The sequence below is a fragment of the Phalacrocorax aristotelis genome, chromosome 12 (assembly GCF_949628215.1).
Source record: "Phalacrocorax aristotelis chromosome 12, bGulAri2.1, whole genome shotgun sequence".
Lineage (NCBI taxonomy): Eukaryota > Metazoa > Chordata > Aves > Suliformes > Phalacrocoracidae > Phalacrocorax > Phalacrocorax aristotelis.
The window spans coordinates 8,522,698-8,792,025 of NC_134287.1; the positions used below are offsets into that span (position 1 = coordinate 8,522,698).

Consider the following 269,328-nt stretch of genomic DNA (forward strand, 5'->3'; position numbering starts at 1 on the left):
AGCACTGGGGAAGCGGGTGCCAGGGCTGGGACAGGGCTGCCCAAGGCTCCCTCCCTCCCCAGGGTGCTGTGCACATTCCACCCAGCAGCAATACTCCCTGCCCACGTGGGCAGCGCAGGCAGATGCCCTCCCACGTGGCTGCAAGCCGAACACAGCACAAATTGGAGCTGCATTAGCTCCTGGCCTCGCAGTGGGGTAATTAGTGCATGAGCAAAGAGCAAGCAGAGCCTGGCACGTTCAGCACTGCGTATTTACAGGCCTGAGCTTGCAAGGCTTTAATTAATTAACAGGAGTCATCAGCAGCTGGAAACAGATCTATTTTCAGAGCCTTCGCCTGCTCTGCTGCCCCCATGAGATTATCTGAAGGAATTTAGGGCCCCACGAGGTTGAAGGCCAGGGCCTTGCTCTTATTTGCACGGCTTTCCCAAGAGCCAGAGCGGGATGCAGGCGGCAGCATGCAGGAGCCAAACCAGACCCTACCCCCTCCTGCACCTGCATCCCTCTGCCCTGCAGAGTGGAGCTGCTGAGCAGGGAGGTCTTGCTTGTGCTCCAACCTCAGCCCAGAGCCAGCAAGGCACTGGAAGGAGAATTTCCTGTCGGAGCAGTCCTGCAGCCCCAGGGATGGCCTGGAGCAGGGGGCCCTTCAGGTCATGCCATGGCACCTTGGGAAACTGCCCTCCCCCTGGCCATGCAAGGAGATTTTACCCCTAATACACTCTTCTCCCCGTTAATCCAAACAGCCTTTAGGAAAAGTAAATGCTTTAGTGCCCTGATCACCAGGCCGGAGTCTGGTTACTGTTTGATTTCTTCTTGTCACTTAGACACTGTGTTCCACAGAGAGAGGACCAGGCAGAGCAGGTTCATCCCGTGGGACAGCCCCATCCACACCAGGGTTAGCTACCCTTTGTCTGCACTGGCAGCTGCCCATCACGGCACAGCCCTACCGCTCCGGCACATGGCCAAGCAAGGCAGATGCCCACAGTGCTCACGCTCAGCCGCACGTTTGGGTCTGTCCATCTCTGTCAGATAACCCCAAAACCACGGCAGCGGGCAGAAATGCCATGCCCGGCCCCTTTCACCCCTCTGATGCCCAAGGAGCCAGGGTGAAGCCACGGCAACTCTTGTATTTCACTTGGCACTGCACCCCCGTCCCGGCCAGCATCCCAGATGACACAAGGAATTATAACAGGGCCACAGCACTGTGAAATATTGATGGGATTAGTGCGGATCAGCTCTCCCAGCATGCGTGCTGCACTCCCCCCGAGCCAGGGAGCTGGTAACCCAAGTGTGCTCAGGTTGCAGCTCAGCACCCAGGGTGACAGCGCTGCCAGGTGCTCCCTACCCAGCCTGCAGAAAGAGATGTCCCTCCAGCTGCCACCAGCCTGTAGCCTTCCTGGGGGTGGATGTGGGGGACACCATTGCAGCAGAAGACAACATTAAATTGCTGAAGGCATGACACCTCTGTGCCTCAGGCTCTGCTGGGGGTGAAGCGTTGTCTCGTTTGGTTGTAGCTCAGCACCTACTGCCAACCTGGGCCCCAAGGGACCGCCACCCTGCCTGCAGCCCCAAAACATGCCAGCCCCCAGGCTCTATCCCCTCCGTCCCCCTTGCCCCCTCAAGTTCATCCCACATAGCCAGAACGATAGGGGATACCTCATGCATAGGGGTGTCACAGGTGGCTGGCAGGAGGCCCCTGCCCTCCCCACCACTGCAGGTCCCCACTGCTAGGAACCAGGTTTGGCCAGGAAGAGAGTCCCATTATGGATCACAGCGGCGTAAATATAAGCAGCTTAGCAGGATCAAATAACAGCCAGCATTAAATTGGAAATACACTGGCAGGGGTGCACACCACAGCAGCAGCGTGGCCCAAAGCCCCCAGTTCTGCAGTTGCAGCACTGATGAGATGTCAGTGCCTATGAATCCCATGGGGCTGACCAGAATCTGCGGACTTTCTTACCAAAGTGCTTCCTGGAGCTGGTCTGGCTCCTCCCCAGCAGTACCTGCAGCCTGCCTTTCCCTCACCCTGAGCAAGATAGGCAAGATAAAACCCCAGCATCTGGGATTTGGTTTGCCAGCCTCTGCGGTCCGAGGGGCAGCAGGCAGCTGACTGTTTCAAGCTGCTTTCCAGATAGGTTTGAAAGCCAGCTGGGAGTTACAAAATCACAGCACTCCAGGAGCTGGGGATTTATGAAACATGCAAAAGAGTTGTGAAACTCATGCTAAAGCCTTGCCAGCCTGCACCATGCCAAGACAGGCATGTTATAACATCAAAACCGTGACCGGAAAAATGGGTACTTTTCCCTTCTGACATGAGAAAGAAACAATGAGCAAACCAGCCTTTCTCCAGGGCCCTCCATCCCTTAACCGCACAGTGAGACTGGCATTGCCACTTTGCCTGCCTCTGTGGAAGGAAAGCCCAGTGGGGAGTACACCAGCCCCACACCACGGGGTTGGTCTCACTGCTCCAGCATCTGTCATCTCAGCAGTCCCCCCTGCCCGCCCCAGGACCAGCCTGCCCAGCCTCTGCGCTGGCAGCGCTGTGTGAAGCAGAGGAGCAGAAAGAGCTGCCAGCATTGCCTGGAGCCCGGCAGTGGCACTTGGGGCTTCCCAGCAGCTAAGCACATGCTTGCCAGTCTTGGCTTTGTTTCTTGACAGCGTCATGGACTCATCAAGCCAAGCATGATGCTCCGCAGATTAGCCTGGGGGGGAGGAAAAATATTCCAGCGGGCACAGAGCATGAAAGGCTCGGGAGCTTCTTTCCTCCGAGTCATTGAGCAAACTTTCCAAACCACTGTTTCTTCAGGCTGAAAGCCAGCAAGGAAAATTACAACTGCAGAAGAATTTGTCTGAGAAAATTATAACGAGTTAGAAAAAGACGGGCAGGCCAGAAGGCAGCCAAACAGTGAGCCCATGCTGCAGCTTCTCCAACCCAGGTCTCAGTTTCAGGTAGGAATGGGACCTTTCCCCCCAGCTCAGTACAGCAGTGGCGTTGCTGCCGTGACTTCCGGCAAGATCAGATGCTGGATTTCTCCCCTGTAAGTGTTTGGCAGTGGAAATTGGGATGTTTTGCCCAAGGCCATTTGTTAATGAAGGCTGCCAGGTGCCGGCAGCCTCAGCCGCGGTGCCAGTGCAGATTTTCTCAGGGGAGAAGCAGCTGAGTCACAGCAGCCTCCGATCTGTTTCCACAAGCCCAACTGCGAGAGACAGGCGGGAGTTCACGGAGGACAGGCACTCGCACAGGGAGCCGGCAGGGTTTGGTTTGCTCATCAGCAAACCTCTCCAAGCCAGCGGAAAGCATCTCCCTGGCTTGGGATCTGTCAGCAGCGCACCTGCGAGGAAGGGCTGGCGAGACTGTGGGAGGGCAGGCTCCTGACCCGCCTTTCCACTGGGCAGGGCTGCTTCGGGATGCTCCTGCAGCACAGGAGGCAAACACCAGCAGCCACTGGCAATCCCGTGGGAGAGGTGAGGGTGGTGTTGTGGGACCTAACACGGGCTATCATTCCAGCTCTGAGGCAGGAGCAGGACCACGGTGGCTGCAGGCAGGGAAGGGGCAGAGCCACAGCTCCAGCCCCAGGAGGTGATGTGTAGCTCCAGCCCTGGGAAGCAGCTGGTTTGGCTGAACATTGGCAACACCTCTGCCCCTTGCAGCTGCCACCAGTAAAAGCAGGCAGGCTCCAGCCTGGCCAGGGAGCAGGCTCTCCCTGTGTCTCAGCAGCCCCCTGCATGGTAGGTCCCTGGCACACAGTGCCAACAGCAGCAACACACAGCCCTGGGGCTGCACAGGGCCTGGGGCAACACTGGTGGCTTTTAAGAGCAGCCCTTTTGGGTGAGCTAACCCACACCTCCCAGAGCTAAAGCCAGGAGGGTGTAATGGCCCCCAGCACCCACCCTCTGTGCCAAGCCACCAGCCAGGATCCACATCCCTACAGCTTCACCTTTTGGCCATCTGAGCGCCCCTGTGCCCAGGCAACCTCTCCCCAGTCCTGCTGGGGACTGCTGACCTGTGGGCTGCCTGCCTCTTCTTCCCAGGCACCAAACCCCAATGCTGCCATCACTGCCACCGAAGAAGGAACAGCCGAAGCAGTGCAGTAAATAACCCCCCACGCACAGGCAGAGCACTGGCAAGCAAAGCCAGGCGCATCCATCACTCTCACGGGTGTGTTTTTTTTTTTTTGTCTCTGACACTTTGATAGGGGTGAGGGGGTGGGGGAAAGAGAGGAGCTTCTAAAATTTATGAGCTCGGATTTAAAAATACATCTCCTGGAAGCACTGCAAAACCCAGAGATGGCAATGGCGAGTGGCTTACAAGCTGCCTTCAGGAATGAATGCGAAAGCTGTGCCTGCCTCAGAAAGGATTTGGGAGACCAGCATGGCTGATGTCGCAAATGGTGTCCCTGTTGGGATCATCTTGCAAGTCACAGCTCTCCGTGCTGTGCATTGCAAGTGAAATGAAAGGTAGGGGTAACAAATGATGGGTTGAAATCCCTCCAGCCCTATGGTAACGTCAGCCTTAGCACAGACAGGATTTGGACTGTCACCTTCAGTCTCCCAGAGTTTCTCCTCTATATCCCTGACCTCCTGCTGCTCCACGCATAGCCAGTCTCCCAGCTGCATTTGGAAACAGATCCCCTTATGAAAAGAGCTTGTAGCTGTAAATTGTAAATTTAGCTGAAAACATCTCTACCGCGGGGAATCACATATCAAATAATAAAGCCAAACGAACATCAGGAAGAATTACCACGATATCAAAGTCCTTGGTCTTTACAGATGGACTCTCCCCCAGCAGGGTGCCGCAGAATGAGCAGCTGAAAAATGTTACCCAGTCATTAAAAACATCTAAAAGTAATTTAGCCTGAGTGACAATGATGCTCAAAGCAACTTATTTGTCTGCTGAGATAGAATGAGCTATTTCAAGCTTGCCTTTTAAAGTCAGAAAGGACTGAAAAACGCTGAGCTGACAACCTCCCCAGCATAACCCGGGTGCTCTGGCAGTGGCACGACATGGGGAGCATCACCATGAACTGCCCTGACACCCCTGGCCATTGCATTCCCACCTCCTCCAGAAAGATGCTTGGAATGGACCCAGAAGATGGTCCCTGGGGCCACCGCCGCATCTCTGCTGAGTTACAGTGCCATTTAGGATGATGGTTTTGCCATGGAAACGTCCCCCTCCTAACAACAGATCTATCAGCACATGTCCCAAAAGCAGCCTGGCATTCATTACATGGTAATTTTTGCTTCCCTGTGATGGAGGCCAGAGTCTTACCCTTCCCATGCCTTTTTTTTTAAAAAAAAACAAACTTATGGGTTAACCCATTGAAAACATTGCATGAGCCCAAGGTTCCTCTCAAATCTCCTTGTTAGATTTTTGGTGGGTTCTTTAGATACACAGAGCATTTCAAATGCCCAGTGTTAAATATTTCAAGTGAAATGTAACTCTTAAGTATAGCAACCTTTCTCTGAAGCTCCACTCCAAGTAGTGAAATTTCTCTGCAGTCTTTGGGAATTGATTTGCTTCTTGCGGGTACCTTCTTCCTGTACCATTCAACTGAATTAATCCAAAGCTTGACTTCTGCCCCCCACTAGGCGATCAGATTTTGGGAAGCTGCAGCAAGATGCCTTACAAGCAGTTTTCCTCAGGTTTTTCTGAGCAGGCTGCATCCATCATATCCTGGTGCTTTAGCACATCTCTGTACAAATGGTACGTTTGAGAGTCAGCTGAATTCCTTTGATCCGTGTTCCTGCATATCCATATAGCTAATTTACCTTTATTAAAAAAAAAAAAAAGAAAAAAGAAAAAAGACAACAAGAAGAGGGAGCTATTAAGAAGGACAGTGTCATAGCCAGCAGGGTGAGTGCCGAAAGGCTGGGTTAATAAGCTGTGCGGTCACTGCTGTCCAAGCACCCAGGCTGGCTGGAGCCAGGAGCTGCTCTCCCAGCAGGGCTGACTCAGTCCTTCATCAGGCAGAAACAGGCTGCAGAGTCCTGCACCCCTCTTTCTGCTACCCCTTAAAACTCCAGGGTCCGTGGTTAACCCTGCTTGCTCCAGCCTCCTCCACCGGTGTTTTCCTGGTGGGGCTCCTGCACGTCCTGGGCTCAGGCCCATCCCTCTACCCAGCCCCAGCTGCATCCCTGCACTTTGGGGAGAAGGTAAAACAGGAATTGGATAAATGGATCTGCCCTCCCATCTCACATGAAGGCCACCCCGTTCACCTCCCACAGGCAGACAAGCATGCTGCCTCTCCTTCCACCTGTGCCAGCAAAGTCACTGAGCTGCTCCCTTGCAAGGACACTTCCAAGGCGAGGGAGCAGGGTTTTGCAAGACACCCGTCATGATTGTTTATTCTTGTCATTTCTGACCCTCAGGGTAAGAACATCAGAGCACTGCCGGCAAAAAACCAGCAAACTTTGTAGGTCACATCAGCGTGTAAAGTACCATTAGGAACCACAGCACGAAGCATGAATAATAGTCCCTTTATTCTGCCGTATACCTCAACGCCCTTTAAATAAATGCAAATGGTTATTTATGGAAGGGGTTTGTATGAGATGTCTGATCAGGAACACAGGGCTAAAACAGAGCTGGAGCAATAAGTTTGTTATCTCTCTTATATACCAGTCAGAGCAACCGCAGAGCTGATGATAGGCTTAGTGATAGTCCAAGGGATCCCAGGCAAAAGCAGCGCAGGGAGATCATCGTAAGTCTTCCTTGCACAGATTTATGTGCTATCCATTAAACGAGAACCGCAAAACACGTGTCTTTCCATGCCACCCTCCTCTCTGCGAAGGACAGCAGGGCAGGAAAAACTTTGAGGGACTCCAAGCCTGGAAAGGGACCTTCAAGAACCAATCGCATCGTTTCTGAAAAGCCACAAACAATCAACCTTGACGGCTTTCCTTAAATCCTTTCAGCAAATAATGACCTCGACTGCCAAAAATGATCTGATAACACAAAGGCAGCGAGAGATGTGCAGTGAGTCGTCATCTCCCAAGCACGTTGAACTCCCTTTTGTCTTTGCAGTGGCAGAAGCCACGCTCCCAGCTGGAGCGGGGTGAGGTTGCCCCCAAGAGGCAAACCTGACACAGCGTCTAGAGAGGGAAAATGCTGAATTCTGTTCTGAAGATACCACATAGGCCTTCCTTTATATTTAAAAAAATATAAAAGTCTTCTTATATGCCCTTATTTTTACTTTGCCACTAGTGGAAAACATCTATAGATGGGGTGGGAGAGGAGGGCAAGGAGGTCAGCTTTGGCATGTGGTTGGCTGGATGTTAGTGTGTGCTGCTGGAGCTCCTGAACCACACAACTTGTTTTCCTAGTCTCCCTGTGGTGTCATTAGAAAGATCAAAAAAAGTCACTGGGTTTTCTTCAGCCACACAAGGCATGTGATCCCATACACCTCATCAGGCTCCTCCTGAGCAAGGGCTGACAGCACCTCAACAGCAACTTCTGTCTTAGGAGCGGAAGGAGAGACACAATCGTGGACACAACAGTTTGAAAACTGTGAGAAGACATGACATGAAATCCCTCAGCCATTCATGTAAAGCATACAGGCAGCCACCCATGCTGGGCCAAAATCCTAGCATGGGGTACAGAAGCAGGATGGACACCTGGGGTACCTCCCCGGCACCCTCACTCTCACGCTCCAGGGATCAGCAACCTGAAGCTTTCTCAGCCAGGGATGGCCGCTTTGATTTCATAGACCCTGATGGATTTTTCTGTCTTGAAATGCTCTTTGAACCTCTAAGCTTTTAGCATCCACAACATCCTGAGGCAAGCAGATCCCCAGCTCCTGTCTCCTTCTGTTTGCTTTGAGCCTTTCTGGTAATAAAAGAACTACAGAGTCTGAAGTCAAATTACAGAGCGCCATTGAATACCTTCTATTTACCCTTTTTTAGGCCATTTGATTGTCGAGCTTTCCATTGTACTTTCCAACATTACAACTATTTCTGAGCTGAAGAGACTCAGCCAACTTAGGGCCACTGCGATTTGTTCCTGTCCTATACACACACATGCAGATTTCCTCCCAAAGGGCTAAACCTGTGATATAATTCCAACTTTAACCATTCCTGGAGCTGCTTTTCGAGAGAACACAGACAGTTTAAATTCCCCAGCTGAGATGTACCCAGGGTACTCACTCCTCCTGCGCCAGGCTCCTCACGGGTCACCCTGCCCCGCTCAGCCGGAGAACATCCCCTCCTCATCCCCAGCACCGAGCCCCTGCTGCAGCACCCCAGTTTACTGTCAGCTCCAAACTGGAAGCATCATCTCCAAAATGACTGTCGCGCTAGTTCCTGCCAGACTCTTAATTACGAGGAAGGCTGACACAGTTTCTCAGCAAACGGCGTTTGCGTACTGTGGGGAAAAACAGAACAAGGGCAAGAGGAAAAATGGGCTAATAAGAGAAAATCAACTGGAGGAAAAAACACATTGTGCTGTGCAAGCCTTACCATAACAATGCTGGAGCCCAAAATACTGAAAAAAATAGGTTAGTACACAGGGGAGGGCAGGCAGCGCTCCATAAACGTGGAGGAGAGCTGACACGCGGCACAGCATCTGAGCATTCTCATCTGCCAGGCCTCTCCCCACAGCCTGGGTTATGGCAAAGGGGACAGGTTCAGTTTCCAGCATGCCGATCCATGTGTCTAAGAGCCTGAATGATGCTGTCTGCAGAGCCCATGGCTGCCCCGCATGATTTACACTGCCTTTATAAAAGCCTGCAGTGTGAATAAAGCATGAACCTTAATGCCTAGCCATCTTCTCCCCACTGCCAAGCCTGGCAGCTTTAAGCTATTATTATTCCAACCGCAGTCTGGTGGTCAGGACCGGAGAGGAAAGGGACCCCCTGCTCCTGCCTGCACTTCAAGAGCCAGAACTTTCATCTCCAAGCAGGCTTTGAGAAAAGAAAGCCCGAGACCCAGAGGCAAAGCCATGGAGCCTGCATGATGAGCCCCAGCTCACAGCACTTGCTGCTCGGGTGAAGGACACTCACCCTATAGTACAAAAGCAGTGAAAATCCATTTACCCTTTTCTGCTTTACTCTGCAAGAGGGAAGGAGCATCGCTCACCTGGCTTCAGGCAGCTACAGCAGTGAATGCAAACCCAAAAGGAAGCACTGGAAGAAGGGTGTGTGAAAATGGCCCTGTAACCTGTGGCCAGGAGCCCTCCCCTACACACCATACGGGCCAAACCTGCCTTGAAAAGCTTTAGGTCTCCCCTCAGGCTGATGGCAAAGACGCCCTGATGACAATGAAGGGAACAATTCCAGTTTCCATCCCGTTCCCCATGACCTCCCTACAGGGAACCAGGAGATGGCAGGGAAGCTGGAGATGAAACAAGAGCAGCACCTCACCATGCAGAGACAGGGGAGGCATTCAAGAGTAAGCAGCATTTAGATGTGTCATAAGTCACCTGAAAATATATCTTAACCAGGAGCCTGGAAGTATGGGGACCAGCTTTCAGCACCCAGACCAAACTATCATGAAGGGAAGATGTGAATGTTTTTCCTCTCTCACCACCCAGCCCTACTTTTGAAACCAGATAAAATATTCCCTTTCAAATTCCTTACTGCAAAGGCGAAGAAGCACTGGCTGGAAAAAAACCAAACCCAGCGCTCAGGCAAAACTAAAAGCACCTCCACAAGGAGAAGCCCTTCGAGGAATTTACTTTCTCCTGCTGATCCTCCCCATCAGCAACCCACACCGCTCCCCAGCACTGAAAGCCCTTTTCAACACTAGATAAAAAGGGGCCCCAGCAGTAAAGCTGGCAGAACATCCTCAAGGCAAAACATCAAGGCATTTCACAGTCCCAGGGGAAGATGGGAAAAAAGGAATTTGAACATCATTAAGAGCAGTCTGATAACTTAAATCACAAGGAATGACCTAAATCCACTAAGGACTGTCTGACTTCCCTGCGTAGCTCCTTTGCAGCTCCAAGGGCAGATCCCACAGCAGCTGCCTAGGCTCCTACAAGCTCATCAAGCCTCTTCTCTGCTCTCCAGGCTGACTCCCACACAGGGCTCAGCCAGGCCCAGAAGCCTTTGCTCTTTTTTGGGACACTGAGACAAGCCCTGATGCACCAGTGCTGAAAGCTGCCCCTCTGGCCCAGTGGGGTGTTTCCCACTGGGGAACTCTGGGCAAGAAGTAGTTTCTCAAGAGCTTGTAAGCTCAAGGACTGAGTCCCCAGAAGAAATAGGTGGGTCATCTCTAGCAGCACCCTTTCTGATTTGCCCCTTCCAGCAGAAAAGAAAATCACACAAACACTAAAAGCCAGTGGGGGGCAGGGGCCAGGGGAACAAAGACACAAAACAAACCAACAAAACACAACCCCAAGCCATACTGCGCTGTATGTACACCTCTCCTGGGAAAGAAGAAAAACAAACACACCAGACCAGCGTGAATACTGCGGCTTGAAGAATTCCTGCTAGTGACAGGGTCAGCAGAAGAATCCTCTCCGTAACCTAACAGCCTAGAAGCATTTGCTGGAATCTCCAAGAGACGGCGCAGCCCCTCTCACTGCCCATGTGCCCAGTGCCCACCCAAGGTTAGGCCACCTCTAAAGACCCAGAGCCGGCTGCTGAATGATGTTAAATACAGGCACCTTTGATGAAGACCAGACCTGGCTGGTCTGCACTCACAAAATTACCACTGCAGTATCCATCCCTTATTATTAAAAAGGTATTTTTCCACACTGAAATGCTACCTCTCGAATCCTATCATGTAGCAATCTCACCAGCTGCTGTGCCACTAATGGCGCACTTTACCCGTTTGTTCCAGTCATCTGCTTTTCCTAAAGATGTGCTCAGCTCAACTATCAGTGTTGTGGACTTTAGAGAGCTCCTGCAGCCACCGCATCAATGAAGCATGTGTCCCACTGACCTTCAAGCCAGGCCTACCTGCAAGTCATTAATCACTTCTGAAATCCCCATGTGTTACCGAGTTCCACAACAGGAACAGTGAGAACGTGAGATTTACAAATAGTTTTGCTGGCAGGTTTCTTCACCTTAAAGCCAGTTGGTGTTTTGGGTGTTTTGGTTTGTTTTGTATAATTTTTTTTATTAAAGCCATACAGAGGCTTGTCAGAAAAGAATAATAATTAATAATAATAATAGTAATAATAGGCAAAGAGCCGCAAATGTATATTTTATAGTCAGCCTTTAATTTTTTGTCTGGGATTACTGCAATAAAGTGCACCTAATTTCACATGAAATGAGATAACGTGGCTCTTAATACAGCCAACATAAAATCAACAGATAAATCTCAGTGCAAAATGCTTATCTGAAGACAACCAAAGCAGTTAAGACATTTACTGTGCAAACAGCCTTTTCCTGCATATGTAACTTCTGGCTGGGGGCCCGTAAATGAGTCAGCAAAACACAACAGCAGCAGGTTTGCCATTTCATTTCCAAGAGTCCTGAAGCAGTGCTCCGCTCAGCAGCCCCTTGTAAAGACCCTGCAACAATGCTTTGGGATCGTCTCTGTAAGGACACCAACAAGCTCCAATTCAACCCGCGTCTAGACTTAAGCAACTGGGGAATTACTACTCGGCTTCAAAACAGACGGAAGAAAAGTCCAGACAAAGCGGGAGGGGGAGAGAGAGGGAAAATGCCAGAATGTGTACACAGGCATTAAGCATGAAAACAAGGACTGGCTGAGCTAAGAATTACTTTAGGACCTTCTCCATTTATAGTAAGTTAATCAGCTGTGAACCCAAGAAATACAGCGTGTGCCGTATGACCAAAATGGGACTCTAAGCCATTTTTTGATGAAACAGAGCTGAGGGATGCCCATTCTGTGTAGGGACATTTAATTAGAAAAGCCTGTCTGGTTTTATTTTTTCATTGTTACATTAAATAAAAGTAAATATCAAAGTGGTTATTTAATCTGGGGGGAAAAAAAAGACAGCAGTTTCAATGTGCTTTGAATTGCAGTACAAAAACTGTTCATCTAAACCTCCTTCCTTTTCCAAAATATACAGGGCAGCAACTTCAATTCAACCCAGTAAGAAAATATATACACATTACTTACAGTAAACATATTCTGCAATTTTTAAAACTTTATACGACATTAGTGAGAAAAAATATAAATGACAATAAAATTACATACAATATACTCAACATAGTAAGCTACTGCTGCCAGAGGGAAAGTCAATACACTATCAAAGACAGACAGAGCAAAGGATGTCGTTGCCATGGACTTTTATAGGCTAAAGCAATTCTACTGCCAAAGACACCCTTTGAGGTAGATTCTTCCAATTCTTAAATAACATGTTGAGATTAAAAAAAAAAATAAATAAATATTTTCTCCACCCCCACCCCCCTTGCCAATGCCACGAGCATAACTTTTGTTTGAACAAAGATAAGCTGATTATCCTGTGAAGGGCACAGAGATGTTGCAGTCTTAGGCTAACTCTCTAACACTTGAAGTGACAGACAAAACATTTAATAGGAATTTGCAAATAAAATACCTTCCTTATAAGACACGTCCATTCTACAGCACTTCCTTTATATATAACATACATAAATTTGAAGGGTTTGGGGTTGGTGGCTTTTTTTTTTAAGCCTTATTTTACATTCTTTTCTTGGAAAGTTGGAGGGAATTTATCATACAGGACAAGATAGGGTAATCTACAAAAATTAAAAAGAAACAGTATTATAAAATGCACATATTATTAAAAATCCCACTTGTTAAGGGAGTCCCAGCTGGTGCTTCTATACAATACCTTAACTTTCTCTTCATATATACACACATCCTACAGACAAACCCCAGTGTAAGATTTAAATGATGGCATATGTACAGAAAGCACAAGAGGAGATCACATCTTCCTTTGATTATTTCACAAATAGCTCTTGGAGCTTTGTACACATACTGTGTCTCTGGCAAGGCTTCACACGAAGAAATTCAGACCTCATCCGGCTTTCACAGTTTTTATCCACGTGGCCAAATGCTCACCTCTTCAAGTCTCCACTGAGCTGATATACCACTGGTGTAATAAGATCTCATTTATACCTTGGTCTATAAAATCACTTCCTGTGTAGTCACATTCACTGCATAAATAAATTTATGTCTAAAGATGAGGAAGTTAAAACAAATGCATTACAGTAATAACAAATTCTATTTTGCTGTTTGATAAAACACAACCATGGAGCAAAGAAGCATCCACTTAATCTGTTTGGCCACTGCCACTCTTCATCTCTGTCTCCACCCTCAGGTGAACACGAGGGCAGTCACTTGTCCACATGCAACTCCTCTATTTTGTATTTTTTAAGAGACATTGGAGGGTCAAACCAGTTCTGATTTGCAGATTAACATGTGCAGGCAATTCTGTTATTCAGCCCAGTTCTGAACCACTTCCTCACCTGCCCACATCAAGGGTGGGTCTAATACTGTTTCTGAACTCTTGTTCCACATCACACGGCAGTTCCTTCCCAGCCATCCTAAAAAAAATGCTTGCAGGTATGTGCTGGCAAAAAAATCTGATACATACAGTTTTCACGTGTCTTGTGATTAACAACGGAAATGAGAAAGCCTCCCTTAGGCTTTCAGTATGATAAAATATTTCTAGCCAATTCAGGGAGGATTATCTAAACAGCTGGGGTTTTTTCAGTTTGCCTACTTCAGGTTTTCAGTAGTAGTGTATTTGTAGTAAAAACAATGTTAATAAAATTAGATCCTTGTGTTACTAGTATTTGCCTGAATCAAGCTCAAGTTCTAACTCAGGTGACTGATTTCTTCTGTTCCAACCAAGGTGAAGCTCCATTCATTCTACATTTTCCTTGGTTTCAGAGTTTTTCCTGTTATTTTCCCTGAACTAGGCATGATTTCATTAATCTGGCTCCCAGAAGTCATGCAGTTTTCCCTACAGAGTAAAAACAAAATAGTAAACAAGTCAGAAAACCAATGATAGAAGTAATAGTAGAGTAGACAAGTGTTTAGCTTAAGATCACCACAAGTCCCTGGAATTTTATTCTGAAATGCTTGCCAGTTTCCCCACATAAATAAAATCCAAATATCTCTGAAAGAGCAGCATTCAGCTTTCAGCAGTTGCTAAGTAGCTTCTGCAGCCTTGTGTTACTAATTCCCTTCCCCCTCTATAAGAAGAAATGTCACACACACACTACAAAGTTTGTCTTTTTTGCACATTGCTGGGGCGATTAATAGTCTTTACAGACAAATGGTTGACTACCCAATTTTTAACTGAAATCAATACTAAGCATCTATGTATAATTTAAATTTTATGTAAGTGATACATTACTGGAAAGGTAAGCTTTTCCAAGACAGGTAGCTTTATATTCCGGGACAGGACTTAACAGTTGGGCTGATCACATTACAAAAGAAACCTCACAACCCTAGACTGGAAGAAACAGGTCTGAACTCTGGATATCAGAAGAAATTATCCACCTATTCTACCAAGGCGAGCTAGGTATCATGAAGGAAATATTAATGACAGACTAATCATGACATTATTTACTACTGCATACTTTTACAGAGCATGAAAGGCTTTTCCTAACTATTGCATGAAAATTGACACATTTGGAGGGGGAGGAGTTGTCAAGAGCCGTTAAACATATATGGTTAGAGCCTTGGACTCAAGTAGTCTCAAAGTCACAGGCTGCCAGACCACAGCAGGTAAGTGCATTGCTGTATTCCTGCCCCAATGTCCTTTTCGAAGCATCTGCTAATGACTATAATCAGAGACAGGCGCTGTGACCTGACTCAGTACTAGCATTTTAGTGTATTACACAAGCCATTTACAAAAGCAGTACTTTTCAGGATAAAGGTGAAATCTTGGTTTTACTGAAGCCAGCAAAGTAAGAATTTTAGTTAAAATCTCTTCTAATACATTTAAGTGTATTCCGCAGCCATGCCATTTATGAAGAAAAAAAATTATCTTTAAAAGAACATGCTATTTTCAAATGCTAATGCACCATGCAGTATGAAAGAGAGAAAAAGGTTTCATTACAGTACCTGAGTAGGCCGAGTAGTTTGTATCATATCCTGCCATTTGCCATATATCCTAGCAACTAAGTCTTTTACCTGCAAATTCAGATTGATTAGTTTAACCATTTATGTTAAAAAAGCCAAAATCATACCCCTAGTCTCCCCTGCCACCCCAAACCCCTGAAACCCCAGATAACCCAACACCCAAGGTTTACTGGGAAGGAACAATTTTACAGATGGCACAAAGTGTCACCACCTCAACTGCAAACAGATCCCTGTAATTTGGGACTCTGAATTCAAAGTCAGGTACTCCACACAAACATATTACAGGCACATTACTCCCCACATTAAGTATCTGGAATCGGCATGCAAACCTCTGGTCTCCGAACACCCACCTCATCCTTCGGGTGAGTTAGGTTTGTTACACAAGTCTGCACCTAGAAAAGGTGCCTGCAACTGCAATCACAACAGCCAACTATACAGCACTGTCTGCTTCTGAAATGGATACCTTACACATTAAAAACTGTGCTTTTTCATAACCAATCACAAGCAAGTGTTTAATCCAAGCTATTCAGACATGCAATTTGCTTCATATGCTGTGTTAAAACCCAGCACAGTGGCGTCCTCTGGAAGTTACTGTACTGTTACACAAATGAAGTAATGGGGAAAAACAGAGTAAGATTTTCCCCTCTCATTGCAAAGGCAATAGAAACAAAACCAAAAGTGACCCGAGATACAAAAATCCAAGGCAAGAGTAATTAGTTTGCTAAAACAATCTAAAATCTATTAATCTTGCTAAATAAAAAAGAAAAATCTTGAGAGGTAAGGGTGCACACAACCACAAATGTCTGATTTAAAGCTGAAGAAGTCAAGGCTTTTCAAAGCTGAGATCAGTCACTTTATCACTGGTCTGATTTGGCTTGCTATGACAGCATGCAAAAGCATTAAAGTCACAGAATTAGGTCTATCATTAGTAAGCCTCACACCACAAAGCAAACAAAAGGCAATTATCCAAGCTTGATGCTACATCACGTACACTGTTGGCTTAAATCCACAACATTTTAAACTCATTAATTTGAAAATAAGAGACACACACATGCAAGATAGGCTAGTTTTTCAGTCCTCTGTATCCTGCCCTGCATGTAGCCTCTGCTCTTAAAAAGTAGAGTCAGCTATCAGTGACTGCCAGGAAAAGAAACAGAGCAACTCTGTGGGTCTAAAAGTTGAGATGCCTGGCTAAAAGGAAGGCAAGCTCACATATTACAGTTGTTAAGAGTCTTGTTGTTAGCAGAAAAGAGCTTTTTCAGTGCATTAAAAATGACATATTTATGTACATGCAAAGACACAATGCAGACAGAGAAATGAGAAAAAAAAACCCCAACCCATGAGGAACTCTTAGAATTTCCAGGGCGAGGGAACTACAAACATCAGGAACAATAAAAACCACCCTAAAACAAACAAAAAACCCCAGCTCATGTGTCTTACCTTAGTTCGATAAAACAGCCTTGCATCTTCCCTAATACCACATTTTATGTGCTTATCTAAGGCACCACAAAGCTTCAGTAAGTGTTGCTAAATAAAGACAAAAGTGTACAGCTATTTAAATCTTCCATGTCAAAACTAAGTTTTCTTCAAATATTATTTCAATTTAAAAATTATATGCTTCAGTTTGAATTTTTCTCAGAAATATACAATAAGGAAGGGGGAAAGGAAGAAAACAAGATCCTCTATCAGCTGCTGGTATGTGCCCACTAAACCAGGTCTAAGAGCTTTAAAAAATAGTTTCAAAAGTACAACAGAGCTATACATCACAAATTTTAAAGTTCCCACTAGCTAATTTGGAAATCTTTTCTGTCCCCAAAGTAGCAAGTGCAATGCCATTCAGATCTTTTATCAGCAAAAAGAAGTTCTCAAGTTATAATAGACAAAAATTACTGTTTCAGTAATGACGACTCAGGTCATTCTCTTTCATAGGAATTGGTTAAATAGACAAAACATATCCAAGGTTTATGCACTGATCTTTTATTTCTCTCTAAATTTCTGATTACTTTAACAAAGCAGGTATGCAACTTCATAATCTCTTGATAATGGCTCCTAAGATCTTTCCCATTCTGTGAATTTCTTAATAAAATTCCTGTTTTCAATCCCTCACTGAACAGCTGCAAAGAGGCTCCGCTCTGCAGAACAGGTGAGACATGATGAAATTCTACTTATAAACATTTGCTGGTGTCTCAAGACCATGACAGTTTACCCCATCTAACTGGAAGAGGACCAGAAATGAAAGAGTTATATTGATTTTATACAAAGTCTAGCCTGCACAATATTCAGCCACACCCCCCTTGCCACTCTATGGCTAACAGGTCAGTGAATAGATGACTCTTTCTTCATTAAGAAATAGAGACGTTAAAAAAAATTAATAAAGATCAAGTTCTCCACAAACTGTCTTCAGGAAGACAGTTACAGAAAAAAACAAATTTCAGTTCTTCACAATATAATTATTTTCTTTACCAAAGATTATTTTGTTTCAGACTATACTCTGTGATTGTTTGTGTTGAGCGGGAAACTGAGACACTTAAGCCCCGAAACGTAAGCAAACATACTGCTTTACCTCTCTCAAACAGTTCATATATCAAATTTCTTAAAAGCCAGGAGTGATTCCATGGGGCAGAAGGTGTACATAAGCACCTTGCAGCATGCAACTCACAGCAAATGATCACAGAAATCTGAATAGGATTACTGAAAGGCTAAGCAGAGGGTATTACTTAGCAGATGTTCACATCACACGGCACAAAAGAACTATCACCACAGAAAATAGAAGATATACAGTCCTGGCATTCACTTGCTGTACAGCTGCGCTCCACATAAAAACCCATGATTTTCAACATATTTTACTGGATAGTTTCAAAGTGGTTTTCTTCTAGACTGAAAAATTCCAACCCTACTTCAAAAGTTCATAGGATCATTGGAATTCTTAGAATTTCTGTGTTGAGTTAACCTCCAGTTATTTTCCATGAAAGATTAACAAAGTAAATGCTGATCCACAGCCCTATGTTTTGAAGTAGTTCCATTTGTAGAAATGCAGAAGAGGTTTCTTTCTCTGCAGTAAGCGCAGATAAGTATCTTCTACATTTACTTCGCCCCAGAACAAAGCTTTCCCCCAGTGCTATTATCCACTGGTGACCTTCTATCACATGATAGCTCTTACCAAAATAGACAGAGTATACACGATAAATAGACTTTTAAAATCTAAATATTTTGTCACTGAAGTTACATACCCTTTGATTAGAATTTACAACATCAAAGAAACTTGCTTCACTGACTAGATGAAGGAGGATGTAGATCAGGTAGTATGCCTGGAGAGAAATCAAAAGAGCTTTAGCAGTCAAAGCACAATCATAACTCTTCACATCTAGATACAGCACTATCTTTGCTTTCCAGAATGATTCCTCCAACAGCCAAATCAATGGACAAGTATGAGTACATATTTGCCCAAGTAACTAATTTGAAACCATACATTCGCATAGTAGAAACATTTAAAAATGGTATTATACTGTTTTAAGTTACTTAAGTAACCTAAAAAAAAAACAACAAAAAACTTTCTATAGTTTTAATTACTGAAAACTAAATTCAGCAGTCGGCTTTATTTTCCCATCATCTACATCCAGATTAAAATACTTGCTAAGAGATTCCATGATAGACTCAAATAACCAAACTAATTTTCAATTTTTGGATGGATGGAAACACTAAATCTGCCTAATATTTGTTTATGAGAAAAGATTCATGGAAGATTCATAAATCTCTTTTTGAAGCCTGCAGGTGAAGGTCTGGCTCAGCATCAAACAGTTTCCACTGATTACATCAGAAGGGAGGATGGTCCTCTGATTACAGAAGATACGATTCGAGACATTCATGTGACTTAGCTATTCAGAAAATCTGACGATTTCCCGGTTTGTAAAACAGCCTAATAGAGCTTCCTCTGTCACATGCTGCTAATTCCTTTCCTTCATGTCTATAAACAAAATGGAACTTGAGTAATATTTTAATGATACAGATGAACAGCAACAAAATAGCATATATGCAGAACTGTCCTCAGTTAACAGAAATTAAAAGAAACACTCTCAAAAACGTAGAAGATGCATAAAAAGATCAATGCAGAGAAGCACTATCGGCTATATACCTCCTGTTCCACTTCTGTATGAATGTGGTCTCCGTCGGCATTCTGCTGCTCCAGTCCTTTTCTCATCTCCTTCACTAGATTAGCAGGTTTCATGTACACCAGAAACTGATGCAGAAGAGACATCTACAGACAAAACCATTAACAGATTGGACTGGTTTACTGGCAACAGAAAATCTGGAAACTGAGTGCCACTACAGTACTATTTGTCCACTAAGACAACAACATAAAAGGGATTTTTAATTAAAATAGAAGCTTTCATGCTTTAGGTAATTTTTGACTAGTCACAAACTGAAATGTTTGTATGTTGCCTAAATAAAAGATCCAGCTTAGGAAAACAAGAGTGACTCTATACGAACACAAAAGACGACTGAAAGAAGCATAGGCCTCTTTCCAACATCCAAAAAGAATGTTTTGACACAAATCATTCTGCACTTACAAGCTGCAGAATATGCAGGTTACACACATGTGCGAATGTACTTCTAATACTAACCCAACCTAAAAATTACTCATTGGTCATTTTGCAAGGTTCTTGAAAATAGGCTTACAGTATTAAAATGTACAGCAAAAACAATAATATACATGTTTTCTAAACTTTCAAATTATACACACACAACACACATATGCAGTACCTGCTTGTCACTCTCATCAGGTATTTCTATATGCTTTTTATTAAGAAGTTTTGAAATTATCACTAGGCTAAGACGTCTTCTTACTTCCCTGAAAAACAATTTAAAAATTTATTTCCCAGAGAATTTCTTAAATCCACAATTTTCCCACAAAATATATGAAGCTATGCATGGCTTACCTAGACATAAACTTGCCTATAACTATTAAATAGGAATTTCTGAATATAGGTGCTACTAAACTAGGAAAGAGGTTAATAAAATATAAGCGCCCTTATCTTACTGCAGCCTTTCTTTTGGACAAGTAAACGCTGCTAGATGCTTGCATCCAAGCCTGAAATTGAGGACTCAATTCATTCTCCTCGCTCAGATACATTATAATTTACTCATTTCAAAGACACAGAACTCGTAACAGATTGCCACTTAAAGGCATACATGAATCACCCAAAGAAAATTCAATTTTTTTTGTCATTCAGACAAGAATTAGAGTAGGTGACAGATGTCAGAATCTGAAGTTGTTAAGTCTTTACTATAGGGAGGCATGATGGTGTTGGGTTTGGGTTGACAGTTGGACTTGATGATCTTAGAATCATTAAGGCTGGAAAAGACGTCTATGTTTCCAGGGTACCAAGAAGTCCACAGCTCAGAAAACTACACCTAAAATGAAAATAATCCTTTTTCACAGCAGATGTGATCAAGAAGCAAAATACACACAGTAAGAATTGCATATATATCTGTAATATATGAGAAAACCCAAACATTTTTTTTTAAAGCACCATGTAACACCTATTGCATTTACCAGACTTTGAGCTTACACAAATAAATCAACAGCTAATTTATTTGCATCATTAACAGCTAATGATACTACACATTTCTGATGTTACAGCATCATTACCGTCCACGTATTATCCAGCTAGGCACCAGCTGAACTAGCCACAGGAGATTATGGTGGTGACTGGAGAGTTCGCTCACGGCCAGGCAGAGCTCAGGCATCTTTAAAAGATCAACAACAAAAATCCCGACACTGAAGAATGGATATGGTGGGCATTTGTTTTATTTGCAAAGGAGTACACATCTACTCCCTAGAAACATACATAGCATAAATGTTAAAAGGAATTGATCTAATAAGATATGATGGGCATAAAGATATTTCTGCACTGCACCTGTAGTTAAGTCTGCTGAATACTGTTTTACACTAGGGTAGTTGAGATCAGATTGCTTTTAGTGACATTTTATCAACTTACTGCAATAATTTCTTCATTCTTTCTGAGGGCCATTTTAAATAGGCAGCTATTTTAGTAAATATAACATTTAGTTCAATACAACTGTCCCCTTGAGAAGAGGGCAGGCAAGCATAATGTCATGTGACAAAAACTCTCTCAATATACCCACACACCTCCTAAATCTCTCACAAATCCAACTGGTTTCGTCATGTTACATTTTTCAAGCAGTATTTTTCTGATATGTCAAGAAAACGAAAACTTCAAAACAGAAGTTTCTTGAAAATTAAGTTGCAGTTTCATAAATCTAGTACAAGAAAATGATTTATGAAGTTACCTTTGTATCCCAGTCTTCTATACTTATCAGAAGCTTTACGAAAAGGCACTGAAAATCTACCAGAGGTATTTGCTTTAACAGTTTCTCCAAGCTTATTTTAAATAGCAATAGAAGCAGCAGCAATATTTCTTGATCAGTATATCCACCTTGAATTACTGTTGTACAGAAACCTAGAAACTTCAGAAGAAATAAGCATTAAAATCTGAAATTGATTTAAAGTACAATGAGAAGTTAAGTTTCCCATCCTCACATTAAAATGCACCTCAGATGATATATTGTTCTGCGACACTTGTGTACTAACATCTCCCCAACTCCCAGTAACTGCACTTTTTTTAAATACCTGCTGGAGGCTCATCTTCTGAACAATGGCAATACTCCCTGGAAATTACAGGATTAGGAAATATCTTTCTCCACTGCACAGATAATCCTCATCTAACTGAATGAAAGACTGACAGACTTTCTGAATACACAAGTAATACCGAAAACATAAATCAAGAGATTTTCCCCCACCCAAGTATTATCACATGGGTTATTTACAATATGGGACGTGTGTGTAAATGAGAACACAAATTAATCAAGATACTTGCATTCTGTCTCTAGCGGAGATAGTTCAAGAGGAAGCACTCAGAGCAAGTGATTTTACAGTTTAAAATCTCTAAAGAAATTATATTAGGAGGATTCAGATACTTCTACAAAGGACTCTGAAATCAGTTATAAAGTCAGTATTTTCCCATTACAACCTTCAATCACAGAGAACTAGCCTGTGAAGAGTGACTAGCACTCATTTGGCCTATGGTCTCATGGAACACAGTGCATGGATCTAACAGCTCACTTCCACAGGAACTCAGTCACAGCTCCATCTGCCCACCTCATTCACCATGTGCTTCACAGGCACTGATCGCATACCTCAGAGCTGCACTAACACACTGAGGCAGCATCGAACATACCACCCAACATCAACTCCCTGTCCCTTTTCCACTGGAACACAGAAGTGGATAGTTTCTTCTACACAAGGGAGCAAAGACATTTGATGAAGTGACACAGCTAGAAAAGGGAGGCAGCAGAACTGTGCAGTTGTGAGTGAAGCCAATGGAAGTCAGGAAACTACACTGTGCAACATGCCTGCCATAATCTCTGCTGAGTGGGAAGCCGAAACCCCAGGACAGCATCTACTCACGAAACATGCCGAGGACTAGATTAGGACACCAGGGGTTTTTTTGCTTAAAAAAAACAAAAAAAAACCCAAAAGAACACCAAACCACCAAACCCACACACAAACAAAAACACCAAACCCAACAAAAAAAAAACCAAAAAAACCAACACACCAAAAACAAAAAAACGCCCCCAGAAAAACCCAAACATCCCAAAAGCCAGAAAAACCCAAAAGCAGCATCCCCTCCTCCTTTCCTTCCCCAGAAAAATAACCCACAAAAATCCCTCCCACAGTAACTGGACTTTTCTTACCTTAATCACGTTAATTAAATTGTTTTCTGGTAGACTGGAGAAGGCTGGACTGGTAGAGGTGCTGTCTCCTCTTGGCTGTTGTTTACTCAGTGTTTCTTGTCGCTGACTTCTAATAAGAGAGACACTAATCTGAGCAATAAATCAACAATTTAAAAGCCCGCAAAGGCTTATTTACATAAACTGGAAAAAAAAAAAACCCTGCAATTTCAAGATGTCTTCAAATCAGAACAATCCCCAGTTACAGAGCACACATATCTATCCCAACTTATAACCAATTACTTACAATTCTGGCAAGCTATTGACACAACAATTCTTGTAAACCTCCGTTAGAAAGGTGCAGGACAGAGCACAATACTCTGGTTTGTCAAATCCTTACCTGGCAGGCATTGTTTGAAGTTCTGGCTTATTTACTCTTATTAAGACCTGAGCTGAGAATTTAAAGATGAGTCTGGTGTGATGGAAGGGAGGGGAAATACAGGGGAACCTTCCAATTCTACATTCTAAGCACAAGGCTTGCTTTCACAGGATCTAAGCAATAAATATCAAAAGGAAAACACTTACAAAATGTCACACTCGTTAAAGTTGGGCTGAAGATGCTGCAATGGAAAGAGAGATCTAAACGCAACACCCATATTGACAAAAACAGCTGACACATCAGCTAGTGAAGGAATCCATGGTTTAGACTGTTCATCACTGATGGAAGCTACAAGTAAAAGACACGGAATGGATTAGTTTTAAATTTAGTTCTTCGCATTAGTTCCTTTTAAGGGAAACAAATAAGCTCAGCAGTCTGCATCAATTCTACCAGCTGTACTCTCAGAAGAGTTGTTACATTGAACAATATGCTTATTTTCAGAAGAATGGCAGGGGCGGACGAGAGTAGTCTAACACAGTATTTTAGACTAGGGAAATATCCTGCCTACTTAACAGGTGAATTACTCTAAAGTTCCATCCATTTCTTCCCTTCACAGCTCGCTCTCATCACAAACAGCAGAATAAGCAAGGAAGCAATATTTACTTTTAAGAGAATACATAAATTACCATTCTGTGTAGGTACAGGTAAGAGGCTGCTATCATAGTGGGACTGGAAGTGGAGCTAAATAATATTTGAACACAGGCAAAGTTTCTAGAACAAACGTGCTAAGCAGATGGAATTCACTTATTTGATAGAAATAAGAAACAATGCTTTTTGCAAAAAGGGCTGATTTGTATGATGACTTGTATCTGAAAGTCTGCAAACTGTACAGAGGGTTCTCTATAGGACACTAAACTAGCAAGGTAACATCAAACTCGACGCTGTGTTTTCCAAACAATGACAGAAGTCATTAGAATTCTGAATTGGGTCAATTTTGTGTCCAAGAGTTAAGTTTGTAAGAAAAAAAACAGATATAATGGAACATAACACTCAAGACATTGCAGGTTCAGATCTCAATGTTCAAGTCAGTAAAAAGCCAAAAACAAAGATGCATTCTTAGTTAAGCACTGGAACAGAATGTCTCAGAATGGTTTAAAGACTCCACAGCTGGCAATTTTAAAGTGGCGAGGCAACATTCCAGGAGCAACTGTAGCTAGATCCTGCTCTGAGGTCAGAGATCTGCTGGGATCTCTCCTGGCCTTAATTCTTTGAATGCTCATTCATCAACTTGAACTGTTCACTCAGAACCATGCTTAATGCCAGCAAAGCACAAAATAAAGGAGGCTACATTCCCTCTCATATCAACTCACAGTCTGATTTCAAACAAAACTCAAAATTTGGGGTACAATCTGGACAGACCTGAGAATGTACTTCAAGAGAACCACATTATTTTAATGATGTTAACTAGCAGGCTTAAATAAATTGGTGCCTTTTGATGGATCTGAATAAAATGAAGACATGGAGAACATACAAAGGAACTCCTACTGGAGAAGTACTTGAGGGTACAGGTGAAGGAAGGCAAAACACACAAGACATGAGCAGCATTGTAGGCTGAAGCAGATCCTTGAAAGTGTTTTTGTGCAGGTGTATGAGTCTTTTCACTTTTGCCATTTATCTGGAAAGTAAACTATGCAGTGCTACATACTGGGTATGACTATGTGAAAAGCATCTTGTAGGCCTTAAGCTACGAAATGAACACCTGCATCTTCCAAAGTAAAAGATGGAAAGAAGAGAAAACTTTTCGGCAGACTGGGCTCCTCTTCAGGTCAATTCTATTTGTGAAATAACAGAAGTGAGTTTAAAAGGCTCTGTACCAGACACACTACTTTCCAAACACATGCCAGGACCACATCCTGTGGTACAGCTTGCACACACTCAATGAAGACCAACTCCTAGCATTTGTGCATTATGTAAGTAACAGAAGAGCCTAAATTCATGCCAGAATCAGAGAACCGAGCCAGTGCCTTTTATTTCCTCTCCCAAACCTTTCTATACTTAACAGAAGGGAAATGCCTTCATTCAGGTGGTCAGTTTTCCATCCTTCAAATACTTACCATTTTTTAGTGTTATCTCCATCAATCTGTCTAAAATCTGTGTGGAAACACAATAGTCAGGATGAACAGACATCATCTGTGGAGAGAAAAGAAGCTACATGTTGAACACTAAGTTGTATGATGGCATCAGTTTTCTTTTAATTAAAGAAATAAACCAACTGTTTGGTAAAATAAAGAAGCAAAGGGAAAAAAAAAAGAACCCCAAAGCCTCTAAAGCAAGATACACCAAGAAGAGAATATTGTGAATACTGATTATGTCAAGCAGTGCGCAGATGTTATGAATACTTTAAAATTAATTATTTACAATATCAGAATGCTGTAACCCCATGTTGAATCTGGTGGTTCGTAAGAAGGTACTGGGGGTTAAGAGAACGGAAAGTATCATGTAACCCTTTGGAACCCACTTGCATCTGTGATCAAAAAGAACCCCTTGACCAGGAGGAGGGACAACAGTGCTAACCATAACCTTTTCCAGTCACAGGCAAGTTGAACATATGCAATATTAAACTGAAACAATGAATTAAGTTTTTCATAGAACTGTTAACTACAAAAACATGATTATGAAGTACAGTTCAGGTTTCCTGGAGCACTTCACAAGCCCAGCAAAAACTCCTTTTCCTCCCCCAAGTGCTGGACAGTTTCCTGCTCCGTAAGTGAGTTGAACTGGCTCACAATTCCTCCTCACTAGAGGAACACCAGGGCTCACATAAGGGGTGGAAGGCAATTTTTTAATGGCTGGAGGGAAAGATGAGGAGCAAAATGTTTCCCTTTTGGCAAAAGCAGAAAGCCAGTCAACAGACCCAGGCTGCAGCTTCACAGGTGGTCTGGCTTTCTTTTTTGTTTCAGGCACAGTTAGAATGGGGTAAATAACAACAGGATAGGGATTGGAGAGGAACATTTTTGTGAATAACAGAACAATGTAAATTCCTGGGGATTTGGACATGGACACAGACATCTAGAAAGCAGACAGCCACCATGCTTCCTTTGAGAATGGCTCCAGACCTTTTCCTGAGCCACAGTGCATGCCAACCTTTTCCAAATTAAAATGATCCGATAACGTAGGCATCTCTGATTATTTACAAGGTGATATATGTAGAAATTGTACTTTTGCATACTGCAGCATATTTGGGTTTTGTTGTTGTTGTTTAAGGGTGGAAGGAACTAAGACTAACATTTGGTTGTGATTTGGCCCGCACTATTATATCCTGAAATCTCTTCTCACCTCGTATGTACCAATGCAGTAACATGTATGAAGATGGGCAGGGATCTGCAGCTTTGCAGTCTCTCAAAGTGTAGAGAAAAGTTATCCCTAGTGTTTTACCCGAAGTGACAATCAAAGTATTTCAGACTGGGGAATAAATCAGAACCCAGAAAGAAAGATTTTTTTGATTTAAAACTTGTTAACGTAATACAACAGATTCATAAACTTGTTCTAATTATTCCTGCTACAACTGGCTTCCAGGAAGAATATTATACCTGAACAGAGTATGAGTGCTATAGTCTTACCTGGAAAAGCCACTTTAGAATTGGTATGGGACACAAGATACAACTATAAGCAGAACTCAGAAAACCGTTAATAGTTAAAGAAAGCTGCTGTGTTACACCAGAACTGTAAGACAAAAATGGGGGTAGGGAAAGAGGAGAAAGATCAATTAGTGATCAAATCAGCACTTTCACTAAAGCTTAAGAACTTCCTCACCCCTCAGATGATCATCAACAGCAAACAAAGATCTTAACATCCAAAACAGATGTTATTCTTAAGCTCTTAACTATATGAAACACTATGGTAATTAAACTTCGTTATTTAGAACAACTACCTTTTTCTCCAGAATGCCACACTAAAATTTGGAAACATTTGTATTATTAGAGAATAATAGCTTCAAACAAACATTAATTTACACTATTGTACTATGAACCATTATGCCTGTCTACAAAGATGTGCTGCTATGCTCAACGAGGCCTGTGAATATGATTTTTTTACTGTCCAACGACCTTTACCAACACTTTCAGAAGAGAAAAAAGTTTGCTTGAAATTTTTAAAATAATTTTTTAAATAAAGAGACTGGAAGCAAACTAAAGCAATTAGAATCAGTCTAACCTCACTGGGCAAATTTGTGAGGTGCAAAAAGTACCTGCTGGAAGAAGAAAATACATCATTTTTATTATTGAATTATTTTAGCTTTAATCTTCTTTAGAAAGTCAATTATGTCATAAGCAGCTGAATTAATGATATCCAGTTTCCTACATACATTTCCTTTAGTCTCCTCTAGTCCCAGTGTCTATTAAAACAGGTAGCTCTGTCGAGAGATCTGTGTCCTAACTTCATATACCCTTTACCTGTCTGACTGAGCAAGTGGCTAAGACGACATCCATGCATCAACTGGACAACAGCACGTCCAGCTGTGACAACTGGGCAGAATGAAAAAGCAATTAAATCATAATTGCCTTCTGCAAGTGATGATTCGTTTTATTCTCATTCCTCCAGTCGCTGACTTACAAGATACTTTTGAAGCTTACATCCTTGTCGTCTTCAAAACATAGTGAGAGGCCTGAATCCAAAAGGAGTGTATCACAAACATCACTTCCTCAAGAGACAAGGAGAAGCCACCCTCCTCCTCTTCACACCCACAATAGCATATACACATGTATACAAAATCCTTTAAGATTAAATTAATGAGCCAGGTTCCCCAGGGCTCAGTGTTGGGGCCAGACTTGTTTAATATCTTTATCAATGATCTGGATGAGGGGATTGAGTGCACCCTCAGCAAGCTTGCAGATGACACCAAGCTGGGCGGGAGTGTTGATCTACTTGAGGGCAGGAAGGGTTTGCAGAGGGATATGGACAGGCTGGATCAATGGGCCGAGGTCAGTTGTATGAATTTTAACAAGGCCAAGTGCTGGGTCCTCCTTGGGGAGGAGTGGCTGGAAAGCTGCGTGGCAGAGAAGAACCTGGGGTGCTGGTTGACAGCCAGCTGAACATGAGCCAGCAGTGTGCCCAGGTGGCCAAGCAGGCCAACAGCATCCTGGCTTGTATCAGGAATAGTCTGGCCAGCAGGAGTAGGGAGGTGATGGTGCCCCTGTACTCACCACTGGTGAGGCCACACCTCAAATACTGTGTCCAGTTTTGGGCCCCTCAGTACAAGAAGGGCATTGAGGTGCTGGAGCGTGTCCAAAGAAGGCAATGAAGCTGGTGAAGAGTCTGAAGAATGGTCTTAGGAGGAGAGGTTGAGGGAACTGGCATTGTTTAGTCTGGAGAAGAGGAGGCCGAGGGGAGATCACATTGCTCTCTAAAGCTACCCGAAAGGAGGTTGTAGTGGGGTGGGTGTTGGTCTCTTCTCCCAAGTTACTTGCAGTACAACGAGAGGAAATAGCTTCAAGCTGCGTCAGGGGAGGTTTAGATTGGATATTAGGAAAAATTTCTTCACTGAAAGAGTGGTCAGGAATTGAAACAGGCTGCCCAGAGAGGTGGTTGAGTCACCATCCCTGAAGGTATTTAAAAGATGTGTAGACATGGCACTTCAGGGCATGGTTTAGGAGACATGGTAGTATTGGGTTGACTTTTGGATTGATGATCCTAGAGGTCTTTTCCAACCTTAATGATTCTATGATTCTTAGTTTCACTGATCCAAGTTTGGAATAAAATGCTAACTGACATAGCCACAATTTTTCAGGATTTGCAACTGTGGTATTAGGCAAGAATTTGTCCAGCTATCTGTAGTCTGACAGCCTCATAAACACAGAGTACAAATCCCTAGGAGTTACAGAACGGTTGTGTACATACAGAACGCTGCTAGCTCAGTAACTGAATCTAACAGATGTCCAAAATCGTGACTTTCTGCAACCCTCATTAAGTGGAGCCCTAAGTCCCAGGCCCATTCAGGACAAAAACACACAAAAGTCTTTATGCAGACATAATACAACATTAGTAGGTCACAAATCAGTTCACCACAAAGGTCCTCTTTCTGTTTTGGGATAGTTAAGCTTTTGTTCATCGTAACATTTCATTTCTGCATTTATCTTCCACAAATTGGTCAGATTATCAATGATAGCTCAACACAGCATAAATATGGAAGAGGCTAGAACACTTTTTTCTTACATCTCATTTAAGATGTTTTTTCAAGAATTCCAGTGGAGGAAAGAAAAAAGCATCAAATAACAATTCACTGTTCTGTAAAGCTGACCTGGAAAGGAGAATTCCAGGGGAAGGGAGTCAGTCTTGCCTACCTTGTAAGACAGAGCTCATTTGCATGCAAAGATACTATTTTATCTTAAAAGCTGCTAACACTGAAGAAAATCATACAAGTAAACAGAACAGAGTGAGGAGGATATTCTTACCTAAGAAGGAGCTTTTCTATAGGATTTTGAGGGGTAAAATGAAAATTCCTCAAGTCAAGGTTATGTATATTGAAGATCATCCCAGAGGTTGATAAATCAAATATGTCTTCTCCAGGGTGGTAGTCAGGTATGGCATGAGCTATTACTGAAAATCTCTTTATAAACGCCCTGTAAAATTCAAAATAGCCTTTATGAATTTAAACACAGAGAGGCTAGTTTCTGGTTGAGAGAGTTATTTTCAGATGAATGCATCAGCCTTACATGAAAGCTGAATTGTTAAAATACAGTAACATCCAAGAAAACCCACCCAACCCTGAAAGATGGTAAAAACAGTTCACATGAAACATATTAACAGCAACTAGCGGAAAGAGAAAGGGAGATTAGAAAAAAAAAAAGGCTAGAAAAGTGAAGAACTAGATTTAATTGGTTTTGAAAGGACCTGTGCTCTTCTGAGAGATCTTCATCTCCCCCAGCACTCTCCTCATCATCTCCATCTGAAGAATCCACTTCCCTTCCTTGTATGTCTTCCTGTAACAGCTTTTCTAGTTCATCTACCCTGAAATAACAGTAGCAGCAGAAGATATCATCACTATTTAGTATTTACAACAGAAGACAACAAAATTTAAGCTCTGAACGTGAACCCAGGAGTCAGTAGCCAATTATGCATGGGCAAAGCACATGAAACATTGAATCTATGCAAAAAACCAAGCATCTTGTTATTCCAAGATACAAAGTGGATGCTTCCCAAAGCCTAATGAATTTCCAATGGCACAATCAATCACTAGTTTGTCAGAGACAAATACACTCAACCAACTTCTGACAGAATTTTTTGTAATTGCACAAAACGTTCAATCTTCTGGATTATTTTTTTTAAAACATCATCCTAGTATTTTATATGTTAAATAGTATTAGTTATAGGAGTATTCACTACCCCGTAGTCAGTCAGCCCACAGTTACTAAGGTCAGATTCTTTAATACAGTTAATCACACGTACATACCCATTGCCACCACTTGCCATCAGTACATACACCACATTACTCTTTCTACCCAAAAGACCTCTTGCAAGAACACTCATTAGCTCTGTTCACTGAACCGTGTAACTGCTCAGATACTGAGAGTCTGCAGAACTTTAGAAACCAAAACTGAGCTACAAATGCCTTTGAAGAAACTAGTACAGTCAGTCTACATAAATACTTCTATTTCATGCCTGACCAGCAGCTGGTAGCCAGCTCAGTGACCTACAAAGGCATTGGTAAGTTCAGTCCGGCTCTTGAGGAGTATAGACGTACCACAAATCATTCATTATTGCTTGGAAGGAGCCTGTCATTCAGCTTTTACAGTTAAGCCGCACTTGTAGGTCCTGTCAGATGGATGTTGGTGGCACCAGCAGATAGAGCTTAGCTTGCTGCTACCCAAACTCCATCAGTTTCAGGGAAACAAGGTAAATCTAAGATTCAACAACTCCATCCCAAATTTTTCAAAGTCACTTTCAGAAACAAACCTTTTAGATTCTTCTTTCTCCTTCAAGAGGTGTTCTAAGCTGTTCACATATGACACCTGGCTAACAACAGGAGGCTTAGAAAGCTGTAAATTAAATGGTAAGAAATTTTAAAATAATACCACAAGCTATCAGTTCATTCAGTTAGACAATAAACAATCAAAATAGAAACCTCTTCCAATTTTAATATTTTACCTGAAGATAAAAACTCAAAGGAGACCCTGAAAAGCAGGATGGTTAACCGTTTAGGTTTCTCAGTCCCTTGACAATTTTATATATTAGTCAAATCTCTCCCAGTGACTACTTCAGAAATAACTGTTCTTCACAACGGATCTGAACAGCAAAGCAAGTCCCTGAGTCTCTCCCTGGGGCTGACTTCAAGCTAACTCTCACAAAGAGCATTAGCATCAGAAGCTTTTTACCTCACAGCTTTATTATTACCATCATCCACCAAGACCCTGGGAATCCCCACTCTCATGCATGAGACAAGAAACTCCAAAAATGATTCAGTACCTCTTGTTACTTTCAGGAGTCCCTCAAGCGCAATGCACCAGTGATTGCTAAATCACCTCCAAAAATCATCAGACAAAAGAAAGCTTCCAATCAAAATACTAATACAAACCCAAATTAAGGAGCTAATAAATAGAATTAAAAAACAAAACAATACACAATGCCTTAACCACTAGCAAAATTTGTTTTTCAACAGCCAGTGTTTTGTTCAGCTAATAGCAGACAACACAGACTTGTAATCTTTTATGGCCACAACTCAATTCTTTGGACAAGCAACGCCCTTCTGACACCATCTTCTTAAACTGAAAACCTCTTACTAGTGACAAAGCTTCTTCCTATGAGCTCCTTCATTTTAGGAGAACAGAATTCAGTGAGAGCTCACCCTCTCACTGGGGATTTTCTATTACCCAAAGGACGAAGAAGTTAAAGTTAGTGTTCACCTGCTAATAAAAAGCCAGTTAATACAGCATTAATTTTTGGTATTCAGAGATATCTTTCAGACATAACAAGCAGTATGTCTATGTGGGAAACCTTGTGGAAAGCTGAAGACCTCTTCCCTTATTTTCTATCTGGTTAATAAGCCTAAAATGACTTTTGAACTGAGGAATCAAGACTTTATTCCAATGTGCACATATGCCCCTTCTTACAAGACAAGGGAAGAATGCTACTATATGCAAAAAAAGTGGCCATGGAAATTTTGGGATAGTTTAACTGTTTTGTCCTACTTGTCCATTAATTATGCAGAAACAGAATAGGCCAGATGATGTGGTCACATTCGTGTTCCACAAACATTTGATCTGGACTGCATCTGTTTATCAATCTTAACCATTAATTATGTAGACATGTTGGTTAAGATTGCGGAATACATATGTAACCACAAAAGTCTGATCTATAATGTGCTTGCGTAATTAATGGATAAGGAAAGATAAAATAATTATGGCGGTTCAGTAACTCCATACAGAGATACTCAAGAGAAACTCAATGAACAAATAAACCGTTTCAGAGATTTAAAAACAGGAGGAGACACATACAAGAGTATTTATACAGGTGTTCTGCTAACAGCAGGTTTCTTTTCTACTGTATGAAATAGCTGTGGGCCAACCCCAGCCAGCAGCTAAGCACTACACAGTTTGTTCATTTCCCTGCCCAGTGGTGCAAGGGAGTGAATAAGAAGAGCAAAAGCAAGAAAACTCATGGGTCGAGATAAAGACAGTTCAGTAAGTGAAGGAAGGGGCGGTGAGGGGGAAAAGAAAAAGTGATGCAAAGGCAATGACTCAGTACCTCCCACAAGCAGAAGGATGTCCAGCTAGACTCCAAGGAATGGCTACATGCCAGACCAGCTCCCCCCCGCTTGGTTTTGATTGCTGAGCACTACACTATGTGGGATGGAATATATCCCTTTGGTCACCCAGAGTCAGCTGTCCAGGCTACACTAAATACTAATCCAGGATCTTCCTCATTAAATGATTATTTTACAACAAAACCTTAAAATCACAACAAAACCTCAAAATAAGAACTTATTTGACAAGCTGTTATTGAACAAATAGGCTAACTTTTAAAAACCACACAGATCTATTCACCATAATATCCTGTAAACTGGTATTCAAGCACTACTTCATCACTTCTCCCTTGTGAGAAGTCATTCATCTTTTTGAAATCCTTTCTAAAATACTTCTAATTTCCATGAAACTCAGCCTCAGAGAAAACATCACACTTACAGAGCAAGAACTCGTACACAGATTTCTGACGATCAGACTGTGACAAGGATATATGACTTGGGTCTAGCACACATCTCTCTCTCAATGGGTAGATCCATTTCCTTTAGCTAATATCAACTCAAAAATCTTACCTGATCAGGAAAACAAAAACATTAGATCCCACACACCTAAACGTAACCTCCTGCCTTTTTCTTTAGGTGGAAAAAGCAAAAACAGAACTCCTAGAAACCACCAAAAGGCATACAGCTAATGCAATGTGGTTGCACAAACCATCTTTCAGCCATTCCAAGGGCAAGCATAGTAAAAAGCACCCTTTCTCCAACTACACTGCAATGTACAGCATAGGACCCTTAGCTAAGCTGAGTTTTGCAGGCAAATAACTCTGAGTTTTCATGCATTATGAATAAAGGAAAAAATCATACCAAAAAGTACAATATAACAAAGCTGATGCAATGCTTTTTGTTTTTCAGCCACTTACATGAAGCTTCAGTAATGGAGTCATGGTGTCCTGAGAAAAACTGTCAAGGCAAGGTTCCTCCAGGGCTCCTGCCTGTGGCTTGGGACTTGAAGACAGAATTTCTTGCAGCGGCAAGAATACTTCTTCATCGTCATCAGCAGCAGTATTTAGACTGCATTCCAAACCATCATCTTCACTATCAAAGCTGCTTTTTGCTTTTCTGTTCAACTTGGACTTGTCTGTACAGGTGCTTTCAACTTTTAACTTGTCTGAGAGTTGTGAAGACATATGGCAGCTATCCACACACCCTTCTTTAAAAGGCAATGAACGGGGAACACTTTTACCAGTCTTTTCTGAGAATGCAGGTTTCCCAGAACCTTCCACTGAACAAGAATCAGAAGGACTTTCTGAAGTCTTGTCTTTTGTTTTTGAAAAACTGTTGCTGAATTGAATACTGTAAGATTTATTGTATGCAGGTCTTTCTGGTCTCTTCCCATCTTGCTGCTTCTTAGCATCCAATACCTGAGATAAGCCAGTATTCTGGAGATGAGATTCCACACCTTTAGTTTGAGTTAAGTGACAGAGAGAAGGCAACACAGTACTTTTTTCCTGAGAAAAAGTAAAGGACTTTTCCAAGAAAAAGCATGAGTTAACCACCTGCAGTTGATTCTCTTTGGTATCCACAACAGAAATGTGGTTATTTTTACCAGGACTGTGTGCAGAATATGAAGATGGCAAACCTACAGAGGAGCAATTATTTTTCTCATTTTCATTGCCTGAGTTGAGGTGTTCCTCTGGAAGAGCAGAATCGTGTCTAGGCAGAGCAGCAGCCTCCGTTAGTTGCAGAACATCACCACGAGTAGGCTTTAAAAGGATATTTTCTACAAAGTCAGAGTTTGTATCTTTGCATGGTGCAGATTGCCTACTAAAAGCAGCGTCATTCAAACGTGGTAATTCAGATTGATTTGAACTGTCTGCATCCACACTCATGGCAGCGCGTTTTCTTTTCCCAGGCAAATCTATTTGTTTGGACTGCCCAGAAGACATCTCCAATCTAAGGCAGTGCGAAGGTTCACACTGGCTCCCCCGCATACCAGCGGCCATCTCAGATGATGTTCGCAGTGCATTTGGAGAAGATGCCTCTTCTTTTGACACCTGCTTTGGCTGTGGTTGAGATGGGTCATCTAGGAAGTGTTTAAGAAAAAAGTAAATCACTGTTGTCATGACTAAAAAATAATTTTAAAAACCCAACCAAAACCCAAAAAACAACCAACCTATAATAGCTTACCCTTTAAAAAAAAAAAACTTTTGTTTTTAAGACAACTATGACTGAAGTTTTTTATCAGAAACTAAAATACTTCCATTCTGCTTGAACACAGTGGACCACAATTAAGATCTAGCTGATACTGTACTGTTATTTTATTACTGCAACTAACTTGGAAATTAAATTAAATTCTTTTATTTTAAAGCAGCTCAGTAGCCACGATAGAAAACTTCTTCTATACACTAGAATCAATTTGGAAATAGACAATAGCCCAGGTGAGGTATGGGACTGGAAGAAACTTCCTGTAATTACATATAGCGGTTATAAATAATGAACATTATGAAAATTATTTTGGAAATATTGCAATAATTTTAACCATGCTCACGAAAAAGCGTCCAGAATGTGAAGAAATCTGTTTTCAGGCTATGGTTCTATGGCAGCAGAGCCCACCTTCCCCACCATGCTTTTCTGCTTCCTGCCTTAAGCTGGCACCAGCACCCGGACATTTCATGGCAAGCTTCTTCATGAAGCTGATGTGGCTGAGAACTTCCCAACTCAATTTTCAGCCAGATCAGCTCCTCACAGCACTGGCCAAGTCCAGTGCTAGCACAAGGGGAAAGCAAAGCATAGCAGCAGAGTGACAGGTTTGCACAGCCACAGACCCACAAAATGGGAATACTCTCCTTGTTTTGGGTCCACCCCCCCTTTTTTTTTTTAATCATCCTACTGACCTAGCTCAAGCTTCCATCCACATGAGCTTTTTATATTCAATTCTACCTACTGTAGACCAAAGCTATGTGCTTAAAAAGGACAAAAAGCAACAAGGATACCAGCTAAACTTTAGTGTTTGGTTAAACAAGAATGTTCTTTTCGTATCAAGCCGAAAGGCAAAATTTGTTAACCGCCACAGTGAATGCGGATTTTCTAAACTGTAAGAGAAACTACAAAAATAGTCAGGGATTAAGTGCTTAAGACAAAGAAATACCATGACTTCTAATTAAGTTACAAACAATCTGTTTTTCACTAAAATCCCAAATTACTTTTAAACCTCTTCAAGCTTGCCATATATTAGAAATAATCTTGGCTAGGCAGCAATTTTTTTTGAGAGAAAACAGAAAAACATTACTTCAAGAAAAAAAGCCATTAAAAAGAGTCACTGTTTAATTAATTCCATATTACCAGCACTGCTTCTACCTGAGGCAGTCTCCCTTGAACGAGAATGTATTTTTCTTAAAGGAGATTCATTTCCCTAAAAATAAAGACAGAGAAAATAAAGTGAATCACATAGTTTCTAAAACTAGGATGTTGACGTCTTGAGCCAAGTGTTGAATCCAGCACAGATTTAGTCCCACACACCTCCAGAAATATGGTAATACACTTCATTTTAAGAAAAATTTAAAACACAGCTGCAAAGATCAATAAAAGGACTTTCCACCACCCAAATTTTATATCCTTTCTTCAGACTGGCCTCCGGTTCTAAATCTCTCCACTTTTAGGGCCATTAGCCACTTGCGTTCCTGGGCTATACAGCAACATAGTGCAGCTGGCTTTCCTCAGACAAGTCATTAGGAGCTTAAATAACAAAATAACAGAAAGCACAGACAAGCAAATATAGAGGGAAATATATAGAGAAAAGGCAACACAAGCTAAACAATCTTTTTTGTTACATTCAGAGCACATTATGGAAGCACACATAATGATCATCATTGCAAGTAACCGGCAACCTTTTAAATGGTTTTCTTGGTTGGTAAAAGAGTGAACATAATAATTCGACCTGTAATGAAATGCTACATCCTTCATAGGACCATTCCCACCTCTACCTAAATACTGTGGCTTACGTGCATTAATCTGAACTGCTATTAACTGCAACTTCTAACTAGCAGAAATTTGCCAGGCTGTTCCCTACACTACACTGTAAGAAAACACAACGTTATAAGACATTTAAGATAAAGACATTTTCTCTACAGATTACAATTTACAGTTACAGCTTCCACTGCATTTTCATGCTTGCATCTAACCCAGAATATCTCCCCTGCTTTTAAACCAGGATTTCTCATTTATTCTAAAATAGTTGAGAACAAGCTTACCCAAGCATGACCTAAGATCTCCAAAGCAAGAGCAAAAGAGCATAAGCTTTTGTTACATCTGAAAAAGGCACCACCAAGAACCTCATCGTATACTGAAAAAAGTTTAAAAACACACCCAAACAAAAAACGTACAAAAGCAAACAAAAAACCCAAACCCAAAATACCCCAACAAAAAAACCCACATGCACAATGGGCCACTGATTTCCACCTTTAACAACCCTTTTAAAACACACCTGACATGACAGACTTGTTCCTGAGAATGGCTTTCCACGATGTGCCTTAGATGGTTTCGTTCTATGCTTCTTCCGCTTCCTTTCTCTGCGGAGAGCTTCCAGTGACAACCTCAGTTCAGAGCCGGTTGGAGCGCAGGACAGTTTCATGGGAAGCCCTGGGTTTTGGCACAGAGGTGTGGTGTTCACAGTGCCATTATTTCTAGCACAGGCTTTTCGAGTATCAGCTTCTGATGATGAAACCCATTTGTCAGAGTCTGAACTAGTGCCTTCTAGATCCATACAGTCAGTTTTCTGTTCCCAACTATTTCCACAAGACAACGGTGCTCTTGTTACACCCAGACACTTCTCATTTCTTCCCTGTTCTGACTTGACAGTTTTATCCTTTTTGGCCAAGAAACAGCTGTGAGACCCTGCAGTAATAAGGAGTTTTTGCATCACAACTTTTGGGTACAATGAATCCAGTGCCTTGCACGCTTTGCCATTCTCTAAAATGTTTACACTGTCCTTTTTCTCCTTAATTCCCCTCCGAAAAGCATCTAACACAGGACTTGTGCTTGGTGTTTGGTCTGGCATCTTTTTTCTTCTGACCTTCTTCGGCGAAGATACTTTCTTTTCAAAACGTTCAGCACGTAAAACTGACAGTCCAATTCCTGCATCTTTTATGTTTCCTCTGTCTGCTGAGCACAACACAGTTCTGTCTTTATGGCCAAGGTTTAAGAGAAAAAAGAAGAGACAAATGATTTACAGTCACAATATTGGGGAAAAAAAGTCTTATTGGACTGTAATACTTGCTATTTTATATCTCACATGCAATCCAAAATGAATTTACTTAATTTAGTCTTGCTACTGCCACGCAGTTTCATATAAAAGAACCACATGATCTCTGTCACAGCTTCAGCTGTTATACACAATCTAGCTTAAGCATGAGACAATAACTTGAAATAATTACATCACTATTCAAAAGAAATTCATTTTAATTAACATTTTCAGTTACATTATTAGAAAAAATTTTAAATGTGCTCATTTTGACATATTTGGTAAGCTATACTCCTTATACTGTTGCTCCAATTTGGAGTGAGATTGGACTACATTTCTGCACGTTTATATAATGAAAACTCATATAAATATAATCAATTAAAAATATATATATTTACCTTGGTTTAAAACTGGCTTGAAAAACTCCGTAATGGTCTGGTTTCTGAAGAGAAAACATAACTTTATGTTTTTAAAAAAACAATACCCAAATGCCAATACAGTAAATAGTGATAAAATTAAAATGCTGTTATTTCTACAGTTTTTTTAATGCCAGCAGCTCTTATTTCTGATAGCTCTGACAGATCAGAAAAAGCATCCTCACCCTCCTCACCTTCTAGCCTTCACTCCACTTCACTATTGAAACCAGCCTGCCGGTTTCCTTCCTCAAACTGTTCTCTTTATCATCCCAGTAAGTCTTAACCACCTTTCCAGCTTAAACTAAGCTTTTTAAAGGGGACTGACCTCACCAGTACCTTCTGCGATGGTGTTAACAACCTCCCCATCTCCACCATCAACACTCTGAGCTGGTAACTCCTACTATAATTTTTTTTTGAGGTGTTAGAGTGGTAATTAGCTGGCCTTACCAATACCATCAGTGACCAAACCCTCTCTGATGCAATATTAGTTACAATCAAGCCTAACCACAAAGTTCTATCTGAAAGTTGTAAAGTTACAGGTTTAGTTGAACTTTCTTCCTGTTGTCCAAACCCCTCCACAGTTTGGAACTGTTTCAAAAACAGTTCCAAAACAGCAGTTTGTTGCTTTTTTCCCCACATCTGGTGCCAGGCTGGGATGCAAATTCCTATCTGTGCTGTTACCAGAATCCTCAGCAGGAACTCGTACCAGCACTACCCCTTAACAAAATACACGTGCCATACACAGTGCCATCCCTCCCACCCCACATTACAGGCATCTTCTGGCTTCTAACAGACACAGCAGCCTATGACCATCTCATTTTTACATATACACAACAAGATTATCAATAACTTTTAATCAGAGGTATTTTCCCTGGCAAGAATAAGTAGAATGTGAGAACACCAAGGCATTCCTCTGTGAAAGAATGTCACTTCTAAAAAACGAGCAGATTGTCTGAGTAAAGTACAATTTGAACATTAAAACACTAAGAATTATGAACTTGCTATCTTCATCTCCCATGTAGCAAGGAAGCTTACTATCGACTGAAGGCTGTACTGAGGCCTGTTTTCGAAGTTTCTCTTCCAGTTCCAACATGATATTGGTGTGAGAAAGCAAGAATAATACATTTAAGACCTTCTTCCATCTTCTGTGATCTTTCTGTGCCTTCCAAAACATTGCTATATCATTACTCTCTGTGTAACTGATTACAAAAGCAAAACTTACTTATTCCAGATTCTAAGCTAATGTATTCAAGCATCCATATGTGACTGTGTTTTCACAGACTCAATAATAATTTTTAAAATTCAGGCCAGAACAACTCACAGCTCACTTGTTCAAAGTAAACTTGGATTTAGTTTTTAATCCTTCCATAAGCTTGTTACTTTCACTTTTGCATTTTCTACATGGCTTCTACATTTTTGGTACCTGCACAAATACAAAATGCTGTTTGCAATGCATTGATCCGCCTTTAATTGGCCTACTGACAAGCAGTGATGTCTGAGTATACCATAACTGAACAAAAAGCCACCTGTAATCAGAACATGCAAGTGCATAAAAACTTCTCTTTTTGGCTTACTGAAGAGAGCAGAAAAAGTATTTGTCAAAGACTAGTTGCCCCCAGTGTGACCCAGCTTAATTTGACGTAGGCCAAAACATGTCCATTCTTCCCATAAGCTGAAGCAACAGGGTCCCCAAGTTTCAGTTCAACATAAGAATCAAAAGACTAAATTGCAGGTTTATTCACTGTTACTGCTGTTACTGACTTATTTGTCTTTCTGCCCTAGCCCACCTCCAACTCTGACACCCTGACCTCACCCTCTAACAAGCAAGGCAGTCTCTGCCTTGCATTGCTCAGGACACTCCCAACACTTGCTTCCGACCGCTCTCGCAGCTGCAAAGTCATCCCATGCCCACAGCTTCCTGCACTGCATATCTTTCCAAAATTCTTCTGTTTTCCAAACTAAGCAACTGCACTTCTTCCTTCCAAGTTAAAGTCCCATCTGCAATACCAACCACTGTCGGCAGTCCAAATTTCATCTTCAGTCACCTCTCAGATTCCTCTCCGCACTCAACTCTCGAAGACAAACCAAAACCAAAACCAAAACCAAAGCATTCTAGTATCTTCTTCCGGCTTTCCACACCCCCTGATTTCAAACAACTGCTTTTCTCCCTCCCACATCCGCTGTCTCATCATTGTATCTTTTCATTGTGTTTTATTCTAAACACAAGAGCTTTATAACAAAATTCATATCTGTGTCATAATTATACAAAGCCTTGTATAAAATAGCTGAGAGAATAGAGACATTGCTGCTAAAAAAAAGGCCTAAAATTTAAACTTGAATGAAGAGTGATTTGTCTTAGACTATTTGATTTAAAGTCCTTATCTAGTGACATTTTCTACTTTGCATTCTACTGCTTTTTGGAAGAACAAGGAATAGGAACTGTCCAACTAAAACAATAACAATTTATTGAGTGCTGTATTCCATCTCAGACAAGGAAGTATACTAGAAACTTTAAAAAAAAAAAACAGTGGTGAAAAAGGAAAGCATGTGATACAGTGGAAGGAGGAACACAAGAAAGTACTGGGCTTTTCAAACATAAGAAAGTACAAAAATAACAAGTGAGTTTCTATGTGAACAGGCCCATAACTGTTCACGGGAGGATTTCCACTGTTGTTTTAATAAGAGGTCAAATAGTCAGGCCTAAAAGACTGAAGAACTGATGAAGCAACAATAATTACCGGTTTTTGCTCTTTTTCACCTGACATGAAAGTCACAGTTGTTTAATGTATCTTTGTCAACAACTGCATAGCTCTGGTTAATGCTTTTCAGCAAAATATATGAATTCAACAAAACATATTTATCCCCACTAAAAATTATTCCACCATTTTTTGTGAAATCTCACCTTAACTGTAACACCAAGGAGACCAGTAAAAAACACAGATAAGAAAAGGCAAAACCCATAAATACATGAACTTGCTTAACAAAGAAAAAAAGCTACGCAGCCAGGAGATGCACCTAACAGACCTTTCAGGTCTTTCAAAATTAAAGGCACAACCTCCATGAAAAAGGGAGGGAAGAAATTCTTGCATTTGTTTAAAAAAAAAATCCCTGTGTATTCTTTAGAAGTAACTAGTGTTTACAGCCATATCAGTGGTTCTCTCTGATTGGATAAAAATCATACTTTTTAAAATCTGTGCTGGAAATACTAGCAATAGCTCAGAGAGAGCAAAGCCACATAACAAAGCAATAAACTACAAAATGTAAATACATCTTTGACAAAATGGAGCATCTTGAAAAGCAGTGTAGAAATAACAACAACAAAACCAGAAAAGAAAGTTGCACTTAAAACCTCACAACGGTCTTTTCGATGACTGCAGCAAAACCAAAACATAGAGTAGTTTCGCTTTCTTGTGCAAAAAGCAACACAGAAGAACAACTGAACTTTTACTTTCTCCCTTTTCTTCAAAGGTCAGGGCTATCAAAGAAGAGGATCAGCAGAAATGAACAAAATAAGGCGCTGCTAATGGCATAAGAGAATTATGATGCCTGATACCGCAAGAAGCAAAAAACTCGGCTGCCTCTGAAAAAGACTCAAAGTCTTTGGCAGAGTTTGTATTTCTAGTTGGTAGAGAGGTTTATCATGTCTAAAAACTGTCATTGACCGCCTCTGTCTTCACGGGAGACCTCGTCCCCCAGGACCGTTAGCAGTACAGTTCAGAGACAGAACAGGCTGGAGAGCTGAATCAACAACTGAAGCTCGCTGCTGAAGCCTGCCCAGCTCTATAGGCAGACTAACAAACACCGAGAATAAGCTGGGAGGGCATATGGGCATACGTGGCGGGGGGGAGGCTCAGGTATGTTGAGTGTTGTGCTGAAGGTGCTAGCCAGTACTCGGCCAGACACGTTCCCCAGCTGGTTTACATGCTGTGCGGTCGCCTGGCCACCAGACACCCCTCACCTTGATCAACAAACTGTCAGCACGGCGTGAAAACCAGGGCCAGCACATGAGGGCTGGAACTCCCGGTGGTGCGGCTACCGGCGGGGAGGGCACCGGCCGCCCCTTAGGGCCATGCTCCCGGACAGTCTCACCCCACCACCTGCCAAGCTTGGCCGGGACGGAAAGGCCGAGCCTCCCCGCCAGTAGCCGAGGAAGCCTCAAAGTGCCGGTGCTGGCCCCGGCCCTGGCCCCGGCCCTGGCGCCCGCCCCGCCGCGGTGCACGCCGGGAGCCGCCCGTCGGGGGCGCCCCCTCCCGGAGGCGCGCTGCACACCAGGAGCCGAGCGGCGCCCCGCTGGGCGGGCCCGGTGCCTCACGGCGGCCGCCACCCCCGTCCCCCACGCCGCTCCTCAACGATACCTGAAGTCTTGGGCCATCTCTCTGGCCGCCGGCGTAAAATGGCGTCGGGATCTGGTGACAGGCGGGCCCGGTGATGGTACGCCCACACCGAGCGGCCGGGTCATAGCGCAGGTTTACTCGGCTGACCCCGCGCAGCAGAGGGTGACGACCGGGAGGACCGGCCGCTCCCGCAACCGTAAGAAAGGCGACCAGCCCAAGCGACCCTCAGCTCCGCGGTGTGCGGGCACCCGGGGCCGTGCGGCTTTTGTGGTTTTTTTTTTTAAGGCTCGGTCGCTGATTGGCTGAGCGGCTGAAAGAGTAGCGCCTCCCGTTGGTTCTTTGCCGCCAGGGGCGGGACGGGTAGGGGAGCGCCGTCGCGGACTGGCTGCGAGGAGAGCGGGGAGGTGGGAGAGTCCTTTCCCCGGCCGAAAGGAGGAAGGGCTGTTTGGCGCCTTGGTCTCGCGCCGCTCACCCCCTTCCCGTTCCCGCTCTCTGATTGGTCCGCGCGGGGCTTGCCCGTCCCCGTCCCTTCGGGGCGCCTCTCGCCGCCATCCACCTTCCCACCCCCGTTCTTTCAGGGCGCCTCTCGCCGCCGCCCGCATACACACACACCTGTACCTCCTCTGCCGGAGGCCTGCAACACCAGTCGTCCCCTCATGGAGGCCGCCCTCCGCCTGGGACATGCTTAGGGCAATTCTACTCCGTGAGGAAAGTGGCCAAGGAGAGCCCGTGAATTGCAGGCCATGGGGCTTATGCTGCATGTGTGAGAAAACCCAGATTGCATATCCACCTCCATCGCCGCCTGACAAACTTGCAGCTGTTGGGAGACTAAAAAGTTGTGATGGGACTAATTTTTCTGAAATTGCCCTCACTGCCACCAAAACAGCATGTAGCCTTGTGCCTTCCCCCTCACAGCCTGCTGTCCAAGCTTCACTCTATACCTTACTTCACACCCCACCACTTAAAATGCATCTTTTGTGTGATTGCCCTGTGTGCTGCACTACCACATTTCAAACACTTTGGCCCGGGGTTAAAAACCTGAAATAGACAACCTGAAGAAGCAGTTTTGCAAGGTTAAGAGAAAGCCGGTACTGCTATCTCTAATGTGCGGTGCAAATTTGCATAATTAGCCTCTAAAAATTAGCGGTATCAAAACATCTCCATACTAGTAGCTCTAACACTTCAAAGCAGGCATTGCACGGACACAAGCTAATCCCTGCCCTTGGTCTGCAGAAATAAGAGATAGCTGTGCCTGGAAGGTTATCTAGGACAGTTTATGCTGAAATCCGTTTTGTTGGGGTTTGGTGGGGTTTTTGTTTGAGGTTTTGTTTAGCCTAAGAGTGCTTAAGAGTGGAGATGAACAAGGCCACACTTTTCTTAATGTTTTCTTAGATCCAGAAACACCAGGAGACAATTCACTCCAATGGAAAGGAGTGACCCACCTAATGTCTCTTTCCACACCCTACCAGAGGTCAGCTGGCCTAGGGAAAGTCGGCAAAGTAGAAATAACAGCAACGCAAAACTGAAAGCACAAGTCAAAATAGGAAACTTTTTCAAGCACCTAAAGTGTCCTAGTCTGTCATGTCCTATGCACTCCAACCCACCCCCTTTCACCCTGCCCCATCCCTCAGCCTGCTTTTCAAAAGCTTTCACCCATGTAATTTATGATGTCTCAAATCCAACCTCAAAAGAGAAAAACATAGGCTGCCATCACATCATGTAGCTTCCTCCTTTCTTGCTGTAACCCATCCTACACACACTGTCTTCAGCTGTGAGCTCTCTGCCCCAGGGACCATCTCTGACTATTATGTTTGTAAGAAACCTACCAGGAGGGGATCACATTGTTTGCCAACGCACTTCAAGACCCATCACACACAACAGTACAACCAGTCCACATTTATGCTTGGTGTAACTCTCTTGGGCAACAAATGAAGAACAGGTAGGCTTGCAGTCATATAGATTTGCTTGAAAAGACGATAATGTGCACTTGAATTACTGCCTAATAAAGAGTTAAAGCAAAGTTTCATGCCCAGTGTTAGCCAGGAATTCCAGAAATATTTTTATGTCACATTGAAGGAGCAGATGAAATTGAAGTAATATAAACATTTAATTTAACTTTCAGTTTAATACTTTAACCCTGCAAAATGGCAATAGCCCTTGGGGCATTTTTGCAGTTATATGACCTGGAGATGTAGACAGTTACAAAACACAACAGAAGGGTCAGATAGGGAATGCATTGGTAAGTTTGCAGGAAATGTGGAGACACCAAACAGCTTTTACAGAAAGTCTGATTCGAGCATTGGTGATGGCAAGGAGAAGCTGTTTCTCATAAGGAGGAGACTTCAAGGACACAAAAAACAGTAATTACCTAAGTAATAACATGGCTTATAATAACCTGCTTATGGCAAGTGCCTGAAATACAGAAACTGCAGAAGGTGGGGTATTGTGGCATTGAGGACAGTGGGGGAAGTAAGAAAAAGGTGGAACAGCTGTAATGGTATCGGCTTGTTTGGTTGGTCCCCCACCCCCAAGCAAGAGAGCTGTACATGCACACATGCTGTTTGAACTAATACGTGCCTTACTGTCACCGAAATCGGGAATGAACCTCATAACACCAATGTACTGTTAAAAGGCAGGCATTCTTTATTTGCGGCGTCGGATGCACAGGGGATCGCTCCTCCTAACGTGCGCACCCTGTCAGGTCTCATTGTGCCAGTTAAGCACATGCTTCATACACATATTCATTAACTTTCTGATAAAAGATATACATATTCAGGCCTATTTGCTCATGCCTATTGGTGTCTCCGGGTGGTTGTCAGGGGACTCTGGGCGAAGGACATGCTCTTCCTCCCTGTGTCCGCTAGTTAACCCTTGTGTTTGCACAAACTCAGTTCTGAGATTACCTATGTACTGCCCTTGAGGAGTGCTCTGTTCTGGTTTAGTGTCTGCTCTGAAGTTCCTTATCTTTATGGCTCTGTATGTCTGCTTTTCTTAAGGCTAAATGTCATTGTGACTTTGTTTAGGTACTTCGAATCTCGAGGCCTCTTTGACTCCCTAAAGCAACAAGGATTAGTCATCGTGCAGGCTCTTCTTGTTTTGGCTACCTCCTTATCTTGGCTAAATTTTGACTCCGGATCTTAGCCTTGGTTGAGCTACACTAGATTGTATTAGTAACTCCCAACCGTTTATACCCTGAATCGTTACTACCTAAAAGTGAGGCTTTAATTTAATCCTTAAAACAGAGGTTTGGACCCTTGAAATTAGGCTTTGAGTCTGAAAGGAGAGGGGTTCTGACAGAAACGCATTATCTCTTACATTAAGGATTAACTAATGACTGAAATACAGATTAACGAATACATTGATTGTTCCCAGACTGAATGTTCAGTTGGATGGTATAGCAGCATCCATGTTTGGTTAACTTCATCACCCTGGTTACACTACAGTAGGTCTTATTTTCAAATAAATAAATAGTAACAACACTCATTAGGCACACAAGTAATGCTATCAGTAAGTAATCATAATACTCTAACTACTTTTTATACCTCCTTGATTTAGAATAACTCTTATCACTATAGATAATAATTATTCTCAAGAAAGAAGGAATCTTACTTTCCCTGGCAATTTGGGAGCCCTTCACTGCTTACAATTCCCTTCCTCCAAATTAAACAAAAGCTAGTAGACACTTACCTCATGCTTTGCTTCAAAGAAATTGGAAAATAATTTGCCTCCTGCCCAATCCCATGTTACTGATTTTCAGTTGTATTAGTCCTTCCCATCAAGCAGTCTGAACTTCCACAAACAACCAGAAACTTCAAAAAAGTACAAATCTGGGAAACTTGAGAAGGTTTTACAGGTAGATCTGGAACTGTACTGGGGGTATTATGTGAGTCAGTCTTCTATTTATTTAATCTCTTCCTTACTTGCCTTACAGAATGACTCATGCTTTTATTTTCAAGCAAAAGCAGGAAGTATCCCAGGGTGCAGAGGTTTGAAGCAATATCCACACGGAAATGGGTTGGCCACAACACAACTATATCACGATAAAGAACTGTGATTTGGCCTCAGCCCGTTATCATCTGAAACCTGTCAGTCACAACCACGTGATCTTTATTATAATTTTTTAATATAAATATTCTAAATAGAGTTAAAAGCCCTGAATCTGAGAGGGAACACATGCTTTTGTCAGAGGAACAAAGGAGGTGAAATCAAAGCACCATTTCTACTCTGTGAAGAAATTGCCCTTAGGCTTTTGAAAGCCTAGCTGGGCTTCAGGATTGTTCAATTGCCATTTAAATACGTCAGTACCTTCAGCCTCTCTTCTAGAAAACCACCCATCACCACAGAATTACCTTACTTTAGAAACTAGGTATTTTAGAAGTCTTAGAATGGTAGCTGAAATCATACTGTTAAAAAAAAAACAAAACAACACACAAAAAAAACCAAACAAAAAAAACCCCAACAAATCAGTTTCCTGAACAGTTTTAGTTTGCTTTCAATTTCAGAAGCCACAGAGATAGTTAATACCTCAAATTTATTTGTAGAAAGGGAACAAAGTTGTTCCTTCCCCTTGTAGATACCTCACCTAAGGAGTTCTGTGGAGATACCTGCTCCTCTGGCAGAAGAGACTTTCTTGGACACACTCCAGCTTCCAGCCCTCCCAACAACTGCAACCACCACCTGTGTTAGGCTCTTCTTTGTTGCAAAGGAGCAACCACCCAAGTGGCCATACATGGCCAATGCACACAGAGCCAGGAGATCACTTGTGGGGAAGTACATTTAGATATATGGGCCATCACGTTTGCACCCTCGGGGCGACTCTCAGCAGTCAGAAGAGGCTATAATCTGTGTTCAAACATCAAACGTCCTCTTCAAACAATTTGTGAGAAGAACACAGTTTTCCAGGGGGTGATTTGCAAGCCCTGACCTAAACAAAGGTGGAGGTGCTGCAGGTTGCAAAATCACATAGTGTATTGATGCTGTGAAAAGCCAAAATTAGGACTCAATAATCTGAATTACTGTTAAGCAGGTATTCTTTATTGCAGCTCTGGACGCACAGGGGATCACTCCTAATGTGCATCTCGCAAGTTATGATGGACAAAGTTTATATGGCTCAGTTATATACATATGCATTAGATTTTCTGGAACTAATTATAATACTTGCATCTTAATTACCCATGCATTTTAAGTCCCTTAGGAGCACCTGAAGATGTGTCAGGTGGTCTCTGGTGGTCCCTAGTGGTTTGTTGAAGGGGTAGTTTTTTGTGTCCTTCCCATGAATGCTGAGTCCTTCTTCCACATATGGTCATGAGTTAGCCGATCGAGTAATCTTGTCACAGTGTATTGCAAGGTATGTTGGTTTCAAGTGGTGTTCTGACTCTTATCTAGGCAGAGATGTTCTTAGTTCCTTTTGTCGTGGTTTCGACTGGCGCCTGCTGCTAGGCTGTTTGCATCCCTCCAGAGTGTTCCCCATCAGGCTTGCGAAGGTTATGCCCTCGAGTACCTTCTTGCCTGAGGCCCCTTAGAGCAGTGGCAGTCGTGAGGCTGTTGCGTGTTTGTCCTGGGTGCTTCTGAGTAGAACCTCCAGGGATCATGAGGTCGTTTCCAGGCAGGAGTTTGGTGACATTACAGTACCACAGAGGAGGTCTTCTGATAGGAGTCTGGTAGTTCTGCGGTGTCCTTATCTTTATGGTTCTGTACATCTGCGTCATAAATTTTGTTTAGGCGCTTCTTGTCTTGAAGCCTTTCTGACTCCCCCAAAGCAACAAGTTTTAGTCACAACAGCTCTAACTCTATCAGTATGACATTTAGGGCATTGTACATGGGTGGCCACCTTAAGCTATGAACCTGCATTCACTGTATAACATGACTGTTTCAAAGCTCCATGTTGCTGTATATTCTTGGGTGAAATGGAAATAGCACAAGAGTTATTAATAGTTAAGAAAGGATCACAGTTAGGAGTGGAAACTAACATCTAGGAATATTAGAATATTCAAGGTAGTAAATAATGCTTAGGCCAGATAGAAGGGTATTTGCAATGAACGCCTTATTAACAAGAACCTCCTAAAAGAATACATATTAGTAGGACTTCAAGGACTGACAGTGGAAACATCCTGCTACAAAGAAGATGTACAAAGATACGGGAAGGCCACAAATCAGTCAGCAGTGATAAAAGGGAACATCTTGCCCCAGAAGGCGCTGAAAAACTGGACAATTGCCGAAGCCCAGTAACTGGGGGGAAGGTAATTCCAGCAGGGGGAGATTGCGACCACCGACTCAATTGAGGGACAAAAGGACTACCCTCCCTACTCCTCCTGAGCATGTGCAGTGAATTAAAGTCACACTGTAGCTTTAAAATTAAGTGGAAAAGATACAGAACCAATGGAAGAAGAGGATACTCAGTCAGGTAAATGATTTTGTATTAGATAGGCATGGTGTGTTAACTTTCATGTATAAATGTCAAAAAGGAATTATAGTAGGTGTGCATGCTAGGCAGAGAGGTCCCCTATACACCCGGTGCCGAATAAAGTAATGCCTGCTCTTTAATACGCCCAGTGTTAAGGAGCTTTATTCCCGGTTTTCGGTGACAATTGGAAATACATATCCTAACCACATTATTTGAAATTCTAGGGTCCTCCTGTTTCATTAATGACTCTGTTCATTCCCACCTTGTTTTAATATGCCTGACTTCACCAAAGGCACAGCAAAGGGTAAGTCATTCAAAAAACCACTGACCTTGTGCTACCTCAGAGGACTTGGAGTGAAAAGAGAAGACAGTTTTCTGAAGTGGTAGAGGACCGTGAAACTCTCCTAGAACATTAACTTCAAGAACAGAAGCAAACACTAGCAGTGAGGCTGCAAAAGGGAGATTTCTCTAAGGAACTGTGGGGATTGACATGTAAGGCCAAAGACAGGTATTGTCCTAAGTCTTCTCCCCTTGGAGTTTAAGTGTTGTAAATTGCTTTTTCCCTGATACAGGATCAGGTTTGGGGAGAAACAGATCAACAAATATTTGTTAGCATACCTTTTATTAAGCTGTTATAGTAGACTTATTAATAACCAATAACTGTCCAGACAGTAAATTAAATTTTCTTTCATGATTCACACACATGCAATCACTCATTGTTACCTGGTGGGGAAGGGGAAGTTGTTGACAGTGGTTTTCTCAGGTACAGAGGCTCACACTGATGTGCCAGTGGCTTCAGGGTCAATGCTCAGGAAGTCCCATCTGTCTCTGCAGATGCATATGTAATCCTGTAACCTTTGTCAGTGTACGGCCACCACCCCCTTCTTGGATATGGCCTGAGTTATAAACCTGTTGTTGATGGCATGTGCACTGGTGGCCTTGTGTAGGCTCATCTGACTATGTCCTGGGATCATCCGTTCCTGCAGATTCAGCAAGACCCCTTGGCTCTGGAGCTTATCCATTCCTGGGACACTTTTGCACACTTCCTCTCAGCATGTGTTTTTCCTCTCTTCAGTTTCCTGTTTTCTGGTAACTATTTCTCCACCCATGTGCACCTAGATGTGCCTGTAGAGTCTGTTAAGCTTAGAAGGGGGTTTTGGACACAAACACTCCAGGTATGCTGCAGACACTGATATCCTGACATGCAGCTCAGAGTAGAAGACTGCACTTTTGTTTAGGTGAACATCTGGAGAGAATATTTATGGTACCGATTTCAACTGCAATAATAGTTTCATCAGTGGGGAGTTTTCGTATCTAAAGATTGTGATCTATTTGCTTTTCTTTCAGAGCCTGCTTCATCCAGGGGATCGGCATCTCTAGCCAGGAACTCAACTAATACACTAGTTCCCTTTTTCTGGCTGGACAAAAAGCTGGCAGTATTGCACTGATGTGTCAAGGGGCACATTGTATAGAAAATATCATCTGTCCTGGCTTTGTGTAACATAATAATTCTACTACTTGAATATACACTTACTAATTACTAAATAGTTTGCTCACACCTTTATCACACACTGATCATTCTCCTGTCAAGTGTATCCATTCCCACAATCATTTTCATGGAAAATTTCAAATCAATCTAGGTCAGTTAAGTTTCACCTATTGTGCTTCTCCTATACCCTATCTTTTAATTATTTAAGCCTTTCGAAGTTATCAGTGCCAGGACTCTCAATACATAAACTTCATAGGCAAGAGCCATGTATCCACACACACAAAATTCCCTCATCACGAGCACTAGAAATAACTTGGTTTACAGCTTAAGCAAATGCAAGTAAAAATGGAAATGGCCTTCACCCATGGCTTCTTCAGCAGACGTCATCTATCATGTTAACATTTGCCAAAGCCAGTTCCTGTCCTTGCAGATCCCTTTCCAGGAGGGCTGTCTCTTGGAGGAGTGCTATATTCTCAGTAAACGTCCTGTTTATCGCTGATCGTTTCTGCAAAGGGTAATCACTCTTGACACAAAGGTCAAACAAAATATAGGAATAAGGGGCAATCCACTGCTAGAAGTCAATGAAAAGGGTTTTTCTTCGGCAGTTTATTGATGTTTCTCTGGCTTCTTCTCCACAACATGAACACATTGAATTCAGCATAACATGCAACAGAAATTTGAGTTGGTAAGTTCAGTCAGCTAGTCAAAGTTGCCAGACCTCTCTCCTCTTCTCCCACATACATGTATGCTGTGACCAAACTCTTAAAATATCTTTGGAATATTGAGGGAATCCCTATATCAGCCTCAGATGTTATCTTTCTTTTGCAATCAGAGATCTAATGAAGTCAGGGGCTGCTCAGCCTGAAAAATAATTACTTTGGAAATGCCTTCTGGGACAGGAGAAGAATCACAGACCCCATCACAAGCAAGCAGAGACAGAACATTTGATGTGTAGTTAAAGTGAATGAATACTCTGTTATATTTCAAAACCAAGACATGTGGTCAGTCAGTAAAACCCCTCAACGCTGCCTTACTACTATTCTTAATCTAAGTTCCACATATGTGAGTGAACAAACGGAAAGCCGATATATCAAAGGTGGCAAGAACTAGCAAATCTTTGTTAAAGGACTTTTTCTTTAGCAACCAGCTAAGTCTGCAGGATCAGCTATTTCACCTAGAAGCTGGGGACCACCCAGTTGTCACTTCAGTGAGGAAAAAGCCTAGTAGATTACATCATCCTGGCTTGGTGAAAGAGGAACAGGCTTTGAAAAAGCAGAAGAGAGTTAGATGTTAATAGAAAAAGAGGTTAGGCCAGTAAGTTAACCAGCTGGGTGTTCAGATCTGTGCTTGGTAACATGAAAGGTGTTTGGCTTGGGTTTTTAATTTGTCACCAATATCACAAATATGCCTGAGATACCAGCTGGCCTGCAGAAGACAGGCATAATGACTCTAGCAGAACGATTAGTTTGAGACATTTAGCAAACTGGCAAAAGCCAACATCCGCTGAACATAAATGCAAGCTGTAAGTGCTAATCTGGAGTCTCAGTTTTACGACCAATACCAGGGTGGCAGCAAGCGTTGTGGACAGCCTGTGAAGGGACCAGTTCTAAAAGTCATTGCACACCTACAAAATGCTACAGACCACAATACACCACACACATCTACCTGTTCCGCAAAGGCCAGCGTTCAGATAGAAATACAGATACTCTTAGCAGAAATACTAAGGTTGATATGAAGGAAAGCACCAGCAAAAGCTATTAATTAAGCAAGGGCTAGAAGAGAGGCTTGTATCAACAACCAAAACCATGATCAACAGCAATCAGACTAAAACATTGACAAATGAGTTGTTTACATCGTGAAGCCTGTGCTCTGATAAGGCCATAGCAGAAACAACTCATCAGGAGACCTGTGCTCCAATAACAGGAGGATAGTGACAAGGTTGTGTCACCTTGTATATGCCACTGCTTTCTGCTGACCTAACGGGAGGGCAAACTGGCCATATGGCTACCCACAATGAGACAAAGACAATGGGCAGCCACCTTGTCTAAGACTTATGGAGGAAGAAGAAAGATTCTTAGGGCAAAAAAAATTCACTGCAATAACTTTTTGACTTCTTAAAGGAGTAAAAGACCTTCAAAAAAATTGGTTCAAACCAACTCAAAAACTAGACCTGGTATGATCAAGAGGAACGCAGAAGATGGAGCAAGGATTTGGCAGCCAACACCTCATCCTTTGTGTTACACAAAGGATCCTCGTGAGCTGTGACACGTGCCTTGGGAGTCCACATGTATGTGGTTGTGAAATGTGTGACAATATGAGTGAATAAGTTTCCTTTAAAGTAAACATCCCTTTTCATAAAGTTTCACATTAAATCATGTTACATTAATATTTTTTACAGGCATAGGGCAGGAAGTGCAGCATACATCTCATCTTCCTACAGTCTTGTATGTTTTTCTACACCCTCCCAGTCTAGCACTCCAGCAAGCTCCCCCACACTGGACCATATCACAGATAGCTGGGATGAGTCATACGCTTTTTCTTGGATCTAAAGCCAAATCACTGCTAGAAATGCACAAAATTGGGCAGCACACAGGGCTGGCTACAACAATTTCCACCTAAGAAAGATCAGGTATTGCTATAGTGCACCACTAATTGCTTTCCTCTGAATTCCCTCGAGTGATTCACAGCTTTACTGAAGGACAAGTACAAACCTGCACACAGTATTGCCACAGCAGCCCAGTGTACAGCAGAAGCATCTATCCCTATACCTGCAGGAAAAACTCCTGCTCACACACCTAGGATTCCCACCCCCCCATACAGCTGTGATTTTCTACAACCTGCAGATCATTTCTGGCAGAGCTGTTGCTGAACAGTCACTCTCCATCTGACAGTCCTGCCGCTCACTGCTTTAACGCACTGCAATCCTTCGTACCACTCCTTAATGCATTCCCTGAAACTATTTCTCAAGATAACTTTTAACTCCAGTGCTCACCATCCCTTCCAAATTCACAACAGTTTAACAAACATACTCTGCAAATGTAGTAAGGTATACATACACCTTTTACACCATTATATGGACTCTGAATGAAAACACTGAATGCCCTTGGACCCTGGACAGGCTCCTGTAAAACTTTAGCCAATAAATCCTCCTCTTCTGGCATCAAGCCCTTAGTAACTCACCTAAGTACAACTGAACACAGTTCAGATGGCCAGGAACTGGTGCAATTTAGGCAAAACCCCCTCATGTCAGTTTTGCAGGCTGCATGTCAAGACAGACAGATACCTAAATGTACATGCTCAAATAAGCAAATATACATTGCCAAATTCTGTTCTGCAGGGCTGCATTGTTAGGGATTTCTGAGCTTGGTAGTTTGAAAGTGGTTTCAGATATACTTACTAGTTGGAGTCACACTTTATAGCGACTATGTGTAAACACACTGCTAGTGACCAAGTCCCAGGGTAATCAGGGAGCTGGAGGTCACACAGCATTCAAAGAAATCAATCTGATTTTTGTAAATTTAGATATATGCAGGCATAGTGAAAACTAAATTAAATTGCTAAACCAAGCAGTGGAAGAATATATGCACACTTAAATCTCAGGTGGCACCTCTCAAAGGCAGTATTTGGAAGAAATATGGAGGCAGCTGCCTCCATACAGACACCTAGCAGACAGAATATAGGCCCAGAACTGCTTTTAGCACTTTCTCCTAGAAATTTGGTATTCTCTAGGTGATAAAATAAAAATTAAAAAATACCCCAAAGCTCTGATACAAACCAAGTATGCCTTCGGTAGCTGAAGTAATGAAGCCTTGCTTCCTTTGTCACTTTAATTATTGTCCCTAATTCCTTCGTAACTCCTTTATCTCTTGTTTCATCCTCCTATTGGGCAGGACGCAGTGTGTTTTGGCGTCAAGCGCATGCTAATGAGCAAGTGCAGATGTGGTTGCAACTGAATATACACATATGCATTAGGGAATTAGAGATCACTGTGACAGGGGTGCTTAGACTGATAAATCATACCAGTTTAAAGCTTTAAAATAATTTTACTATACTGGCATTCATTACAAACACTTCATGCCAATAATTCTCACCCTATTGAACATTATTACTACACATTAGTTCTTAAACATAGAACGGGTTGGAAGGAACCTTTGAAGATGATCTAGTCCAAGACCCAGTGATGATCCACATGATCACCATATATTCAAAGCAGCTAGTGCTTTATCCTAAATTAGCTGCAAACATTCAGTACCATGGAGCTGACACTGTACAGCCAATGCTGGCAACTATGGCCTGTGATGGTCAAAGTCATAGATGTTTTCAGGCCCCAGAGCCTGTCAACAAGAACAGTCGAAACTGAAATAGGCACCCTCTGTCTTCCCCAGCCCAAACCAGAGATCTTACCCCTCTAAACCTGTTGGAATTTCTCATGAGTGGCCAGCACTTGTTCTCTGCCTCTGGACAGAGCGCTCCCAGGGAAGGGACATTACTTTCCCAGGCTCGGGCACATACTTTTATTACATTCCTGCCTGGGTTTGTGCCCCCCTCCCAGTTGCTAAGCAGCTTCTTCCTTCCTTAAGGCAAAAGCAGCCTTTTCCCAGCTCTCAAGGCTACATTTTTTCAATAATCAATCATGATTAAGTTTTTTATAGTTCTCTCTCTCTCTGCTTTCAACCCATGACTGTATTTTCAAAGCCTTTGCTGCTACGTCACACTTAAACTGGGAATTGTAACAGTGTCTGGTCCCAAGCTCCACTTCACACAGGCAGTTCTCGTAACAAGGTGGTAACTAGCGTAACAAGCCAGGACCGAGGCCTCGTACTTCTGGCCTCTTCTGTCTGGCCTGAAAACAAACTAATACTGAAGTTTTAGTGTGTTTCTCTTACAGCTGCAGCAGGCATCCACTTCAGCCGCAGTAACAGTCGGGTAGCTGGCTGCAGTTCTGCCTCCCAGCCTTCTGGGACCTAGATTTAGAAGAATTGTCAATGGTCTTGCAAGAAGTCATTTCTCCACAAGGACCTTTAGGTATATCGTCTCAGGAAATTTAAAAAAATCAGTTATTGGATTATTCCTCACCTGCTTTTCTTTACTGTTCAATTCCTACATTCAGTATTCCCAGTTTGGCTAAAGAAGAGAGATAATTGGTGTGTGTCCCCAAGCTCTACTTCTCATTTTCATCACTGAGCATTACTAAAATGGGCTCCCTCTACTACAGCATCCTACTTGCAACCAAACCGCGTTCTGATTTCAGGGTTACACTGGAGAGCCACCCTGGGACTCCCATAGGTATCTTCCTCAGTAGCTTATCTGCCACTTAATGATGAACTGTTGACTCTGGCATCTACATAAACAGTCTGCACTGATCCCCAGGTCAAACCCTGAGCTAAGACAAACTGGTGCAGTTCCAAAGTAATCCTTGGGAAATCTGAGTGACCTTCTAAAACCTCTATTGACATTTTAATCCTTAGAAACTCTATTTCTAGGTAGAAAGTTAGTATTTGCAACAGGCTAGCTGAGTTTGATTATCTGAATATCATCTCTGATAATGAAACGGTTTGGAGCTCAGCTATGCCTTTAACTCTATATTGTGTGTCATCCCCAGTTTATAATTAACTTGTAAGTAACATTTTAATGATCTTGTTTATAGAAAAGAGCCTCTATGATTCTAATACCTTTCTTTTCATGTAATAGCCTTCAAGAAATTGAACGTGTTTTTTAATATACAAAGCATGCTATATCATGAACTCATCTAGAAAGCATTTCCTATATTAAAACTGTGAAATGGTAGAGTTGAGTCATACAAAGCATTAAACATTTACAGCTTCATTAAACGGGCCACAAAAATATAAGAAATGGTTATAATTTAGAAGGTATTCTTACACTTCCCTCATCTGGGCCAAAGAAATTCCCTTTAGTTCCTTCTAAGGGAAGAGTTTAACTTGTCAAGACAAGACTCTAATCAATTAAATCAATTAGTTTCATCCATGCTCCCTATCAGCCACAGCTGTGCAAGACAGTTCATTGCTCGCTGCCCTCTGCTAAAGGGTGCCACTGCTTCAGCTCTCCCATCCTAGTACTCTAAGTGCAGCTTCACCTGGTTCCATCAAAATAGCTTTTCCTGGCTCATTAAATAATTTTTTTTTTGCTATCCCAGAGTGTTTTGGCTGAAATAAGTGTGTGTGCATGTGTAGAAATAAAGGTCCTTCTGCATTTTCACACCAATAGCTCCAGCTCATATATGCTTTAATTTAACCGAGTTTCTGTAAGTTAATTCATCTTTGCCTCAGTTGGGTTGATCCTGGCAGAAATATTTATCTAAAAAAGTTTGTGCGTGTTCCCTCTCCCTATCAGCCAATCCCTTCAAGAGTTACAGGGTGTACATTTGCAGTATGTGCTTGCTCTTCCTATATTTCTGCCCTCAGAGTGAGCAGCTGTGGCTCTTCAAAGGCAAGGAAGCAAAACCATTTTCTTGTCAGGCAAGGAAGGCATTTTTCACTCTCATACACTTGAGAAAGCTTAATTGCTTCATTATTATTGATAACTGTTTTGTTACTCTTTATGTAGCACTGCAGACAAGGCTGGTTGTGTTACCCACTCGGCAAACACAGCAGCTTTTGCTTTTATTTTAATTTGAGGACTGGAAAAGCATCCCTCAGCAAAAGGCTTTGGTGGCAGTTTGACCCCTGAAAGGGGACTCTGCTGCAACAACATCCCACCTAGAACACTTCCAGCTTCCTCCTCGCCATGCTGGGCTCAGCACCGTACCACCAGACATCCATACAGCCCTGTGGCAAGCAGACTGCGACTGAGAATAGCCTGCAGGCAACAAGAAGAAAGTTCATATATATATTTCAACCAAACCAGTTCCCTGCCCTGCTGCATTACAGGGCTGCATACATGTGGGTGTGAGAGGGAGGGCAGGAACCAGCTGCGAGGGAAGGGAAGGGATTTGCTTTTTCTCCAGCAGCAATAGCACTAAACCCCAGCCTTCTGCAAAACCAAGACAAATTGAAGAGATTTAATTACTATACCCCACATTCTGAAAAGAAAGCAGGAACTATTCTAGAGGGCATTTTGATTTACTCTTGATATCTATAACAGGAACTAATGTTTAGGATCAGAAACCAGACAGAAATGAGAAATATGAAACAGGAAGAGTGCCAGTGGTTAACTAGTAGAACAAATTATCAGGGGAAATTTTGGTTTTCTCATTTCCTGATGTCTTCAGCTCTGTCTTTTTGGAAAAAATATGTACTTTACTTTAGCATAAATCAGCAGGCTAATGTCAAGAGAAACATGAAGAAATTGCACAGCCTGTGAAAGATGGGAGGTCAGTCTATGGGGTCTAGTGGTCTCTGCCTGTTCTGCAGAGCTGAACTCCAGAATAAGAAATGAAGGGTTTCTTTTGCATCTGCACGCATGCGCATCCTGCGCTCACAGGGCAGATTTCCCGCAGGCGGCTGGTGTTCAGTCCCACGTGGGGCGTTCCACTGCTGACCACCGCATCCACACACGGCAGTCTGCCGCATGTTCAAAGCCACATACCAGCTCGTTTGATATCCAAATCCCAGCCCTTCTCCTTTTCTCATTCCAGGACATGAAACAAACTCAGGTTCTTCTCCCTCCTGCTCCACACAAGCAATCATCCCAGGCAAAACAGATCCTGGGTGTCCTACATACCCCATTATCCCTTTTACTACAATACAACTTTTCTGTAGTTTCTTCTGTAGTTTGACACCCAGATTAGACAAGGAACCAGCAAGCACTTGTCACTTTTTGGGGTCCCACTGAGACCATCACACAAAACCAAGAATGTTTCCTTTGGCAGAAAAATACTAACCTTGCCTCTTATTCCTTACTAACACCAGTAAGAAGCCCTTACAAAGCACAACCTGACTAGCAGTTTTCCCCTCACTATTCTCCGATGGCTCAGCCGGTGGGACGAGGTAACCAGCAGGCAGCAGGTACAGGCAACTTCGGAAGGGTCTCAACAGCCTTTCGACAAACATGTTTTTTTTTAATCCCAGCATGCCTAACCCACATATGCCTTTACAGCCCCATACAGCAATCATTCCAGCAGTACCTTTGGGTACCCTATTCCAGTGGTTAAGCCTCACTTATACACTACTAATTATTACTGTTAACAGCCTCTTTTGGATCACAGTGATCTTTCAAGATGTCTTAGCAAAATAGTCTCATCACAAACATTGCTAGAACTCCATCCACTTCAAATATTGCACACACATTTAGGCAATAAATCTGAGTTTTTACCTAGCAAAATCAAATGCCTTCTGTTTGAATGGATAATCACGTCTTGTGCTGCTCCCATTACTATTATACCAGCCAGTCCATCTCCCACACACTTTAGCTTTGTGGGGTGTGCACAGATTATCTTCTGCCCACCAACACCAGCATTGCCAAGTTAATATGGTCACCATGTCACAGGAAAACAGAGGTCAAGTATTTCTGAAAAGCTGCATCACAATTCATCTACCAGGCAGTAAAAAAAACCCAAAACCAAAACCAGTCTTAAACATCTACTTCCATCTGACACAGCTACGCTCTCCCTGGGCTCTCCCAGCATGAGCAGCTCAAGCGATCACACCTGCAGCGACCCACCAACACTTGTTTGCATGGGGTACAGGGTGCTTCCTCTTAGACTTCCCCTATCACTCCACTTTGAAGAATGCTCTGTAACAATGAAAAAGGATGGGTTTATCCTCATTGGAAGATGAATGAGTTAAACAACCGCTAAGAGAAAGCAACTAAGCTCCAAAGCGTCCCTGCAAACATAACAACACTCAAAATTTTCATGTGAGAGTAAAATGATGCTAATCCTAAGGATTCAACATACAACAAGCAGTTTCTGAAGTGACTGGCCTGCTTTCCCCGGGTACCTTTTACTGAAGTGTAGATCGGAGATGACAAATCCTTAATCTGGTCTAAAATTGAAAGCTTCAGTTTTCAATGAGGAAATAAATATTATTATCCTGACTGAAATTGTATCAAGCAAATCTGATTTAGGATTCCTTGTGCACTCATCAGTGGAGCCTGTGCTGACAGTACAATGAAATTGAAAATATTCTTTTATTGGAGAAACACAAACACTTGCTAGTGCTGTGAAAACTGTAGAGTTTAACTCACAAAAGTATTAATGTATCCTTTCAAAGACATCGTGAGCCTAGCATGGGCAGGTGGATTTTTATGTAATCTCCCAAGCAAGTGCAGGCTTTTTCTTTCCTTCCCTTTATGCTCTATCTGTGCCCTGAGCAATATATACCAACATTCCCCCATCCCCAGCTATTCCTGTAGTTCTTTCCCCACACTCCATTTATATCAGGCTTCTGGCGACAATGCCATTGATTTTCCTTCTTTTGCCCTGGCCAACCAGGTAGGACAAGGTAGGACAAGGCAGGACTCAAAGCCTAATGAGCTCATATGGAGACCATCTCTGATAAATGCCTTCCTCCCATGCTGTTGGCACCTTTGAGGACAGAGGTTTTACTTCATCCTCCCCCTCCAGGGTACAAAGATGTGCAGAGCGCATCTGTTCATGCTGTCACTGCTGTATACCTGAGGATAGCCCATGTCTCTCACAAGGGACCTGAAGATTTACCCATGTGCTGTTGTGAAAGAAGGCAGCCATACTTCCAAAACAGCCCTCGCAGAGGGGGATCTGGTCAGAAAAGCAGTGCTGTTCCCCCTGGGTTTGGTGCCTCCAGCAGGTCTCAGACATGTTTTACAGCGCAGACCACGGCTTCAAAATAAGCTGGTTCATCACAGCAAGGCAAACTGAGGAAACGAAAGCAGGCTAAATTTGCTGCTGTTCTTGCCATATGATGCGGTACCCTGTCCAGAACACTTGACAGGAGACAAGAAGCAAGACCTTGAGCAGCCCCGCTTAAAGGAGGGAAGGCTGCGAGATGCTTTCAGTACTTCCCACACAGCTGAGGGCAAGAGCAGGCACCAAGGGGATCATTTCCATCCTCTGCTGTCAGCAGTGAAGAGCAGGAAAATGACCCAGAGACAGTGTTCACCCAGCTAAAAGCAAACATATCACATACTTTGAGGTGCATTAATGAAAACACCAGGATTTCCATGGTCTGCTCCTGGCCAGGGACAGCACTTGATGAGGGCACAGGGCTCACCTGAAGATGGGGTGAGGCTGCATGGTCTCAAACTTGCTAACATGGGCTTCCATGTGGAATCTGGAGATGACTTCTTACAGAGTACTCAAACTGCAGCCAAGATTTCATCTTGCATAGAAGACACATAAGATACCAGGGCACATCCACCTACAAGACTGTGGTACACTGAAAGGTTATGGGGAGCAAAATACAGAATTGTACCAAGGTGGAAGCACCCAGAAGGTCTCAATATAGCAAATAAAACTATGCAAGAGCTTGCACATGGAGTGGAGGCAGCCACAGCTGGCCCCAAAGCAGTGGGGACTTCCTGTAGGGGAACAAAAAGGCCAGAAACAGGTAAATAAAAAATAAAGCAGTGGACATAAGTGATCACGTGAATATTGCTCCAAAATGACTTGAGGTAGACGACTCTGAGTAAGTGCACCTTAATTTCCCACCTTTTCAGTGCTGCCAGGTTCCCTAGAAATCCATGTTAGGAGGGAATCCAGTGGATCACCCAGACCTCAGGCAGGATCAGCCATGCTTGCACCATCCCCAGCCACTGCTTACCTACGATGAACAGCCCCAGGAGCCCACTGCTTCTGTGGAGGAGGCAGCTTTCCTGGGGGCAAGTGCTATGCTGGAGTGGCTTCTGAGGGCTGAGGGAATGGGGCAAGCTCGGGACACACACCTCAGCACCAAGCCCACACACAACATGCTTCTTTTCACCTGGTAAGTTTGCTTAGGCAGAGCTTGGGAAAAGTGCAACTAAAATGAAAGAAAATCGTCATCTTGGCCACGTAGTGTGCAGCTGCTATTTCTTCAAAGTTATTCACTTCTCTCTATCGGGTCACTGAGTCTAGCAGAAGCTAACCAGCATTTCCAGACCAGGCTGTACAGTTTGAGACACCTCCGACAGCAGTAACGTGAGCGTGCAGCCCTCTAGTGCCCACTCCCAGCTATGTTTTGGCATGACCACCTCAGCCAACACCACTGGCCATGCCCCGGCAGAGCTGCCACAGGTTTCTGCCTCGCTACAATGAGAAGGACCTGCCGCTGACTCCCAGAACCACTCCTGATGGGCAGCGGGTCACTGGCTTTGCACGGTGAGGCCCATAGCATTTTTTTTTTTTTAAATTGTAACTTTGCGGCTTTCAGCTGCACTCTTCGCATGCAGGGTCCGCCCAGGAGCTCTTCTCGTGCGCCTTCTGCTGTTGCAGCTCCATCCAGCCTGAAACCTTCCCTCAGCACGCAAGGCTGATACGCCTGCATTTGTATTGAAAGGTAACATCCCCAACAGCCCACAATTTTTTTATTCCTCTAATTTATCCATGAATGCTGAACATTTCCCCTTCCCCTGGGGCACGGCTCTGGCTTGGGGTGTAAAGAAGCCCAGGCTTCTCAAGGGGATCTGCTCCAGCTTCACAGCTGCTGCACTCCAACACCCCTCTGGCAGGTGGTAACCTCACTAACCCCAAAGGGGCCCAAAGCTGGCTCTGCAGCCAGGGTGGCATCAGGGGGGCAGCCCCTGTGCAAGGTCAGCCGTTTGCCACCCACTCAGCACACGCAGCAGCTGTTACCACCCCTGCCCAGGGTCCCAGCTGACTTTTAGGGGTCTTCTCCCCTTGTATCTCCACTTACCTCCAGTTTCTGTTCCTGGTGACTTTCTGGAGACCCCAGAGCACACCTCTGGGGTATGCTTTCCCCAGAGCCACACCAGCGATCCAGCAGCAAGTTACTGGCCTTACCTTTATTTGCTAGCCACAAGTGCCCACAGTCTGCCCTTTCCATCTCCCACTGGTGGATCCTAACAAGGCCCAGACGTGCTCCCAAATGCTCTCCAGGTGCTAAATGAAGCCAGCATCACCCTCCCCTTCTGCTGCAGCCCTCGGGGCGCAGCACACAGGTCCCAGTACTGGGCAGCTTGGATTAAGGCCATATCCATGGGGCGAGTGGTTGCTCTGGCTGCTGCAGCTGGGAGGTGACACAGCTCTATGGACACAAACCTTTTTCTCATCTGTCATTTATTACAGATGGAAGTAACCTTTTCTTGTGTGTTGTGCTGAGATGCTGAGGGCTCAGTTTAGCTGCCTGAGTTCTACCTAGCACCAGAGGGCACCTGTGACAGCACAGGGGGCTGGCAGAGGCATCAGAGGATGCCAGCAGACCAGTGTCCTTCTGGAGGCCAGGTGTCTCCAAGGGCTCTGCACCCCTGACTTCAGGCAGCTGTAGTAGCCCAGTCCTTACTATAGCAAACCCGTATCTAGACCAAGCTTCTCCTTCTCCCATGTCTAGAGAAAAGCATTTATTTCGAAGTATCACCTCTTCCCTGACAGCCAGGACATCTGCCTGGCAAACAGCACTTTGGGTGCTCCCCCAGGCTGGCCTGCAGGGACCAGAGCACTGCTGCTGCCAGCTGTGATGGGTTTAGCCACCCTTGCTTATTGGGCTGGGGTAGAAACAGGTGCCCTGTCCCAGGACACAGACCCCTCTGAGCAGTGCCAGCCCTTGCACCCATCCCTGCGGTGCCCAGGCTACTGCTGAGCCAGGTCTGCTCCCACTCAGGTGCTTTCCTGGCAGCTTTCACTTGCCCAGAAAGCTTAAAAAGGCCCAAGTTTGGAGTGTTTTCCTTCCCCACACAGATGATTCACTGCACTTTCCTCTGTAAACAGCAGGTTGATCCCAGCTGGATTTGCCGGAGTGACACGTTACTGGTTGCTGATTCTCGGCTTGGGGATCTGCAGCTCCATGCCTGCTTCATGTCCCCCAACCTGTCCTGCAGCAAAGCACAAGTGCAGGAGCAAACCTGTGGTCCACGCACACCTGCACAATGCTTATGGGGTGTGGAGGGGAAAGAAATCCCCAGCATGCCCTGAACTGGGTTGCTGGATGCAGGCAAGCTACCACGCATTGCGCATCCCTCACTGCCGTGCACCCTCGCTGCCATGCACCCCTCGCCTCCCAGTCACCCTCTGCAGGCTCCTTTCCCCACCCCAGCAGGAGAGCAGCCTGCCCAGGGAGGAGCCCAGCATCACAGCAGCATCATCGCATCCACCTCGCGCTGGCATGGAAAGCTTGATGCTAGCTAAGAGCTAACCGGCTTTCACTTCCCACTGTGCCCTAGTTACAAGATGAGGGCACTGTTCGCAATGAGAAGTGCTGGCTAAGCCCCAAAACTTAATTTTTTTCCCAAGGGACTAATTGCAAGGCTAGCCAAAAGGAATTACTTGGAGATGAGGTGACATTTCCCTTTGTTTTCCCAAAAAGGAGGTTCATTCACCCGGTGTGCAAAATGCCAAACTACACACAGAGCAGAGGTATTTTATTAAAATAATTTTTGCACAAAGATGGGTGCTAAGTGGTAACTCCACAAAGCTAGCACCCTACACCAAGAAACTACAAGGTATTTATGCAGTTAAATGTGTCAGTAATAGCTAATATTCACACCCCTCAGCTAACAATTGGTTAGTTTCCTTCTAATTTCAACAGCTCCCTTTAAATTTGCCATGCATGCTCAGGCAGTAAGAGGCTTATTTGAGTAGGGGGTTTTCTGACCTATGGGTATGATTTTTAGTATTATAATGAGGATAGTTCACCTAAAAGACACTTAGTTTTAGTTCTTATCAACACTCCAATTAGTTGTTCTCCTTGACTCTATCACCCAGCTTTCAGCATCTTCTGAGATGGGATGTTCCCTTTCATCAGTCTCTCAGTTCTTCTTCAAGGATAGTCATAAAACAAATGCTTTCCTATCTCTCAGCTCCCTTTTTTAGCTGCCAAATTCTGTTTTGCCAGGCTCACATGGTTCATTGTTATTGCTTAGTGGAAAATTCCGTTTTCTTCATGATATCACCTTGGTGTTCCTCATCGGGCATTTGTGGGAATGGAACAGTGTGGGAACCTGCACGATGCCTGTCCCACCCAGACAAAAGCTTCCCATCACGTGTAACATGGTCTGTAATGTAAAATTCCTCTGCAAAGCCCATCTCCTCTCAGATGAGACCTGGGACAGGCAGGAGCATCTCTGCCAGGTGGGCTGGCAGGGACGGGAGTCACCGACCCAATGTCCCAGCAGCCAGGGAGGGGGGAAGGGTCCTGTTGCACCCCTGTGCCCCAGCCCCAGGCGATGCCAGGGGTGGTGGGAGCCCTGGGCAATGCCGGGATTTTAGCCACTAGAGGGAGGAGCGGGAGGTTGGACACTACGGGGATGATGTGCAGAGTTCCAGCACTGTGCAGTGGGTCCCAGACCTGGACACAGGTGCTGATCTCTACCCCTGAGATGCCTGAGCCCAACCCCAGGCTGGGACCCATCCCAGAACCCATCCTGCTCTAGCCACACACAGCGCCTGACCCTGGCCAGGCTTTTTTCAAGCAGCAGCATAGTTTTGCACATCAGGGGGATTTAAACCTTGGGGAAACATCAGCCCTGGGTGCAGAGCATAGGGAAAAGGCAGCATGACACTGCCCAGGGCTCACCAGCCTTTTCCAGCAGGGAAGCCCAAAACGCACCTTGTGCTTGTGCTGGGCACCCAGGGCCTCCCGCTGGCATTCCTGGCACCAGCAGCACCTAGGCAATGTGGGGGCTGCACCAGGGGCAGGATATGGGGGAGCACCACGGTCACCCCCTGCCCCCCCCCAGCTCCTTGAGACATTTCTGAGGGTGAAGAGATGCCCTTTAGCTGTGCTTTCATCCCTGGAGAAGCTATTTCTACCCTGAGACCTTCAGGGTGGCTCCCCCACCCCCACCAGCCCCTGCTGCCAGTGGGAAATGCCAGCCCTGCCACCCTTCCTCCAAGACCTCTGCCATCCTTGCCCGAAAGCACAGGCTTCTGCTGGTGCTGGGGCAGCGTTCAGGACGCTCCCAGCCCTTGCCCTCCTCATAAGCCACTCCTCTGCTAGCCTAAATTCCTGGAGCAGAATCTGCTGGGCTGGGGCCACCACCTGCAGACAGTAACCTCAAATCCTGCCCTGTTTGCTAACGCAAAGCTTGCAGGGGGACCACCCTGGGCCTGCTTGCTTTTGGGAGATGCCCGGCCAGCACCCCACTTTGCCATTTCTGGTAAGAGGCTTGGCTTCCCCACAGCCTTCACTCTTGCTTCTGCTCCACCAGCGCAGTTTCTCCTGCTGGGAAGCCTTCCTGCCTTCTGATGGAAACCCGCTGGAGCCGGCAGCGGATGCTGCCCGGCCACTGGCCGAGCGTGGCCAGCCGGGGAGGCTCTGTCCTGGGGGGAAGTATGAGGCTGTTCCTGTAAGCCACCCCATGACGCTCTGCACAGAGGTGGTGGGAGGGGGGCTCAACTGGAATTTGCCCAGATACAAATGCCTTCAGAGGAGTGACTCAGCCTTGTGGTTTTCCTCCCTTCCCCGCCAGCAGATTTGGATCCCAAAGAGTTACAGGGCTGCTGGCAGGCAGGGCTGTGCCGGCACCGGGGTGAGGGGGCACCCCCTCTGCCCAGCCCTCCTCTATCTCCTGGGCTCCGTCAGCCCCAAACATCCATTTTGCTCCCTCTGTAAAGCTACGTGGGGAAAGGGAGGGCTGCTGGCGTCTGTGTACCAGGGCTGGAGGGGAAACAGGAACCTTGAGGGGAAAAACAATCTGAGAAACTCCCTTCCCCCCAGCCACACTTCCTCCAGCGCCGCCAGCACGGAGGGGACTGGTTTGTGCCGCTGGAGCACACTTAGCGGGGAGCTGCATGAGGTACATGCTGCCTTCAGCATCCCTTCGGGGGCAGAAGGAGTTGCTCCAGAGGGGTAAATGCCACCTCTGGTAGTCACACCAGTCAAACTCCTACACATGTCCCCCATTTCTTCCCCTTCCTGGTAATTTAGGAAATCTCACCCAATTTCTACCCACATGACCAGAGGGCAGAAGGTCTCAAAGGATGTGAAAATACGACATGGGATAAAAATAGCCAGGCAGGTGGAGGGGAAGCCCGAGCTCAGAGAGATGTTGCCTGAGCGAAACCCTGGCTGCATGCAGAAAGCTCTGCAGGGGAGAGAGGCAGAGCAAGTCCCTGCAGCAGGAAAATACCCACTGCTGGCTGTGCCTCCGCAGGGGGAGGTTTCTTGCGAGAGTCTCTGATGGTTATAACCATGGCTGAGCTCCTCTGCAGCCGTGCAAATGCTTGGCGCGGGGCTTGGTGGGCAGGAGTCCTTGGCACCAGCATCCCCAGGGCTGCCAGCCTGGCTCTGAGGACACTGGTGTGACCCCTCAAACCTAGTTTCAAGGGATCAGGCTCCATGGATGAGCCAAGGCTGCTCAGCTCTTTCATCAAGGGCATCTCTGGCCTCGTGCTGTCTTGGTTTCACTGCAGAAAAAGCACCTGCTGAGCCTAAACTGCCCCAAACATCACATTTTTCGTCCTGAGGGCAAGGCTGAAAGATGTGGTTTCCCTGAGTATTATGCTTTTTGGCAGACGAACAGGGGCATGCAGGCAGTTTGCTGGCTTAGAGGAGAGAGAAAAAGAAAGAAGCACAAGAGCCAGACACTGAATCACACAAAGCCTGATGTCTGTAGGTTTAGGTCTGGAGATGGACTGAGCCTCAGCTAAGGCTGAAGCATGGAATTAGCTCTGTATTAGACACCCGTGAGTCCACACTAGAGAGAAACCTTGCCTGGGGAGGGGCAGCTAGTGCTGCCTGGGCACAAGCCTGGATCTGGGCTCTCCTTTGGTCTTCTCTAGTGTCTACCAAAGGGTTGAGCAGCAAGTGTCTCCCTGCAGCACCTCCAGCCACAGCATCCCTGCTGTGCACAGCCTGGGGCTGCATCCTGCTCCCTTCCCGGGAAGGGACTGCATCTCAGCCAGCAGTGGAGCTGGGGAATCCCTTGTCCCCCTCAGCCACGGAGGCTGTGGCTGGCCACTGGGGCAGTCCCACAGGCTGCAGCCATTTCACTGATCCCCTTTCCAGGTGTCCTCCCCAGGGCACAGGGCAGCTGCATCATCTTTTGTCCAAAACCCCACACTACTGTGGGGCTCAGGCACTCAGAAAGCACATGTCAGCCCTTCCCTTAAGGCCACTTGCTGCTTTGAGCAGTAACACTGCGAGGTGTTTTAATTGCCAGCTAATTTCTGAGCCCTAAAATGCACTTTGGTCCTGCCAGATAGCTTTCTTGGCAGTCGCAGGAGCTCAAAGGTGTGGCTTTTTTTTAACTGGCTTTCTTTTGATGGGCAGGAAAATCCAGCTGCTGTCTTTTCTTTTGCCCCTTCCCCAGAGCTGGAAGGTGGATTTTCTTCCCCCGGGGTGAAGCCCCAGCCCTGCGGTGGGCTGTTCCCCTGCCTCCCCTCCCACGGGACCCCCAAGGGCAAATCCCCTGTGTCCGCCCATGCTCCTGGCAGAGTGAGGCTGCAGGAAGCTCCGTCTTACCCCCTGATAAACGCTGAGCCGCCACGCTTCCACAGGGAGCTGGGCTAGGCTGCTTCTTGCTCATACCCACTGCCTTTTGCCAAGGGGAAACCAGGGGGAATCTGGAGAAATGGGGACTGGGGATGGCATCGAGTCTTGGCTGCTCTAATGTCACAGGGAAGGAATGGGTCCCACACACTCCAGGGTGAGCCCTGGGGACTACTCCTGCTCATCCACCTCTGCTCAGGAGACCCACAAAAACTGGGAGCTGGGTGGTCACCTCAACTCCAAGCACACTCCTCTTCCTCTCCTTCCTCTTCCTCCCACAACCTGCATCGTGGGAGCTGGCAGAGCTGTTGCACCCCCTTCCTCCCACCTGTGCAAGGTCAAAGATGCTCCTCTGCCTTGCTCACAGCCCATCCCCGTGGCTTCAGGCCTGCAGTGGCTTCCCTGTTTGCCCAATGGGGACATCAGTGGCACGGCCCCAGTGCTGCAGCACCACTCTGGGAAGGGCTGAGCAGCCAGCTGGGGCAGCAGCTAGCAAGGAAGGAGTGGGGAGACACCCAGCCCTCTGGCATGGGACTGGGAGGTGCTGGAACGATGGCTGTGGGGAGGGGGCAGTGGGTGCTCCTGAGCCGTGTAACACCTGGGTGGGACCTGCTGCGGGCGGGAGGGCAGCCCAGCCTTGAGAAAGAGGAGATATTTCAGCTTACTGATTCATGTGCCAAAGTCCCCGTCCAGCCCTGCCATGGTGGAGGCCCGGGGCAGAGAGCGGTGGCCATGCAAAACTGGGGCACGCAGCCAAGCCCGCGCGTGGCCACCAGAAAATACACCCTGAGGCCCTGAATTGGTGATACCAGCTGTTTTTAGGGGCTTGCGTGGATAGCTCTGTGGCTCCAGCTCGGTCATCTCCATGACGCAGACCTCCAGGTGCTTCCCGCCCCAGAAATGCACAGCAGCCCCCACAAGACAAAAACCACTCTGCAAATGTTATCTAAACCCATGGAGCAGCTCTCAAGCCCAGACAGGGGCAGTGCAGCCAGACAGGCATGCTGAGGTATCTTGCCATCCCCCCTATCAATTTATTTGCCAATTTATTTATCAATTTGTTCACCATGGTGCAGGAAGAGCTGTGGCTCTTGCCCCGCCATCAGCTCAGCACTGCAGCCGGCGCCGGGGCCCCAGACTTTTGTTTCCAAACCGCTGGCGGAGGGGAACCCCGAGGGACCTGACGTCATTTCTGAGCAAAAACAATGGTCAGGCATTCAGCGGCACTGGAGGGAAAGGATGGGAAGAGGATGCTGGCCAATGGGACCTTATGGAAAAGGAGTCCCACCGGGCACATGCACTTACACTGCCAGAGCTGGTGGTAACTGCCAGGGGCTACCTGCCCGCCCATAATGTCCCAGGGGGCATCACCTATCAATGTCCCAGGGTAGGGCGACCAGCCCGCTGTGGTGCCAACAGGCATGCTGCCGGACTAAACGCTGGCCAGCATTTTGCTGGGGCCATGGCAGCACCAGATGCTGGCAGGGCTCTGTGGGCTGAGGACGGACACCGCTCACCACAGGTGTCAGCGATGTGGAGGTGACCTCAACCCTGGCGCTGGCACTACTTGCATTACGTTAAAGGAGGAGGTGGATGGGCTTTGCTCGGCTCAGGCCAGGATGCATCTCAGTCCTGGGGAGGGGATTTTCACTCCCGAAGGTGGAGGCTGAGCTGGCCAGGTAGCTGCCCTTGAGCTTGTGCCAGGGAGGCAGAGCCCAGGCATTCCCTCCACTCAGCTGGGGAGGATAAACCCCCAACCCTGGAGGGCCGTGGGGTGCTGGACAGCCCGGCATGAGCAGAGGGAGCTCCGTGGCTGTGCTGCAGCTTCTTGGGAAAGCAGCCCCCTCCCCGGCACCCGCCCCTTCCCGGGAAGCAGAGGCTGCTGGGGGCCGCAGCCCTGGCACGGGGATGCCGGTTGCTCCCTCCCACGGCTTCCCCTTTTCTCAGAAAGCCTGGAAACCAAAGGTGAAAGAAGTGGGTGGAAACTCTGCACGCTGCCGTCCAGGAAGAGAAGTGAGTAAGTCGGCTGCAATATTTAACAGTGCCTCTGTCCCTGCCACTCGCAGACCTGCCTCGACGGGAGCCAGAGCTGCCGGGTGAGTGCTGGGGTCACATCGCTGCCACGGGAGGGTCTGTGCTGGAGCAGAGTGGGTCCGTCTGGCTGGGTGTGGGGTGATTTCTTTGCTGCTGCTCTCCCCAAGGAGCCACAGCCTGGGTGCTGTGGAAGGCAGCTCTCCCAACGCCGAGCAGCGGAGATGCATTGACATCTTGTGGCTGATGGCAACGCGGTCGCTCCTGGCTGTGGGAAGTGGGAGAGGAGGTGCCAGACCCCATGCGTGGGGCATGAGCATCTTCACTCCTATCCCTGGCTTGTTTGGTAATCTGCAAAACTTGACCCATTCTACTAATATTTTAAACGGCGGGGGCAGGGGGAGGCATGTAATTGTCCCTGCAAACTTCCCGGGAAGACAAAGTGAAAACCCTTGGATTAACGCCCCAGCCACCATGTCAGCGCAGCGCTGGCGGCTGTGCAGCACACATGACTCTGCCACTTGGCCCTGTGCACATCCTGGCTAATCAGTAACTCCCGGGCTAATTAGCTGGCAACACCAAATGGGGGGCACTGCTTCTTGGGGGTCCCAGCAAGGCAGCCAGGACCCCTCTTGGAGCAGCTGCTTGTGCTTTGCTTCCCTGGGACCGAGGGACACAGGAGCCCTCCAGCCTGCCCCATGTCCCCCCAGGAGGGAAGGAGGGCAAAAGAAAGGAATGGCAAATGCAACCAGCAGCTCAGGGCTGAACTGGTGTGGCAGTGATCTCCGGGGGGCAGGGTTGGCTGTGTGTGAGTCTGCTTTCCTGCGTCCTCCCATCACCTCCCGACACAGCTCACTGATGGGAAATGCGCTTGCATGGCCGTCTCTGATGGGTTCTGAGAGCCGGGCCATGCTGCTCAGCTGGGGTATTTCGTCTTAGCTGATAGTATTTCCCCTACTTGTTGCAGGGAAAGGAAAGGGGGGTTTTGCAGGGAAGGCAAAGCGTACCTCACACAGCCCCGCAGAGAGGTGGGTGCTGGACACACAGGGCGGGGGGATGCCTCCCTGGGGTGGCTCTTGCAGCAGCTCGATGCACCTGTGGGTTCTGCCATGGGTACCCTCCAGGGTCGGGCTGCCCCCGGCTCCCAACTGACTGTTTCCAATCACTGCTGCCCTGGGGCCTCAGAGCCTTCTGCCCCAGGAGCAGGGGCTGTGAGGGGCTGCAGGTTAACTCAGTACAACACAGAAAACCCTGCAGCAGCATCCTGCTCGGCACCCGCTTGCCTGGGGTGTCTCTCGACTCACCAGCATTTTTGGGCTAAGATTAGGAGCCTTGACGAGCTCTCAACTTCTTTACTCCTGTGCTGGAGCCTGTCTTTTCCCCAGTATCCTCTCCTGGGCACATCTGTCAGCTCCAACAAGCTGTCACCTGGCTGCTGGGCTCAACGTCAGGCTCTCAAATCGAGACCTCTCCCAGAGACAGGACAAGCCTGGGACAGCCAGCACCAGAAGGGGATGTGTGCCAAAACCAGCATGCCCCAAGCCAGGCAGAGAGGAGGATTTAAGCAGTGCAGGGTGCAAAGGCGCCCATCCCAGAGTCAGGGGAGGCAGGTCAAAGCGGAGCTACAAAACCCTTACCTGCATGGCAGGCAGCAGGGCTGATGCAATTCTCCTTGGGGCTGAGCAGGGGCAACAGGCTTAGCACGTGCTGGTCACCCTGTAGCTCAGTGCTGCACCTTGACATGTCCTCAAGAAAATGCAGGGTCGAGCCAGGACAGGGCACCTCCACACCAACAAAATACCCAGCACCCAGATGGCTCCCGCATCTCTGTTCATCCCTGCCCTCCCTGGTGTTACAGTGCCCTGCTCCAGTGCAGATCAGGGGCCAGGGATACCCCCAAAGACACAGAGCCCTGTCTGGGTGCAGGAACGTGGGGCAAAGCTGGGGACGGGAACATCAAGGAGCAAAGGCAGTGCCCAGAGGAGGAGATGTGCCCAGCACATACAGTGCATAGGAACCTGCATGAGCATCCACCACGGAAGTACCCACTCTCACAAGAAGGGATGGGTCTGGAAGCAGGAGGTTGGGTAGCGCCCTCCCTTTGCCTGCAGTACGGGAACCCAGCACTGCTGGAGCGAGGTTGCAGCCTCCTGCACCCCACAGCTGCCTGTGATGCCATGCCCCAGGGAGAGCCCACATCGCTCCCCTCTGCCGGGGTCCCTTGGTCCCAGGGGTGCTGTGGATCCCATGTTGTGTTGGACACTGCTTTCAGGAACAGCCATAAGCGAAAGAAAAGAGTTGCAGCTTGTCTGAGTTTGCATTTTCACCCCTCCTTTCCCAGCTTGGCCACTGCAGGCATACCATTGCACCTGGGTCAAACTGTCCCCAGTGCCTTTGGTGATGGGGTGCCCCAGACCCAGCAGGACACCGAAGGAGCTGTCCCTGCCCCATCCAGGGGAGGGCAGGGGTGCAGGGCATGGTGTGACACATGCCAGGCAGCTGCTGAGCTGTCCCATGCAGCCCCAACACCCGTGTCAACTCCCTGGGGCCACACAGCACAGGAAGGGGATGACTCCCAGAGCACCATCAGGGAGGGCTTGTCAGGGTTGGCCCCCATCCTGCTCACCTGCCTCTCTGCTTGAAACCCTTCCCCTTTCTTTGCAAACCAGCCCACAGAGGAAGATGGGGAGGAAGGCTTTTCCCTTGCCTCCACTTTTCAGTTCCTGAAAGAGGTCATTTCTCAGAGCGGTTGAGGGCTGAAGATAGGTGGTCAGCACTTTGAATCCTTCAACCCTGTTGGGGTAAATGCATCAAAGAGGAGTTTTACAGCTTTAAAAATGAAGCACAAAGGCTTTCTATGTGTTTAAATAGCCAGGGACTGCAGGGCAACCACCCCGTGGCATGAGCTGGCCAAGGAGCAGCCCCAAAACACCCCATCCCTACCAGCCAGTGCAGGCTGGCAGGTCTGCTCCCACCCAGCTGTAGCATCTGCGTCAGGCTGCCTTCCTGCCCTGCTCCCTTGCACAGGCTCCTGTCTGCAGAGCCAGGGGAGAAGGAGGAGGAGGCCAGAGATCACCCCACTTTTCTGAGCTCATGGGGCTCAGAGCCATTGAAACATCTCTGCCATGTCGTGGTGGTCTGAAAAGCAGCATGGTACACAGCCAGGTCCCCGAGCTGCCTCTTTGACCCTGACTACCTGCTGCAGGATGGGGGGACCCTGGCGTGAGGCTCTGCTTTACCCCATGTGCCTCTGCTGCTGACCCTCCAGGCAGCCGCTGCAGTACTGCTGCATGTGGTCCCCGGGATGTGCTGGGGCTGTGATCTGCAACCTGGGGCCCTACAGCTTTTGCAACGGGGCTTAGCTCCTTTGGGACACTCATTGGGATGGCTAGTTCATGCTGCCCTGGCTGAACTCAGATTCCCCTCGGTTGGATTAAAATAGAGCCCTGGGCTGGCTGTTGAGCAATCACGGAGTTCGCTCCTCATACAGAAAGTTGCTCAGTGCTTCCCCCATTGAAATCTTTGCCTGTTCTCCAAAGCGTGTGTGTCATTTCCCGTCTCTTCTGCTGATCTGTAAGACCCGAGGGCTCCCCTCCTGCACTGCCGGCGTACAGGCAAAGGGCTGTAACCCCATCCCAGCGGTTACTCCTGCTAGAGCCACCCTGAGCCACCATTGTCACAACTGCATCAAACTATTGCTGAGCCAAAAGAAAAGCCTCTCCCTGCCTTTCAGCTATCAGCTCAGTCCCTGGGTTTGAAAATGAACATCTCTTGCTGAGGACAGAGGTTGACAAATCTGCCGGCTGTGTCAGCACATCTGCAGCTGCTCATGGGGGTCCCCACATGTCCCCCAAGTCTGCCCCTCCATGCACATGAGCTTTGCAGCCCAAGTCCGAGGGTGGGGGCAGCAGGCAGCAAAGGGCACGTAGGTAGTTGTGGGATGCACCAGCATGGCCCAACTTGGCCCAGACTGAGACCAATCCCTCCCTGGATCCACTCTCTCAGCTGCGTCGAAAAGGCCTTTCACTGCTTCATTTTAAGCTGCAGAATTACCCTCCGTCCCTTCCCAGTCACAACCGGGCAGGCTCCGCTGCGCCTCGTGGTCCACCCGCAGTACTACCTGCTGCAGAAACCATTTCCATCCATCACCTGGTATGTCCCAGTTGCAGGGGTTCCCGCAACCACTGGTTTTGTTAAGAGCGGAGCAGAGGGCTGGGGCCCAGGCGCACTGGGCCGCTCCTGCCGTGCTGAGCATCGCCCCACCACACACCGCTGCACCCCGCTTTCAGATACACGCACAGAGGAACAGTTTAGACCAAGGATGCGTTACAACTCATGCACAGGGCAAACACGTAGGCCGGATTCCCAATGCACCTATGAATACCAGCCCCATCTGGAAGAAATGTTATTTCTTATACAGCTCCAGCAGGTTTACAGAAGTCAGGGCTGACCAGAAGCTTTGCAGCAGCTCTGAACAACAGGATGACACGTGGAATCAGTGGAAAAAAATAGCAGCCAAATAATGCAAACTTTCCAAAGAAAGCCACAGCCGTGTGCTGTTTCTGGGGCGAGAGGTGCCAGAGCCCTCTCTGTGCAGCAGCTCCCCATTGCAGAATCTGTGTCAGCTCAGTCCCTGTACTGTGTCAGCAACATCATGAAGCTCTTTGCTATTTTTTCCCCCCTTGCAGATGAAGATGCAGCTGGCTGGGGCCAGGGGAAGCCGACTCACACTAGCTGCTTGGCTCTGAGAACTGAATTCCATAGGCATTAAAGTCTCCAGAAATGCCCTATGGATTCAGTTCTGCAGCTGGGCAGCAAATAAGCCTCAAACCTTCAGGAAAAGCATGACTGTGAGCTGTTCCTGCAAGGAATGTGCAAACCTTTGCTCCTATACAGACCAGAGTAGGAATGGAGGTAAGTTATGGCCATCACAGGAAACCCCGCGTTCAGAGATCTACTTGAGGCAGTGGCTGTTTGTTGCAGGCTTTTTCTCAAGGGAAAAAAAAGCCCAACTACAAAATGTTTTCTTCTGTCTGGAAGTGAAATGGCACTTGAGAAAATAAACAGGTTGCTGCCTCCTGATGTACTGCATGTGATTGTAGGCCCCTGCTAAAAATACACAGAACAACTGCCTGGGTGTGCCCAGCAATCTCCTGTTCAGAGTCCAGGCAGTAAAACCAAACTTTGGCGAAGATAAACAGGACGGGCTGGGTAAAGTTAAGGGTTGTGCCTGCTCCCTCATTGCCAGCCCTGTAGATGGCCCCAGCACAGACAAGTATTTGGAGAAAGTTTTTGTGGAAGCAACAGGCTTTCTTTCCACACGCCCACCACATACCTCTGGGAGACCTTGGCTGCCAACCTTGTGTTTTGGGGACCTTCTCCACTATAACATGGTACAAAGCTGCCACCAGGAATTTATTGGCCAGAAGAGTGCATTTCAGATAAATTATGCAATTCCTGGTAATTTATGTAGTATCTGATCATCACCATAGGGCAAGCCCCATAGTCCCCCTCACCCTGCCTAGATGAGCTGGCTTGCACCTGCTCCAGGATCTCATCTAAATGAGCTCCTTCCAGGCAGCATCGAGCTCTGACAGCCCAGCTGCACCCTGCACCACCTACAGGTGATGGGGAAAGAAAAACTCCTTCCAGCACCCCATCAGAGCACTGCACTGCCTGCATAAGTATCCTTTTCTGGCACATTCAGCAAGTCCCATGGCCACTGCTTGCAACACAGCCAAGGAGCATCAGCTTGGTCTGATGTTTCTGTAGCAATTTTCCTGGTTCAGCCCTCTTGCAGGTTTATCTGGCAGCAGAGTTAACCCATTTCCAAGAAACTTATTAGGGAAGGGGAAATCCAGATTGTTTAAGCAATTGTCAGAATGTCTCAGCAACTAACAAGAATTGTTGCAATAACTTTAAAAAAACCCACTTGCTTTGACTTTTTAGCAATTGGAGGCCCTTGGTGGCTCTCAAGTTCACTCTCACAGGCTCTCTCCTTTGCTGTGCAGATGGGGAACACCCAGTTCCCTCCTGCATTAGGCCTTTCTCCTGTGGCACATCAGGGGGAGGCTACAGGGGGACAGAACAGGTCTCCTTTTTCTCCTGTATGCTCAGAAAGTCCCTGCTGGTCCACAAAGAGGAAGCTGTCAGGCAACGAACTGGGGCAAGGCAGGATGCTGCCAAGCAGAGTGAGCAGAATAACCCACCATAGCTGGGCAAGAGCAAAGTCAGAAGTCATCCCCAACTCTGCAAAAAGGTGTCAGATCAGTCTCTTCCTGTGAAGAACTTGCAACCTGCTGTCAGGTAGCTAAAAAGCAGAAATAGAAGCATTTGCATTTAGTGGGGTTTTTTTTATTGTTTATTTATAATCATTTAAAAGGTACAAAAGTTTGCAAGAAAGTCAGAACCAGCCCCTCACAACACTCCAGGTTTCCAGCACAACTCTCTGAAGTCCACCCTTCCAAGAGACCAAACTGTGGTTCACACAACTCCAGTAGCCTTGCTGGAGAGCCAGTGCTTCCAATGAGAGCCAAGTCAGACCCAGCACAGGGCCTCAAGCAGCAATTTCAACAAGGACACGTGGCCTGGAGAACTAAGCATCAGGTTACGAAGTGTAAAAGGATGGGGACACCAGGATTTTCCACTGTGCGTAGGGAAGTGCTGCGTACAGGCACCACATGGTGATTAAGCACAATGGTACGGTCATTAACAGCAGTGACAAGATATGCAGACAATTGCTCTTTACAGTGTGCAAGAAGCTCTCTCTCCTCTGGGACCTACACTGCCCCCAGCCTGGAGGAAATCCTGCTTTGATCTCCTTAGCTGCATGCCAGGAAGGGAACCAGCTTCTAGGACAATCTCTTGGACAGGGTAGGAAGAAGCCCATCTTCTAATTAAGGGCTGCTGTCTGGAAATTCCCCCACCCAACTGTGACCACTCAACCAAACCAGTGGAAAACAAACATTAATTTCAAAATCAGGACCAAAGAGCTGATCCGACACACAGTCAAGTGCCATGTGGTTTCTTCACAGGATGGGCATTGTGCATCAAACAGGGTAAAGCTGCTGTAAGCTTCTGGAGGATGGGGAGCAGTTAAAAGCCAACAGGAGTGATAGCATCCATTGCTTGTGCTACTTGCCAGCTGTACCAAGAACAGCTGCCAACTGGATCCACAAGGGCTTTGGAGCATCTGGCCATCAAATGACTGACCACATCAATACCTTAATTTCTTTTTCCTTTTACGGTTCCAGTCCTCACTGCTTTCATCTGCCTCACTGGCACTGGGGGTCACAGCCCGCTGGACGACTTTTTTTTCCACTGCATATTCCTGCTCTCCTACCTTGGGGTCTCCCTTGACCAAGAACTCCCCCCTCCGGTAGGTTATGGAGACATTGGTCCGTGGGTAGGTGCCATAAACCCTCCGGAGATCATCCTTCACAAATTCTGGGAGGTCTTTCCTTGGACCAAACACCTTTCCAAGCTTTCCCCATTGAAGCTCCCCTCTCATAGTGAAGCCTTCTGGCCACGTGTCTCGATATTGATCTGACCTCTGGTAGGTGGCATAGGGATTGTAGTTTGTATAGGGATTGTAGAGAGGAATGGGGACCATGGGAGGAAAGTGCCAGGTGTAGTATGGACGGAAGTAGGGATTGGAGGCACCGTAGAGATGATGATACTCCACCTGACCTCCCACATAGTCAGGGTAGCCGCTCCGGTCCACCACAAAGGCTGTGGGTTGGCTGTAGAAGTTGTGCATGTGGATGGGAGGGAACATCACAGAGCCAGTCACATCTTCCGCTCTCCCAGTCCGCACCAGTGTGTAGGGGTAGGCAGAAGGTGGGATCACTGTTGGGTAATACTCCCGCGGCACAAACCCAGGCTGGTACATGGTACAAGAACTGGGGTTTTACACAAGCGACATTTCTCCAGAGCAGTTAGTCTCAAAAGCTGCGAGGACAGGAAGGGAAGAAAAAGAATTTACATTGGTTATATACATTCCAGAACCAGACTGAATAAGAAGATATGCCTAGTACTGTAAGCATACCAATTAATTAAGAAAAGGAGCTCCCTACATCTGCAGCTTGCAAGGCAGTAACATACCAAGAACAAGCACAGCCACCCTACCAGCAACTGCCTGTTGGCTGCTCAGCAAGACTCATTTAACCCACACAGATCGTGGAGTTACAGAGATGGGAACAAGCTGGCATAAAAACTACTGAGCGCAGAAGAGATGGCCTCACATCCTTGTGACATGGTTTTGCACTGCTGGGAGGCAGCAAGACAGACTACAAGAAGCTAGAGACCCTTGAGGAGACATAAAAATGGGGAAGACAAGTACAGATGAAAGAAGTAAGAAAATAAAGCAGGCAAAGAGAAGAAAGAGGACACAGCCCAGCTGGCCGCAATCTTTTCAGCTGTCTCCTGCCCAGACAAGGAGATCTTGAAAAACCAAACAAGCAAGCATCTTCAACTGTCCTTGACTCCCTCCCCATCCTCCCAAAGCCCTGCTTCTATTCTGATAAACAAACAAGAGCTGTGCCTACTATTCGTTTCTAGAGCAAAACCCAGGCACACCTACATTTTCCCTGAAGAGTTCTCATGTAAAGGCACCTTGTTTTGTTCTCACCAGTTACCACTCACATTTAAGTGTGCAACTACCTTGAACAACTCTGACCCACAGCTGAATTTGTTCCTAGCCTGCCCTCACCAGACAATCCAAGCACCATCCAAGGCATTAAGCAATGTCCTTCCGTGACTCATTGTCCTCTCCAAGGGCAGGAAGGGAAGCTGTACATAGGATGGGGATTTAAAAAAGTTTGCTACCAGAGACAAGAAAAGACCATACACAGAACTAAAGGCAGCAAGGCTTCCCCCTGAGTTCAGATCCTGTAAGCTCTTTTTGCTTCAACCTTAACTACAGCTGTCTCTCACGCAGGTGTCAACCAAGGTGGTAAGATGAAACTCATTCCTCAGTCCAGTGCTTTCCTCCAGCCTAACAGGAAATTTGGCAGTCCCCTAAGAACCTGCCTGCCACAAGCAGTACTGGGTACTACACAATGGAGGTTTTTCTTTTTATCAACCGGCACAAATTGTTCCTGTCCCTTGAGGTTCATAATATGCACAAGCTCAAGCCTGCTTTTGCCATGGTTGCAGAGCTAGACATCTGCCTGCTGCACAGATGAACAGCACTAGGGTGTTTAGACAAGACAAGGCAGTACCCTTAAACAAGAGCTGCAGCCTAGGAGACAAAGCCCATCATAAACACCACCCCCCCAGACATGAGGGAAAAAAAAAAGTTAGTGTACTTCATTAAAGCCCTTACAAAAAAGGCTCAAAACAGCTTCAAGCAAAATGAAGAAAGCTCAAACAGCTTTGGCCGAGGTGTCCCCAGCTCACTAGCAGGTGAGGAGGGGAGCAGGCACCATGATGTTTCCCAGCTTACAACAGGGCATAGCTCAGGCACTCACCAGGCAAGGACAGGGCGGGGCGCCCCTCTGTGCTTGAGGGCTCCTAAACATCTCTTCTCAAGTTTGCCTGACTGCTCTGAAGAGGTCTAGAGCTGAGCCTCCTGCAGCAAGCTGTTCCACTGCACCCTGTTTGAGCCCTTTGTTAGACCTTTATTGAATGAGACTATTAGCTAGTTTGCAAACACATTGCCTGCCTAACTTAGAACCACCAGAAAAATCCAGAGGGGTATTGTAAATGAATGGTAGCACAAGGTGGGTAAATGGAATAAAAGGCCTCTTAAAAAGAAATCAGTCTCAGTGCCTCTTTTAATCCAGTTCAACCCTACATCCCTGCTGAGATCCACAGGATCATTTCCTTAGATCTATCACCTGGAGAGAGACTGTGTAGCTTTTGCTTACATCAAGCTAAACAAGGCAAGCCCAGCTTATCCCTCCTGCTGGATCAGTGTGCTGCTTTATGGCAGTTTGGAACAGCCCTGGTGAAGCTGTCACCTCACCTAGTTGATGCTCAAAAAAAAAGTATGCATGTTCCATCTACCATTCACAGCAGCACACTGTATTTTGGCTGGCAGCATCAATGCCCCTGGGCCTTCCCAGCTGCTGAGGGAGAAAGGGGTAACAGGCTTTCTAAATCACTCAGGTTTTAACACCAAGGCAGCCCGAGTACAGCTACCAATTGCTTTGATTTTGGACTCGAAAATAAGAGGAACAAGCCAGTAGCTCACCCAGGCAGGATGGCCTGCAAGAGGAAGCAAACTGAAGAGATAAGAGGGGGAATAAAATGAGGATTAAACATGGCTGGGAGCACTTCAGGGCATCATTGTCACATGCTTGACCACATAAGTCAAGACATTTCTCTGGAAGCAGATCACCCAGGAGGAGGGTGTTGACAGCTGACACAGCATAGACAATACTTCACAGCCCCAGAGGAAGTTTGCAAACCTCTCGGGGCAAGCCTTGGCCAGGCGGCTGGGGCTCCGGCTGGCTTTGCTTTTCCTGGGCTCTGCAGCACAGCTGTCTTGTGCTGCCTTGTCCCTGCCTGCTCCCCTACACAGAGCTCTCACCCTGTTCCAGTGCACCACCACTCTCAGCAGTGCCCCGATAGAGGCTTACCTTTGCAAGCACAAGAGCCCAAATCCCAGCTCCTGGCTTGCAGGCATGGCACTGCTCTGAACCATTAGGTGTGCTGCAGCAGTGTTTTGGTATGCAGGAGGCACAAGGCTCCTGCCCTGACCCTCCAGAGCTGCAGCCTTGTGCTCCCAGGGCTGACAACATGGTTTACCCCACCATCACACCAGTGCCTGTTCATATTGACCTTCAGGCTGCTCCAGCTTCCAGAGGCAGATTTTTGGGAGACCACGGGTGGACCCTGTTGGTTATAGGACAAGAACAGAAGAGGGGATCCTGGCTGATCTGTCTCTTCAGGCTACCATCCACTTTCCTCCCTTGCTCCAATTTCAAGCTCTGCTATGCCTTCGGGGCGGGGGGGAGGGGGGAGTATGTGGGGATGAAGGAAATCACATCCATTGCCTGGCACTTGGATGTCCTGAGCAGGAAAGGGCAAAACAGTCCTTAAAGCTCAAGCTGAGCTCTGCTAAAGGCCTCCTTGGTCCTGAGAGCCATTAGCAGCCATCAATATACACCAGCTCCTTGGTGGCACAGACAGAGGGTGGATGGGCAGGCACCATGCTGTCTGTGCCAGGGTGCCAAACCTCCCCAGCTCAGCACTGGGAGCTGTGGTTGCCAGCAGGGAGCAACAAGGGACCAACCCAGTAAGAAAGGCCACAGCGAAGGACAAGGCAGCCTCTCCCTTCAGCTTTTCCAGCATTTTTGATCTTGCTGGAAAAGTGTTCAACCCCACTTGACTAGAGCTGAATGAGAAGCCTGGCACAAAAAAAAAAAAATGGAGAGAAGACTCCCAAGAAGGTCACAGCCACCTGAAGTGAATTTGTTATCCCTGCGTGGTGAGAACATGGTACTTCAGACTCTTTCCAGGCTTGCCAGCGCTGACTCCAGCAATTCCCTCACCCACTGCACAGCCATTTGTCATGGCCTGTCCCTCCTCACACATCTTGGTGTGGGACAAGGAGACTGACACCACAGCTCCCAAAATACCTAATCTGCTGAGCAAAGCATGCTTCAGCATGAACTGACCCAGACAGAGTTGCTATGGAGCAGTCAAGCAATGTTTGCAATACAAAGCCAGAGAGTACACTCGATAGCTTAAGTACAGATAAGATCTTGTTTCACCGCTCTATTACATAGTTACTATAGGTGCTGAGCCCACCACTAGTTAATACAGAAATGCCCAAGGCTGGAAAGGCTTTTCTAGTATCTAAAGCAGCAGAAATTACTTCCTAGCATTACAGAAGACCATGGTTTTGCTAGACATGTCTCAGGGCAGTAGAGCTTTACTGTCACCCAAACTAGCTTTGAATTTGGGGAGCTTTCTGTTTAGGTAGTCATGGAGCACAAAAGTCACCGAGTTGCAGAAAACAGAAGATGATGTGAATTTTCAAGTCCATGCCAGACTGCACAGTCTTTAGGAGAGATATTAAAGTGAGCCTGACAGTAGCATGGTCACAGACCAACACACAAGGTGTGCCACAGCACCCAGAGTGTGAAACTTCATACAGTATCTTTCATCTCTGGAGAGTGTGTCTGTCTTGGTGAAACCAGTTCCATGAGCGTCACCTGTCATGAGTCTTGTCCACCTGAAGCAGCAACCAAAGTTAGTTTGGTCCTCAGGTCAGGCTGGAAGTTTGAACAGGTTTAGATGGCTTTCAGTATGCTCTCTAATGAAGCATACCAAAAGCCAATACAACTTAGACATTCAGCCCACAAGAGAGGGCACAGCCATCCATTTTACTCTAAGGGTTGACCAGGAGTGTTCTTTCCTCATGCCATCACCCTGTGATCAGCTCCCAACTAAGAGGATGGAGGAGAACTAGGTGACCTTTAAGGTCCCTTCTAACCCAAACCATTCTACAATTCTATGATCCCACCTAGCTGCCTTTTCCTCTCCAGTGTTTCAGCACCCAAACTTTCAGACTCTTCTTTCTGGCTTTCTTCCTGCCCTGTTCTTCTCCCCACCCCACAAAAACCACAGATTTGTTGCCATTGCTCTGTAGCAACTATTAAGGGTACAGGATGAATACTGCAAAAGCATTTTCCCCTTACCAAGGGGATGAAGAAGTCATGAGTTATTTCCAGTTAGTCTCCCCATTTTGAGCAGACTGTGCAAAGTTGTTGCCATCTGACAAAGCTTTGGCAAAGGTCTTGGAAAAAAACCAGAACTTCAAGGATTGCCCTGGAAGTGAGAGGTTAAAACCCAACATACTAATCAAGCTAAGGTTTGTCTTGCACGGCTCTGGTGTCAAGAGTCCCACACACTTATCTAGCATCCTAGTGGCTGGAAATAGTGCATGGGAGAAGATTATGTCAAAGAAGTTTCTTATTTATTTTCCCTTGTCACTTCCATTCCCACTATTGCTAACCTAAGATTGTTCAAGGTCTTTTAAGAAAAACTCAACCAGGAGAAAACTCAAGTACTTCTTGGGAAGGTGGGAGAGCAGCACAGAAAGCCATGCAGCACAACACAATAGCTTTGATCCTCTGCCACCAGTGGTCATCCTTAGGACAGAGGCATTTGTCTGCCTTCCTAAAGGGGACGCTTCACTCAGCCAGACATGCCTGGCAGCAATACAGGGATTCAAGGAAAGCGCAATAGCTCATTACAAGTTAGGTCCCTTCAGGCCTTAATTTTTATCTAAGGGGACAGATTCCCACACCAGTGCTGCTTAACCATGGAAGAACTTTCAGATTTTGTTGACCCAAGCCCCCCACACCCCCACCCCACAAGGTGAAAGAGCACCACAGGTTTTTTGCTGTACTCTCTAAATTTATCTTCTTTTCTAGAAAACCCACACTGTCCCAGCGAAGCACTGCGAGGAGCGTTAAATACTTCCACAAGAGGTTACTACAGATAATGCCTAGTACAACAAGGTGCCAGAAGGCAGTAGCTGATTAAGATCAGAACAAACCAGGGCTGCAGGGATCAGGTCTTCCTTCCCATTTGCCAGGCAGAGCCCAGCACAGCCTGAAGGGAAGGCTGACTTCTTGGAAGCGGCAAGCTCTCATAGCATCTAGAAAGGGAGACAGATGCTATGAGGTGGGCTGAGATGAAGTGTGGCTATTTCTGCCCTGCTCCTGCATATACACTGCATCCCTGCAGCCTCTCCAGAAGCACATAGCACAGCCTGGATACAGGCAGCAGCAGCAGCCTGAGCAGCCAGCTCCCACGCTCACAAGGCACAGCAGGCCAGCTCAGGAGGAGATGTCTGCTTCACACTTGAGCCCTGAGTTCCACCATAGTCAGACTTCTGCACGCAATTAATTTTCTGTAAAGCCACAGTGCACGTAGCAATACCCTGCTTCCTGCAGGCATAGCTGTCACTCCGTACCGAAAGCTGGGCAGCTATTACACCAGTGTCATCTTACACCGATCCTCTCAGATGTTTCTAGACCAAAAGTTTGGTGAGGCAGGAGAACACACAGCCTCTACTTCTCAGAAAAGGGGTGAGGCTATTTGCCATGCTCCCTTGTGCTGTCTAGTGGTTACACGTAAAGGAAGATAACTAATACTGAAAGCAGCTTGAAAACAGCCCACCAGAAAGAAGAGGGCTTTGCAGGGAAGAGTGGGTACTTTGAATGAAAGCTTAATGACTCAAAGAGCAGTAAGGCTACAAGGTAGAAAGTTTGAGAGATAGAAGCACGACACATTAATAGCAGAAACAGGAGAAACCCACCAATCCAGACAGTTTTGTACATTTGTGCTAAATTATATATTTTGGCAAGACCAAAGAAAGCAGAAGCACAGGGCAGCAGTCAGATGGAGACGGCTGTGGGCCCCCTGCTTGCCCCTGGGGCACAGAGCTGGGCAGGAACAGTAGCTGAGGGATGACACCTTCACCTTGGCAGCAGGATGAGCAGCCCAGGTTTCCAGACTGGACCAATTCCTTCACCCACTCATCTCTGAACCTGTCTAATAAAAATTTAGCTTTGTGAGCACAGCTGAGGAGCCTGGAGCAGCCCTAAGCGGCAGGGCATCGGTCTGTAGAATGCAAAAATGCTGGTCTACAAGGCTCTTCAGCCAGGAAGATGTGTGTTTCCTCCTCTGTCACATTGAGCAGTATAACTGACCCCAGATGAAGTTCTGCAAGCAGCCTCAGCCCCTTCTCCCGCCCTCACCACTCACCCAGTCCGAGGAACTCCCTTGGCAATGTTGGAGATCCGACCCAGCCTCCCGCCACACCACAGGAGGGACCTTTCCATCAGGAACTACTTCACTGTCCAAAGTCTTACAGCTGCCCAAGCCAACTGAAAAGATACCATGAGCACAGCTGATACCAGAGGTCCTTTTGGGATGGACAGCCTAGAGGACCTCAGACACACCAGCTCCCTCTCCAGAGCGGAGCAAGCCACCAACCTGCTGAGAGGACATTAATGCAAAACCTACTGCACTTGATGCTCCTCTCCAAGGAGTGGGCTCAGAACTACTCCCAGCTCTTCCACCACAAACAATCCCTTAATTTCAAACAAGAGGGAAGATTCCATTCTGAAGCCAGAAGACCCTATTCCTCACCCTGCTCCCTCTGAACTCTGATAGTACTAGTACACCACAGAGAAAAGAGCTACAGCTGGCACTGGTAACCACAGAAATAGCAGTTAATGTGTATTACAGTCAGTCACCCCTTACACAGACCCTTTGAAGAGGGAGTAGATTTGTTTCAGCTATTCAAAGCAGCATTCCCAGAAAGCACTGAAATCTAGTATGAGTCTGGCATTTATTTCCGAGGTCTGTGCAAAACTCGGACTCTGTATGAAGTCAAACCACCAGGAAAAGCCCTAGTCATCACAGCACAAGTCTTTACTTGCCTCCAATCATCTAAAAACCACCCCCTTGCATAACCCCGCTCAAATAGCAGTCAAAATGCAAGTCACTGCTGACAGAGAGGTTTGGAGCAACCACTCCTCCTACTCTCACTGCAGCTGCTGGAAAACACAGCAGGTCTGAAACAGCTGTACTGCCAAGAATAAAACACTGTGAGTGTTACCACAGGGTCACTGCATCAACAGGCAGAACTCTGGAAACCACCCCTGCCCACTGCCAAGGTGATCCTGACACTGTCAACCCTCAAGCATCTCCCTGGGTAGACATGTCTGCTGCACCAAAGTCCAGATTTTGGACACACACACACACGCCCTCTTTTTTTCCTCCAAGCTTTCCCCTTTCCTGACGTGTCCTCCTTTCCCCACGGCATAGCTTGTGTTATTGAAGTTACCACCACCACCAGCCTCATCTTCCCAGTAACCACTGCAGCCATCCTGTGCATCAGGTCTCCCTCACCTGAGGTTCTGATCTCCCCACCTCATGTCTCAGGATCCCAGTTTGCCCTATCAAAAGCTTCCAACTTTTTCTGATCTAAACTCTTTCCCAGAGACAGCTCTATCTAGACACTACTAGTCTTTTCTTTAATCAAGCACTTTTTAATCTGCATGATATAGTCTTCACAGTCCCACAGATCCCCTCCATGTTCAAACACAGCCTGCACAAACAGACCCCCCTCCTCCTCTCACTCAAGAGATCATCCAATATCCATCATCTCCATCCACACACACTCTTCTTCAAACAGAAGACTTCAGTGTCAGTTAGCTCAAGCTTCCAAACTGCGAGATCCCAGACAAGCCCCCAGCTGTCACTTCTGCCCAGCTGGCCCCCTTCAGATAGCAGTCTTAAGACAACAAACTGAAGAGACTTTTATCAATCAATGACACCAATAGGTAAACCAAATGATAATAACCTCATTAACACACCACTAGTACTTCATGGTTATTCATATCATTTTGCACACAACTGTGAAGCTACTAATTGAGTTTTATGAACCACACAACTGCTATCAAGTTCCAGGGGTATCACCCTTCCCTTCCACACTGTCTTTCCAACATAGACCTGATGGAGACTCCAGCAGGTTGTCCAAGAATCATCACTCCAGCATCCCAGTGGGTTTGGGTCCTCAGGCTTCACTACCAACCACAGATGTCTGCAGTCCTGTGGTCAGCTGGTCCCACCTTTCTTCATTCTTTCATTTAATTTTATACCTTATTCTCTTTCTCTCATCTCAGCATTCACTTTTTTTGCCACGGTCATGCTGTGCTTCCTCCAGCCAGTCTCCTCCCAAACAGACAATCCACCCCTCATTACTTCTTGCCCATTGGTCTCAGTTTTGCTACATCTGAAACAGAGCCTGGCATTTCTGATATCATTACCAAGGCAATCTCAGCCTTATGTGGTATTACTGATATGGTATGGGAGGCCTTGCAAGGTTCTACCCTGCAAGAGTTGCCTCAGGCACCACTATAATTATCTGGTTCCTCCTGGTTAATATAGTTTACTTCACACACTCCAAGACAAATAATTCTACTTCAGCCTTGATTCCTCTGCCTAGCTCCAGTTACCTGTAGGCACTTTCTTATCTCACACATGGACAGTTTGCATAGCAGAGCAAAATGTTTTCCATGCTGTTTTTATGCTTTCACAGCATCCCACTCCCTCAGCTGCTTGTTTACAAGTCTTTGCCCTTGAAGCACTCTTGGGAGAGGCTCCAGGCACCCTGCAAAGGCCTTAGCAGGTTACACAGCCTGGATCTCCAGAGGGGCTTCATGTTCACAGTGGGTTTCTTCTACCTGTTGACACACATTAGTGTCCAATGTCACAGCAAGCCATTTGTGTTTTTAACTACTTGTGTTTTAAATACACTTGGATCCTATTCCTGTGCATCCTGCATCTAGGATGTATGTTTAGAAACAAGGAAGGCATAACTTCTTATGAATTTGTACTAGATCTTACAGGATCTACACCCCAAGAGGTGGGACAGAGCAGGAAACACATTATCCAGACTTTGGGGTAGTATTACATGTCAGCCCTTCAGTGTATAAAAAAAAGCCTTCTGTTATAACAGCAATACACACTGTACTTCTAGTTTAAGTTCAAACATCTGAGCTAGAATTACCCATGGGAATACTGCTCTTATTGCATCTACCAAGGCAAACAGCTGCAGGGTCTGCTATCTACAACACTGTAATGCATTTTTAAAAAAAAAAACCTGACTACCTTCTGTTATGGTCTTTAGACAATACAGAACATAGCTTACAAGTAACATTGATTTATTTTTTTTAATGGGAATCAAAAGGCAACCTTGCATTTCCAAGAACACAATTGCTCAGAGAAGCCCTTCTGTGTATTTTTTTCCAAACTAAAGCATTTAAAGCTTATCATCACACAACATTAACAATTTACATTAGTATCTTTCACAGGCAGGAAATGCTAGGAAAGTTACAGGCTAGAGTGCTGGCATGAATCAATGCCCCAACTGAGTTATGCTACTGGACTTACATCTACTAGATAAAAGAGCAGATGTGCTGGGGTGAAAAAGGCATTGCCTCCAGAGGGATTTAAGCATCTGTGTTTCCAAAAAGCCTAGCAAAGTGCAACACACCTCAATTGTACACCACCACTACAAACATTTAGGCTAGCACTACTACTGTTTTGCCATTGTAACTAGTAAGACGTTCAAACATAGACAAGGGTTTAGTCACAATACCAGAAAGCAGAGACAGACATTTATTCAGTGTGCATGTACTCACAACCTGAGAAAAGTCAGCCAAGATGATGCCTTCACTTAACTGAGAAGCAAAAAACAGCAGGACATGCAATATGATCTTAAGAAAGCAGATTGCTTTCTACAGTCTCTTTTTCACTGATGTACCTCAATGACACATACAGAGCCAGGAGACACACTAAGATACCACATCATGTCTTGCATAAGCTTTCCTGTAGTAACCAGGGCTGCAATACCTGTTTGAACATGCCCTACCCTTGTAGCTAAAGAACACAACAGGAAGCTCATTCCTTCAGCAATTCTATTACGTGCTCAGACAGGTAACTTTAAGCCTAGCCACTTATAGACAAAGCTACTAAAGCTAATACAAGGTACGTGTCTTAGCTAGTGAGGAGCCTTACAGGGAAAAAAAAAATACAACTTGAATATAAGAAATTTTGTATAGTAAGGAGAGAGGACACAAGTAAAAGAACAGCTAAAGTCAGCACATGAAGCCAGCATGCAAAACCTCAAGGGCACTCACCGAAGCTTGAGGTTCTTCTTCAAAGCAGCAAAGCACTATTATCAACACTCATAAACTATAAAATTTGAGTAAAACTGACTAAATAGTATAGAGAAAAGCCCACCACTAAAGACTTTGAAAAATAAACCCTACGTTTTCTCTCTTTTTCTGTTCCCCCTTCAAGCTTTTCTTGTTCACGCCCAACCACAAGCAACTAAGCTAGTATTTGTACCCACTAGTTATTCAGTAGGTTGCAATTAAGTAAGAAGCCATACAAGTGGCTCCCATCAGCACTACCTCATTGTAACCACCTGTGCTGTTGTAGGCCTTTACAGCTACAAATCCCTACACAGGTTTAAAAAAGGGTGACTCGGTCTGTAAGGTCACCTTATCATTGCTCAGTGCACGTGCTATAGCAGAATATACTCCTGAAGGATGCTTAATGCCTTGCTCTTCTTCAGATGATCTTAACAGCTGAAGCTAAGTACCTACAAATCACTCTTTAATTACAAAACCTGTTGACTGTTCTTAATTGCCTCGTTTCTATGAATTTATAAAAAAGACCTGCTGAGGAAGCTGCTAGCAAATCTAACACACAAAGATGGTGGGAAGAACTAGGATGCAATGATACTCTTCTGAATGTAGCCATTGGGCTTTCACCTCAGTTTTCCATGGTGAGGCTTGTGAATAGGGAGCAACTGTTGTGAGAGGTGGAAAGTGATATGTGTGCCAAAACTGGGAGTTGCTTCTTTTAGAGAAAGCACCAAAGAGGTATTTTAAGTAACCAAGGTGTCTCTAATTTCTGTAATACTTGGGACAATATAAACTAAATCTTGAGAGTTATATTTAGTAGCTGATGACTAAGACCAAAGACAAGTAGGGTGCTTGATGGATGACAGGGGAAGTCTATGCGCCCCTGAGCGGCACATTTGTGGCCTCAGCCTTTCCCAGGTTTGTTTTGCTTCTGCTTTTTCACTTGGCAGCTTGGCACAATGCTCTTTCAGGGCTCCCTTAGAGCAGTCGGAGGGGTTTAAAGACACCAAGAGGCTAGCTGCCTTCACCCGTGGGCATCTTGTGCTTCCGGGCCCCATTTCTCCCCGCGCCCCACGGTTTCCACGGCGACAAGCACGTCTCCCGCAGGCCGGCCCAATGGATCATAGAGAATCTGGCCTAGAAAAGCTCCAGGGGAGTTCTTTCCCGGAGCGGCTCCCGCTCACTGAGGGGCGGGGCTAAAACAACGGAGGCGGCGGCGGCGGCAGCTGGCGCGGCTTCCAGCTGCCTCCCGGCGAGGTGACCTCACACGAGATGGCGGCCGGATGGCGGCTTCACTTGCCAGGACGCAAGATGGTCGCCAGGCCCAGGGTGGGGTCCGGAGGCCGCCGAGTGCGCATGCGCGGGTGTGCACTCCGGCGGAGGAACGGCGGGGGCAGCGCCGGTAACGGACGCAGGTAGGAGGCGCTGCGGGGAGGGGTGCAGGGCGGCGCTTCCCCCCCACCCCGGTGCCGGCCTGGGTTTGTCTCATCGCCTGCAGCGGGGCTGTCAGTCTGGGCAGGATGGGGGAGACACCCCCACCTTAGTGTAGTGGGGCAGTCCGGGCGGGGTGGGGGTGGCACCCCCTTCAGTGCAGTGGGGCAGTCCGGGTGGGGTTAATAAGGGTGGGGGTTCCCCCCCCCACACACATTGGTAGGATCCCGGCGTGTACCTTTCCACGTTACTCCGGATGGTTCCACGTGGGCACGGGGGGTGCCCGCCTTGCCTGCTGTCAGTGCCCGTGGGCAGGGGTCTCGGTCCGTCTGTCCCCCGCCCTGGAGCGAGTGGGGGTCCCGCTCCCGCCCCCTTGTAAGGTCCCAGCAAGCGCAGGCGGGCCTGGCATTGCCGCCTCCCCTGCCGTGGGGCAGGTGATGAGGGGAGTCCGCCCCGCCTGTAGGTGTGGAGCCCGGCTCCGGGTGCCACGTCGCTGACGGCCCTACCCGTGGCCTACCGCCGCCACACGACTCCGGGCGGGCCCCCCGCCCCCTGGGGCCTGGTTGGGGAGCCCACCCAAACGGCAGGCATGCCCCTGCCTGGCCACCACCTCCTTTCTGGGGCTGGAGGCCTCCCCTCAGCGCAGGGGCACCTTGCAGGTGGGGTGCTGGCAGTGGCACCGTTGCTTGGGCTCGCCCTCTCGGGGGCCAAAGCAATGGCATCCATGTCTCCAGCCTTGCTCTGCAGGCATTGCCTGCCTCCCCCTGCTTCTTTCCTGCATGGGGGATGTCGGCTGCATTAGCTGGTGACCAAGTGCTGTGTTTTTCAGGCCTAAACACTACAGAGCAATCCCCTGGCTTTGGTGGCTGGGATTCTTTCAGTCCTTTGGTTCCTTCAGTCCTTTGCTGCTGGTGGTCAAAGCTGGGGAGTTTGGGGGGTGACTGCAGCGTTGAAAGGTTTGCGTAGGTGAAAAGGCTCCTTGGCGAGAAGGTGGAGCTAGTGTAGCAGAAACTCCTGCTTGCCGCTGCTTGGGTACAGCAGCAAAAAGGACTTCTCACCTTGTGCTTCTTGTTAAGTCTTAACAAGAACAGGCTCTGTCTGTGTAGTAATCCCTTCTAGCTTCTCTGATTCTGCTCTTTAGAGTTGTTTTCTGTAAGGGTTTCATATTTACTTCCAGATCTGTAATTTGAGGCCAGAGTTACCTGGCAATGGTCCCCCTACCAGTGCTGAGGAAATCTGCTACAGGATTAGTACTTAACACTGGTGGTAACATCATGGGAAACCAGTTCTTCATCTAATACATTTTTCTTGCAGTGTAAAACAATGAATTGTTTAGAAAAGGGATGCAGTGTGCTGTTAAGTCAAATGTCTTACTGGATTCCAGGACTATGAGATCTACCCGGTTACCTCTATTAATGAACCTTGTAATCTCTTTAAGGAATGAGATCTGATTTAACAAGATTGCTCTGCTGGAACGCATTTCCACAGACACTACCAGCTGTTTCAAGATGTTAACTGCCGTCCGCGTGGCAGTTCTGTTGACGTGTATGAACTCCGCAGGAGTGAGGGAAGCACCTGACGGAAGCACATGATTGCCTGTAATAAGGGTGTTACCAACCCTCTCGTGATACAGAGGCATCTGTGATTATTGAATTAGTAAACAGTATTGGGAAATGTCCTCTTAGCCTCTCCAAAGTAGCACATTTCCTTGCCTGGCCCAGGTGGTATCAGGTTTTCAAAGGCTTTATTTCTTTACTGTTCAGATGTCGGGCTGCCAGGAGTCTGATGTTGGGGAGTTTGTTAATGTTTCGTGTGGGATTGTGTTTGAGGTTCCCTTGAAACTCTCCATTCACAGGTGGATTATCTGAGGAAATGTGGCGTTAGGATTTCTGAAGTAGTACGGTGGAGAAATTGGGAATCTTGGAGATATATCTGCCTCTAAGAGGGTGCATGGGATCAAAGTTTGGTCAGAGGAGCCTAAATTTTGTGGAGTGTGTGTCTAGATAGGAGCTTTCCTGGAATAGGATTTTGAGACTTTTTTTGGTTTAAGTGAAGGCTCTTTCAGATTAATTTAGTGAAATGGCTCCATGGAGGGATTTCCCTTCTTACTGAACAGAGTCCTGCCAGAATCTAAGTAGCCACGGAGGAATCTGTGCTTTGTTAGCTCCCTGGGGTACCATGCGTGGGGTGGGAAGAAGTGTGCAGAACCTGGTCTGTGCTTGCAAAATGGACTTGTCATTGATGGATAAGCCTGACCAGATGAAGACACCCATGACTGTTTCCTCTGACTGAGAATGTCACTCATGGGGCCTGTAAGGAATTTAGGTGCCCAGCACCAGGCACTATGCAGGGACAGGTCAGAGGGCAGCAGCTTTTTAATGGGTACAGCTCCAGCCTGGCTTCCCAGTCCTGTCTGGCCATGGGGAATGTCTAGAAATAGGATCCCCTCTTCAGTGGTTTATCCAGCAGGTGGATTTATTGTGTAGCGGAAGCAGAGACACAGAGCTGGTATATTTTTCTGGCCTTCTGCTTTAGCTAGTAAGCCACCCAAAATCCAGAATATGCAACAGAGGCAGCGTAATGATAGCTAAAGCAAGCACAGACATACCCTGAAGTATTATTTGGGATATTCTAGCCTATATTACCCATGTAGTGGATAATGAACAGGAGAGTCATCCTGTTACTGTGGTCATGTCTGCAGATGATTATTTCGGGTTCCTGAGTGGCAACATCAGCATATAGAAATCATCTGGTCCTGCTTAGAAGACTGGGTTAGGCCAAGATTAATGCATATGGCTCTGTGGCCAACTCAGTACAACCAGCTTCAGCTGTGGAAGGCTGAAGCTCTGTCTTGTTGTACGGCCAAAGGGTTGCTGAGTCGCTGTGGGACGTAATGACTTGTGAATCCAGCTGTGAGCTGGCTAGGAAGTTAAAGCATATGTGGAGCCCCAAGCTGCGGTGTGTTTCCAGCCGCCATATGCCAGCACTCTCAAACAAAAGCAACGCTTTCCTGGTAGCCAGTATTCAAATATCCTTCTCAAAAAGATAAGATCTGCAAACGTCACTGGCAGGAGCAGCGCCAGATGTCAGAAGCGGAGGTGGAAGTTTCTGAAATAAAGGCTAGTTGCTTTCTAATTTACGAGCTTGTTGCTTTATGACTGTGCGTTAGAAGTTCAGCATGTATGAATGGTAGCTATTCCCTCCTGCAGCTCCTCTTCCCATTCCTACTTCAAGCCTAATGTTGAAAAGTTCTGACATACTCAATGAGTAATGCTCCATTCCAAGGAAAAGGTTATGAAAATACCAGTGTGGCAAGCTTAAATAACACAGGGCTTTGGATGTAGAAGCAAAATCTACTTTTTACGGGCAACTATGATCTGTTTCTTTTCATCTGCACATTTGTGGATGGGGAGGGAAAATAAAAAGTAAAGAATGACCTAACTACTATCCCAGCAAAGTGAAATCACTTATAAATGTCAGTGGGCTGGAGGGTTTGCACATCTGTGAGGAAGCGATGAGGGAGAAGGAGAGGAGATAGAACTTCACCTTCTTTAAACAGCACCATAGCATGTAAATGACAAAATGAGGTGTCTGGAAACCAGCAGCTGTGGTTTGTGCAACATGTGCTTAGTGAAGCATCGTACATGTGTAAAGTGCAGCGGTAAGGACTAAGCCTAGAGTGAGCTTTGCTTTCAAACAGGTGTTGGGTAGTGAACTCAAGTCCAGGTTAAAAATAGCCCTAGCAGGTCAGGCTGTTGGCCTGTCTCGCCTTGCGTTCTGCCCCGCAGTGGCACCAGGAGTTGCTGCTTAGGGGAAGTGTGTGAGCCTGGCTACTGCCTGGGGGCCTTTCCACTTGTCCACCCCTAGCAAGTGCAGCCCTCGGATTAGGGATGCTAGAGGTGATTCCTCTGCCAGTTCCCTTTTGCAGCTCTTTGTGTACAGCTGTTTTCCATGAATTTGTTTAATCCTTCGAACCTGCCACCCACCTCTGCAACCTCCTTTGGCAGCAAATGTCAGATGTTTGCTTCCTGTCAGGTAAAGAATTATTTTCATGTGCTTTAAACTGATTTCCTGCTAGTTACAGTGAGTGCTCCCAGTTCTTGTGATCTGGCACGCAACAGTTCCACCTTCACCTTATCCACTGTGTGTGGTACTCTGTAAACCTTGATCATATCCCCCTTCAGCCTTTTCTCTCTGCCTGGAGTCCCAGCTGTTTAATCTTTCCTCAGCAAGCAGCTGCCTCAGTCCCTTGATTGTTTTAGTTGCCCTTCTTCAATGTCCCTCATCTCTGTGTCTCAGGAATTTTGTAGTGAGTTTAGATGTACACGCAGTGGTCAAGGTCTGGATGCACTGAGGTTCATGTGGTGCAAAATGATGCTGTCTGCTTGTTCTCTGTCCCATTCATGAAGGCACCCAGTGCTCTGGTGGCTTCATTTGCCCTTGAGCCAGGCTTCTGCAGAAGGCTCTTGGTGAGAGGCACAGGACTCATCGGTGGGTCAGTTGGCTTAGCTCTTGCTAACCTTCATCGTTATACAACACATTCTTGATTCCTTTTCAATTCATGACCGCACAAAATGCAATTTCCCCTTGACGCTTGTCTGTCTTTAATTACACCTATAAGAGTTCATTGTTTGGCTGAATTCCCCTCCAGGCTGTGTCTTCCTTTTATCTGGCCGTGGGTTTTGGCATGGTAGGGATGCAGAATGGTGGCTCTGCTCCATGAGTCCACCAGGGTTCTGCAGCTGTATCCAGTTGAAGTCTCGTGCTTTGGCTGGGAGCGGAGCCAATGTGCAGTTTCAGTCTAGTGATGTAATTGATTGGAACAAATGCTGCGCCTGCCTCTTCTGAGCTAGTTATGAGGAATTCCTTGGGCTAGGCAGAGTGGAAGTTATTTTTGCTTTTCTCATCTTGCCTAGAAGTGGGCAGACTCATGGCTTCTGGGAAATGCTGAATGGGACTGGAGTTTCATCAGGTTTCATACCCAGCCGTTTATTCTTCCTCTTGATCTTCCGCTTGCTGCAGCTGATGTTTCAAGCCCAAGAAAGCTGGCTGGTGCGTAGTTTCCCGTTTCTGATGTGCTCATTCTTATCCTCATCCTTACTATGAACTTGTCCCCACAACATATATCAGGTGGGTGAGTGCGGATCCTGGAGGGCTGAGATGGGAATGACTTCTAGCCGTTTAGCTTGCTTGTGACAGCGTTTAGTGACCCTGTTGTCACCTCTCGTGTACACTGTGGACAGAGCTTCTTAGGATGGCACGGGCTGGGGAAGCTGACTTACACTGATTTAAGAACCCTTAACATCTCACCAGATACACAAGAGCCTCTGAAGAGGTGCCTTGTGTTTTGCCTTTGGTCTGTAGCAACTTGAGTGTGAGAGGGGGCTTAGTCTGAAAAGCATGAGAGTATGTTGCAGGAGGATGATGATCCCACCTCCTGTCCTTGCCTCACACCTCAGTCCCCTGTGAACATACAGTGACTTGTACTGGTATAAGGCTGCTGGTTCCACTTGTTTTATTTCTGTATATATTGCTGCCTGACCAAAGCATCTTTATTTCAGACACTGATCCTAAAATTCAGGCTACCCAAGACAAGCTGGACAGCTGCTAAGTGACTCTTGGTTGCCTTTGTTGCATGATGGCAGCATGTTTGCTGCATGCTGTCATGTTCTGCTCGTGTCTTTTCATGCCACAAAGCAGCAACGCTGCTTGCCATAAATAACTCCTGTCCAAGACAGCCCAGGTGCAGTCAGCTGTGACTGCTGGGGGAAAGCAGTATGTACATGCGAGATTATATCACAGCTGTTGTAATTTTTATTTGGCTAAAAATTTACAGGGGTACCTGAAAATGTCAGTGACTATGTGTGTTTTCTGAAGGTGGCTCTCTTATTTGCAGCTACCTAACTTGATTCCTCTTGTGACCTTGCCTTTAACAAGCTGGAAAGAGCTAATCAGCTACTTGCTGGATAACAAAGAACTTTACAGGGTAAAGGATGGGGCAGCCTGCTCACGAAGAGACAGTTGTACCCCCGGGAGCCCACAGCCTGGCCTCAGATTTAGTGCAGCAGACAGCTTTTAGGCTCTTAAATCCCCTCCAATCCACTTTTGAACGGCTTCTTGAAGCAATGTGAATTCTGATCTCTACTGGCAAAGATTTACCAATTAATCTATTCAACTTTTAGTTAATTTAAGAAATTGAATCTGGTTTTTTTTTCCCTCTCTCTCTCTCCTGCAGGAGCAACAATGGATTGGCCCCAACAAAAGTGTACCAGGGGTTGGGAGAAGACATCCCATCTGAAATGGAGGTGATTGAGGGAGCTGAACACTGAGTACACCAACATGGGGTTGCGACTCTTGGCTTGTCTTTTTCATTTGCCCACTGCAGTGATCTACGGGTCTCTGTCACTGTTCGTTTCCATTTTGCACAACGTATTCCTCCTGTACTACGTGGACACCTTTGTTTCTGTTTACAAGATTGATAAACTGTCCTTTTGGATAGGAGAGGTTAGTAATTTCCATAGATTTTTTTCCCTCTTAATTAAGACATTCTGAAATCAAGACTACTCCTTGCCTAGAAGCCTGAAGAGCATTAGCTGTAATAGCAGTGTTCCCCTTTGGAGATGGAGCAAGGGAGCCATGTGAGTGCTAGCTTGGGCTTTTCAGTTTTCCCCACTTACATAAACAGAGAACAAGCTGGGATAGAAAACCCAGAGACTTTGTTCTCAAGGCTGCCTTTCCTCTGGGGACATTGGGGTTTTTCACAAGCAGGGAAAGCCACTGGTCCCTCTGTGTTAATGTGGCAGTTGCCTCAGACAGAGGAACTGTACCGCGGTGAGGGGGTAGGGGGGTGCGCTGGAACAGTTCCTGCTGGTTGTTCGCTGTGCCAGCTCAGTGCTGTTTGCTTCAGTAACAGAACTGAGTCTTTGTGGGAGCTGTCCTGTGGTTTGTTTTACTGTCCTGCTTTCTTTCCTAGACAGTGTTTCTGATCTGGAACAGCCTCAATGACCCTCTGTTCGGCTGGCTGAGCGACCGGGTGTTCCTTAGCACACAGCAGTAAGTTAAGTTCTGCTTCCAGTAGAGGCTGGAAGTTGTTTAGTCTCTGGGGGAGGTGATGTGAAGTTGGCAGCTTTAAAATGATGGCATGGGAATGGTTTCTGGGGCATGGAACTCTTAAATACCTCTATTTTCCTTGGTGTGAAGTACTATGCTTTTTGCATGTTATTTCAGTACCTGGCTGTAGAGAGGAAGTCACGCACCTATCAGGTAGATGTGACCCTAAACCTTAACAATTACAAGTGGTATAGAACCTAAAGTATGGGCATCTAAAATCTCAAGCCCCTGCTGTATGAGCAAGCCTCTTAGTGGGGTGTTGAAGAGTGTCTGTGCATGGTTTGGGAGATGCGAGGGGGAGGAAGGACAATTCTTTCCACCTGGAATGCCTCAGATGAGTTGTTCCCAAACTCCCCGGATCATGGATCGCTGCTGCCATTAGCACTTCTCATGTCTTCATGTCAAGTGTTTAATGAAAATTATGGTGTGGCTTCCTGCAGCTAGTAAAAACTTTAAGTGCTCATTGAAATAACTTATGTTGTGCAAAGCACAGACAGTGCAGCGCTATCAAAGAGATGCTTGCTCTGGAGAAAAAAAAGACCCTTTCCTTCATGCTTTTTGGCATTCTTAAACCCATACCTTCAGTGTATTCACATATTAGCTAAGAAGGTATCTGATATGGGTGCATGTTGCATGAGCAAAAGCTGCATTTGTGCCTATGCTGCTTATATGACTTCCCTGGAGAGGGAAAATACATGGTCATGTAGGGTTTTGTCTAGCTGTCTAAAGTTTTTGTCTTCTCTTGCAGGCCAGGAGCAGAGATTTCCTCCCCAGAAGTAGTTCTGAAGAGGCTCAGGGCGCTAAGCCACAATGGTCCCCTCTTTGCCATCTCTTTCCTGGCTTTCTGGGTTGCCTGGGCTCATCCTGGTTTGCAGTTCCTTCTTTGCCTTTGCATGTACGACAGCTTTCTCACCATGGTCGACCTCCATCACAATGCCTTGCTTGCAGACCTGGCTGTTTCAGCAAAAGACAGGACTAGCCTCAACTTCTACTGCTCCCTCTTCAGTGCCATAGGCTCCCTCTCTGTCTTCATGTCCTACACAGTGTGGAACAAAGAGAACTTCTTTTCCTTTCGCATATTTTGCATCGTGCTGGCCCTCTGCTCCATTGTTGGTTTTACCCTGTCCACGCAGCTGCTCCGCCAGCGGTTTGAGGCTGATGGGAAAGCGAAATGGGACCAAGAATCAACCCTAAAAGAGTAAGTGTCACCAATTCCGTGGCAGGAACAAAGGCTTGATGTAGATCTGTAGAGTCCTTTTATGCATTGCAGCAAACTAAACATGTGGGAAGATACAGGATGAGGCAAATTTTTATTAATCATCTGTGGTTCTTGTTTGTTGATTCAGTTTTCAGAATCACCTCTGTCACACTGGCTACTAATGCCCTCTGAGAATAGGACAAAACTATCTCGTGACACCCCTGGCCCAAACTGGAGGCAGAGCCCTGACCCACTGTATGGCCATCCAGTGTTTGGAACATGAAATGAGTTAATATCTAGAGCACCCAGTGAGGCCTGTGAGTGGCAAAATGTCAGAAGCAGCTTATGAAAGCATTCCTGCTTGAGCGTGAGACCACCTTGCTGCCCATTCCTATGGAGTTGGACAAGCAAATGTCTCTTACCCTTTTGCTCGCTTCAGTTACCTGATGTGGCTGGGCTGTCGGTGGGCCACGATGCAGCTGGTTTTCCCTGTTCAGCTCCCTTGCTTTTCCTTGGGCTGCCTCACTTGTCATCTTTTGTTATGAGCTGCCAGCATTATGCTGTACTAACACAGCAGTTCCTGATGAGATCTGCCAGGTGAGCTAACCACAGGGATCTGGAGGAGGAGTGTATGCGTAGTGGAATGGCTAATAAAAGAATGCTTTTTTGGACAGAAATCTGATTTTTGGGTTCAGAAGACAAATGTTCTTTGGGAGACCTGTTGCCTGTGGTTCTGCTAGCAATAAGCAAATGTTGTTGTAGCCTCTACTGTTCTGTTTTGCTCCAGGGAAAGGGAAGTTGGGACTAGAGCTAAGGAGAGACAGCTCTTCATCTACTCAGAGAGAGCTGGGGGCTCTCCCCTGCTTGGTGTGAGGGGTTCACAGTTGCTTTTTTTCCCTCCTCTCCCTTTAGGCTGTACATTGAGAAACTGTCTGTCCCCCAGGAGAAGAGGATCACCCTGGCAGAGTATCTCCAGCAGCTTTCCCGGCATCGCAACTTCCTCTGGTTTGTCTGCATGAACCTCGTCCAGGTAGGTGCAGCAGTGACAAGTGATTCAGAGGATGTGTGCTGGCTCTGGCTGTTTGGGACAGTGATTTAGCAGTCTGAGTTCCCCAGGAAGGGCAGAGATATTTCCAGCACCCACTTGCTCGTGGAGCCTCCTGCACACACTGGCTAATTCAGCAGCTGGTAGCCACTCTTTCTGCTTGTGACCCAAGGATACTTCCTGAGCAAGCTGTGGGGTGCTCCTTCCTCTCTCTGCAGCATAGGCTGAATTACAGGGGCTGGCTGAGCTCTGTGCAGCCCCATCTGGGGTGCAGAAGCACAAGGCCTGGCTCGTGGTGGGGACAAGTTCAGGAGTGCAGTTTGCTGGTATGGCTGTCAGCACAGTCTCCTGCTTTCCTGAGGCTCACAGTACAGTTCTCACTGTCCAGCTGGATGTGCCTCCCAGCTGGCTTTTGCCATTTCTGTTCTTCATCCTCTTCAGTGATTACTACCAAATGCTGGTGGCCTGCCCAGCTTTCCTTATGTGCTGCAACTACAGCTCCCATCTCCCTGGGGATCCCTCAGGTGCCCTCAGGCGCAGGCTCTTGGTGCTGCTCTGCATCTTAGTGGTCGAGCCTCACTACCACCTCATCCTTGTCCTGATAGCTGCCTCCTACCTCCTGCCATGCCACTGTCTTCCCCGAACCCTTGTGGTCACTGCAGTTGCCTCCTTGCCCTGCTGGCCCCAGCAGCACTGCGTGCTGAGCAGGTGCTCTGCAAGCAATGCCTCTGCAGCTGGGAAGCGGTACTGACCCCAGGCATGCGGTGGGTGCGGCTGGTGGTGTTGCAGCTTTGCAGTCTCAGCCTACAGTATTGTAAAATCCACAGCCAAGCTCTTGCTCTGCTGAAGTACTCCAGGCCCATCCTGCATGGTCCCTTGGCACAGGGCTCCTGGGAGAACAGAGCCTAGAGGGCTGTTAGCTTTTTCTGTTCTCTCTTACTGCTTTTCATGCTGACCAGCTCGTTTGCATGCTGCCTTCACAGGTTTTTCACTGCCACTTTAACAGCAACTTCTTCCCTTTGTTCCTGGAGCACCTGCTGTCAGACCAGATCTCTGTCTCTACTGGATCCTTCCTGCTTGGTGAGTCTCAGGTGGGACTGGAGGGAGCAGCTGGGTTAGGCCCTGGCCTGAGTCTGGATTCGCTCTTCCCATACTCCATCTGTGGAGAGGTGTGCTCACACGTTGGTCTCTGGGCTATAAGATTCACACATGCTCACACCCTCATGCTTCCCTGGGACCTCCAAGTCATCCTTCCTGGGCACAAGAGAAGTAACTTGGAGCCATTTCTACTGGCGACGAGCCCAATGTTCTGGACTCGGGCCTAGACACCATGGAGGTATTGCCCTGAGCGTTCGTGGCTGCAGATAGTGTCCCCAGGATGCAGCAGGGAACACAGCCCTTATTCAAATATCTTTCTCTCTGTGGTGTATAGACCATTTCCAGGCTGCCGCAGATCTGTGGGCACTGGTCCTAGAGTTACCCTCAGAGGGTTCTGTGTGAGCCAGGTATGGTCATGCTGCCCTGTCCCTCTCATTTCTACTCCAGGGCTGAGTCCCAGCCCCTGCGTGACACTCTGCAAGTCTTTTCTTCCTTCCTGCCTGTGAGGTTGATGGAAGAAGGCCTCCCTCTGTAGGAAGAGTGTGTGCTGTGCCGCAAAGCCACTGTGCAAATCTGCTGCGGCCTTCTGTATGTGTGGGGGGGCTGTTCTGTACTGTGTGCCTACAGCCCTGCTGGCGATAGCCAGCCTTGTCCCCTCTCTCAGTATCAGTCCTGGGGCATGGTGGATACTGAAACTTCCTGAGGCTATTTGTGCCTCTGTCTCTGCTCAGGTGTTTCCTACATTGCCCCCCATCTCAACAACCTCTACTTCCTGTCCCTCTGCCGCCGCTGTGGGGTTTATGCTGTGGTGCGAGGACTCTTCTTCCTGAAGCTGGCTCTCAGCGTTGTCATGCTCCTGGCAGGACCTGATCAGGTGTACCTGCTCTGCATCTTCATTGCCAGGTAGGCAGGCAGCACTCGCTTCCCCTGCTCTCTGCCACCTGGGAGGGGAAATGACCTGTCTCCATTTCATGGAGAGGAGTGGGAGGTGGGGAGCAGTAGCGAGGGTCACATGGAAGCCATGTGGCTCCCAGCTCTGATTGCACCTGAGCTTGGGACGGGTCACAGCAGAATCTACGAGCTGTGCCTGCAGTGAGGTGAGGGAGGCAGTGATGTTCGGGAGACCTGGCAGGGCTGGTGGCAGCCTACAGCAGCCTCTCCCAGCTGCTGAGCTCCTCTCCTCTGCAGCCGTAGCCCTCAGCATGTGCTGCAGCTGCGTGTTCACCACTGGTTCAGCGTGTCCTGTCCCCAGGTCTGTCTGTGCAGCAGGTCAGGACTGATGAAAGGCATTGCTGCAGGGTACACAAGGCTTATTGCTAGCAGTGTTCCCCTCCCGTAGCCTTCTGAAATTCTTATTTTCAGTGTTGGGGAACCTTTCTCATCCCTCTCTAGGTTTTCTCTGATCTCTCATCTACTCCCATCATTTCTTGGTGCCCCTATTCAGTGCTTTGCCTGTTCTTCTGCAGCAACCGGGTGTTCACGGAAGGGACCTGTAAGTTGCTCAACCTGGTGGTCACCGACTTGGTGGATGAGGATCTAGTCCTGAACCGTAGGAAGCAGGCGGCCTCGGCACTGCTGTTTGGGATGGTGGCTCTGGTCACCAAGCCGGGCCAGACCTTTGCCCCTCTGATCGGCACCTGGCTGCTCTGTGCGTACACAGGTAAGGAAGCTCCTGGGGCAAGCAGCAGGGCAGACCTGTGAGTTCAGTGTCCTCCACCATGTCCTGTGCCCTAGGTGGGTGCAGAGGGCTTGCTAAGCTGTGCCTGGTCTCTGCATGTTTGAGGTCAGTCACTCGAAGAGAAGGGACGAGGGTCCGTCCTCACCGTCCCCAGTCTCACAAACTCTTCTCTGATACCAGGCTACGACATCTTCCAGCGCAATCCCTTGAGCAACGTGGTGAGTGCCCAACCGAAGGTGGAGTCTGCTGCAGCCTTGGAGCCAACTCTTCGCCAGGGCTGCTTTTACCTCCTTGTCTTTGTACCCATCACGTGTGCGCTGCTGCAGCTCCTCAGCTGGTCTCAGTTCAGCTTGCATGGGAAGCGCCTGCAGATGGTGAAGGCTCAGCGCCAAAGCCTGACGCAAGGCCGAGCACCAGAAGTCAAAACGATCTAGGGGTGCCTGAGCCCCTGGGGCATTGCTGGTTCCCAGCTGGTGCAGGACAGCAGGCTAAGCGCAGGGATTGCGGGCTGAGAAACCCCAGTGTTTACGGTTCAACTGTGAAATGCTGTAATGCCAATGTTTACTCGTTCCAGGAGGTGGTCGCTGGGGAAGGCAGAGAAGTTCAGCGTGTGAGGGGTCGGGGTCAGATTGCTTGGCCACAGGGGCAAGAACATTTTATCTCAGCCTGCCCCAGGGAGCAGAGGGCTGCTCATCCCAGCAGGGAGGTGCTGGGTTGCAGTGTGTGCTGGAGACAGACATGTCCCTGGTGCACTCCTTTGCTCCAGGTATGGCCTTGGGGAACCGCAGCCTCGCTGGCTGAGCAGGAGGAGACTTTGCAGAGGGTCTGTTCTTGCTGGAGCCCTGCAGCTGTGGCGAGTGGGGTGGGAGGCTCCTGAGGGACCAAGTGACAGAGGAGGTGATGGCAGGAGAGCAGGAGCAGGGATGGGAGGACCCTGAAGGCCTTTCCCAGTAGCTGGTACAACCCTACCCGCATATAGTGCTGTGGTTCTTGGACCAAATCCGCTCTTAGGCATTTCTTGTTCCCAGGACAATATCCTGCACAGCCAGGGTCTGCTGGCTGTGCTTGTTTTATGCTGAGGCTCCCTCCTTTGTGGCCTTGCAGAGGGCGTTGCTGCTGGGCTGGGAAGGGTGCTGGGCATGAAGTGGGCTCAGAGCCTTGAGCTGGAACATCTCATCTGGCTTCCCATTGCCTGTGTTTATCCCTCCTCTCCCCTCCACAGCCCCTTCCAGTCAGCACTGTCACACGGCTGTGCTGTGAGCCCCCTCCCAAGCTGGCTGGGGCTGTGGGGCTGAGGTCAGGGAACCAACCCCAAACCCCGGCGAGGGAAGTGCCTCCCTGCCCAGGGCTGTGTCTGGTGGCACAGCCTGGTGCCTCCTGCTCTTACAGGGGGAGAGCACAGCCTGGAGGAGACACCAGGTGTTGCTTTTGTGCCTTTGATTCCTCTTTGAGACCTGCCTCACACAATGCTGGGTGGTCACAGGGTTGAGATTTTACCTCTGTGGGGAGAGGGACAGACACCTCAGCGCCTCTCCCCTTGAAATGGAGCCCCAGAGTTTGGTCATCTCATCTGGCTGTCAAGCCACAGACGCGAGGAGAGCAAGGCGTTTGGTCTCCCTGGTTCTGGCTGGGAGCAGACGGGGCAGGAAGTCACCAAAGGGATCCCTGAGGTGAGGGAGTGTCGTCTCAATCCCTGCAAGGTGTTTGGGGGGCAGGTGGAAGAGATGTGCCAAAGCAAAGCTCTGTCCTCTGCGTGCCTGCAGGAGGAGGGGGTACAGGCAGCATTTGAAAGCATTGCGTGCTTAGGGGTGCACTGCTCTTCGTTTAGTGCCAGGCCCTCTCTGGGGTCTTAGCCCACAAACCCACCACCTTGCCTCAGGACGTGGCTGCCTTCTGTCTTGGACCAAGACGTTCCTGCTGTGAGGCCACTGTAGCTCTTGATCGTTCAATTGTAAGTTATTTGTGTGACTCCTAACAAAATTTGAGACTGATTCTTCATTTCATAAATTAAAGATGATCTTTTCTGTACTGCTTGGTGGTTTTTCTAGCAGGTGGATCTAACCTGGCTGGGTTCATGCAGTGCTGCGGTGGCACAACTGCAGCTGTAGGGGAGAAAATGGGGATCTGTGCTGGGGCTCGGGCCTGTTTCTGCAGGAGCAGCAAGGGTCAGCAGGCAGATGCATCACCTGCCTTTTGGGGGGGGGAGGCAAGTCACAGCCTCTGCTGCTTTGGAAGGCCCCAGGGACTGGCCTGTGCAGGTCCTTCACCAGCCACGGCTGGGGACAGTTGCTGGCCTGGGCACTGCACCACTGTCCCATGCCCCCAGCCTGCCCTGGGAGCAAAGCTCACCATGTTTGTTCTCTGCTGGTTGGCACCAGCCCCTCTCGCTCCCACCACCCTTGCTCAGCCAGGGCTGCCCTTGATGCCTGCACCAGCCCTGGCTGCCAGCTTCTCTGCAGTGACAAGCTGAAGTCTCGGAGATAATGGCTGCCAAGGACAGCAGCTTTGGACACCGCTGGTGCAGACCACAGCTGCAGCCCAGGACCCTCCTCCCTCAGCTCAGGAAGGCAATCCTGGACCAGAGATGACATTTCCTAGCAGAGACTAGCCAGCAACAATTCTGTACTGGCAAGAGAAAAACATGAGCTACCTCCACAAAATTACACGTGGGAAGATGAGGCCAGGAGGCTTGAGGGTTGTATATGAATGACTTTATTTAAGTATGCTGGGCACCACCAGGCAACACGGTTTGGACAGTGTGCGAGGGAACAGTCAGGCAGATCAAACAAATGCTAGTTTGGAGATGGCACCTTTCTGTCCGGTCACTGCAGCTTATGAAATGGAGCACTGCTGCTTCTGCAAGGCCAGCAGAGGGGCTGGGATGGGGAGGAAGAGCTCACTGGCACTGCCTGGTGCACACAGTAACTGAACAGAGAGGGGGCTGCTACTTCCCCTCTACACACTGCAGCAAACCAGCAAGAATACAGCTGATTTTCCAGCAGAAGGCTGAGCATTGATGGCTCTTCTCTACCTGACAAGTTCTTGCTTACAAAAAACAAACCCACAGTCTGCTCTGATGGGGGGTAGGTGAACAAGCAACCTGGCCTCTGCTGGGAAGAGACCACCACACCTGCCTACAGCCTCTCTGAACACAGCGGCAAGCCCCGAGAATGCAGCTCCCACCTATGTTCATCTCAGCTGGGGCAATGCACCAGCTGTCACCCCTCAGCTCCTACCCCATCTCTGCACTCAAGGGTGATCCCGGGGTGATGCGTGGCAATGAACAGAAAGGAGGGGAACAGGGAGGAACCGCCACCGAGCAACGCCAGCTCCACTGCTACTGCCAGGTACTGCAGAAAATCCACACTGGTGGAAAAAAAACAAAAAGCACCAAATAATGCCTAAGAAAAATCTAAAAGGGAAACAGTGGCACACGCCAACACCAGTGGGACTCTAGGCCTGCCCATCGCTGAAAAAGCGGTAGAAGCAAAGCAGCCACCAGGTGAGCAGAAAGGCATGCGCAGTACAGCAAAGCACAGCCTTCGTGACAGTTTCCTGCTCACAAACCTGCTGCTCACACCAAGGTCCTGGTACAGCTTATCGTCCTCTCATTTAGTGCATTCATAGAGAACAGCGAGGCTCCCTCAGGAGCCATCACTGGGTGGTGTCGTGGGGCTGGCTGGCTGTTCTGCTAAGCATGTGTGCTGTAAACAATGTTAAAACATCCAACGACGGACAGCTGGGTAACAGGTTTTCAAAGACGACCCAAAGCGTAATTCCCAGGTGCTGTGGTCAATATTTGATATATCCTCAGACATTTCAATAAATAAAACAATTCTTACATTACAGTGCAGCTTTCCAATTATTATTTTTGCCCCAGAACGGATGAAGTACACAAGAGTTATGCCTGGCTGCAAGTACATGCTCCCTGTGCCCTGACGTGGCAGGAAGGAGGGAAACAGCCTCGACTCTTATAGAGAAAGAACGTGAGAACTCAGCACGGTAAATCTTGGCAGATTGAGGGGGAACACACAAGTGCCTTCACCCCCGCTCTGGGGCACTTGCTTCCAGAGCAGAAAAGGTATTTAAAACAAAGTACAAGAGAATAACCGTCTAGTACAATGATAGCTGATTAGATTTGCTTTGTTCTACTCCATGCAATACAAACTAAGTCCTATCACCAACTTCTCCAGCTGCGGTGCAGGCCCACGCATCAGGCTAAGAAGTCACACAGGCATACACACATTCACACACCAAAAACTGGGGGCAAATGGGCTTAACCGTTGAGAATGTGCTTTCTCTTAATAAAAAAATATATTAAAACCAACTTCAAAAACCTACTGATGGTAAAGACACTGCTGAAGAAGAAAGTACCTATGCGGGCCTCAGCTACATGTTTCCAGACAATCCAGGCATTGCAGTCGGGCTGACTAAAGCCTGTGTGAGCAGTCCGCAGTGGCTGGCTCCCTTCTGGCTTGCTAGGCAGTTTCTATAAGCTGTTCCCTTTGTTTTTGCTTGCTTATTTGTTTTACAGTGACAAATGTGATTGCGATACAGAAATTAAGGTACTGAAAGGAAAAAGGAATGGGCCATTCTGGAGAAATTCAGACTGGTATTTTCTCCTTTCCATTTAAAAAAAAAAATAAAAAAATAAGTAGTTAGTAGTACTAATACAACCCTCCTGCTGCTGTTGTCTTTGCTCAGTGACATCGGGGCATGCTGGCGCGCACACACACACACACAGGCAGCTCTCAGACACTCGGACTCAGAAAAGCGAGTTTAGAACTGAAGTGAGTCTTCGGAGGAGACTGAGGACAGGTCCCAGGGCTAGAAGGTTTTTCGGTGGAGGGCACGAGCTCCATCTTCTTCATATTCCTTTTTCGAAACCCACATTTTCTTAAAGGTGTCCAGTGAGGCCAGGATAGAGCCACTGGGGAGAGACAGGCATGTTATGGGTTAAAGCAAAATGTTGGGGGCACTCCCATCATATCTCTGCGGAGATGAGCTGTCTCTGTTGCGTGACACTTCCCCATGTCAGAAAGGTGCCGAGGCTCCCAGTTACCTACAACAGAAACGCTCTCTGGACAGTCACTTCCTCTCCTGTTAGCATCAGAAGTGCCTGCGCTACAGAGCCTGGCATCAGCCACCCCCTCCCAAACAACCTGCTGACTGCTTCTCCAGTAACACGCTGACCATCGCGCAGCTGAACGATGAAGCCCTCCTGACACACAGCATCACAAGGGACAACAGCGTGACTGCCAACAAGCTGCGCCTCCCTGGCCCTCATCCCACAGCAAGACTCACTCTGCAGTACATACCCAATCCACGTGGAATACAACCTCTCCTGGGGAGCTGATATCTGGGAGAAAGAGAAGATCAGTCAGTACCTTCCCATGCTCCAGTCTACGCCTCCTGACACATTGCTCCCATTTCACTATGGCTAACAGCTGACAAACACAGGTATGATCTCTCCCATCAGAAAGTCACCCAGCAGCGCCCCCCAAAACAGCCACTCTGGTCCAGGATCCTGGACAAGGGGTCACACTCTTAGAGGAGCCATCTTCTTAGTGATGAAACCAAAAAGGTTTTCATCATGACAGCAAATACGGTTGGGCCACCTCAGGAAAGTAATTTCTGGTTTGAAGCAGATGGCAGCTGTGCCCTTAGTATGGTTCTTAAAGGCCAAAGACCACATGGAGTAAGTGATAAACACAGAAGAGATCGCTCCTACCCTTATTTTGACGTCCTTCGGAGCTAGTTTCTTCACTTCACTCAACAGCCTGTCACCAAAGCCTGCACAAGACAGAAAACATGTTGTGTGAGCCCCTCAGCAAAATCCCAAGTTCCATCTACTAACAATGTGGACCTGTCCTGTGCAGTCCTGTTCAGATATCCCACTCCAGATCTCAGAGAGACCAGTTTGGAGAGACACAGAACACAGCCAGTGAGATAACGGGATTCTGTCTCACTCAGATAGACCTCAAATGCTGGCATAATGGGCTCTATCACTCAGTAGCAACTTGAGACAAACAAGGTTTTTATCCGGGACCTCCTCCTTCCTTGGGCATTCCTCCCTGTGTCCAGCCCATCAGTACAGGGGAGCAGGGTTTGAACAGGAAGGCCAGGACCTATCTGGAGATGTCCACCTGTGGATAACAGGCTGACAGGTTCTGGCAGAGGATATCTTTAAGTTGCTGGGGACCAGCTGAGTGAGCCCTGAGGGGATGGGTAGAAAGCTTTCTGCAGACACAGAGCTGACACTTTGCGCAGTAGCAGGACTGTTTGACTTACACACACACACCCCCCAGAGACCTACAGGAACCCTAGGAGATGCAAGAGCCTTTTCGGAACCTAGTCTCAACTATCCTGAACTACAGCAGCAGGAATGAACACAGCAATTCAGTCCTGACCTAGGCAGAATGATAGGAGAAAAAACAATAAAAGCCCTTCAAGCCCAGAAAGTGATGTACAAGGGCAGAGGTATCTTGCATACCCACAAGGGTATGACTGGGACTCAGAAAATGAGACAGTAACCCCCCTGAGAGAGCAGAGTTCCCACAGCCGTCACCCCACAGGACAAACTGGGTGATCTAGGTTATCTTTCCAGTTTCACCAGAGAAGGAAGCAAGAGATCAGGTATGTCACAGCCCACTGAAAGAGAAGAGGCAGGAACCTTTGAAAAGCGTGGAGCCTCCAGACAGCACGATGTTGGAGAACAGCGTTCGCCTCAGGTCCATGTCTGATTTTTGAATGGCAAAAACAAGCACCTCATGGAGTCCTTCACATTCCTCCCCTATCAGGTCTGGCCGGAACAGGAGCTCCGGGGCTCGAAAACGGGCAGGGCCGATCTGCAAGGGGAGAAGTTAGCACAGAGGGGAGAGCGGTGTGGCTCTGTTCACTGTCTACAGTTTGGACCTGCCTCTGTTAGGTGAGTCTTCAGAGTAATAAGGTTTTCTGGACGTTCATGCTGCATCACTAGCTCCCAAGTGAGAGCCAGTTTGGTCTACTGCTCCTAGAAAAGGTGCTATTTCTGTTTTGCAGATGAATGAGATGAAACTTGTTCAGCCCTGTACAGCAGGTCACTGGCAGAAAATGAGGCGGATCCACCCCTGGTGCTGGAGGTGCTGCGTTTCCTCTCCTTCAACCATTCTATAGAGGGCTCAGTCTTTTGAGGATTATTCCTAACTCTTCAAAGCAACTGTTTCTGCACCTCTAGGCAGGACAAAAGCCATATACAAACTCACTGCTGAATTTAGTGAGCTGATAACTACCCACGCTCTGTACCTGATCTACATAAAGATTTGCTAGATCAGAGCCTGCACTCAAACTGCTCAGAGTCCCCATGGTCACGCTGCATCCTTACCCAGGACTTCCAGTAGAAGTTGTGAGGTTTCTGATAATGTTTCTTTCCCCTAAAAATTCTAGTGCCCAGTCAACAACCTGGGATGAGTTCTAGTCTTTCAAAATTATCCCCTCCTACCTAATACCACACTAAATTTCCCACCACTAGGCAGAAGGCTATTCTGGAAACCCTGTGTTTCACATCAGGAGTCCCCTGAGGGTGGTCCTTACAAACCTCAATAGTGCTTCCGTCTGGCAGGTAGTACTGAGCCTTCTCTGTCTCCAGAGTCTCATCCTTCTGAGGGTTTATTGACAGGTAGCAGGCACGCTGTATTGGAAACAGAGTCAGGGAGAGGGAGATGAGAAGGGTAGATCCAAATGCCTCTGATAAAATTCTTTGCTCGCTAACAATCAAAAACTGTGTATCCCTTGAGGAGACCAATTTCAACATTTTGTGCTGGGGAAAGACCTTTTGGGTTCATATCATGTAAAATACCTATTCAGGCTACAGCTCCCTGTGATGATTAGAGACATCAAGGATACTTATATCCCCTCTAGCTGCTGCTCACCTTTTGCTTCCAGCTCTCTCTTACTGCATAGAAGTTACCTCCCTCTAGTGCGGATGGGGTAACTACCCTGTGAGCGCTTCCAACCTACTACAGGGCAAAGTAAAGCACGCACCTGAAACACCCTTTGTGACATTAACCTTGTATAAAGCAGGGCTCAGGTAACTTTGCAACAGATGAGGAGCATGAGCAAAGTCCATTATTACATTTCAACAGAGTAAACACTAACCAATAGCTAAGAGCAAAAATTTCTTAACGTTATCTAAGCTGTTCATTTCCCATTGCCCACCTACATTTTAAATTACAGGAAACAAAATACTTTGACTTTTTAAACAGCTCCAGCACCCCATGTTTTGTATTCCACAGTAAGCTTTACTATTCTAAAGTGTTATCATTTGGGGGATGAAAAAAAAAAAAAAATCTAAACAGAATCACTGAAACATTTATGTTGGAAGGAGCCTTAAGAGATCATCTAGTCCAACGCCGCTGCTCAGGCAGAGTCAGTTAGAGCAGACTGCCCAAAACCATGTCCAGTCATGCCTGGAGAACCTCTGTAGATGGAGAATCTACAAACCTCGTTGGGCAACCCGTTCCAGTGTTTGACCACCCTCACAGTAAACCAAGAAACAGAGAACAATGTTTGCACTGAAGTAAGTATTAAGGGTTCCCCTTTTAAGGTAGTTTCTTCTCGAGACTTCTCAACATCCCCAAATTTCTTTCCTAATATTTTTCCTCTTAACTATCTATCTATCTATCTATCTATCTATCTATCTGTCTATCTATCTGTCTATCTATCTGTCTATCTATCTGTCTATCTATCTGTCTATCTATCTGTCTATCTATCTGTCTATCTATCTGTCTATCTATCTGTCTATCTATCTGTCTATCTATCTGTCTATCTATCTGTCTATCTATCTGTCTCAGGTCAGACAGACTCCAACAGATCACAAGGAGCTTTTGGGACTGAGAAACTCCCGTGTCCAGGATCTCAGCTTTGTGCCTTCTCCCGAGGCAAGAAAGCTGCCAACACAAGAAGCCACACTCAACCTCTCAGATTTGCAAATCAGGTCACAAATGGCACGCACCAGCATTAACAGAAGTCTCATTGCAAGCTCCAGGCACATATATCCTGGAAATCTGCAACACTTTCCCCAGCTAAAATTAATCTTAAAGTAAAGCAAAAGGTGTAGGTTGGAGAGCAAACATCAGATTGTTTCCTCCCTTCCTCAACAGACTCACTGGTGAGGGTAGTCAGTATGCAAAGCAGGACATGGCTCACTTTCCCCTGCTCTTTGTTCCCCTAAGCACACAGACCAGATAAAAGGTTGCACTAGTGCAAGACATTGTGTTTAACAGTCAGCACAATGTCTTTTAATAGTTTCATCACCCAAGACGCAAAGGGAGCCTTAGCCATTTACAAGGAGTACGAGTCTCTTGCTTTGTTCCATAAGGCCGCTACAATTGCACTGCAACTGACACTTGGTACAAAACAGGCTTCTGAAGCAAAGAGGTCTTCAGCAAGCCTCCGACCACTCGATCTTCTGGTCTGCAGATGCTGCAGTATCTGCACGTATCAGTTTTTTTCCCTGTTCTACAAGTGTTAATTGCTGAATGGTAGAGCGCAGCCACCAGGTTAAAACCTACAGCCCTATGAAGGCTCCCACTCTGGGTGACAGATAGAAGCCGTTCAGCTCTACCGTGACATGAAGCACAAGCACTGGTCCCTCAGCACAGCCACACTGAACTATAGCCATGCAGAAGAAGCAAACTATTTCCATTATGGTCCTTTGCTGGTAAGTCGCAGGCTCAAGAGTAGCTCATTAACACTGTCAGAGTTGTCTGTGGCAGTCATAGCTTGTGCTGGGGGCCCACAGCATGGCAGCTACTGCCAGGCATCAGCACACAGCAATCACAGCCAGTACTGATCTGAGGACTGACCCCATGTACTGAAAGGCACGGGTGCGCAGGTGGCCCCGGGTTGCACACAGCCTTGCTGAAATCAGAGAGCAACTTGACGGTGTGAGCACAGCAATGCCACAAAGCTGCTGTGAGCAGTCACCAGCTCTGAGCTACTGTTCACTGTCCCATCTCTGTCCTCCTCTCTTGGCACACAACAGAAGCCAAAGTAACTGCTTTGCAAGGCAGCTTAAGCATGCCTTTCCAAACTGCTGCATAGGTCTAAGGTCATCAAACACTGCAGACCCTATGAAGAGTGGAAGCTTTTGTAAACGTAAATGCTGTGAGTGAATTATTTCACTGTGGGGAGAAGCAACTTGCAATATCCCGCTTGCGATCCCTACCTGTCGGATTTTACAGAGCCTTGCCCTGAAGGGTAAACAAACACTAGTGAAAAGATATCATTAGACCCTGAGAAACTGCAGCACAGATAAATGCAAAGCAGATTCTGAACCACCAGCCTGTCTTCACCTTCATGTCAACAGACCATCAACAGGGATTAGATGCAACCTTGACTATAAGTCTCACAGAATACAGGATGGCTGAGGTTGCAAGGGACCTCTGGAGGTCAGCTTGTCCACCCACCTAGTTCAAGCAAGGCCTCCTAGAGCAGGCTGCCCAGGACCATGTCCAGATGGCTTTTAAATATCACCAAGAAGAGACTCCACAGCTCTCTGTACAACCTGTGCCAGTGCTTGGTCACCCTCACAGTAAAAAAAGTTTATGTTCAGACAGAACTTCCTGTGCTTCAGTTTGTGCATCTGGTCCTGCCACTGGACATCACTGAAATGAGCCTGGCTCTCTTTTCATTGCACCCTCCCTTCAGACACTTATAGACATTGATGAGATCTTCCCAAACCTTCTCTTCTCATGGCTCAACAGTCCCAGCCCTCTCAGCCTTTCCTCATATATGAGATGCTCCAGTCCTTTAATCATCTTAGTGGCCCTAGCCTCCCTTGGGTAGATATAGCAATGAGATGCAAAGCTAGGTAAGCTGGCACTTCCCACCATAGTTCACAAGTCACAACTTCCCTTGGGCAGAAATCCCTTCTTGGATACACACAGAAACAGAAAAGGCATCACCTCCTTGATGGTCTTGACAATCTCAAACTCAGAGGTTGTGTGGAAGTCATAGCCTTCCTTCCGAAGATAGAGACGCAGGAAGCGTGAGACATCACGGCCAGCGATGTCAATCCGCATGATGGAGTGAGGCATGGCAAAGCCTTCATAGATGGGAACTGCATGGGTAACGCCATCCCCGGAGTCCAGCACCACTCCTGTAGTCCTCCCAGTAGCGTAGCTAGCAAGGGGGCAAACAATCAAGTCAGAACAAGCAATTCAAAGTGACCCCAAGCATGCAGCACATCCAGGCTCAACTCAGTGAGCAGCGATTTCATATGAACAGGGGCTATAAAAATCCCAAAACGTAGTTCTCACCACAGTCCAGCAAATTCCAGTAAACTCTTTATTGCAGAAATTAAAAATTAATTTCAGTTCTTGCTTGGAAAGGGAATAAGTCAGGCATCACTGTGGGTTTTTTCTGTTGTGGTTTGTTTGTTTGTTTGTGGAAAATAAAAAAGGGTCTCCCAGCAACATTTCACAAACACAAATCAAAGATGAAACACACTTACAGGCTAAGTACAGCTTGCATGGAGATGAATAGTGCTGGAACATTGAAGGTCTCAAAAAACACCTCAGCAGCACGCTCTCTGTTCTTGCGTGGGTTTAGGGGTGCTTCCGTCAGCAGCACAGGATGCTGGTAAAGAAAAGAAGGAGCCGTGCTGCAATAACGAGGAGGCAGCTAGATCTGTGTTCCTGAAAGTTTCTGCTCTGCATATTTATTTGCTTTAGGAACCACTAGTGCAAGAAGACAGATAGAAGGGAATAATTTCAGGTACTGAGCTGTTTTAGACTGTGAATAACCTCTATTAAATTGGAGGACCAGCAGGGCTCTGGTCTAGTTATGAAGAAGTGTTAGAAAAATCCACTCTGTGAGTGACTGTCCTGTGAAGGATGAACAAGATGACTCTCAGCATCTAAAGTCAGCCAGATTAGCCAAAATACACAAACCCTAAGAACGGGTGAAGGCATATGGTCTTAGCATGAACAGGCAGAAATATTCCTCCTCCACTTATACAACCTATTACTCTCAGTCATTTAATAATGTTTTGGTCAGCTCCTTCCAGACCACAGGATTGTGGTTTTCTCCTTCCTCACTTCAAATCATGTTACTGCTGAGTGGATATGCCTGATGTGCAGGCAGAACAGGAAAAGTTAGAAGCACTTGGCCTAGAGCAGAATCATTAGAGAGAGTGTGAATAACAAATGTTGAAAGTCAGATTTTCAGTCAGGCCAGAACATTAGATGTGGGAAGGAATTTGCTTGGACATTTTTGTGCAGTATCCTCTGAGAGGTGAAAGAGCCCTGTTTAGCAACAGACACATTTAGAAAGAAGAGCAAAGGAAGAGTCCCGTATCTTTCCTGGAGTTCCAAGGCTCTTGATTTTATATGGACACTGAATGACACCTGTGCCATTACATAATGAGGTATCTCACCTCCTCTGAGAACGTCTGAAGCTGGTCTTTTGAATACACATACTGCCAAATGCGCTCCATGTCGTTCCAGTCCTTCACTATGCCATGCTCCATTGGGTATCGGATCGAGAGCAGACCTCTGTGCTCCTGAGCCAACAGAAATGACAACAGAGCATACCTGTCAGAGGCTTAATCACATTTCTGAAAACTATGACAATTTAATCTGTTAGACTGACTTATTTTTGATTATACTAAAAGACAACTTATCTGTAGCACATAGGGCAAAACCTGAATGTTAATCACAAACATCTCTCGAACAGAAGTATTCACAAGATTAAACAAGGCCTTTTTATACCGAGGAGGAAAGTCTGGTGTTTGCAGAGCACATTCCATCCTAACAGTTTTCAAGCCAACATACAGACACCTATCAAATGGTATCTTTGTTCTACCGGCTTGGTTATGATATAAGACATAACAGGGTGGTATTGGGAAATGTAGTTCAGAGAGCTCACGAGAAACGTGAGACCATGCGACTACATGCTGACAAAAGCAGAACTGTGGAAAGCAAGCTTCTTGCCCACACCAAGGAGATAAAAGGCAACCAAGTAGGGTCCATTTCTCAATTTCCCAGTCAAAAAGATGGGGATGTAACCATACAGACCTAGAAATAGCCTAGAAAAAAAAAAAAAAGGAGAGATACAGAAGGACTCAGGAAAAAGGTCTGTGGTCAGCAGGTTGGCAAAGAATTTCATGAAGCTTCGCAGCCCACCGTGGACACACTTAAAAGATACAATCTATTCTGCTCTTCAGATCTATGTGCCGATACCAAGGAACCACAGCCCTTTTAACCACAACTGCTACAGCCCCTCCTTACAGGAGCATACTGAGATACATGCAGAAGTGCAGTATACAGGTTTTCTTACCTCTGCCTTTGGACCAATGAAAATGTCCCCTTCTAAAGCACCAGCCATAACACGAATGTGCTTTGGTCTGCCCACACTAGAACAGAGGCAAGAGTATAAGTGCTGAGAGAGAGCAAGCTCAGATGTACCCATGGATTAACTACTTTGTGTTCCTCTTTCTCCTAACCAGTACTTTCTAAAATGATGGGCAAGTCTGGGGCACTACCTGGTGCAGGCAGACCTAGGTTTGCTCTGTCTGCACTAATCTCTGAATCAGAGGGGACGGGAACAGATTGTAGACACTTCTGAAGTGGCAGAACATAAGCCAGCTGCAGCTGGCCACACTCTCCCTGGTGATTCAGGACTTATTTGTTCCAGCAATGCCTGGGGTGAACATGGCCAGACTGAGCAACGGTGTGAGCTGACAGATCCACGTGGTGTTGTCTGACCACAGGAAGGCTCCTCAGATTAGACATTTATAGTCCCAGACCCCACCTCACCACACAGAACACAGTGCTCAGAACAAAAATATACTCATTAAAAGCCTACCCTGTTGAAAATAAAAGCCAGTGACTATTCAGAGCTCCTGACCCAGTAGTCCTTCTTCCAGTAAGCTCTCAGAAAACTTCTAAGGAAGTTCAACAGGAATCAAAACATCAGACCACACACGAAGAAATATAGAGGTCTTCACACCTCTCGTCCCAACTTTGTCTTTTTTGTTGTGTCCTAATGTTTCAAGCATAAAGCACCCTACAGCTTTGGTTGGGTGTTGAGCCTGACAAAGTTATAAGTCATCTTTACGGTTTGTTTCTACCCCTCCCATAAAATCTCGAAGTACTTAATAGCAGACCCCTCCTTTCCCGGATGCTTCTGTGCAGCAGACAGAGAAAGAATAACTCATTTCTCCAGTTACAAAATTGGACCATTCTTCCCATCTACATATCAAAGAGTTGGAACACGGTACTAAGAACTTACCAAGACCAGCAAAATACTTACTAGTTTGGAAAGCAGTATTTCGGTATTTGATCACCTGCAAAACCTGCTTTAATCACACCCGAGCCCTGTGGGAGGAACATATAAATATGTGAGCTGCAGGCCTCTCAGAAGCAGTGGATTTAGAGTGGATGGAGGGAGCGTGGATAAAGGCAGAGAAAGGAGTAGGAAAGGACTGGATGAAACAGGTTGGAGTGGAGACTAGGGAAAAGAAGATCAGGTGGTGGATAAACTAGCTAATGCTAAAGAGGCAGGTCACAGAAACCTGTTTAGACACTGGAAACTAAACCAGACTGGAGTCTGGAAAGAACAAAGGTGACAGTCAGACTGCAAGGGGAAGGGCTGAAGGCAGGAAGAGTGGCTGACAGGATAGGACTCATTTAAAAGGGACAAGGAAGAAGAGATTAGGTGTGGCAGTCAGAAAGGCGCAAATCCAAAAAGCCTTCTGTGACATTCAGAGCAGCAAACACAGAGTGGGTAAAGCTAGGTGCAGGGAGGGCCTGGCAGGGAGTCAGCATGGGCATCTGGCCCCTCAGCTCCTGTCCCCGTTGGTATCATCCAGAGGCATCCTGGGAACCCCACCATCAACTTGGATCTGTGCTGACTCCTTCCCCTCCTCCATTTCCTCTCCCTGCACAAGGGAATGACATCTTGAAACAATGAGCAGCTTGCAGGAACACCCAAGTTTTGCTAAGGAGCAGATTTTCATAGAATCTCCTCGGATAAGCTGTTTCACTAATAATCCCAGACTACCACAGGAGCAAGCTCTTCTGCAGAAAGAGCAGCAGTTCCATTTTATCCAGTACTGGGAGCAAAGCACGTGAGTTTACGCTGAAACCTATAAAGTCCCTCTTCACTCTCAAGGGCTCTGCAGCAGGAGTGCTCTTTTTAAGGGGCCAAAAAGACATTTTGGCTGCCCCAGAGCATTTTAGAAAGAGTAGCGACGCAGCTCTTCCACTGCTTTCCCCTTCCCACCGCCTCTGCATGGGTCAGCATCACTGCTTTCACTTGAAGGCTGAGGCCAAATGAGTTGCTCAGGGCTCCACCAGACAAGCTCTGGCTGCAGCAGGTTCCATTGTTGCCATCCCAGCAGCCTGCCCCGTTCCAGTGCCAGAGGTTACCAGCCAGAGCAGGCTCAGCAGAAAGGAATGCAGGGTGGCCCCAGCCTCTCCAGTTCACAGTCCAGCACCTTATTCTCAAGCTACTTTCATCAGCAGTTTCAGCCTAGGTGGCAGGCTTTGCACAGAGCACGTGTGCTCTGCGCCAGGGCCAGGGTACTCCTGCCTTAAAAACACCAGTCAGATTTGCCAGGATCCATCTGTAAGAGATGAGTATCAGGAACACTGCAAACCAGCCCTAGCTAATTATAAAAGACACATCACTTGAATCCTCATCTCCCGACTAATGCCTGCAGCCAGGCTGGCTCAAGGAGCACACCTAAGCTGGCAGCTGGGCAGGACTACTCTCCTGGGCAAGTGGGACTCCTGAGGTCTGCACTAACAGCACTGGTGTGACAAAGTGGCCTGTGAAGTGTTAAAAAGACTTCCCTTTAGACAGACACTCTTCTGGCTATTCACTTCAAAGTCAAGCAAGGAATAAACCAAAACAAGTATTCTGTTTTTCCTTATATCTTACAAACAACTCTATACCTGGGGAAATAATACCATCCTTTGTCAAGCCTTGTAGCAAAAAAGTTGAATCAAATGGAGTTAACGTAACCACATCAGAATATTGTGCTTATTGAATATTTTATTCAAGATAATGACTGATCTTGCTGCCAGCACAGTCTGCTGCTGGGAAATGGTTTCAGGAGAACAATGATGCTCCTATTTTAACGGAGAGATCGAAACTTCCTTATGTCAGGCCAAAAATTACCCAGCATGTCCTGGTGAGACTCCCAGCAAGTTATGCATTTTAAGATTTACAAATTGGAAGTTCAAAGTTAACCAAATGTGTCAATAGTTCAGAACTTCTAGCTAGTGTCAAAAACTAATTACTGTTTTGAGTGTGCCAGTAGGATGGGACTTCAACACACTGTGCTTCCAAGTGCCTGGGAATAACCCAAGCACAGCTGTTTGCTATCTCCACACTACAAAGACCTGACATCCCTTTCTGACCTATTCAATTTTTCTGGAAACCATTTTACTTCTTTGAAGATGTGTGCACTGAGTATATCTATTTATTATTGGCCAGTTTGAGATTCCTATACAACGATAGGAAAAGGTTTAAATTTTGCAATAACCCTGGCAGATTCAAAAGGTTTAAAGTAAAGACTTTGTTTTTCAACCTTGTTTCAAATAAGGGGGAGGGGAAAAAAAGCATCACCCTCCCCCACCCTCTCTTCTGCTACAAGCTCTGATTTATTAAAACTTACAAGAATTTCAAAATTAACATCCTTCCACCAGTAACTATCCTGGCTGGGCTTTCATCCCCCTTTTTTTGTTTTGTGTTTGGTTTTGGTTTTTTGTTTGGTTTTTTTGGTTTTTTTTTTAAATCTAGGCAAAAAAAAGAAGAAAGAAAAACTACATGTCAAATGTAAAGGTCAAGGAAGATAATCTCATGGAAAATTCTCGTGAATACCTTAAAGTAACTGAACGTGCCTTTTCCACTAGCTCTGTAGCTAGACAGTTATTGATTCATTCATCTTAATGCATTTAGGACTCAAATTTAAATGGAAATCATCAAGAGAGTCAACCTGCTGTGTAGCACTTTTTACGGAGAGTGCACATTTCATTTTTTTGTAAAATTATTGTATTAGATACACATTTATAAGATCTAAGAACAAACCAAGGACACAACAGCCCTTACTGACAGCTCAGCTGTTTAAAATGCCACCACTTAGACTACTAAGCCAAATTTTATCCTCTTTTATGTAAACAGAGGCAATTCAATGAAGGTCAAGGAATTTGCACTTGCTTAGGCCACAGCTGAAGCATGCTGTCTATTTACATGTGTGTTATGTTCATGAGGGCTCCCAGACCATTTATTTCAGAAAGAGTGTGTTGGAGCGCAGGATGGGAATACAACTCTTAATATTTACTTATTAGACAGTGAAGAGTATTAAGGTTGTGCTGAGGTACAGCTCCAACCTCTCACTGTATATTACAAAACTCTCCCTGCTGAAAACATGAAGCTGAGGCTACCCTTGGTAAGAGGAAAAAAAACCTCCTTATTGAGTTTTTAGCCACATACCTTAATGTCCTTTTGGAACACACCGAGATGCTAGAGCAGGGCTAGCTTGTTCACCAGCTCAGTACCTCATTTCCCCCTCCCATACACACACACGAGACGGGACAACATTCAGGCTTGAAAAGCTGCCTGCAGCTCTCTGAGGAGCAGTAATGAGGCAGCAGGAACAGCAGTACCTGCTCTGTGCAGCTCCACTTCCATCCTGCCTGAACTCAGAAGAGTACCAAAATTGCACTGTCACCACAAGGCTCCTCGGCTGACAGCCCGCCAGCGTTAAAGGCAGATGTCACAACAACTGCTTCATTCTGCTTCTTGTACAGGCAGGGGAAGGGAGGGAACTCATTTATCAGAGAGGCAAGAAGAATTGGCTTTTATAAAACCAGCTGATAAAATGAGAAAAGAAACAGTCAGTTGCTGGCACATGAGCCCTTCTTCAGGTCTGAAGCAGGGGCAGCAATCATTGCACTAAATAACAAAAGGACAGGCTGAAATTAGATATAGGCTGCTATTATATGACTGTAGCACAACAAACTCATCCTCACAGTACTAGAGTGCCTGGGAATAACTTCAGTGGTTAGCTAATCACTTGGCACCACAGTAGCACCAGTGTTACTACAGTCATTTCTAAGAATAATCAACCTAACTTAATCTTTAATGTGTCCAGTAAAGAAGATGGCATGTTTTTCTCCACATAGTCAATTCTATTGCTTAATCTCATTTTCCATTAGATATCTTCCTTCAATGTCTAACCTAAGTCTGTTATTATTCCAGGGTAAGGAACAAACCCAAAACTGTATCCAAGAGCTCAAGTTGTAGAGAGGAAATGGGGATCAATAATAAAGAAGGAGTCAGAAGAATAATGAGCTTGATCTGAGACAACCTACAATCATTCAGCTTAGGGGAGGGGGAAAAAAGCAATAGGTTGAAAAGTGCTAGGCTAGCAAGTCCACGTCATACCACAAAAATACCCAGCAAAAACTAAGATGATGAAGAAAGAAGGGAGCACAACATTGCCCCTCCAAAACAACAAAATCTGCATCACGGGCAGCAGAGGTCAGAAGGGAGGAGCGTGGATTTGTGACACTACACTGAAGGAGGCTCCCTCCAAGCTGTGCCCTCCCACCCCTTCCTGGATAGTCCTTTCCCTTGGGAGGCCAGGCTAATCAGAGCCAGACGCAGAAGCATCTCACCAAGGCACACGATCGCCCTCATCCACCTCAAACCGAACTATTCACCCACACAGGTTGAAGGTCTGCTTTGCGCTCATGAGAAGCATTATCAGCTAAAAGCAGCCATCTGCGACACCACGCCCCACCGTCAAGTTAAAGCTGATGCAACCCCTGGTGGGAGCAGCTCCTTCAGGAGCTCTGCCTCCTGCGGGCTCCAGCGTGGAAACGGGCGCCCTGGGTGCGGGCGCCGCCCCGCCGTGAGCGCTGGGCTGGGTGTGCTGGAGGAGGCGGCCGTACCCCTTTCGCTGGGGCTGTCAGGGAGCTGGCCTGTGGCGTGTGGGGGGGTTGGCTACGGCGTATCGTCCCCAGCGCGGTCCGACAGGGAAGGGCAGAGGGGCCGGGGCCGGGCCGATTGTCCCCCTCCCGTCCTCCATTGTCCCCCAGGCACAAAGAGGGACCCCGCAGAGCCGGGGGTGCAGCCTCGCCTGACGGACAGTTCGAGCGGCCAATGAGCGCAGGTGATCCCCGCGAGGGCGGGGCGAGAGGAGCCCCGCTTCAGCAGGTAACGGTGGGCCGCCCCCGCCGACTGACAGCCGCCCCAGCCAATGGGGTCACCCCATCCCGCCCAGCCAGCAAGCACCTCGGCGGCGGGGGCCGCTCCCCACCGGCGAGGGGCCGCGGCCCTCCAGTGGGTGACAAGCAGGCGTCTCAGCCAATCGCGGTGCGCCGAACCATGGGCGGCCCCGCCCCGGCAACGGCCTGCGAGGAGGCAGCATACGGCGCTGTGCGAGGGCCGCGGTAGGGGGGGTACGGGCGGGGCGCGGCCGCCCCCGATGACAAAGGGATTGCGGCCCGCCGGTCCTCCCCCGCCCTCCCCGCTCCCGGGACGCGCGGCCGCCCGCACTCACATTGTCTATCACGACGGGCTGGTTCGCTATCACGTCGTAGGACTCCATGGCGAGGACCCGCCGCAGCCACCCGTCAGGGAGCAGCAGCCCAGCCCTCGGCGGCACATGCGCGGAACGGTAGCGCGGAGCCGCCTGGGCGATGTATTCCCGCGGCCGCGCTGCCTGCTGGGAAGTGTAGTCCGGGCCCGCGCGGCGCCTGAGGGGAGGGCGCGGCCCCTAAGGGGATGCCGGGAGGTGTAGTGCGGGGAGGCGGGAAGGGCGGCGGAAACAGCCACGGCCTGAGACCGCCTCCTCGGCGTGAAAATGCGTGGGGTGAGGGTGTCGTGCTTCACGGGTTAACTGTGCGCTTCTACCAGAAGGGACTGCACCTCAATCTGCTGCTTTCCAGTTTAATAGATTCCCTCCACGCCTAATTTTTCTAATAGCAAAAAACAATTGCATCACCTTCTGTGGAGGGAATCGCTAACGAAAGTGGTTTACTGTCCAGTCATTTCATGGGATCGTCTCTACAAACTGCTGGTCTTAACGCATATGTTCTCTCTGAGTATCGCCAAGTTTCTCTATGTCTTTTGAGGCACTGCGACCAGAAAGGGAGCGTTGGTACAAATAATGCACATAAGAGGCATTCTAATACTATAACAATGTAATTCCTGTCATTTTCCATTTGCTATGTGTTCTAAAAACACTTTGAATAATTGATGACTGACAAAAAAATGTGTTTACTTGAAACTCTGAGCAACAACACTGTGTCTTGAGATTAGTTAAAATGCTGGTAAACATACATGAAGGCTAGTCCAGAGCTTACCTGTCTTGTCCCATGTCCTTCACACAGACACTAAGACTTTTCTTCTGTAGCTTCTGCCTTTAGCCAAAGCAGACAAGTCTCACCTCAGATATTTATCTTTAGTAATCTTCACTATTAACCTAGTGTAAAAGAGGGATTTTTTTGTACGACAAGGTAGAGGGGTTTAAATGATTTTGAGACCAGTATTGTATCACCTCAGTAAATACCAGGAGAGACTCATTATATGTTTATTTAGCCAACACAGCATTTCATATGTGACTCTGTTACATTTACCTTCTCAGCTGACTGTAATTGACTTCTTGGGCAGATGTCACAAAAAGTAGTATCACAATAGCAGGACAAGTGAAATATTGTTCGCTATGGGAAGCAGTGATTCACAAGAACACCAACTGCTCACCTTACTTGGTGGACAGTCATTTGCTTGTCTGCTTGCCAGCTTCTTGGCTATATGTGATCTCCTAAAAGGTGTATGTTGAATATTGATTTTAGAATAAACTCTCAGCTATTTAAATGAGAAATGCAATAAGCAGGAGGACTCATCCTATCCTCCTAGCACTCTATAGCTCATTTTTTTCCTGTGTGCTCATTAAAAAGCAGGACACCGCTCTAGCAAAGATAGATAGGGCTACTGAACACACACCAGCTCACTCATACGCGCAAGGCTTTGCACAACCACAGATATAGTTGTGACTCAGGAATGAGCCAGATCTTTGGTGTGCTTAGTACGTGGGTTAAGATCCTCCATCGGGCAGCCCTTGAACTTCACCCAGTTTTCATTGCTTCACAGCTGCCTCCGAGATACCTACAAATACATAAGGGTGCATGGGGAGAATAAAGGCACTGTGAGGATCAGAGGAGGTATAAGATAGAAGTAACAAAAGACGTAAGAGCAGCAGCAGTAAAGGCAGTAAGGCGCAGCCGTGGTTCCTCAGAACCGCGGGGTTATGATGGGCACAGAGCGGAGCGCTAACCCGCACACCCAGCCCTCCGTCCCGGACAAAGTCCCTCAGAAACAGCTCCCGGAGCGCTGCCATTTCCAGACTCGCATCTTAGGGATTACTGGGGCAGGCTTGAGCCTCAAGACTCGAGGTGGCCGGGGCCTGAAGCCGCCCCAGGACTGTACTACGGAGACCCCTCCTCTGCCCTCAGGCCCGCCCGGGTGCCGGTGACCTCCTGCCCCCCCGCCCCCAGGTCCGCCCTTGGGACCCCCGGCGCCCCGCCCCGCCCCGCCCCACCCTACCCTGCGCTCCCCTCAGCGGCCCATGGGGCCGCGCTCCACGCGGTGTGCCGCCGCCGCCGCTAGAGGGCGCGCTCGCGGCGCGGCGTGGAAGGCGGGAGCGGAGGGGGTGGGGGGAAGAGGCGCGGCCGCTCTCCGCGCCGCGCGTCGTCATTGTTGGAGCCGCTGTGTCACTCAGCGTCGCCCGGGCAACGGGGCCCGCCCCCTCCTCCCGCAGCGCCGCGACGGGCAGCGCCGCTTGGGCCGGGCCGGGAGCGGAGTCGGGCCCAGCCGAGCCGAGCTTAGCGGGCTGCGACGGGACTAGCCGCCTCCGCCGCGCCGTCCCCGCCGCCGGGACATGGAGGGCGTGCGGCCTGGCGGGGGTCCCCCCGCGGGCGGGCCGGGTTCAGGCTCAGGGTCCGGCTCCGGCTCCTTCCCGTCGCTCTTCCCGCCTGGGCTGCACGGTATCTACGGCGAGTGCCGCCGCCTCTACCCCGACCAGCCCAACCCGCTCCAGGTCACCGCCATCCTCAAGTACTGGTGAGGCGGCCGAGTCTATGGCCTGGAGGGGGCCGGGGGCCTTATGTGGGGCTGGGGGGGGGAGCGGTGGGGCTGAGGTATAGCAGTGGGGCCGGGGGCTTTGTATGGGGCTGGGGAGGAGCGGTGGGGCCGGGGGCCTTGTGTGGAGCTGTAAGGGAGCAAGTGAGGCTGTGGTACTGAGGGGGAGCAGTGAGGCTGCGGGCCTTGTGTGGGGTTGGAGAGGCTTTGGGGGGAGTAGGGTATCGAGGGAGGGGATAGGGGGAGCTTGGGGGCCGCGGCAGGGCTGGGGACACCACATGGGGCAGAGCAGAGGGAAACAGCGGGGCTGGGGAGGGTTGAAGCAAGACGCAGGGGACTGGGGGTTGTGTGCCGAGTTTGGGGTGAAATGTGGGACGTTTGGGGGTGTGCGGTGGGTCTGGGGGAGGAGGCATTGGGGATGCAATTGTGTGCCTGGGAGGTGTGTTTGGGAAGGTTTCCTAGGGAGGATGCACTGGGAACAGGAGGAGGGGTCGGGGGGTGCACTGAAGATGGGGGATGTACTGGGGTTTCTGGGGTGATTTGGAGCTTCCCTGAGTGAAGGATGGCTGGTGAGGGCCTTGGCTGGGGCAGGTCATGGGAAAAGGGAGTGTGTGTTACTCAGTGGAAGGGTTCCCACGGAGCGTGGGAGCATGGACAGGAGGTACAAGCTCAGTCTTCTGGCCTGGAACTTGGGGTTCAAGCGTGGCCAGCACTGACCAGGGTCACCCCGCGTTCCAGCCTCTGATCTGGGTGCATGTTGTGCATGCACCTGTAAAATCCATGAGGCAGAGCCAGTTTCTCTTGCCCTTGCATAGCCATGTGTTGTTGCAGACTGTGAATCTGCTGCTTACCATCTCTGCTGACACAGTGTCTGACACCAGTAACAGCAGTTGTTTATGTGGGAGAGTGGCATGAAGGAAGTACTTGGATATTTAGCTGTCGAGATAAGTGTCTAGCGTCTAGCCCTGTGCGAAGAGGAGTTCCTTTTGCTTTTTACTGTTGCTTTGCTGCTAATCCCCCTCTTCTGGGCCTGAGGAATGTGATCAGGTCACCCCCAAGTGTTTGCTGGACCTGTCATTGGCCAGTCCCTACTCCAGTGCTTGGAATAGGTTTAGTAAATGCTCAGCTTTTTTATTTATGGTTCGTTTTAACCTGTATGCCTTTATCTGGTTGAGTCCTGAGCAACAGCAGAATAACATCCTACCTGTGTTCTGATCGGACAGCCAAGCTATTGCTCTTGTCTTCTGAAGAGGTATTGTTTTTTTATGCATTTCTAGCAACAAGTATGTCTGTTAGCCCTTATTGCTTAGGGCCTTTTGGTCGACACAGTGGGCTAAGATAAGATGTTGCAAATCTGAGACCTTAAAATACCAACAATTTCTTAATCATCTGTGTGGGTTAGTACTGCAGTACTTTGGTGGTGGTCTGATCAGTCTGGTTTTTACGTCTATTGCTAATCTTAGGTATTCAAGCTTGATGAGTTTCCAGTCACCTTGATTTGGGAGTAAGCACTTATTTTCTGTCAACAGCTTAAAAAAATATGGACTAGAGTGATGCAAGATTTGTGTGGGATGGAGGGAGATTTAGGTCTGTAATGAAGAATGGGAAGCATTCGTCCCTTGTCTGGGAAGAAACCTTGCTTCTTGCTTGCTTAAGGGGTTGATTGGGGCTTCACTGCAATTAGATCTCAAACACCAGAAAAACTGCTATTGGCAGTGGCGGCCAGTTGCAGGTAAGAAGTAATTTGAAGGCCTGTTTATCCTGGCATTTTCTATTTAGTGGTTCTTCTGACTGTCAGCTCAGCCTGCAGCGAGAGCCAAGAGCTTCGCTCGTAGAAATCAGAGGTGAGCTTCTTACTGCTGTCCTCTGCAGGAAATTCCTGTGCAAGGTGGAGCCTGCATGGATGCTACAGGTACTTTCTCTAACTTTTCTAGGTGAAACTTGGAGCTTGGTTTTAAGTCTGGTAGAGACTTCTGCCACTGCTTGCTCTCTGCTAGTCTGTCCGCCTCTGCCTGGGCTGCCAGCTATTAGTTGGTTTAGATTAGAAGAGGAAATTGCTGAAAAAAGTTCCCTGCCTTAGGAGAAATATTGTAACACTAATCAGCTTTTAATTATACGTATCAGTTTCTCTATGGTTAACAGCAATCTTTTTTGTTCAGGGAGCTGAAGTTGTATTCTTCAGCTTGCACAGCAGAGCAAATCTGTACTTTGTGATGTTGGAGAATCTCCAGAATTGCATACCTATTAAATAGAGGGGTTTAGCCACGTGGATTATTTAATGAAACTAGTCTTTTTTTAAAACGGTATTTGCATATCTTGGGAGAAAGCTTGTGATCACAATCAGAATTTCTTGGAAAACTTCCTGGGTGTATTTATAAAGACCAGGTGCTGAGAAGGAGTTTCTTTCAGTTAATATCTAGTATCTGCTTTTATTTTTAAAATGTGATTGAATATCTCGAAGTGACATATCTTGATGCATAAAGTTGCTAGTAAAAAAGCAAATTTGTGCTTTCCTTGCTTTGTGATATGTTTTGGAATATGCAGAATTTGGACTGGACTGTTGGTTTTTCATCACCTGTCTTGAACTTAGGCCACATACTGGAAAACTGGTGCACTGGTCTGCAGCTGCATGGGGATCACGGACTGCTTCTGGAGGGTTGTCAAAAGGTAGCTGTGAAAAGCAGGCCTGTTGTCAGCTGCTGGGAAGCAACTACAAAGAATCCACTAAGGTCTTTTCATGGTGAATGGATTGGGAATTTTCCAATTTTTTTTCCCCATTGTGGAGCTGTTTCCTCTGCCCACTTAGGGCTTCTCCCTCCACGGAGACTTCAGAGCACTCTTAACATCAGTCAAAAGAAGACTTGGTGCAGATGCAAATACCGTGTTTCCCCTGAGGCTTCTCTTCTTGCTCCTGAATGAGCTCCATGAATAGAGAATGTAACAAATTTGTACTGTACCTCTGGCTTTGAAGTTGGGCTCTTCCTAATAAAATCCTCCAACGCTTCCAGCTCTTTGTGTGAACGCGGGTACTGATATGTAGATTGTGATACAAGGTCAAACCCTGCAACAGCGGCTGTGGGCGGGAGGATGTACCGCAGCAGGCATTAGCGGCTCTTGACTAGTTATCGTAGCAGTGAAACCTGCCACCGAAACTGGATAAATATCTGTGCTGACTAGCTTTTGCTGAGTGTTATTGCCATAGGTACGTTACTAGCTGTGCTCCAGGTAGCTGGTTTAAAGCTAGTGCTGGATGCTCCTGCCGTTGCAGCAGTTTCTGGGATAGGTATATGGCCTGGATGTGGATTTTTCAAAATTTAATTAGTCGCTGCTGCAGGCTTTTTGTCGGACTCCCTTCCAAGTCTACCAAATTTCTCAGGGAATGAAGATGGTTGGTCTGGATTGTCATGCGGTGTGTAACCAGTGGGTAGCGAACTCTGGCAGGGCCTGCTCTGGGTTAGGCAGAGCTCAGCTCCCGCAAGGTGGCTGGTGCTGTGTTGCTGCAGCTGCCTCCTGGCATAGCTGCAGGTCCCCAGGGGCTTGGCCTTTGGAGAGAAGTGTGGGGTTGCCAGCAGGAGCAAGGGAGAGGTGTCTGGCTCTCCTGGTGTAGTCTAGGCAGGACTTGCTTGCTGAGTGCATCAGACCTGGCAAATGCATTTGAGTAGCCCTGGGGAGGAGCATGCTGGTGGAGCGGTTCCTGCCCTGAAAAAGGGCAGTCTAAGGGTTTGTCTGGTGTGTTGTCAGTGTCAAAGGACCTGTGTCAGCAGTGTTCCAGCATGCATCGTTTGACATCTAAAGCATTATTAAACCCAGTTTGGAAGCAGGTTTTTTGTGTGTGGGAGATGATTGTTGCTTAGCAGATGGAGGTGTTTTCCCTGCATTGCAAATCCTACACATCTGCTCCAACCACTTGCTAATCTCCCACACTGGTTTGCCGGTCAGTGTATTGACCTCACTCACTCTGGAGTCTTCCCAGTCTGTTAACTTTGAATAATTTTGCATGGCTGCTGCTGTTCACTGCCACTCCTTGGGGGTGAGTGACTATCACAGATCCAGGAGCTACTGTCGTGGGGCGCCTGAGTGCTGGCCGGGGCATCAGTGCTGTGCTGTGAACGTAGCCACCTGAATGCGTATCTACGGCAGAGATCTTGGCCTCCAGTAACCTGGTGCTGCTGAGGAGGAATGGAAAGTCAGGTGAGAGTGTGGTGCGTTGAGGGGACTTGTTTTTTCCCAAGTGTTTCAATCTATCACTAGACTTCAAGAATGGGTTTTCCCAGGCTGCTGTTGTGGATCAAACTGCTCCATCCCAGGGTCTAATACACGTCCCCCACATTTGCTCACCAGTTTGCCTTTTACACCATAAAGATGCCGCTTGTCATGAGAAGGCTGCGTAGTTCTGACTTAGCCCTTGCCACTGGACCTCAGTGCTGTTATGGGGGGTGTGATGCCCACCCCCTCTGTCCCACCCTTGTATCTTGGGCTGCATCCTTGACTGACCCACTGGGAAGCTGGAGCTGGCCTGGAGTCACTGTGGTGGCCTTATGTGACTTAGGAGGGAAGCTGTCCTAGGGAAAGCCACTCATTAGATAACCTTGCTTTGCTTTTTTTGCCTGCAGCAGGGTGAAGCAGGCAGCACAGCACACTCACAGAGAGAGCCACAGGCCTTTTAATACAACAGCCAATACATTACTTTGTACAGACTTGGTAAGGTTGGGCAGCAGGAGGTGGGCAGAGGATTTCAAATACTGTAACACTGTCACTAGAAATCTGCACAGAGTATGTAGGCGCCTTCTGGAAACAAAAGGAAACCTGCTCTTGTGGCCCTGCCTGGCACCATCTTCCCTGCAGATGATAAACTCAGGGAGTCCCTACGTGCGTTAACTCTCCCCAGAACTCACCCTGGAAAGCACCATCTTACAGACACTCTGCATGTCAGCTTGACTGGGTGCTAGCTTCCTGCCAGGCTGATGAACTACCAGCGAGGGTTAGATCCATCTGTCCAGCCACAGTGACTACTCTGGAGAGTCTCCTGTGGAGGTGACCGAGTGCCACAGCTCTGTGGCGAGGCTGGTGCAAAACTGCAAAGTGACTTTTTAGCATCTCTGTTCTGTAATGCCAGCTATTCCAGCTCTGAAAAACCCTGTTGTCTCAAGGATCTCTTCTAAATTATAACCTCAAGGTACTCAGGTACAACCTCAAGTACTTGCTGTACTCGGTGAATGTGACCTAGGAGTAATTGTGCAAGCTCAGGGTTAATTGTCTTCTGCGCTGATTGCCTGCTTTCTGAAGCTGGTGGGTGTAACTCTGGCTTTACTACCAGAAGCCTGGTTACACTCATGCATGAGTATTGAAATGGTTGCCAGCATTTCCTCTGTGCTGCTAGATGGGACTCTGAGAAGGGTGCTGGCCTTAAGTGGGATAGTTGCAATTAAGCTTTGCTGTTTGATCATCCCAGAGCTTCCTTGGTAAAGCAAGGTACAGAACTCCACATGTGAAGCACAAACACTTCCAGGAGGCTTGGAGCAGTGGTAGTGGATGGTGCTACGAGAGGCTTACGAGCAGGTTGTTGTCACAGTCTACTGATGTCGTCACAGCATCTACTGTCACAGTAGATGCTAAGAAAGTATTTTTTGACAAGCCTGCTAGTGTTTGATATAAGGCAGCAGTTCTTTAATCAGGGAACAAAACTGATTTGCTCAAACACTTTTTCTGCAGTGGTTGTGGTGTGTGTGATGATGATACACAAACATCCAGGGCTATCGAGGGGATGCACAGGCATGCCCTGCAGCCTGCAGGTGATAGAGTCAGGGTCTGAACAGACGATGCAGATGAGGTGAACTGGTGTGTAGTAAGTGATCGGAATGAAGGGGTTCATCTTAGTTTGGATTTTCTTGTTTGGAGCAATTTGACTTGAAGAAAAAGTGAATTTGAGGCAGGAAATAGTTAAACAGCTCCTCATTCTATTCTGTAAATACTTGTGGTAGGCGGTTTGATATCTTGTCTTTTCTTGCTTGCTTCTACCTTTGTGTTTTATGGTTGACAGGGAAAACAGCTAGCAAAACAGTCTAGCGCATTTCTTCCTTCAGTGGGGAGTTGATCTGCCTCTGTCTGGGCAGATGTGATGGCGAGTGGCAGGAGGGGTGTGCTGTGCTCGCACTGCTGGCACACCAGCCTTGCTTCTTTGTGCCTTGTAATGGGAAGGGTGGCTGCAGGTTTTGGTGATCGCTGCTTAATGTAGTCTGTCTGTGCTGCATTGACTTTTGAGTAATATTCTTCTAAGGAACCCATTCTAGTGTTGAAGCAGAGGCTGCAGTGGTGCTTTTTACTCATTCTTGATTAATGCAGCTAGTATGTTTTTCAAGTTCTGGTACTAATTCTTCTGAATCAATGATTTTCTCCTCTGCTATTTTAACTGTCATCTTTATGCTCAGAAGTATGGATTACTCTCCTCAAAACTTAGCCATTTCACATGATGCTTTGAGGTATAGCGTCAGATTTTTGTTTATTTTTAATTGAATATGTGCCTCTGGACTGAATTAAGAGCTTGCAATGCAGATACAGCTATTGCTCTTTCACTAGTACAGTTTTCCATTGTAGTATGTGGCACACATGCACTTTGCCTTCCTGTGCTTGAAGCTTTCTGGGCTTAAACCAACCGTGTTTTTTTTGGTTTTGTTTTTGTTTTTTTAAAGAGGTAACTTGACCATGCTAATTTCATTTTTGTTGCTAGGTATTTTTTAAACCAGGTCTTTGTGCAGCCCCCTTGTAGCACCTGTGGAGACTTCCCATTTGTCTTGGATAAACTAACTTACTTAAGAATCTTTCTGTTTTTAATGCAGGCTGGGGGGACCTGATCCTCTGGACTACGTTAGCATGTACAGAAACCTCGGAAACCCAGTGCTGAATGTTCCTGAGCACTGGCACTACGTCAGCTTTGGGTTAAGTGACTTATATGGAGACAACAGAGTACATGAGTAAGTGTCATTTAAATTCTGCGTCTTGTGTTTTGCATTGCATTTGGGGGAGTGTAAGTAAAAGCCTGTCCTGCTGTTCTTATTTGAACAGCTGGCTTTCTGCTGAGAATACCATAGCCAGGGTCTCACAAGGGGTGACGTATGCCTGTTCTTGGATGTAGAAGAGTTACTGTGTTCCCTTCTGCAGACTTTGAATGCAATATATTTCCTTGCTAGTGTTAAAAGTTGAGTGATTTTTTTTAACTGGTAGCGAAACTTCTTTTAATTGAACGTCTTGTTGTGTTTTTCAATTTTGGTAGTCTGTTATGGCCATGTGCTTAAATCCTGACCCCTCCCTGTGCCTGTTAAATGCCTTTCACTGGAAAACTGCTGTAAGGGCATTTTTCCTATTGCTGGCACAGCAGTGCTGCTGTCAGCTGACTGCCACCCCAGTGGCTGCTGTATAAAGTGCCAATCTGTGTAACAGAAGCATAAAATTATAATTGTTTGACTGTCTTCTCTCCTATGATTAAATTATTATCTTAGCTTGCTGGTATGGATGGTCTTTAGCAGGCATTTTGTGTTAGACCAGGCAAGCAGCATGATCTAACCTTATTCTTGTCTTTTACTGACCTTGCTCCTTAACTCCAGTTGAAGCGAGTAGCAGTAGCCAAGCTGTCGTGATCCCAGAGCTGTGAATGTGGCCTTTAAACCAGCCAGAAATGGCAGAAGGTTTCTGCTGTTGCTGTTCAGTGAAACTGCCTTTGCGCTGTTTCATAGTTGCAGGGTAAATGTCCTCGATGAATGGTGCAGCAAAGGCCTGGATTTGTTCACCCAAGTTTTGCCTCTCTTGTTTGTCGTAGTTAAGATTCAGCCACCATTTTTTTTTCACCCAGGTACTTCTCTTGTAACAGCAGCCGTCAGGCAGTTTCTTTCACTTTACCCATGCCCTCAAGGCAGATTCTCCTGTTGTTTTTTTTTTTTTCCCTGTTTGTGGTTATAGAGCTGTTTTTCAGAACACAAGTCTCAAGACTGGAGTTTATAAAGGACCCTAGTGTCACAGATTTCTGCCTGGGACATTTAACCAACACCTCTACTAGCAACAAACCCCAGTATTAGTTGCTGGGTTAGGGGAAAGGTAGGGCAAGTGAAAGAAATAAGTTAAAGGCTTCCTTTCCTTCCTTCCACAAGAGACCCTACCATGGACATGCAGGCCTTCTAGTGGTGCCTTTGTTCTCAGATCGTGAGATTTTTATCTTTGCCACTGAAAACTTGAGGCTGCCAAAATGACAGGTGATCTATGTTGCCCACCTCCTTTTGCTGGCATTTAATGTTGGAGGGTGTAAGTTTTGTGCTGACTTACTCCCTTCGGTGACTTGTCAGCCTGAGGCTTTCCTGTGGTGAGGCTATTCTCTTTGCTCGGATTCTTTCCTGATGGTTTCAGGTGAGAGTAGGGATGCACATCAGGGTCTCAGCTGGATACATGAAGGGTGATGTGTTTTTATGAATGAAGAAACAAATTATGTAAGGGCACAGCCTTCTTAGCCCTGGCACATGCTCTGTCTTCAGTCCCCCCAAAATATCTGCTAGACAAAAACCTGTTGTTCTTCTGTAGTGGAAGGCTTGGGGGAGGAGCGAAAGTAATCACGCAGTTAGAATGTCATAACTTTAACTTCCTGGCACAAGACCTCCTAACTCTTCCTACTGTTGTATGGTTTGGTCTGGAAATTTGGATTGACATAGTGGAATGTGCCTTTTGCTGGTTACAGGGCAAAGGAATTAAAACCCCATCCCTAGACATAGGCTGCAGGCGATTTCCAAGGCCTGCTGAGCAAAGCCAGAGCAAAGTCACTGCCGTGCTGTGGGAGGTCCGAAGTCCCTGCACGCCCTGCGTGTACGCGAGCCTGGGAGGAGGCTTAGGGAGCTGGCGTGCCTCAGCTGTCCCTGGCACCGCGCTGCTGGAGCCCACTACAGCTGGGCACTGCAAGCAAACAGAGAGCCCTTGCTGCTGTGCTGCTTTGCGTACATTGGCGGCAACCTCTTGAGCACAGGCCTGCTCAGACCCATCAAAGTGATTTCTGTGCCCTGGGTACTTGCTCTCTGTGTGGCTGGAACAGTGTTCCCAGCTCCACAGTGAGGGTCCCTGTGTCACTCGCCCTGAGATGTTCAGCTGTCTGCAGTACATCACCTTTATTTTGGCCTTGTTGTTGGAGCTATAAAACTTAATACTGTGTGCTGCCGAGAAGGCTGGCTCTGCCTTTATGGCAAATAGTCTTAATATACAATTATGTGTATGGTAAAGCTGTCAGAACCTACACATCTCTTAAAACTGATCCTGAAGTTATCACCTGGGAGGCGACTGCCATGTGAACTGCACATTGGCAGACTGGCACTGGCTGCACACTGCAGCAATGTAGTGGTTTTTCTATGCACTTGGGAGGCTCTTGTTCTCTGGCAGGGAATTTAATAAAGCCGTCGTTTAAGAAAATGGGTATCGGTCTATTGCTTGAAGGAGTTTGGGACTCTGCTATCCTAGGTAAAGTGTACTGTGGGGTGGTTGGCACGAGTGCAGGGTGACAGGAGTTGTTTACATCTTTGGAAGATTTCCTTTAAAGCTCTTTTGGCACTGAACTCTACTCAGCTGCCCTGGCCTCTGGAGATGGGCTTTAGTTTGTGGGGTTTTTTGGTTTCCCAGCTCTCTCTGCCAAGAGTGGAGAACGGGACCTGCTTGCAACAGTCAGCAAGGTTCCTACAATAGGGGTGTGCTTTCATAACCTTGCTGTCCTTTATCCTTTAGAAAGAGAAGGATAGTACACTGCCACAGGTCTTTTTAATCTCCCAGCTTGACTTTGGGTGATGTATAGCTTATTTCTTGTGGACCTCTTCTGGTAATACAGTACAATCTAGACCAATTATAATGCAGTATTAAGTGGAAAAGACTTTTTGATTTTTTTTTTTTTTGAGTGAACAGTGCTGAATTGGAGTCCCCTATATATTTATAATGGAATAGCAAACAGATGTAGCAAGTAACGTGAAAATGTTGACTTTAATTTATATATTTTAATAAGAACCTGAAAAGCCTGAAGTGGAGCTCTCCCTGTGCCTTCTTGTTGACAGATTTATTTTCAGTTAAAGCAGCACTATTTCCTGCTCTGCTTAAATATCAGCTATACTCTGCTTACAGAGCTGGGCTGGTTTTAAGAGTCCACAGAATAAGATGGAAGAAATCTAAGAATTTCAAACAGGGAAACCTTTTTCATTTAAAACTACTCAGTGTTTCATGGTATAATGGCAACCATGACACCAGCTGTGCTGGGCTGATTGCTCTAAAAATCCTAAATCATGACATCATGACAGCGTTAGGGAACCACAGGCCTTTCAGTGGGATTTCACGCCAAGCTGCTTGCATGGAAATATGTCTCTCCAGTCAAGCATGTTGCACAACTTGAGTGGCAGCAGAAATCCTTCCGGGACATTTTTGCAAGTTATTCACTGGTTTTAACTTTTTCCATCTACTTTAAAATCAAAACTGACATGTAACTTCTTGAATCTACTCAGCAGGGTTAGAGCAGAGCCTTTTTTGGGACTGTTCTTGTTCTGAAAGAAAGATTGTGTACTGCAGCAATGAGTGCACGTGTAGCATGTGAGCATGCTGGCAGGGAGTGTCTGGCCTGGGCAGCTGAGAGAGAGGAGACAGGTCCTGCCCCCCTTTTCCACCCCTTGCTGACAGCTACTGCCCCACCGCAAAGCCAGCAGCGAGGAGCATGTCCCCATGAGGTGCCTCAGCTGGCAATTGCAGATTCATGCTCCAATGCTAGACTGTCAGCCTGGCCAGGGCACAGGCACCTGATCCTTCCTGCAGTTTACAGGTTTGATGGTGACTTCTGCCTACATGGAGAATAGGTGCCTGAGGAAGGTGGTGTCAGCAAGTGCAGCTGGACTCGGACTCCATCAGTGGCAATGCCAGCTTCAGCTACTGCAGTGCTACGGTGTGCTCCAGCTCTGAGTTTTGCTGGTGCAGGGGTTTGTGGGGCTGTCCAGAGAGCTAGGAAGTGATGTGGGTTTGCACCAGTCTGACTTCTGTCTCCTGTTTGCTGTAAGGCCAAGGCTGAATCTCCAGTTAACTGTTCTTGTAGTTTGAGTGCTCACCCTTTTTGTTAACAGTTCAAAAAGTGTGTGGAAAAGTGGGTGGACAACCATCATGCAATAGAATTCCTGAAAACCTTGAATAGTCATTTGTATTAAAATTGCAGGGTTGTATTTCAGAGCCACAATAGAAAGCAAAGCTTAAATTACGGCTAGGTTAAGAGATAAGATTTGTTTTTGTGGCCTTCCCACATCCTGAGAAGAAACATGCCAACTGTGTTTTGACGTTTAGCTTTTTATGCAAATTCCAATAATTGGGTTTCCTGCTCTACATAAACTTCATATTGACAAGGGTGGTGGGATGGTTTTGGTTTGTGTTTTGGGGTTTTTTTGTTTTGTTTTTGTTCCCTCTGAGGCCCCACTCCCCCCACCCCGCTCCCCGGCTACCAAAACGCAGCATCCCATTTGCATAAAACCAAAGAGATTACAGCTGCCTTCATCTCCAGTACAGATGCAGGGTACCACCCGCAGAGACAACAGGTTCCAACTTGCTGTGGTCCTTTTGATTTTCGCTACTTACCATTTGGATTGGGAGGGAGCGGTGCATGCCGGGATAAGTGTTGTCTCTGTGGGTGGTGCCTCCCTATTAAAGGTGAGGGTAAGCATGAGCCTTTCAAGATCTCTACTCCAGCTTGTGTTCTGCTGGCTTGTATAGATCCTCTGAATGACCTTAACTTGTAAAAGGGCAAGGATGCTTGTTAGAGCTGGGAGGAACTAAAAAGAGCGCAAGACTGGATCAGGTAACAAATGCAAGGCTTGCAGAGGGGTGGATGTTTTCTGGAAGGCTTTTTCCGAGTATGAAAGGAATTTGAAAAGAGTATTTAGAAAATAGCCTGAAAGTTGGAACGAGTGCACTCTTCTGAGTGCGTGCTGGCTTCTCCTTTGAGCCTGCATGAATGTAGGATGGAGTGGTGCTGACAGCTGTCACTTTAGTGGCCTCTTAGTTCTGTAGCCTTTCATAAATTTAAAAGCTCACTGCCCTCAGCTTGCCAGCCTTTAGCCTTAAATTTTGGTATTTAATGGGTCCCTAAGTGCTTTATAAACCACATGCCTAAAGCACTGCTGAAATATTACACCAAACTCCAAGGTGACAGTGAACGCTTTTAAAGCGGTGGAGACTGACTCTGCCCCTCTTTGTTTTCATGAAAATGAATAAAATAAAGGGCCTTTGGGAAGGCAGTAGATTAGAGAGGGATAGTGGTAGTTGTGGATCCATATTTCAGGTAAGAATTTGAAACAACTTTTGTAGAGTTCAGCATATCTACCTTGAAGAGATGAAAGATCAAATCAATGTAGTTTAGGAGTTGAGCCTGGATTCAAGGAAAATTATTAAAAACCCAAGGTTTTCTTCTATATTTCATGGTATCTAGTTTCTTTCAAATGTAGTGTTGAAGCATACCTCACACAGAGGGACCTGAGGACTTTCTTAAATAATAGCATAGATGTGTAAACCCTCCCTTCCTCATCCCAATTTTGTTTCACTAGGCTATTAGCTCTGAAGTTAAAGGATACCTGCTGTGTCAGGGCTAGCTGTGTGGTAGCTGCTTAAGCACATGGAATGGGGAAGTGAGATTGAGTTTTGGGGTCGTATCCTCAGGCTGAGGATCAGAAAATAGTGGTTGTGCTCCTGGGTCAGACCTTTGATGAGCTGTGACTGTGGTGGGTTGGCTGTGGGGAACAGCCACCTCAGCAATGGAATTCTGGAGGTTGACAGTCATCCTGAGGAGCTTCTTCCAGGTCTCCATATCTTCCTGCTTTGTGTTGCCACGGCTTCATCTGTGGGAACTGAACTTCAGGCCCAGGCACTGAAGAAATGTTTCTTCTGTGTACTGTTGCTGGAGGTGGAGCATCTGCCCCAGCTAAAGGGAATGATGTGGAAGAGGACATTGGTAAGCATCAGTTTAGGATAGAGGTACAAGAGATAGGACTTGGAGGAGGAAGAGTCCAAGATGGGCACCATACTCTAGACTTCCTTTTTCTTCCTAGGTCTCTTGTTTGTCTATCAGAGGTTGATCCCAAATGAAATGCTTATTCTTCCAGTTTGTCTTTCTGTTGAGGCAGAGAGGAAGGCTCATGACAGTGTGGGAAGGGAGAGGACACAGAATTGGGGGCTTCTGTGACAAAAAAAGGTATTTCCTTTTAATGATAGCTTGTTTGAGAATCCATCAAATTTGAAGAGAGTAGTTTAGCTGCAAGGGGCAATAAGATCTGTTTTTTAATGGACTTGCCTTGTGGTTGATTTTTTTTTTGTGTGCGTGTGTCTATAAAGACATGATTTGGACTGAGCTTTTCTCAAGATTAGGGTACTTGTAACAGCTTTCTCCTGTGAGGATTCTCTGGTGTCTAGAAATATAGCTGTGCTTCCACTGAAACTTGCTTACTGGCAGCACCTACAGATCCTATTCTGCCTGGCTGTTTATACCTACTTTGCAGAAATATGGTGTTTTGGAGATAACTCTTCCTTTGAAGGTCTTGGTTGAATTTGACCAATGAGTTCAAAAATTGTGGAGATGTTTTAAAGAAGCACAACTGTGATCATGTAAGGTTCGATTTCCTACTTCCCAGGCAAAAAACCAGTTAAACCAAGTGTCATGCCTATTTACGCGCCCCATTGACAGTGTCCCTCTGACGACTGAGGCAATGCACCAGGGCTAAGACTTGTGTTCTCTGCTGGAGGCAGACCTCCCTTGAAGCTATGGTCACCATGGGGAAATCTTTTTTTCTTCCTCCCAGGCAAAGTGCACTTGGCGTCCAAATGTCATTTGTTGGAGGTAGTTAGCACCATTAATAATACGAAAGATGTAGGCCACCTACAGAGAGAAGTCTGCATTATGCTGTGGTGTATCTGTGTTTGCGTGCGGAGGTTGTGGGACAAGAGCACGCTTGAACTCTGCTAGATTTGGAAATCTTTTTTTGAAGCATTGAAGGAAATTCGTTTAACATTTACAGCACAGTAGTTGAATTTACAAGAAGGACTGTTTTCAATAAAAAGGAAAAAGATTGGAAGTGGGTTTATAGCTGAGTGTTACTGAAGGCAAGTCCGGCATCCTGTTCAATAGCGCATCTGCACATGCATCCCAGTGAGATAAGCCTCTTGCTGCCATGCAGAGGAAGGGGCATGGTATTCAAACTGGATGATTTTTATTTGTCAGCAGAACTTTGACATTTATGATCTTGGCATATGAGAGGAGAGTTGGCCCGAGACCATCTCATCTCCCAGCTGGATTAGAGCTGAATGACGTGGGAGAGCTTGCAGGCTCTGTTCTCCCAGCAAGTTCAGCCTGCTGGGAAGAGGAGTGACTGGGGATCAAAGTTGGGTCTTCTAGTGAAAAATTGTTTTATTTGATAAAGATCTGTTTAGGATGTTCTAAAAAGCAATAATTAAAAGATAGTGAGCTTTTTTTTCAGTGGGACATGAAGGTAGAAGCATTCTTTGAGCTGTGTGGCCATTCTGGCTGTGAGATCAAAGGAGGGCTGACTTTTTTATCCCTTTGCTTGCTGGAATAATGATACTAACAAAATGAAAGTTTGAAGAGATGCATCTGAATGCTGTTATTCAGACCTAATCCCCTTTTTTTTGCCTCAACGCAGATTTAGCATTGGGAATATGCCTTCCTGACTAGTACTAGAGTAGGCTGTGTTTCTTGGTGGGACAGTGGCTACAACTGGTAACCACAAATTACCATTGGTAATAAAATTACCACTTTTATTTGAAAATTTGAGCTGTTGCTATTTCTCTCTCCTAAGATGGAAACTCTGTTGTGATTACCAAACTCGACTGCCTCTCTACTGTCATCTCAGTTTTGAATCGAGTCCCAGTAGGCAGTGACACCAGGCTAACAAAAGAGGGCTGCTGGTGGTCTCCCATTCAGATGGTATTCCCTTCCTTGGATAAAGGGGTGGCTAGGGCTCCTGGGTGCCACTCTGCCTCCAGGGATGGTAAACAAGGAGCGGATCGTTGGGTGGGAGGCATTTTTTTTGATCAGTTGACAAAGCTGGGTAGATGGGATACCACCTGACAAAGGGCTGAGGTTTGAAGGAAGATCTTTGCAAGGGTTCTTGAGAACAAAAAGAAAAGAAAAGGCCAGAAAACTGTTTTTTGCAGGATGTAAACAGGGTGGGCGGAGGTGAAGGGGGACCCAGCCATTCTTGGGGAGCTCTGATTTAAGCCCAGAGGGTAGAGACAAGGGAAGGAGGGAAGAGTGCACAGATGGCTCATTGTTCGTCTAGCCCAGCATTCTTGCACTGCCGAAGTGAAGGGCAATTGTTTTAAAATCCCTTTTGCAAAGAGTGCTGTTTGCTTTGCAGCTATCCCTTGTCCCTGATGATGCAAACTGTAAACCAGAGGGGTTGGTCTTTAACACCCATTTGTTTTGGAGGGTCAATGCTCTGTCCAAGGGGCCCCGGCAGTTGCTGGGCTGCAAGGCATCCTTCTGTAAGGGAACTGGGGAAAGAGTGTCCGCCTGGGAAATGCACTGCAGCAGCTGGGGAGAAGGCAAGACAAAAGGAAGCACATGGAAGGGCTGATGCAGAGCTGAGTCCGACTTGAGCAACTTGACCAAATCTATGAAATGTGGTATAAACATGGCACGTACCTAACTGCAACGATATCTGATGTACAGCATAGTTTTCTTACAGCATTTAAATTGTTTTGTAGCAAATAATTCATTAGCACAGCAAAATACTGCCATTTCTATACTGTTGTTCTTTCTACCGTTCCAGTTGCACTGGCATAGCTCCTTTCCCTCCTCTCCTGTGAATTGTTGTGGCCTTCCTGGAGCAGGGGCCTTTTTTGGCATAGTTGACAAAAATAAACCATAAAGGCAGCTCTTGTTATGAATAAGGCTCAACAGGGGAATTTTACCAGTAGAACTACAGCAATATAATTATACTGGTAGACTAGTTACAGTAAATTTCCTCATGAAGACAAGCCTTAAGTTGACATTTCCTAGCTAAGTTGAATCCATATGTATAACTTTATTACACAAAAATAATGTGTCTCTGGGCCTTGAATTCTTTTTTACCCAGAAGAGTAACATTAAGCAGAAAAGCAAAGAATTTAGTGTTCAGAGATGGATGGGGGATTGTCGGTAACAGAGCGGTTGGGATGAGCTGTACACTGAACTCTTGTGTTTTGCTGGATAGCTTATTCCTCCTAAAGTAATCAGGAACGTGAGGAGCGTGTTTCTGCTTACTGCACTAAAAAGTAAGCAGTACTGAACTGTGGTGCAAGTTGACATCTCTCTCCCAGCTTTATTCCTGTTTGTAAGAGGAACTGAGCCATTTTGCAGTTTCCATAACTGAAGTGGTTTGGCTGAGAAGCAGAACTATTTTGCTGCTATTAAAATCTTTAGGGCTGATCCTGGACCTGCTGAAATGAAGGAGACGAATTATGCTTTCTTTCCTCTTTTGTTTGATTTAAAGAAGCCAAGATTTATTTTATCCTTTCAGGTTTTGTCATACAATGGGTGGAGTCCATATAACATTCACAAGACAGGTATTTATTTCTATAGATAAAAAATATCAGCCTATGATTCCTATCTCTGGAAGTTTCCAGCGCTTCAAAGGAACCCTAGTCTTGCAGGAGAAGCTTAACACATAAAGGCAGATTAGAAGAAAAATACATGTAGTAGACTTTTCACTGCAACTGTCTCATGTTTCCCTTTTGGAAATCTTTCACCAGCAGTCTGGTGCTTTCTTTTCCCTGGAATTATGGCTCAAACTCCAAGGGCTTTTCCCTGCCTGTTTAGTTGGTTAAGATCTGTTATGGTGCTCATTGGTATGTTTTTGAGTGCGCCCTTTACAATAAAATGAGGCTATGTAACCGCTCAGCAAGTAGGGAAGCATTCTCTTGATTTCCACAGCTAATGAAGTGAAACATCAGGGGTTGAATCCCAGGTCCAGGAGGATACTTGGGTGCCTAAAGTTCAGGCTCCTAAAAGCTCCTAAATACCTGTTATGCCTTGAGTTCATTTATTGGACAGCTGAGAACTTAATTTTTTCAGAGTCCTAAAAATGTCCTAGAGGGTGTACTAAAGTTTTCTTGCATGATTTTTTTTTTAACCTATGTTCTTTAGCCAGCAGGAAGGTAGTGGGAGACACTGGTGTTTTTATTCTGTATAACATCTTGGAGCCCAGATCCTCACCTGAGATTTTTAAGCAATAATGAAAATTAATTGTAGCTGTCAGTGTAGCTTCTGGCTGTGGATTTTTCTCTTTTTCTTTCCACCCTCCCATACTGCTTTTGTAAGCCGCTTTTGTTATGCGAATGGGTTCCTCCCAGCAGCTGCAGAACTTTCCACAGTAGGAGCTAGGAAGGAGCCAGCAGACACCACAAGGAAAGTCGGTGCCCTTTTCCCAGCTGCTCACCAAGCGCAGCAATACCGTCCTTCCCAGCCGTGCTGGCTAGAACTGGCCCTTTGCTTATATTCTCATGCCTGGTGAGGTTGCAGCTGAGCCCTTAGGTGGAGTTTTGGAGATGCATTACCATTCCCTGCTACGCAAAGACCAGCGCATCAGAGCTAAGGATTCCATTGCAACATGAAATGGGATCTGCGTGCAGAGGAAAGGTTGTCTTTTTTAGTACACTGTATAGTGCAGTGACTGCATGCTGTGTTTGCAGAATCACCTCCAGCTCAGGCCAAGTGAAAGCACTGTTCTGCTGGACCTTGTAGAAGTGAAGGATAAGTAGCTCTGAAGTGCAGCATTAAATAGCTTAAGTAAAATGTTAAAGTACGTATCTCAGTAAGTTTTCTTCTTCTCTAGTTCCCTGCCCCTTATTGTGTGAATGCAGTAGTAAATCCTTATTGTACTCCTAGCTGTTCTTTCCAGGTTCTTTCAGTGGGCATTAGGATGATGCAACTCTGCTGCAACTTCCTCGGGCCATTGCAGCAAGGCTGTTTGCACTTTCCCTGCAGTGCCAAGAAGCACAGCCTCACTTGCAGTGCTAGCAACGTGCCACAAGTGGTGGCTGAGAACCTGCTCTCGGAGGCACCTCAGCTGGGTTGGGATGGGTTCTGCTGGCCATGAGATGGGAAGCCTGGGTGGCTCCATGGAGAAATGTGTGAGCCCTCAAGCTGAAAAGCATGGTGAGTCCTCTAGTCACTTGATTCTGCATAGGTTTGGTTTGTTTTCTTTTTAAATACGTTTTGGAAATCATGAAGATGAAATGGTTTGGTCATGTCAGTTTAGCTATGACTGTAACAGGAGATCAAACCATCACCTGCTGGTATAGCTACATCCGTGCACCATAAACCAGAGAAAATAAGTAAACTGCCCTCATGGACATTGTTTGCTGGGGTAGTGTGACGCATCCCATGCAGCCTCCTGATTCATATTTTGTTGTTTTAGTAATTTCCTATGCTCAGTATTTGCCCATGCTGTGCAGAATGTGGAGTTAATTTCCCAGCTTTTGTGACCTTGATAGATGGAGTATATAAGCATTTCCTATACAACGAGTGTCACATTACTCTTTGAAGCAGGGAAATATCATTATTTTACATCTGGGAATCAAATTCCTAAGTAACTTGTTGAGGAGGATGGGAAGTTTGTAGTAGACAAGGGATTCAGACTTAGGTCACCCACATTCTGTTTTAGGACTTTAAGAGTATTCTGAAGTTCCTTGATTTAGAGTTAATAATGAAGCGGAGAGATCCCTTTGGCACGGACAGGGCCGTTACAGCCTTGTGCCCTTAATCTACACGCACTATCCTTATGTATATGACTGTGTGTTGGTGCTCTCCGGAATGAGACGATAACGCTTCCAAAGCCCCTAGATCTCAAAAGGATTAATCTCCAGCAGCTAAGCGGGATCCTGTCATTCTTCCAGATGCTACTACTTTCATGGCATGGACAGCTGAACCTCAAAGAAGCAACCCCTAAATTGCCTTAACTTGCAGCGCAACACTTTAAAGTGACCTGAAAACTGATGGTGGTTTACTTTAACACACGAGGCTGGAGAGAACGTCATTCCGGAGCTGTTCCCCATGTCTCTGGGCAGAGTATAGTAACTATTTCTGTCAAAATGAGTTTAACTCGTGTTCGTGGATTATCAGCTGTGGGTCCTGCCAGCTCGGTTTTGGACACAGGGTACCAGTAATGAAAGTTCATACCTGTGTTTTTGGCCATGATGCTTCATAGGATCACTTGGGTTGGAAAGGACCTCCAAGGTTTCTAGTTGACGCCTGCTCAGAGGGCCAGCTTCAGAGCCTTCCTGGATCGTGTTCCAGGGTTTGACCGCTCTCATGTGAAAAAGATTTCCAGATACATGTAACTGGAATTGACCTTTGCCATTTTGCTGTGCATCTCTGAGGAAGGTCTGGCTCTGTCTTCCCTTTGCCCTCCCAATAGGTAGTCAAGCAATAAGATCTCCCCACTTCCTTTAGCCCTCTTTTATAAATGCTGAACAAACCCAGCATGCAGCCTTTCCTCATGTGGTGGAGGCAACTCTGGTGTGAACACATTTTATCAACACTTGTGTGCAAGTGCTTCTCACATGGCTGACAGATTTAGGTGTCTAAAAAGTGGCCGGTCTGTCAAGTCTACAAAATGCACACAATTCCCATACTGCTTGTGTCTAAAGCTGCTGGAAGCCCTTACTGTATGTGTCTGCAGAGTTAGGAGTAAGGTTGAGTTGACTCTGTAGTCAGAAGGTTTAGAGGAAAAATCAGTTTATCTGTTGTATCAACATTATTTACAGAAACAATTTTTTTAAAAACAAAATCTGAACTGTGAACCTCCAGGCTTCAGTGGCAAGATTGTCACCAGCTGAATTTTTGAGGAAGCTGAATAGTAAGATGTGTAAAATCAGTGTTGTGTATGTGTGAGTGGAACTTAAACTGAAGTCTCCTCTTCCCCTTCTGCACCCTAACAGCACTTAACTGGCTGAATGGTAGCTCAGTGAAGCACAGTTCTGTTTTCATACTGGCCGGCACAAATTAATTCACAAATTTTACTCAGATCTATCTCAATGTAAGTTTTCTAAGCAGATCCTACATGAGTATTTTGGAAAGCCGAGAAACCTGCCTCCAAATAAGTGCAGGGTGAGTACCTCTGCATCTGTTTGGATTTAGATGTTGGAATAATTTTCTAAAAACAATTTAAGTTGCTGTTTCTAGAAAGGTTTTCTATTTTGTTGGTGGCTTACACATTTGATATGATGTACTGCAAGAGCAAGCTCTAAGCAACAGCTTTGGGCATAGCCACAGACTGATGTCTCGAGTACCATGTGTCACTCGCTTTCCAACCTTGATTTGGTATGCAGAAGTCTTTGAGTATGTGTTCTTTTTGCATTTGCCCTCCTTATGCATGAAGCTTTATCTTAAATCAAGTTAGAAAGGAGTCCAGTAAGACTCTGCATGCAGGTTTGGGAGGGCAAAAGCTCATGGAATTTCCTGTCAAGCACTCTGAAGAGATAACCATCTGAAGTGAAGATATCTACCCCCTGCTTCTCTCAGGTATTTTTACATTTTTTTCTTTAAAATTGATTTTTTTTTTCAATGCCAGGAGACAATCCTGGAGAATATGTGAGTAAGCAGGTTGGTTTTGGCCAAACTAAATTTTCTGGATACTTTTTAAGTCTTTCATGTAGAGGGGTTGCTGTACTTGTTAAGAAATTGCTTCACAGCAGCATCCCAGCATGCCGTCAGGGCTCTCAAATGAGACTGCTATATTGTTTGACAGCTGCACTAAACCCAACCGTTTCCAGTTAGGCAAGATGCTGGAAGCACTAGGTAGGGTCACTTTATTTTCTCTCTCTTTTTTTTTTTTTTTTTTTTTCTCCACCCCCATAGCTATGGAATCAGTGATTCCTTTGCCTATAGTAGGAAGACATTGTGTAACACACCTGGAGCTTGAATTCAGAAGACTGACTCTCTGTGTAATCTTGTTTGGGGCACATCAGCTCTTCCCTGGTGTCCTTCCTGGGAGATGGAGGCACTAAGGTGTTCAACTCAATGACTGTAACAGCCTGGAAGCCTTGGGTTTAGACAGGAAACCACCCCTTGTGTTGCTTGTTTGTAAGCAGATGTGGGCAGTGAAAGGGAAATGGTGTACATCTTGATTTTTCTCAGGTAGGACCTGTGAAGTGGGTCACTGAGTACCCTGCTGCTTTTTGTTACACCAGTTCCCTGTGTTGCTGCAGTAATATCTTCATAGAATCATAAAATTACTAAGGTTGGAAAAGACCTCTAGGATCATCAAGTCCAACCGTCAAAGCCAGCTTATTAGCATGCTTCGCTAGCTAATAGAAACATCTTCTGGGATGGTTACTAGCTGTGCAGTCTTAAAACACTAGTGAGAGTTGGGCCTTGAAGTACTTTGGTCTCGTTGAGCAGTGGTGGACACTGCCCATCAGCTTGGTTTAACCACCTTCTCAAACTTCTAAAATATCCTGATAGGCTTAACTGGAGTACTGAAAGCTATAGGTTGACAATTACTGTGGCTTTTTTTTTTTCTTGTGGGTGGTGGTAGAATTAAAACTGCTTACTGATGGAAATAACAGCAGCTCTTCCTGATGTCAGGCTTAAGAATGTAGTGGTACTGTATTTTTGTAGCCTTCAAAACGGTATGAGTGGCTCACCAGTGGCAGAGCAGGAAGCTTTGTCTCTGTAGACGATGTCAGGAAATGCAATTAGGGAGCTGAAGCAAAAGGCATCTTAGGTGGCTTCACAAAAGTAGCTGTGATGGAGCTGAAAGCTGAAGCTGGGACAAGTCAGTCCAGAGTCCTGTGAGCCTGCCCTTGCTTCCCAGAAGAGACCTGCTAGGAGTGGAGCTGACTTCTGAAAGTGCAGTCCTAACTATCCCCAAATACCCTGAAGGAGCTTTCTTGTTGCTCCCTGGCTGAAATAATCATAGTGAAGGGCCAGCATTTCCCTACGTAAACTCCCATTTTCAGGGATTGGTTCACTTAATACATTTATATTCATATACATTTGAACTCTCAAAAAATAAACACCTAGTACACTCTGCTCCTTGTCCAGAGCTGTGTAGCTTTCAAAAGCAGAATTTCAGAAATATAGCCATTTTGCACTGCAGTGAAGCCAACCCTCTCTTGCTCCTTGCAAAAGTGAGAATGAAAATGCTTTGGCGAATAGCTTTGATTTAAACTGAAAAGCCTCTGGTTTTCAGAGCAAAGGGCTAGTTTGGCTTTTGATCCTCTTAAGCTGGGTTATTTGATGTGAAAAACGCCCTGGGTACTCTGCTGCAGAGGGGAGCAGCTTTTCAGTTCTCTGTGTGTGGCTTCAGGAGAGGGCCTGCCAGAGCGTGGGGGGCTTGGGGGGCCTGGAAGCATGGCTCTGTAAATAAAGGGGCCTCTATTGCTTTGGATTCGTTTGCTGGAACTAAATATCATGATCAGTGAAACTCTTACCTCATTAAAGGAGCAAGCCGGGCTCCTTCACCGTATGTGCAGCGCTGCCATGTGGTCTGTTCTGCTGAGCTGATTTGCTGAACAGATAAAAGAGTTTTAACCCAAAGAACAGCGTGTAATATATGACCTTGGGTTTCAAAAGGTTTATTTTTGTTCATGCGACAAAATAAGGTTTTAATATTAAATATAGGGTTGGATTTGACTTGGCAGATACCAAAGCCTTCCATTACTGGTGTAGTCATAATATAAAACTATCTGATGTGTGCCAGTGGGCATGCAGCAAGCCAAGAATTTCTCCATCAGTGTTTGTTTTTTTGTGAAAACTTAGCTGACTGCTTTGCCATTGGGTTGGCTATAAAGGTGATGTGCCCTCGTGTTGGAGCGGGCAAAGCAGCAGCAGGCACAATGCAATCCATGCTGTTTCTTTATAGTTATTTAGTTTTGGGGTAAAATAGGGATATTTTTTTCCCTTCTTAGCATTTTAGGGGAGTTTAAAAGAAACTTTCACTCAAAACTGCAGGGTTCAGCAGAACCAAGGCGTAAACCAAACTATGTGAAATATTCCGATCTGTTAGTATAGAAACTTAATTCTGTGATGCAGCTTTCGGTTCATGTACCTGGGGCCACGCACAGATACAAAATACTGATTTTGAGGTTTCCTTCCTGCACGTGCTCCCCTCTCAGGTGGTAGTCTTACTGTAAAGCTGAGGCACTTTTCGACTGCTGTATTGTAATTGTTTTGCTGAAGAAATGACCTGCAAAGCACTTCAAGGTTTTATCCTGAACTGAGATCAAAAGCCTTTGTTCTAAATTGGCTGTCATTGAATTGGTCACCTTCCTATTGAAAAAAACAAGACAAAAAAACTCAAACAAAAACCCAACCAAACCCCCAAAAAGCAAACAAAGAACTCCCTCCCACCCCAAAGCTCAAAACCACTGCCCCAGTCCCCACCTCCCTTGCTGACATTGAAACGACCCCCAAGTAGTGCCAGAATCTTGCTTCTGTAGAACAAAAAGTGTGCAGTAAAAGCATGTTCCCTCCGCAGCTGACACAGGAGTTGGGGTCAGGCTAACCTGCTGCAGACGCTTTGCTGCCCACTTGGAAGGGAACAAGTTAGTACAGGTGCAGGTAGCAGTGAACTTGGGGGGTCAATGGAAGAGGTCATGAGCATGAACAAAACTGGCTCTGTGTGCTTTAGCAGGATGTCTTCCATCTATGGGTTATCTTTACCCCTCCACCCAGTTTTCTGTGGAAATGAGGCTTGTTCAGTCTGTCTCTTCTGGAACTATATATATATTTTTTAGCTTGTTGGTTGACTGTGGCTGGCTGAGAGTGCTTGACTTTTCTGGAAGTTTTCTGGAAGTTTGGTGAAAATTGGGAACTTGTGGGAAGGAGCATGAGTTCAAACAACTACAAGCCTGCAAGGTGCGATCCTTTTTTGTCCAGTTCCTCAGCAGCCTCCTAAGATAACCCCGAAGCAGTAGGGGTGTACCTTACAAGTAGGAGGCTGCATGGGAATCCAGTGTTTACACATGGAAGTAATGGAACATCTTGGTATAAATTGTTTATGGGGAATCTCATTGTGGATGAGTTTCTTGGTTATGATATGTGCATCTCTTGTCTTGTTGGTAAGGCCTTGAACAGGAAGGAACACAGGTGATTTGGGGGAATAAGCAGCTGTTTACAGCCCAGATATAAGGGAGGAGTCTCTTTATCCTTGTGGGAGATAAAAAGCCATTTGCTTGGTCTTCCATGCATATGGCACGTGTATCCGGAGGTCCTGGGCTTCTTTCTGGCCAAATTAATTTCCCATGCATTTGTTTGCTGTGGCTGCTACTTGACTCTCTGTCAGCGGACTGATGCATCCTTATGCTCACAAACTTTGGAATTGGGGCCGGTGGAAGCACTCATTCCCTAGTGAAAAGGGCTTCGCTAAGAGAAAGCAAGCTGTGCAGCTTGGCTACTCTATTCTTCTCTCTGATTTTTGTTAGACCAAGGGTCAGAGGCATGTGGCAGGGTTATAGGTTTATTTAGTTCCTGAAGCTGACATCTGCCTCCATTCTCAAGTACATCCTCAGAACCTTGGCCAGGAGCTCTGGTCCTGGATTGTGGTACATTGTTCATTGAATATAGTTTCAAGAGATGTCAAAATTTCTCTCAATTTACTTTCAAATACAATACTTTTTTTTTTAAGAATAAACCCAAAAGCTTTGGCAAAAATGCTAAGTGACAATGACTATCCTAATTACATTCTGAGTATTAATACTTCTTCCTATGAAAGACTTGCCTGAATTAAACATAAAGGATTTCTAAAATAATTGCAAACTTTTAAAGCCACATGTGTCACAATGTCTTCAAAAACAAATTACCAGACTTTATAGACTGTTACCTCAGAATATCTGTACAATACAGGTGAATTGCATGTATTTAAAATTTCACTGTAACAAAGCAGTGTATTTTCAGCAACTCGTGACTGTTAACTATTCAAAAACATTTTAAATCTAATCTTTAGAAACAAATATCTACAAATAGGATTTTTCTAAGATTTAACTGTTAAAGAATTTTAGAATTAAAAGCATTGTGTGCTGCTGCATTTTTTGCGTATTTTTTTTTAGAAGATACATCTTCTGATTCTTCAGGGATTTTTTTAAATCTTAGAAGGGAAGTAACTTACTGCTCATTTCCTTATGTTTTATTCTATTTATTTTCTTGTTTTAGAGTCTCATTACCATAAAAAAAATATAATGTAAGTAACATTGCCTGTCAGTTTTACTGCTTTTCAACTACTGATGTTTTGCTGACCAGCAATGTTCTCCTAAATGCTCATCTTGCGTTAAATTTGATGGATACTCACCTAAACTTTTCTGTTACTCAGTAACTTGTGTATGGATTGATATAAAGCATGTGTGGTCTTACCTTAAACAGTTATTTCTGGGAAGCAGAGAGATCTGTGGAGATCTAAACTCTAGCTTGATGCATATTAGAAGTAAAGCTCTGTTGTTCCAGAATGTGCCTTGAAAGGAGGAAATTCAATAGGGAGCCATCTTACTTTCCAAAACTTTTAACTGTGAAAGATCAGCTTGAAGGTTTTTGTTAACTTTGATGCTTCTTAAAATTGACCTGTTCATAATGTGTTTCAGTTTCTGGTGGATGCTTTTTCCTGGAATAAATACCTGAAAACTACCCACTTTGAAGTGTTTTTGTTTCTCCCTTTAACAAATATATCTGGTTTTCCTTTGCTGTCTGATAAGTTAAACTAATAAAACACTGCAGGGGTGCTGAATGTACAAAGTACAACTCCACATTTGTGAGGCTATTGCCATCCTGTACCAATCTTTTTGGTGGACCTGCATGCATGATTGCAGAACACAGGTTTCACCGCACGTCCACATTCTGCTCGCTGGCTGGCTGCTTATTCAGTAAGCTCTTGCTTTGTTTAAGAACCAAATGTAACTGTTTGACTTGTTGCTTAAAGGTATATTTGTTTGCTAAAAGAGGTTTTATATGTACAAGTTGACCATTCTGAAACGCACTATCTGCTCTGCTCATAAAAAAAATGCTTCAGTGGTATATAATTCTCAAATTCTTTGTGGAGGATAACATGGAGGGAAACAAAAATGGACATGCTTGTATTTTTTTATACTAATGAAATAGTCTTTTTTTGATATATTGTTTATTCCCCTTTGCTGTAGATGTCTGGCTTTCAATACCTGCTCTCTTGTTTCAGTCACAGTTGTTGTTATCTCTTTGGGCTATCCCATAGTTTAGTTCTGTCCTTGGGCATGTTACATCATTTGAAATTCTACCACACTTTCCTTGAAGAATCCTCAAACAAAGTTACACTGCATGATGAAGGAGTTGCATTGATGCCTAAATTCAATCACTTTTAACACTTGTCATTAGGCAGAGTTGCTATAAAGCATTTCTGCTTCAAACCAAGCTCCTTGCTATGGGAACAATCCATCCAACACTTGGAACTGGTCACCATGCTGCGGGTGAGCTGTGTTTTTCGATTTGAAAGTGCTCTCATCACTTTCCCGACTGCTCTGTCTGACTGTTTTCAGAAGCAGTACAATGTTAACACTTTGTGCACTGTACATTTGATATGTGCCAGCAAGGTACCAGCATCCAAGACATTCACAGAGTTTCTCCAGAGAATTTGCCAGTGGCTGCAGGTGTTGGAGATTTGAACTTGCAGAACTATACTGGTTTATGAAAGCTTCTGTGGGGTGTCTATGCTCAGTGTAAATCCTTCTTTTTTCCTTCTGCCTTTGTGGAACAGCCACAGCAAACACGGGATGTGAAGACAGTGGTAGAAAGGGTATGGCTGTCTCCAAATCGCTTTCAAGTTTGCGAGCTTATGTATTTGTCCCTGAGGCTTCTCATTTTTTCACACGCAAACATGGCTTTTTTAAATGTTGGGGACTTGGAACAGGAACTTTCCCATATGTATAAAATACAATATTCTCAAGGACTAGTTTTGTTGAAGCAAAGAGTAGTAGGGGGATATAGTTTGTTTGCTACTTTTTGTTATAGCCTTGATACTTCTAATATGTTTTCTGTTGGGTAGATCCTATCGGACCGAACCAGATAAATTGGCATCTATCTCTGTCAAATGGGGAAATGGCCAAACTACTGCTTCTTGAGCAGTAGCTGTCATTCAATGCTTTTATTCTATTATCCTCCTAGATGCACAAGGAGAATGTACACAAGCATATAGTGGAGCAAAATAAGAATTAGTGCATTGTGTGAGAGGCTATTAACTTTCTGCCTGCATGTTCTTATTTCCCTCCTCCCCTGTGACTGTCCACAACACAAATTGTGTGCTGTATGTCAAAAACTCAACTGCTTCAACCCAGAAACTACTACCCAGTCCTATAGTTGCATCCCACTTCTCAGTGAGTAAATTTGAATTCACAAGGGTGGAATAACATTATTTTCTGTTGTGTACTTTTATTGGTGCTCCCATTTAAGGAAACGTAATCAGGGCAGCTATCGGTGCAAAACTTACAAGATGTTTTAAAAACAAATTCAGGATGCTGAAAATCGTGCTGGTCCCAGGAAAGAAGTCAGGGTTCCAAGACTCTGTTATTCTGACTGAAAACACTAATAGGATAGTTATCTTTGAAATTGTATTACATCAGCTAACCTAACAATGTTATGCCATTTGAGCTATGGTAGACTGAAATGAATTTTGAAACTTATCTTTTCTATGAGGAGAACACTCATCCTTTTTCCATGGTCTTAATCTTTCAGCCTGCTCTGGTTACAAGGAGTTTGTTGTGACTTTTCATTTTTCATTTCCTTCAGGTTTACTGGAACAGATGGACCAAGTGGTTTTGGATTTGAGTTGACATTTCGACTAAAGAGAGAGACGGGGGAGTCGGCACCACCTACATGGCCAGCAGAGTTAATGCAAGGCTTAGCGAGATACGTCTTCCAGTCAGGTACTGCAGGGTTAAATGTGCTGTCTCACTTTTTGCTGCTTTCATTCTGAAGGGCCACATCTGTTACATCAGTGCTCAATCAAATCTTGAGAATTTTCTTTGTGTGGGAAACCAAAAGAATGTGTTCCTTCCATCAGCCCAGCTTGCTGGGGACAAAACCCAACTGCTGTCCAGGTAACACCAAATCCCTAGTACGGAAAAGCTGACGATACAGAATGGTTGGTAACCATAGGAAGCCTGCTCACTGGCTTTTTGTTGCTCTTCCGCATTGTTGGTTTCACCCTCTTTCAATAAGAAAACGTCCTTTGTTTATCCTGACATGGCTGAGAAGCACCCATCTGATACAGTCTCACTTCTCAGCAGAAGGGCTGTAACTTCCAAAACAGTTGCAGTTCTTTCACAAGCAAGTCTCTTCCTATGGTCTGTGCAGCTGAGCAGCAGCAACGTATGTAAACAAGGAGTAGTTGAGAAGACATAAAAGTCATAAGGGATGCCAAGGCTCTGGGAGGGCTAATAAATTAACAACTGGGAATCATTAATGCAGATTGAGACTTGCAAGAAATTTGGGAATCAGAGTGCCTACAAAACATCCTCTTGAACTGCTCTTCCTGGATTCTGTTTATACCAGTAGATTCAATTTTGTTTGTATTGCGAGCACATGAAGACCATGGAATGCTGAGTGCATAGTGTATTTGAAAGGCACCCTCCAGCATCACAAGATCTGAATGAAAATATTTGAAGAACCTTTTTTAACCTAGTTTGAGGTCCTTTACAAGTAAAATACATTTTAAATCAATGATTATTGAATTTGTAACATTTGGCACTCATTCTTCTAGTTAATAAATTGCTTAGTAACTTCTGATTCTGTTGCTGGTTTTCAGTCAGCTGGCTGACTCTCAAAGGGGAAAGGTCTGGGTGAAAACAGGATTCCTCTGGTAACCTCAGTGACAAATTTCTGAGGCAGTGGCAACTCTTGTGGGGTATTTCTTCTGAATGTTGACTGGCAGAGGTCAGTGCTAGCACAGATTATTGCTTGTCTTCATATTGGGATCTATCTTGATTTTTACTACTCTTAAACATCTAAATACACAAGCCTGTCACAGTTTTGCCATTATTTGAGGTTCCTGTCCTGTCTAAATTGTATTGTACAGAAGCTTTTTGGTACTGGCATTGCAGTGATGAATTCAAACTCACATTTTCTATGTATTGACCACAGGGTCTGACGAAAACATCTGACTCTGAAATCTCCTTCTTAGGAATAAAATAACATGCAAGTTATATGTTAACTTATCTTACATATAAGACCCCTTTTGGAGCCTTTTAAATGTTCTAATCCTATGCAGGTTCTCATAACAGTCTCTTCAATTCAGGAGTTTCAGTGCCTTCTATTTGCACATTAAGCAACCTCTGTATAGCAGCTGCTTGTTTGTCTCACCCTTTCCATGCGTGAGAGGAGGTCTGCAGAGTGAAGTAGGATTTGGGAGGGTACTTCAGGACAAAATTCTCAGTGACTAAACTGGCATTCCAGGCAGACACTTTCCTTGTTTGGTTTCATGCACTAATGCAGTCTCATCTTTCTGATCTCAAAGCAAATGAACTGTTTTTAGACTGGAAAGAACGGTTGTGCCCATGCATGTCAGTCTGATGTGAACTTCTAAGGGCCTTCAGTATTATCCTCAGCTTATACATGCTGGTTTTGACTTTCTCTCCACCATGACTCTTTAAAGGCATTTCTCAAATATACGTTAATGGATTCTAGCTACTGGGTGTTTAACTCCAAATTTACGTTATTTAAAAGCCTCATGTATGAACCACAAATTGACTTTGAATGTGAAACTGAGTATGAGCCACCACTATGCTCATCATGCAATAGGCAAGTCACATGCTGGGTTACCTTAGGAAGAACATGAGCAGCAAATTGAGGGAAGTTATCACCTATTCTGCACGGCACTGGGGAGGCCTCACTTAAAACACTGTCCTGATTTGGGCCTCCTGGTTTAAGAGATGCTGAGAAAACAGGGAGAGTCTACAGTGGTTGGGGTCCTAGAGCACATAAGCTATGAGGAGAGCTGAAGGAAGCAGGGCTGGTTTAGCCTTTGAAGAGAAGGTGCATAGTGATCTAAAGGGAGCCTACAGCTGTTGGGAGGGTAGTTACAAGATTGTGGGGTCAAGCCCTAGATAGTACAACAAGGGGCTACAGCTCTGAAGCATAGTATGGGAGGTTCTGGAAGGGCTTCAGGAAAAACTTGCTCACAAGGAGGGTGGCAAAGCACAGGGAACAGTTTACAAGAGAGCTGGTGGATGTCTGTTCCTGAAAGGATTCAGGACTTAGCTCAACAAAGCTACAATGGCCCTGATGTAACATTGGTGATGGCTCCACTTCAGATAGGAGGCTGGACAAGAGACCTCCAGAGGCCCCTTAAAATACCACAGAAGAGTTGGATTTTTGTTTTTTTCCATACAGCTTCATGCCCTTCAGCAACCAGCTGTGTGCTGTCACCAAGTATTTACCAACCGTTCCTTGCTCTGTATAAAAGGAAATTGTATGCTGTTGCAGCAAGTGATCAGGCTCTAGTTTTGTTTTAGTACAAACTAGTTTATCACTAGCCTCTTTTTAGCCTGAGAAAGTTCTTCAAATCTTCTGGCTAATCATAGATGTCAGGTTAATACTGATGACATAATGCATTTAAAAGTAAGACTTGTAATGGGGCAGACTATCATGTTTCTTGATCTCTCAGGGCAAAACCAGTTGACCATAGCTAGGTGCAGTCATTTTCTAATTTAGCATAAGCTCGCTCACTCTGTTGCTCTGCAGAGTCCGCAGTCCTCCTGCTACATCTGACGTGCCCCGCTTTGCTTTGCTTTACTCCCACGAGCTGCCCCCTCTCAGGCTGGCAGCCTCCAGAGCAGTTCCCACGCTCTCACTTGCATTGCCCCTGGATGATTAGGCACCCAGCGCTCAGCAGTGTTATTTTTATTCTGCTTAGTGGGATTTCCCCCAGTCTAATATAGCCACTCTGCAAAACCAAGTGCCGTCATCTTTTTTCCTTGGCCTTTTACAGGACTTCTATGGTCAGATGTTAAAACTCTAAAACGGAAGTATTTGAAGGGGTGGTTCTTCGTAAGCCCACTGGGGATTAGGCAGGCTGTGGCACGACAGCGTTACTTGATGAAAGGTTTCTTTTTGCTCAAGTCCTGTTGACTGTACCATTTGGAGCATTTGTCAAATGCAACAATCATAAGCATTGTTTGACTCTAGAGTGTGTACCTTTATAATTGTCCTCTTCAGTGGTTTAAAAATCCATGGAGTCTCTTTAATACTCCAAAATAGCCTTAAAAACATTTGATGAACTGAAACAACTTGAGTAACGCTTATGAATCCACTCCAAAAGACGAGGAAGAAAAAAATAAAACTGGCAGGAACTTTTTGGATAGGCTCCAAGCACTTTGGCCTGTCAAAGGATTGTTTACTTTGAAAGCTATGCTAAGAGCTAAATTCTTATCTCTTGAATAGCAAACCAACATTTTGGTTATCATAGATGTCCTTTGCTGGGTCTGGTTGAAGTTGGGGGAGAGTAAGGTATAGTTATACTACTGCTGAGCCTGAGCAATTTCAGATGATGATGACTGAGTTGGAGACTCATCTAGCAGCTACTGCTGTCCTAAATATTATTACTGTGTATTGCAGTTGCAAAGCATGTCTCATTGCAGGTGATGTATTTTGGTAACAAACACTTCTAGGCAAATGAATGTTACGTTTGTTTCCATCTCTCCTGCCTGTGGTTGTGCTTTAGAAAAGCAGTCTTCTGCATTGAATTTCAGACCTCTGAGCTCTGGCCTCCCTGTTCACTGTAACAAACACTTGATGCTTTGTGCTTTTGATTAAATGACACTCTTTCCCCTCCTTCAACAAAACCAAGCTTGCAAGTCTCAAAAAAAAATTGTATTTGTGGCTTTATCTGTTCTTAATTTTGTCACTGTTTGACCATGACCACAAATTCCAACTCTGTTATTTTTAGTTTAAGGAAAAAAAACCCAACAAACCCAAACCTGCAAACCTTGAAAATGAAACTGCACAATTCAGCGACCTTAGCTGGTCATGGTTCATGGATGTGCTGGGAGTATCTCGTGGTAGAACAAATTTATAGTTCAGTTCAAACGAAGAGCAAGAAATGCTGCTCTTATGAAAAGCTTATCCAGGGTGTGTTACAACTGTTAACTCTTTAAGTACTGCAGTATTAACGATGCTTGATCAGTATAGAGAGGCTATGGTTTGTGTTTTTTCTGAAATTAAAGTCTACTTTTTTTTTTCCTCTGTAAGGTAATGCTAGATGTTTTCAAGGGCCTGCCTGATATACATCACTAGGGCAATATATTGATGTAGCATGGAAACAAATGCGTTATGTGTATGAGTTCTTACTGCTTCCATGTTTGTTGGCCTGAAAGAAAACAGCTGCAGCTGTAAGGTACAGGTTTGGAGAAATTTTAATGAAAAACTCATTATGCGTAGAGCCTGAAGATAACAGCATAGCACATGTCATAGTCATATTCTTCTCAGTGTATGAATAGGGGAACTAGCTAGTGAAACTAACTTCAGAAGTATAAGACAATGTCCATGATTTAGAGGTTTGTGGGTTGGCTGAGCTTGATAACATTTACCCTAAAACATGTCAGCCTGAGCAGTCTGAGCCCCTGCTGTTGCAGGAGGGACAGGTGGTGTTACAGGAGACTGGAAAATGACAAATGCTGTTCTTCACCCTCACCTTCCCTGCCAAAAAAAACAAACCAAACAAACAAAAACAAAAATGCAAAAACCTGAGGTTTCTAATTGGTAAATCCGGCTTCAGGTCATAAGACCTAGGAAAAACAAACCATCTAGAAGGCATCCAGGGAATAATGGACATTCTGGCATGGATTTATCAGGAATAAATCAGAACAAACTAAATTGTGACAAAGTAACAGGCACCATGGGAAGCAGTGAATATTGGTTACCTTGATACTAGTGAGTCTTTTGATGTGATTCCTTCCAGCAGGGATGTGAGTGAGCTGAGGAAATAAATTTTGATAAAGACTGAAGAAAGAGGGATGCAATACTGGTTGGAAGTTTAGACTGAGCTATTGTCAATGTATTGTCATCAGCCACAAAAGATGTGTAGAGTTTGGATTCCTCTAAAATCTGTCCTAGCACTCATGCAGTTTGGTACTGACCAGGATGATGAAATACAGAGTATACTGATGAAATGTGCAGATATAGTGAAGCACTATGGCACAGAGGGCTGGAGTTCAGAAAAACCTTTGCAAATTGCAGAAATGGTCTGAAGTACTGATGTGCAGTAAGGTAAGGAAGATGCAACAAGTGCAAGGTCCTGTGCTTACATGGGAATAATCCAATGCACAATTATCAGCTGGGGAAAGGCGGCACTTCTGAAAGGTGAAGAAAATAATTCGGAGATAATATCATCAATGGGCTCTATCTAAACCAACACTGTCTTCACTCTGAGAGGCAAGAAGCAAAATTATTCTGACATATAAATGGAAGTGTTCTGTGTATTGCATATGATAGGGTCCTTCTACACTGCTGGCAACACCTTGAAGGGAAAGGGAGAGCACTGTATCTCATTTTGGGCAAAAGACTTCAAGTCAGATGCATCCTGGTTGGAGAGAGTCTGGAAGAGAGCAATAAGAATGACCCAAAGGTCCAGAAAATATGACATGTGGAAGAATGATCAAAAGAGTTATGTTTGTTTAGTCTAGGCAAGAGAAGATGAAAGGAAGATGTGAGAAGAGTCTTCAAATATGCGAAAGGTTGCTGTAGGGAATTTCTGTGTGCCTACTGGGGATATGAGAGGCCTATCACTGCTAAAATTTTTGTAATGTAGGCTTAGGGTTTGTTGTTAGGAAAAACTTTCAAATGGTAAGTGTGGTGAAGCACTGGAATAGTCCAGATTTCTCATTGCTGCATAGCTTTGAGAACAAGTCAAATGATTCTTTGTGGATATTTGTCAGGAAGAGTTGGTCCTTCCTTCAGGTGCGGAAGAGTAGGAGCCTTCTTACTCTTCTTTGTGTTATAAATATATCTTGACTGACTAGGTGTCCTCTTCAGGTCTTCTAAATGTAATTTTCTGTGGTTCTGTAAATACATAATTTATATTTTTTCATAGTTACCTGATTACTGGTTCACTAAATATATTTAAATGGAATTTTGAAGTCTCAGCTTATTTGAAGTCGAATTTTACTATTTAACCTTTAACTAGTCAGTAGTAGGAAACTGTTTTGGGGTCTGCAAAACAGTAACAACAAAATCTGCAAGCAAAGTAAGCATGCAAGATGCAATTTGTGTGTGGCAATTTAATGTAGATTTCAGCTGATTACTTCAGGAGAAACTTGCTTGTGTGAATTATTACTTAGAAAAATTGTTACACGTTTGTAAAGTGCATTGGTCAGAACTAATTTCAGCAGGTACGCAGTGAGTTATACATGTTGATAACGTGCCAAAACAATGACCAAACTAGCTATACCTGATTTGTTGTTTCGGGTTTTTTCCCCACAAACCCCTCTCTTGGCACGTCTGCCCCCTCTGCACTGTTATGGTGAGGGATTCCCTTTTCAGAGGTTAAGATATGAAATATCTTCTCTTGTCATTAGTTGTTTCTGTGAGACCTGCAGAAACTTAGTATCTGTGAGCTTCTGTCCTCTGTCACGATTCAAGTCTGCGGGCCAATTTCCCAAAGTTACTGGAAAGGAGGAGGTTCTGGCTGATTCATGCAAGTGCCTGAGACAGCACAGTCATGCAAGCCTTCAGCAGCCAGGCTGAAAAGCAAGCCCAAAATGAGGTATGTCTAGCCTTCCTTAGTTATTTCTGGCATGTCATACTTTCTTCGGGTAGGAATTACTGTGTGACAGCTTGTCTGTAGTTAGAAGAAGGATGTACACTGTTCCTGCCTATGTCATTGGTGAGGTGCATCAGTTTGAGTATTATGCCAGCTCTGCATGCCTCAGTTTCCCCTTTGGTAAATGGGAGTGATTACAGGAGTTGTAAGGACTGCCGGTGTAGATGCACTCTTCTTACTTAGCAATTTCCATCTGATACAAGTTTATTCTGAGCCACGGAGGCTCTTTGTGTTTGACAAGCAGTGTAACTTGTACACTGAAAATGGGACTCAGTGGGATTAAGTGATTTGGCTGGGGTCACAGACCTGCAGCCATTAAGCCAGTGGATACCTTGACACCTGCTGCCCTGGCATAACCATTAGATCTCATCTTTGGATCTTCTGGAGTCCAGAAAGCTTCAGTGTGGTAGCCTCAGTGACTCTTTCCTTGCCAACATGTTTTCAAACATTTTTTACGTAGGCCAATTTCTGTGTGTAAAAAGGGGAGGGGAAAAAAACCCCAAAACCAAACCCTAAACAAACTCTTTGCTTCCTTGCATACAAATGAGGCTTGTCTAGCTTGTTCGTAAAACAGTGTTTATTTCTTCCCAGTAGGATGACTAAAACCAAATAAAATCTACCAGTAATTCATATATATTTTTCCCTGACTGTGCCTTTTTTTTTTTTTTTTTTTTCAACCCTAGGCTGATTCATTGTTCTATTCCAGTTGCTATGGCTTGGTAAAAAAATATATATATATATTCAATCATCTGTTTGTAATATTGACCGGTTTCCAGTGTAGAGCTGGCCCTGGCTCCTCTGCAGTATTCCAGAATTTTAGATTAAAAATGAGGGGATTAACTGTGTTTCTTAGCTCCACAAAGTAGTATAAATCAACATCAATTTCATTTCAACAGAACCTGTTATGTAGTGAACTCTGCTGTGCAAACACAAACTGTAGCGCAGTAAAGTTTATAGAATAGCCTCCTGGCCTGTCATTTGCCGTAGGTGAACAGGACTCGCCTAAGCACACAGACTGCGTGCCTTTATACTGAGAAGGGGTATGGAAACATTAAGTCACTGGTTCCAATTTAACCCAAGTTTGTCATGGCCAAAAGCTCTCATCATCTGATAGTTATTCAGTGGTCCATGAGAAATTGGTTGGGGTTTAGTCTAATTCCTCTTAGATGTTTCCCATAAAACAAGCTGTTCTGTGAGCAGCAGCGCAGATCAAGGCTGGTCCTTTACGTGTCTGTGCGCTAGCCCCTCTACACCCCATACCGCTGCAATAAATCCACTTCTCCCCATACTGCTGCCTATGAGCTCACCTCCCCAATATTTCCCATCCCTCCCACCCCATCTCCTAAGCCAGTCTTGTCACAACCCCGAGCTTCCAGCTGGGATGTACGTGCTGGGGCTGGTACCAAACAATGTGCTAGCTGATGAAACAAACTGGTTGCTTGTGTGCAGAGCGGTTGGCTAACATGCCAGGCACAACAGGCAGCTATCAAGCTTGTGCTTTGGTCTCCAACCAGTCGCTGGCATCCCCCAAAGCTGGCTGAGGCTTTGAAGTTGTTGGGGAAGGAATTGCCAAATGCAACTCCTGTAAATTGTCCTGATAGGCATTGCAGCAAAGTGCTGGTTGCAGATGGAGCTGCCCTTTTTTACTCCCCGCTGTAGATCACAAATAGAGCTTATGCAGTGCTGCTAGTAATCCAGAGAGAAGCATCTGTCTGCAAAGCTGTCGATCAGACAGACAACACTGAAGAGACCTCATGGAAAATGTTTTTGTCTGCGGAAAGGATGTCTCTAAGAGGAGGCATTTTGTAGGTATATAAATGCATCTTCTCTTGAAATACTGTCCCAGGGTTGTGCAGAGAAAACATTGAAGCTGGGGCCAGATTTGTTCTTATCGCCTTGTTGCTGCTACTGCTTAGGATGCTCAATGGTTGAAACTCTCTTGCTGGCACTATCTGATCACCCTACCCAGAGCTGGATGCCCAATACCTGTTGCGGGTCCCACCAGATGAGGCTTATCCTGTTACAGCAGCTCTGCTGACTTTGTGTGTGTGCAGCCATTAGCTGCCACACAAGACAGCGCCAGTTGCAGGAACCCTTCCTTTTGCAGCACAAGAGATGACAGCTTGCATCATGCCAGCCTCAGCCTGTGCATGCAGTTGTAACCCATAGTAACTTGATTGTGTATCTGAGCTCTTGGAGGAGAGATGTTAGTGTTTGTGTTTGTTCTTTGAGTGCGCTTGAAGGATGGGGCAGCTAGACACCTGTCCAATTTCCTGACGTAGCAACTCTCAGGCAAGTCTTAAGAAGCCTGGTTACTGTTTAGTCTTTAGCATCAAACTTTTTTCTCTAATGTTTATTTTTTCTGTGACTGTTCTGGGTTTGGTCCAGCAGAGCTCATTGAAAGGCATTATTATAGCTGCTCTTTTTCCCCTTCTCAAAGAAACTGTAAACTTCCAGCACCTGCTTTTAATGTTAAGATGGTCTTGCCAACCTCTAGCAGGGATCTGTAAGGAATAAGCATAGCAATATTGACCATCTGCAATATCCATGCTCTTTAGTGGATGCCTTTCACTTGGAAAGGAGCAAGAGGACAAGTTTTGTCACTGGTGATCCTGAGACTGGTGCCTGGGTCAGCATGCAGAGGTACTTCTGGGTTCCCTAGACAAAATTAATGCAGTTCCTCTCTGCATGCTTGCAAAGCTTGATATTATTTGTCTGTCTGCATGAATGTAAATTTTGGGACTTTCAGAGTCCAATGCATTTATCCCCACTTGTGAGGCAGGGAAACACACCCAGTTCCACTTTGCCGCTGGGTGCCAAGGGGCGGGGGGGAGGTAAGAGGCTTGCCCATCTTTAGAGAGGAGCTTTGCAGTGGCCAGAGCTGTGGCTGAGGCTTCCCAGGCTGTGAACTAGCACACACCTGGTGGCCTGTCCTTCCTCTGTGTGAGTCCTGTCTCAGAGTGCTTTCAGTTATAGGTGCTAAACTAGCTGAGGGCACAGAGCAGAAATACAGCTGTGAATGCTGCTGAGTGCTGTTATGCCACCACACAGGTGGTGCGCCCCTATTCTCCTTCTTCCGAGTGGCATAAATGGAGCTGCATGACCTTAGATTTTGGCTGACTAAATTAACTTCACTTCTCTTTCTATTCAGAATAGGCAGGGTGCTGCCCCTTTGCAATACTGGAGGCACCCCAGCGCCAGGCTCAGTCCCGCCCTTTGCCTTGGAGCACTGCCACTTCTTTAGCCACTGATACAACAAGCTGGCAGTTATTCAGCTCTTGTGGGTTTGGTCGGTAGCATCTTTCTGGTCTTTGCTTGGGACTTGCTAGGACCATTTTGCCACACTGGAAAATCCCTCCTCCATGAAAAAAAGCTGTTCCGTTCGCTGCGATGAAAGAACAGTTCCTACAACCTTCTGGCCAGGTTTAAAAAGTGCTGGAGACTTTCTCAGGAACTTGAGAAGATGGGACCAACACCACTGCTGTGTGACATTGCCTTTTGCTTAATCAGCACTGGTGGTGTGAACCTGGACTGTGCATGAGGCTCCTCCAAGCTTCCTCCCAGTCTGCAGTGCAGCAGTAGGAAGGCATGACTTGGGAACCCAGGAGTTTCTAAGGATATGTGTACTCTCATTTGACTTGGGGGAGGAAAAGGCTATGACTTATGTTTCAGTGAGCTAGCTATATAATAGAAATTACAGCCTTTTCTTCCCTATCTCCCTAACCTCATGGATTTTGGGCTTTTGTCTCTCCTGCAGCTTGCCTGGACTTGTGGGTCAGTCTGGGTATTTCCTGTGCCTTGTTGTGGAAGTCACTGTTGTCTCTCCGACATCTAGCTCTCAGCTGAGAACAGGTCTCTGACCTTTTCCAGTCCCAAAGGGTAGGTTGACATTAAAGCATAAGAGACTTTGTGCCAGGAGCAGGGGCACAGAAAGTCTTTGTTCCTTATAAAAGACTTTGTTGAAGTAGAAGGAAGGCTGTCTTCCCCAGACTGCTTTACTGATTGTATAGTATTTCCAGGCAGTAAGTGAGGTATCTCAGCACTGCCTAAAAGAGGAGGCTAGTTTTTAGCTGCTACTGTGATTTAGATAAAGTAGGTTTAGGCCCAGTTTGAACTGGCTACGTTTCAAATGATGCTGTCCCTTTTAATTCTGTCAACTCACATCCTGTTCCTGCCTGAGAACTGAACTTAGCTCATTGCTTTTCAGCTGTTCAACACCATTCATTCAGTTGGTTTATTTAACAAATGAAAAAAGAAAGGGGGGGGGGAGGGGGAAGGAAGGCTTGTCTTCTCTGTGCTTTGCATTAGTCCATGTGCCCTGAGGCTGCACCCAAATGTCAGGGATGGACAAAGCAGCAAATCTCATAAATCTGATATATGGTTGAATTTATTAATGCACAAGTTGTTTTAGCCTTCATACTGCATGTGAGCTACCACTGGGAGAGGGAGGAGAGAAATGGGCATGGAGACACAGAGGCAGCTGTATAATGCATCTCAGTGCAAGGCTGCCACAACAGCTGAAGAGGTAGGAGGACAGCCAGCAGGCCCCGTGCCCTGGGACGCTTGGATGCTGGCCCCTAGCAGGTGTTTATCCTGAGTGGCTGCAGTTCAAGGTCAGAACTGATCTTGCTAATATTTGCTGCCCACAGTGGAGGGGAGCTGAGGTCTCTGCAGGAAGTCTTGTCTCAATCTTACCTGGAGCCTCCCTGCTGCAGGAGGTTGTGGAGGAGCCCACACACTGGGCACCAGCAAGCCTGCTTAAGAAGAGCACCTCTGACTCCTGCTGTAAGGAAGCTGGGGAGAAGCTGTACATGGTCAGCCTGGCCTTGGACAAAGGCTCTGTCCCCTGTACTGAAGGAAGAATGCAAGACAAAGGAAACAGCTCTGCAAAGGCAGAAAACTCCCCCTTCTGCTGATGTGAGGTCCTTTGGCATCTCATATATGAGGTCTTTGTCCCACCCGGCTTTTTCTGGGAGACGGAAGCAGATGCTGTAATAGTTAAAGGATTCTGCACAGAATAGTGCTGCCTCCTCCTATCGAGGAGCTGAAAGCCACAACACAGAGGGATTGTTCTGCAGTCACAGGAACATCTTTTCTCGCTGCCTGTGTGCAATTGTTTGGGATGCAGAGGAGAGTTGGAAGGTTATGGGTACCGAGTAGCCTTGTGAAAAGGACTAGTTTTTCCCTTGGCAGCTGCCAAGCCCACGTTAGATGAAACTGCAGAGAAGAGCGGACTGTGGTGGAAGTTGGTTTCACTGTTACATATCCATCTTCTTACACTTTCTATTGAAGATCTGTGCAGCAAGTGGTGTTCAAACTGTGCTTTCTGCCTAACCCACTCTGCCTGCGAGAGTGGCAGTATGTGGAGCTCATCACACTGTCCTCTGACAGACTCAGATGCAAAGGTCTTTTGCAGCAGCCTGCTCAGCCAGGAGGCAGCAAATGGGCACAGCAGGGGAACCATTTTGTTCTTGGTGGGAAAGAGAAAGTGGGAGAGTGTATTCAGAGACTGCAGGCAGCCCAGAGCTTGTGGAAAGTGGACTCCTCCTTGGTTTAAGATCAGGGCCTTAAAGGAATCATCTCAGAACACTTGGGATGACTTTTGAAAAGGTGCTTCGTAAACAGGCTGGTCATTTTTCATTTGAACTGTAAAGATAGCTCTTGGACCAAGTTTGTGTTGTTTTTGAACTACTGTAATGAGTTGGTAGAGCTCAATGCATAACTAATATTTTACACAAATATGTGTGAATACAAAGTTCCTCTGTTTCCTGCCCTTCAGCCTCCTGCTTTGCCAAAGCAAAACAAAGGTTTGGCCTGTGCAAGCTTTAAATTCCTGAAAATTTAAGAGAAAATAATCAACCACTGCGAAAAATGCTACAGTGCTTTCTCAAAGACCCCTGCCCTTCCTGTCTGTTACAAGCCCCAGAACTAATGCCTGGGTAACTAGATAACTTTCCTGAAGAGATGATGATATAACTCTGAAGGTGTTTTCTCACAGACCATCTTCCCTTTCTTGTACTTCCTTGAGTAATTTTTGCTAAAAGGGATACCTTTGTGGGGTCTTGCAGTCCTTCTGTCAGATGTCTGTGCTGTGAAGGTTATTAAAAGTAGCTGCTTGCGTCTTCTTTGGGTCTCTCAGAGGAGGATAGTGCCTTCGCTTCCCTTTTGAATTCCTTGGAAGCTCATCAACAGAAATGTCTTGCAGATAGATAGCTGGGGAAAGATCACAAGTGGCTGAACAGTCTCATGGTGCTCCTCTGTCCATTTGAGCATCGACCCTTCTTGGTGTCTTGTACATGTGCAAGTATGTAGGAGGTTCAAAAACAAGAAGAAATGTTTTTCTCTCCTGCTGCAGTTCTCTTCCCTCACTGAGGACACCTAAAGGTTGCTAAAGCTGTGACTACAAGTATTTGTTCTAATTGCACCTGGCTGGGAAACATTCAGGTAACCATAAAACATTCTAGCTTTCACAGGATAGGGTTTTTAAGTGAAAGGCCAGTATCTCTTCAAATTGGCCACGTGGGGCCACATAATCTGTAAATAAACTGCCATTAAATATGTGTTTTGAGCTGAGTCCTTATCTGCCAGGAGATCCTGCTGTATAACATCTTTTCTCACTCCTGGGTCTTCACCCCATCCTGAGGCTATTCAGTTTCTGCAAGTATTGAAGACATAAATAGCATCCTTTGAAGGGGAGCTGTAAAACACGTCTTGTTCAGGTGAAGGATGCAGAAAGCTGGTGGCAGCGCAGCTGGACAGGGGTGGAAGGGTCTCTCACCTTGCCGGGTCTCTCACTGGGATTCGGCAAGCCCGTCACGCCTGCTCCCTTGCAGTTGCTTGGCTGGGGATGGAGGGGGGTTATCCCACTGGCCCATAGGAGTAGGTGAAAGTAGCCCAGCCCTGCAGCACCCAAGGGCTATCAGTCTGAGTGACAGGATATAGAGGAGAAAGAACTTGGAGCAGGAGAGTTCTGTGGGGCCACAAATGAACAACATGCCTCTGCGTTCATTTTCTTTCCCTGCCATACTCAGCAACACCAGGTAAGTCCTTTCATGCTGCCGTGCTTTCCTCCAGCCTTCCCTCCCTGTGGGAGGGAGCTGTGCAGATAACTCTGTAGATAGGTGAGAACTATGTTGTTGCAAAAGCAAGGCAGAAGATGCATCCTGCCCCCGGCAGCGCTTATGCTGAGGGGGTGCCAAGCCTGCTGGATGTGCCAGCTCCTGCCTCTGCTGACTGCGAGGGCTGGAGAAGGCTGTATGGAGCAAACCTGGAGGAGCTGAGTGAAGCTGTGGGGAGGAGAGGAAGCGTGGGAGGAGGTGGCTGGCGGAGCAGGCTGTACAGAGTCAGGGAGAGGACAGGGGGCCCATCGGTTGCAGAGGGTGGGAGCGTGCCCTGGGCACGGGAGTCACTTGCTGGGAGCCTGCGTGAGAAATTCTCAGGGGCTGCAGTCATGGAAATTGTATACGGCATAGAGATGGGCAGGGAGAAGGAGCGAGCCAGATACGCAGATGTGTAAGGGATGGAAAGAAATGTCCTGGAAAACAGAAGAGGTAGAGAAGGCCCAGAACCAAATTTGTTACTGTATTATAGCATTTTAGCATTTGTTTTTCAGCTAAAGTATTACACTCTCCAGTGTCACATAAGGCATTCAGGTGTCTGGGATCTACTTTGTGATAAGAAAAGCAGCATTTGTGACTCCATCAGCAAAAGCTGCAGTGCAGTGAGACATGTTTTCCACGATCCTACTGCCAGCAGGGGTGAGTGAGGGCTCTGAGCAGGGCACAGAGGAGTGAGGAATCACATTGTTGTGCTGATGATGTACCCTGGGGAGGCTTGGGAGGGCCCAATTCTGGCCCCTTCATCAGGTTTTCAGTCCAGGGGACTTAAAGGATCAAATAAGTTTATATGTGCTTGCATAAATCGATGGGTTCTTTTGAGGGGTATGTTAATTTTCCAGACTCAACAACCTGGAACTGTGCAGTAATCAACTTTGTATTTTCAACCTGCTGATCAATTTTAAAAAAAATCTGCGTCATGCTTTTTCTGAAACTGTCCTCAAACCTCAGAGGTCAAGCAGTCCTTACAGTATTGATAATCTGTTTTTTTCCACTCTGTTTTTTTTCAAGAACTTTTTGCCTAGGCCCCTTGTTTGTAAAAGCCCAATTTGAATCCCTGCAGTGGAGCTATTGTTTAGTTGTACTCCAGGGATTTAATTCTTCCTAAGGCATCTTGTCTATGCTGTGTCTGCAGCAGGCAGCAGCACCATGTGAATTTGCACCTCTTTGGAGTGCCTGGGCTGGGGCAGTTCCTGTTTCCCAGACAGGAGATAAGAAGCAGCAAAACTGAGGTGAAAAAGAAAGGGAGGAGAAGCATTCTTTTTTTTAATGTAATGCAAATATATCATGGCTTGGATTCTACTTGTATGTTCTTAAAACACATTCAGCTTGAGTTGAAAATGAAATTATAAAGTAACTGCCAGTGGGTCCACAGATTAGATTGCAATTGTTTTTTCCCTATTACCAATCCATCTGTGCAGTCCTTTGTAGGTTAGGAAACTAAGCAGACAGACTGAATTTAGCATTAATTTGATTATCCCTAGATTATCTTAATTTAATGTGGCTGGCAAATGAGTCTGAATGAAGTTTTTTTCTTTACACTGTCGTTTTGTTGTTTTTGTTTTTTTTTTTAATTTGCATTTGTGTAATGAGTTGCAATAGCAGTGTTACTCTGAGATTTTTAGACATGATTTTCATGTTTAGCTTCTGTATCAGTTTGTTATGGGTACATCTCTGCATACATGCTTATATCCGTTATTGAGCTAGTTAGAAATATATTAAGTAGCTCTGGTGAAAAATATAGCTAATACATTTCAGTGTTGGACTCTGTGTCTGCCCTTAGTTTCTCTCAATTAATTCTAGCTGTTCAGTCTGCAAAATGGTACTGAAAAACAGCATCAAATCTTACTTGTGACAGATTGCCAGATTACCTTTCTTTTTAACAAAGCCAGACTGCATATTAAAAATGTGTTGGAGAAAATAGATTTTTATAATAAATTATATAGACCGTGCATGGGGTAATAGCAATGCAATAAATTACATTGTTCCTGTAAGTATCGGATAAGCTGCATTCAATTTAAACGTCTAGCTGCATCACTGTCATGCTGGACAGGAACTCACCGGGGGCCTTTTTAACATTCCTGCACCCATAAGTCATGGAGTCGAAATCCTTCTTTGCTTTGCCCTCAGATACAGAATTTCTCTGACGTCTGTGACTCGCTGCCTGCCGTGTAGCTGAGATCTCACAGTCGGATACAAAATGCAGGTTTGTACCCCTTAGAGCAGTGAGTTTTCAAGCCGATGGGTGATGTGGGTAATGTAGGTCTGGCTCGTGTGAGGGATGTGGTCATCTTGTTTGTGTGCCAGCATCCCCAGTGCCACACACTGCTGCAAATTTATTGAATTTATTTTTTTAGACCCGAGCTGGCAGAGAAGTGCCAAGTGTTGAGCTAGCATAGCTAAGCAACATTACTGGCTCGAGGGAGTGATCCAAGTAGCCGCTTTCTCAGGGGAACAAGCAGGATTGATTGTTTCAGCGTCATCTTGAACATATCCCAGAATAAAGTGACCATGTAATGATGGCCTGGCTTTCTGCAAAAATAAGAGAGGAATGCAGAAACTTGCTTTTGAAGGATATGAGTGCAGTATAGCGGCTATTTTCTGAAAACCAAGCACACTTACTAGTCCATGTACTTGGGGCTTCTCCCACTCTGTGCAGTATCAACTCATAACCTGTAATATACTGTCCAGATGGATTTATCCGACTGATCAGGCAGAACAGTATAACCGCTCTGTTGCACATTTTAGCTCGCATTTTGAAGGAGGAGGTCTTCAAAGAGATACAGAGGAACAGTCAGGCTACAGATCTATTCTCCTAATTTGAAAATCTATCTAAAGAATTGCATGGCGTGACCATGTCAGAAGAGGGAAGTTTCTGGCCTTTGGATAAACCAGGGTGATGCAGTCTGAACTGCCCTGGAGCGAGACTCAGTCTGGGGACTGTATGCCAGGCCGTGCATGGACAGGAGATATGCTTCAAGTTCCCTTGCTGTCTCCTTGCTGGCAGAACAGCAACAGCTCCTTGTTTTCCTCTATATGGTCCCCTATGTGCATGCCAGAGAAGATGTTTGACTCCCAGATGCCCAAACAACTATTTCCCATTGGCTCTGGGTGTAGAATAGCAAGCTCACTGGTTCAGCCTGGGGCCACCCTTTGGATATAGTTCTCTTCGATCCTAGTACTTGTCTCCATTTGCTGTCCTTTTCAACTTACTCCCTGTGGTTATTCAAGGAAATAAGGGCTCCTAGCAGGATCCCATACAGGTTTAAAAAAATTGAAAATAAAGTGGGAAGTAATCTGTGTTTCTCTCAGAGCTAGCTAACACCTCTTGAGCATAGATTGCAGGCGCTACACTGCTCATAAAACATCTCGAGGCCAAGAATATGACTTGGTTTTATTTTTTTAGGCATCAGCTATAATTAGTCAGATTAAAGGTGGGGGGAATGCACTCCAAGAAAACACACGAGCAATGTTACACAAATAAAATTTACTAGTCTGCAGTGGAATGGTTCTCTGAGTTATTTCCCCAGTTCTCATTGTAGAGCAGTTGGGTAGTAAAGTTAGGAGAGATTGTGCAGCTGAATTATGACCATTGTTGCATGGAGGAACCTCACCTGCTTTACGTGGGCTGTAAAGGAAAATGGATAATGACATTTTGAAGACTTCAGAATATGGAAAACTTAACGGAGTGGTCTGGTATAACTGTCTTATAGATGCTGCTTTTGCATAATAGCATGGTACAAGAGCTGGTCTATGGGAAATTTAGAGACTTCTCATTTCTGTGGAGCTGGAGAGAGGCTTCAGATTTGATATTATGAATTATGAAATAAAATAGTACGTTTGAAGTTAAATGTTTTAATGATTTCCTTGTTGAGTTCTTATGAAATCAATATCTCCCTATGAAGCAGTTTGATTTCATGGAATGAGCATTCCCTAACAGAAAGAACAAAATAAAAACAAATGAGTAGTTTTTGTTAAAATACAAACTTGCTGAAAAAGAACCAGTTTAAAGTCTGTGAGGGTGGAGCACCTTCCTGCATTAGGTTCAAGTCCTGTTAGTGCCCCTTCCAAGCAGGATGGGTTCATGGGTCAAGAGGTTACTGTAAGCAAGCCTGCATATTTACAACACATCCATCACTTCTATGGTGACTGCTGAAGGAGATAGATATATGTATAGATATAGAGATATATATATATCTTGAGGCAGGTCAGGTAGCTTAGCTCTTCCTTCCATGGAGGGAACATGTAACCACCTCAGGTTTACTGTGATGCAGAAGTATTCAACAGCAGTTCCTGTGAATCAGCTGGTATGCAGTAAATCAGATCCTTAGTTTACTCCTGAGGATTGCTGATTTAGCCATACACTAAAATAATTTTGATTTAATTTTTTAACATATTTTCTTTCAGTTTCTTTGCCATTTAATTCCTCCTGTTGACATCTAGACAGTTTCTGTGCTTTGCCATCTGCCCTACACATTTGACAATTCCCTTTTGAGGTCCTCATAACTTTTTCTGGTGACTATTAGTTTTTCTGTGCTCACCTAAGGAAATAAGGCTCATGCAGTTCTCCTGCCTAGAAGACTGACTGTGCTACCCTAATGGTGTTTGAACCAGCTGACCAATGTCAAACAGACTTAAGAGTGGTAGGGCTCTTGGAGAGATTTGATTCTTAAAGGATGGTAAAAATGAGCAGGTGAGTAAAAATGCTAACTGTGCCCTCTGCAGTGGAGAAGAGTGGAGATGTGTTACACTTGACCTTGGACACAAGTGAATCTAGATAGGGTCCTCTGTGTGTGCCATAGCTGCAGTAAAAGCTTTAGTCAGGGCTCCTTCCTCTTTAGGCAATGATGAATCCATCTACAATGTGCAAACCCACAGAGAAAAGAGCATCCTTAGTTCCCCATTCATAGAAGTCTCCTCCAAACTTACTCCTGAGCATGGGAACACACCAACTGGCCTCTGGTTTGAGGCTTGCTATTTATTAGAAGAACATGTCAGACTCCTCCCATTATATAAAATGGTTTCCCTGGACATGTCACATCTCTTGTTGGCTTTACTGTGGAGTCAGGTAACACCGAAGTTCAAAGAGGCAGAAGTCTCTGCAGCAGCAAATGATACCCAAGTCCTGGCAGACAATGTTACTGTCTTGAAATGGTAGAGAAGGTGCTTGTTCAGTAGTAGCCTGCGATTTTTCACAGATACCACTGAAAGCCATCTCCCCTTTTCCTGGATTCTGGATGCAAATATATGTTGTCTCATTAAGAAATACAGTGCAAAAGGACTTTTATAACATCTGTTGTGCCTCAGTCCCTCCTCAAAACCAGTAAGAAATGTTACCACAGTATGCTAATCTGCACAGCATTACAGCAGGTCAAAAGGGTTGTCATAGCAGAGCTTGTTAAGATTGTTGGATTGATGGTTGCTGTAAATGGACGTGGATAAACCAGAGGCTGTTCCCAAATCTACAAGGCCCTGGGTCAGCATCAGTGTTGTGATGGGGTCCTCGTAGAACCAGCTTTGCTTCTGAAGCTGTAAACTTTCAGGTTTACTAAACTGGGTTAATTTGCAAAACAATGTTCTATGCTTATCTGAAGGGGGAGTCATGCTTTGTCCTAAAACTAGAAATTGTTTTGGGGTGTTTGTAGCAGTGAGTCCTGTCAGGCTGGGTCAGTGCTCCAGGGACATAAACTTCTTCCTGTAATCTTTTATTTTTACATACATTTCTTTTACAGGTGTATTAATACTTATTTTCATGTCTGTATTTTCAATATTTAGTATATAAATAGCTTCCAGTTGTGAGTGTAGGAGTCTCATTTGATATCCGCAGTAGGCATCAAAACGTGTACTGAGAGGTATGGCTATGAAACCATGAATGTTGTTGAGACACCCATACTGGCATTGTTATCACTGAAGGTTCTAGCTCCGTCCTTGGTTCATAACAGGGCAAAACAGAGATCTCAAATTACTTTGGAGATGGCAGTCTGCTTCTTTGCTTGGTCTACATGGTATGGGAGATGTAGGGATGCATTCTTGGGAACAACAGAAGCTGTCTTTAGGCACGTCTGACTGAAGTGTGTTGCTCCTTGTAAAGTGTTTATGCTCATCCTGTACCTGGGGTGAGTGTGTGTCCTGTGCCTACTCATCTCTTGGTTTTATGGAAATATGTGTGTACACGTAGGAGATACTAGCACATTGTACATGTTTGTGAATGAAAGGCAGGTTGTACAAAGTGTTTTATTGATAGCACTACAAATGATAGAAAAGTGCAAAAACTACGGGAGTCTTCACATCCACCTGTCCTGTGATGACTCTGAGGATTTATCTGGGTGTTTTATATTCTAATTCAACATTTGTGAAAGCCCCAAACTTAGTTATAAATTTACTTTGGACGAATCATTTATGAGAACTTTAGGATTTTCTGGGTAAAAAAGATTTTGATTGTCATGTTTTGAAAACATGAATGTGAAAGGTGGGAAGGGAGGATGCTCATCCCTGTTTCCAGCACGAGTCAAGAGAAAGTGGTTATCTAGGCCTTTGTTTCTGTAATTTCTTAGTTTCTGTGGCTACAGGTCCTGCAATTCAGGCTGTCCTCAGTGCTGCAATGGTCTCTGTACACGAGCTGATTTTACATTCCATATGGGCTACAATGCAGCAAGTGAAGAGCTGACATTCTGTATTTTTTTTAATTAAGAATAAGGCTGTAATTCTGAATTTCCTGCACTCTTGGAGGTTTTAATTCGGCCTCATGTTATCTACAGATTTTTTTTTCCTGATTTAATTGAGTAGTCAGTGTGAATTTTGTGGTGTTCATGTGCATGCAAGGGAGAAGGAGATTTTCTAAGTGTTCAGTGTTCACATGGACATAAACAGGTGGGTTTCCAGCAGAGACATTTGCATTTGAAAACCTGCTCTAAACGGGCTGGGCTTTCCCAGGAGAAGCAGCACCAGCAGTGAAATGCAGCGATCGATCAGCATAGAATTGTGTGAGCATTTGATGGGCAAAATGTTGTGGTATAAAGACAGGGCCCAAGAATAAGCTCTTTGTGGCTTTGTTTCATTCCTGAAAACTGTGACTGAGAGGCTTTTATCATTTAAAAAAAATTAATCGGCCACATTTTGGCTAACCTGGAAAATATCACAAGGTCCTCTGCAACTTTCTAAGTGCTGTTTCTTTAATCCAATCATTGATAAGAAGAAAAAAAAATGTTTTTCATTTCTCTCTGCTTATATTTCCCCAACTTTAAAGGTAAAGTAATATCTGAACCACTCCTTTCAGTTGCAGAGCTGAAAGCATGTAATTTAATGTACATAATGATAAACTCTTTCTTTAAAGCAGCTTGCATTTGCTGTGTTTTCTTTCTTTCCTAATTTTAACTAGGGAAAACATTCCCGTACTTATCACAACACTTCTGTTACATGCCTCGTCTTTCATGCCAAGCTCCTTATGGTATTTGGAGTTTATTTTTATTCTTAATCAAGTGAGTTGTCCAAGAAATTGATCTGAAAAAAACTTATCATAATTGTTCAAACACACACCAATGGGGACACCTGGTGGAGAAACGACGAGTTGCCTGCATTAAACCCATGGATGGGTGAGCATGAGTTAGCTCATTAGGGAGGGGACTCTGAGTATTTTTAACTCCAGCAACTGCGAGATGACTCTCATTAGTTTACCTGCCCGCCACTGATGGCTCCCTCAAAGCATCCTGCACTTGCTGCTGGCTAAGATTAGGTGCACCCAGTCATGGTGGTGCTGATGCACAGTGAGTGGCGCGCAAGCACCTGACTCCTCAGTCTCTGATGTTTAATATGACTGGGGACAAAGCTGCAGCTACTGGCAAATGCTCTTTCTCTCATGCTGCTGCAGAAGCTGCCATGTTCAAGGATTCTCAGATAAGCCCTACAGATACTTATTTAAGAGATCGACGTGTATTTGGAAGGTAATGTGGGACGGTTAGGTGAAGATCCAGGACCACGTCTGCTTGTAGCTGCAGGGCAGAGGAGAACAATCCTCTGAATTGGATCCTGCTCTGTATCATATGAGATGGTCCAGTCTTGACAGACAGCAACTCAAGTAACCTCTGACATGTTCCAGTCTGCAGTGGAAGTCCTAGTCCTCCTCCAGCAGGCAAGGCCTCCCTTCCCACTCTCCTGTAAGAGTGGCCTCGGGAGAGACCATGGTGAGGACAGCAGCCCAGACTGGCTTCATCAATGAGCTTGGTCAGGGAGAAGGGCACTGTGCTTGCCACTGACTTTGGAAGCAGACAGGCAGTACTCAATTCATCCATGGGGCACTACACCTATGTCAGAGGGCAGAATATGGATTCTAGATTGTTTATTTCTATGTGCTATAGAAACTGTACCTGGAGTGGGACAAGCACAAGACCCGAGGACAAGGCAGGCACCTAGGTAACATTATTGTGCACACGCTCTAGGAACTGCTTGCAAATAGAGTGTGCTTTAATTGGTGTGAAAATCGTCATGGTTGGTTCTTTTACTTCTAGCTCACTCAGAAAGCAAGCATTAGCCTTTCCTGTGATGGGGCAGCAACATACAGATGGGTTCTGGTGTGCCTGCTGGCATGCACCAGCTGTGGAACATGGGATTATCTTTCTAAGTAGGAGAGGAAGAAAAGAAAGGAATGCTTACAGTCATGAAGGGGGAAGGGTAATTTCTGAGTCTTTGTTTTGATTCAGTCTATTCGACATAGAGTGAAATTTATAGCCTACTGGTTTTCTCATTGTTTGGGAAAGAAGGAACATATTAATTAAAATTCTGCACCAGAGCCACCAGACAACTGGGAAAGCAAGTGACTTTGACTTAGACCACCACAAGTTGGGCAGCAGACTGTGGATTTTTGTTAGATATAGCAGAGTATTATTTGTGTTTAATTCACATTTCAGAGTCTTTTCTTTGTGGCAAATAAGAGCTGCAAATGAAGTATGAATCGCCATCCCATAGGCATCCAGTATGGCCTGCTGACTCTGTGCCCTCTCTCGAAACAAGACTAATATTAAATGAGAGGGAAACTAACTTTATTTGTTGGTATTCCTGCGTTGGGATTAATGTCAAAGCAGGACACCATTTTTGCCACAGAACTCAAGAGAGGGCAATTTTAAAGTTAGTGCTTGAATTCAGGTGGCTCAGTGAGACCCCTTTCCTGCTTCAGGTGCTTCAGCTGACTCAGACTCAGCAGAGCCGGCTGGAGGCAGTCACTCTGAATAGCCACCAGTGACTGTCCTGGTCCAGACTAGAGGTCCCTGCCTGACAGTGGTCAGGAGCAGATGCTAACAGGAGTATTCTAACAGACTTTACGGACTAAATATTTCTTGTTTCTCTCCTTGCAGAAAACACCTTCTGCAGCGGTGACCACGTATCATGGCACAGCCCTTTGGACAACAGTGAATCTAGAATCCAGCATATGTTACTGACAGAAGACCCTCAGATGCAGCCGGTGCAGACTCCTTTTGGGGTCGTTACTTTCCTACAGGTATGACCCAGCAACAGTGGCTCTGACTGTCACCTCCTGAGAGTGGAATGTGACTAACATTGCATTTCATTTAGCTTTGATAAGTCAGATGCTTATTGCCCTGTCTTCCACCTTCCTTCCTTATTTGATTACCACAGATCTCATTTTTGAGTTGTTACTGTGAAGGTATTCAGCTAGCATTTTACTAGGACTGAGCAATGGCACACTCAGTTCTTAGGACAGAGGTCTGTCTGATGGAGAAAAGGTTTACCCTGTGAAACAGCCCTGGGTATTGAATATTACATTACTGCTCTGAAATTTCAAACATGAACATAGGGGAAAAAAGCTGTGAGAAACATTTTTAAAAGGTAATGCAGAGCTAAATTCAAATTAATTCTACGGCAGTATCAGTAAGTGATCCACTGGTTTGAGTTCCAGGAAAAGAGGTGCTTGGAGCAGGACTGAGAGTTGCTTTAGCATTATTTAATGGTAGAAATGTAGCTTGCAGCATTGACACAAAGATTCTTTAGAGGCTAAGTGAGTTTTCCTGTATTGATCCTGTATTGATGTTTAAGGAAGGTTCAGGTTTGTTTTGCAAAAGAAACATTTCAAAAATCCCTCGCTATTTAACCCTACTGTTCAGTGGGGGAATCTTCTTCAGCCGAACAGGTTTGCTTGCTTTCCCAAAGTCATCCTTCTCAGTGATGTGTCTTAGATATGGGCTGCTTTGGACATTTTTAAATTGCATATAGAGTTATTAACCTTAGTGGAAGAGCTGGCATAGTTTATACCAACTGCTGGTGTCTCCCTGCTTTGTGGAAAAGCTTCCATCCTGTGGGAAAATTCAGTGTCTGTATTTTACAATTTGAGCTTCAGGTTGCTCCCATTTGTTCTTGGCTGTAGTTGCAACATGTAAGGGAAAACTTCATTACCACAGACCTGCACAAGGCAACCGCTGTGCAAGGGCAAAGGCTTTCCTGAATTTTCTGAGGTGCCCAAAAGTCTGTGTTTTATCAACAAGAAAGAGATGGATGTGGGATTAATTGGTGAAAGGGGAGTTGTGGGACCTGGAAGCAGAGGTAGAGAGCCAAGCTAAGCAGGGTCATTCCTGGCTGACTCCCCAGTCAGTGCTGCATTAGTCTGTGTCTCTTCTTCAGTGCTCAGCTGTCCTGGATCAAAGGACAGTCAACTTGTTGGATCCTAAGGCTCTTGGCCTCTAATCTTCCACAACCCATACAGTTGACTTGTTTTCCCCTTCGTTTGATTCTTGTTGTTATGGATTTATTTTGACCCATGAGGATAAATGACTGGGAAGAAAAAAAATAGAATGAACACAAAGTAATTTCCTGTTTAGAGTCTGGCTGTTTGTATGTAATTAGTGAGTGAAGGCCCAGGGAGGGGTCTCCTGAAGCGAGGGTCATTCAGGCTGTTCATGGAGGAAGCCTGGGAGATGGGTGGGGATAAAGTGCATCTTCAAGGGCTGGTCCTGAGAATGGGAGCTCTGCAAGGGGCAGGGGAGGCTGGGTACATGCTGACGTTGATGGTTTTCCACCATAGCTAAAATAATTTTTCATCCCAAAGTGTGAATTATTGTGCTTAAAGGCACAAGCCAGTGGTTGATGGATCAGGAAGAAACTGCCTTCCTCTATCAGCTGAGGGTGTTTCACCCTTCATTTGAAGCAGCTGATCTCAGCTGCTGTGAGAGGGACATCTGGTATTGCTCAGTGTGGCAGCTTCCATCCTGAAAAGCAAACACATCCCGCCTTACACAGGAAAACAGAAGTCTGCAGTTGCCTGCACTGACAAGTGGATTTTGCGATGTGTAAGCAGCTTTACTTTATGGTGCTGGGTAAGATGTAACTAGTCAGTAAACTCAGCTGGTCAAGGTTTTATGAGCACCAAAGCATTCCCTCGTGGCAGCGGGTCCCTTGCCTGATTGAAATCGCTGGTGGAGCATTGCATTTGCTCCTAGCATATGGCTGCCAGGGCAGTGTTCTGCACAGACCCTAACCTGTCCAGTCTTGTGTGGACTAGACTGAAGAGTGAGAACAGACTAGTGGATCTTTGGTAAATCCTGATCTGTCACCAGGCCCTCCTTATAGTTAAGGTCTTGCCATGCAAGATTAAATGTTACCTGACCAGGGCATTTCATGTGGTAAGTGTAGAGAGAGGGCATAAAGAATTACAGAATCCCTGTTATTTCAGGCTCCATTAATTCTCGCTCATCTAGTTAAAGAAATGGTGCTTCCCCGTATCCGCACTGTTTGATCCAACACCACATGGCACACTTTCTCTACAGTTCTTGTGCAGTTCCTGTCCAGTTTAGCATCTCTGTTTTCATTTACTCCAGATTGTTGGAGTTTGCACTGAGGAACTGCATGCGGCTCAGCAGTGGAACGGGCAAGGGATCTTGGAACTGCTTCGGACTGTCCCAGTGTAAGTGCTCATATAGCCCCATATAGGGGAGCATTTCTGTAGAGAACAATTCAGTTGTTTGTTTTTATTAACAATCTTTAACTTGTTGATGGAACTTATTTAATCCAGTGCTGTAGAAAGACATGGGAATTCGTTGCAGATCCGTTCTCACGCACAGACACTTACATCGCAAATTAATGCATGTGGAAGTCCACATGTTCAGGGTGAAATAGAATGAGGTCTTGAAAGCTTAATTTCCTTCCTCTTTTGCCTGCAGCGTTTTCTCATTGGTTCTTCCTGAGAGAGCTGGGACAACTGTTACTGGTGACCTCTCTGTGTAGTTCAAAAGAAAGGAAGGAGAGGGTCTGACGTGGAGTGCATAGCAAAGCTTGGGTACTGTCTGAAAGTGAGAAAGTCACTCTCAAACTGACCCCACTCTTGGTGGGCCAATTTGCAGTAGGAGGAGTGTTCATGCAAGTGAAGTTCATTGCTATTTCTCATCTGGCAAAACAAAGATATTGTTGGGTTAAGGAGGAGATGGGTTTCAAATGTTAAATGCAGTGTTGATGCTTTATTTGCTTCCAGGTTGTAGCTAAACCATTTTGGCTTGCAGGTGTTCTGTTTAAATATTTTTCTCTTATATTTAGTGGCAGTTATTGCTGTGTGATTGTAGCTTAAATTATTTTTTTAAACAAAATGGTTCTGAATATTTGTTCCTGGGCACAATAGTACACTCTCTAGTGTCACAATGGCCTGTAATTGATTGATTATTTGGAAGAGTCCAGCCTTTGCTGTTGAATTTCTTGAACTTGAACTTTTCACTTCTAGGCACAAATGCAGATAATTCATGCAAATACCTTAGAATAGAATGAATTTGTCCAGCTGCAAGCTTTGTTTCTGGGACTCTTAAGACAATAAACACTGGCTGCGGCTCCATTGCCGCCTCTAAGTCAATACAGATATATCACCCCTTTCCTCAGTCTGTTCTCATGTTGGTTTTTGGTTTTTGTGCTGTGGTACAAGCACCTTTCCAAGGATAAAATGAAACCCAAATGTGCACAATTTGAAGGCAAAGCTGCAAAATACTAAGCCACTGATGTGGAGTCAGGGTAAAAGTCTTCTGCATCCCAGTGAGGGACTGAAGCAGGTGGGACCTTTGCAGTTAATAATTAACAGCTTCTACAGTGATGTGAAAAAAGGGTGGCTATTGATGCATCTGAAAAGCTATAAAATATTAACTTCTATTGCTCCAAGTGCTTTAGGAGACTGTAACACAGACAAGACCAGAGGAGGGGGCTTTTGACTGCAATAACAAAGTATCTCATTAAAAAAAAAAATTAAGATTTTTATGGCAGTTCTAAGAGACTTCAGTTTTTACTTCAGATGAAAAGCACCATCTAAGGCTGATTTCTGCAGTCTGCCTGCAGTGTGACCCAAAGTCAAGTCTCTGAGTAGTTCATCTTCACAGTAATCTGTTTTCTATCACCTTTGTTGGGAAACATTTTGACCCTTCCAACTTTTATTGCTAATGAAACCAAAGATTTCCCTGAACCATCTGAGTACTCAGCCATTAAGTACCAATTGGGCAAAATGTCTATTGTGAGGTTATTTATCAGAGCAATAAGCTTTTGATGGTACTAAACACAACTTCTGATCTCAGCAAAAACTGAAGTCCTGTTGGGACCCTGCTGCATCTTTAGATATGTAATAGAGGTGTAAATCTTGACCCCATGCCTTGCCCATCTTTCTTAGACCTAGGCTACACTGGACTTCTCAGTCCCAGTTCAGTTACCTGTAAGATTAAAACCTAGTTCAGTCTTGTAGTGGGAAAGTGGGTCCACACAGGATATAGCCTGTGTCAGTCCTGACTGCTTTGCAAGACTTGGTGGTGCCAGACACTAGGCAGATAACAGCTAGGTAAAGGGGGGCTTTGAGAAATGTAAGGGACAAATGCATGCTATGGGATGTACACACAACATAGAGGGGCTTCTAGGTTTGTTTTAAACTCTGTCTTGTGCTTCTTTCCGGTACAGGTCCAGTCTGAGGATTCTGTTGGGGAGGACTAGCTGAAGTGCCTGTTTGGTTCATTACTTGTCTGTCTTTCTTTGTAGAGCTGGAGGCCCCTGGTTGATAACAGATATGCGGAGAGGAGAGACAATATTTGAGATTGATCCACATCTGCAAGTATGTCTTTAGTTAATAAAATGTCATGTCTTTTGTAGTAGCCAGGGAGAATTGGTTTAATGGTATAAAACAGTTCTATTATTTTCTGTAAAGGTGTTGTGATCTTTTCAGTGTTTGCAATAATCCCAGAAAAGTCTTAGAGACTCCCTTTGCCCTCTCAGAGGTGGTTCAAGAGTGCACATGTCCAGCCCCAGGTGGATGGCAGCTCTAGAAACAAATTTAGAGAAGGGAGACCAGGAAAACAGAATCTCATATATGAGAAATTCGTAAGATTTGGACTGCATGTTTTAGAAAGGAGGAAAATAGAAGATAAACACACATAGAAGATTGCAAGATGTAGACGTGACAGATCAGGAAATTCCTCCTTTGTTTTACATGCAAGCATAAGGAGATATAACATGCAGAAAACTCAAACCAACAAAGTAATATTTTTTCAGAGCAAATGTGATAGTGTAACTCATTCGTGTAGGATGTCACTTGAGGCCAAGTAGTTAGTGTGGTCTGAGAAATAATGGAAAGCCAGAAGTATCTCATGCAGTTATTAATAATCCATGCAGGAAGATGTATTAAACCCTCTTGTTCAGAGTTCAAGTTAATCTGTGAAGTTTAAAGATCAGAATAGGACCTCTATGGAGGGGTTACCGTCCCATGGATTACTGCTGATCCATGTGTTTGGAACACAGTCCTGCATCCCTTCAGCGAGTTATAGTACTGGGGTACACCAGTCCCAGGCAAATCCAGTGTGGTGCTGACCTTGTTTCAGTGAATCACTGAGTATTTGTCTTTAACAGAGAACTTACAGTTTGCCTGGTAGGGCACGTGCATATGTGCACGTTTTGTACATGCTATTGCATTTGCGTATGGTCTGCATGTCTGCATCTGATTACCCTCAGTTGCCTCACAGCATCTTTTATTTTGAAAGCTTAAGAACAAAAGAAAATTCTACTTCTACTATTTTTAAGAATTTGTTCATCTAAAATAACCCCAGTCTGAGAGAGACCAAAAAAAAAAGTTCCACACGTGTCCCACAGTGTGGCAGCTAATACAACTGCAAGTCCTACAACGTTTTCAGACTCTTCAAAATTTTGCCCTCTCCCCACCTGGAGGGTGTTTGTCTGTTCTCTGCACTCTGGTGATTCCTAATGATAACAGGGTTTTCTTCAATTTACTGTAAATGAAAAGTAGCTCAGCTTACTGGAATCTGAGTCAGCCAAGGCAAGTTAAGGCAAATAAAGAGTACCTCTGCCTCACCAGTATGTCCTACCACTGAAAGCTGCTATGTCTGTGGTCTTTCCGGACTTCCTCACATTGAAGACATTCCTGTTTCTGTTCCCTCTTACCGTTGCAGTAGTGCATATGTGCAGGTGTGTGTACCTCCTTCCTGCTCTGCTGCCACAGCCCCTGGGGATTTACAGGGCAAAATCTGCTGCTGTGGCGCCGAGTCCTGCAAAGAGCCTTTGCCGAGCATGGAGAGCAAGGTGCTGGGTTGGTTCAGCCACATCCTGTGCCTCCTGCTCTAATTAATGGGGAAACGATAAAGTGTCATTCACTTGGCATTTTCTTGGAGGTGGTATAGGGTGTGTGAGAGCTGAAAGGCAGCAGCAGAAGATGAGGTAGAGAGGGAACAGGCAGAGAAAACGGACAACTTTCCTGGGAGCAGGCAAGCACGTTGCCTGCCTGGGAAGCAGGCAGAGCTTGTTTTGAGGCTGCATTGTCTCTTGTGGGAATTGGTTGAGGCCTAAACCCAGCCCTGGCAGCAGCAGCTGTACTTTCTGTTCGAAGTTGCCGAGAATGGATCCCAACTAAGATGTCATCCCAGGATGTCAGCAATTAACGCTGTGGCAATGCTGGCTGTTTTCTGTTCAGCCAGGCTTCCCTGTAGGCCATTCAGATTCCCCTGGCAGCACTGTCAAACAATCCCTGTCGGTCCCCAGCTCTGCTCTGATTCTCAGTGCTTTGCTTCTGTTTTACCAGATATCTCAGAAGAGAATAAAGCTGATTTGAATTTCCTGAGTTGTGGTTGCCGCTCTGCGGGTCACACTGCAGTGCTCTGGCTCAGTTAGAAAGGGATCAATGACTTACAAGAGCCTCAGAGCATCCCTCCCACATGCTCAGAGGAAAATGGGACAGAAACATCCTCTCTTTGAGGAAGGAAAAAGCTGAACCTCCTTTGCCCTGGGCTCCTCCGAGCTCCTGCTCAGGCTTCCCTTTCAAGGGAGAAAGGACAGCCCCTCCACCCAGGCACATCTTTGCTAGCTAAGGATGGGGTAAAGCTGTGCATTGCCCCAGCTGAAAGTCTGCACTGGTTAGGGTTTTGTTGGGTTTTTTTCGCCCCCTTCAACATCAATACTTTGAAACATTATAAAACAGGCATGCATATTAGGCTGCCTTAGGCCAGCTCGTTTCCACGAGCCCCCCTTGATCTCGAGGGGTTTCCAACAGAGCAGTACTTCTTCCTCTGAGGAAGTGCTCTGCAAACCAGCTGAGATGCAGATGAGGAGTCCCTTTCCCCCCTCCCCAAGACTCTGCACACTGTCCAGGGGGCCCTGACCATATCTGAGAGTGGGAGTCCCCTCTGCAGGGGTGGAGAAGCCTGTCCACCAGAGCCTCTGGCTGATAGTCCTCAGGGCCTTCCAGGCTCTTCTGTTCCTTGCTAAAGGGCAAGTTTGGTGGCTGTCCCATGCTTCCCAATCACTGGAATGAAAAATAACTATGCTGGCAAGTTAAACCTCCCCATGCCAGCTGATTTGGGTCCTCACAGAGTGCTGCAGAGGGCTCCCAAAGGGGCCATGTGCTAAATCTCACTTAGAGCATCATTTGCATATGCAGGATCGGATGTATTTTTATTTCTTTTCCACAACTTCCATTTCTGGGTGAAAAAACTAATTTCATGTTTAGGATATATCAAAAGAAAATCCCAGCGGATTTATTTTTCTGAAATTTTCCCATTACATTTTCATAGAGACCACTTTTCCCTGACACCAGAGGAAGATCCCAACAAGGAGCAGTCTTTCAGGGAGAGAGGCAGAAGGAAGGTAGTCTCTTGAATGCCTAAATCTAAGTCAGGACTGCTCTGGTCCTGCCCCAGCCACTGGCTTCTGCCTCCGCTCTTGGGCCAAAGAGCCAGTTTAGGGAGGTGATCCAGCTGAAAAAAGTAAGAGTTGGCTCAAGGGAAGGGGTAGGAGCGCATGGAGGAGGGTGGGACTGCTGCCACGGTGAATTACATCAGCTTCAACTGCTGTGCAACCACACCCTGAATGCTTGTGCTTATCTTTGAGCTGCTCAAATCCTCTCTGAATGGTCACAAGAACAGGCAATGCTCTTTCTAGGGCGCAGGGTGTGCAGCTGGGCAAGGGGAGGAACTTACGTGGGTTTTAGTGTGGAAACTGCTTCTTAGGGAACAGATTTTGCAAAGTGCTGGATGCTCCCATAGTCTCTTGACTCCAGTGGCAAGGTCAAACCGGAGGGTAGTAATAACAAGCAGAGATCAGCTCCTGTTGTGCGTAACACAGCTCTGCTCTTTTCCTCAAATCTTCAGAGTTTCTGTCCTGCAAATGGTGGGACTTACCACCTATTCTGAGTTGACCCAGGTGTAAGCAGTGAGATGGAGATCTTGCTAGTGCCACTGAGCAGTACCAGAAGAGACACCCCTTCAGAAGAGGGGAAAACGAGCCCAGCTGATTTGGTGCCAGGGGAGAGGTGACACCGGGAAGAGCAGCCTTTCCTCGGTGTAGCTCAGCCCTGAGTTTGTTCAGCTCAACATTACCCCCTTGTGGGACATAGGTGGAAATTCAGACTAATGCCAGTTCCCCTAGCAGGTAGGTGTCCTGTGGAAGTTGTGGCTGTAGCTCAGGGAAGTCTTGCTGCCAACAGATGCACATGTCTCTGAGAAAATGCATGGTGTTTGAGAGTATCCAGCTGCTTGTCGTTGGTGTGTGACACCTTCCTAGACCCAAACGTGGGTTAAGTGCTTGGAAAGTCCAACTTGCGAGGGAGGAAATTTGTCAATTTTGCCAACAGAGCAAAAGCTTTGACATTGTGGCCAGACCTGTGTCTTGTTGCATGTTTGTCCTTTACTGAACACCCCAGCACGTTGAAAAGCAGTGGTTGTCCAGGCAGTTTAATGATGAGCTCTTGTGAATGATGGGTCTCTCTGTGAGCTGTTTTCATTGTGGGACTCCTTGGTAAGTTTGGAAAGGGATCTTAAGTTTAGTTATTCAGGAGTTTGTTATCATTGACATATAATAGGTAGACTGCTAAGCTGTGCTTTGTACAGGTGTATACACTGTATTTTCATAAATACCTGAGTTGGTGTAAACTGAAGCTAGCACTGAAAGAGGCAACTCTGCATACCCCAGGCTGCTGATTTCCACTTCTATCTTTCCCTGTTTTGTGCCTGCTGGGGCCACCTAGTAAAGCAGTGAGGAAGGGGTAGAAGTTCAGACCAGCCTGGTATGGAAAAGGTTTGTTCCATTTCAGACAAGCTCCCTGATTCGTCTCAGTAGGTAGTTACGTTTGGCTCTGATACATCAAAGCGCTCAGGTTGGAGAGTGGAAACTGGCTGTGAAGGGTCAATAATGTAGGAGCTGCTGAAGGTTGAGTTGAGCCAGGGTGGGTTCCAATTCAGGTTCAAGCAACACCCAAAAAAGTCTTGGGGTTTTGGATCTTTTCAAGCAGGAGAGAGTTGACAAAGGGATTGAGACAGATGGCTCAAACCTGAGTGGAGTGAGTGCCAAATGTGCCTGGGATGATCTCAGCCGGCCCCCGGAGGATGACGAAGACAGCAGGAGCATTTGCATTGGGACCCAGCCACGGCGGCTCTCTGGGAAAGGTAAGAGGTCCTGGGCCGAGTCACTCTCATGGCCTTTCGGCTCGTTTTGTGATGGGTCTGGGCAAAGGGCTGAATCATGCAGCATCTTGGGGTTCATAACAAACAGTACAGTTACTGGAAGGCTCAGTACATCTCAGGGGACCAAAAGGAATTTTGGTGTGGCCTCTTTGAGGAAGGCAGGAGAGAAGAAAAGAGATCTTCAGGGTCTTTTTGTCTAAATGGGGTTTTTTTTCAGTTTTTAGGCTATTTCTAATCTAAATCTGCAAAGTTAAACTGAGCGCTGGGTGAAACCAGGACTGTAAACACCTGCAAGGTGAAGCAACTGTATTTTCCGTGTCTGTGTTTCCTTATTAACATTGTTACTTCTTGGGTGACAAGTTGGACTGAGACTGCACATTGCTGTAGCTGAACTCAAGTGATACTCACAAATACGGAACTCTGGAAAGAAGAAATAAAAAGTGGTGGAGTTCCCCTTGGCAGTGAGATGCCATCTCAGGGTACAGATGTCATAGCCATTAAACATGCTTGAAATTATGCATATTATATCATTCAAATGGGTGAAGCAACATAAAATTTGAGGGCTTGAGATTTCCTGGAATTAACAGTGGTTTCTACAGGAATGGTATCTTGGTTTTTTTAACTCCATGGTAAAAAAAAAATAATTAAAAGCATATAGGGTTCCTTCTGGCTCTTGTGCAAATATTTTGAACTGCCCTGGATCTAAAAAGGCTATTTTCCCTCAGCTCTGCAAATGAAAAGCCCAAGACAGGTATACATGATGATATTTGTATATCCTTCAAAAGATTTTGAAATAATTTTTATATTTTTTTCTTTACCCAATTCCCACATTTCTCAAAAAAAAAAAAAGACAGGAAACTTCTAAGAAAGGTAGGAAAGCATCCTGTTAAAGTATTTGGCGATTAGACGTTATAGGAAAACGAAGAAGTAAAAAGACTGCATCTGAACTGCATAATTTACAGTTTATTTTCAAACGTGAGCTTGAGGCTAAAGTTTGCCCTGCATAAAATTCCTTTTTTTTGTGAATCGTTTTTGTAAATTAATCAGCAGATTTTCAAAGCCAATTGCAAAAACTCAAGAACCCCCTTGCACTTGTTTGGTAAAGGAACAAATCCCTGTTATGCCTAATGGGAGAAGTAAGTTTCAGCGTAAAGGCTAGAAGTGTCAGGTTGTTCTGAGAGCGCTACAGAAACAGCAAACACCTCATTTATGAAAGGATACAAAACCTCTCAGAATTTCCTCATCAGGAGGGCTCAGTACCAAAGGTTCCAGCTCTCCTCGCCTGGCATAACAAACCAAGAGAATTCAAGCTGACATTATAAAGTGAAGTAACTCCTAAGTTGCAGAAAGAGCTGTTAAGAATTCACCCTCAGCATCTCTTAATTTCTTTCTGAAGGGGAAGAGTTTAGATGAAACATACTGTAGAAACAGGCCTTTTAAAAAAAAAAAAAAAGCTGACATCTGTGATGTTTCTGGGGACTCTAAATCATGTTTAAAAAAAATTCTCTTTGCAGATACAGAGCAAATCAGGGAGACTTTGCGGAGAGGACTTGAGATTAACAGCAAACCTGTTCTACCTCCGATAAATGCACAAAGACAGAATGGGTTGAACCACGACCGAGCACCGTAAGTTTCACCCTGCACACTCAGGGGGTGGGAGGAGGGAGGCTAAAGAGGTCAGCATGAAGAACAAAGTTAAAGCTGGGTAGGAAAAGACTCGGCAAGGGGATAGGAAGGCTAGCAGCAAATACTTGCAAAGCTCAAGGACAGAAGGAGAAGGGTTGTTCAGGTTGGGTTAATAGGCTAGTCCTCAGGAGGGCAGATTTTGAGGGGGATTTCGGACAAACCTTGCTAATGCAGAGTGACTCTGACTGTGTTCTGTAGAATCTGCTGTTCACAGTGTACACCGTTTGAAATCAGACTGGTCTTGAGCCCTATAAAATATACAGTGGTGAACAGTGCTATAGTATCCAAAGAGCTAGGTAGCATAGATGAGTGTTTGCTGATATTTTTTGCCTCAGCATTTTGTTTTCAAGCCCATAATTACAAACCTTTTGGTTAAAATGTTGATTTTATTTTTTTTTCTTTTTTAAGTGACTTTGATCTTGCCTTGCTTAAGCAGGCAGGTGCTGGTTGTAATTACATGCCAATACCACCCTGGTCTCTAATAGTCTGTAGACTAACAGGTGATTTAAGTGGGACTAGGTGGGCCTGTAGATCTCTCCTCATTTGTAACTTCTGACTTCAGTGTATCTATAGAAAATTACCTGTGATTTCAAGCCACCTGCAGTATCTGCACTTCCACCTTTTTGGGTTTCTCCCCTTCCCTTCTTAGGCTTATTTCAGTTGCTAGTTAAATGTCTTCCCATCAATTTTATGTTTTCATCTAAATGATACAGAAAGGCATGCATCTTTGCTGCACTCTTTCATTTGGTATTTCCTTTGGTTTCCCAGTCTCTGATGAACATTTGTGCTTTCTTGTTCCAAGAGTAAAGATCATCATGAAATCAGCTCTTTCTTGTAGTGCCAGGCAGGGGCAGAATCTTGCTCTGTTTCAATTCCCGTTTCTTTCTTGATTCAAGCATTTCATGAGAAAAATATTTCTCGTACTTGCTTAGGACCCTGATGTCCTTTCTTGTTCTGTTTTGTGGGTGACTTCTGATTTGCCTTACATATGAATGTTTCTGAGTTGCCCAGTCCTTTGGGGGGAAGTGTTATGTGGATTGCTGATGCTGTGTACTAATAAGTAATATGAGATATTGGTGCTTATAAAAAAAAATCTCAAGTGGCTTTATTATTGCTTTAGGAATAATCTTACTTTTGCTATATAGTAATTATATGGAGCCAGACTGTGACCTGACTCAGATTTTTTGTACTTCCCTGCTTGGAGGTTGGTCACATTGGACCATTGGTTGGTCCCATTGGCCCCACTGAAAAAATAAAACTATACCATCTGATTTGCACAAAAAACACCCAGTCTTGGAAGGCTCAAAAGTATTAAGCAGGATTTCTCGCAGATGCTGGGCTCATGCATGAATCTGCATGCCCAGTAAAAGCTCTGAGTTCGCAGTGTTTGGGGATGACCAGAGACATTCGGGGTGTGCATCAGGCCAGGGAGGCAGCTGATGGGTAGGCCTTAATGCTGGGAGGTAGTTGTTGCTTAGATAAGAAAGCTTTATGTTATTCAGGGTAAGATAAACACAGATACACTTAAGACAGAGTGGTGAAAGGTTAGCAGAGGTCTAAGATGAAGCACACAAATATTTACCTGGGGTTTTAACTGTTCCGAGACAGAGAGGAAGGCAGGTCAAACTCAGAGCCTCATAGCCGTGACAGTGCTCTCTGTTGCAAATCTTTGTTACTTGTAGCAGCTGCACACCTACCCTGCCTGAAGCCTGAGTGGTAGGAATGGCTGGTTCTCAGTGTTGGCCTCATAGAAGATCAATACGTTTCTCTGAGGTCTGTGGTTACCACTGTGGAAACTGATAGCTAGCCTGTTTCTCCATAATAGCAATTCAGTTAAGGAAAGAGAGCTATCAGCTGTGTGTCTTGTCAGAGGTTGCTCTGGTGATAGTTGATATTGGAGGAATACTCAACTTAAAACAGCAGTGTGTCCTAATACTTTCTTCTTCTTACTGACTACTTTGAGAGGAGTTCGGAAAAGGTCTTTTTCTACCTGTGCAGTGGCATCTCTTCTCTGATTCATGTAGCAGATACAATAGGACTTGTTCAATGCATTGACTATACTGAGAGGGGTGGTTTGTACTGGAAAGTAGCATATACTGATACCTAAATCAGACCTGATGATTACCGGTACTGTGGCTAAAACTTAGCAGGCAACATATTTTTCAGCACAGTGTGGTGCAGATGAATCAGAAGAGGAAGATCTTATTAGGTCTTAGCCTTTTTTAATGCACTGTCTCAGTATGTCTTATGTGTTTGAGCAAAGTTGCTTAACATGCTATTAAGTACATGAGCATGATCTGGAGACTCATCTCCAGCTGCTACAGAGGGATGTAAATTAGGAGTTCAGCTTTTGCATGTAGTAATATATCTACATCCATGTTCCCTGCAGGTACCTGCAGTGGCAAAGGCTGAGACACAAAAGGCACAAAACCCAGTGCAGATATAGTAATTTCATAAGACTTCCAAGCACCTGAGATGAAGGACAGCTCTGCACATTGATCTAGTCCTGGTATGCCTCTTGCTTGGGCCTGGTAGGGCTGTGACTCAGTTCTGTCCTTCACTGTAAATCTTGTGTAACCAAAAGCAAGTCATTTAGCTATTGAGCTTCAGTTCTGAATCTATAAAATGGGACTAATAACAATGTCATCTTCTTGAGGCACCACAAGGATAAATATGTTAATGATTACAAGGTGCTGGCTGATGGGAAGCAGGCTTGTGTGTAATCATATCCTGCACTGTACACACCAGACCATAAAGTATCAAACCCGTGGTTCGTTGCAAGGGTCCTGTGAATAACTGGTGCATTAGAGGCTCCTCAGGAACTTGACAGAAAACCTCTGTTGGGGCACGGCAAATTGTTCCAAATCTACTTTCCATAGGAGCACTGCAGAACCCCAGGCCATCAAATTTGCACCCAGCTGACATTAGGATGTTAGTCTGACACAGACTCTAATGGTTTCATGCAGAAGAGGAATGTGCTGTTTATTTATCATAGATTTGCAGGCTTTCCTAGTAGTTTTCTTCCCTTTCTTTTATCCTAACTCTACCACCCACACACAATAATCTGTCAGGGTTTAAAGCAGACAACCTGTTCTGCATTCAGCATCACAAAACAGTATCAGAAACACTCAAACTTTCAAATATTTATTTGTATAAAATGTGGAAGATCCAGATTCCACACAGATTTCCCTGTGTTTGTGTAGTTAGTTTTCAGCGGTTATGCAAAAGCCTCACATTGTTTGGTTGCAGATAGGGCTTGATTCAGTGTTCTGGCTCCAGCAAAGCACATACTTACATGTTAAGCATGCATATTACCAGTTGTTCACTGTCCCAGAGTTCTGAAAAAAAAAAGTTCCTTTGAGAAAAAGCTGGTTTCTGTCAAAACCCTGTTGGGCAGCTGTAGTACTTTGATTCATTAGTGTTATTACTGTAGACTGTGTAGCCCTTTTTCTCCTAAGGATATGAATAAAAGCACTCTTAATGCTTAAAACTGCATCGGACATCTGTTTCTCAAAATGACTGTTAGCTCAGTTCATAAGCAGCCATTAAATCAGTTCATATGCATTAAACAAAAGAACATGTAAATTAATCTTCGGAAACATGACTAATCATTTCGACCATAGGTAACATAATACTCTTGATTACTGCTTGGAAAAATGAAGCGTGTATGAATACAAATGTACTTTACAGTGGCACATTATTTATTTCTTAGGACCCATCAGCTTGGTAGGTGCTGCTCAGACAGATGGAAAGGCAAGGCTCCCTGTCTCCCAAACTGTGCAGATGCACTCTTGTTGGATACGGCAAGCTCTTACCAGTGAGGAACATTTAGATGTCAGACTAAATGCTGCTGTTGTTAAGACCTCAGTGGGCTGGAAGCTCCAGATGTCAAAGATCAGTGACACTTCTAGAGTCTTGCTTCATTCGCTCTTTAATTTCTTGATGTAGTAAGTTCTGGGGCCGAGTCTTTAATTGTCCCTGGCAATTAGCTCTGTGCTCTCCTGTGAGGTAGGTGAGTAGTATTTCCACTTTACAGATGAGGACAGAGGAGTTAATTTGCCACAGTTGCAGTGAGAGCCAGGGTTGGGATAAGGGAATTCTTGACCTTTTCCACCCGTCAAGGGTCCCCTTGATCACACAGCGTTGCTGAAAGTGATGTTTTTCTGCCCCATGGCTGACTCAGACCATTCTACTGCTCCTGTGAGCTGAGGCATAGAGTAGAAACCTGGAGCTAGCCCACTGCATTACTGCACATATTGAGGCTTAAATTATCAGTAATTGCTACATTTCATTGTGCCATAATTCAAGTAATGCCCACACGCATCCCCAGTGTCTGAAGGTGAGGTTTAAGTGGTGGAAAAAGGTCTCTCAAGGCTGTGTTACTTTGACAAGGTTCTTCCAGCATCTCTCTGCTGTTTATTGCTCTCCCTCTTCTCAAGAAGGATAAAGCAGTGTGGTCCAACATGCCCGATTCCCTTGTTTCTGTCTGGGATTTCCCAGATAACTGTGTGTGTGCAGGTCCCCTTATGCACAGTGGTCACTTGTCTAGGGACAAACAGCGGATGCCCCAGAGACCTCAAATCCCATCTGCGTTCAATTTCCAGGCAGAAAGACAGGTTGAGTCAAGGTAAACCTGAACATATGGTAGCTCTGTGCCCGTGTGCTAATTCCATCCTGCCCTAAACAGTTTCCAGCTGTGCAGGGAAATGAAGGCAGGTTCCCAGCAAAGAGCAAAGAACAACAGGTGGGGCTGGCAGGACTGTCCTGCCTGTGACCTTCTAGTGCACTGCATCCTGAGCATCTCAGGTTGTCGCCCTTCCCTTGTGAGAAGAGGGAGTAGTTGTGTCACTCCAGAAGCAAAGGTTAACACCAGACTGACACACAGTGTGCCTGGTTTGGAGTGCACAAGTAACAGTGGCACACCACTTGCAGGACTGGAGTCCCCTGCCTGTGTAGTTCCCGTGACTTGGTAAATAGGGCACAGTGATTTCTCCTTTCAGTGAGTAGCAGTGGGTTAATGCACATTAACAAGCTCCATCTGAGCAGCGTTTCTGAGGAAGCTCTGACGTAGTATCAAGATGTAGGATTTGCTTCAAGACGAGTCTGCACTTTGCCTCTCCCAGTTGCACTTGGTTTTGATTGCTGCTTTACTTGGGCAGAGGGGAGCTGCTGTCTGTGTAGCTGGTTTCCTGTCTTCAGCTCTTGGAGGCAAACTTTTACATAAAGGGGAGCATTTTAGCATTCTCTGAAACTGTCTGGTTCTGGCTAGACTTTCTGATTCTGCAACCACTAAGCAGCAAGTTTCCAATCCAGTCCTGCTTATTTAGGCGTGCTCTCTCATCGAGACACCATTCAGCGGTGTCTTGAGTAAGGAATGCTGAATGGGGGGAGGCAATATACTTTAGGGAGTGTCTCAGCATGAGGCTGAGTGCTGGGTGACAAGCCTGTGAACTAGGAAAGCAAATGTCTGGAAAACCAGCGTCAGAAGTGCAGAGCGGTCACCGTGCTAATAATTTGCACTCCTACATAGCTTTCCCCATCTAAGAATCTAAAAGTGCTTTGCAAACATTGACTTAATCCTTGCAACAGCCGTATGTGCAAAAATGTCTGCATTTTACAGGCAAGGAACCCGAAGCATAAAAAGAGTTGTTTGACTTTGCCCATGGGTCTGCAGAGTGCCAGTGGCACAGCCTAAATCTCTGAATCCCAGTTCAGCTGCAGGTCTTGGAACAATCTGGCCCCTGCAAGCACTGACAGTAGTTATTACGCAGCTTTCCAAAGCAATATGTGAGTGGCAAGAAGATTGTTTCTACTGGCATTGTCCTTGGAGTTCTTCCGTGCCAGGAAGTGCACATAGAACATCTTCACCATCCGGTTTAACCAGGATGATGAGCACCCAGCTCTGAGCAATCAAGCTAGCCTTGTTTCAGTGTGACCACAGCAGGAGCTGTGTAACCGTGTCCTCCCCATTTCTGCACTTGTCTCTGTGTGTCTGTGACGTGTCCCTTAACAATGTGTGCCAAGATGCTTAGGGCTCTTTCCCATAACTGCTGGTTTGCCCTTCAGGGGAAACTGTGGGAAAGACACTGGAAGATTGCTGGCATTTAAGTGATCTTTGACCATATCTTCATTAGGGAGTGAGGAGGTTTGAAATAGCCGTGGTAGGGAGGGGAAGAAGGGGAGGGGCAGAAGTGGTCCAGCCTTTCTCTCCCAGCTATGTAAGCTTGTACTAATGGTTTGCATTTGGTAACTCACGGTGCTGGGTTTTGTACCAAGGAAGCAAGGAGCAGTGACTTGTAACTCAGGTTAGTGATGCAGTGCGCACCCGCTCCTACAAAGAACCCCTGCCGTTGCCAGGGCTTCTTTGTGATTTTGGTACCTGGGAGGGTAACTTGGAAATGCAGCAAAATTATGCTCCATGTCAGCGACAGAGTTTGGAAGGCAACTGAGAGCTCCCTTCATGACAGATCTGTGATATCAAGTGCTCTGATCATAAAGCAAAACACAAATGCAAGAATAAATAAACCTTTCTTAAATTGATCAACCTGGTTATTCTTGAATCCAATAAAATAACTGCCAGTGGGGTTGCTTGAGGAGAGGTTGCTATAAGCATGACTTATAAGGAGGGGACATCCAAACTTTGTGCAACCCAGTGATTGCACTGGCAGTTTTCCAGGATCCCCATGGGCTGCTGCTAATTGGCATAAAATTAAGCAGGTTGCAGCCACCCTCATCTTTAATACAAAGAGAGGGCCGCGGGAGGCTACAGGTTCCAGCATGTGGCTGCTCACATCAAGAAGGAGCACAGCACGCTGGGACATGTAGTCTTCTCAGGCCCTTTTTCCCTGTTGACAGGTCTGGGGAAGCTGCAAGCCACATGGGACACCTTTGCAAAGGTTTGACCCATCTCTCTCTCTCAAAAAAAAAGAAGGCTTTGGTTAAGTTCATGGGCTGTTAATCAGCATTCACAAAATTTAAAAATAAAAAAACCAACAAACATAATTTCCTTCCTCTCTCCTCTGCGCAGAAGCAGACTACTGGTAGAAACCAAAGCTGGAAAAAATAGTTGAAAGTCAGCTAAAGTCACCTTGGTAACTGCAGCAATACACTTGCCCAGAACAGGAGACATCAAACCCAACTACAAACAGCTTTAGAGAAACAAAAAGAATGTAATCATCTAAAGAATTAATCTGACAACTGCCCACGTTTACACCTCCCACAAGCTCCCAGTCAGAGGGAAATGTGCTTTAATCTCCTTCAACTCCCCTCCAGTTTCACAAAACATGAGATGTGCAATCCTTAAACTGGGGCATTTCCGGCATGCTGCTTCCATTTAAATCTACTGCCTTTCCTAATGCAGCAGCCCTGGCTTTTGCAGACTTGTTTTTTCTGGACACTGAGAAACATGAATTTTTTTGTGTGGGTTGGATGAAGTATTAAATCTGGAATAGACAAAGTTTGCAACATTTTACGTGATAGTCAGCTAGATCTTAGTCATAACAAATAAAACTCCACTGGCTTTTGCTGCTGATTTATTTGGTGATGGGGTGGAGGAAGCAAAGGCTTATGGGTAACTGACAGTCGTAAACCCAGGGATGTTAGTGTTAGAAAGCAAACTTTTTCTACATTTTCTTCTGAGGCTGAAAACTACAAGCTGTGGATGGCAGCATGTGTTACGACATGAACTTTTTAATAATAACAACCTAGAAGTACTACTGACCCTTCATCTGGGCCATCACCCTTTGAAAGGGTCAGCACAAGGATTTCCATTCCCAAAGGGAGAATTTCAGGGGGTCTTGCCGTGTCCCTGTGTCATGCGACATGTTCCAGACTCTTAAAGTGATGGCACTGTGGCCTTGTGTTATTCGCAGTCCATAACATGTCCAGAAGTGCCCATCACACAAAACTCTGGCTTAGAAATGTATAGCTTAGATAGAAGGTTATTTGGTTCCTGCTATTGGAGTTTTACCCTTAACTTCAAGTAGCTGAGATTGTGAGAGCTCCACTAAAGTGAAACAAGAAATACAAAGACCGTGACTATTTTGGAAAAGTTTTGTGGAAAGGATTAATAATTTCATGTCATTCAAAGTATTAACTACCATTTTGCTTCACTCCTTCACCTTTTTGACAGAAGGGCTGGTTACTTATTAATGTGAAGTCATAATTATTGACAGCCTTAAAGTCATGACAGTTCCATTTGATAGTTATACATTAGTCAACATCCTCTCTTGAGCATGTAATGACAAACAGCATTTGCTGTTTTTAATAAGACTTAGAAAGCTTTGCCCCTTCAGAATATTGTCGTCATTCCTATTATTACATTAACAAACGGAGGCCATTTCCCCTCAGGACCGCGGCCCCATTGTGCTAGCCGCTGTACTGGCTAACATGGTGGAGACCTAAAAACCCACCTTCAGCTCAGGAGGTTAGGAGCCATGGGGTATGGGGAACTGTTCTGCAGCTGTCTGTCCTTCCGAAGCATGGACCTAAGGTAGCGATTGCCTGGGAGGCTGTGTTACGGGACATTCCTGGTGCACTTAGGCAGTCCAGGTGAGAAGGGCAGTGTCTCTTGTCTGAAGCAATAACATTGCTGTAAAACTCCTGATCTGCTCCAGGGCATGTAAACTCTGGAACTGCATTTAAGGGGTGCAAGCTTATGGCCTGCTTTAAAATCATGTGTTGCTAATGGCTGACCCTTTTGGTAGGGATTGATAAATGAATGATTGGAAGTGGTAGACCACAGGCTGACTTTCCCACAGCTCACTGTGTATATAAGATCTGATAAGGAAGTTGAGGCAAAGCTTAGCTTAAGGTCAACTGATCATTAATCAACTGTAACTGCACTTCTCAGGTAATCAGCCTGCAAAATGCTGGCCCACTCCACTCTTTGAAGACCCCACGTACAAAGAGTTGTAAAATGTTTGCTGAAGTAGATTAAACACAGCTCTAAGTGCCACCTATAGACTACAAAGCATGTCATGTCTTTGCTTCAGGGTTAACCCACCAGACTGACACTCTGCTGACTGTCAGTCTATCAGCCCACCCCACGCTTGAGCTGTATCCTGACCTACTGTGTCCTTGCTGGGTCCATTATTGCTTTTGTGTGTTGCTAAGGCAGAAGAATATGGGACACATTTTACAGGTTTTATCTTGCAGGGAGCTGAGCTGCTCTGATATTTTTTCCTTCATGTCTCTGACCTGGCCATGCAGGATATCTGCAGAAGGCACTGTGAGCTATCAGTTTAGATTTTATCCTTATTCAGAGTGGGCAGCTCAGCAGCCTGGGTGGAAGGCTCACCTGGGGCTAGGTGAGCTGGCAGAGGCAATAGGCTGATCTGCTTTGGAAGCCACACTGAACTGTGTTACTATGTGTGTGGTGGATGGGAGTAATTTTGGGACAGCACCCAAATGTAAAATTAAGTAGAGGTGTGATCTAACTCAGCTCATGAGGGTCAAGCTGTTTCTTTACAATTATTTCCAGATGTATGTTAAAGGTGGCTCTGGTTGGGTGGAGAAAGGATCCAAGCTTGTTTTAACGGTGTTCCCAAATGGAGCCACAGCCTGATAACCTTCTTTGGCTTTTGGTCTGTGTGGCGCAACGAAACCACATTGCAACGTGGCATGTTTCAGCTCCCTCCTGCTTTCCCCGTCCCCCACTTTGGTGATTCTGTGTTATAAGGACTATCTTAACAAAGTCTTACTTCTATTAAGTTCATGTGGAACACTGGGTCACAAAAATATAAATCACATATCAGATATCACATCAGTCCATGTCATCTGAAAAAACTGTAACACCCCCAGTCCTTCGTTCTTTGTTCTGGACTATCAAGTAAGGGATTATGATGATGCTCTTTGAACGTATAAAGCGTTTATGGTCAAGTATTTTGAGATATACCAGGATTCTGTCTGGCTAAGTTCCTAATCATGTAACAACGTAACCTTTAGTCATAGCTTCAAAATATGCTGTCCTTGCAGAAATGAATGAATAAATAAGAAAGCAAGGCTGCATTGTCTTAAAGCAGCCCCACTTACAAGGGAAAGCAATCTGTGGATGTCCTACTTGTCGCATGTAGAGTCCATCTTTTGGCTGTTTTGCTTGATGCTGGTGGAAGCGGAGTGTTCTCAAAACCTTTTGGTTGAACTACGGAAAGAAATTATTTGGAGACAATTGTAGGGATGCCTCAGACCTCAAAGGTATTCGAGCAAGGGCACAAAGGACTGGACAACTCTTCCTCCAGGACACTGCCTAAAAAATCCTGAAGATAAAGCAAAAACCAGAGGGGAGGCGCACCTAGTAATTCTCCCAAGACATTTTATAGTGGTTTGGGGTTTTGGAGAGTGTAGTTTTGCTTCAGTTCTTCCCAGAAATTTTATTTCTTGTATGCTGGGAAGGTACGCGCCATGTTTATGCACCAATTCAGATCCTAGGTCATCAAATCAAGGTGAAGAGCTGCATGCTGCGACTGGTAGTCTGAGGGAGGCTGCATCTCTGTAGGGGTGATGAAAACTCAGATCTGTCTTCGTAACAGTTTGCTCCTGTGTCCTTCAGTATTCACACAATCACTCCGAAACACAGCAGAAATAGTACACAGCACTGGGATACTAAATACATGCATTTTGTCTCTTCTCCTAGAAGCCGTAAGGACAGTTTAGAAAGCGAGAGCTCAGCAGCTATCATTCCTCATGAGCTAATCCGCACAAGACAGCTGGAGAGTGTACACCTGAAATTTAACCAGGAGTCTGGAGCTCTAATTCCCCTCTGTCTAAGGTGAGTGAAGCCATCCTCCGTCTCAGCTTGTGCTAACATGCCGCTTTTGCCTTGTGGCATTGTTTCACCATACAGACATGCATGCAATGGGTCTTTAAAGGCCAGAGCTGAGATATTTTGCCAAAACACATTAGGAACAGATGATTCTTTGCATGTGTGTTCATCATGGTAAGATTGTTTCTCATTCTTTTTATGTCCTCCAGTGTATTTGAGTGCTGAAATAGGACAGGGTTAGTATGGGGATTTTTTTATGAGTCTAACGCTGGTAACTCGGTGATAAAGTAGGGATGTTTTACTATATTCTGTCGAAGAAAACTCTTAATTTGTTAATTCTGGCTTATGGACTCAGACACAAGTGGCTACGCAAAGCCTGTCTGAAGTCAGTTTATGCATGCAAGTGTGGTTTTTAGATAAATTATGTCACTTGCATGACTGAAGGAACAAAACATTGCATGCATACTCTACATGTTGTCTTTTGAAGGTTCAGGCTGTGTGACTTTTCTAGGTTTCCACAGTTTCAGACAGCGCTGTTTTTAAAAATACCTGCAGCAAATGTAGAGCTTAACATAAACTGTGGGGTAAAGACAAGTGACTGCAGGTGACCAAGTTACTTTAGCTTAATGAGTTACATGTCTGTAGTATCAGAGTTATCAGCAGCAGGTGCACGCTTGCCTGTGCCTATTGAGTAACCAATGGGATAGTTAACATGAACATACTTTATTTTACATCACAAATGCGTGAACAGTCTGTCTTGATCAGTTACCACAGCTCTGCTGGCCAGCAGTAACTCATCAAGCAACTGTGGCGCTGTTAAGTGTTATGTGTCTTACCTGAAGTTTTCCCCCTTACATGTTGGAAGCCATGTATGTATGTCACACATGCTCTGAGCCTAAATACCAGAGCCATGATTTTCCCTGTGGAAAGCATTGAATGAAAAAAGTGAAGTGATGCCGTAGATGGTCATGTATGTGTATTTTCTAGGCGTTTGCTTAAATAATACAGGTTGCTTTTGTCAAGCACCAGGGAAAAGGATTACTAGGTATTGTCATGGCCCCACTGATAAGCTTGCTTAGAAATGCGTCTTCACATTCCCAGCTGATGTGGAATCTGGATTCTCTTCCGTAGTTTTCATCTTACTGAAAGACTGGCAGTACCCTGCCCTTACATACGTCATGGGGATAGGCATGCAGCAGGATTTAGATGTACTCTAATTTTGTAAAAAGGCCCTGAAATTGAGGAGAGAGATAAGGGGGAACTCCCTGCCTCAGAAGGAGGCTCGTGGCCTGCTTTGTGGAGCAAATCATTCATCTATTCCTGAAAAGTTAGTAGTTGCTGCCTTTTCAAAATGGTTTCCTATGCTGATGGCAGAAGCTATAGAGATATATCTGCATAACTCTGTTGAATGCTGCTCACGCCCTCTCAATTCACGTATATATGTTTTATTCCCCAGGGGAAGGCTCTTACATGGACGGCACTTTACATATAAAAGTATTACAGGGGATACAGCAATCACGTTTGTATCAACGGGAGTAGAAGGAGCCTTTGCTACGGAAGAGCACCCCTATGCAGCACACGGACCTTGGTTACAAGTGAGAGAGCCTGCTTCCCTTTCCTTCCCCTTCCTCCTTTACTGCGTCCTAAAAATGATTCTGCTAAGGGCGTATGTGGTTTAAAAGTGTAACAGACCTGTATTTTCTGCTGCAACATCTCTCATAGCTCTTGCATAATATTTTCAGTAATTATGGACTAAAAAAAAAAAATGGTGAACTGTTACTATTTATATTAATGGAACTCAAATTGATAAGCAGTGGCTGGAAAGTTCAAAAATAATCTGTGACTACAGTAGTGTCCATTTCCTGGAGTCAGCGAACACTTTACAGGCTGTATTTACTCTTGATTTCTTCCAGAAGGGAATTTGGGGAGGCAGAGTGGAATGACCTAAACAAGAACAGAGCCAGGGCAGAAGAGCTAGAAAGCTGTGGGACTGTGATCCTGCAGAGCCAAGATCTCAGTTTTACATCATCCCTAACAAGAGAGCAGCACAGAGCGCACAGCTTCTTTCAGTTTTAGTGCTTTCCTATTGATGCTTTGGCAAAAGCTCATAATTGCTTGAAGTACCCACACATTTCCTGCACCCAGATTTTTTCTGTATCCCAGATTTTCCTTGGAAATTCCCCATCTGCTTGGTCCTGAGAGTCAGCCCCACAGAGCAGTGATGCACTAAAGATACAATGGCATAGCGCTAGTCTAACCTTGAGTTTCTTCATGGTTATAAACATATTGCAAGAAGAAAAAAGCTTTGGGGAATGTGTTTATGCAGAAAAGCCCACCTCTGAGGGACTACATTCATGCAGTATGTCTTTGCATTCAGTGTTACTGTGCCATTCCTGCTTCTTCTGTTTGTAAGGGGGGGGGATTGTTTTAATATTGCAGTTAACCTTCCAGTGACTTGTTTTCAAGGCATTCTGCTGCCCCTATTCAACCGTCTGGAGGACATCATACCTTGAGATCTGTACAACTTGTAAAGGAGCTGATCTTGGCTAGAATCATCATGTGCGTAGGGATTTTCAAAGAGCTTGCATGCTTTGATTGTACTGACTGGAAAGTGCAGCACTCCTGTAATGATTAACAGCAAACGGTCAGGTTTAAGGGTGGGTCATTTGCTGTTGGTTCCTGTGCTTGCCAACACATGATACACAGAATCTTGTGACTCTTAACTCCAAACATAAGAGTGTTTGTTTGCATTTACAGCACATCTCGAAATGTATTGATGTGTAGAGTAATCAGGTAACTTCTGAACAGTGAAGAATGACAGTAATTAGGTCACCATTCAGACATGTAACTAATATTAACCCTTATGAACCTGTTTGCTTCCATGCTTGCTGAAAATTATGGAAGTTTTTTGGACTAGGTGGGAGAGAAAGGTGGAGAATTGCTGGATTCTGTGGGGTAGGGAGAAGCAAGTTCCCTCTTTTGTCTCCTACACAAGATCAACTTATTCGATGTTCTCATCTGATGTGACCAGCTCTGTGGGGGAGGAAGGGGAGGCTAAAAGCAGCCTGGGACAAGAGGAGGAGCACCCAGTTGTGTGAGATACGTGTGGGAGTGTCTGAGGCTCTTGGCTTAATATGCAATGGGAGGCTTGATCCATGCTCAGCAGTCCTTTGTGGTGTTGGGAGCGGAGGAGGGTGGTTCATGTGGCTTTAGTTCAGAAGTAAAAGAAGTTGTGGTGGATAAAATTTCCAAGGAGGCAAGCTGTGTTTGGTTTAGTCTCTTGCAGCCTGGGCTGGCCAAGTTGGCAAGCCTCACCAAGCTTTTACAGCAAGGCCCAGAGAGGATTTTCCTGCTCACTCGCTTGGGACCCCAAGCACAGCAATGAGCTCCAAGGAGAGTTGGCGGCTGAAAGCAGATCACTGCAATACAGGGGCTTGTTGCAAAGACAAGTAAATGGAGGGACCGTGGAGAGGAAGAGAGATGGCAGGCATCTCCTCCTGTGGACTTTTTTCCTATCTTAGGGGAGGAATAAGAGCCTGAAAAATCCTGGCCTCGACTCTGCAGCAGCCAGAGAGTGACTTCTCTTGAGCCTGAGCTTTGGTATAGTGAAAGCCCAAAGCTGCAGACTAAACACAGTACCTCCTGTTTACATCTCGTGGGCTGGAGTGGAGTGTGTCCAGGGTGGGACGGGCCGGAGAGCTGCTGCACAGTCCGTCAGCCCCCACTGCCCAGGCTGAGCAATGAGCTGAGTCGCTGGGCTCCAGTGGAGGGTTAGCAGATGACAGGAGTTTGGCAGGTCCCAGCACCATTCCTACCAGACAGGTGTCCCTATCACCACTGCAGCTGGTACTCGGTGGGAGCCGTTTTAGCAGTCTCAGCAGAAAAGGCAAGGAGTCATTAGGCCATGGAGATTGTACGCCCCATTTCTATCAACAGTCTTTCCAGGTCACATTTGAGGCATGTTAGTAGGGCAAGCCTGGCCTGCTGCTGCCTGTGCTCTGGGGATGATTAGATTATTTCATTCTCCAGAGCTGTCAAATTGACACCTTTCCCAAGTACTTGAATTTTTTCTTTTTTTCATTTAAGTAACATTGAATTAGTTCGAAAAAGCTAAATTCTGTTAAAGGTCTAAGCATGTCAGGCTGGTTTATTTCTGAACTTCTTCCACTGTGTCATGTATTGTTGAATAGGGAAATTGCTTTGACTCAGAAGTGTACAAACATATTCAAGAAGTCCTCCTTGTTAACACTAGACTCCTGTTTATATGCTAGTTACTGTGGCAAAGTCTCTGATGTGTAACACTTGCATTAACATTACACATGATCAAAGGCTTCCGCGGTTCTTTCTTCCACTCCCCCATCCCCCAGTGCTGTGACAGCAGAGCCCCCACACTGCCTCCTAAGCACCTCTCCTCTCCTTTCCAAGGGGTGGATGTTCCAGATGCACAGAGAAAGGCTGTGCAGGAGGTGTCTGGCCCCATGCTGGAGGGTTAAGGATGCTGATCATGCAGGCAGACTCTGACATTAACTGCCCCACAGTGACATTCATATTTGTGGTGGAGTGTCCAAGGTTCTCAGTCCAACATATGAGCTGTGCCAAGCATGCAATTCATCACAGGTCAATCTTGTTTGTCTCTGAACCTACCCGAAGCAAGGTGAGGTTGTGCGTGTTCTCCCTCCCTTATGTTCTGGCAGATGATAGAGACACTCTGTTGAAATGTGTTAGTGATCAAGCCTGTCCCAATAAAGTTGCCTGAACCTTTAATACATATTAATATTATCCTGGGGTAGTTTATGTCAAAGCCTGTCAGCATGCATCATCCTTTGGGAATTACCATCATTAAGTCTCCAGTGATGGGAGTCAGGACATGCTTCTGCAAAGCTTCTCTGCTTTTATGTGGAGCTCTATGCCCATCTAGCACAAAGCAGACTGTTCTCCCCTCCTACCTTGCTCACCTGGACTGCTTACTCTCCCCAGAGGGGAGAAGGAGGTTTGTTTAACATTACCTTTAGATAATTTCTGCTCTTGCTGCTTTAGGCAGTCATTGTTCTAGGGAAGAAGATGACACTCAGGTCTTTGATCATGTGCAACGTACATGTTACACATCAGATATTGCTGCAGACTCTGACATATGAGCCAATACAGTGCAGTAAAAACAAACCTATAGTTAGAGAGTCTTTGTTAACTGCAAAATCTAGTACACAGATTTTAAGAAATACCTCTGCACTTCAGCCTTGCCCCTGTTACACATGTGTATTTCAATACTATATTTAATTGAAGGATCATATATATTTTTTACAAAGCATGCCTGCCTCATTCAGTGCAAAGATGCAGCATGTTTGGAAGATGACTCAGGAGTGTGGAGTATAGTAGACTCTTGCCTATAGGACTTCCACTTGGTTTGTTTGTTAAAATTAGAAGGTGTGTGGTGAATGAAGCAGGTAATTGCAGAAAAATCACAATAGTCTCATGGCAAAGCCTGTTAAATGTTGCCTTGGGGAGTTGGATCCTGTCCTTGCCTCTACTACTCTGTTCTTTCTCAATGCTATTCCAGAGTCTTAAGCTAAAATATTCTCAGGTGGCAAGTGAGTTTGTGTTCCTCCTTTTCTGGATGGCTTGCTCAAGGCCTGAGATCTGATCTGTGATCCTGGTGGCAGGAGGAGGCGGGGAGGAATTCCTCTGTGGATACCCCTGTACCCTGCAGGGCTGAATGGGCTGGAAAATAGAGACCTGCAACTCTTGAGAGGGACACCCCCAAGAAATGGACATTCAGACTCAGATTTCACTAACTTCCCCCCATCTATTCAGGAAAACCTTCTTCCAGTCATCCTGTGAAGATTAATTCAGTGCTTGCCAAGCATTCCCATTCCACAGATGAACACCAGAAACAATTTCAGGAAGAGATTAAAATTCAGTCAGGAGAGAGAAAGAATCGCTCTGGGATCGGGGGTCAGACTGGGAGTCAAAGATCCATGTTCAGCTCCCTGCTCTTGCAGGTTTTCTCCATGACTTCGTTAAGTCTCTTAGTTTCTTTTAGCCTCCCACCCCCCTCTGCTGCATGGAGAGGAGCATTCCCCTGCCTTGGAGAAATGTGAGGTTGAGCACATCAGAGGCTGTGAAAGTGGTAAGGACAGTAAGATTAGGTACTTGCAGTGTAATGCATGCTGGCAGTAGTCGGATGGAGCGTACTAAATAAAGGGGAAGAGAGTAGGAGGGAACGGGGAAACAGCATGAATGATAATGAAAAGAAATGATGACGCTGCATTCAGTGAGCAGAACCATCCTGGGGACTGAACAGGGCAGAGGTCTTGTGGGAGAAAAACAGCAGGCAATCTTGTGATTACAGATTTGTTTCAGCAGATGTACACTCGGGCCAAATTAGCATGGGGCAGGCAATCTCTGTGCAGCCATTTCCAAAGTTTTGTATGCCTGATGTTACTGGTCTGAGTGTAGAGGGGGTTTTTCCATGTAATTTACTCTGTTTCAAAACGAATCCTGTTAGGCAGATGGAGGCTATGGTTCACTTGCGGTTGGCACCCTCTGATTCTCAGCACAAGTTCTGTGTGACCTCGTGAGCTGAGGAGCTCACAGCGGCGTGGGGTATTATTCTCCTGCACCTGGAAGATGCTCCTTGATTGTCTCCTGTGCCAATAGGTTTGCAACATCCAGTAGACAGCATGTGGATGCTGAGGCTGTGGAAATGGGGTTCTTCTCCAGTCTCCCTGCCCTTTGTGTCACCTCTGGCTTTGGCCTCTGATCTGCCCTTGTCTTGTTTTCCTGTGTCTCTGCCTTTCCCTCATCCTGGCCCATCTCTGCGTTCCTCTCCTTCCCTTCATTCAAGTTGGCAAATTCCTTCTCCTCCTCCTCCACATGGCCTGGCTTCCAGCAGAAATGCTGAGAGCGCTGGAGAGTTTCCTTGCCTTTAGTCCTGATGTGCCTGGTGCCATAGTAATCCCTCACCACTCAGAGGAATGATCAGAGGGAAAACTACTCCTTAGCTACCTCTGCTCTGTGTTTGGGGCAGAGCTACCTTGAGCTGGGACATGCTTAATGAAGAAGGGCTCTTCAGTACCTTTTTCTGCCTTTCTCTGAAAGGCTGTGGACAAACAGTGACTTTCAGAGGCTTCTGACTCAGCAAAGCATTTTCATGATCGAAAGAAAGACTTTCCCTTGACCTCCAGGGCACTTTTTTGCTAATCTTCATCACCCTTCTCATAAGGGGTAGTTCTCGTGCTTTGCAACAAAATGATCATACACATTTGTTGGTACTGTCAAAAAATGCTTTTTCCAAAATACGTCTCTGAGATAAATTGATTCCTTTTCCCCTAAAAACCTTTAAAAAAATCAAAAACAAGGCATCCAGCATGGAAAAATACGTTGAGGCTTAGGACAGCAAGGTCAAACTTCTCACAGAAAATGTTAAATGTGCCTGTAGGCAGGATAGGTACATGGAGGCTGTGGGAAGCATCCAGCATTCAGGAGCTATCAACATGTACTATCTATGCTGGCAGTCACGGTGTGTGGGGGATTACTGTGAACGGGGTCATGGGGGACAATCCATTCTTTTGGTCTGGCAACCTAAGTGAAAAATCTGGGAAAGAAGATCAGACTGAGCCCAATCTTTAAATATTTTCAGTTTGTCCTGCTGAAACAAAAGCCTTAAAGAGACCAAAAGTTGAAAAAAAAATCCTTTTGTGTTGAATGAAACCAGAAATAGAAGGTTTTCTTAAATAAAAACAGAAAAAAAAAATCTAGTTTTGCAGAATGGAGCTGGAGTTGTTAGAAGTTTTGCCTTCTCTTATCAATATTTGAGGGATAAAACACTCGTGTAGGATATGAGAAACTCATTTTATTCCTTTCCTTTTATTTGAACCCCTATTTCTACTTCTTGGCTTTATGGGCACCACAACTATAGGGTATTTTGGTTCTTCCTCAGCTCATCCAATTGGAGTTGTTCCATATCGTATAAAACACTGAATTAGTCACAGAGACATAGAGCACAAGAGAATGACTCTGTTCCGGTAGGGTTAGGACATTCCCCTGGAAATGAGCACATCTGGTTCTTTTTGCTGTACCGCATGTTAAACCATTTATGCACATTGGCATAACAGCAGCAGCAGAGGTTCAAAGCAACATTTGAAAGAGCTGCTCTGATCCTTGAGTTGCTTGCTTGTCTGTGGCAGCTATGGGTCGAGTCCTCTCCTGAAGAGGTAGGGATTAATTTGTGGTCTCCCCAAACTTGAATAGATGTGTTATGCCTAGCGTGGTGAGTTTAAGGACAGCACCCACAAACTGGTTTAAGTCATGTACAACTACAACCTGCTCTTCTCCAAAGCACTTTTATGCACCTACCCCAAGAAAAACCTTCTCAGAATCTTTTGGGTGGCTTCCCCCAAATTCTTGAGCAGGTCTAGGAAATCTAAGCTAGCACTTTTCCAGTAAGTCTATTGTCTTCCGCAAACACTCCCCAAAACCTCGATGGATTATCCCTTTGTGGTGTTCTTCCTCACTGCTGAATGAGACACTGTGAGAAACTTAGACTAGGGTAAAAATGTCCCGTTAGGTCATCATGATCTTCCCTGTATCAATTCTTCTGCAGCATGTTCTCTAGTACTTTGTCAATTATCGTTTTGGATAAGTCAAGTTCTTTCATCCTTCCTAAGCCAACTGACTATCCTGCCACCTAATGCCCATCCCTTGCTATTCAAACTACATTTTGGCTACTTTGTGTAGGTTTCCTTTCACCCACTTGGCATATTCCCTGAAATGCCTGTTCTTCCTTTGCTTTTTCACTCTGAAAGAATTGATATCGCCTGTTGTCTTGGCTCCCTTGTCAGCCCTCTCCCCAGCTAAGCCAAGCTTCATGTGTTGACTCAAATCAGCCCTGTCTGCAAGACAGATCCCATCAGACTGGGCTCTGAGGAGCCCAGGTCCCCAGGATCAGCCTTGTAGTTGGGAATGTCATGGAGAGATCCCACAAGGTCAAAATATTTCAGCGTCATCATATACTTCCTTTTCTGGGATTGTAACATCGTGGTATGAAGCAATAGGGTCCCTGAGGCATGTGTGAGTGGATGTTTTTTCTTTACAAGGAGGGTTGTGAATCTCCTGGAAGAGCAACAGTGGAATTTCCCATCAAAGGTGTTTGTTGCAATACTGGTACCTTTGAGGCTGTAATGAGAGCTGTGGTGGATTGAGGCAGCAAGGTGGCCTCTTGTGACACTGGGCTGGGTGTGACATAGAAAGATGCAGTGACAAGGCCTCTGCCCTGAACCATTTGCAGTCAAAGGAAAGCAGTGCAAAGAACTCCAAGCCAAGGGGAAAGCAGAGACATGGGCCGGGGGGATGCTTGTGGCACAAAGCATGATTCATCAGGGGGTTTTATGGTAATGTTTGCTTTTAGTGGGAAATGCTGATGCACTTTAACTTCACTTTTTGCTGTGCTGTTGACAGGAATTAAGCTGAAACATTTTTAGGGCAAAGGGCTCCTAAAAGTTGCTGGATATTTGCAGATGTAATGGATGGTGGCTTAGGGTACAACTGCTCCACCCATTCCAGGCATAGCACCTGGATGGATGAACAGTTTCTTAGACGGGTTGGTGTGGTTTGCATAGGATTTTATTGCAATGTGCCCCCACCTTCTCTGGCTGAGCTGTATAAGCCAGCTCTGTACTAAGTCCAGAACTAATAAAACATGGTTTCCTTTCTTTGACAAACCTGCTAGAAAAGCAAGTGGCAGTGTTTAATGCAAACAAAGCACTAGGACAAAGTGTGGGATTGTTTGGTTTGTTTCTACGTAGGCAAGAAAAATGGGTATTATCAGTAAAACCTCCCCTGCTTAATTGTCCCTGGGCCAATCACTTGTGTCTTGCCCTGGACAAAACATGTTTCCTGAAGTTGGACAGAGCAGCAGCTCGCTTCCTAGCTCAGCTTCTGAGGGTCTTCCTTGATCGAAGACTTGCCAGCTGTGCCAGGCTTTCAACATCCATGTGACCTCTGGCCCCAGCCAGCCTTTCCTGAGCTGAGAATTTCAAGCCCTCATGGTAGGGTTGAACCCTATAGTGAGAGATGGGGCTGTAAACTCTAGGGTGGTACCTATAAGCTGACTATAAAGTCTTTAATGTTTTACTAAGAGCCGGTTGCTTTCAAAGTCAGCCAAACAGGTCTATAGCCCCATGACCTTGTGTGCATTTTTAGATCTCGCCTGTTTTCATACACTCGCAGCCGTGTACCTGTAATGAGTCATGATACAGGTTTCTCAACTGTCTGCGGGTATGAAAACTTCAACACCAAAAGCTTCAACACAAGCTCCTTCAGTTGACCTGTAGGTAAGAAGGTTTCAGAAAGCTCAGGTAGGACTTGCCACGAGAGGGAGACATCATGCATGCAGCCCATGTTCCCTGAAGACATCTACCTGAATAAGACAGCCTAGCCTGGTATTTTGTAACGTGTCTGGACACATGCAGCTATTAGTGAGATGGTGAGAACCCAAACTGTGGACCTCAGTTGTGCGGTAGATGCCTGTGATAGAAAACAGGGACTTATCTTTTGGCTAGTCATCATCTTCCAAGCATCTGCAGCATGACTAACAGTCACAGAGCCGTAAAGCACACAGAAAACGGAGTCTGGATCTGCTAGCCATGGGATAGCACGTGTCCAGGCCTCTCTGGGTCAGGTCAGGGAGATCCTGGTGTGAGCAGGACCGTGCAGCACTGGAGGAGATGTTTCAGGTACCCACAGCTGGCTGGCGAGGCTGTTCCCTGTTCATACTGCAAACAGCTATTACAAAGGCTGAGCTACACCCTGTAACCAGCTTCGGCAGGCTGGGCCCACAGGAGTGTTTGCAAAGAGCTGTGAAAACACAGCGCTGCAAGCGCCTGGCCGCAGCAGTACCCAAGATGCCCGCCACCGCTCAGCAGAGCTCCTTTGATTCCTCAAGACCAGCCAAGAGATTTCCTGGGAGAAAAGGCCTGTTCGGTGCACATAGGATGGCTTCGTTTGCCCTCCAGACTGCATTGGTTTTTCCCATGGCTGCAGCACAACAGCAGGGCTCTGTTTTCCTTTGGGAAGGGAATAAGGTGCTTCATCATTGTGATCCCTGTGCAGTGTCCTGTTGATAAGATCAGTTAACAGCATCGGAGAAAAACTCTAGATTCAGGTCTGAAATATAAAGTGAACGAGGCCTATTTGTTTAATTTGAGCTTCTAAGGTTTAAGTCCCAGAGGAAATTAAATTAGGTGCCTAGAGCAATGGCAGTCTGTCATGTTTATTTGCTGGGAATGTCACCTTTAATATCATGCACATATAACGTGTGTGTGTTAATGTAATGGGGTATCATACTGTGCAGGAGCAGGCATGCTACAAGAGCTGGAAACCTGAAATATTGTGAGTGAGGGAAGCTGAGATGGGATTGGATTTATTCTCATCCTTCTCTGTAGGAGCGAAGACTCACTCACCGGCATGAAGGTGGTTTTGCTGATTGCAGGTGGGGAAGGCAGCCTGATCTATGAGCGCAGGCCTTAATGCTCTTGGGCCGTTTTGATTGGGCTAATTCTAAGAGGAGAAATCTTGTCTAGACGTGAATCCAGGATGACAATACTTCTTGCTTCAAAGCCCTCTTCAGCAGCTGGTGTGCTGCATACATATGCCTTCCTCCTGCATCCCTGGGAGACTTCAAGAGCTCTGGTTTCCTGTGCTGAGGGATATGGCTGCTTATACGTTTGGTTACTCCAGTGCTTCGGAGATTCCCTTCTTGTCCAAGAAGGAGAGCAGATCTCCCCAGCGGTGTGGGGTGGTAGACTTTGGGGTGCTTTTTTTCTCACTCAGGCTGTGAGTGACACACTGTGAATGTCAGTGCAGCAGTTTGTCATTGCAGCCTGTGATGCCTGCCCTCCACCAAAGTTAACTGTCTCTGCAGGGCTCGCAGAACGGTGCTGAAATCTTTTCTCAGTGCGCTGCATAGAGCAGGCTGCCATTGCTTTGATCCCACAAATGCAGTCCATGAGGCAGCACAGCTGTGGACTCCTGTCCCGCTCCACTTGTCAGATGCCTCAGGGAGCCAGTTCAGCTCACTAAATCAGTGAAATTGGGGTTTTTTCAGCTGGATTACCAAAACTCATTGAGATGGGGCAGTGAGATGCAGATGGGCTCAGCCATCTCAGGGGGCTGCACCACCGATCAGTCCTAGCCACAGTGTTTCACCTAGGTTTGTCCTTACTCTGGGGGTCTGTGGCTCAGCTGGGGCCTGACCTGTCCCCTCCTTCCCTCTCTCCACTCTTTGCTGTTTACTGCTTCACACCCTGGCTTGTTTTCCTCCAGCCTCAGAGCAGCTGGCTGCCTCACACACGTGGTTCCCATTTCTCTTCTGCCTCTGGCACCTTGGGAGCGCCCAGGGGTCTTCCTGCTGTGCTTGTCTTCTGGTCCCCCTGCTAAAGCTGTGACTCCTCATTCCTGCTCTCTCACCCATCCCAACCTCTGGCATTTTTGCTCATCCGTGGATGGCTGAATATTCATTTCCTCCTTGCCTGATTGCTGTGAATACCAATTCCTCCTCCTTTTTCCGGCTGCTGTGTAGATTTTGATGCCTGCCAAATTGTTTTCATTCCCTCACCCCATGGCAGGCTGCACCTCCGCAGAAACCGATCTGCTCCACGCAGAGCCCCAGCTCCCCACCCAGATCTTCCTTCTGAGCTGAGTGATCAGGTTGCCCTCCTGCCACTGACACGGACAGACTGCTTCCTCCTCCTGCAAACAGTCAACAAACGAGTGTCTCCAGTTCAACAGGCAGAATAGTTACAGGCTCCTGCAAGCAGACTGCAGTAGTTTGCAGTAGTACTGCGTGTTTCAGTGCAATGTTTCTCAGCTTGCCAGTCTGCAGATAGGTGCCAGGTTGCAGAGCCTGTCCAAAGCAGCAAGCTCCTGGCTTCTCACTGAAGCAGGGTATTTTCAGGCATGAGGTAGGATCAGAAAGGCCTGAGGGAGATGATTGCATCCACGCTGAGCAGTTTGGTCATGAATCCTGGCCTGGAGCCTGCTGTAGGTTGAAGCTAAGCAAAGAGGGGAATGTGGTGGAGAGGGAAAGTAGCAGTTCCCTCATACCCTGGGAAATCTGTGTGCAATGGCAGCAGGGTGGCACAGTTGAAGGGGAGAGAACCGCAGACACCTGTTAGTTCTTGTATCTGGATTTGGTGTTTTTGGATCTCTTCTCTTACCAACCAAAGGAAGAAAGGGAGACCAGAGTCTTCCCTTTCTCTTTCTGTCCAATAGCCCCGCTCGTGTGTTACCAAAATGGAGCCCAGAGGCTTCCACTTGCCAAACAGCTGATGGCATCCTGGTGGTCACTCACTCCCTACTGATGTTACAGGCACCAGGGAGCTGGTGGGCATGGGAGGTGGCTTCCTACATGGAGGTGGAACAGCCTGGCTGCCCCCCTTCCAGACATGGGCTGGAGGGGACAGTTTGGAGCAGTGGGGCAGGGCACTTGGCTCTGGCAGTGTTTGGTTCTGGAGCAGTCACTTCTCCAGGAGTGAGCACAGGGCTCGTGGCTGGGGAGAACAGGGAAAGGGAAGGGTGAAAAAGGGGGATGGTGGTTGCTTCAGGATGGAAAGCAATGCCAGAGACAGGGGAAAGGGTGGAGCAAAGGAAGGAAAGGAGGAGCAGGGGGAAAGAAACAAACCTGTAGGCTGAAATGGGAATAATCAGCTGGATACTGCTGCAATTTAACTCCCAGGAATGCCGCTCCAACGCCCCCTCACTGCGTGGGGATGTTTGCCTGGTCCCACACTGCCGTCTCTGCTCCTGTGCCAAGCCAGCTGGCCTGCCTGGAGCTCTGGCCTTTATGACTGTTGTGAAGAGAGGCAGGATATGTTTGCTTTTGGCTATCACGTGCTTTTTTTAAAGAGGGTGGGAGTTCCTCCCCTTGAATTCCTGGGGATGGTTTCCCCTCAGTGTCTCTGATAGGGGGCTCCTTGGAGCTATGGTCATGGCCCTCAGCAGGGAATTTTGACCCATCAACAGCCACTTTCCTGGGCTGCTTCTTCCTTGCCAGCCTGGCCTCAAGATAAGCCAAAAGCTTTCCCAGCACAGGCACGTGGGATGGGCACATATGATACAGTGTGGAGGTACCTAGTGTGGGCACCTCTGGGAGCACCTCCCGTACCCAGCATCTGGTTCATGTGAACAATGTGCTGCACTCAGGTCAGAGCCCTTCCCGTGCCCAGAGCACCAGCTCTGTACGGGGCTGAAGCGCTCCCTGCACTGCTGTTTCTTGATTAAACTGTGAGCTTAACTTCAATGGATCAGATGAAAGAGGCTCTGTCTCCACTGTCTCTCCAACAGTTGTTATCTTGACCTCTTTTCCTCCTTCCCCACTCTGTCTGTCTAAAGCTGAGCCTCTAATTTTAGACTGGGGAAGATAATTGAGGGTCAAAAGATTGATGTACAATTTTAACATTTTTTTGCAGTGGTTGGAGTGGGAGGCAAAGTTAGGAGCTCCTTGCCCTCAAACCTTTGTATTGCGGGGAAGGAGTCTGCTCTGCAGAAGTTGTTCTGTTTCATGGCAGTTAGCTAAAACTAGGAGTGTAAAGGCATAAACTACTGTATTTCCTTTGCAGATCCTATTGACTGAAGAGTTTGTAGAGAGAATGCTGGAAGATTTAGAAGATCTGAATTCTCCAGAGGAAGTAAGGCTGCATCATTCCCATATCCCCCATGTACTGTCCCAGAGAGCTCAGCCCGTCCGGCAGCTTGCCTTTGATCCTCCCCTCAGCTCACAGGCTGCAGCCCTGCCCCATAGGCTTGAGGCCTTGCTAAACCTTCATATCTGCTGTGAACTAAGACACTAAGAGAAGGGATTGCAAGAAATACGGGGCAGAGATGGGTATTAAGGGAGACTCTGCATTTTCTTTCCACCAGCATCCTTCCCAACGTGGTATCTGAGCTCCCCGAATCAAAGCAGTACAGGCCCTGGGCCAGGCGGTGGGGTTTCCTCCATGCCATGCATACTCTCCTCAGCAGCAGCTCCAGGCACACCACCTTCCCTGCTTTCAGAAAGGCTGAAAGTGGTGGCAGCACATTTACTGCTGACCAATATGTTACAGGGGCCTCCTTTTTTGGGTTTGGGGAGCAGGCAGGGGCTTTTTCACATCTGCTACTTGGCCTTCACCTGCTGCCCCTGCACGGCGTGCAGAGGACCATCACCAGCCTGAATGCGTTATAGCAGCAGCCAAGGGAGCTTTATAAAGCTTTGCTGTGCAGTGCTAAACTTCCCCTTGCCATGTGATCTCTTCCTGGGGAACATTTAACACCCTGTCTCCCATGCATGCCATATAAATATTCTGCTTGACTTCAAAGAGCAGTGGCAGAAATGACATGTAATATTTTTAATCCCATTTTTTACAGCTCCCTGCAGACTCTAAAGAAACTTTCTTTGGCTTGTAGAGCAGCCCTCCCATCCCTCTCCCTGCTCCCCTCCCCCCAGGAAAATCTCAGGGCTCTAATTGTTTAATCCAGAGTTGATTTAATGCCAGGGTGTTCTTCACTGTGTGAGTGAGGGGAGCACGCTGCTGGCTGTGCAGTGACTTTCAGGCCAGCTTTTATCCCGTTAAACCTAATCCAAAGCTCATTTTTGCTAGTGACATGGAAGCCCAGGAGCACTGTGGTTTGAAGGCCCTTTAGTTAAGGCTTTGGACGGCTCATGTTCCTTCACTCTCTGCTGAGAGGCAGAGGCAATGGGCATGGCAGCTCCTGGCACAGCGAGCAGGCACTCAGTTCTGAGTTACTGTGACTTTGCTAAATTAAAAAGTGAAAAACAAACAAATGTAAAGGATGACTTCTCCAAGAGGATTGCTTTGGAACCACTCCTGTTTATAGAAAGGAAAATACTTGAGATGAAATGTGATCTTTCAGCATCCAGATTCCTCCAAGGATTTGTAACTTGCAGAATCCCGGTTTGGGCCAACTGAAGGCATTCCTCAGCAGCCCTGGCTATTTCTGATGATATTCATGTGGCAGAACGAAGCATTGCAAGGAGAGTCTTTCCTTTGCTACATAAAGAGCCACCTGTGTTACGTGAAATTTTTCACGTCCACTAGACATTGAGCTCCTAAGAGTCCCCTGGGCAGTGTATGGCCACTAGATTATATGGTGCAAGAAACATGCAGAGCTGGACTTTAAAAAAAAAAAACAACCATAAGTGGGACTTGGGCTGTTTATGTTTCCTAGAGGAGAAAGAGTGGGAGTTTGTGGTAGCCACTGTCCTGAATGATCCTCCTGCTGTGCCCCCAGATCATGGGTCAGACCCTGAAGCGCCAGCCTGGCGTACTGAGGTCAACGGGTACCAACTACAGGTTACCCTCGTACACAGCTGCAGATGGAACAAGGTCAGGAGCAAATTAATGTTAGAGAGCCCTTGCTGTGGAGCAGGCAGCTGGAGGGGATCTCCTTTAGCAGGAACCTGCCACTAAGCGTGTGTTAATGTCCTCCAGAAATGGGGCACTTACAGGAAGAAAGACAAGTAATTGGAAAAAGATGGATGATTTGCAGGTCACTGTTCCCTTGCACCAACTTTCTAATTCATGTAGCCCCTGGGAAGCTTACAGTGCTGCTGGCCTTGGTCTGAGGACTCTCCTAGGAGAGGACCACTGTATCTGTAACCGTTGGGAATTGTCACTGGTCGTGTGGCATCCCAGTGAGCTTTCTCTCTGGGAGTCCCGGCAAGGTGTCAGGTAGTGCTACACCGTGGGTGCAGCAGAGTTTTAAAAACAAAATCATCCTGCAAACTGGCTTCCAGAGCTATCCCCCACAGGTTTTGAACCCTCAGTCTGGGTGCTGGGATTGCATGAAATACTTGTCCAGAACTGGTTCCCATCTAGCTGTGGGGCAGATCTGTAGCCTAAGAGATTCCACCCCCCACCTCCCACCACGCCACCCAGAGCTGTTTTTGAGAGATCTGTGTGAATGCATAGGGCCTTAGTCAGGGGTTGTTGTAAGGCTCCTTGGATATCTGTCCCCACACAGTGATAATTGGGATCAGGGATGTTGGGGTGACTTCCCAGCCTAAGGCAGGGTGCCCTGGAGCAACGTCAGGATGGGCCAGTGCACTTGCCTTGTTTGGGAAACACTGGCCAGAGACAGTGCTGTGTAAACCAGACTGGGGCAAAAAATCTCCATTCCCTGTGCTTCAATCTATGTTTGCAAAACAGCCTCAGTAGCCGAGTGCCTGTGTGAATATGAGGCATTGTACTGGCACTCTGCGAAGCCTTTGTACCAGAGGTGGGTAGGGCTGGGCAGAAATGCTGTTCAGGCACGCTGGCTCTCCCCAGCCAGGGCAGCACAGTTTGCCTTTCTCTGGCCATTTGCAAGCCTGTCACCTGGCAGAGCCATGCTAGCTCACTTACATCTCACTCTGTACAAGCAAGAGTTTGAAAGCTGCCTTAAGTCTTCCTTTAAAGCAAACAGAGGGCTCTGGGAGGCTGGGGTAGGTGAAAGGAAAGAGACATGGTCAGGTAGGAGGGGAGATACTTGTGCTGTGAATTTTCAGAGAGGTCAGGGAGGGGAAATGGTGATGGGAGCAGAAACCCTCTAGAATCCATCTGATGAAATAAACAGTGCTTGGGCTGAAATCTCAGAGCTTTACTTTGGCAGCTAAGGCACGGGCCACATTATCTAATGTCCACTGCTGTCCAAAACATACCAATGGGGAAATGTTTTCTTAGTGGCCTCTTGTTTTAAAAAATAATAATAACATGGGGCTGCCTGCCTTTACAACAATTTTGGTTTTTTTCTGTGCAGGTTGCAGCAACATACATTAACTGGTTCTCTTTTCTGTCTTACAGTTTAAACTTCCAAAGGAGTACAGCTGGCCTGAAAAGAAACTGAAAGTTTCCATCTTGCCAGATGCCGTGTTCGACAACCCACTGCATTAGAGCTGAATTACACCCTTCTAACAACTGGGAGAGCCAAGTTACTGTCCATTACCCAGTGACTCACAGGATAATTAATGCAGTAAAAACTCTGCCTGCAAATAAAGGAGTTTGCTGCACAACCACTGCAAACAGAAGAGGAGCTACTCAGCACCAGCCCAGACCGAACTGAGCCCTTTCCTTTATCCTTCCCAAGGCTGAGCTCTCTGGGAACAGCCTGCGTATGTGTGAGTGCGAGTGAGAAATATTTAACTATGAAAATTAGTAGTAAGAATCCTTTCTCTCTCCTAGCTACAGAACTCCCCTCTGCCTTAGCCCAGGGTGTAGACGCTCTGCACGCCTGTATTTACACATGCATTTCTGCCAGGTGCGAGCCTATAATCCATGGATTAAATGTTCTTTACGTGACTCTGGAGTCCTTTTGTTAGCCAAACTTCTACTGACTGCAGAACTGTTCTTCCATGTGCTATTTTTTTTCTTTTCAGAAACGGAATGGTATTTCCCCTGTTTAAAGGAGGCCAAAAGCTCACATGCTTGAAGCTGAACAGATTTAAAGATGAACTTTCTAGTCAGTCAAGAAAAACAAACCCAGATCCTCCCTGCCCTCAAATTAGGCATGTTTGAAGTGTTGGTCTTGGTGCTATTAGCTATGGTATCACTGCAAACAGAGGCAACTTTATTCTCGCGCATCCTGTCCTTGTGCCTGAACCCCAGGGAAGGTCGCAACCTCTAGTTTTGCACAAGCAGGAGGAAAAAAGCTACCGGGGCGGGGGAGATCTCCTGTTTACAGTGTGTTTATCTTTAAAGAGATACTGTCAAGTATTTTTTTCCTTGCTATTGTACAGAATTTGAGAAGCTAGAAAGGACCGTTTGTTCACAGGGACAACTTCAGCAGTTCTGCAGGATCCAGAGGGCTGCCTGGAAGCATATGAAATGGAGATCTCCACTGCCCTGGCATAGCAGAGAGGAGACTCGGCCTTAATAAAGCCAACTATTCTCTCTGTTCCAGCAGGGTTGTGCCCTAGCACAGCTCCATTTTCCATCTAGCCTTGCTGTGGTGGCTCTTCTTGTTGCTGACGTCCCTCCTTTCAGACAGGTTTGAACTGTAAAGCATCAAAATCAGTTTGAAAATACCTTCTCTCTAGATCCCTCTGGCTTCCTCCTTGGAGCAAATATGGTATGTAGAGGAGACAGTCTCTGCAGGGTCAGGTTGTGTCTCTGCATCAAGATGCTGGCCCCTGTGGATGTGCTGCAGCAAGCCACCACAGGCTTTACCCGCTATTGTTGTTGCAGGTTGTTTCTGACGGGTGTTCCCCAGCCTTCCTCTGCCCATTGTCTTTTGGTGACAACTCTTCACTCCGTGTCAGGGGAGGTGCAGCTTTCCTTCCACCCCTTTCTGCCTACAAGCTAACTGGGTGATGTATGCGCAATTGCTGTGTGATCCTAATACAAGTATAACAAAAGCTTTTAACACTTAACTCCCCTGATCAAACAGCAAAGTCCAGGGGCCTCGTAGTACCCCAGGGTTGGTTTTCTGCTTGTTTTCTGATTAGATGTTTTTTGCATATATTTGAGGCTGGTTGATGTTGGTCAAGAAGCAGAGCTAGGAGCCACAAAGCTTTCCTTGAAGTTGCTACAGAATTCCTCTGTGGCCTCAGGCAAGTCACTCAATGTCTCTGTGCAGAGAGGGTGATTATTGACTAGAGGGCCATAGGACCTACTGAAGCATGCCAGGGTTTGCAGGGGAGGGCGTGCTTTGTGTACGAAGTAGTATTTTTATTATTATAATTGTTGTTATATTATAATTTAAGGCAGGCCAAATGCAGGGTCCAACACTGCTCGGCAGAACCTTCCTTTCTGCAAAGCTACGAAAGCAATTTACATGTAAATGAGTTTGTCATTTTGTCTGAACTCAGAGGATCATCTTAAAATCCTGCTGTGAAAGAAAAAACTTTCAGATATCTGCATGTGCCAGCCAGAGTGATTTCTGTGCTGTGTCAGACTGCATTCATCCGTGGGATCTCTTGGACAGTTTTCATTGTCCTGGTTAGCACTAAGCATCCCTTCTGCACTGTAGATGCAGGGGACAGCGTAGGCGCGAAAGCAGCATGAAAATGTACCAGCCCAGCTTCAAAAATGATGTGCCCAAGTGTCCCACCACAAGATAGTGAACAATCAGAGGATTGTGGCAGTCAGGAAAAAGACAAGGGCAGCAACTACAATTTTGTCCCAAAGCCATCCACCAACAGTAGCCCATGGACTGCTCTTGTACGAGCTTGCTGGGGGTGCCTGTAGCAGAGCTGGCCCATTGCCACGATGCTGGCTGCTCTTCCTTGTTTCCAGATGCTAGCTCTCATTAAAAGGAGCTTAAAATCCACATCTTAGTGGAGAAGGGACATTTGGAAGGTCAATTGTTGCTGTTCCTGCAGAGATCAGCATGGGGCAGAGAGAAGTCCATCAGACCCTCTCTGGGCTCTGACACACATCTGGAAAGCTTAGGACCTCCTGCCCTATGAACTCTTTGAGCCTTCACAGCAGGGATGCAGTGCTGTACGCAGGGAGAGCACCTCCTCCAAGCTGGCTTGTGCTCCAGTTCTGCCTTTCTTATGTGTATGTTTTCCTCACCATATTTACTCTCATCAGACGCTCTGGGTTGGGTTTTCATTGACTTCAGACGGAGCACGCTGAATGCATTCGAAAATCCACTCAGTATCCTTGTGTGTGTGTATTTTTGTTTCATGTCATGTATTTATATATAGTTCTGTGTATTTGAGTTATGAACAGGTGGCATGCCAGAAATCTCTATTTCTGAGACAGTTTCTCGCAGATCTTTGCTGGTAGCCAGATAACAGTTGAGGGGAAGGTTTGAAGGGAAGGAAATTAAATCTTCGTGTTTAGTTAAAGGGAAAAATATTAGACAACTGCTAAAAGAGAAATCTCTGTCTTATTGTTATATCAACTACAAGAGAGAAACTGGTAAAAGTCAGCCCTTAAGCTCCACAGTCATGTCACTGCCTCTCAACAGTTATCTAAGAATAAGAAAGTTGCTTGTTACTCAGTATCGTGAAGAGCTGTGCACACACACGACCTCCCCTCCCTGATTCACATCAAGTTTGCAACCGTGCCAAAGGCTTACTCATTGGCAAGTAAATGAGATCTCGAGTTTGGATATTTTCATCCTGGGGAAAGAGGACATGCCTGTGTGTGAAGGAAATGGAAAAGAAACCTTTGTATTTTAGTGAGCAAGTAGTTTGAAAAAGGGAAATGCATCAGTGTTAATAGACGCCACGGTATTTTTCTAGCCCAAACCTGCCGAGATGGTAGGCCCACTGGTGCTGGTTTTTTCTAGATTGTGCAGAAGGTCTGAAGCAGAATTGTATGAAACCAAAACTTGTGAGGCTTGTGTTGGCTAAAGATAGTGATCTGAATGGAAATGAACACAGCTTAGAAGCAGCAAGTACAGGTTTTCTCCCTCCTGGAGAAATCTTGCGATGCAGGTCTATAGGGATATTTCCAAAGATGAAGAGCCTTATGGCAGACCCATAATGCCTTGAAAATCCAGCATGTGACAGCGATTCTGAAACAAGAGAAGTCCCAAAAGCCAGGACTATTCTTCCTCACAACTCATGATTAAAAACAGGAGAAGGAATGTATAGTTTCAATATTAAAGTATGTGGGATAAGCTCTGAGCAGAGCAGTCAGTCTTGTAGCTGGTATGACCTAGAGTGATATTTTCAGTGGCTTAGATAGGTGGTGCCTGCTGTGTAAAATGTCTTTGAGAATGGTGATATATTGGTTTTACTGTACACAGATTTGCCAACAGTGATTTGAAATTACATTCTGAAGCTCTTCACTTCAAATATTCAGTTGCTCTTGGATGGCTTTTGAAATTACACCATCGGGTCATCAAATAGTCTGTGAAGAAGTGGGGGTTGTGGTGAAAGCGATGCTTGGCTTGGAGGGAGCAGATTGCTGGGGAGAGGCTGTGTGGTGGGAGAGCAAGTTAGCAGCCTCCCTCCTGCACCCGTAGCTTGGGCATGTTCAATGCAGCGCAGTCCTTGTGCATCTCGCACATTGCAAGGGGAGCTAACATGGGTGCAGGGAAGCCAGAAACCAAAGTGAGAATCATCAAGGCCTCAGCACAGCATGGGGTCCCTGCAGGCAAGTCCTCTTATTTCCATGGAAAGACCCATTGAAGTCTTACCGAGTGCAAGGAGCCAGCCACGCACGTCCTACTGCGCGTTCACACTCTGGCCTGTACCTGCCACTGATGGTAGAGACTGCAAACAGCCAAGTTAGTGGCATGTGAGCTTGAGTCGAAGATGGGAAGTGGCAATGTGGCTGCTTCAGTCTCATTTGTAATTTTAATTAGTGTGGGGTGGGGAGCAGAGCTTCTGCTGCGCTACCCCTCGTGAGAACCTCCAGGCTGGTCACTGAGCAAGCTATTGCTCACCCATTGTCCACTCCCTTCGTAAAATGTCACCCCAGCTCCTCGCAAAAACCTTTCTCAGATGCTTCACTGGAAAATGTTTGGCTGCCTGCATGCTTCGCAGGATGCTGGGTTAGATGACAGGTCAGCATGGGATTGTGGCTGCTTGGCTCCTTGTCTGTCCTGATGACTACTCCCTCCTCCTCAGTAGGCATCAAGAGTCCGTGACGCATTTTTGCCAACTTGTGTCTGGTCGGAGCAAGGCAGCATCATGTCGGGTGGTGAGAAGAGATCCGCAGATCTTCTGGCCAGAGGAAACCCTTAGGCCTGTGTGTTCAATTTTCCCTTAGGCCAGGGCTATGGCCTTGCACCCTGTGGCTCCGCTGTATGAAGTCTTGGGCTTCAGCCCCTGTGCTATGGCAGCCAGGCGAGGAGGGAGTCCAGCACCGTGAGAGCCCTTCCACTGCCCAGGGACTTGATCCTTTACATAACTGCTCTCCATTTAGAGTATATATTGTGCCTTAATTTTCCTTGTGAGTGAAGCTTCAAGGGCAGATGTATTGTCAAGCAATCAGGAATCCCTTTCTGTGCATCTGTCCCTATCAATAAATGCCAGCCTGCGCAGCAGCCAAACTGTATCCAGAACAATCCTGAAACGCACGTTTGCTGGTAGGGTTCACCTCCCAAGATTTTAAAGCTGGATTTAGTTCTCTGGGACTGGGGCAGTTCTTCACAAGCTCTGTAGCAACCTCCTATTTTTATAACATTTTTTTGTTTGTGCAGTGTCTGCTTGTTCTCTTTTCTTTTTAAAAAAATACCCTTGTGTTTGACATGAGTCCGAAATTTCAAGTGGAGAATAAGCCTGAGGTTGCAAATGTGTTTTAAACGGAGCCCCGCGTTGACCTGTCTCTCTCAGGCAGTGAACCTGTCGTGTATCGTGCTTCACCACCTCTTCATTTCTACCATGATTCTGTTTCCCCTAAAATCGCTGACAGACCATAAAATAATCATAAGCGGCACATGAGTTCAGAAACATAATTTCTAGTCTGCTGTGAAAGTAGCCCCTTCCCTTTCCCTTGCTAAAAGACCACAGCGTCATTCACTGTTCGGCTCGTAGAGCCCCAGCAGTGGGAGACGAACATCAGCCCAGAAAGGGCTGCACGTGGCAGATGTGGCTGGCTGGTGCCTGCTTGTTTTTAAACTGTCCTGATGCTATGTCTCCCCTCTTTAAAAAGAGGAAGAGAGAGAGAAAAAAAACCCCAACCTCAAAAAGCTGGAGGAAAATTTCCTGCCGATTGTTGTGTTTTGCAAACACTGGTCTTTTCTCTCGCCCTCTCCCTCTGCTCCTGGTGAGGCTGGAGATGAAAATGGCTCCTTTGTTCCTTTCCCTGGGGCCCAACTGCAGCGAAAGTGCGGCTCCGGAAACCCTCTACCGAACAAGCAGCGAGGGTGGGAGGGACTGAGCTGTCGCCGTGTGCGGTAGGTCCTACATAAACACGGTATGTGCTGACAATGCCGCGGGCAGGATGGGCACAGAAGCGCAGAAGGACTTTGCGGTGCTGGCAACGAAGCTCCTGCGCCGTTCCTCCTGCGGCAGCAAGCGGGCTGCGAGACCCGCGGGGGGCAGAGGAAGGGGAGGCGGGTGTGAGTGGCCATGTCGTCCCGGCAGTGACTGATCACAGGCTGGGGGGCTCCGGCCCTTTTGTTCTCAGCTTTTGGCTTTCCCTGAAGCAGCAATTCACAGCCCCGTGGAAGCAGACGGCATCCTGCTGGGGGCTCGTACTGATTTTCTGGCCCTGTGCCGGGACGCTCCTTGCACCCATCCAGCCCTGGAGTCCCAGTGCTCTGTGTTGGGCCGTGGTCATGTTCCAAACCCAAGCTTAGTCATTCAAAACCCTTCTCTCATCCAGCCCAGGTTGGACACACTGGCTTTTCCCTTTTTTTAAAGGGGTGGAGGTTTTGCCACTCACTAGGGACGCTGCTTGTTTTGTATGCTGGACAATTTCTGCAAAACCTAGAGCAAAGGCAGCTTCCCAGGGTGGGGGACCACAGCAAGCCCTGACCATTGGGGCTGCCCTCGCAGCCTGGAGGTGAACCTTTCTGTAGTTCAGCTGTGTGCGTGTGCGAGAGTGTACGGTCTGTGTGCGCGGGGTTGCATTGAGCGAGGAGCCCAAGGATGCTACCGATGGGGCTGGAAGGAGCCCGCGTTTCTGCAGCAGGTGTATCAGTACCTTGTAGATGGCCTTTCTTCCCCCTCCCCTCCTCCTTTTTTTTTTATTTTATAAAAGACAAAAAACAAATGGAAAGCTAAACTAGCAGAGGTTTTTAAATATTTTGTATTAGTTTCTAATGTAAATTCTGACACTGTTATTGCAGTGCTGGGTGGGTTTCACCTGCGCGTGACTTTTTGTAATATTTTTGTGAATCGCTAAACTTTTTTTTCCTCCTGTGTATTCTAAGTGCATTAAACGTATTTGCAGAATTGTCAGTGTCCTCTGTGGGCAACTTGGTGGGACCACCTGCCTCCCGCTTGGTCCGGCGGCTGCCTTGGCAGCCCCTTTCCCTCCGCCATTCCTTGGTGGTGCCTTCTCCCCCCAGCCCCAGGGGAGCGGGGTCTCTTACCCAGACCTCACGAGTGCAAGCATGGGAGAGAAAAGGGGTCTTCCTTCTCCCAAAAATCCTCAGCAAAACAGAAAACTAGGCCTTGCCCAGTGCAGGATCCTCTGCGAACATCCCATGAGCATCTGCTGGCCAAACCCCTTGAGCTGGGGCAGCGAGTGCTCTGGCAGACGGGATTTCAGTGCCGTTGGGACGAGCCAGGGATGGGGAGCGCTCGCACGTGGGTCCAAGGATGCAGCTGGTCAGCTGAGGGATGGCAACCTCGTCTGCCGCTGCAGGAAGGAGGGAGCTGGGTGAGCGTTAGATCCACACTCTCGTCCTCTGCCAAGTGCCTCTTGGCTTCAGCGGGGTTTGTGGGGGTGTGGATGTGCGTGCAGAGACTGAGCATGTTGGAGAAGAGACATAGCAAACGCTTATGAAAAAATATTACTGAGCTAACGTTGCAATGATTTCCCAGTAACACAGAATGATTTTGCAGTAATCTTTTTACACTCCTTAGTAATAAATTCCTTTAAGGTCAGAGAGAAGAAGGGTGGAATATTGGGGGGGTGTGTGGGGAAGGGAGATCGCTGTGCACAGAGGAAGGGTGACAGGGAAGGGAAAGGATTTGTGGGAGCTGAAATCCAGCTTTGCACAGGTTTTGCGCTTGCTTTTCAGGGGCATTATCTCAGGCCTCCCTGCATCAAATGGGGAGCAATCAGCAGAAGGGGTTCCTGTGAGGATTTGTTTTGAAGTTTGGGGTGAAAACCATCCTTTCCTGAAGAGCCTCTCCACAGCTGCATCCAGATATGAATTATCCCAGCCCCAAGGCAAAGCAGCAGGATCTCTGAGCGCCACCGGTGCAGAGCAACCCATGCCGGATGTGCTGAAGAGAACGTGGCCATAGCTTGGCGCAGTTTCATCATGTCGCTTGAGGAAACCTCGCCCCTGGGGGAGCAAGCGAGAAGCAGCCTGAAGCTGGTCCCCTCACCCAAGCCCCACGTGCCCTTTACCTTCCCAAGCCTTGAAGCATTTGCAAGCGAAGGGCCACCCCGCTAGGACATCCCAAGAAGGATGGCAGAGCTGGGGCTGGCCGGGGACCCACTGCTCGTGCAGTGCTGGGAGCCCTCCCTGCCGGCCCCCGGCCACCCCTGCCCCTGGCGCTTGGTTAATTCAGTTAATTAATTAAATGGTCCACCTTCGCCGTCCCTCTGGTGGCTGGGCAGTCCCACCTTTGCAATAGCACATCCCAGCCGGTCCCTTGGTTCAGCTCCAAATCTGGATTTGGGGGATTGGGTGTCCCTGGGGGGCTGCAGTACAGTGGGGTGCCCCTCTCCCACTGTCACCCTTCACTCCAAGCTGTGCCACTGGCGTGGCCGTGCCCGACCCAGGCAGCCTCCCCGCCCCGCCTCCACCCCAGCCAAAAGCACCTTCGGGCAGTGAATTTAATTAAGGTTTCTGAAAAGCGATGTCTAGGAGCCCCTCCTGGATCTGCGGCTCTGAACTTCATTAGGAGCAGTTTGTTGCTAATAATGCCGGCAGCTTCTCTAATTAATAATGGAAGGACTGCAAGCAGATGCCAAGCCAGGAGAGGGAAGGGATTTGTTTGTTTATTTCTCTCCTCTCTCTTTTTTTTTTTTTTTTTTTTTTGGAGTGCAGAGGGAGGGCTGGGGCTCGTTTCCCACCTGAAAAGTGAATGGTGGTTCCTGGGAACCTTGGCAGGGAAGAGGGTGCACCTGCAGGGTGGGCAGGGGAGACAGGGTGGGACGGGAGATGGGTCCCCACAGGGCAGGACAAGGGGGCAGCCCCCATGGCAAGGGGCTCCGGGTCCCATGATGCTCCCTGCCCACCCAGGGAAGAGCCAACGTGGCCACTGGTTGTGCTGGACTTGGGCACCCAGGGATGGTCCTGACCACCAAACTCCCTCCTATAGCATCGCCCGTGCAGCATGTCCCTTCCTGTGGCATGTCCCCCAGCCCACGGTGGGATGGTGCAGCCATGGGAGGGTGGGTTTCTCCAAGCTTTAACCTGCCTGGTTCGCAAGGATGTGTCGTGCAGCACCCAGAAATGTGGGCTCACAGACGATTGGCACACCAGGTCCCTCTGGATTTTTATTTTCCCCCTCCTTTTGCCTCGTTTCATTCCTGCTTGCTGTTTCACCCAGCCGGAGTTCATGGCACAGCCGTCCGCGGCAGCACCTGGGTGTGGAGGAAAGCCTCCCAGCACGCCCCAGCGCGCAGGACCTGACACATTAACACCCTGCGCTCCTGGGGGCCCCGTGGCCAAGCAGTAACCGGAGAGGGGCCTGAAGCGCTGCGGGCGGCCAGGCTGGCTGGTCCCACTGCCTGCCCCTGCATGGGACAAGCACCCCCTGCCCCACAGCTGAGCCTCAGGGACAGCCGAGAGCTGGCAAGCGTCCTCACCCTGCCACAAACTGCAGCCTCACCATCCATTGCAGGACACCAGAACCTGGCAGGGGTGGGAGAGGCACCGTAAGGAAGTCCTATGTGTGCCCCAGCTTCCTTTCTAGGAGCCCACAGTGTGCCCAAAGGCTCTGGCTTCTCCAGATAGCTCCCAGAGCCACTGGTCCTGCTGCTGGCCAGAGTTTGCATTGGAGAAAAAAATGGCCATCTCTTGCCCCAACACCTCATCGCTCATACTAAGTGAAGCAGCACATGAGACAGGCCATGGCAGCGTGGCTGGCACAGCCTCAGTGCGGGCTTCGTCCCCTCAGTCCACCCACTGCTCGCCTGCGGCAGGGATGCACTGGCTGCACGTCCATTTCAGGCAGCAGCCATTGCTGCAGCAGCTTTTCAAGAAGCCTAGTTTGGGTTTGGTTTTCCAAGGGGAAAGTATTTTTAATGCCCTTTCCCATCATTCACACTTCCTCAGACTTCCCACACTCCTGCCACAAATAACCCGCTGGAGGGCAGCGAGGGAGGCTGCCCCATGCTGGAGATGCTTCTCCTGCCGGAGATGGGGTATCTGGACCGGAGGGCCCCTGTGGGACGGGAAGCAAAGGGGAAAGCACAGTTAGATATTAAAAACCTCCAAGAGTGTCTGAGGCCAAAATGACTGGCCAGCCCCAGCTTCCCACCCACCATCCCTGGGACCATCCCTGCCTGCTTAATGCATAAATCCCTTCCCTGGCTGTTAAAACGCTGGAGCAAACGCGAGGCTGTGGCACCTCATACTCCCCACTTTCTGAACAGGAACATTGTCTGAAGTATCTGGCAAAAGGAGAAGAATCAAGGCAAAAGGCTCAGAAGCAGGGGGCGGGGGGGGCTGGCTGGGCCGCGTGGCAGGGAGTGTTCCCGGGGGCGCGGGGCAGCGTGGCAGCCTGCCCGGCCCCGGTACAGGCAGCTGAACAATAACGCAAGGCGTCGGGAACACGCTTAGCGTTGGGAATCCCAGTCCTTGCCTTAAAAGGAGATTTCGGGGGATGCTTTTATTGGAAAATTGTTTTCTGATTATTCAGCTTATTGAGAGTTTTATTTCATTATTTGCAACATGACGTGAGGGGGGCTTCAGCTGCGCACGAACAGTAATGGCCAAGGATGTTTCTGTGGATTTCCAGGCCAGAAGAGCCCATTAAATCATCCTGTTTGACCTCCTGTGTTTGCAGGCCAGAGAATTTCACCCAATTCCTCTCGCGTTGAGCCCAATAACTTGTGTTTTTGATTCAAGCGGGTGGTCCAGGACGACATCCTGCCTTGGCTCAGTGACTTCAAGAGATGAAGAATCTGCCACCAACTTCCCTTGTTTGTTTGTCCTAGTGGCAAAAAAAACCCTGCACCCGTGAGAGCAACACCCCGCTGCTGACTTACTGCAGATGAGGACGCATCCCACGTGCTCGGAACATTTTTTGGGTAAGGGGGATGCCCACATCACCCCTCGGCCAGCTCTTGCCACGCAGGTGTGCTTTCTGAGCTGCACGGCTTAATACAGATAAATAGCGGGATCCCTCCCGGCCTGCCGTTAGGGAGCAGCTCAAGAGTTAATAAACTTCGAACAGATGTGACCAACATGTCAAGACATGAGAAGTATGTGGTATGGATGTTTATAAGTACATCGACAGAAGGCATTCATAAAAGGTTATAAACCATGGTAATAAGCAACCCATCAACTTGTTTGGACTCTAACACTTGATTAACCATTTATTAAAAGGTGCAGTAATCATTTATAAGCCATAAGTGGGACCAAACGTGAAGTACAACTCTTTTTATGTTAATAGATGCCTCAAGAATTTCCTCTCCCTCTGCGCTGTGTTTTGGGTGGTTAAAGGCTAACGCTGGCCTCCGGGCACCCCAGCCACTCCTTCATGGCGTGCATGGGCTGGATTCACACCAGGAGCCGCTGTGGAGGGAGCACGGGTGCCCCCACCCAAGGTTTGGCAGCACCCTGGGGTTTTGCTCATGGGGAGCCCTGGGTTTATTTTGGGCTGGGTCAGCTCCACAAGCGCCCAAGCATCCCTCCAGGGACTCCAGGAGGGACCTGCCCGGTGGGTTTGGGGCCACCCTGGCAGTAGGGAGGGACAGGCAGAGAGGCACTTGCTGCCCGGCAGTTCCCTTAGGGAAGGCTGCCTAGGCAGAGCCTGGTGGCAGGGCAGGGCAGTGGGCAGCACAGGAAGCCTGGCGGCTCCTCGGGGAGACGAGGGCCGCCAGTGGCTGCGCAGGCAGGAAGGGCTCGAACGTGTCTCTCAGGCTGCCCACGGGTCCCCATCGGACCCCAAGAGAGGGCTGCACAGGGACAGCAAGCACAAAGTGCTGAGTTGAGCAGGGTGGATCAGGGACCAGGGATTTCAGAGGAGCTAAAACTGCCTACCCTGATCCCCTGGGGCACTGGGGTGCCTGGGGGAAGGAGCAGAGCACAGGGAAAGCTGGGAACCTGCTCCGTGCACTCTGCTGCACCCCCTGCATCCCCCTGCATGGGAGTCAATCCAAGCCCCAGGCTGCCGACGCACTGGGATGGGACAGAAACGCCTCCAATGCAAAGGCAGCTTCATCCTTCTGTCAACAGGACCCTCCTTTTTGTTTACCATCACACTCCTCCTACCCCAGACAGACCACGTTTTCCTTCCTGGTATCTTAACGAGACCTAAACCCACAATTGCTCCCATTACACAACCAGGAGTGACAGTTTATTAGCAATGCTTCCTGACCTAATTTACACTGATATCCTCATGCTCTTCCCTTCGCTGTGGGCAAACAGACCTTTAGGTTTTTGGAGAGAAAGGAGAGTCCCAGCAGTGGAGGATGCACGGGCTGTGGCTCCAGGGCGAGCCCCTGCCCTCACCCTGCCTCAGTTTACCCCGGCTGCACCGAGCTGGGGCTCAGCGGCACCGCTGGACTCGGGGGCTGTGGGTTTGGGCGTCGCACGGGCATGGCGCTGGCAGATGCTCTCTCTGCCCTTCAAAGGAAAGCTTGGTAGCTGCCTGGCAGGGGGCTTTTTAGCATGCATGTGGCGCTGGGTCATTTGGCTGCAGCCAGCTTTTAATTGCAGGGAGCATGCAGAAAAGGAAGAGGAAGGCTGAGAAATTGCTCCAGAGTGAAGATTGCAGAGGTTACACCTCAGCCCTGGCAGGGACCGCAGGGGCCTTCTGGTGGGAGGGCGGCTGAACCAAACTGCAGATGGGAAGGGAGGTGGTAGGATCGTACCTCGCTCCCACCCTCAGTCTCCCGTGGTCGGATCTAGGGTCGGCAGCTTTGTGTCCCCAAGCTCATTGCTGGGCTGGCAACACTGAGAAGCTCTGTCTTTCCCCCAGGGAGATGCCCAGCTACAGTGTGGGAGGTTGTGCCAGCACTTGATGCACTGGGGGAAGGGGCTGGTGCAGAGGGAGAAACGGGGCCACCGGTAGCCACAGGTTTTGGGTAGAGGGGTGCTGCTTTCTCTAAGGAAATGCCCCAGAAAGTGACTTTTCTACCTGTGGCACAGCCTGAGCTTAGGGCAGCGCCAGTCTGGCTGGGGCTGTGGGGAGGGATTTGCTCCTGGCATCATCTTCCCCTGCCCCGGACCTGCGGGTGGGAAACATGGGACCCCTGCACAGATCCACCACTCTGTAGTCTGCCAGCGTTTGCTAGCAACCCTTCCCGACCCTGTTAAGACTCATGAGTTACTTTTAACCCCGGCCAGTGCATTTTTCAGGGTGCAGGGGTGAGACTGCCCTAGAGCCCTGCTGCAGAATAAGAAAGACCAGGCGAACCCCAGGGCTGGCAGCTCCCACGTATGCTCACACCATCCATCCTCTGGTAAAGGCTTCCCACTGGCAGCCCGCCTCCAGCAGCACCTCTCTGACTGGCAGCAAAGGGTAAAATTAGGCTGAGCTGCGTTTTTTTTTCCCCTCGGCTGCCCAGCAAACTTTTACAGCTCTTCTGCTGGGTCCCATTGCATCTTGGGGGAAGTAATCGCCCCAGCAGGGGGAAAAGCGGAGGAGCCTGTCTGGCCCCCAGTCTCCCTCATGCTCAAAGAAAAAAGGAAAAAAGGAAATTGTGCTGGGATTTTTGTTCGGTTGTTGTTTTTTTTTTGTGTGTGTATATATATATATATATGGAGGTTTTGTGGCTTTGACGCAGTTTCCTGAAAATCCTGCCTCATCCTGCCAGGGGCTGAGCGAATGCACATCCCAGCCCTCAGAGGTGGGGGAGAGAAGGAGAAGCCAGGGAGGGAGAGAAGAAAGCCTTTGCCAAACTGGCCTGACCAGAATGTGACACAAGAGCAGGAAATGAGTCATGCCGGCAGGGCAGCTGCTCCCAGGCATTTGCATAGAAAGAAACCCCACCAGGCAGGGAACCGCATGGCCCTTGTCTCGGCTCCCCCCAACCTGTCCCGCTCCAGCCCCACAGCTGCTGGACCCACTGCCGCACTCGCCAGCACCCATCGGCACCCTGACTCTGGCCAGGGCAATGAGCCTTGGAGCATCACCCCTGTCCCACAGCTGGCTGTGCAACCCCGGATTTGGCCGTTCAACCCCAGACTGGGTCATTCCACCCTGGATTTGCCCCGGACCAAAGTGGAGCTCCCCTCCATCACTCCCCCATGCAGTCCCCCTTGGTCAGCCCTCAATATTTTCTTTGCCCCATGCTTTAGGCTAGAGGAGGAAGGCAGAAATAACAAAATTTTTGGCCCAAGAGGAGCCTATTGCACATCCATTAGAGGGCATCACCATCCCTGCCTCCAGCACACCGTCCCAGCTGTGTTTCCAGCTGTTGATGTCAGATGTGAGTGTTGCTGGATCCCAGCGCTTGGGTGCTTGGGGCAGGGAACCTGCTTTGTGTGCTGCGGAGACCAGGCTGCACATCTAGCTCCTGGTCCCTTTTTATTAATCGCAGAGGATGGGAGGTTTCCCCTGCAGATGCACCAGGCATGCACATGTGCATCTTCCCCTTGGAGGCGCTGGGTTGTGAGGGTGCCACAGCAGGCAGGTGACACCACAGTGGGGACATGTGTGGGATGGCAGGGCGCAAGCGGTGCGTGTTGGTGGTGTGCCCTGGTGTGGGCAGGGGGTGACCAGCCATTGGGACCTCCATGTCATGCCTCTTCCATGGGGTTGTTTCCCTCTTCCTCCACCCCAGCTGGGAGCAGGGGATGGCCACAAGCAGGTGGATTTAGTGCTGCAAACCAGGGTATTGCCACCCTGCAAGTTCCTTAAATCCTTAAACTCAGTCTTAAAACTTCAGCAAAAGCCTTCAATGTGCTAATCACACAGAGCAGGGCTGGGGGAGCTTTCTCCATTGGGCTAAACCACCTCACTGGGCTTACGCAGAATGAGGGCAGAAGGGCGATGATGCCTTCTCTCTGTCTGGTTAACTGAGTTATAAATGACCAAAGAAGCATATAAATTTTATAGATTTCGGAGGGCTCAGGGTTTCTGTGGAAGGCGCAGGGCTGGGTGCCGGAACTGCCAGGAGTGTCCTGGGGATGGAAGCTGTCACTTTAACAGCTGAGTGCTCCATAAATCTGTGCGAACACCATCCCTCTCCCATCAGCTCAGTAGGGTCTGCAGCCCTAAATAGCAGAGTTTCTGTTTAACCAGCCCGCAGAACAGCGGGCTGGCTAAACATCGCTCAACCCTGCCTGAGAAAGCAGAGGCAGGTCTTCAACGCAAGCTGCCAGGCACAGCCCCGCTTATCCCCTGCCCGCAGTGACAAAGGCACCTGGGGTCTGTGGGCCAGCCAGTGCGTCCCTGCTTCCCAGGGTCAAGGTCCCTCTGTACCATCAATGCCACTTCAGTGACAAATGGCCGAGCATCCTGGCTCCTCAGGGCATGGGGCAATGCTCTGCTGGCCCTTCATGGCTGGGTACCTGCAGCCCAAAGCCATTAGTGGTAACTGGGGCCCCAGAAGAGGTGCTGATACTTTACCAGGGAGACTGGCAGGCATGGTGGTCTCTGCAGGGCAGGGTTAAGGGCTGCCAAAATGATACTGCCGATGAAGGGGACTGATGGCCTAGCGGTGGCTGGGAAAACTGAAGCTTGGCAAGGTTGAGCTATGTGCGCCAGGGCTCAGCTAAACACCACCTCTGCAGCCCCTTGATGTGGGTTGGGGAACCCCTATGGGGCTAGACCCTGGTGGAGGGGAGCCCAAAGTGTGGGCAGGCTTTCTGCAGCTCCTGCCTGCTGCTGTCCATCAGTCACCCAGTGGTGGCAGGAGGGTGTTTGGGAGCTGTGTGGGCAGGGGGGTTCCCTGCCTACAGCTCCCCCTGGCAGGTCCTGCTGGCTGCTGAAAGGTTGCGATGCCCAGCCCGGCTTTGGGGCTCCCGTTGCCAAGGGGGTTTCTCTGGGCTGGGCAGGGAGGTGGCATCATCCGGACATGGGTGTGATGACAGCAGGGCCAGCACCAGCCCTGGAGCAGTGGGATTCCTAGCTGTGAGCAGGACGCACCTTTTGGCTTGGCTCAGCCCCATCCCATCTGCCTTCCCGTTTTAAGCCCTGCTAAATACCACCCGGCTTCCCCAGCTCACCCGCAGCGGAGGGCATGGGGGGGCCCAAGCAGCCTCTGCGGCAGAGCCGTGCCTTGTGCAGGGTGGGGATGGTAGCTGTCACCGGGGGCTGCCCGGTATTGCCTGTGTTTATAAAGAAGTGAGAGTCACGAATAGTTTTGTGCTGACTTTTCGAGGAGAGGTTTGCCTCCACACGGGCTCGGCCGACTGACAGCGGTTCTGACGCATCCCATGCCTCCCTGCCCAGCTCCTGCCGGTCCCGGCTGCTGGACGGCTTGTAAAACCCCAGAGGAGATACACAGCCCGCAGGCTTTGAGGCCTGGCAGAGGAATTACACAGCAAACCACTCCCTTTGCAGGAATTGGTGTTTGAGCCCCAGGAGCCATGGGCTGGGTGTGTGGGGATGGGGGGGCGCAGCCAGGGGGTGACACAGGGTGAGCCCCTCTCCCGGGGTGGCTTGGCTGTGGGCTTTCGGGCGCAGGCAGGGATCAAAGAACCTAGAAATAGGTGTTATCGTGGCAAAGAGGCTGTGGGAGCCTCACCCAGAAATGAGAAGCGAGCGAGGCATCCCGAGCCAGTCCAGGCACCACACACCAGCTGCAGCCCCATCATCATCAGGTGTACTGGGGTATGACGGTGTTATTATTTGCCCTGGGGCAGCACTTTGGGACTGGGTTGTGCTGGGCATAATGTGGACAGCAGGTAGAGGTGTTCCCCGCTGTCCCATCAAAGCAGGAAGTGAGAGGGGAAAGGTGGAGGCAGGGAAATGGGATGAGGGATCCCAAATGCAAACCAACCTGAAGATAGCAGGTACTCATCACTCTGTCTCCTTATTGGGGTGTCTCTTGGCAGGACCCACCTGTGCACAGGGGGTTCCCATAAAGGAAATCATGGAAGGACCTGGATCACCCCTACCTCAGGTGTGCTGTAGGACGTTCATCCCTCTAGCAGGCGGCTGGCTGCCCCGGGTGGCCCATGGCACTGGGGCTATGGGGAGCTATAGTAGGCACTGCTGGGTGATGTCTATGGATGGTTTGGTCCATGGTTTTGAGGCCGCAGTTGGGGAACTCCTGCTAAATCCCTCCCAGAGGCAGATTGCCATCAGCGAGCATCACCCGGGGCAGTGTTGGGGCCAGATCCTGAAGCCACTGTCTAAGCCTTTGCCCCTTTGTCACCCCACCATAAACATGACTGTGCATCCCAAGCATTTTTTGGTCTAAATACTCTGTTTTGAAGCCATTTGTGACCCCCGCCAGTGGGAAAGGGATTTACACCAGCAGCGTGCTTTATTCCCAGCAGCCCAGCACATTTGGCAGGGGTTGGATACGCAGTGGCCCACAGAACAGCTGTGGAAGCATTTGGTGGGAGAGTTGTTAACAGAGACACCTCTGTGCCCCGGGCACTGGCGGGAGGTGCTGGGGCTGCCGGTTTTGGAAATACCCTGGGGACAAACGGCTGTTGCTCTGCGCAGGGAAGAAACACACCTGAAATGGTCCTGTGCAAAGTGACAGCGCATCCAGGGGGGAGCCGAGAGGGCGTCGGAGGCTTCAGAGGGCACTTTTTGTACCTGGGGCCAGCTGTGGCCCAAATGTGAGCTGATTCCCGGGCAAGGGGACCCTGTTTATAGACCGACACCGTGAGCAAACGTGCCTCCAAGCTGCGTAGGGATGCTGGGGGCCCGGCAGGGTAACCCTACCGCCGGTGCAGCGGCGAGCGGGGCCATCGCGGCTGGGGACCAGCTTGGGCTCCTCGGAGGGGACAGCCGCAGGGACCACCATCGCGCCATGCCGCGGGTGGACTGGGGTGCGCAGCGCAGAGCGCAGCAGCGAGCCCCATCCCCAGCCATGTCCCCTTTAAGGCGGCGCCGTCTCCGGGCGGGGCGGGGCGGGGGGCGGTTCCCCATGACGTGCAGCGGGTGGGGCCGCGGGGCGGGGCCGCGGGGCGGGGCGGGGCCGGTCCCGCCGCAGCGCAGCGCAGGGCCGCGCACCTCAGAGGCGGCGGCGGCGGCGGCGGCGTCAGCGCCCGGCGGGATCCACCGGCTCCGGCGCCTCAGCTCCGCTCCGCTCCCCCCTCCCCTCCCTGCTCCCCCTCCCGGCTCCCGAGCGGGGCGGCCCCTCGGCGCGCCGGGGCGGGGCGGGACCGGCCCCCCCCCCCCCCTCCCGTCCGGTCGATACATCACCCGCGGCCGCCGCCCCCATGGCCGCTCCCCCCCTCCGCCGCCGCCGCCGCCGCCGCCCCGGCCCCCCGCGCCGGGGCTGAGCCCGGCCGCCTCCCAGGCACCGCCCCCTCCCCTCGGAGATCCGCTGCGGGGATCCGCGCCTCCCCCGCACCCTCCCGCACCCCTCAATCTCCTGTCCCCCCGGGCCGCAGCCGCCTCCCCAGGGTCGGCGGGAGGAAGGCCGGGGCGTGGGGCTCCGGAGGGCGGGCGGCGCCCAGGGCGAGCCCAAGATGGCTGGAGGAGGCGGCGGCGGCGGGGGAAGGCGCGGGGGGCTGTGCTGAGCGGCCCCGCCGGGACGGGACGGGCTCGGCTCGGCTGGGCTCGGCTTGCCTGGGCTCGGCTCGACCCGCATCCGCTCTGCAGAGCCCCGCCGCGGGCGGGGGAGGCAGCGGCAAGGGTTTTGTTCCGGTGACTTTTGATTTTTTTTTTCTAAAAAATACCTTTTTTTTTTTTTTTTTTTTTAATTATTTTTAATACGCCTCCGGTCTCCGTTCTCCAGACGGGCAGCTCAAAATGGCTGAGAGCTGACTTGGCTCTCCCGGAACCGCACGCCCCGGCCGGCTGGCCGCCGCACCCCTTCCCGGCGGCCGGGAAAGGCGCTCCGGGGGCGGCTCGGACACCCCCCGCTCAACCGCCTGGTTGCCGTCGGGGGGCTGCGTGTGTCGTGTCCCCCCCCGGCCGGCCATGAGGCCGGGCTAGCTCGGGGACACCCCCCACCCCCGCCCCGGACGCCTTTTTTACCCCCCACCCCCCCCACCCGCGCCCTTTGGGAAGCCGGAGCAGGTTGATTTGGGGTCCGCGGGGTTTAGATCCGCGCTTGGCAAAGCCCATCCTTCCTCCCATCCCTCTCCGGGAGCCTCGGACGCGGCTGGGAGGGCTGCGCTGGGCTGGGGTTTGCTCTGAATGACCGAGCTCTTCCATTCAAGACCTCGCAATCTCGAAGCAGGCGAGAGGGGTTTTTTTTCTTGTCCTTTTTTTTTTTTTTTCTGTCTTGTCTTTTTTTTTTTTTCCTCTTCCTTTTTTTCTTCGCTGCTCTGCCGGTTAGAAGCAAATCTCGGGGGCCGCGGAGAGAATTCGTTTTTCGCCATCGTCATCGTCGCTATTATTATTATTTTTTTAATCTTCCTCCTTTTCCCATTTTGGATCTTAACCCTTTGATCTGTTTCCTTTAAAAGACTCTGATTCCCAACTCCCATCAGGGGGAGAGGGAGGAGAAATACAGGGAGGAAAAAAAAACCCCCGAGCGAGTCCGTGCTCTCAGCTGTTAGCCAGGTTGGTGGGGGACAAAAGTCCCTTTAAAATATTGAATGTCAGTTGCAAACCTAAGAAAAGAAAAATCCGATCCGGAGCGCTAAATTTAGGAGCTTTATATGGAACTTGGACTCTGCTGCTGGATTTTGTATGGATTTTTTTCAACCTTTGGTAAGTTTCGATTCACCTTCCGGGGGGGGTAAAAAGAAACAAATGGCTTTTAGGGGTGGTTAAGACTTTGGGCTGTAAATCCTACAATATCAAGTTGGGGTTTTTTTTAACCGTTTGCGTTGCTTTTTTTTCACGAAGCAATGGGGACGTCACGTTTTCTCGCTGGAGATTCCTAGAGTGCTGCTCTGTGGTTTTATTTTATTCCCGATTTTAAAATCTGCTGTGGTTCGTTATTTAATTGCGCGTGCTGCGGGGGTGTGGGGGGGAGCCCAGCCGTTCACCCCCAGGCTTCCCGTTGCAGGGAGGACAGACCCCAGCGTCCGCCCCTAGACCGCACTGAGCCACCGAAGCGCGAGGGGGGAGACGTCGCCAGAGGCTGCCGGCAGAGATGGCTGAGAATTGGAAGAACTGCTTCGAAGAGGAGCTCATCTGCCCCATTTGCCTGCACGTCTTCGTGGAGCCGGTCCAGCTGCCCTGCAAGCACAACTTCTGCCGGGGCTGCATCGGGGAGGCGTGGGCCAAGGAGTCGGGCTTGGTGCGGTGCCCGGAGTGCAACCAGGCCTACAACCAGAAGCCCAACCTGGAGAAGAACCTGAAGCTCACCAACATTGTGGAGAAGTTCAACTCCCTCAACCTGGAGAAGCCCCCCTCTGTCTTGCACTGCGTCTTTTGCCGCCGGGGCCCGCCGCTGCCGGCCCAGAAGATCTGTTTGAGGTGCGAGGCTCCGTGTTGCCAGTCCCACGTCCAGACCCACCTGCAGCAGCCCTCCACGGCCCGGGGCCATCTCCTGGTGGAGGCGGACGATGTGCGGGCCTGGAGCTGCCCCCAGCACAACGCCTACCGCCTGTACCACTGCGAGGCCGAGCAGGTGGCCGTCTGCCAGTTCTGCTGCTACTACAGCGGGGCCCACCAGGGACACTCGGTCTGCGACGTGGAGATCCGCCGCAATGAGATCAGGGTAAGTCGGACCTTGGTGGAGATGTGGGTTTGTCTGGCCTGGGGGGGCTGCTGCTCCCCCGGCCGCCCTCTTCCCTGCTGTGTTTGTTCCCCAAAGGACAGTGTTTGTGTAGGGCCTATGTAAAATCCACCCCGGTGCTGTTCCTCCTCCGACCGGTCCCCCTGTGGCGGACATGTTAGGTGGCCGCTACAGCCTAGTGGTGACGGAGTCAGTGGGCGTCATGGGGGTCTCCCCAGGGAAGGGAGTCCACACTGGAAGGCCTCGGGAGCCGTCCAGCCGCAGGACCTTCGGCTGCCTGGGTCTGGGCTGTGTGAGGAAGGGTCGGGGTCCTGGGCTGGGGCATTTGGAGGGTTTGTCTCCCCGGCTCCTGCTGGGGTACGCAGGTGTTTGGGGGAAGGCAGAGCTGCTGCCCACATCTGAGGTTGAGTTGCCCCAAAATCAGCCTCCCCTGGGGGGGACACAAAGCGGCCACAGACGTGGACCCCGTCAATTTTAAGACCTGTGAATGTCAAACTGCCGGCTCTTCCCACTGCCTCCCGCCGGAGCCAGCAACCGCCATCCTCTTCCCCCAGGCGCTGGGAGAGCTTCGTGCTGGAGACCCATGGCTTCTTGCTGGCGGGCATCCACGCTTGGGGTTTGGCCAAATAGTGGATTTTTTATTAGGGGGCACAGGGCTGCCCCCCACCCCAAGCAGCATGAGGCATAGAGCTTGATTCAAGGGGAAAGCGAGTCTTTATTTTGCTGGTGGCTAGACCATCTGGTGGGAGCTTTCACCCCAAAGTTTGCGGTGGGCATTTAACAGTCCTGTGGGCAGCCCTACCATGAGCCCATCACCACCTTCCCCCCCTCCCAGGGCTGCCCCTCCACTCCCCCTCCGACCCTTTGAAAGAGGCCCGGCACTTGTCCGCCAAATAAATATTTAACAATGAATTGAATAGTGATTACTGTAAAATGGGGATGATTTCCTGTGTATTTTAATGTTGCCAAAATGAGTCACCATTTAGCAATTAAAAAAAAAGTCATAAATAAAAATTGCAGTATAATTACTTTCCAATTGGATGGCCAGGCCTGGGAAGGGGGGGCAGCTCTGTACAGAGAGGAGCCAGCCTGAGCTCACAGGAAGGTTATTTGCCTCTCCAGGTTTTTTTGGGGAAAACCAGAGACCTCCACGGAGGTGCCAGCAGCTCCGCCACATGCACTGGAAGGGGAAAGACCCAGCCAGGCTTTTGGAGAAGCTCTTTTCTGCTTCTATTTTTAGGGAGTCATTTTGGTCTCCCTCTGCCAGGGTGGGGAGCCACCCTGGGAGGGCTGCGCGGGGCTGGGACAGGGCTTGCGTGTGCACTTCCCGGGAGCCTTAGCCAGGGACCAAAACTATTTTTCCAGGTCCTTTTCCAGGACACTTTGATCTCATCTATTCCCACTCTTGCTGTGTGGGTTTGGTTTTTTTTGGTGGGATTTTTTTGTTGTTGTTGTTGCTGCCGTTGTTATGGCTGGATGTTCACTGCTCCTTGCAAATCCATGCTGCTAATGACCTGGCAGAAAGCTGCCACCGGCTAGGCTGGATTTTGGCCCTGGCTTGAAATTTTAGGATATGTGGCCAGATACTGAATGTGTCGGATGGCTGTATTGTAGAGCCGCAGACTTATTTTGTGACCTTGGCCAAATCCCTCAGTACCTCCATTGCTGCATTATCTTAATTTCCTTTCTCTGCGATAAGCTTGTCTCTTCCCGCTGGGTGCGTGGCTCACTTGGGTGCTTGGAGGCTGGGGCAATGGAGGAGAGCCCAATGCTGGGGGATGGTGTGCCCAGAGGATCCCCCTTGCAGCTGAAGCAGTTGCTCTGTGAAATGGCTGGAGTAGGGGAGAGCCCCCAGGGAAAAATGCCTGGGAGGTTGCCTTGGCTGTGTGGCCTTGGGCAGGTCTCTGACTGAAAGCCACCCCTTGCCAGCCGGCAAGGAAGGAGGCTGCCTTGGCTCCCGAATTAGGGTGCGTGCACTCAGCTGGTGACGGCTTCCCGCCTGCGGGAGCCAGGCCCGGGATTCCTGTCTGCTTGCTCACCCTGCGGTGGTGAGCTGCTGTTGGAGCATCCTGGGGAAGAAGGGCTGGGGCTGGGGGGTGGATGAGTAATGCCGGGCTTGGGAGGTCCGGGCCCCATCGTGAGAGGTTTGTTCCATGCATGGCTCGCATTCGGAAAGCCATTAACTGAGAAATGAGTCAAAGTGTAGAGGCTCAGAGCCCTGTCCTTGGTGTGGGGGAAGTGTGAGTGTGGGAGGGTGCGACATCAACCTGGGGTGGCCCCCATAGCCCAGAGGAGGGACGGAAGCCTGCAAACACGGTCCTCATAAACTCACCTTTTTTGGCATTTATTACTCTGGCTCTGCTGCCAGCCCACCTTGGAGTGCATCTTTATCCCTGGTTACAGTCTCATTTGAAGGGGAAAAGGGGCTCAAAACTCCTTGGGGACAGCACCGGTGCTTTCTCAGCTGGCAGCTGTGGCAAGAGAGCTTGTGCTGGGCGAAAGAGGCCGGAGGCGGGTGTCTGTGGAAGGCTTGCTTGAAGCAGAGGCGCATGCTTGGTGGGTTTGGAGGAAGGGGACTGCTCAGCGTTAGGTGCTGCACAAACCCGCAGAGCCCTGGCTCAGAATTGGTTGAACTCCACAGTGCAACCGTAATACAAACAGTAAATAAAATATGTGGTTAATCTTTCTTTCGTGGGCGTATAAAGCGCTTACCTCCCCTTCCCCCCTGTGAGATGTTTTCTCCTTTGTTTCCTGTTTTTGTAGAGCTTAAAGAGGAGAGGAAAAAAAAAGCCAACAACCCACCCTCTTTTTTTTTTTTGCTTCTTGTCGTTTTGTTTGTGTCAAGGTCTCAAAACGAAACATTTTTTCTTCCATCTTTGCCTTTGGTTCCCCAGCCATGTGCTTCCTGCTTGCACAGGGGAGCCTGCTTCCAGGGTTGAAAAAGAAAGTTGCTCCAGCACGAGGCTGATGCATTGCTTATTTTTATTTATTATATACAATAAAAAAATACGTTGCTGGGATTGGAGCACAGGTCAGACGGCAGCAGCCAAAGAAAGGAACTCACTTGTGGTGTATTACCTCGTTTGCCCCATCTTTGTGTGGGATGCAGTTGATTGAGGCCAGGTACATCAGAGCTTGCTTAGGGATTGCTCAGCTGGAGGTATCGCCAGTGGGCATGGGCTTGGGTAGAGGCTCTGCTCCTGTTTTGTTTCAGGGAAAGGAGGTAGATTTTCCTCTGACCTAGCTTGCAGCACATTTTTGGGAAAAGCGGGAGAATATCCCTCCACATTCTGAAGATCTCTGGTGATTTTGAACACTAAGAGGGAGGAAGCATGTTGTGGTGCTGAGACCTGTGGGAAACATTGGGGATCCTTCTGCAGGCATCGAGGAGCGGCGCCCATTTGGCAATCCAGGGGGACAGACAGGGACTGGGCTGCTGGGCCCATCTGTTCCTCGGTGGGTCTGGGCTTGCTTTCTTGGCAGCCCCCCAGATAAGCCCAACTCAGGTGCTTTCTAAAGTATGGGAGAGGGGAGAGGGGAGCACAGAAAGAGATGAATCCCAAGTCTGTACCAGAAATTCTGGTCCTTTGCCAGAGTTGGCCACCAGCCCCAGTGCAGAGATGGCCCGTGCGCTTTTCCCACTTGCCCCAGCTGACTACGTCTGTGGTTCAAAAGCTCTAGGTCTCTAGAGGGAAAATGCCACCAGCTTTCTTTGTTAGATGGCCCTGACACCAGGGATACTTTTCTGTTTGAAACAAGTCCTGTGTTGCATCTCCATGCTGCCATCTGTGCCAGGGATGTTTTGCTGGGACCTAGGGAGCCCCGGTGCTGGGGAGGCTGGGGTCGGCTCCACTGCCAGGCTCCTGGCATGAGCTACTGTAGGTTGTTTTACTCAAACAGGTTTGGTAACTTGTGATGGGCTGGATTTTTACAGGCTTACTTATTTTCCAGATGACTTGTTTATAAGGAGCGTGGCATGCAGTTCACTGAAGGCATTGTGAGCGCAAGTGCTCGAGCCTTAATTTAGCTCTCGTGACTGTAGATGGTGTGGGCTGGTGCCTGGCAGGTGTTTCCCACAGCGCTCTTAGAACATACCTGGTCCACAGACTACTTTGGCAGTAGGTCCTATGAAGCTGGAGATGCGCAGGTTCTCCCTGCACCCTCCATCTGAGCTTCCACCAGCACCCCAGAGTTAAACCACCAGTGCGACCCAGGGGTTAGGTCAGCCTAACCCAGGTCTCTCACTCCTCTGGCTTTGCCCGTGCCCTGGTTCCTGCCCAGGGGGGCCTCAAGAGTCCAGCACCAGGCTCCTAAATGTGACTGATCATTGTGCCCTGGGATGCTGTCAGTTGGTCAAGCTGCCATGATGAGTAATGACTTCTTGGGCCTTGGGCAGTCACAGAAATCCTAGCACCACCTAGCCTCGCTTTCTAGCTCCATGCCGTTCACCACCATCGATCTGTCAGGCTTTGCTGCAATGTGTTGTCAGGAGCAGCAGGGAATTTCAGTTCAACTGATAGCAGCCTGTGCTGCCCTGGAGAGGTCTTGGGGTGGGGTGGCGCTGAGCCTCCTTGCTGCAAACCCATCTGGGTTTGCTGGCCCAGTGGCAGTGTGTATCTTGGCGGTCCCAGACCTTTGGCTGAACTGGGACACTCTTCTGTCTCCCTGGGGTTTGGACTAAGGTCTTTTCCCCACTGCTTTCCTGGTAAGCTTGAGCGTTTTCCTCACCCTTAGCCCATCAGATTGCCAGTGGTTACTTGCTCTAGACCTGCTGCCACGAGTCTTCTGTGTAAAGTCAATCCGAGAAGTGACAACAGAAATGGAGGATGCGGGGAGGCAGCCTGGTGGGTTTGGGTGGGAGGAAGGAGGCTTGCATAGAGGGGACAGCTTTGGTAAAGGAGTAGGACGGGGGCTGCAGAAGTGAATGCTCTCTTTTCAAGGGGGACAATGCTATGTGGGCAGGTGCTGGTGAAGAGTGAGGTGGAAGGAGGAGAGGGAAAGAGAGGCTCATCTGAGGTCCTTGAGCTGCTTTGCAAGGAACAGCAACAAACTGTAGCCCAGGCTTATGCCTGTGGTGTGTATAGGGGTTGGCTGTACTTTGCAGGTGGGGATGTCTAGGCACAGCCCTGCCCACCCATGCCAGGCAGCCCTGGCCAGAGAACTTTCTGCCTTGAAGCCCTCCCTCGGCAGTGGCTTTTAATGAGACCCTGAGGCAGGGGTGTCCTGGTCTGGTCTGTGACCCAGGAGGTAAGCCCAGTTTTGGCTGGTGGTGGAGGCATAATAAACTGAGCTCAGACCCTTGTTTGGTCTAAATCCAACCCATGATATTTCTGTAAGCGTCATGTGGCTGCTGGCATGGAGGTGTGCAGCATGCCGCTGACCTCGAGCCCATGAGCATGGCAGAGAGGGAGAAGTAGGAAAGATGTGGTCTGCAATGTGAGACCTGGGACTTTCCTCTAACCCTCAGCCTCGTGCCTCGCATGTGGGAGCCTGGGTGAGCCCTTCGAGGGAACGTGCGAGTCCCAGGACTGTCCTTCACATTTCTTCCCCTCGCTCCAGCAAATCACTGTCCTCGAGCTCTCCTGTGTCCTCGGCCAAGCCTGGTCCTGCTGGAGGGGGGTCTGCAGCTTCTCTGCTGCTCTGGTTTTTGCCTCTGGAGCCGAGGAGTTGCCTCTGCCCCTGTCTGAGCAGGGGGAGCAGAAGGGGGGATGGCGAAGGGTGTGGGAGGAGAAGGCAGATTTCTATGTCTCACAAAGGGCACAAGTGATCAGATTCATGCAACTGCCCAAGAATAAAGAGGCTCTTACAGTGCTGGCTGCCCTGACCTCTCTCCTCTCTGCTCCAGAGGACAGCATGTGACCACACAGGGATTTCTTAGCTGTGCTTTGGAGTGAGGCAGTGGGCTTTCTAGCCCCAAATCTGTCTGCAGCTTGCCTTGCAGCATATTGGCCTATTTTTTGCTCATTACCTATCTGTTTACTGGAAATCTTGGTACACGGTGGTAATTTCTTCTTTTCTTCTCTTTAATTTCATGTAATTGTTTTGGTTTTTTTTTTTTTCAATCTGACACTGAAATGGGGCTGAGAGCAGCAATGCTTCCAGAGCAGGGACAAAAGTAACCAGGAAACACAGGGCAAGAGAGGAGGGATCGACACCGAAACAATGAAATAGCCAAGCAAGGAAAGACTGAAAGCTCAATAGCACAAGCCTTTGCAGAAATGCCTGGCTAGTGCAGCATTTTATAATCAGCTTCTGTGCTGGGCTGGCCTGCAACAGTAGTGTGATGGGGGAGGAATGCTTTGAATTAGCTGGATGCCAGAATTAATTCTGTCAGAATTCAAATGTACATGTATGTACAGATTTATAAATAAACACTTGAAGCTGGATTCTGCCACACAGGCTCCGGGGCAGAATCTAGTCTGGCCTGGCTTTTTTTCTTTTTTTAAAAAATAAAATGCTGTGGATCTGGGCTAGGTTCCTGTGACTTTGTCAACTTTCTGCATTTATCAGCAGCCCGTAGGCTCAGGAGATGCTCGTTTGGATGGAGTAAGTGGGATGGCTTGGAGGAGTCAGAGCTGCTGAGCTTGCTTGCTTGTGGTGGTAGGCAATTTTCTGCAATGAACCTCTGTTTGCTGGTAGAGGAGATGGGGCAGCTGCTGGGGGACCAGTGGGGAAGCGTGGAATGTGCAGGTCCTGCCCTTCTCTTTTCTCCATGGAAGAAGGACTGATAGAGGCAGCCACCCCTCCTTTACTCAGGAGAACTACAGCCAGCGTGCTTGGGAATGGGAGGAAGAGATGCCTGGTCCCAAATCGGAGGGGAGGGATGGTTATTTACAGGCATGAGACTCTGGATGCACGCAAGAGTTTTTACATATGTCCCCCAGATGAACTCAGGGAAGAGGTTCCCAGTCCCGAATCCTTTCTGGTAAGGACAACTTTGGCCTGTTTTTGCTGGGGGATCATGGTTGTCCCACTTCTATCTTGTGATTTGCTTGTGATGGTAACATGAGCAAAGTTCCTGGCTCAGAGCAGCGCTCTGCAGCAGTGCTGTCTGCGTAACACACACTCGAAGTCATCCGTTTGCTGGGACAATGTACCAGGACTAAAAAAAATAAATAAATTAAGCATGAATCAATTTTATTTCTCTGTTTGTTCTCTTCCTACCTGTCCTTTCTCAATTCCTTGGTCTGTGGATTCTGGGGGGGGGGCCTGTCTCCAGAGTGGGCTGGGAAGAGCTGAGCTGCGGATGGCTCCAGATGAGGCAGTTGGCAGGGAGTGACGTTCCGGATGGCTGTGTCTCTCTGAAATATGAGTAAATGTTGTCAGACCAGCCGACTGTATGATCTGGGGCTTGGGAAGGGCTGATCTGCCCTTTCTTCTCTCCACCTATCTCTCCCTGTGCAGGATCCCCCCTGTTTGCTCGGCATCACCCAGTTCTCCTCTCCCTGCCTGGGTGACCTGGAGCTTTGGAGAAAGGGAAGGAAAAATCCCCTGTATCCTAATGTGTTTTCCCTGGCTGTACAACAGCTTAATCCAAACCCTCATTTGAGCCCATTATTGTGTGGCTTTAAAATCCTGTCCTCTGGAAACTATTCTCCCACCCCCATCCCTCCCAGTCGATCCTGGTCAGTGGAGCTGAGCTCCGGGGTTTGGTGCTCGGCCACACGCAGACACAGATCGATTGTGCTGGGGGGTGGGTTGATATTTTTGTGGCAATGGTTTTTATTGCTGGTTGCGGTTGCTGTTGGAAAGTCAGGGGGGGTGGTGTGTGCTGTAATGGGCTTGTGCATGTGGCAAGGGGAGAGAGGGTAATGTGATTGCGTCCTTCTGCTCGTTATCCTCTTGCTAGCAGGGGGGTGCTGCATCCCTCTCCCCATCCGAATCTGTGCAGAGCTGCTGTCTCTGCGGTGGGAGCTTGTTTTCCCTGCAGGTGAACTCCTATGTGCTCAGACAAAGGGCTGGGGGTGCTGGTGCCTCCCTTTGTTCTCTTCCTGTCCTGGTGCACCCGCCTCCGACAGCAAAAAACCCCTTGAAGCATGCCTCTCAAATGGATGGAGCGGAATAAATGCACTGTGAGGTCTCTGCCCCTCTTGCAGACCCTTTGGGGACGGGGGGGTCCTGCGTTCCCCCTTCCCTCGGGTATTGTGCTAGTTCCTTAGTGATGGGGGTGGCCAGATCCAGGAGGGAATGACACTAGCTCTCCTGCCATAGCTGCACTGTTATGGCTGGGTGGCTGAGGCCTGCAAGCCCTGTTTGGGTCAGTGGTGGTTTGGTTGTAGGGGCTGGGGCTGGGATCTGCCTCCTGCAAGGGAACGGGAGCACATTTTGGGGTTATTTTCCTGCCTCTACCTGCTGGCAACCTGCGCAGCAAGGCATCCAGGCAGGGGACTGGAAGTAACACCTTGTGTGTCATGCGAAGACCACCCCATGCCAAATATATCTCTTGAGGGTGTAAGCCCAGCAGGTAAAACAACGGCCAGTCCTCCAGCCAAGGTTTTTGTAGCATTTTACTTACAACAGAGGAGAAAAAGGTCAGTTTAATGTCTAAAATGACCTAAAATCTGGGTAGGGAAGCTAGGCTGTTACCCTAAAGTAGAGATAAGTGGAAGTGGGGGGACCTGCTAGGGAGTTGAGAATTCCAGAGCAGCATGGGGAAGCAATCCTGGAGACTCAGTCTTTCTTTGCTGGTGGTGGTACTGTGCTGAACACGGAACCTGCTAGCTGCCCCCACCCAGGCGCTTCCTCCCCGGGTTCTTCCCAAGGCTGGCTACTGCTATAATCTATGAACATGGTACCAATCCCCATGTATCAAAGTGCTTTTGCAGCAATCTGATCGACAACACTGAGGTGACGGGTAAAAGCTAAACCTTCCTCTACACGTTAAAACTGCCCGCTGGAGCCTTCCTCAGGAAATGTCCCTCCTTCACAAAACACAAGGCCCAGCTTTGCAGGAGAGGGGGAGAGACAGGAGGCATCGGAAATGAAATCCGTCATGGACAATCTGCACCCAGTAACTGTAGACACAGACATTTGAGGAAAGCGTTGTGCTTTCGAAAAGGTGGATGCTGGGAATGTCTGTCAGCTTGGGTGGAAGGTGGAGGGATCCAGGAGAGTGGGAACCTATGGGGCAGCAATCCCAGGCCTGTCCTGTCCATGGGGTGGTGATCCCAGGTGTGCTGAATCTCAGCCCTGCAGGCTGCTTGCATCCGTGGAGCCCGTCTCTTGTTCTGCCCAGTGGAGGGAGCAGCCATTAACGTTTTGAAGGTCAAACAGAAATCATGAGCTGGCCCTGAGGTGTGGCTGTGCTAGGCGGCAGGTGAGGAGAAGCCACTGCAGAATGAAGCTAGCAGCCAGGTTTGTTTGCGAGTGCAAGCTCGCCAGGGGATGAGGAGCTGCTGTTCTTGGTCCTTCTGCTCTAGAAAATGGCAGTGCAGTCACGGCTAGAAATGGCTTCTCTGGTTGTACCCTGCATGCGGCACTGCCCCCGCTCCCTGTGCGGCTCTCGGCACATCCCATAACCTTTGTGCCTCCACCGCATCCTCTTTAAAAGAGGATAATGAAACCGAGAGGGGAAGCAGCCAGTGCTGGAGGCACCTTGGACTGCCGGGCTTGATAAAGCACTGCCGGTCTGCTGGAGACCTAAGGAGTTGGGTTTTTGAGTCAGCAGATGAAATGCCAGTTGGGGAGAGGGCATCTGACAAAAGCTGCCTCATCTGGGGATGGAAGCTGAGGCTCGAATGTGGCTTGCATGAATCGGCGGACTGGAGTTGAGCAGAGCGGTTCCCCTGGCTCCCCGGGAGGATGGAGCCAACTGGGGTCTGAGCTGTCAAGCTCTGATTGCCAAGTCAAACCTGGAAGATAAATGATACTTCAGGGGCCTGAGATCAATAATGTCAAAGGCTGGCCCGTAATCGGGTGAGATTAAAAACCAATGACAGGCCTCCTCTCAGGAGCAGAAGTCAGCACCTTGAAGGAGAGCGGTGGGGTTTGCTTCTTTACAGTTATTCCCTGACAGTGCCTGCATACAAAACCCACCTTCCTGGGCTTCCCCCTGCAACATCAGTGATTCCTCCCCTCAGTCAACATAGACCAGATCTTGCAGGCCCCCTATGGCCAACCTGTCTTCACTGGTCCCGTGCAGCTGATCCAGAGTGCTCCTGCCCTTGGGAGAGTGACTGAGGTGAAGACAAAAGCAATGCAGCCTGGTGCTGGCCACAGCCCCTTCCACTGCTGGGGGGTGAGCTGGGGCTGTGGGAGACAGAGAAGGGAAGGAGAGGCTGAAGCAGGAGGTCATGTCGATGTTGTGGGTACCATGATGTGCTGTGTGTTGTAAAGATGCTGAGTTTGGGGAGAGGAATTTGGGAAATGAGGGGTGCAGATGACTCTTGACTTTGTCCTGAATATGTTGTTTTTACCTCTATTTATCAAATAACAGGTACCATGAGCATTTAGCCACCTGTGGGCAGGAGACAGTCAGGTGTGGTGCACAGTTGTGCCCATTTTGGGGGAGCTGGTGTTCAAGCTTGTCACAGAGGTGGCTTTTCTCCTGGGTGAGTGCTGGGCAGGGGGTTGTGCCCTGCGCTTGGCTGGAGCGTGCTTCCCCTGGTTGGCAGCAGCTGTGATCTGGCTGAGGTGGAGATGGGACTGATTTATTTACAGGAGCAAATTAAAATAAACTCAAGTCCCTTTTTTCTCTGTATCCTGAAAGGGGTGCACGCTCCACCACAGCTCTGCAGGGCAGGGGCATGCTGGGGCTCCTTTGAAGGGCACTGGGAAATAGAATGTTGCCTCTATTTCCCAAGTGCGAGGGCAATTAAAGGAGAAGGGCCCGCGCCATCTTCTGCTGCTGCCCCTCGTGCACACATGGGGAGCCGGAGATGCCGCTTGCCTTTGCCCCGGGCTCCTCTTCCCCTTCCTCCCCACTCCCCCACCCCTTCACTGCCAGGAAGCCTGGCCTTTGTGTGAAGTGATGCCTCCTGACATCAGCCAGGCGCTGCAACTTCCTCTGCAGCAGGGAGGGTGAGTGGACAAGGAGGGGGGTGCCGTGCTTCCCAAGGGGTGATGTACGGTCCTGGCCTTGCTGGAGCATGGGGCAGCAGCACACGGGGGCAGGCTGCATGCCTGGCTGGAATGCTGCGTGGAGGTGGTTGCCTCCAACCCCACCAGTGTGGTGGTTCAGCAGAGCTTTGCCTGCTTGTGCTGTTCTGCGTGAAAGCACCATGCTGGAGTGTTGCTTCTTGCTGCCTGCGACTCTGATTGCTTCGGTGGCATCTTTGTTTGACCCCTCTAGGGACGCAGTGTCGAGCTTTATATAGCTGAAGCTTGGGCAGTGCTGGCTGCAGGGTCTTGCTCCAAAATCAGTGGTCCAGTGCCACAGAGCAGAAGCAGAGGGGCTCACAGCAAGGCAGGAGCAGGGCTGACATGTCCTGCGGCCCAGGGCTGCACCTGAGCTCTGGGAGCATCTTGCGGTCCATGCAGACACATTGCTTCAGCAAGCGCAGGGCGCAGCTTGGCTGCGAGGAGGTTTGCGGGGTGCGGGCTCTTGGCTGCTTCTTGGAAAGGGGCTAATGCAACACATGGGAATTGGCCAAGTGCCTGCCAACAAGAAGCTGCGACTGGCACCTTGCCAGGAGCTTGGAGGCCTTGCATCTCTTTAATTCGAGACGTGTTTGCTGGCGGATGGCATTTTGCAGCTGGCTGGCTGGAAACTACAGGTCCCAGCATGCTCATTCGTCTGTCACTGGGCTGCTGAGCTCTGTTGGGAGCGTGGTACCATGGGGATTGTAGTCTCAATGCTTGCTGCTCTGGGGGTCTTGCTGCCATGGGGAAGGGCTCTGGTTCAGCATTGCTGGGCAGAGCCAGGCTGTGAGACACAGGGCTGGTCTCTGCCTCCTGCTCTCTTATCCTTCCACCACACACTTGCTCAATGCAAGACCAGGTTGGCCTTTTTGTGTCACCAGGCTGGGGAGGGGATCTGGTCCTATTCTTACTCGTTTGCAATGTAAATATTTTGGTCCCAAGTACGTTGCTGGGAGCTGGGTGTCACATTGAGGAGTGTGATTCATTCATGCTGTTGCTGCTCGGAGCACAATGAGGCAGCCTTGGGACCGGTCCCAAAGATTTCCTGTGATCTTGGCTGGTGGGGAATTTGGGACGTCATGTTTGACTAAGTCAGAGCCCTCTTTGCGCGATGCCTGCAAGCCAGAAGTACTGTGCTGTGCCCACCACGTTCAGGACTTGCCACTCCCAAAATGCGGTGGGTGCGGGTTGCTTGCATTTCCAGAGGGGGGAAGCACGGAGAGTGAGGCTGAGGTCTGGCTCTTGCCTTACCCAGCTGCTGGTGTGCGGAAAAGGTTGCAGGGTGTAGGCCTTTGTGCCTGGTCCTAGCCAGTCTAACAAATAAAGGTACAAAGTGATGCCAGTTCAAAACCTGCTGCACACCAAGTCTTGGAGGGGGACCCGGCAGAGTTTTCCTGGTGGGGCCACCACTGCACGAGCGTCTGTGTTTGTTTTAGAGGGACATGGGACAACCAGTGGGACACTACGCAGATGAACAGGAGCACCGGCATCCCTTGCTTCCACTGCCAATACTCTGCTGCCAGAAGGGACCTTTGCACCCCCAGTTTGGTCACCAGCACAGGAGGGGAGGCACTGCTGCACTCCAGGGCTGGCTTCCTCCATCCACTCATGCATTGCTTCATCCTCCCTGTGCCGCTGAGAGCCAGGTGCAGCGCCCAGATTTGTTCTGGCATCCTTCGTTAGGCAGTGTTTGTTCATGGTGCATTTTTCTTTTTGCTGGCTTGTTTGGACACGCACTGGTACATTCATGGCACTCAGGCAGTAACGTGAGTCTCTTTCCCATTAGGAAAAGGGCCAGGATTTGGGGGGGGCAGGAGGGCGGCTTTAGCAGTAGTTTCTGAGATATTTCCTTCTGCCGCCACACCCTGCATGAAAGAGCAATATCCACAGCTTCAGCTGCTATCGCAAGGCTCCAAACGTCTCTCTTTTAATATAGATTGGTATCATTTTGCATTTTAAAGTAAAAACACGCTGCAAGCTGCAGACAGCTGTTGGTTGGCAGCTTTGTTTGAACATCTGGTATTGCTGGGCTGCTGTTCAGCGCTATCTAACTATGGGATTCATAAAGATTATAATCCAGGCTTTCAGATTCTCAACAGCCGTGTCGCAAAAAAAACAGGGGAGAGAGAAAACCCAGCAGGGAGGTGGCTGAGGGGCCCTTGGCATTCAGCAGGTCGTGGTCTGTACCCTCTTGGGTGCAGAGTGGCTGATGGGCTTGCTGCATGTCACCTTGGCTGCCCACAGGTGCTGACGGGCTGCTTCCAGCCTGAGAAATGCCAGTCCCTGGGGAGCTGTAGAAGTGCAAAGTCCTCTTTTTTTTTTTTTAATCTTCCCCCCCCCTTTTTATTTTTTCCAGCTTGTGTGCTGAATCTGATTGAGTCTTATGCTCCTCTGGGTGGTGTCTGGTGCTGGCGAGCTAAAGCAGCAGATTCTGCAGTGACTTTGGGTGGATGTTTGTAACAGTTGTCTGCAGCAGCAGGACTTGGTTTCTTTTTCTTTAAAGTAAGTGATGGAGGAGCCAAGTCTCGGAGTAAACATCTCGGCACGTCAAAACCTCGTTTCCAAGAGAAATTGAGTCCCCTTTTCTTCTCAACTGTAAGGTTGAGATAGCCACCTCTGTAAGCCCCATCCATCCCTCTGTGAGTCAGGCACTTTCCTTGGCACCTTTGAGAATTAAGCAGCCTCTAAGCCCCTAACGGGTTTTATAAATCTTGTTAGTTGATCTGCATTTTTGCAAAGCTCTTTGAATCCAGCCTATTGGCACATAAGTCACCTTGACTTTCCACAAGACTTTGACTCCCAACTCACTTTCAGGCTGCATTTGTCAGTTGGAGGTGCACAATAAGTGCTCCCCCTTATCTTTATTAAAAAAAGGAAAAGCTGCCTGGAGTAATCTAGCTGCACTCTGGCTGGTGCAAGCCAGTAATAGAGGTGCATATAAACCTGTTCTGCCCTTGTTTGTGTTGATTTACCTTACCAGTACAAATTAAAATAGCCTTGAGTGGTTGGAAGTTTAACTAGATCAGTTGGAAGGAAAAAAAAGTAAAATCATGGCCTTTAAATCAAAGCAGGGTTTTCTTTCTAGTGCTGCCCTGAGCCTGGAGAGGGCCTTTGTGCCGCCCATGCAGCTGGGCCCCTGATCTCTGGGTCACCAAATGAGAAGCTGATGGGGTATGTGGCTGCTGGTTGGTTTTGCTCTTATTGGTGGTCTCGTGGCTGGGGCACATGGGTGCACATGGGTATTGCTGCTGCTCTGCTCCTCAGTGGTATCTGAGTTTCCCCAAAAGCCTGCTCGTGCATCCAGATCCTCGGGCTGGGCTCCTTCTCGAGTAGAAGTTAGAAATTAGGGGGTTAAGAAGCCAAAGGGGCTGTTGTTCAGAGCTCAGGTCTTCCCATGGCGGGGCAGAGCCATGACGGGTGTAGAGCAGAGGTCTTCGAGCAGGGGAGAGGCAGCTCAGCCTGCAATGGGAGGAAGGGTGGAAGAGGCTGGCTGTGTTTCACCCCTGCAGGGAGAAAGCTCTGAGATCACACAGGCCAGCTGGATCTTGAATCCAAGATGTTTATTTGGAAGAGGGAGGGAGGGTTTCTCAATTTTGCAGGGGCTGCAGATGGGGGTAGGTTTGCTGCCAAGCGATGGGAGTGGGTCTTTGCAGGATGGCTGCTTTTGAAGGCAAGGCACCCTGCCAGCCACAGTTTGGGGACGACTGGCCAGGACACTGAGACTGGAGGACGTTGAGAAGGTCTTGGGATTCAACAGAGCTAGACGAGGCTGGGACAACGGCAGATCAAGGCAGGATTGGGGGTGCTGCCAAAGCCTGTTTGTTTTTTTGTGGGGGTTATGGAAGGAGCGACTCACAGATGATATATCAGAGCAACAGGGCTTGTGCGAGGAGCAGGATTTTGTGATTCGACTGAGTTTCAGCACTGAACAACCTCATGTTTCTGCCCGGACTGCCACCACTGGAGCTGGCAGAGGGCTTGTGAGAGCCCAGCTGGGGAAATGATCCAGCTAAAAAAGAGACTGTTTTTTTATCCTGGCTTAATTTTTCAGTTGGATCCATGATTGGGAAGGGGCAGATGTGTGAAAACAGAGGCAGAAGAGGGAGAAAAGTTGGTTAAGGCCCCTGTAATGTACATGTAAATTGATTGAAACATTGAAGAAACCACAAGCACAGTGCGTGCTGAAGGCGGAAAGGGCAGGACTTCTTACATGATCTCTCAGGCTCTGAAAAACTGTGAAAACTGGTGAATCCCAGTCGGTGTAGCTGCAGGGCCCAGATTTTATCTTCTGGCATGGCGGCAAGAAAACACAAGGCGATGTTGGTCATTGGGGACAGATGTGCTCCAGGTGTTTGTGTCAGTCTGAGGTCCCAAGTGTCTGGAAATAGTTGCTCAAGGCGTTTGGGTCTGAGTGTCTGAAACTTTCTGGGATGTCACAAACTCCTGCACTTCCCCAGAGTGCCCTGGCAGTTGCCCGGTGCTGGTGCTCCAGAGCCAGTTGCTCAAAGGGTTTTTGGTGCTGGGTTGTGCTGGGCAGGGCAGGCTTGTGCCACAGCCTACAGCTGGAGCCCTGTGCTGGAGATAGCTCAGCAGCAGGGCAAATTTTGGCACTGATTTATAAGCAGTCCCAAACCAGGACATTTTCCGCCTAAAACCAAAAGAGAGGGGAGAAAGAGCTCCTCCCTTGCATGCCTGGTGGTGGAGAAGACGTAGGCCATGTCCTTCATAAACAGAGAGCCAAGCCCTGTGACTCCTCCTGGCTCTCCTTGCTCCCAGGCGAAGGCAGCCTGTACTGTCCTCCCTCCCGAAACCTGGCCGGGGCGGGCTGCTGGCCGGTGTCTGTGCCCAGGCCTGGGCGGGGATCTCCTCTCCCTCCCTTCCCAGCAGAGAGAAAAAAATTTCTTGAGCTCCTCGCTGCCCTGAGGGCCTCATCGTGCCTGCAGCCACTGCAGCTCTCAGAGCTGAACTCTCCATCTTGCTCCTGCACCGCCCAAAAGCATCTGCTGTCCCCGCGCTGCTGGGACACAGCGTGGGAGCATTTTTCCCAGCTGGATGCCAGCTCTCCTGGCAGATCCGGGGTAGGAGGCGGCTGCACCGGTCAAAGGCACGAGCATCACTGAGGCTCATCTTCGTCCTGTGGAGACGGCAGCATCAGTCAGAACTCATCTGGCTACACACTTGGCGTGCAAATCAGCTCCTCCATCCCTGTATTCCTCTTAATGGCATGCTTCCAGCTCCTTTCTTCCTCTCTCCCTGCTCTGTGAGTGAGGCTTGAGCCTCAGGTCTGGCAGAGGCAGCTTGCCCCACTTTTGCTGCCTCTTGCTGTATTTCACATGGGGATAGCTCATATGATGCTGGCCTATGATCATTGTGGCCTCACTCCTACCCTCTAACACGCTGTAAAAGGGGCTTCAGTGTTCAGGGGACCTCTGTTTTGGGGGGCTTACCACCCATACTGGGTGCCCTGTATCAGGAAGGCTCTTGCCTCCAGGACTTATGGGGCTGCTGGCACAGAGGGGGTGCTTCTGGAGCCTCCAGCCTCATCTCCCTGCTCCATAATCTCCCTTATGCCCCTCTTTCCCTCAAAGCAGATCTTCATTCCTGCTCAGGGGACACTGACAGCAGTGGCAGCTGGGCCATGGCTTGAAGTTGGGGTCTGAAAACTGTGGGTAGAGCCCCAGCCTCCATCCCCCATTTGTGTGAGAGGCGCAGCCACAAGTTACCCTCGTGGCAGTGGGGAGCAGGGAGGGACACAGAGGACCAGGGAGGCAAATTAACATCCTCAAGGTCCTTCTGAAGGTCGCTTTCTGATGGAGAATAGGTCCCTGTTTCCTGGCCTCCAGAAATCCCGCTGCTGGCCCCACAGGACACAATGCCTCGTATTTTCCCCTTACTAACAAGTTCTTCCTTTCTGCCGGGTGTAAACAAGGGGAAGAGCTGTCCCAGTCTGCAGGCATCAGCACAGCCCTGTGGCAGTCCGGGGTCTGCTCTACTACAAGACCGCATGGAGTGGCATGGACTGCTGCGCCTGCCATCCCGGGGTGCCACAAGGTCAAGGGCCGACCTGAATACCGCTGAGCAGCCTTGAGTTTTGGCTTGGGGATGCCATCGGCCGCTGTGTGCCAGCCACACCGTAGGGATGGCCTGTGCTGCCGTGGGCACTGGTGATGGGACATGGGGCTTTGTATCTGGGGTAGCCGATGGAGATGGGGCTTAGCCTGATGGTTTCTCCTCCTTGGTGCATTGAGGAAGGCTTGGAGACTCGGCAGCATCTCACAGGGAGACACGGACAGGCAGGAGGCATCTCTACCCACACTAGTGTGAGAACAGGGTGGAGAACCGCTCTTGCAAGAGGCACCCTGCATCATGTTCCCCCACGCTGGGACTGGAGCACTCCACTGGCACTTCAGCCTCCAGCCATTTTCCATGAAGTACCAGCTCTCCCGGTGCCCAGGAGGTCCCTTGAGGCTAGCAAGGGGGGCTCTTTGATGCCTGTGCACTGTGTGGCTGCTGCTCCCATCCCTTCCTAGCAAGGGCAGCTATTAATATCCTGGAGGCTGTTCCCCTCCCTTCTTCCTTCCCCTGCTGGGGATAAACCAGCCCAATCTCTGCACAGGGAGCAGCGTGAGAAAAGTCAAACTCTGGAGCTGCATGCATGTGCTCCGGGCTGGCCAGGGAAGGTGAGGCCTCCCACTCCGGCCCGAGACCTCCCCTCCTGGCTGGTGCTGACTGTAAATGTGTGCAAGATGAAACCCCAACCAGCAACATTTCCTTCCTGTCCCTGTAAGTGGATCAGCCTCCTCTGAGTGCCACAGGGGCCGTGGGGAGTTTGAAAGGGCTGCTTTTGCCTGGGTCTGTTCAGCAGGAGACCGGGGGGGTTGGTGGGAAGGATGTTTCAGGGGGTTTGGGCTGTGGGGATGGGTCCCTTTGGGCTGCAGCAGGGCAGGATCTCATGGTTTGAGATCCTGTTTCTGGGGGCGCAGGGGTGCTGTGCCCCAGAGCCACACAGTGTTGAGGTGCCAGTGTGTTGGCAGGTAGGGCGATGCTTTCAGGAGGGATGAGAACAGCTCATCGTGTGGGTTTTTCTCAGAAAACCGGCCAGCTGACAGCGGAGCGGAGCTGGGGAGCAGGAAGCCTGCGAGTGGGAGGCGCAGGGAGGCAAAAGGTTGTGCTCGCCTCCTCGGTCCAGGGCTCTCGGTGCATTAAAATTCTGTCGCTGTGACTTCAGGCCTGTCTCCAGCAATGTGCCGGGACATGGGTCTCAATGGGGTCCCTTGATCCCAGTCCCTGGGCTGAGCTGCAGGTGTCTGGAGCCATTCCCACAACAGGCATCTGCCCTTCGTGGCTTCCTTGCTCTGGTTCCACCTTCCTCCTCCTCCTCACCCTTCCTCCCTCTTATGCTCCAAGCTGCTCCCTCCATTCTGGCTTTCCGGTGGCTGCAAACAATGTCCTTATTCACCCAGTGGCTGGGATTTGGCGGCGAGGGGAAGGCCTGGGCGCAGAGGCGAAGGAAGGAGGGAGGCAGAGAAGCGAGTATGCCTGTCCTGGGCCAGCCGTCCAGCTGCAGTTAAAGGCTCTGTGTGGGGCAGTCTGGCTCTCTGCTCTCCCCGGTTTCCTACGGGAACAAGGGCTGTGTGCGCTTGTGGTTTGTCCAGCTGCCCTCCTCTAGTACCCTCCAAATCTGTGGCCGGTTTCAGCCCAGTTTATTGGGAATTAGCATCCTGCAAGTATTCTGCAGGTCAGTGTGCAGGGACATGGTTGCTTTTGCTGGGGGAATGGCCCTGAAGGATGAACAACCCTTATTAGACATCAGAGAAGCTGCATGGTCTTCATTTCCCCTGGGAACACAGTAAGGGTTTGCACTGCTCCCACTCCTTTAAAACCAGAGCTGCTTGGCTGGTTGTGGGGCACTTCCCTGGCTTTGGTGAAACTGCCAGGCTCCTTCCTGATCCTGCTGGGAGTCCGACAGGGGCTGGCAAGTGCTTGAGACCCTGGGGAAGGGTGTCCCCAGTCTCTCCCCTGCCAGCTCCCCCTGGGAGGCACGCAGGGATCCTGGCCATCCTCGGAGCAGGCAAAACTTTGAGGCATGTAGCAGAATTTTGCTGCCCTGCTGCTGGTCTCAGGGCCACAGGTTGCTGGGGGATTCAAAGGGGGGACGAGGGGAGTGCTGGGCTCCAGGTGGGGCAGGGGTGTAATCCACATTTATCACAGGCTCAGCAGTGACCGCAGACTTAGTACTGTCCTTCGGGAGAGGACAGTGGTGAGGCCAGCCTGAGGCAAGCCAGGGAGACATCTTGCCCACAGTTTTTTCCCCTGCCTGGGAGGTCTCGGGTGGGTGTGAGCTCCTTCTCACACCCCAGTGCTCCCCTTTGCAGTGCCGCGTTGCCCAGCCAGCTGAGCTGGACCCATGCATGTAATACAGCTGACATTTGGGGTGCTGCAGCCTTATAATGACTCTTGGATGGGGAACCCAAATGCCCTGTATCATCCAAGCTGTTAAAACTCTTTATTACCATCTTTCTGTCTTGCGGCTGCAAGGATTTAATCTTGTAGAAGTTCTGCTCTATCAGGGCAGCCCTGTGCCCTGGCAGATGTTGTCCCCCTGCCCCTGTCCCCTGCCTGGAGGGGTGGACATGTCCCACACTGGAGCAGTCGCTGGGAGCTGTGGCTGGTGCAGAGCTCCCCACGTGCAGTTTCAGAGGGGATGGACTGGGAGGTGCAGTAGGGTGTACACGGGGCAAAGGTGATTTCCTCCCAGCAAGCGCTGGGCTGATAGCAATTGTCAGCAAGCCTTTCCCCGGCCCGATGCCATGGGGACCAGCTGTGTGCATCCTCCCTGGAATGAGACCTTGCAGTGCTTGCTTTGCTTCCCACAGAGATGGACCTCCAAGTAGCATTTCTCTCCCAGTGTGTGACCTTTCTACCCCGAACCCACCCGCCTTGCCACAATTGCTCCTCGGGATGCACCCTGCTCCGCTGGCAGTGGGGCTCCTGATCAGTGAGCAAAGGATAACCTCTGCTTGTTTCTCCTTCCCCCTTTGGTGGTCCTGCTCCTGCATGGGGTTGATGCCCACAACGTGTTTGCAGAGACCCCTGCTAACCTCCTTGTAGGGCTCAGCTTCCCTCCACCTCCTTTATTTTTTCCCATGAGAGGCAGGGAGATTACTTGCAACTCCGGCAGAATAAACTGCCAGTCCAGAATAAAGTGCTAGTCCAGCAACTAGCCCCATCTCGCTGGGGCCTGCAGGGTCAGGGTGGACCAGACACTTACTCTGCCTGCAGATTGACATATTAATTAATTAGATGAGTTCACTTTCAGCTAATGTTGGTATACAGAGCATTTTTGGTGGCTGTTTTGCAAACTGGTGGCATGTCTTTGAAAAAAGAAACTGGGATCACGGAGTTAGTTGGAGCCCGGGAAGGGTGCCTGTATGGAGGGAGCTGCAGCTCTCCCCAGCATCAAGGTCATGCATGAAGTATGAGAAATTACCCTGAGAAATTCTGATCCTGAAGGAGGAGGAGGAGGAGTTCATGACTTCAGAAATACCAGATTTGGGAGGGGATGGAAGAGGAAGGGATATATTTTCTTTTTCAAAATACCTAAGGAATTAAGCCCGTGCTGTAGAGACAATGAGGTTTCACCCCTTAGTGCCAGAAGGGGTAGTTCATACCCATGTGACTTGCTAAGGTTGCTGCGGGTGAAAAGCCCTCCCATCCCAATGCAATTCCAGGCACATACAGTTTTTAAATTGCCCTAAAATGAAGAGAGTGGCTCAAATATGAGACTTAAGAAAGTTCTGCCTGTCCTCTGTTCTCTCTGACTTCTGTGGCTTTATGTTGGATTTTGCTCATTTTTTCCAGCTGTGAGGCACTATTTAATTAACTTATATATATTAAAAGGTTTTTTTAATATATATATCTATATCTATGTGTATATTTGTGATTTCACATAATTGTATGATTCCAGGAGCGGAGCACCCTGAGGTTTGTTACAAAACACAAAGGTTGGCAGCTCTGCCATGGCAGCTGCAGGGCAGCGGGAAGGGGATAATGGTACATGCATGTCCAGGGCTGTTCGGTCCATCCCTCAGGGGTCCCGCACACCAGCAGGGGCTGGCAGGGTGGCCTCTGCCTGCCTGTGTCTGGCAGCGATGGGAAACCCTGCTTTCCACTGCAAGAGCATCCCGGCAGCATTGAGGTGGGGACGAGCAGGGGCTGCCTCAGTGTGGCTCCACATTGGATGCCTGATTTCTACACCAGGGCAGGATGGGGATTTGGCCTTTGTGCCCCACGAGCTGAGTCTTGGATCCCATCCCGCTTTTTGTCCCAGCCTTGCCCCAGCTGGCGGCCAGGGGAAGTGGGCAGGGGACCCGGCTGCTCCCAGAGCCCCCGCCAGACGTCCTCCTGGTGGGCTGGTGCAGGGTGGGTCTGACCGCTTGTGGTGGAGCCAGCGAGTGTCTGCCGGCAGGGAGGGAGGCGTAGGGAAGGGCTTGGCGCAAAGGCTCGCTATGTCTTTTGGCTCTCCAGCTTGGAAAGCAAGAAACTCAGCCTGCGCTGCAAGACCTGCCCAGGCTCCTGGGCTCCATTGGTCTCCTGCAAGCAGGAACGAGGGAAGGCATCTCCTTCCCTGGAGCTGGTGGCTTTCCCATCAGTTGACTGCAATTTCAGTGGGGAAATTCCAGCCTGTGGATGCTGGGGTAGGATCTAGAGCCAGGTGCACTCACTGTGCTCCATACCAGGCCCGCACAGAGCGATGTTGCAAACAGTGTTTTCAGCCGGTGGTGCTTGAGAGCAGGTTGTGTTGACATGCACCTGCCTGTGCTGCTGCTGCCAGAGCAGGTTACCACGCAGGGCTTCTGCCCACCCACCCCACAGCTCTGCCCAGTGCTGGACCCAAAACCCTGGCTGAGCCCTCAGAAAAGCCACCAGCAGCCCCGCGCCCTGGCCCGGCTGCTGGCACAGGACCTGGGATGTCATTCCTGCCTGTACCCTTGGCTCTCTGTGAGCAAGTGCTGTTGTACCTGCTCTCTGGAGCTCAGTTCCCACCCTATTTAACCCGGGAGCGGGTTGCAGCCTCCTGGCACCACAGTAGCACAAATAATGACCCTTTTACAATGAAAAAAGGGGATCTTTAATATATGCATCAAATCTTGCTCTGTGTGGATGCTTCCACCTATTCAGCTGGTCTTAAAAACAGCAGCAGTGATGCCCTTGGATGCTTGCAGGCCCACGTATTTCTGCATGCATGCTGCCCCTTGGACCCTGTTTCAGTGGATGTGCTGTCTCTGTGTCCATCTCCATGTATATGCCTGGGTGCAACTGCAAGTGGGAAGCCCGTTTGGTTTTTTTTAGCTCCTCGTTATTATTAGTGGTAGGAGCCCAGCAGCAGTGAGGCTGGAGGTGCCTGAGACCTTAAGAAAAACAACAGGAGGGAGGAGGCTTCACATTCCTGCTCCTGAATTGAGTTGGAGGTGACAGCCTTTCCATGCAATGCAATTAATCCCGGCAGCGCCTCTGCCACCCTCCCCCTCCCGCCTCATCCAGGAATTAATTACTTGATTATAAATCCCTGAGCGGCGGTTTATAATAGCAATAATCCCCACGAAATTCATCCTCACTGCTGGTTTCTTCCCATCTCACCCCCATCGTTGAGAGTCTCTAACACTGTGTCTCTGTGCCAGGGGAAGCTGTTCTCCTCAACCCACTGGTGTGGTGGCTTTCCCTTGGGATGGCCGTGGTAGGAAAAAAATGAGGAGCTGATTTTGAGGGGTGTTTTGGGAAGCCCTGCTCCTGCTCGCAAGGCTGGAGCCCTTCCCTCATGGGTAGTGGGTTTCATCCTGGCTAGGGAAGCTCAGAGGAGCGAGGCACTCACAGTGATTGCTGGGGATAATGTTTTGTCCCAGTTATCAGGCTGATGGCCCAGGCCCAGCCCCGAGGAGTGGGGGCCAGGGCCTGGCAGCGTGGCAGGGGAGGCCCTGTTCCTCCTCTCTCTGTCCCTCCCGATTACACTGATGCTGGCTCTGGGGCTTGTCACGGAGGCGGGGAAGGGAGAAAGGATTTGGCGTGGTGTACGGGGGCGTGAGGGGGATGGCAGTGTCTCACAGGAGCCTGCCGGCGATGGGTGATGGGCCTTGAAATGGTGCTGCCATAGTGGGAGATGAGCCTCTCTGTGTGTCCCCCTGAGGATCCCCAGGGCTTGGCAAGCGGCTGCTCCCATCCAGGGGACCCAAATCAAGGTCCCCAGCTGATAAGGCAGTCCAGCACACATGGCTCCTCTGTATGGCTGTTGAAATAGCAAGGTTTCCACCCCCACCAGCCACATGTGGGCTTTCAGCTCGGCAATGGCATCCCACTGGGAAAAAGCCCTGTCCCTTCCGAACTGCGTGGGCAGAGCCAGTGCAGGTGGCACCGAAGCTCCCTGGCACGTGTGGCCAGCAGGCTCTGATGACTGCTTTTCTCACCCATCTCTGCAGAAGATGCTGATGAAGCAGCAGGACCGCCTGGAGGAGCGGGAACAAGATATTGAAGAGCAGCTCTACAAGCTGGAATCGGACAAGCGGCTGGTCGAGGTAACTGGTGCTTCTCCCTGCTGCGACCAGCCCCGGGGACTGTCACCCCATGGCGCGATGGTGACAGGCTCCCAGGGCATAGGGGCCAGGTGGGCAGGGAGCAGGTGGACACGCAGGGCAAGAGCAGCCAGCCAGACCTGCTGTCTCCATTCCTCTCCTGGCAGTCATACTTCTGGGAGAGGAAATGTGTTTGGGGCTGCCCTACAGCCTCGTGGGTCATGGGGTGAGTTGGGAGGCAAGGAACAAGCCTGTCCTTAAATATCAGGTGCCTCCCCTGCCTCAGTTCTGCGCAGCCTTCCCTGGGCCACCCTCTTCATCCTGAGTGGAAGGGGAGGGTCTGGAGGTGGGAGATCCCCGAATAAGCCACTGAAATACCCAGGAGGTGGAAGAGATGCAAGCGAGTGTTTTGCTGGGACACAGGTAAAACAAGATCAGCTCATGGTCCTTAAAGCCCCTCAGCCTCCTGGAGCATGGATGGAAGGGCTCTGGAGCATGGCGTGACCCCAGCCTAGGATGGGGATGAGGACAGGCGTGAGGATGAGGATGGGAACGGGGATGAGGATGGGGCTGGGCAAATGATGCTTTGATGAAAAATCAAGGATGCACACCTGCCTCAGTGGTGTGGCAGGTTGTTGCTTGGCATTAGCTCTCTGGAGGCGATCCCCACCTAGACCCCAGGAGATCTATGGGGATCTGCTGGATTAGCCAAACCTCCACAGTGGCCCCGTTGGGACTCCAGCACACAGGAGTCCCATGTGGCAGCTGACTGCAGGGTTTGGTCTGTGTGGCCATTGCAGGAGAGCAGAGCTGTGGTGCAGCTCTCAGGTTGCACCCACCCCTGCTGGGGAAAGGACCCAGGTACCTTGGGGCATCATGGCAGAGGTTGGAGGATGCAGAGGGGCTGACCCTGCTCCCCTCCTGCAGGAGAAGGTGAGCCAGCTGAAGGACGAGGTGCGTCTGCAGTACGAGAAGATGCACCAGATCTTGGATGAGGACTTGCGGAAGACCATGGAGATCCTGGACAAGGCCCAGGCCAAGTTCTGCAACGAGAACGCGGCCCAGGTCCTCCACCTCAATGAACGCATGCAGGAGGCCAAGAAACTCCTCAGCTCTGTCCAGGTCATGTTCGACAAAACCGAGGACATCAACTTCATGAAGGTGAGATGGGCTGCCCGTGCTGGGGGTGGGAAGGGGGCAGGGGGAGGCCTGGTTATGTAGGGAGCGTTGTGGAGTGGGCTGGGGGCACTGACAGGCACTTCCTGGTGCCTCTAGAGGGCTCAGCAGGGGGGAAGGTGAGGAGGAGTGGGGCAGGCTCAGCGCTGGCCTCCTACGAGGAGACGCTGCGGGTGAAAATGGGGCTGGGGCAGCCTGTGCTGGGAGGAGAGGGGGCTTGGCACCCTTGGGCAGCCTGTCCCCTCCTGGGGGCCCACAGAAGGTGACACTGAAAGGGGAGGTGCCGGGGCAGGGACTGTCCTTACTGACCAGGGCTTCTCCTTCCCCTCCTAGAACACCAAGTCTGTGAAAATCTTAATGGACAGGTAAGCGTGGCAGGGCAGGCATGTTCTGGGGGAACGGGGGCTGTCGTGGGGGAGGCAGCAGCATGGTGTATGGAGGAGGAGCAGGGCCAGGGATGCTGCAGGGAGAGGCATGCTCCATGTGTCCGTTTCCCTCTGTGTCTGGGAGGATGAAAAATCCCCTCCCAGGGGCACTGAATCAAGTGTTTCCCTTGGACTAGGGGAAACATAGTGGTGTGCGTGTGGAACAGCAGAGCTGGGACCCAGCCCGGATGGGACCAGCTGGGTTGGGGCACAGGGCTCAGTCCAGCTCTGTTCTTCTCCAGGGCCCAGGGTTAAAGCCAGCGCTAGCAGAGCCGGGGCGAGCTGGCGTGGCGGTGTGGGGGGATACAGGGGCTGCGGGAGGCACGTGTTGGGACAGGACGTTCACAGCAAGGCTGGATGGGGAAAGTCCTGCTGGGAAGGGACTGGCCCATTGGAGAGTGCTGGCTCCTCACTGCCCTCAGCGCTGCCTCCCTGGGGAAGGGGTTTGGCCCCGGGAGAGTGCAGGGGAAGGACGTGGGGGCTTCCTGACTCTCCCCTGAGTGTGCTTTGTCCCTCACACCTCTCCTCTCTGCCCGCGGTCCCAAACAGGACCCAGAACTGTACAGGTGGCAGCCTGCCCCCACCCAAAATCGGCCACCTCAACTCCAAGCTCTTCCTGAATGAGATCGCCAAGAAGGAGAAGCAGCTCAGGAAGTTGCTGGAAGGTGGGTGAAGCCTGAGGGGGGGGGCGGACAGGGCACAGGACCTTGCTACCTCCTGTATCCATGGCTGGGTGCCCTGCAGACCCCAAGTAGAAGAGGGTGGGGAGAGCCATTGGGGTGCAGGGATACCTGGGAACCCTTCTGCGGTCGGCAAGGTCAGGGCATGAAGATGCCGTGAAGCCAGCTCCTGTATCTCCCCAGGACGTTTCCACTGGCTTGTGAAACAGCTGTGTTTTGGGGTGACACAGCGGCAGGGCTGGCCATCGCTGGGGAAAGTCAGTGGAAAGATGGGGGTCAGCATTTGGGCAGGGACAGCCAGGGGCTGGGGTGGTCTCAGTGGTCTCACAGCCCCCAGCCCGTGCCTGGGAGCAGACCACGTCCTGCATAGGCTTCCCAGTACTCTCTCCTTGGGGTTTTGGGTTTGTCACCCAGGCTGTCCTGTTCTGATCCTGTTACAGGCATGGTCACGAGCTGTGCACAGGCTCAACCCGTGCACGTGTTTCCAGAGCAGTGCCTGGGGCCGCTCTGAGCCTGCACGCAAGGTCCCAGAACGGCACCCGCAAACTCACCTGCATATGGCTGTGTGCCCAGTTTGCCACTGGTGAGGCAGGCTGGGGGACCCTCCTCTTGTGCAAGGCTGGAGCGTGGGTCTCGGGGCTTCACCACAGGTTTGGACCAGCAGCCAGAGCACCCCGGAGCTGTGCCATGCTGTACTTGACGCAGTCCCCCTCTCCTGTTCCCCTCTGCAGGTCCTCTGAGCACCCCCGTCCCCTTCCTGCAGAGCATCCCCATGTACCCCTGCACCGTCAGCAACTCCGGCGCGGAGAAGCGCAAGCACTCCACCGCCTTTCCCGAGGGCAGCTTCCTCGAGCCATCGTCTGGGACTGTGGCGAGCCAGTACATGAGCCAGGGTGCTTCGGCTGGCGAGGGGCAGTCCGCACAAGCCATGGTGCCTTGTAGCTCCACGCAGCACATAGTTGGACTTCCCAGCGGCCCGCAGCCGGTGCACTCGGGCTCCGTCTTCAACCCATCTCACTACCCCAACACCACGTCATCTCAGCAGTCCGTGCTCTCCCAGTACGGTGGGCGAAAAATCCTCGTCTGCTCAGTGGATAACTGTTACTGTTCCTCCGTGTCCAACCACAGCGGGCACCAGCCCTACCCACGGTCGGGGCACTTCCCCTGGACGGTCTCCTCGCAGGAGTACTCCCACCCACTGCCGCCTGCCCCTGCCGTCCCCCAGTCGCTCCCGGGACTTGCCGTGAGGGAATGGATTGACGCATCCCAGCAGCACGGGCGGCAGGATTTCTATAGGGTCTACGGCCAGCCGTCGGCGAAACACTACGTCACCAGTTAACCGTCACACTCTCCGGAGAGTCCCGTTCAATGACGCGTTCGGAGAGAAGAGTCTGGTTTGGTTTGGCTTTTCTTTTCCCCCCCACCTCCTTTTAAATCAAACCCAATTTTTTCCCCACCTTGCACCCCTCCAGGATTTTGGGGAGGGTTGTTCTCTCATCTCTCTTTTTTTTAATCCTTTTAAAACAAAATAATAATGTTTTTTTTTTCTTGTAATTCCTTTTTTTAATTTAATTTTGGAAAGTCCTTCCTGCCCCTCACTGGGAAAAGATGAGGGAGAAATTACTGAGAAGAAATCGATGGGGATTTCAGTGGGGCAACTGGGTCTGTGCGTCGCGCTCTTCCTCGCTCCTCTCTGCCTTTGGAAAACTTCAGAAGGGACAATGGCACCTTCTCTCTTTCCATTTCTCCAAGTTCATTTTTTCTGGTTTGGTTCAGTTTTTCCCCTTTCCCCACCCCAATCTTTGCCTTTTTAAAAAGAAAAAAAGAAAAAAATCTATCACTGATTCAGTATGAAACGATACTTGTAGATTTTGGGTTTGTTACCTTTTTTGTTTTTTAAAGGCTGATTATTTTTGTGTTACGAGGCCATTTCTCATGCATATTGGCATTTTATTTTCCTTCTTTCAGAGATTTGTAAATACACAATGGCAGGAAATTTAATGCACAAAAAAAAGGGAAAAGAAACTTAAAAAAAAAAACCACGAATAAATAAATAAATAAATCTGTTCTAGTTTTCAGGAGGGGAAGCGTGGCCGAAATGCACCCCCCTCCTGTGTATCGCTGATGCAACTTCCTGTAACAAGCACTTTGTATAAAAAAAAAGTGGACTTCCTGCTATAAGGCACAGGTATTTATTCTGTAACCGATTTTAGAACACACACACACACAAAAAAATATTCAAATAAATGTGATCACTTAGTGCAAACGCGTCGCTCTGCTGCAGCTCTTCCCCTGGGAACGCCAGCTCTGGCGGGAGGCTCCCACCTGCTTTCGGAAGTATCCGCTCCCCGGGTCCTGCGGGTGCCCGGCCCACGGTGGGGATTTTTCCGTCAGGGCTGTTTCGGAAGGAGCCGTGCAGGGATGGGGTGGTGGCGGGTCCTGGCCGGGGAGGGGGTCCCCACCAGCGCCCGTCCCGTGCCCCAGCCCCATGGGGAGGGATGCTGGAGCTGTGGCTCCCCAGCGGCTCCCTCCCAGCCAGCGAGGATGTGAGTCAGGCGCAGAGCTGGCCGGGCCGCATCCTGCCCGCAGCCTCCAGAACAATCCCCATTGTGGGATGGGGACGGGGACAGGGACAGCGGCTTTTCCTGCCTCTGCCGGCATCCACCGTGCTGCATCCACGCTGCAGCCCCGTCACCCAGCCCTTGAGGCTTCGTCCACACCTAAAGCCCGGGGTGCTGCCCTGTGGGGCTCTGTGGGTGCTGGCAGCACCCCGGGCTGGCTCGAGGTCCCTCCGTGCTTGGCTGAGGCTGCAAAGAGTGAAGAGAAACCTTCGGCCAGGGCGTGCAGCGGGGCTGTGGGCTGGCCTGGCTGTGGCTGGACTGGGGTGAGCGCTTCATCTGGGGAAAACGGGGCTGACTTTGTAAAGCAGAGCTGTGTCTTAGAGGCATTAGGGTTTTTCCATTGCTCTCTTCAGGCTTGGCTTCCTTTATTTTTTTTCCTGATTACAAAATGTCCCTGGTTTTGTTCAGCTTTGGATTCCTCCCCATGCTGCTTCGGTGGGAAACGAAGAGGAGAATCTCAGTGAGCCAAAGCCAGGGGAGCAGCTAGTCCAAGTGAGGGGGACCCTTGCACTCAGCTCCCCCCGTTCCACCCCGAGGGAGGCTGCAGCAAATCTCTTGCAAACAGTGTCCCCTTTCTAGGCAGTGCTGGGGGCGGGGGGGCAGCACCCACTGCCCCTCTGTGCTCCCGGCCGCCCTCCGGCTCGGTGCCACTCTGTACAGGGTGCAGAGGGCAGCAGCTCTGCCCCGCTACCATGCCCGGCTCTTCCCAGCCCTGTCCTGCTCAGATGCTTCAGGAAACAGCCTGAAGGGTTTGAGGCTCGGTCACAAGCAAAGTGCCCCAGGGCAGCAGGAGGGCGTAGGATGCTCCCAGCCTGCGCCGCAGGGACCCCGCGATGCCTCCCTCTGTGCCCACGTGGCCGGGGAGGGCAGAGCCCCGGGGCTGAGTGGGACACTGAGGCAGGGGTGAGACGAGTCACCTCCATCCCCGTGGAGGGGGGGGCCCAGAAGGGGTCCCCGATGCACAGCTGGGGCCAACCCACACCCCAGGGTGCTCCCCAACCATGGCCCTCTATGTTTGGTGCCCCCAGATTTGTCCTCCCAGCTGTCATCAATGTCATCCTCCTCTTCCTCCTTGGTACAGCTGCCTCCTCCTGCAAGAGCGGGCAGCTGCCGGCCACGGCAGGCATTAAAGCACCTGTTGCCTATAAATGGGGGGGATGGAGGCGCAGCCCCCTACCCTGCCGGGTGACCCCAGGGGGCTTGGGACATATCCCCACCACGGGCCACCCTCACCCTGTGCCTTTGCCAGAGGGAAGAGCCCCAAAACAGTGGGTGCCCCTTGCAGAGCCCCCATGCCACAACCCCTCCAGCCCCCCAAGCCAGGAGAAGGACCCCAGCATCCCGGCTGCCTGCAGCACTGCACCCTCAAACCTCGCATGTTGCTGGTGGCAGGGAGGGAAGCGATGGTCCCCCCCCCTCAGGGTGAGCCCCTGAGCAGCAGGAAGGACGGGTGCCCTTGGCCCGCTTGGGCTATTGGTGTCCCGGGCTGCCTTGCTCAGCAGGGTTTTGTTGATGGATGGCTCTGTCCAGGGGGTGGGAAAAGCAGGGGGAGCAGAGGCACATCCATAAACAGCTCGACTTGTGAATGGAAAGAGACGGATTAGGAGCCGGGTGAAAACATGTCACACGGCAGAAAGAAAAATGAGCAGCTGGGCCAGACCAAATTGGTGTCTGATGAAGGACATGGGGCCTGCTGGAAAAAGGATCCAGGGGCCAGCAGTGCTGCTTGGGGGAGGCTGATGGGGAACAGCTGGAGCTGGACACGCACATCTGGCAGAGCAGGGTGAGGGGAGAGGCAGTGGCGCCGATAACCACCGTGCCTCCGGCGACCTCACTCGGGTTGTGGGGCTGCAGCTCATCCTTGAGTGCCTTGAGCGGGACTGATGCTTCATCTTCAGGTTGATCCTGGGGAGGGGGTGGCAGCACCGTGGCCCATCCCTTGGCAGGGATTTACCCGGTGAGGTTCAGGCTCTGCTGTGCTGAGGGGTCCTCAGGTGGAGGAGCCGCTGCCTTTTCCTCCATTTGCATACATGTAAATAAGCAATCAACATAATGAGGGTGAATGCAAACCAGGCTTTCAGTTTGCAACCAAAACCTATTTTTAACCTTGGAAAAGGGTTTCAGCAGGAAGCTGCAGGCCCAGCTCTGGTACCTGTCCCCACATCCAGCTGCGTGAGTGCTCGCACCCATCCCTTACCCGAAGTGCTCTGACCCCACAGCCACCAGTGGGTCAGTGCTTGCTGCACTCCGCTCCCGTTATCTAAGGAAACAGGAATCTCACATCCTTGCAGAGATATGGACATCATGCCCCAGCTTGCAGGAGCCTGTTCGGGTGGCTCTCCCACCCACCAAGCCCCCGGGTCCTGCTTTGAGCTGGGGCGTGTGCCCAGGGAACACCCCTCCCGGTACCCCAGGAGTGAAGCCCCATGCTTAAACATGAGGAGTATATTTAGACAGCATCAATTTAAGTTTGCACATCAACCTTATAAATATGAAAGCCCAACTTGGCGAGATGTTTAAGGTACCTCATCAGCCCTTAGAAAATATGCAGGCATATTAATTAGCCAGATTTGGGTATTATCTTGTAATGGATAAATGAAGATACTTGCTGCCTAAGATGAATCACTGGCAGCTCACTATTTTGTTGGTTTGGGTTTTTTTTAAGAAAAGTGTGTTTCTAAGGTAAGTCACTCTTTTTAAACCAAGGCCTGTGGAGGGACTCAGGGGATGCAGCCATGCCAGGGCTGAGCAAGGTGGGCCACCTCAGGGTGCCTCTTACATAGAGGGCAGGTGTTGTAGCCCTCCCCGACTCATCCCCAGCTGGCTGCACCGCCTCTGGGGATGGAGGGACATGGAGAGGGTTGGAGCCCTGACCCAGCCCAGGATGGAGGTGGGAAGTGTAGCCTTATCTCCGAAAAACTTATTTTTGACTTCTTTCCCTGCCACCCTCCATCCCCCCCTCCCACCCTCCTCCTCCGCTCCCCTAGCTGCTTCATCCCCTCCAGCTGGGCCAGGATGGGAACTTCCCAGTTGCTGCAGAAACCCAGATGAAGACCACGCTTCAGATGACAACGCCAATGAGCCGTGGCTTTGTGTGCACTCGGACAGTGCTTTGCCACGCCAGGATGTGGCAATTTCGGGGCCCTTCTTTCGGGGCACCTGTGCAGCCGGGGATGGCTGCAGGGCCGGCAGATGCTCCCTGCCAGCCCCAAAACCTTGCCTTGAACAGCGAGCAGAGGCCGGGGCTTTGAAGGTCTCCATCATGCACAGGGTGCTCAGGGCGTCGCTGTACCCAGGGATGCAGCAGCCATGGGGGTTTTTGCCAACCTCCCCAGCTCTGGCACCCTGGGCACCATCTCCCCACCTGGCCTTAGAGGTGAGGCATCCCAAGGGCCATCACCACCTGGTTTGCAAGATTTTTGGGGTGATGGAGCAGTTTCCAGCTGGTGGGAAGGGGCTCAGGGCTGAGCAGGGGACAGCCCAGCTGGAGGTGGCAGAGGATGGGGAGACTGGCACAAGCCTCGAGGTCCAGGTTGGGTGGCCGAGCTGATGGACCAGGGAGCAGAGCCGTGTTCCGCGGGTGCAGGGAAGGGTTGGCAGAGGAGGCTGGTCGGGAGGGACCAGCCGGCAGCCGCTGCCGCCCCGGGAAGCGTCGGCCGGACCCCGGCCCCCGGCCCCCCCGGCGCGTGGCGGCTGGCGGGGCCGGGGCGGCGCGTGGGTGCGGGGCGCTGCCGGCTGCCGGAGCTGCCATTGTTTGCCTTCAATCAAGATGTTTCAGGCAGAATCAAAAGCACCAACTGGGGAAATCATCATCACAAAAAATCTTGTGCCTGCAAAATAGGTCAAGTAAGACTCCAAAGAGAGAGAGCGTCTGATCTGCATTGCAAGGAAGAATAGCAACAGCTGTGATCTCCAGTATATATGGATGGGCTGGGGGGGGATAAATATATATATCCATGCATATGTATAACTGCTTACAGCTGTTGGGCCGTATGTTCATTAGGGCCAACTGTTTTGGAGGCAGAGGGATCAGCGCTAATCGGGAAAGGGAGTTTATCATCACATTCAGAGGCAAAAGTGTCAGGAGCAACTGCAGCCCCCCCCCCCCCCCCCCCCCCCACTCTGCAGCCCGCACCAGCTGTGCTGTGCTGAATGCACCCGATTCAGCGTGTCGTGTCCCCCCACTGCCCCCACGGGGCTGCGAGAGCTGTGGCTCCTGCCCTGCCTCAATAAGCAGGCATGAGCCATGGCCTCAGCTACCCTGCCCAGTCCCAGACCCAAGTGCCACCCCCAGGTGCAAAGGGGTTCCCGTGCCTCAGTTTCCCCATTCCCCCAGAC

At 47.7% G+C, this 269,328-nt stretch overlaps 6 protein-coding genes across 17 annotated transcripts; 3 read left to right on the forward strand and 3 right to left on the reverse strand.

The window, feature by feature from the left end:
* Positions 1-11,134: 11,134 nt before the first annotated feature.
* Positions 11,135-46,753, reverse strand: SLF2 (SMC5/6 complex localization factor 2). Of its 5 annotated transcripts, none has more exons than XM_075108225.1 (20): positions 46,523-46,753; positions 38,484-38,527; positions 37,330-38,027; positions 36,204-36,258; positions 33,767-34,929; positions 31,064-31,146; positions 30,002-30,118; positions 29,563-29,730; positions 26,734-26,836; positions 25,228-25,303; positions 23,320-23,461; positions 22,759-22,867; positions 21,295-21,471; positions 20,633-20,730; positions 19,744-19,831; positions 19,115-19,237; positions 18,213-18,290; positions 16,423-16,509; positions 14,965-15,033; positions 11,135-13,855 (listed from the first exon to the last, which is right to left on the reverse strand). In XM_075108225.1, exons 1-20 carry the CDS (start codon positions 46,525-46,527, stop codon positions 13,823-13,825), a joined length of 3,516 nt encoding a protein of 1,171 aa, XP_074964326.1. In that variant the 5' UTR covers positions 46,528-46,753; the 3' UTR covers positions 11,135-13,822. The 5 variants fall into 5 exon arrangements, with proteins under 5 accessions (XP_074964326.1, XP_074964325.1, XP_074964324.1 ...); XM_075108224.1 differs by lacking the exon at positions 46,523-46,753 and adding an exon at positions 42,857-43,124; XM_075108223.1 differs by lacking the exon at positions 46,523-46,753 and adding an exon at positions 42,857-43,124 and having other exon boundaries at positions 36,189-36,258.
* Positions 46,754-76,612: 29,859 nt separating this feature from the next.
* C12H10orf95 (chromosome 12 C10orf95 homolog) lies at positions 76,613-90,826 on the reverse strand. 4 transcript variants are annotated; one of them, XM_075107391.1, is made up of 2 exons: positions 90,633-90,826; positions 76,613-78,227 (listed from the first exon to the last, which is right to left on the reverse strand). In XM_075107391.1, exon 2 carries the CDS (start codon positions 78,166-78,168, stop codon positions 77,494-77,496), a length of 675 nt encoding a protein of 224 aa, XP_074963492.1. In that variant the 5' UTR covers positions 78,169-78,227; positions 90,633-90,826; the 3' UTR covers positions 76,613-77,493. The 4 variants fall into 4 exon arrangements, with proteins under 4 accessions (XP_074963492.1, XP_074963494.1, XP_074963493.1 ...); XM_075107393.1 differs by lacking the exon at positions 90,633-90,826 and adding an exon at positions 88,576-88,647; XM_075107392.1 differs by lacking the exon at positions 90,633-90,826 and adding an exon at positions 86,909-86,975.
* Positions 90,221-104,551, forward strand: SLC68A1 (solute carrier family 68 member 1). 3 transcript variants are annotated; one of them, XM_075107387.1, is made up of 9 exons: positions 90,221-90,378; positions 96,630-96,699; positions 97,368-97,447; positions 98,253-98,702; positions 99,615-99,732; positions 100,731-100,827; positions 101,577-101,748; positions 102,312-102,505; positions 102,704-104,551. In XM_075107387.1, the coding sequence occupies exons 1-9, from the start codon at positions 90,236-90,238 to the stop codon at positions 102,955-102,957; spliced, it is 1,578 nt and encodes a 525-aa protein (XP_074963488.1). In that variant the 5' UTR covers positions 90,221-90,235; the 3' UTR covers positions 102,958-104,551. The 3 variants fall into 3 exon arrangements, with proteins under 3 accessions (XP_074963488.1, XP_074963489.1, XP_074963490.1); XM_075107388.1 differs by having other exon boundaries at positions 90,308-90,378; positions 96,630-96,898; XM_075107389.1 differs by lacking the exon at positions 90,221-90,378 and adding an exon at positions 95,311-95,446 and having other exon boundaries at positions 96,630-96,898.
* Positions 104,552-105,217: 666 nt separating this feature from the next.
* Positions 105,218-122,240, reverse strand: ACTR1A (actin related protein 1A). Its single transcript, XM_075107263.1, has 11 exons — positions 122,082-122,240; positions 116,819-116,883; positions 115,844-115,919; positions 114,942-115,067; positions 114,018-114,142; positions 113,470-113,686; positions 110,100-110,192; positions 109,197-109,371; positions 108,255-108,316; positions 107,842-107,882; positions 105,218-107,453 (listed from the first exon to the last, which is right to left on the reverse strand). The coding sequence occupies exons 1-11, from the start codon at positions 122,127-122,129 to the stop codon at positions 107,351-107,353; spliced, it is 1,131 nt and encodes a 376-aa protein (XP_074963364.1). The 5' UTR covers positions 122,130-122,240; the 3' UTR covers positions 105,218-107,350.
* A 2,067-nt stretch (positions 122,241-124,307) lies between these two features.
* Positions 124,308-222,774, forward strand: SUFU (SUFU negative regulator of hedgehog signaling). Of its 3 annotated transcripts, none has more exons than XM_075108159.1 (12): positions 124,308-124,642; positions 131,497-131,631; positions 152,436-152,572; positions 175,925-176,067; positions 178,397-178,482; positions 180,573-180,645; positions 185,320-185,476; positions 187,009-187,120; positions 197,814-197,948; positions 199,399-199,537; positions 212,555-212,623; positions 215,777-222,774. In XM_075108159.1, exons 1-12 carry the CDS (start codon positions 124,461-124,463, stop codon positions 215,864-215,866), a joined length of 1,458 nt encoding a protein of 485 aa, XP_074964260.1. In that variant the 5' UTR covers positions 124,308-124,460; the 3' UTR covers positions 215,867-222,774. The 3 variants fall into 3 exon arrangements, with proteins under 3 accessions (XP_074964260.1, XP_074964262.1, XP_074964263.1); XM_075108161.1 differs by having other exon boundaries at positions 185,323-185,476; XM_075108162.1 differs by lacking the exons at positions 124,308-124,642; positions 131,497-131,631 and adding an exon at positions 150,464-150,544.
* Positions 222,775-234,309: 11,535 nt separating this feature from the next.
* Positions 234,310-264,635, forward strand: TRIM8 (tripartite motif containing 8). Its single transcript, XM_075107249.1, has 7 exons — positions 234,310-235,467; positions 235,769-236,425; positions 259,996-260,091; positions 261,016-261,249; positions 261,598-261,629; positions 262,239-262,354; positions 263,101-264,635. Exons 2-7 carry the CDS (start codon positions 235,856-235,858, stop codon positions 263,706-263,708), a joined length of 1,656 nt encoding a protein of 551 aa, XP_074963350.1. The 5' UTR covers positions 234,310-235,467; positions 235,769-235,855; the 3' UTR covers positions 263,709-264,635.
* Positions 264,636-269,328: the final 4,693 nt, after the last annotated feature.

Excerpts from the sequence above, each read along its gene's own strand:
- SLF2 (XM_075108223.1), bottom strand. The coding sequence starts at position 42,960 with ATGACCCGGCCGCTCGGTGTGGGCGTACCATCACCGGGCCCGCCTGTC. Across the intron at positions 29,731-30,001 it reads GATCTCTCAGAAGAGCACAG|GGCGTTTATAAAGAGATTTT; the intron begins GTCCTTTCAAAA and ends TGAATTTTACAG. Across the intron at positions 13,856-14,964 it reads AAACTACTCGGCCTACTCAG|GGAAAACTGCATGACTTCTG; the intron begins GTACTGTAATGA and ends TTTACTCTGTAG.
- C12H10orf95 (XM_075107391.1), bottom strand. The coding sequence starts at position 78,168 with ATGTACCAGCCTGGGTTTGTGCCGCGGGAGTATTACCCAACAGTGATC.
- SLC68A1 (XM_075107387.1), top strand. The coding sequence starts at position 90,236 with ATGGCGGCCGGATGGCGGCTTCACTTGCCAGGACGCAAGATGGTCGCC. Across the intron at positions 101,749-102,311 it reads CTCTGCATCTTCATTGCCAG|CAACCGGGTGTTCACGGAAG; the intron begins GTAGGCAGGCAG and ends GTTCTTCTGCAG. Across the intron at positions 102,506-102,703 it reads GCTGCTCTGTGCGTACACAG|GCTACGACATCTTCCAGCGC; the intron begins GTAAGGAAGCTC and ends CTCTGATACCAG.
- ACTR1A (XM_075107263.1), bottom strand. The coding sequence starts at position 122,129 with ATGGAGTCCTACGACGTGATAGCGAACCAGCCCGTCGTGATAGACAAT. Across the intron at positions 115,920-116,818 it reads AAATACTGCTTTCCAAACTA|TGTGGGCAGACCAAAGCACA; the intron begins GTAAGTATTTTG and ends CCTCTGTTCTAG. Across the intron at positions 107,454-107,841 it reads TTGTATTCCACGTGGATTGG|TGGCTCTATCCTGGCCTCAC; the intron begins GTATGTACTGCA and ends GTCTCTCCCCAG.
- SUFU (XM_075108159.1), top strand. The coding sequence starts at position 124,461 with ATGGAGGGCGTGCGGCCTGGCGGGGGTCCCCCCGCGGGCGGGCCGGGT. Across the intron at positions 124,643-131,496 it reads ACCGCCATCCTCAAGTACTG|GCTGGGGGGACCTGATCCTC; the intron begins GTGAGGCGGCCG and ends TTTTTAATGCAG. Across the intron at positions 185,477-187,008 it reads ACGGCGGCTCTCTGGGAAAG|ATACAGAGCAAATCAGGGAG; the intron begins GTAAGAGGTCCT and ends TTCTCTTTGCAG.
- TRIM8 (XM_075107249.1), top strand. The coding sequence starts at position 235,856 with ATGGCTGAGAATTGGAAGAACTGCTTCGAAGAGGAGCTCATCTGCCCC. Across the intron at positions 236,426-259,995 it reads TCCGCCGCAATGAGATCAGG|AAGATGCTGATGAAGCAGCA; the intron begins GTAAGTCGGACC and ends CCATCTCTGCAG. Across the intron at positions 260,092-261,015 it reads CGGACAAGCGGCTGGTCGAG|GAGAAGGTGAGCCAGCTGAA; the intron begins GTAACTGGTGCT and ends CCCCTCCTGCAG.